The following is a 288358-nucleotide window of genomic DNA, read 5'->3' as shown; positions in this document are numbered from 1 at the left end:
CTGTTGCTTTTATTGTAATTATCTGAACACATTCATCTTTTCTGTGTTAGGTCTGCTGCCTCGCTAAAAGACCAGGCCTTTATATGTTTGGAGATTCTTAATCATTTCCTGTGCACGCTCGGTGAAACACACTCACACATATTTGGAATGTACCATTTAAAGGCCCAAACTGAGAAGACTTTAACAAATGCTCTTTGCAAATAATTAAACATTCAGATGGTTCAGGCAAGGACGCTTCTAAGCTGCATTTTATCCATTTCCAAGGAAATGTGTCCCCACCCACACACTCCTCTGAATCCTGCTGAAAAAAGATCTAATTTTTCTTTTACTATGACTGGTCATTTAAATCAAAGCTTGAAGGCAGAATTATATGACAGAGGGATCGTATAATATGTCCTAAAGTTTGAACAAATCTAGTTACAACTTTTCTGATTCTAAAACTTAGCTCAAGGCTACTGATGAGTTTCTTCTTTACTCACTTACAAAGTGTGAGTTTCAGCAAACTGGCAGGACCAGACTGTAGTCGCATGGAAGCATTAGAGTTATGAAGAGGGTATTTGAAGTAGTTCTTTGTGGCAGCAGCCTAGAGAGCATGTGGCTGTAAGACATAGTTCACTTTTGCCAGACACAAAGGGACAGTTTTCTCATTGAGATTGTGCTTTTTTAATATTAAACTTCCGATTAATTACATATAAGCCTGCAGTGAATATGTGCATGACATATAATTATAGTGCTTCAGTTCTGCCAGGTATTTGCCAGCATGATGGAGTGGTTCATACAATCCAGTACCATCTGTTATGTGCCCAAGAAAGTGTTTAATGGATTGTAGTGTGCTGCTCCCCAGAGGTTACACATCTACACTGCAACTTGTATCTCCCATTACCTTTGATATATTGATAACGGTAGCTTCAATTGATCGAGGTTCAATTAAAAATGCTGAGCATAGATGGTGTATTTCCAGATATACAGATGGGTGACGTATTAAAGTATAATTGTATGGTAAGACTCATTAATTATACTGGCATATCTACAACCAGCAGATTTATCAGATAACTTAAGACTTTCCCTAATAAGTCATCTGTACAAATTCACAATATAATTTCTTATCCTTCTGTCAGTGTGTGTGTGTGTGTGTGTTGACTTGGACAACATAATTTTCATTGTATATGTTTTTGTTATCATGCCTTCCATCCACTTCCCACACACAGAGAGACTTCCTATTAAGTCCTGTGATATTAAAACTAAGTCAGTCAAATTTAACAGAATACTCAAAATAATCCAGAAAAAAAAGTTGTTTTTTGTCTTTTGTTACATAGAGGAAGCAGGTCCAGGCCCGTGACTTGGCTCTCTCCTTCACTTTCTTCGCGTTGCTTCAACGGCACACGACTCCTACCTTGACACTTCAGCAGCGGACGCCACCTGTGGACTCCACACCACATGCAGACTCCATGCTGCCTGCGCCTGTACCAGAGGGTTCTCTGTCGCCAGTTCCTGCGTCTAACTTGGTGGTTTACCTCCTCCTTTATCACCAGCACCCTGCTAGACCACCCATTGTCTTCACCCACCTGAATCCCATCATTGTACATCACTGCCGGCCTCCTGCCCATTCATCAGCAGAACTACACCTCACCCGAAACAACCATTCATCCTGCCACATCACCATGGTCCTCCTTTTCATCGTTCTGAGGGGCCCTGTCATTATTACTACAGCTAGTGCCCTGTTCAGCCTCCAGCCAACCAGGGCTGGTTTTGGCCCGAGCCCTGGCAGACCCCCTGAACTGTTGGCCTCCCCCTCATCAACTGCCTGACCTCAGAACTACTTCACACCATGCTGGAGGCTGCTCTGTAGCCAGGTCAACCTGCTGACTGTATGTCTTTATGTGTGTGTGTGTGTGTGTGTGTGTGTGTGTGTGTGTGTGTGTGTGTGTGTGTGTGTGTGTGTCCTAACTGTAAGAAAACACTGGTTTCTAAAATCAGTGCTGTCAAATGTTAGAAACAGAATTTAGTGAAGTATCTTCTTATTCTGTCTTTCTATCATCTTTTTATCATCCCCGTCGCTCTATCCACTCATTCTTTCTGCCATCCCTCTGTCTCTCAGTTATTCATCTCAATGATCCATCCCCTCATTCTGTCTCTCTGTCACACCTATGTATCTATTATTTCTCTTTCTCTTTATTTTTCTGTGTGCCAGATTTCTGGCTGCGGAGGTGGAAGAGCTGTTTATTTGTTCGTTTTTGTTTTTTTTTTCGAAAATACATTTTTATGTCAAACAACTTATCTTTGATATCACTATTATCAAAAGTTCACCTCTTGTGATATGCTGCCCACATGGATCTGCTGCATTTTTTCTATCTGACTTTCAACACTTTTTACCTCCTACTATTAAATTAGGTCAGATTATCATAGTCAGGAACTTCCTCAGAATCCATCAAAAACTCCTGCTCATCAATATTATTATTATTATCATTTTGTTAACCTTCCTGCCTTCTTGGGACCTTTTTGTGCCACTGCTGTGTGTTAAATGGCTGCCATTTCCACTGTGTTCAGTGGAATATAACCAAACTTGCCACAGGATAGTTTTTACCTGTCAATGTTAATATTCCAGTGTGAATTCCTTAAATCAGCCTAAAATGGCTGAGCAGCAGAAATCCCCACACCCATCACCCTGGGGACCATTTTCTGCCCATTGACTTCCATTATAAACGCTATTTTTCAACCCCAAATTATCATCATATGATTTTATTTTTTTCTTCTTTTCTTGGATGTCAATGAAGACTCAGGGCCTTGAAGTTTTAATTTTTAAATTGCAAAAAAAATGCAAAAAAAAATAATGGCAGGTCAAAATGTATGTTGGTGCCAATCTTTGGTCCATCTAAAGGCCTACTTATAATGACAATCACATATTACTTCAACTGGTTTTTTGTGGAAATATTTAGTTTCGTTTTTTGGTTTTTGGGGCTTATAACACAGGGCGCTCATGTAATAACACTGGGATTTGAAGGGTTAAAACAACGAAAATATAATTAAAACTTTACATGAATATTTCAGGGAGAAGTAGTTTTACAAGGTTGGCTAATTTAAAGTGGAATAAAATATGGATATATGGTCTTTTTATGGCGTGGCTGAGAATGGTCCCTAGGGTGATGGGTGTGAGTTTTTTAAAGGATGGCAGGAGGGTTAAACATGTATCTGACCCTACTCACACTGCAGAACATACTTCTTCATTTAAGATGTTAACTTTGACCATTTTATATAAAGTCCCCTACAGTAAGCATGAATCTTTCTCCTTTAATGTTTGTTTTAACTCAGTCTTCCTCTCACACTTGTATAAGGCAGAGGCTCTGTTATCTCAGCGTTTTCTTCCTTCTTTGATTTTTTTTTACCTCTTCTAATATAACAATGATCTCCTTTTTAATTCCCGTTCACCCATTCACACCTACACATAAAAGCACTTTTTTCTGCACCTAGGAGCTTCCTCTCTAACAGAGTTCAAGCCACCCTGAAGACTGATGCATATTATGATGTATTTTTAATGTCTGGATTATTTTGATGTGGGTATTTTTACAGATGACTGAAATAAATAGTTCAATGAAAAATGGTAAATAGTGGGATGGGGCATCTGAGACACTATAACATGATTGAACCTTAAAGGCTGGAGAGCCAGATACCACCGGACAAACTGGGTGTTGGCATCCATTATGCAATAGTTCCACCACAGCAGGCCATGATGTGAACTGAGGATGAAAGGGCAGCCCAGGGGGTAATACAAAAAGAGAGTTGACCACCCATCGGATAACCAGGCAGTCTTTTTCTTTTGTGCTGTACCTGACCCCCTGCTTCAGTAGTTTTGTGCTGATATAAACGATCGGGCATTCAACCCTCCTTACATGCTGGACAGCCCTCTGTTCAAGGCGTCAGTCTCTAAAAGGGAGGAAAACGTTTGGCGTGTAGAGCAGAGGCTCCCCAATGAGAGCTTTCTTCATCTACACGAACACCACCTGGCACTGCTCCATCCACTGGACTAGATCTGGGGCACCCTTTCAGGTGAGATCAGTCAAGGGGCTGGTCAGCTCAAAGTTGCTACTTGCTGCTGCAGGCAAACTTAGAACAGCTGCCTGGGCTCTGCCAGTACATGCCTCTGCCATAATATGAAATACCTACAGGAAGCTCTGAGGGTTATTGCCCTCACCCATGCAGTAGAGGGACCCCACTGGGGCAGGTGAGAGCGGCAACAGTGCGTGGGAGTCTGGGACTTGAAGAAACTTTGTTTTTCATGCTGCAATTGTCTCTCAATGCTGTGGAGCCAGAGGATGAGCTGTTCCCTAGATGTTGTATCCCATGATTTTAATACTGAATCACCATTTTACATGTGAGTTTTGGCTAGCTTTTGTGACCTCTACCTCATCTGCATGATTTTTTTTTTCCCCAAACATGGTACCAATTAAAACTCATATATGCAAATGCATTTAACATATACACATGCATACATGCATGCATGCATGCATACATACATATATGTATGCATGCATGTATACATATATGTATGCATGCATATATGTATGCATGCATATATGTATGCATGCATGTATACATATATGTATGTATGTATACATATATGTATACATATATGTATGTATGTATGTATACATATATACATATATACATACATGATTTCCTGGTACAAGCTTAAGAATTATTCAAGTGTATTTTTAGTTTCAGAATTCATTTGACTGCATAAGTTTTTAGGTAAAAGAATATATAAACTACTGGTAAAGATCTTAAATAAAGGTAAACTGAATGGTGGTGTTGACACTCCACGGAGACACGCAAGATCTGCACAGGGAGCATTTTACAAACCAAGTTAACGAAAAAGGTTGCAAATCTACAAGGTGGGCTTTACATGGTACAGTAAATGCCACCTGTAAATGCTTTTATTTCTGCTTTAAATCCCTTTGTTGATGAAAAATGTTCATTCTGTTCTCTGAGGGATATTGTTCCAATGTTTCCTGGACTACAGCAGGCTAAAGTCAGTGTTTGGGCTCCTGCTCCATCTTTTTGGGAAGTTTTTTTTTTTCCCAGCAAAACTTCATCCTGGGGTTTTAGGTACAGGCAGAAAAGCACAGTCAAAAACGTTTTGCTGAATTGCATTCTGGGAAAGGCTAAGTTGGCTGTTTTCATAAAACAAAACACATGCATTCATTTGATTGTCATGTTAAAGCTATTTTGATTAAAATGCTTCAGACTCATCTAAATATTGATTATCAATATCATCATATGATGAATGATAAAAATTGAGAATATATGGTATTACAAACATATCCTGCGTTCCATTATTTTTAAGCGCTTCTCAGCAGGTTAGTGCAGGATAAACAAGTTTGTTTCAGGGATGAGTTCCTCCCCCAAGTGGAGGCCACTGGGAGGCAAACCCAGGACATTCTGGAGAGATTATATCTCTTGGCTGGGCTGGAAATACTTCAGTGTTTCCCCAGATAAGCTGGAAGAGGAGGGAGGTCTGGGCTTTTCTGTTTAGGTTGTTATCCCCACAACCTGACCCCAGATGAGCAGAAGAAAATGTATGTATGTATGGATGCATGGAATATTATTTTAATTAAAGAATCCGCAATACGAACTTATAGCTCTCTAAGATAAAGTGTACAACATCACCTTGATTTTTTCCAAATACAATACCCTCATTACTTTGATCAAGCATTAGAAACTTTGTGTGTATGTGTGTTTATGCAGTCCCTTTTAGCTTCATTTTAAATGTGGAGGTCTGACTGACAGTTAGAAGGTAAACTATATATGGTGCTCTACTACAATTCTTTATCACTCAAGGTGCTTTTTATACAATATGTCTCATTCACACACTCAGGGTTCAGCCCAAGGATACTTTGACATGCAGACTAGAGCAGCCAGGGATCAAACCACAACCCTAGGTTAGAAGATAAACCTAACTCTTGCACCACAGCTACTGTACCTCAAAAGGCATCTTCTTCAAGCCAGATTTGAACCAGCAATTAAGGAGAGGTGTTGCATTCCTCTACAGTTTTCCACTCCAACTGAGCTATTGAAGGGGCTTCGAGGAGCCGATGTCTTTCAGCAAGGGTAGAGAACCAGCTTTTTGAGTTGTAGCACTTAGTTGAGCGTACTTTTAAATATGCGTACTTGCTCTCAAATTGAAATATCTACAGATAAAACTGGTCCAAAATGCTCTGGGTAATAATTAATGGTGTTTTGGCCTCAGAGGAAGATCAGGAAAGAGTTTTTTTTTTTTTTTTTTTGTTTTTTTTTAAATACAAGCCGTCCTCTTTCATTATTTTTTAAAAGGTAACCTGTCCAAAACAAATGACAAGTGCCTAAATGAACTACACAATCTGTCTCAGCTGACAGGGATCATTGTCAGTTGAATTCTTTATCTTGTCTCTAATCACTCTGGTGGGAATCGTAGGAAACACCAGGTGTGAACAGCATGCCCTCCAGGTTTATCACTTCTAGGACTTCTCATATGGATTGTGAGGTACATATTTGCCATGGTACCCTAGCTAATTTATTCTTCTCTTGAGCTCCACATAAGTGAACTGTTTCTCAACTTTGATCAGATGGTTCATTCATAAAACTAATTCAAAGGACAACACTATCAAAAAAAGATCACACCTAATGCGTGGATACATCCACTTTATCATTGTTTTAACACCCTTTTACATCTGTCTCAGGAATGCCAAGTAATGCCAAATTTTCAGTCAGTTTACTGATGTCATCTTTCAGGGCAAATCTCTGTATGTTCCACTGCCATTTGAGCCTCAGAAGGAAGGAATTGCCTTCTTCCTTGGCATATACCTGCTCCCTGAACTATTAGTTTCTAATAGTTTTAGTCTTTATGAGTGCTGTATAAATGTGAAGTGAATGTTTGACATGTCTTTTTGCACTGTTTGAAGTTACTGCTGTGCTATCTTTCAAATTCTTTTCCAGATGTGAACAGAAGTCAGTGGTCTGACAACACTGGACCCCTTGCATACTTGTTGGTCTACTTCAGCTATGTCAGTGAGCGCTGTCAACATCAAAATTATTTCAAGTCATTTCAAAAGCAAATAAGTTTGGACACTTATTTAAAGTTTTAGGAAATAATATAAATATTAATGACAATAAGTATACACATGAGAGTCACCAACAATAGCTTTAAGGACAAAAATAGACATTAATCTTTCTCTTTATTTTAGTGAGATGTAACCAGTAAGCGCAAATATTAGAGCAAATATCTGTTTCATTGTTGCTGTTTTTTTTAATAGCGCTGCACTCTATGATAGTCGTCTCCAGACTTTTGGCAGTAGTCGTCAAGCTTCTGACAGACCGTTGGTGTAGAGATGGGGGGAGGAGCACTGCAATCCTGATAACAATCTACTGCTAATATACACTCACATTTATTCTGACATAAAATTAAACAACAATATAGATAGCGGTGACTAATATTAACATGGAATATTAATAACTTTACAGTATGTAAAATATGACTATGGATATGCTCATTTGTCAGGGACTCCACATTTTGTATGAATAAAGCAGAGGTGGAAAAAAATATGCACGACATCATTCATATCATTGCACTGGAAGAATAAGCTTTAAAAGACAGCGATATCCTTCTAGGACCAAGTCAGCAGGCAATCATTTTGAAGCATTTCTTAAAATTAACATTGATTCAAATGTTCATGACAAACAACGATAATAAAATAAAAACTGTATTTGAATGAAGTCACTAGTAAAATCTGAGGGAAAATCCTTAAAAGATTTGCAGATTTTAAACTCCAATAAATTGTTAAAAAGCTGTTTTACTCCTTGAAGTTAGTCATTTGATAACTAATCTTATGGCACTGCTGTCAACCCTCCAGCTTTCTGCCAGACATAGCTGAGATGAAAATGATTCCTGACAATCATGCATAGAAAAGAGGCTGCTTCCTCAAAGCAATTTAGACTCAGCAGGGATAATGTGAAATGAGGAAATACAATTACATGTTAGTATCTACAGGACATTAAATACTTTAAATACCTTAGCCTTCGTGCAAATCTGTGTTTCTTTTCCAACATGAATGCACAAAAGGCACCAATTGCTCCATAAAGTTTAACCACAATTCAACACTCTGCTTGATGGAATTATATTTATGCCAAAAGTCACATGTGAGAAAAAACCTGCACACAGAACTCCAAACCCATCACATATGCAAGTGTTTGCTTTGTGAGTCCGTCAACAGATTCATGTTCTTGCAGGTAAAAGCACCAGTATACCCTGCACATTGGTCACTCTGTGCACTGCCAAAACATCAGCACACAGTCCCCTCTATTTATGCTCAAAATTAAGACACAGGGAGCCACTGCAGTATTCAGTAGCACACACACAGATTCTAGGTCTGACCAACAGTTTCAGCCATGGGCAAAAGATGGCAGTCAATAAATCCTTAAATATAATTTATTAGTGAAGTTGCTGGGATCAATAGGAAACAATCTCAGCTACATAAGACATCAAATGAAGAAGGAGGGATAAACCAGTCCAGTGTCATACTTGCAAAAAGGGTAAAACACGTTCAAGGTCGGGGCCACAAATCAGTCACACTTCACACACTGACAGCTTTGGCAGGAAACAGCAGTCGTCCTCCCAGACCCACCAACCTGCACATAGTAGGCTGGCAATCACCCCGCCTGGATGCAGTATTTAGTTGTTACGTAAGGCCCAAAATGGCCTCCGTACAAGAAAGTAGTAGCTCTAATATTGACCAGTAACGAACCACCACACTCACACTGTAATGGGTTACACAAGATTTATTTGTTCTTTCTCTGGGTAAAACTAGACAACTCTAGCCAGGAATCCAAGGCCCAAAGCCACCGCGGTCAGGGTTGTTAGCCTGGTTACAAACAGGGGAAAGGTGGTCACTTGGAAGAACAAGCAGCCAAAACGTATCAATCCTGCATCTTCCTCAAAAAGGCTTGCCACCCACCTTTTCAGGCCTGACTTCGTTCGAGGCTGGGTCTCCACATCACATCCTGGGAGCTGGAACTTCCCCAAAACTGGTCCAGTTTCCTTGTCAGGGGCACAGAGAGTCTCCAGTCCAGTGTTTGTTTTCCTGCCTTCCAGCACATCCACTCACATCCCAATAAGAATGAGTCCTCCCTCCAACATCCTCAGTTTATTTTAAAAGCAAAACCAGGCCAGTTTAAAAATCTTTTCCATTAAAATGTGCACACTTCATCCTGGATCTTCGAGGCTTCCCTGCTACACCAGTGTCCTACTAAAAAAAACAACGACAACCCCTACTTCCTGTTTCCTCTCCCCTTTATAGAGAAGGGCTCCAATCCTCCCCAATCAGCTGCTCCCTGTATTCAACTCCAAATAGCTGGCAGCTGGACTAGAGTAGAATCTCCACTCCCACATGGGTGTGGCCCACACCTCACATCAAACACAAAGAAACACCAAAGCATGCAATTAATACAAAACAAAATCTAAAGTAATGCCAACCCAAAAGCTTAGTGGGGGATTCTCTCCATCCTTTTCCACCATGCTATACTCTGTAACATAGTAGGCCCTGGCCTGTAGAGAGAAACAGAAAATATCACATATTCAACTGCATCTTAATTATACAATCTTAATTATAATATGCCAAGACTTAATTATCTTAAGTCTTGGCATATTACACACTGTACTGAGACAAAAAAAAACCCCATCACAGCAGTGTACCAGTACCAGTCTTTAATGTTAAAATTCTCATTCAGACAATACCACCATGTCAGTCCTGAAAGAGGAAGACAAAAAGGCAAAGCTGAAAGCAAAGACATTGCTAAGTTTTTTCCCCCATAAAGTTTCATCTTTTCAAACTGTTGCAACATCTAACTCTGTATAATCTGTGAATCTCTGAGTTTCTGTACTGATATATCATTAAAATGGCAATGAAAAGTGGTACACTCATCTTTAACCCACTGTGGCAGCTGTGGCACGGCCAATAACAAAACAGGGCTCACTGCAGTAGATGTGACATCAATTTCATTACACATCTTTGTGTGACAGAAAATAAGGGGTGAGTATAAAAGCTGCTCTCAAAGCTGGAAGCAGAGCTGTTTGCTTGAATCAACTGCCTTCTGACAGTCTGGTGAGCTGCTGATGGCTTTGCAGATAAGGCGGATGCTGAAAATGTCCATGAGGGAGAGCAGGATGAACACCAATGAACATCTTGTGTTGTGGTAACCTCTTTACCACACAATGATGCCCCCATCTGCACATGATGGGATGGGGGAATCGTACTCTCCTCAATATACAGATGCAGATTTTGCAATGCGGTATTATCAGACTATCAGAGGGAGAGGTCCTCAGAGATGTGTACCTCCAGGAACTTGGTGCTACTCATTCTCTCCACAGCAGCACGGTTGACGGTCAGCTACCAAAATCTCTTTAATTTTCTTCATATTCAGGAAGAAATTGTTTTTTTCACCTCTGACCAGATGGCTCACCTTGTTCTTGGAGTTGGCTTCATGATTGTTAGCATTGGCCTATCACAGTCATCTCATTTGCATACTTAACAATGTGGTTGGTGCTATAGGTTGGTACACAGCTGTGGGTCAGCCGATCAAAGAGATGTGAGCTGACCTGCTCTTCACACTATTGTGGGGCCCCAGTGCTCAGTATGATGACCTTGCAGGTTACTTCCAACCAGCACATTTGTGGACCTCCCGTGAGAAAGTCCAGTGCCCGGGTAAGGAGAGGTTTTGAGAACAAAGTGTCCAAGTTTTTGTATTAGCTGCTGGCTGGAGCTTGTCTGGGAGTGAGGGAGTAGTCTTCTGTGCTGGTGTGTTGTATTGTGTTTCAAAGTGGTCAAAAGAAGTCAAGAAGTTAAGTAATGTGATGTCACTCTCACAGGTCTGTGGTAGAGTCGCTGGTGTTACTGAAGTGTCTAGATATTTTCTTACTCTACTGTTGTTTTGCTTTCCTGATACCACAGGACAGGTTGGCTCTGGTTATTACTAGTCCTGCAGTGTCTTTGGGGTGTGAACCTCCCCTGTCGACCATGACTTCTAGACAGTGATAGTTTTGCAGTGAGTGACATCATCAGTGCATTTTGTGACATACGCTCAGTGTATTCCTCTGTGTCTGTGTAGGTGGCTGCTTGTTTGAGATGCTGAAGCAGTTCTTCAGGGAACAGGAGACACACATGCCTGCTTTTGCGTGTGCCTGATGGCTCTCACTCTAGGTCTGTATGAAGGTCTCAACATGATGGTGGTGTGATCAGAGAGTCCAAAAGTGGTGGAGGTAGGAGGCCTTGTCTGCACCCTTACAGGTTGTGTACACGAAATCATGTCAACTCATGTTATTACAAAGTCCACATGTCAGTGCAGTTTAAGTTATAAAACTTTAAATTTGTGTGACTAAAGTGATGAGGAATCCATTTGGCTGTGATGTCCTGCCACATTTCATTGAGTGCCTCACTCCTATCTTTGACGCTGGACGGTTGGGAGGATGTAAACAGCGATGAGCATAATGGACATAAATTCCCTCAGAAGATAGGAGGGTTGGCACTTACTGGTAATAAACTCAGCATATTGTCTGTGCATAACAGTAGACTTTCATAGGATGTGGTTGGACAGTATAGTCACAACATGCATGTGCAGCTTACAAATCTGCAGCTACAGTGTGATGTTATCATGTCAATAAGGATCAAAATCACTAAGGAAAGTTTCCATGTTTCTTTTTGAATCTATGTCACATTTTTTGTTAATATTTGTTACAATAATATGTTTTAGTTTTTATAAAGTGGTCCTAATGAGAACTGTTCAAATTCTCAAATGCTTATGAAAGGAGCTTCAGTGCTTCCTCTATGGCCTCCTTTAGCAAAGGATACATTGGACCATCTTTTATGAATGGAGAACAGTAAATGCTATTGCATAATTCACAGTGACACCCCACCTGACTATTCACAGCAATAATCATCATAATTGACAAAGAGGTGTAGATCATGTAAATGTTAAGTATAAGTAAATTTTGCATTTCATGCCATATAATATTCATATATTTTGAGGTTTTTAACAGCCTTTTAAACACACAGATGAACTATGAACATCGCACTGCTATAATAAAATCAGATTCTTGTCAATTATTGCCTTGCATGAGGAACATATATTTATATAACTAAATCAAGATCATGGGCTATAAATTAATTTTTACTTCAGTTCAGCTGAAATAAATGATGTATAGAGGGAATTTTACCTGAGTCAGAGCATTCAACAGTTCTGATAAATGAAGGACAATCAAAATATATTTAATATAAGGGATAAATCTTCCGATAGAAATAGCTGGGGAATTCACTTACAAAGTATCAGCAGTCAGGATAAGCAGCCACACAAAGCTGGTTATCAGTTCATTAAGTTAACCTCTTTTTTTCTCCTGTGCATTCATATGAAAGTGGTGTCACAGGTAGACTCTGACCAACCACAAACTAGTTGTGTGCGATATTGTGAAATCTGGTATCGATCTAATACCAAGTAAAAGCAGGGGCAGTATTGCTAATACCAGGAAGTGATGTTTTTAATTTTTAAATGCAGCTTATGTGCGGGAGATCATTGTGTCATGATTTATGAATAATAGTATAATTCAGTAGCAGATATAATTTTTTCTAAGTCTATTGTTATGTACATTACAATCAATTGATAACAGATCAAAGCTGATGCACAAAACCATCACGTAAGCAAACAACAGGAGTATTTTATGTCTTTATGATTCAAACAGTGTGTCTGGCAGCCCTGCTCTAAAACCTGCTATCATGGGTGATAGCAGGTTTTAGATACTCCCACAGCCACCATCACTGTCCTGATTTGGAAATTCAAGAAACAATCTAAAGGATGTTTAGCAACTTTTATTGTACTGCAGATTGTTTGAGGAGGCCATGTCCTTGGAATTTTAAGTACTTAAAGTACAAACGTCTGCAGTGAAAGTCCTAGATTGTGTTCATCATTCCAGGTTTCTTGCTACTAGGTTGATTTTGTAAAAATCTAAGAGTGACTTTAACAGTGGATTAATAAAGAACTAACAAAATGAGGGAGTTAAGAAGCCAGACAAGTAAGACAGATAGTAAGATAGTAAGTTAAAGTTATTAAACCTGTGTGACTTCCATTAATAACGTTTCCTTTATTTCTATCTATGTGGCTTCTGTCTTTTCTTCATTTCTTCTTGCTCTTTGTTCCTCTTTCTTTGCATTTTGTATAAATAACATTTTTAAATGTTAAGTGTGCTCAAAAACAGTCCAAACCTGTGGGACAGGTCCTCCATACTCAGGCATCAAACTATGAAGAGTATCTGGAGAACACGCTGCAGTTACCCTCGACGAGCTGATTGTGAAAACTGTCTTCTTCTCAGGTTCTTGTTTTAAAACTATCAAGCTGCTTGATCATTGCAGAACTTAGAGTTAGCTTAGTTAGTATTATTACTACATGTAGCACAATTTGGACAGTACTGCTTATGTTATTAAGTAGAATTGCATAATATCTATAAGTAATAGAGTATATTCTCTTAGGAGAAGGACTTTACAAACAAATTTTGATTCCAGGTCTGCGGTCAGCATGAATTCCGTGAGACTGAATTTCTCAGTTTTCTGCAGTTCTTGTAGAAGAGGGTGTTATGCTAGCATGAAGCAGTACAATTTAAAGTCTGTCTGGGTCTTTGGTTAATTAATAAGCTGGTGTGTGCTACTGTTGAGCCAACCATTCCTTTAACGTTAACTAGTAATGATTTCATGAACTTCTTCACAAATAAAATTTTTAACCATTAGAGAAAAAAAATATTCATAATCATCTCACAGAGGAAACATTATCTAAAGCTACTTTCAGTAGCACTGATATCTATTTAGAGTTTTTTTCTCCAATTCATCTTTCTGAGTTAACTTAAATAATTACTTCCTCCAAACTTCAACATGTCTTTTAGACCCCAATCCTACAAAAGTGCTCAAAGAAGTCCTGCCATTGATTAATGCTTCAATCTTTAATATGATCAACCTATCTCTAATAATCAGTACCACTTGTACCATAGGCCTTCAAGCTGGCAGTAGTTAAACCTTTACTTAAATAGCCATCTCTTAACCCAGCGGTCTTAGCTAATTATAAACCAATCTCTAACCTTCATTTCATATCAAAAATTCTTGAAAGAGTAGTTGTCAAACAGCTAACAGATCACCTGCAGAGCAATGGCTTATTTTAAGAGTTTCAGTCAGGTTTCAGAGCTCATCACAGCACAGAAACAGCTTTAGTGAAGGTTACAAATGATCTTCTTATGGCTTCTGACAGTGGACTCATCTCTGTGCTTGTTCTGCTAGACCTCAGTGCAGCGTTTGATACTGTCGACCATACCCACATAGCAGACAGGTCTGGCCCGGATCTGGTGTCAAGCACTGCTGGCTGACTTCTGGCATGGTAAGTGTTATGTCATCCACATAGGGGCCAGGCCTGGCATAGATGGCACTGTTTATGTGATGGCATGCCACATTTGGCCCGATTGTGGTTTGGTTTATGTGGCCCAGGCTCATAGAAAACAGGTCTGGCCCAGATCCGGCATCAAGCTGGCACTTCTGACTGACTGGTGTCATGGCAGGGTGTATGTCAACCAGATGGGGACCAGGTCTGGCAATGATGACACTGTTTAGAATCAGAATCAGAATCAGAATCAGAATGGGGTTTATTGCCAAATGTTGAGCAGGTTTACAACATTAGGAAATTGCTGCGGTGCTTCAGTGCAAACATAGTGTCATAAATAGCACTTAAATAGACATGGAAAAAAATAAAAGTAGGGATAAGAATTAAAAGTGCTACGTGGGAAGATATGTGCATGAGATATACATGAGATATATACATGAGAATAAGAATTAAGAGTGCTACGTTGAAAGATATATACATGAGTGCAGGTGGTGATCAGTGCCAAACATGGAATGATGCAGTGAACACAGCGTAGGGTCATGTGTTAGTGGTGGGAACAGTCATATGGTTATTGTTCATGTGTCCAACAGCAGAGGGGAAGAAACTGTTCTTATGGCGAGAGGTTCTGGTGCGAATGGACCGGAGCCTCCTGCCTGAGGGGAGCAGGTCAAACAGACTGTGTCCAGGGTGAGAAGGGTCAGCTGAGATCCGAGCTGCACGCCGCAATGTCCTGGAGGTGTACAGGTCCTGCAAAGATGGGAGTCTGCAGCCAATCACCTTCTCAGCAGAGCGCACAACACGCTGCAGTCTCTGTTTGTCCCTGATAGTGGCTCCAGCGTACCACACGGTGATGGAGGAGGTGAGGATGGACTTGATGATTGCAGTGTAGAACTGCATCATCGTCCGTGTTGGCAGGTTGAATTTCTTCAGCTGCCTCAGGAAGTACATCCTCTGCTGGGCTTTCTTGATGACGGAGGTGATGGTGGGCTCCCACTTCAGGTCCTGGGTGATGGTGGTACCCAGGAAGCGGAATGAGTCCACAGAGGTGATGGGGGTGTCAGTCAGGATGATGGGGGGGAGTGGGGCTGTGTGCTTCCTGAAGTCCACAATAATCTCCACTGTCTTCTGGGCATTCAGCACCAGGTTGTTGTGGCTGCACCAGGACACCAGACGTTCAACCTCCCTCCTGTAGGCAGACTCGTCCCCGTCCGAGATGAGTCCAATAACGGTGGTGTCATCTGCAAACTTGATTAGCTTGACAGACTGGTGGGTGGAGGTGCAGCAGTTGGTGTACAGGGAGAAGAGCAGAGGAGAAAGAACACAGCCCTGAGGGGAGCCGGTGCTGATGGTCCGGGAGTCCGAGACATTCTTTCCCAGCCTTTAGTATTTAGTATTTATTTATTTATTGTCATTGTCAAGAACAATGACACATGCTGCTTCCTGTCCGTCAGGAAGTCAGTGATCCACCGGCAGATGGGATCAGGCACATTCATCTGGGAAAGCTTGTCTCGGAGATGGTCTGGAAGGATAGTGTTGAAGGCAGAGCTGAAGTCCACAAACAGGATCCTGGCGTAGGTTCCTGGGGAGTCCAGATGCTGCAGGATGAAGTGTAGGGCCATGTTGATGGCGTCGTCTACAGACCTGTTGGCTCTATATGCAAACTGCAGGGGGTCCAGGAGGGGGGCCGTGAGGGTCCTGAGATGGGAGAGAACTAGGCGCTCAAAAGACTTCATGACCACAGATGTCAGAGCCACGGGTCTGTAGTCATTTAGTCCAGTGATCCTAGGTTTCTTGGGGACAGGGATTATGGTGGAGGACTTGAAGCAGGCAGGCACATGACATGCCTGCAGTGAGGAGTTGAAAATGCCAGAAAACACTGGGGCCAGCTCGTTTGCACAGTGTCTGAGGGTGGCAGGAGACACACCGTCTGGGCCGGGAGCTTTTCGAGCATTCAGACTCTTAAACTGCCTCCTCACATCTGCTTCATGAATATGAAGAGTTGTGGTGGGAGGAGGTGGTGTGAAATCCTCTTTTGTGTGGGGTGAGGAGGGGGGTGTTGTAGGTGAACGGTTTGAAGGTGGTGATGGCTCTATGGAGGGGGGAGAGGTGGGGGAATTAGTGTCCAAAGTGTCTCTATTGTTGGGGCCGTTGGAGGTGTGAAGGCTGCCTGATGGCTCGTCAAAACGGCAGTAGAAGTCGTTTAGGGTGTTGGCTAAGAGCAAGTCATCAGTGGAGTGGGGGGTTTTAGGCTTGTAGTTTGTGATATTCCTAAAACCTTTCCACACAGAGGCCGAGTCATTCTCTGAGATCTGCTGCTGCATCTTCTCAGAGTGCTGATGTTTAGCAATGTCCACTTTTTTAGTGAACCTGTACTTGGCCTCTATGTTTATGTTCCTATTTTCCTGTTTTAGTTAGAAGACCCAATTGCCATGTTGCAATACTATACTGCTATGGTAGCCAATGTTTCAAATGCAGGTTTGACAGGTTTGTGAGTGTACACTTTATTATGTTTGCCACTTGGTTGCTGTAGCTCAGGAGGTAGAGCAGGTCACCTATTGATCGGAAGGTTAGTGGTTCAATCCCTGGCTCCTCCAGTCTCTGTGTCAAGAGTGTGAATGTGTATGAATGTAGTTAGGAAGCACTTGGTTTAGAGAAACTGACTGGGTGAATGTGGCATGTTTAGAGTAATCTGCGAGAGTAGAAAAGCGCTATATACAAATCTGTCCATTCACTGTCCGAACAGAGTTTTGTCATGTTACTTTTGCACTGTTATGTTCCGGCACATGTTGTCATTACATGGCTTGATTATGGTACACATTAGGCTGACATCTGGGGCCAGAGTTGAAAGTGTTCTGGGCCAGCACAGGACCAGCAGTGTGTCTGCAACTGGCCTTGTGCTGGCAGACCAGCTACGAGCCACCAAAGGGCCGTCATTCTTTGCGGTATGTGGGCCATGTGTAAGCACATTTTGTGGGCCAGATCCAGGCCATACCAAGTTTGCTATGTCGGATAATATCCTAATAGAGCGATTAGAGCACGCTGTAGGTAATACAGGTACTGCACTGCAGTGGTTTGTATCATATCTGACTAATAAACTCCAATGTGTTCATGGAAATGGAGAGTCCTCTTTACACACTAAGGTTAATTATGGAGTTCCACAGGATTCAGTGCTAGGACCAATTCTGTTTACATGAAACATGCTTCCCTTAGGCATTATCATCAGAAGGCATTGCATACATTTTCACGGTTATGCAGATGACACCCAACTCTATCTATCCATGAAGCCATATAACACACACCAATAAGTTAACTAAAGGAATATCTTAAAGACATAATGTTAATGGAAAATTGTACTTAGTAGTCAGTATAAGCTTTTAGTGATATAGGTTTGCATATGGTAGAATACTGCATGTTGATCTTTTGATGACTTAGGCTGTTGTTCACTACAAGACTTTGTGTGCATTCCAGAGTGCTCTGGCATTCACACCCACATCCTTGGAGCATGGGAGAGGTTGTACCTTCTCTTATTGTTTTGTGGTAGGATAAATGTATCTATGTCTGTTTTAAGCCAAGTGCCTTTTTGTTTAGATGAACTGCTGGACTTCCAGACCAGCAGGTTTAGGGAAGTCTTTATGGGGTCACACTCTGACCCCACACACGCGCACACACATATGAACATCCACATTCCAATATGAGGAACAAACAACGACTGATGTCTATAAATAAAGACCAGGGCAGTGGCAGAGCGCAAGTCTCTGAGCTCTCACTCTCATGCGGGTGCTCTGTGACTGCCCTTACAGCAAGTAAAAATGTGTGTTTCTCCTCTCTGATTCTCAGCTGAAGAAGTGTCTTAGAATACATCTCTTGACACATAAAGACCTTGATGACCTCTAACTTTCTGCTTCTTAATTCAGATAAAACTGAGGTTATTGTACTCGGCCCTGAAAATCTTAGAAATATGGTATCTAACCAGATTCTTACTCTGCATGGCATTACCTTGGCCCCCAGTAACACTGTGAGGAACCTTGGAGTCATTTTTGACCAGGATATGTCCTTCAATGCACATATTAAACAAATATGTAGAACTGCTTTCTTCAATTTGCACAATATCTCTAAAATTAGAAATATCCTGTCTCAGAGTGATGCTGAAAAACTAGTTCATGCATTTATTACTTCTAGGCTGGACGACTGCAATGTGTTATTATCAGGATGTCCTAAAAACTCCCTGAACAGTCTTTAGTTAATCCAAAATGCTGCAGCAAGAGTACTGACAGGGACTGGAAAGAAAGAGCATATTTCTCCTGTTTTGGCTTCCCTTCATTGGCTCCCTGTTAAATCCAGAATTGAATTCAAAATCCTGCCCCTCACATAAAAGGTCTTAAATAATCAGGCCCCATCTTATCTTAATGACCTTATAGTACCATATCACCCCATTAGAACACTTCACTCTTGCACTGCAGGCTTATTTGTTGTTTCTAGAATATTTAAAAGTAGAATTGGAGGCAGAGTCTTTAGTTTTCATGCTCCTCTTCTATGGAACCAGCTTCCAGTTTGGATTTGGGAGACAGACACTATCTCTACTTTTAAAATTAGGCTTCAAACTTTCCTTTGTGCTAAAGCATATAGTTAGGGCTGGATCAGGTGACCCTGAATCCTCCCTTAGTTATGCTGCAGTAGGTGTAGCCTGCTGGGTGATTCCCATGATGCATTGAGTGTTTCTTCACTCACTATGTGTTAATAGACCTCTCTGCATTGAATCATTACTTATTATTCATCTCTGGCTCTCTTCCACAGCATGTCTTTTGTCCCGTGTTCCTTCTCTCACCCAAAGCCGGTCGCAGTAGATGGCCAGTGCTCATAGGGGGTCATATGATTGTTGGGTTTTTCTTTGTATGTATTATTGTAGGATCTAAAGCGCCTTGAGGCAAATGTTGTTGTGATTTGACGCTGTATAAATAAAATTGAATTGAATTGAATTACAATACCTTGAATGTACTCTAAAATGTGCTTTAAAATTGTATTTCTGTCTGAATCAATGGCTTATTTAACATGACGGTGGGCCCCTGAAAATAAAGTTTTCATTATTTTCTCTCACCATTTGTTTTCGGGATTCCATAAATCACTTGTGATTTAGTGCTGTGGCACTAAAGGTGATGTTCACAGTATAAATTTTGGCTTGGCACAGTAGGATACTTATGAATAAATAAAAGATTGTGACATCGCTCTGGCTTCTAGTTAGATACCATATACTCCAGTAACTCTCACACAGTGAGTTTTTTGGCTACCTGCTTCAGGTAACTCCTTTCTACCAGTGGATGGAAGCTGTAAGGTGAGCAATAAGCTGAGCAATCACAGCTGTTTCCAGTCACGGATAACATTTTATTTTTTACACAGCTCCAATATGAGCCACTTATGACAGCTACTGAAAAAAACATGAACATGTACTTGCAGCAAACATATGGTAAATCCATTGTGGTATGTCCATCTGAGCCTGCCTTGGGGACAACCACCACTACCAGCTGACAAATGTCATGCTTAAAGACTGAGTAATATGCTCCCAGATTGTGAGCTAGAGAGGCGATGTGAGCCTGTGAGCCTGAGCTCAGCATTAATGAACCCCTGACTTACAGAGAGCTGCTTCACAGATCTGCCATAGTAGAAGTGCAGGAAAAGTAACATTTAAAAAGACAGCCAATTGAAAAGCTGGTGACTTGTAACTGATCACTTTGTTGAGCTCGAAGAGTTTTCTTCTTCTTCGGCCATGTTCTCTTAATAATGCACACACTTGGTGGTTGATTACTTTTCCCGTTTCTTTTATTGTTAACAACACAGGAGGGGAAAACCATACATTACTTCAGCAGTTCGCGCTTCGGAACAACAGGAACAGGAAGTGAAGTAATCTATAATCACCAAAATAAAATCCTTTTCAAAATAAAATGACAATCAGAAAACTTCTTTCACAACATAAAATAAATTAATATATTTACTCATGAGGACACAAATCTAACACCCCCCCCTTGTTCTCATGCTGCTAGCCCATAGCATCTTATGCATTTCCAAAGAACCATTTTTGAAACTTTCTGAGTCTCACTCTTGTAACTGGTTTTGTTAGTATGTCTGCAGCCATTTCTTCTGATGGACAGTGTTCAATGCAGATTTTCCTTTCATTTACCGCTTCACGAATGAAGTGATATTTCACATCAATATGCTTTGACCTCTGTCTGTTCACTGGGTTTTTACTCAACGCAATGGCCCCTTGGTTGTCCCCAAACAGTTTAGTACATGTGTACCTTTTTCTGTCCATGCCGTTTAACAGTTGGGTTAAGTACATGCTTTCCTGAGTAGTGGTTGCAAGACCAATGTATTCAGCTTCACATGTTGAGAGTGCCACTGTAGGCTGTTTCTTTGTTTTCCAAGATATTACTGGTCCCTCTTTAGTAAGTGCAAAACAGTAGCCTGTTGTACTGCGTCTGTCTTTTACAGAGGATGCCCAGTCAGAGTCACTGTAAGCAATTAGATCTAGATTCTCACTGCTTTTCTTAAAGATCAGTTCAAAGTCATTTGTGCCTTTTAGGTATCTGAGGACTTGTTTTGCCATTACTAAGTTCTCTCTCGTGGGTTGAGCTAGTGTTTGAGATAGTCTGCTAACAACCCAGCTTATATCTGGTCTCGTACACGTCATGGCATATATCAAACTGCCCACTATTTCTCTGTACTCTCTTGAGTTAACAGTCTCATTTGCATCACTTCCTCCACATGTAGTAGTGTCCGTTTTTAGTTCACACGGTGTGGATCTGGGTTTGCATTCAGACATCCCAAAGCGTTCCAACATTCTTTGAATGTACCTCTTCTGATTCATCCTGATTTCATTCTCTTTTTGTATAAACTGTATCCCAAGAAAACTGGATATTTTCCCCAGGTCTTTCATGTTAAACTTTGACCTCATTGTTTCTTTGAATGTGTTTAACAAGTTAGTATTGCTAGCCGCAATGATCAAGTCATCTACCCAGATGATAACGAGTAGAGTTTCATGTCCAATGTCCTTTCTGTATACACAGTGATCAGAAAGGTTTCTTTCAAAGTCATTTTGTTCAAGGTAGTCATTCAAGAGTTTGTACCAGTTTCTACCTGATTGTTTTAACCCGTAAAGGGATTTCTTTAATTTGTACACCAAGTTTTCTCCTGACTCTGTTTGCTCAAAACCTTCTGGTTGTTCCATGTATATTTCTTCCTCAATGGGAGCATGCAAATATGCAGTTTTAACATCCATTTGGTGGATAATAAGATCATTCTGGACTGCTATTTGCATTAGGGTTCGCACAGATGTCATGTTTGCTGTTGGTGCAAATGTCTCTTGGTAATCTATTCCTTGTGTCTGGTTGTAACCTTTTGCTACAAACCTGGCTTTGAATATTTGTCCTTGTTCATTTTCTTTGAGGGCGTAGACCCATTTTCCTCCAATGGTATTTCTACCAGTAGGTAAAGTAGTCAGTTCGAATGTGTCATTCTCCTTCAGAGAGTTGATTTCTTCTGTCATTGCCTGTTTCCACCTTGGTGCCTCTGGTGACATCAGCGCCTCTTTATAGGTTTGGGGGATTCCACAGGTTGCTCTGTAACAATAATCAACACTTACAGGGGTTTCATTTGCTAAATCTTTGCAGTTAGATGTGTAATCCTCTAAATATTTAGGAGGTTTCCTTTCTCTGTTAGGATAGCGCTCAGTTTGGTTTTGCTCATCACCCTCATTTCTTTCTATGTCAGGGTTTGGTTCATTTGTGTTGGTTTCCTCTTCTCTAGGAGGTATGTTCTCTGCTGCATTTTCATTTTGTTGTTCTGTACTTTCTTTTAAAGGCACTACATGTTCATAAGTCTGAATTTCTGTGTCATATTCATCAGTCTGTGTTTGTTGTTCAACAGTGTTCTTCTTGATAAATCTCACGAGTCTGTGTTTTGACACTTTTCCTGTGTGAGGGTTATAGACCAGGTATGCTGGGCTATTTTTACTATAACCCACAAATATCCCTTTTTCACATCTGGGATCAAGTTTCTTGTGATCATGTATGTATGCATAACAGTCTGACCCAAATATCCACAGTTTTGAGAGATCTGGTCTTTTCCCTGTTAACATCTGATACGGTGTACTTTTAGTCCTGTTACTGTAGCATCTGTTGCGGGTGTGTGCTGCATTTTGGATGGCGTAAGGCCATAATTCTTTTGGCAGCTCTTTTTCTAGTAAAAGACACCTCCCCATTTCAAAGAGAGTTCTCCATTGCCTCTCAGCTGTGCCATTCTGATGGGGAGAATATGGCGCAGATGTCTCATGCTTTATACCCTTTTCCCTTAAAAGAGACTGGAAGGAACTGCTTGTGAACTCGGTGCCATTATCCGATCTAATGCACTTAACACTGCCGTATGGTGCACAGTCAGCTAGAAACTTTGCTGTGGCCTCTGTGGTGTCACTTTTCTGTTTTAGAAAGTAAACTGACACTGCCCCTGAAAAATCATCTGTAAATAATATAGCGTATTTATGACCACTTTGGCCACTAGGTTCAATGGGGCCCGCTAGATCAGTGTGCACCAACTGTAATGGGTCACTCGCTTTTGGGTCGCTTTGTCTGTTTCTGTTGTTAGTGAATTTCCCTTCTGTACACGCGTTACAATCTAACATGCCACTGCCTGTGATTTTCATGCCATCTACAACATCGGGTAGCTTTAACACATCACTAACATTACAATGTCCTAAAATTTCGTGCCATGTTTTCACATCACAAGCCAGATTAACAGTGTCACAGGACATCATGTCATTGTATGATGTTTCATTGTTTACCGTTTTCAAATAGTAGAGTCTGTTGTATTCTTCGATGGAGAAGACTGTCCCATCTTTGTTCACCAGTTCATTCTGTCCCTTCTTGAAGATCACCTGTGCTCCATAGTTTGTAGCTGCCTTCACTGAAAATATGCTCTGAGGGTAGGATGGGATGAACAGGGCGTCTCTCAGTGTGATGGTGGTACAGTGTCCTTGTATGTCCCGTAGAGAGACGTTGGCATCTCCCCTCTTGAGTGCGACGTTGTTTGTCCTGGATCCATCAGCGAGCTCCATGTAGTGTTTCTCAGGATCAAAAGTCTCATCAAACTTTATGAACTTGTTCTTCTCTGTAATGATGTGTGAAGTAGCACCACAGTCCACCATTAGTCCTTCTCTTATTATGTCAGTAGGCAGAAGTCTTTGACTAACTTTAAATACAAAAGTCTGCTCTTCTTTCTTGTCCTCTTGTTTTACTACAGTTAGTTTCGCATCATCTCTGTATTTGGTTTTTCTTCTACATGTCTCATCACTGTGTGTCGAGCTTCTATGGTAGCTACACCACTTAGGTGTTCCCTTTTGGCGACAATCTTTTACAAAATGTCCTCGGTTTCCGCATCCATGGCAGGTGATTGATGTTAAATCAACCTTCATCACATTATCCGCTTTTACTTTGTTGTCGAATTTCTCGGTTTCCTCATAACTTCGTAGGTTGCTTTTGAACTGTGTGAATGTTAAATCTTCACTGCTTTGAGTTGTGTGAATAGCAAATGGCTTGTAAGCTTCAGGAAGCCCCTTTAGAATCATAGCGATAATAAGTCCATCACTGATGACTTCTTTTGCATTTCTTAGGGAGGTCACTGCTTTTTCAGCCCGGATAATATAATCTGTCACTGTCTCATCTGGTTTCTTCTGTAAAGACGTCAGCTCTGTGTACAGTGCGATGATTCTGGGCTTGCCTTTACTATCGTAGTGGTCACGTAGTATTTTTAAAGCTTTTCTTCCGTCGTCAGTCGCATCTCTCATTACCAGTGAAAGGCTTTTATCATCAAGAAACTGTATCAGTTCAGCGTAGCATTCAGCGTTCTTCTCTGCATCTGGGTTAGTGGCTGATAATATAGTGTCCTTTAGACCAATGATCCGCATGTGGCCGAGAAACTTTGCCTCCCAAAGTTCGTAACTGTTTTCGTCTCCGTTGAACACTAACCTCTGCCATCTTCCTCCTGTTGTGTCACGCCTGGGCCCATAACCTGTTGAGCTCGAAGAGTTTTCTTCTTCTTCGGCCATGTTCTCTTAATAATGCACACACTTGGTGGTTGATTACTTTTCCCGTTTCTTTTATTGTTAACAACACAGGAGGGGAAAACCATACATTACTTCAGCAGTTCGCGCTTCGGAACAACAGGAACAGGAAGTGAAGTAATCTATAATCACCAAAATAAAATCCTTTTCAAAATAAAATGACAATCAGAAAACTTCTTTCACAACATAAAATAAATTAATATATTTACTCATGAGGACACAAATCTAACACACTTGTCTGTATTTCAATTCAATTCAGTTCAATTTTATTTATACAGTGCCAAATCAAAACTTGCATTTTATATATAACCCCTTTGTAATACCTGTTCACCAAAGTCTATTTAGCAACATACGTAATGATATTACACATTAAAAAAAATGCACACAAACATTGGAAATCACTTTTTGGCACAACACCGGCCTCAAGCTCAGTTAGCCGCCCGGCCTCAAGCTCAGTCTCCAACTCCACCATCATTTCATTTCAACCTTTTGTAACCCAGTAGAGAAAACTACCTTTTGTTATTTTTTTCTTGTTTTCGTTTTGATTGTATAAATGTATTTTCATTATTTTATTTTGAAAAGAAACATTTATTTTGAAAAAAGGAAGTGTGATCCTCTAGCAAACTTTATTTTCTGTTGCTGGATCACAAGGGATAAATGCCTTTTTCATTGGTTGAAGGTGGTTTTAGCCCCGTCTTCCGAAACACCAGACCATCATTTCACATGAGCTAGATCTTTTCGCACGTGGAAATAGATGAGACAGGTCACGGATAGCTCGTGCGGAATTTTCTAACATTTTGGTGAGTTTAGCCCATGGGTTTGAAAAGTTAATAATGTGTTAGTCTGTTGCTAAAAGTTGTTTCTTCTGTTCATACCGATTCGCGAGTGGTAATTTGCTGTTTAAAAACGGTTGAAATGCTGTTGTGGTAGGATTTGTTTAGCATACTCGAAGGATGATTGGAAAAATGTATTATCTTGCTGGTTATACCTATTAATCATAATTTCATGGTTAAAAAGAGAACAAGAAATTCATTTGTTGTTTACATGGTTAAAATAATTTCATGTATAACGAGAGATATATTCAAAGCATGCATGTAATGTATTACTGTGGTAATGTGAAAGAAATGTGAAAAGAGATAAAGAACTAAAGCTATAGCTGTGATACAAGAGAAGAAACGGAGCTGGCTGTGTACAATAATGTTAATATTGTTGTGCAGGCTAGGTTTTTTTCCCTTGTCCGTGTGGAAGGAACTAAGATTTTGGATTCCAATGGATTCTCTCCGGATGGAGATGGCGAGCCTGAGCCCAGACTGAACTTTGCAGAGGAACTTACTCTTCTTCCTCGACGGAGACTCCCAAGTGGTAACACACAAACCACAAACGAAAGAGAACAAGAACTAGACTAAGAATTTTTGACTTGACAAATGACCAAAGACAAAAAGACAATTGAATATTGAGCTCAAACGACTATTTTTGGGGTTATTTTTGTTTTGCCGGCTTCTTCTTGTTATTGTTATGGTTATTATCACTACTACTGTCAATGTGGAATTTGTGTCTTGTTTATTTCATTTTTGTGCAAAATAATAACTGTTGCTGCTCAAATTCCTGTCTCCAGCCATTTCATTCTGCATTCGCCTCGCTTTCTATTGTAGCCCTGCCGAACCTAGCAACTGGTCCGTAGTTTGGCTGTCCTAAACTATTTAAAATGAGTCAGTGGTTACAGTAAGTCTTGGCGAGCCAGCCAGGAGGCTTTTTCTCATGTGATTACAAGTATATAACGCACCCCAAATGGACCGTCTTGTTGAACGTGAATCTGTTAAACTCCCAAATTCGGTGATCGTGAGCGAAATAGCTGGAGATGAGCAAATTGATGAGGTGACTGAATTCCTAAAACAGTATGGGTCAATCTCAAGAGTCTTAAAGGTAGATGATGGTAAATCTGAGTTTATCTCGAGTGTTGTTGTTGAGTACAATTCAGGTACTGCTGTTGATGCTCTTGAGCCGTTACCTTACAACCACATATCCGATAGCGGGGTTAAGTATAGAATACAGTCTCTTGCAAGCGTATACACGCGATGTGTGGGGAATGATACAACCAAGTCATATCTCACTGAGTTAAAAAACCTAGCCAAAATGAGCGGCCGAGGGTTTGCAGATGTTCTGAAAGACATGATGTCACAGATAGCTGAATCAATCAAAGAGCCTGAACATGATCAATCAGAGCAAATTGACTTACCTGAATCTCCCTTGGCTGAGTTTCAGCCTTCAGCTGTTGAACCCAGTGTTGATGGTGCACAGCAATCGAACCAGTCAAATCACACTGCAAGAAACCCAGCTCATAGTGTACCCACCATACCTGCACCTGATTTAAACCCTCCTGAGGTGCAGCGTGTAGTAGTTGAGCACATTGTGAGAAGAGATGATCATTCAGTGCAACATTTTTCACAAAAACTCAGAGCTTTTTCTGGCAAGGACCCCCGGCCAACCTATGAGCCAGATTATGATACTTGGCGTTCCAGTGCTGAACTAATCTTGAGTGACACTTCCATGTCGCAACTGCAACAATCGCGAAAGATTCTTGAGTCTCTCTTACCCCCGGCAGCTGACGTAGTTAAGCACTTGAACCCAGACAGCTCACCTGCAGACTACCTTCAAATGTTGGATTCTGCCTATGGGACAGTTCAAGATGGTGGAGAGCTTTACGCCAAATTTCTTGACACCTTCCAAAATCCAGGTGAGAAACCGTCGTCATACGTACAACGCCTTCAGGTAGCTTTAACTCACACTGTAAAACGGGGTGGTGCTTTAAGCAATGATGTTGACAGACTCCTTGTCACGCAGTTCTGTCGTGGTTGCTGGGATGATTCCCTTTTAAACGCACTTCAACTAAAATAAAAACGGATAAACCCCCCATCTTTTCCTGAGTTGCTTCTCTTATTACACACAGAAGAAGACCAAAATGCTACCAAAACAATGCGAATGAAGCAACATTTGAACATCACGAAACAAAAAGCGACATACCACCTCCAAACAGTCAAAGGCTGCTTAGACGAAAATGAAGACACAACCACCTTAAGCTCAATTAAAGAACTCTCAAAGCAAGTTGCAGAGCTCCAGGCCCAACTGGTGCAGCTGACCGCGAAATCAAAAGCGCAGAATTCCAGATATGCCTCCCATACCAAGTCTAAAGAAAACCGAAAGCCAGACAAAGTGAGCAAGGAGCCCTCAGAACGAACAGTTAAAACTCAAAGTATCCCACCCAAACCGTGGTACTGTTTCCAATGTGGAGAAGATGGCCACATCAAGCCAAACTGCGAAAATGAACCAAACCCAGCCCTAGTTGCTGAAAAGCGCAAACTGTTTAAAGAGAAACAGAGGAAATGGGAGGTTGAGAACCCTCCAGCCACTAAGGAACAGTTAAACTGAAAACAGTCTCTATTGCAGGGCAAATGGAGACTGCAGCCAGGCGATCATGTCCCACTAAGTACATGCAACATGCTAACTGTAAGCAATCTGTCACTAAGCCACAGAAGTATAGTCTGCCAAAAGGGTTGGTTGGCTCTAAATGCACAGCAGTAGTTAGCATTTCTGGCGTTAATGTAAATTGTCTCCTGGACTCAGGGTCACAAGTGACCACAGTCGCTGAGTCGTTCTACAAACAGAACTTTCCAGATCAAAATCTTAACCCACTCTATGATCTTTTGGAAGTGGAGGGTGCTGCAGGTCAGCCCGTCCCCTATTTGGGTTATATAGAGACATGCATTACTTTTCCAAAAGACTTCTTAGATGCAGAGATGGACATACCAACCTTAGCTCTTGTTGTTCCAGATACTCATCCAAACAGTCAGACCCCAGTGTTGGTGGGAACAAACACGCTTGATGTCCTTTATGAAAAATTTTTGGACCTTAAGACTTCTGACTACTTACCTAGTCCTTGCGGGTTTAGAGCCCTGTTGAAAACTCTAGAACTAAGACATACACAGAACAAAGATGGGAGCATTGGGTTAGTTACCCTGTCAGGCAAGGCTACAGTTGTAGTTCCAGCAGGCCAAACAGTAGTTTTAGAGGGATCTGCTAACGTTCATTGTACTGCAGCAGACACGTGTGCCATAGTTGAACACCCCTCTCAGTCTTCCTTGCCTGGTGGCCTTTGTGTTAAAACTTGCTTGATAACACTTCCTTCCCGAGCTCCACACAAAGTGCCTGTTATGATTACAAATGAAACAGAACAAGATGTTACTATCCCGTCTACTTGTGTCATTGCAGAGCTGGGAGCTTTCCATTGTATCATGTCCCAGCATAATGTCACCAGTGTTAATGAGTCAGCCACAAGTAAGACACCGCTGAATTTCAATTTTGGTGACTCTCCGATTCCACATGAATGGAAAGAGAGGATAACCAAGCAACTCAGTGACATTCCGGAAGTATTCGCTTTTCATGATCTTGACTTTGGGTGTACGAACAAGGTGAAACATTCCATCAAGCTTAATGATCCGACTCCCTTCAAGCACCGTGCACGCCCTATACACCCTCAAGATCTTGAGGCTGTCCAGAAACACCTGCAGGAGCTGCTTGCTGCAGGTGTGATAAGAGAGTCTCAATCACCTTTCTCGTCTCCCATTGTTGTGGTGAGAAAGCGGAACAATGATGTGCGTCTATGTATAGACCTTCGCAAGCTGAACTTGCAAACAATAAAAGACTCTTACGCACTTCCAAATCTGGAAGAGACATTCTCTGCCCTTTCAGGATCCAGGTGGTTCACGGTCCTCGATCTGAAATCTGGGTATTACCAGATAGAAGTTGAGGAGGCAGACAAAGAAAAGACCGCGTTTGTGACACCGCTTGGGTTCTGGGAGTTTAACCGCATGCCGCAGGGCATAACCAACGCCCCAAGCACCTTCCAGCGGCTGATGGAGCGCTGTGTTGGTGATATGAACTTACATGAAGTGCTCGTCTTTTTAGATGATCTCATCATCTTCTCAGATAGTTTGGAAGAACACGAACGCCGACTTATGCGGGTACTCCATCGCCTTAAAGAGTATGGCCTGAAGTTATCGCTGGAAAAATGTAAATTTTTCCAAACCACAGTTCGGTATCTTGGGCATGTAATCTCTGAAAGCGGAGTTGAGACGGATCCCGAAAAGATTCAGGCCCTAAAGACCTGGCCACAGCCCAAGAATCTCAAAGAACTAAGATCTTTCCTGGGGTTCTCGGGGTACTACAGACGTTTTGTAAAAGGGTACTCGTCCATAGTACGCCCACTCAATGACCTCACTCGTGGTTACCCACCACTACGTAAGAAATCAAAGTCCAAAGAACCCAACCAGACCTACTTTGATCCCAAACTGCCATTTGAGGACCGATGGACCGCAGAGTGTCAAAAAGCTTTTGACTCCATCATTGAAAAGCTAACGTCAGCCCCCGTCTTAGGCTTTGCAGACTCGAAGCTGCCTTATGTGCTCCATACCGATGCCAGTACTACTGGCTTAGGTGCAGCACTCTACCAGGAGCAGGAGGGTCAGCTCAGAGCCATAGCTTTTGCCAGTCGTGGGTTATCAAGAAGTGAAGCACGATATCCAGCCCACAAGTTGGAATTTTTAGCACTCAAATGGGCAGTGACTGAAAAGTTTCACGATTATTTGTATGGTGGTCAGTTCACTGTGGTTACAGATAGTAACCCACTCACATACATATTGACCTCTGCTAAGTTAGATGCCACTGGCTATAGGTGGCTTGCCGCTTTATCTAACTACAACTTTAAGTTACAGTATAGAGCGGGCAAGCACAACCTAGACGCAGATGGGTTGTCTAGACGTCCTCATGGAGAACTCGTAAATGATGTCCAGTCCAGGAAAGAGCAGGAGCGTGTAAGCCAATTTGTAGAGCGTCACCTAGCTGACACTGACACCACTGACACCATAAAGCTTGTAGATAGTGATGTTGTCCAAGCAATCTGTCAAAATCACCTTGTAAAAGTCAGTGATGATTGTCAGGATAGTGGTGTTACACTTGTAGAATCGCTTACCCTCTCAGCTGACGCGATTCCAGACATCTATGTTTCAGAAGAACATCATGGCTTACCAACCATCCCTGCCTTGTCCCAATCAGAAATTAAGGATAAGCAGAGAGCAGACTCGACAATCAGCCAAGTTATCAAACAAATCGAACATGGTCAGACACCTCCACCGACTGTTAGAAAAGAACTCCCAGATCTCCCTCTTTTGCTTAGGGAACTCAATCGGTTGGAAATGCACAATGAGGTGTTATACAGAAAAAGACAAGATGGAGACCAGGTGACCCACCAGCTTGTTCTTCCTGAGGAGCTCAGAGCTTCAGTGCTCCAAAGTTTGCATGATGACATGGGCCACTTAGGTATCGACAGAACCCTTGATCTGGTCAGAACCCGATTCTATTGGCCACGCATGGCGACACAGGTTGAGCAGAAAGTGAAAACATGTGATCGTTGTATACGGAGAAAGAGTCCCCCTGAAAAAGCAGCTAGACTGGTCAACATAACAACAACCAGACCTTTAGAACTCGTCTGTATGGATTTTCTCAGTCTAGAACCAGACAGTAGCAACACACGGGATATCCTTGTGATAACCGATCATTTCACTAAGTTTGCCCTCGCGTTGCCCACCTCTAATCAAAAGTCACGAACGGTCGCCAGGTGCCTGTGGGACCAGTTCATTGTCCACTACGGCATACCTGAGCGCCTGCACAGCGATCAGGGTCCTGATTTCGAGGCAAAACTGATAAAAGATCTGTGTGAGATCTCTGGGATAAAGAAAATAAGAACTACCCCGTACCACCCACGTGGTAACCCTACTGAACGATTTAATAGAACACTACTTAGTATGTTAGGAACACTGGAATCCAAACAAAAGTCTCACTGGAAAGACTGTTATGCCATTAGTACATGCGTACAATTGCACCCGTAGTGATGCAACAGGGTTTACACCCTACGAGTTGATGTTTGGCAGAAAACCCAGATTAGCTGTTGATCTTGCATATGGACTTCCTCTCAGCAAAGATCAAAAAGTGACACATTCGCAATATGCTGAAAGTCTCAAGAAACGGCTAGAGGAAAGCTATAGGTTAGCTTCTCAAACCGCACAAAAAGTGGCAGACAAGAATAAGGCCAGATTTGATCGCAAAATAACTGTTTCAGAACTTGAACCTGGGGACCGGGTTTTAGTTAGAAACGTGCGGCTGCGTGGCAAGCATAAACTTGCTGATAAATGGGAGGCAGACATCCATGTGGTAGTCAAACGTGCAGGCGACCTACCCGTTTATACTGTTAAACCCGAGTCCAAGCAAGGTCCCTCCCGAACTTTACACAGAGACCTGTTGCTTCCCTGCAGTTTCCTCCCGGTTGCCACCGCAGACACATCTGAGCCACAGCAGGTTCACCGTCCTAAAACGCGTCAAACTGTTGTCACAGAAAGCAATGAGGATGAAGAATCAATGGAACTTGACAATGAACTTTTCATTCAATGGGTTGATGATTCCCCATGTGAAGAAATAACCAGATTTACTACTGTACATGAATATCCAAAACCTTCTCATGAACCAGACATTACAAACTTACCTGATTGTGACCTTTCTGAAATTGCTAGCAACAAGGAGCTGAATATGGATAAAGATGCAAGCAAAGACGAACTTACCAATCATGTGCTTGTTGAAAACTTACCAGATGGAGATGAGATTGGAATTGACGATCCTGTGGACAATGGAACGGGAACCGTATTGGATGAATCACCTGAGGATTTGGTTAAAGAACCAGGAAACCAGCCTGTTAACTCACCTGATGAGATGGACAGTTGTGATCCCATTACAACTCAACCAGTAAGACAGTCAACAAGAATCAGACATCCACCTAAAAGACTTGATTATCCTGATTTAGGAAACCCTCTAGTTACTGTTGTGAAATCACTTTTCCAGGGTTTGAGCATAGCCTTTTCTGAGTCCCTAAACAGTACAGAGGGACAGTACTGGCTACACATGCAACGAGACGTGCATGACATTTAGCTGGGGAGAGTGTAACCCAGTAGAGAAAACTACCTTTTGTTATTTTTTTCTTGTTTTCGTTTTGATTGTATAAATGTATTTTCATTATTTTATTTTGAAAAGAAACATTTATTTTGAAAAAAGGAAGTGTGATCCTCTAGCAAACTTTATTTTCTGTTGCTGGATCACAAGGGATAAATGCCTTTTTCATTGGTTGAAGGTGGTTTTAGCCCCATCTTCCGAAACACCAGACCATCATTTCACATGAGCTAGATCTTTTCGCACGTGGAAATAGATGAGACAGGTCACGGATAGCTCGTGCGGAATTTTCTAACATTTTGGTGAGTTTAGCCCATGGGTTTGAAAAGTTAATAATGTGTTAGTCTGTTGCTAAAAGTTGTTTCTTCTGTTCATACCGATTCGCGAGTGGTAATTTGCTGTTTAAAAACGGTTGAAATGCTGTTGTGGTAGGATTTGTTTAGCATACTCGAAGGATGATTGGAAAAATGTATTATCTTGCTGGTTATACCTATTAATCATAATTTCATGGTTAAAAAGAGAACAAGAAATTCATTTGTTGTTTACATGGTTAAAATAATTTCATGTATAACGAGAGATATATTCAAAGCATGCATGTAATGTATTACTGTGGTAATGTGAAAGAAATGTGAAAAGAGATAAAGAACTAAAGCTATAGCTGTGATACAAGAGAAGAAACGGAGCTGGCTGTGTACAATAATGTTAATATTGTTGTGCAGGCTAGGTTTTTTTCCCTTGTCCGTGTGGAAGGAACTAAGATTTTGGATTCCAATGGATTCTCTCCGGATGGAGATGGCGAGCCTGAGCCCAGACTGAACTTTGCAGAGGAACTTACTCTTCTTCCTCGACGGAGACTCCCAAGTGGTAACACACAAACCACAAACGAAAGAGAACAAGAACTAGACTAAGAATTTTTGACTTGACAAATGACCAAAGACAAAAAGACAATTGAATATTGAGCTCAAACGACTATTTTTGGGGTTATTTTTGTTTTGCCGGCTTCTTCTTGTTATTGTTATGGTTATTATCACTACTACTGTCAATGTGGAATTTGTGTCTTGTTTATTTCATTTTTGTGCAAAATAATAACTGTTGCTGCTCAAATTCCTGTCTCCAGCCATTTCATTCTGCATTCGCCTCGCTTTCTATTGTAGCCCTGCCGAACCTAGCAACTGGTCCGTAGTTTGGCTGTCCTAAACTATTTAAAATGAGTCAGTGGTTACACTTTACTTCAGTTGCCCTCAGTTCAGCCCCCTGTTCAGCAGCCACTCACCCTGTGCCCCAAGGCTGGACTGGGACAAAAAATCGGCCCGGGCATTTTGACTAGAGACCGGCCCACCAGGATAAAGATTGAAAATGTGACGTCATTCAGGGATAAAACCGCAAAGGATTCTGGGAACTTGTGGCAAGAGGTACTAGCGCACGCAGGCTTTCAATTGAACTCAGTTACACAGCGATAAAAAGAAACACAAAAAATGGCAAGAAGCTGTTGTATTATTAACTGCAATAGCCGGTCGCATGACAGCCACGGGAAGCCGATCGTTTTTTTTTTTAATCGGATTACGTCCTTGAAGAGAAATGTTTTAAGCCATGTTTCCGAAGTAAGAGCCGACGGATGGTCTGGATATACCAAATATAACGTCCCAGAACACTCCAGCTCACATGTTAGTCTGCTCCAAGCATTCCCACAAAGGTCAGAGTTTTTTAGTCGTTAATACGTCATTTTTCTTAACATAATTGGTGATATAGGTTACAAGCAAGTCTGGCGCTGAACAGAAATTGTCGCGCTATGCTCCTTTATTTATTGTGCATAAATAGTGAATTGTCCTGACACAATATTGCGTTTCGCTTCTGTTATTACCATGGTACATTGACAAAAACATATACTTTTATTCACAGGATAAAACAGTTGTTTTGTATCACTAATTGTCCAGTGCAATTACAGCATACAATATTATTGTCACTGCTACATTTCTGTAATTCTACCAGAAATTATTTCCACTACTAATTAATTACCGTTGAGCTCAAAGGTTATATTAATAAACGGTTAACGAATGTGTATTTATGACGACGATTTGTGAGACTGGTAAACTTACCTTTGTTCGTACGATGGTCTTTCGTTCTACACGGTGCGTTTCAAGGTCCTGTACACATCCGTCGGTAAACTGTAAAGAAAAAACAAGAAGGTATTGGAACCGGAGAATGAACGTTTTGCGGTGCTGCAAATGCTTGCATTTGATGCGGTACTTGGATTGTTTTGCCACGAGTTCCCGGCATGCAATGCGCGAAAATCACGTGATTGCTAAACAAGGGGGCGGGTGCATTCGGCCTCCTCGGCTGTAATTGGTCCAGCCCAGAGTCGATCATGACCAATTGGCCAATCCAACACCTTTCATTATATATACCCTTCCTAAAAAAAAAAAATCCATCGGCCCATAAAAACAAAAAATCGCCAGCGGCCCACCGGGCAAATGCCCGCTATGCCCGATGGCCAGTCCAGCTATGCTGTGCCCTATTTCACCTGCTCCTCCAGTACAACAAGCTAAATCAATTCTATCCAAAGGGAATTGTTTTTCATCCATCCATTGTAAGCACAGAGACAATCCAATAAATAATGTAATCGTTCCTCAAAAGCTGGCCCGTTTAGAGACCGTAACTCTCTCCAGGGCCTCCCCAGAGTCGCCTGGAGGCTAAGAAGTCAGCCGGGAACTGCACCCTACACCCATGATCTCATTACCCGACCCGAACCTATGTGCTCCTCAACTCCAGTCAGCATCAACCCTGCCAGAGGTCTGCGCACCTGCTGGTTCTGTTTTGTCCCTGCCAGAGGTGTTCGCGCTTGCTGGTTCCGTTCTGTGTCTACCAGAGGCCACCGTGCCTGCTGGTTCTGCCCTGTGTGTTCCAGGGGCCCCTGTGCCCACTGGTTCTGTGACTGCCCCTGCTGGAGGGTCCGAGGAGCCCGTCCAGCCATTACCATCGCCTGCAGCGCCATCGCCTGCAGCGCCACCGCCTGCGCTTCTACGCCATCGCCTGCAGTGCCACCACCTGCGGCTTCCACGCTGTTGCCTACAGTGTCTTCATCTTCATCTGGTACAGCCTCCGTGTCTTCATCCGCGCCTGCAGCAGCAGCAGCCTCTTCCGCCTCGCCTGGCCCAGCCAGCAGCCTCTGCCTCTTCCGCCTCGCCTGGCCCAGCCAGCAGCCTCTGCCTCGCCTGGCCCAGCCCGCGGCCTCACCATCGTCGGTCATCTGCCAGGCCGCTTGTTGGGCATCGTCACCAGTGTGGACGACCTGCTGAACGCCGCCGCTGCCTTCTGCGTGGCTGGCCTCCGGATCTGCTCTGTCGCCGCCACTGCCTTCCGTGCGATCGGCCTCCGGAGATAAACTGTTCTGGACTGCTGTGCCGCCGTCCTCCGGGTCGGCCTCCCGAATTGTTTTGGATCTGCTCTCTGTGCTTCGGGTTTTTTTTTTTTTTTTGGTTGTTTTTGGACTCGGTCCCTCCTTCCTGGACCAGCACTGCCAGACCTGGTCGGGTTGTTTTCTGTTTTTTGAACGTTTTTTGTGTTTCTGTTGGGCTGTCATGGGGGTACCGTCATGGTCCTGAGTCTGCCGACTCAGTTTTTTGTGTTTCTTTATGCTTTTGTTTATTCTGAGTATGTATTCTGTTATGATTTGCCATTTGTTAGGTTTCTGTTCTGTGCCTGCCCTGGTCCCACTTCTGTGTCCTGTCTGTCCATGGTGTCATACTGTCTGTTTGTGAATCTGTCTGTTTAGTTCAGTGTCTTGTCTGGGTCTCTGTGTCTGAGTTTCCTGTTTTATTCTGAAGGTCCCCGTCTCATGTGAGTGTGTTCAGTTTACGTTTCCCCTGTCCCGTCAGCTCTGATTTCTCCCAGGTGTGGGATTTCTCCCACACCTGTGCCCTCCTGTTTCTCATCCCCTGATTACTGCTGTGTGTATTTAAGCCCTGTGTGTTCTGTTGCCGGTTTGTCTGTGTTCCACGGTGTCCTGTTCCTTGTCTGCGTCTCTCTGTCTCTCACCCCATTTGGTATCATCTCAGGTTTGTTATTTAGTTTTCCCAGTTTAGGTTTCTTTAGTTATATGTCATCTCTCATTGCCCGTTTTGCCACTACGCCACTTTGTAAATAAACATCACTAGCATTATCATCCACCGCCTGCATTTTGGGTCCTTTCTCCCTCCAACACCACACTGCTCGCCTCGGCAGACGTGACAACTTCAACCTTTACTGGATTTTTGTTTTTACACTAGTATCTCTACATCTCTACTTCTACTTAAGTACAGAATGTGTGTACTTTTGCCACCTCTGCCTGTGGTACACAGCCCATTAATAGAGATTAATCATATTCATGATTGAAGTATCTATTAATGGTAGGACTTCTTTGGGCAGTCTTGGAATGAGGTATTGAATAAGATGGATGGATCAATAGGATAGAAAGTCTCTAAATATCAATCATACTGAAAGTAACTGTACATAATTATATATCTGTGAGATTGTTATGAGTAATTATTTTTTTAATTGTAATGTTATTTTATTTATAAAGAAATTCATGGAGTCATTACTAGTTAACGTTGAAGGAATATTCGACTCAGCAGAGCTTTGATTCTTTGTCAGCCTAGCTGTAGTGCTGAAGAGAAACCCTGGGTTGTTATTTTCCCCAATAATTGAGAAATAATAACATTTCCTAGCTTTTTAATCAATTATTACATAATTTACTAACAGGACATAAGACTTTTTTGTGGGTTTTTTTATGTTTAAATCACATTTTGCTGACATAGTCTGTATGGGAATAACAAGCAGGGCTTTGGGTAAACTTTAAGACGTTCCATAAATTAATATGAATGCACACTTACATTTATTTATACATTTAGAAATCTTACACACACATTCAGAATACACATTTGCACATTCTTGTACTCTTTTACAAATCTATGTAGAGATTACCAAACCAGATTAAACAAACACGGATCTGAAGATGCACACATAAATTTCAATATGCACACAGGAAACTCCAACAGATTAAAAAAACCAAAGTGCAGCTTGGGATACACACACTAATGGTTTTGCTACAATAATAGCCTCATATATTTGCCCTTGCCTCTCTGGAAGGACTGGGCCTGGGTCTGTCTGAAGGATTTCCCTCCTACTCGCTCAGTTTTTTTTAGCTTCTTGTTCCATGAGAAAAGTTCTCGTTTCCTGTTTTTTCGAGTGTTTATATAATTTGTTGCCAAAGTAGAGAATTTTCTTCCAAGACACCTTGCTGTTTGTGAGGTTTTTAATTTACAGCCATATAATACCTCCACATGATGTCCCTCTTTACAGCAACCTACGTGCATCTGCTCAGTGCAGCTGAGTTCATAACTGCACAACAACAAAGCCCAGCAGAACAGAAGTGAGGGGGCAGAGAAAAGTGTGGTTGGATGAGATGAGCAGCATTTGCACAGATATATCTACTTTCTGATGAAATTCCAAAGTGTGTGTAAGTTAACAGATTTATCAGTATTACAGCTCTATCACTAAGACACAAGAATCTGATGGACACTATAATCTACTCCACTCTATCAGATTTTGTCTTTTAAATTAATGTTTAAAAGACAGTTTTAGTCTTTATTCTTTCAGCTGTGGCCTCGGTGGGGTTTAAGGGTCTGAGAACAACTAAAGAATAAATCTAAATACAAAATTCAAAAGTAGGGTTAGTCCACGTGCAAATTTGACATACAGAGCAAATAGGTGCCCTACTTTCATGTGCTATATTAATGCTTACTGAAAAATAAAATAGCTGTAAAACTGTTAAAAACAGCCACCAGGAAAATAATTAAAGACTAAATTTGTGTCTAAGAATCCTTATTTGTTGCAAATGCATATCATAGAAATACAAATACTCTATATCAAAAAAGGCATTGCTTTCCAGAGAACTGATTGTTCAGTATGTGTTGATTTCACACCTGTTCATCACTAATCTGGAATCTGACCTGAGCAGGTTATATTGACTGTGCAAGTTACCACGGCAACATACTCCAGTGAGAAGTAAACCATGTTTGTAGTACAGAAAACCCACGGTTGACCCTGAAGTTATCCAGATAAGAAATAAATCCTCCCTCATAGTACAGGCCTCTGATGAGGCAGGATGTGTGTGTTTTCATGTGTTTATTATTAATCACATGATCTCATTTCTGTGGTGCACAGATTGTATAACGTATGCAGCAGCTGCTGTGATCCATCTGATGAAAGTTGTAGAAACCAAAGTCTTGAAAATATACATATCCCAAGTGCTCCTGTGTGTGTGTGTGATTTTTCACTTTGGCTTCTAATGGTCACAGAAAAAGGAAAACACACACACCAACAACACTTCCTGAACTTAACACCTAATACCTATTAGAGAGGTTTCTAAACATCTGGATACTTCTATAATTCAAATTAATCTCTTTTCAAGAAAAAAAACCACAAATTGATTTACAATAAAAATCAAATAAACACAAGTAAGACAACAGGAAACACAAAATGCTGCCCAAACATGTATCAAAGCTCATGAATTTTAAGCTGTTTTTTTAAAGTGTTAATAGAGAGTGGTTATCTGTTCCAGCATTTTGGACTGAAGGTTTGGAATGCAGAATTCCCCTTTGTTACGCCCCAGTCTAGGGGTACAGGAACGCAACATAAGTTTGAAAAGACTGCCCCGCCCTGGTCCCCAAAACCATACACAGAGGGAAAACCAATTTCTTAATGAATTGTGATTTATTCTCTACACTGCAAAAATGAAGCTCCAGGGTGAACAAAGGCCAAAATAACAAACAAAACAAGCTAAGTCAGGAGGAGGTGCTATCTAGAACCCTATGTGAAATCAAACATCAAACAAAAGACAAGCGCTACACCTAACTCCCTAACTGAAATAAACAGGAGAAAACAGTGCAAGGAAAAACAATACGGCAGCTCACCCCTTCTGTTGCAGTGCTATTTACAATGAAAACTAATGTACACACTATATACAAAACTCAGAAAGGCCGCAAAAATCACAGGCACAAAAGTCTCAGGTTTTGGAGGCCAGGGTCAGGTCTGCTGCTGCTGTCAGTGGCTGCCCCAGGACAACTGCTGGTGAGGGATTTGAAGAAGATCACATGGCCAGGGGACCAATCAGCAGCCGTCAGCTCATCCACTCCGGGACCTGCAAAGACTTAAAGGCACAGACAACAACAGCCACCAAAACAGATTATGGACAGGGCCATAACACCCTTTGCTTTCAGATCAGTTCATGGCATCACAAGAAAACTTCCATCTGCGGACCTAAGAATCAAGTTTTGAGAATAGGGGTGGAATATGTAATATAAGTCACCTTATCACCTAAGGCCATAAAAGTAAAAACCAAGCTTTTAAACCGAAATCTAAGGCCATAGAATTAATGTGAGCATCAAGTCCAAAGAATGACCAAAATTTAGCCTAAGATTCCACACCTTAGTTTTTACAGTGGATAAGAAAGAAACTCGGGAAATATGTTCTAGTTGTAGAAGGCAGAAAGATTATTTCCAACCTAATGGTGGTTATAATAAGTTACAGAAGTTTGCTAAGAAACTTCAGGCTCATCCCAGTGGTCTAGAAAATAGATTAATCTCACCAGTCTTCATGATATGTATCTGAAAGGAGTTAAAAGTAGTATTCACTAGCTGAAAGTACCAGCTGGAAGTACAGCCAGCTCATCTCCACATCTAAAGGTCACGGTGAGATCAGAAAGGCACTGTCTACGTACGGGACAAAGTTTAATAAAGGGAAAGCATTCCATAATTAGCTGCCATGTTTCAGTTAAAAACAAAATCCAGATTTTTCCTGAAGAACACGACATAAAAAACAAATGAGTAGAATAGAGTTGTATTAATCAGCAAGTATTCCAGTTAATAAAGGAGGAGTGTAAGGGAGCAGTCCCCGAGACTCCTCAGGCAATGGGGTGATAATATCATTCGTATTCGTTTCTAAGGAAAGCCTTTCTTATTTGACTGCATGGAAAAATGACCTCCAAATTGAGCTTCCTGTAGAAGATTGGAGATAGACCTGTCTTGTGGCTCAAACCCAAACCATTGACACAAGGTTCAGGATTTTAAAGTACAAATGGCTGTTTTAATCCCAGTATTCGCAATGACTGTATTAAGTGTAGTAAATAGAAGGAAACCTTATTTCATTGTATGTGGGACTATAAAGTATTGCAACCCTTATGGAAAGGAATTCTTGACTTAATTTCCAGGTTAATAGAACATGTTATCCCAGTTGACGCAAAATTGTGCATTTTCCACATTCTCTCTGGACAGTTCCAACTACATGGAAAGAAATGAAAGCCAAATTTCTTTAAGATGGAAGGACATACATGGACCCACCCCTAATTAATGGATCAAAGAAATGACAGGCTTGCAATGAGAAAGTTGACGTTCTTAGCTAAAGAAAAGACTTCTACCGGATCTGGACACACTTTTTACAATTTATAACGGGATTGTTTGTACAGAGAACTATGGTGTAACTGATATACATATGTGCTGAGAATACGATGCTGTTGGGTGGGTTGGGGTTTTCGGGGTGGGAGGGGTGACTCTATACATGTTGATGTATTACAACTTAAAAATCTAATACAACCTTCTGTAGGAGGTAGTTCTGGACTATGCGAGAGGTCCCGATAGGGCCAGTGCACACAACCCGTGATTTCTGGGAGATTCTCCAGGATCTGTAAAAATGTCACAAATATCTTTAAACATTTATACGTACAGGAAGCTCTATGTGGGCGTAAGCTCTTTGAAAGTGAAAAATATCATTCTGTTGACTTTAAATATAAAAATGTCTGTTAAACGATCACGGGGTTTTTTTTGTTGCTGTTGTTGTTGTTATTTTGAAGTATAGCTTTTATAAAATGCTTTTATAAGTCTTTGTATGTTCTAATCTATTTGTATTTGTGTGTGAATTGGAAAAAATTTGTCTGTATAATTAGACACAAATTATTGTACACATTTCTAAATCTTAGTTTGAATCATATCGACGGTTTTCTCTCAACATAAAGCAGACGCTCTGCTTGTTCTTGCTCTACGTGACTTGTGGGCGAAAAGTCGGAGGAGAAGCTTTGTCCCTTCTGGCTCGCTGTAGCGGGTTATTGTATGTTGACGTGTGTCTGAGCTGTTCCGTTAGCTAACAAACAGCTAGCAGACACTGAACACTGAAAGTAGCTGTTTTACAGGCTGGTTTTGCGAACTCAAAAACTCACAGTAATGGCGGATGACTGGGAAGAGATTCGCCGGCTTGCCGCAGACTTCCAGAGAGCGCAGTTTGCTGACACAGTGCAAAGGTAAACGCAACTAAACGGGTGATAGCATCAAAGCTAATCACAGCTGTCATTAAAGTTGATTTAAAAGTAACGCTATTAGATGAAGATTGTGGCTTCTCTTGTAACAACTGTTGTGACTAAAACAAACACAATAATAAATGTATACTACACTGTCCTTTACGGCACTTGTGTAAACTTTTCCGCAGGCTGTCGGAAAGAAATTGCATTGAAATAATTGCAAAACTAGTCCAAGACAAGAAGCTGGATGTGGTGCACACACTGGATGGTAAAGAGTATGTCACCCCAGCTCAGATCAGCAGGGAGATCCGAGATGAACTCTACGTGCACGGAGGTGTGATACAGAAGTTTAAGAAATGAGATGCAGCATTGTCACATTGTCCCTGTGACATTTTCAGAATTGTAGATTGTGACAGAAACTAAGTGCTTTCATTCTGTATTACAGGGAGAATCAACATTGTGGACCTCCAGCAGGTGTGTGTTAACACTGTGTTTCGTCCTGCGTCCTCTAGATGAGATATACAGTTTGTTCATTCAAATTTGGGTCAGATGTTTTATGAATGTTTTCATGATGTTGTTCCTTTCAGATTATCAATGTGGACTGGGTCCATGTTGAAAACAGAGCAAATGAAATTGCAAAGTCTGATAAAGGGGTTCAGCTTGTACTGGGACAGCTGATTGATGAGTGAGTATTAGGTCTATACTGTATAAAAATGGCTACCATAAAGTCACACTATGGACAGCACTATAATGGGTTTTGTGAGCCAAGTTGCATATTTGCATGAAAGAGCAAAATACTAAGTTATCAGCCAACACTTTAGACTCTATGGGCTCATTTCACACATGCCCAGTGTTTCTCGATATATGCTACAAGATATTTAGGTCTATAGGATCCAGAGAAAAAGCTATAACACTTAAGTTAGCTAATTATAATAGTTAAGCTCCATCTCATTAGCCTATTGCACTTGTTAACTCTTTTTACAAAACTGAAGCTTTTGAGGTAAAATTAATGATAATTCTAAAGGCCAACAGTGCAGCTACAGACATAAACGATGCAAACTTTATTTTGATAAACTTTAGACTTTTGTCATTTCAGTGTAGGATGTAGGGCTGAACGATTATGGAAAATAATCTAATTGCGATTTTTTTTGCCCCAATATTGCGATTGCGATGCGATATGCGATTATTTTTTAAGGTCTTTGTCTTCTGTATTATTAAACAAAGACAAGCAATACATCATATAGTATGGCCAATACTATATTACATTAATTTTAAACTGTTCTTTCCTGGAAGACAGACCTCTGTTATGATGACATGAGGTGATGCATGAATTGATGACTGACATTTTTATTTAACTTCTTCAATCACAACAGTATATTTGAACATACACAATAGTTTATTTTTAGCTTACAAACATCTGAGCATAAAGTGCTGACAAGGAACCCTGGTGTAAACATTAAAATGAAAGTCAGTACAATGTGCAGATTGCAGAAATATACATAAAAAAAATCAGTGGCTTTACCACACTCAGTTTTTCGACATCTGTGAACTACTAGACAGTCATTCAATTAAAAAATAATATTAAATAAATAAAACTAATAAATAAAAAATACACACATCTTACTGATCTCTGCAGTCAGTAACATTACACATAAAGTGCAAACATAATAGCAATTGTATAAACACACACACAAACACGCCTTTAAAGTTTAAAGGCGTGAAATTGGACGGTCTAGCCTTCTGAATCAGAAGGCTAGTTCTGATTAGCGTCACCGCTGTCTCGGTGGAGTTTAATAAACTCGGCCGTCTGCTTCTTGCTATCTAAAATATAACCAGACACTGGTGTAAATTCTCGACTGTCTCATACTTCTGTTTAATAAGTTTTCTGTTTGACGTTTAGTCAGCTGTGTGAAAACCAAGGAGGAACCCACCCGGGGGATTAATAAAGTTTTATTTTATCTAATCTAATAACTTTAATCTCAGCCAAACCGATTTACTCACGAACAAACAAAACACTGAAAAAAGCCCAACAATAACATTTTTAGGTTGTCTAAGTGACTTATATATTACGTTTAACCCGAGCAGCGAAACTCCGCGGTGATCTGAAAATGATGTGCCGGGAGTTATGCCGTTCTCGGCCGCATCAGTAATCCTCGAGCTCCCGGCTAGCTGTCGAGCTGGTGGGTAGCAGACGCCTCTGAAAACGTCGAAGCACTTTTGCAAATATGGGATATCTTGATAAACCGAGCAGATATTTGATGTTTACACAACTACTTTCTCGCCTGAAAATATGTTAAAAGTTTATTTTGTGACCCAGAAAGATTAGTATGAGTAATTTTAAAACTTAGTAGCGGCCGCCATTGCTGGAAACTGGAGTTTGGCTGGGCCGCGCTATGAATTCTGGGATATGGTAGTAATTTGGACAGCCTTATAATCGCAGTATAATCGCAGCCTTTGCGGTTAGAAAATTGCACTTGATCATGTCGCGATATTATCGCAAATGCGATATATCGTTCAGCCCTAGTAGGATGATCTTGATTTAGAGAGCTTTAGTGAGCTTTAGAGAGCCAGTTTTTCTATAACAAATTAATGTTCATAATTTGACTGTGGGTTTAACTTAGGCTGTTGCTGAAGGTTCAAAACACATCAGCAGGGTATGGCACGGAAAACAAACGTATAATTAATATTGACACAATCTGTGTCACTCGTCTATTATGTTGATCGTTTTCGTGATTGCCCAGATGGTGCTTCGCTGTGAATTGTGGGATGGCATTATGTCCTTTCCTTTCATAAAGAATGCTCCAGTTTGTCTTCTGCTGAAGGAGGCAATAAAGGAAGCTTTAACTGTTATTGGGCTGTCTGCAAATAAGTTGATGCTGACCTGTGTTTACTTGTGCACATCAGTTTTGTGCTAGCTAAAGGTTCACAATTAATTTGATTAAGAACCAAAAGACTTTAAAACAGTTCAGTTATTTTTATAATTCGGATTCGGATAATTCGGATTAGCACACTTCAAATCCTGTCTCCCCCCCACCCTGGACCCCCACCAATTCGCATACCGCCAGAACAGGAGCACAGAGGATGCAGTCTCCATCGCACTGCACTCTGTCCTCTCACACCTGGACAACAACAACACCTATGCCAGAATGCTGTTTATAGACTTCAGTTCAGCATTCAATACAATCCACCCCTCACAACTCATCAGGAAACTGACAGACCTGGGCATCAGTTCCCTCATCTGCAAATGGTTACTGGACTTCCTGACCAACCGCCCCCAACATGTCCGGCTGGATAACCGCTGCTCATCTACCATCACAATGAACACCGGTGTACCACAAGGCTGTGTGATGAGCCCTTTCCTCTACTCCCTCTTCACCCACGACTGCAGATCTGCTGATGGTTCCAACACCATCATTAAGTTTGCAGATGACACCACGGTGATTGGCCTCATCAGTGACAACGATGAGGCCGCCTACAGGGAGGAGGTGGATCGTCTGGCTGAGTGGTGCGACACAAACAACCTGCTGCTTAACACCGAGAAGACCAAGGAGCTCATCGTGGACTACAGGAGGAATGCTGACCCACATCCACCCATCCACATTAAGGGGACGGCTGTGGAGCGTGTGAGCAGCTTCAAGTTCCTGGGAGTCCACATCTCCGAGGATCTCACCTGGACGACCAACTGCTCCAAGCTGGTCAAGAAGGCTCACCAGCGCCTCTTCTTCTTGAGGACTCTGAGGAAGAACCACCTGTCCTCAGACATCCTGGTGAACTTCTATCGCTGCACCATCGAGAGCATCCTGACCAACTGTATAACAGTCTGGTATGGGAACTGCTCTGCCTCGGACCGGAAGGCGTTGCAGAGGGTCGTGAAAACTGCCCAGCGCATCGCCGGAGAACCACTTCCTGCCATAAAAGACATCTACAGGAAGCGGTGTCTGAAAAGGGCTGGGAAAATCATCAGAGACCCCAGTCACCCATCACATGGACTCTTCACCCTCCTGCCCTCTGGGAGGCGCTACAGGAGCCTCCGGACTAAGACCACCAGGTACCGGAACAGCTTCTTCCCCACAGCTGTCAGACTCCTGAACTCTGCCTCCTGACATCTGACCCACGTTAACTCATGGACTGAACATACACACACACACACACACACACACACACACACACACACACACACAATGGACAACTGTACCCTCAAACACACAATAATAACATGGACTGAACCACCACTCACAACCACTAGCACTTTATATAGCCTCTGTAGAAATTATCCACACCCTCACTTACCTTAACTGCACTACTGTATAGCCCTGTGTAAACAATCATTCTGTACATACGATAATTTTTAACCCTACAACTGTTTACAACTTGCATAGTTCCCATTTCTGTATAGCTGTATATCTCAGATTCCTGTAAAGTTATTTATTTCATATTCTGTATAGTTTTTCATATTTATATCCTGTCCATATCCTGTACATAGCTTGTACTCACTACAGCCTGTACATACTTATAGTTATAGAATATTCACAACATACTTCATACCGTGTACATTATAACATAATAGACCCATTTCTGTAATATACTTACATATCTATATTATTGCTAATATATATTGTAATATATCTATATCACTAATAGAGCTGGGCGATATGAGATTTTTTCATATCACGATATGTTTTTTTCATTTCAGGCGATAACGATATCTATCACGATATAAGCCAAATAACTATATTTGTAAGATTTAAATGTGCCGTTGCTCACAAGTAAAATGTGAAATAATCAGCAGCTTGTTTTTATTTAAATATTTATTTCCCATAATAAGTTCAACAGGGTAGATGTACTTAAGGAACATGAGACTTTTTCAGATAAATAAAGGCAAATATTGCAAACTACACAAAAGGCAGCCGCTAAAGCGTTTAAGTTTCAAAATAGAACAAACGAAACAGACTAAATTGTCAATTCCACTTAGAAACAAAATATTAATTCTAAAAATAAATCTTAGTTTGTTTTACAGAAGAACAGACAAAACTGACTAACTTTTGTCAATATCAAATAAACTGAGAACTAAAAGGAAATTCTCAATCTCTCCTTGTTGTATAGCTTAGCTTTTCAAACAGTTTTAACAGTTACTTTAGTCTGACAAAAGCCGAATGACGAATTAGCGCTTCCAGTCAGAGACTGAGGCTACGTCCACACGTACACGGGTATTTTTGAAAACGGAGATTTTCCGTTTTCGTTTTAAAAAATAATCCCGTCCACACATAAAGGCAGAAATGAAGGAAAACGCTGCTATGAACATGCCAAAGCAGCAGGTGGCGCTAGATTCCTAACCGTGCAGAAATGTTGGCCAATCAGAAGTCTAGAAGCCTCGGTGGGATAAAGTAAACAAAGCTGGGGCATAGAAGCAGAACCGAGTCGTATGTGTGGACGGACAGTAACTGTGTGTATATGTAAGCATTTAAACACTGCAGAGAGTAGAATTAACAGTATTGTAGAAATTCATTTCACCGAAACAATAACGTGGCGCAGTGTGACGCATGCACCAGTTTATTGTATTTCCAGACTTGCTTTCGGCACAATTTACAGTGCACGCTACTCTGTTTTTTGTCAGACTTGAAATAGCCGAAATACCGTCACACTACGGAACTTCTTTGGCTCTTCCGTTCGACAATCTCTCCGGCATTGGAACCATCATCTGTTTTCTCTTCGGTCACGCTCGGTTGATTTTTCTAGTCGGCACACTCATTTCCTCCATTACGCGCTGGCTCCATTACCCGCTGGCTGCTTCGCAAACAAACACACGTGCGGCTTGGCACTTGTGCTGTACGTAACAAGTCACGCGACGTGACGCTGCGGCTGTGATTGGTTCGGCTCTGCGCTACTTAGTTTGGATTGGCTGACCTTTTTTTTTTTTTTATTTTATTTTAAGAGGACAAGAGCGGCGAGGTCTATCGCAATAGCTTAATTTCTCTATCGAGTAAAAGTTATATCGCGATACATATCGTTATCGTTCTATCGCCCAGCTCTAATCACTAAGCACTTCTGGATGGATGCAAACTGCATTTCGTTGCCCTGTACCTGTGCATGTGCAATGACAATAAAGTTGAATTCTATTCTATTCTATTCTAATTCATTTGTATCCCTGTAGGAACATAGGGCCCATAAATAATGAAATATTGCCTGTCACCAAATTTCATTCTTAGTTCATTTCTACATAAAAGCAAATCAATCAGATTTGAAGGGAAACTCCTTATATGACTTCAAAGAGGGTAAAATTTTTATCTTATTAAATTTTATATTCTATTCAAAGTCTTATTCAATAAATTAAATATATTTTTTTCACATTAAAGGTTTAGTTAAGTCTCATTTCTGCACAGAAGTATTTACAAAAGTATAGTATATAAGGGTCAAGTCTGAACAGGTTAAATGAGAGTGAGGTGTTGTGATTATACTGCTCATGTTTTGTCATCTGCAGCACATACCTGGACCATTTGGCCGAGGAGGTGAATGACAAACTGCAGGAGGCTGGTATGATCAGTATTGCAGAGCTGTGTAAAAGCTATGACCTCCCAGGAGATTTCTTAACTGAGGTGAGCCAGTTTTTACGTGCCTTTTAATCCAATAAGAAATCTGGTCATTAAATTAAGCAATGTGTTGTGCCGTCTGTGTTTTTAAATGGTTTAGTCTTCTTTGTGGTCTCAGCTTGTTTTGACACGTTGTTTCTTTGTTAGTAAAAAAAAAACCCGTGGGTTTCTGATCCATATTTTAGGAGTTGTCGAAGCGTCTTGGGAAGATTATCCAAGGAGAAATGGACCAGTACAACAGAGGTGTCATATTTACCCCGGCTTTTGTTGCTCGCCACAAAGCTAGAATACAAGGGCTCTTCAGTGCAGTCACAAGGTAAATATTGCAAAAAGGCTAAATATTTATTATGGCTTGTTTTTTGTTTTTCTTCTGCAGATGTACAGATTTTGATATGTCCATACCTGTCTCAGCATTTCTTGTGTGTATCGAAAAGCAAGTCAGTTAAAAAATGTAACTAAATGAAACAAGGTTATTAAAGAAACTATAGAAACAGTTCTTTGATGCTAAGCAAGGTTAAGCTGTTTGTGTGGGATAGCTCAAGATGCTATGAAGGATTTCTGTCTGCAGGACATTATTTTGAGCTGTGTTTGTGTTGCAGCATCCCAGCAGGTTGACAGATGGTAGCTAAAATGTTTTGCATGTTCTGTCATATTGAGTTTTTTTACATTATGGTTCCCCTGTGTATACTTAGTGAAGCTTTGACACCAAAAAATGCAGTGAGTGGGTAGCTGCTTTAAAGATCATTCCAGTGTTGGTGATAGTGAGTGAATTCATAGTAATGTTCAGTTTGTTGTTAAAGTAAGACTTTACATGAATAGTATTAAGAAAATGGTATCTGTTTCTCTTTCACTGCTTGGTTCTTAAACGAAGCCCTTCGGTTAAATTTAAAGATTAATGGGCAATCCAGAGAACAGGGTACCGAGGCAAAATATCCCATGAACATTTGAGAAGTTCATAAAATCAAATATACATACATTTAACCTTGTTAAATGTATGTATATTGCACTGTGCAATAGTGCAAATATTTTATGCACACTATGATTATTTTTCTCATTTAAATTACTGTGTAACCTATTGGTCACAAGCAGCATCTACAACAGTTGTGTTTCTAATGATGATATATAATCAGGCAGATATGAAACCCATAAGGCTGCACCGGTGCAATATAGCTGAGAAATTAAAACGCGTGAAGTTTTCCTAATTTTACTACATTCGCTAATCTAAAGCTAATAAAGACTAAAGGCATGGTGCTGAATGTTGTCAGTGCATCCCCACAGGTTGGGCATCAGATAGAAAAGGGAGAGGAATTCTTGATTGGGTTGGATGAAGTGATAGAGAATGTCCCCATAGACATGTAGGTGAAGGAAACAGAGGTGATGAGGTGTAGGCTACTTGTGTTGCTATGGAGAGAAACGAGGACAGATAACAGCAGATTGTGTGAGAAGGATGAACATGTACTTTAAAAGAGCAAGGAACACAAAGTGAACACCCTGACTCTGTAATACCACATTGGCTTTAACAATCTCCATGACTTTCATGGAACTGTGAAAGCCATCTGTGATTTAGTAAAAACACTTTCACTGTTCAGTGTTTTGTTCTCTGCTACAGGTTTTTAGCATTTTTGGAAGCTAGTGTTTGCCACAGAGAGAGCCATAAAGCTAGCCTATATGGCTGTTTAAGGATATAAGTGCTACCATATAACTATATTCAGTGTAAATTACAAGTACTGTCACCTCAGTACTGGTGCTTTATATTGTAAAGTAAAGACCCTATGTTAATAGAGAGAAAACGCCATCAATTAGACCACCTGCTAAGCACCTGACGACAGTGGGAATGAAAAACTCCCATTTAACAGGAAGAAACCTCCACCAGAATCAGGCTCAGGGAGGGGCAGCTATCTGCTGTGACCGGTTGGAGGTAAGGTGTAGGGAGACGTGATAAAAGACATACATAAGAGAAAGTCAAAGATTAATAATAACTGATCTTCACGTCTAACAGATGTGAAAAAATAAATGTTCTCACATGAGACCCCGCTGTCTTCAACAGCTGCATTCGTTGGCACTTTCTTATAATTCCTGCTGTTTTGCTTTTTCTATAGGCCAACACCTGTCAGCAGTATGATTGGAGCATTTGGATTTCAGGAACACCTTCTGTACTGTAAGGACCAGCTGCTACATCATTTAAGTTAACCTGTTAAGCTCTTTGGTTTCATGTGTGTACTAGTCTTCTTTTTTTTTTTCTTCTTTTTTTTTTAAACTTGTATGATATTTATGTTTGTTTTTAATCGTTTTCAACTTTGTCTAATGTTAAACATTAGACAAACAGTCCTCTATTGTCATTGTTTAATACTTTAGAGGGCGTATTATGATATTGTATTTTTTGTGGTTCAGCTGTCTTGGAGGAGTTGGTGAATATCGGGCGCCTGAAAGGAAGCGTGGTTGGGGGGCGGCAGGACAAGGCTGTGTATATCCCTGATATCTACACCAAAACACAAAATGCCTGGGTGGATTCTTTTCTCCAGCAAAATGGATATTTAGGTAGGTGTTGTTAAACTTGATGTCGGTGATCAAAAATACCCTAAGGCTTTTTCTAGTTAGCTAGCTGTCTCATTCAGAATGTTTGAGCTTTTTTATCTTCTGATCCACAAGAAAGAAAAGAAGAAAAAAAAAAAGTGGCTGTTTTGCCGTCTAATTTCAAAGTCCTGTCAGCCATACTTGGAGTAGAGGTATACCCACAAGACTACTTTGATCACTCATGAGAAGATGACTAGAAAAATTTTTTTTTTTTTTAAATTCCTAAAACCTCAGATCAACTCCAGTTTCGGTTTCAGTGTTACTGGCATCCATTCACAATAACAATTACCTCGAAGCACATTCTGCGGTAAGGTTTAGACTCTACAATGTTAGAGAGAGAACTCAAAGAATCAGGCAGTCCCTGCGAGCAAACACTTGGTGATGGATTGGCAGGAGTGCCCTTTAACAGGTAGATCATTCAGCAGACCCAGGCTCAGAGAGTAGTAGCCGTCTATGCAGATGGTTGGGGATTGAGGGGAAAGACAGTATTTCCTATGTTTGTTAAAAATGACAAGAGATTCAGTGTAAGACTGAGTTTTTGAGGCTCTTTGACAGCAGGGCTGAAATATTTGAAACTCTTTCAGTTTAAAAATTTTAGGGAGTTGTTGGTTATTTGGTCGTTGCACAGTTATTACCCTAAAAACAGTGAGATGTGTTTTGTGTTTGTTTTTAAATTTTCTTTATTACTGTTGTTAGTTTCTCCTACTTCCTACTTTGGGGACTTGAGATAAGCAGTTATACTGAGCTGTGACTGTCTCAAAAATATTTTCTTTTATCTTGGGCACAGAAGTTATTATCTTGTGTGTACTAGATGAAAAATGACAATGATTAAAAACTCAATTTTTCCTCTGAGGCAAGAGCCATTGTAGAGGCAGGTGATCAATGTGTTTGTCGGTTCTGTCATTTTGTAAGCAAGGTTACATTTCTAAAAACAAGGAGGAAAAAAAACAATGAATTTCAAAGAACTCAGTGCCTCAGTGGACCATGGGTAAAGGAAGACGCAGTCGTGTTTTGGTGCAGATCCGCATCATGCAAAACTGTGAAATAGGACACTGAGGTTCCCATTTGTGCCCTCAGTAATCATGAAAAGGTAGTAACATTTGCTTTTCAGCGACACCTGGCACTTTGCAGCAGTGGCATGCAAGAACTGTTACAGAAAGGCAAGCAGAGCTGCTACCCACACATGGCAAAGGGGGTTAACTAAGAATAAACAGTGGTGGACATGTAGAGGGTTGGTGTGGTAACTGCTAAAGGGAACAGTAAAAAATTACTTTCCCAAGTCAGAGTGTTACAGATATGGGACTGTGGTATCGATTAACATTCCTGCTGCATTCATGTTTATGTTGCATTTTACTATATTTTTGGGGTTCAGCTGATTTCAGTTACTTTACATCAGTCACATGCTGTGAGTTTTGTAGAAACCTAAGCAGAAGAGATGACATCAACCATAGAAAAATCATCTTTATGAACATTTCATAATTTCAAAATAAATTTCCTGTTGTTGTAAACTATTTTTTGCAACTTTTTTGTATTTAAAGTTTTGAGGGATAAACCTCTTAAATTTCTCCAAGTAGAAGTATATGTAAAAAAACGATTTTCAATTGTTTTGTAGTTTATTGCACTTTTTTGCAATTAATGTAGTTACTATGGACTTAATGCACACATATTATTAAAATATGGGCTATAACAGTTGTATAGCAACTTGAAATGCTCCCACAAATGGCACTACAACATATAAAAAAAATAATATAAGCTCTGGCGGACTTGGTTCTATAGTAGGTCGTAAGGGTTAAATAAATATCGTCAAATAATCGAGATCTCAATTTCAGTGAAAATAATCGTGATTCTCATTTTTGCCATAATCGAGCAGCCCTACGCTCAGGGTTATTAAATAAACTGCTATACTATATGAACTGATGACATCGTTATCCCACAGAGTTTGATGCATTGGTTAGACTGGGGATTCCCGACCCATCCAGCTACATAAAGAAGCGCTTCAAGTCTAATAAGCTGCTGTTCCTCAGAGCGGCCTGTGTGGGCCAAGCTCTGGTCGACCAGGTGGAGGCCTCTGTGGAGGAAGCTGTCAATTCCGCCACTTGGACTGACCTCCAGGTCAGCTCTTTAACCTTTAAATTGATGATATTAGAGGAGTTGCATCGTTTTTGTTTGTTTTTTTTGTTTTTAGATTTCTGTTTCTTATCCTCTTCTGTCTGGGCTGCTTTAGCCAGTTCTGCCCAGCTGCCTGTCGACTGAGGACATTGGGATACTGATTAACCAAGCTATGAGAAACACTAACATCCAATCGTCTGCCAGAATCTTGGGGGGCACCGTGGTTGTCAGTGAGAAGTTCATCAGCAACTGCCTCTCTTTATTTGATGAGGCCATGCAGCAGAAAGCTCAGAAGGTAGAGATTCCTTTGACACCCGGTTTTACATGTATATGTATATGCTCTGTCCAAAGGGTGGAACTAGATTTTGTGTGCTTTTCAGGAAGTTAAGAGCAATCCAGTGTTTTTGATAACTGAAGAGGATCTGAAGCAAGCATCTATCCTGACTGAGAGCACCGCACCTTCTAAGAAGGAGAAGAGAGAAGCGGAGCGCAGGAAGAAGGCAGCAGGTTTGTGAAACCTATCTCACAAACTCCCACTGTTTTTGTTTTATTATTTTTATTCATATAGTTTTTAGTCCCTTTGGCATTTTGTGAGGGAGACTGACAATGGTGAGAAATCCCAGGATTTTATTTTGGTTCTTAGTGTCCAACATGTGTCCTCAAAGCTCTCTAAGGTAATGATGTATGAGTGAGTCTAATGAGTGATGTCTTACATGAAATCATTTTTTCTGTTTTAATTTGCAGAAAAATGTTTCAGTTTCTGTTTGCAAAAAGCTGAAAGTGGGTAAAAGAAATTGAATGAGAGGAATATCTGTTCATTTCTTTTGATCAAGTAAAGACTTTTTTCACTTTGCCTTTGCAACAATTAGAATGGCCCAAAGCTCAGAGATGTGGGTTTTAGGCCATTTTTATGGTTGCCGTGTCACCTATTGTTTAGGACAATACTGTCAGTGGCTTCTTGTGTAATGACGGCGCAGCAAAGAGTAAAGCGACTCCTTTATTTATGTAAAGCAGTCAGAGCTGCTTCCAGAAACCAGAACGATGAGACGAGAGGGATTCAATAAGGTGCCCGTAGTAATAAATCTACAAGAAAACTCACCAATATTTCTTTTTCTTTTTTCTTTTTTTTACAAACTTGGACTTAAACAATCATCAAATATCATCAGATTATTTTTTGGAGTGGACCCAGAACTGATTGAGATGCTTTGCCATGACCTTAAACGGCTGCTCATGCTCAAAACCCCTTCAGTGGAACTGAATTGAAATAATTCTGCAAAGAAGAGTGGGCCAAATTTCCTCCACAGCGATGCGAGAGACTCATTGCCAGTTATTACAAACACTCGATTGCAGATCTTGCTGCCAAGGATGGTACAACCAGTTATTAGTCTAAGGCAGCAGTTTTTCACACAGGGACAAGCAGGTGTGGATAGCTTCTTAATGAATGACGTCATCAGTAAAAACCTGTAGTTTCCGTTTACGCAGGTTTTGTCTAATGTTAATCTTTGTTTGTTCATCTGAAATTCTGAAATCTAAAATGTGACGTATATGTTTTTTGTTTTGTTTTTTTTACTTGAAAGATTTGCGTCACAGTTAACCGTCATTCTTATAGAGATTCTCCTGATGTTTGCTTTTGTATTGCAGTTGTTTCTCTTAGAACATCCTCACCAATAAAACATGTCCCAGTGAAATGGGGGTGTGGCAGATTGCAGATTGTAGGTAGCGAGCAGGATCATTTCTGCATGCATATTAATGAATGAGGCCCAATGTGTGTGTTTTGTTGTCCAACACAGCTTTATGCAAATGTTGCTTGTGCTATTTTTATACCAGCTCTGTAACGTTTGGAGTAGACGGCATCGCCACCTGCCAACATCTACCCTACAATGACCCGTAGGACAAAGACAGGAAAAATAATAGACTGGTTATCTTAAAGTGATACTAGAGCAGTGAAAATAAAGACATCTGCAATGTGGCAAGTCAGTGTTTGCTGACTTTAAGAAGTTGAGTTTTCTCAGACTGACTGGGATCTGTTAACTGTTTGTCTTCCAGAGGGCAGTGGCAGTGTGAAAGCAGGTGGAGGAGGCAATGCCAGAGAGATCCGGATTCGTAAAACCAAGAAGAAAGGGCGGAAAGATGAAGACAGCGATGAGGAAACTGGACCTTCTCAACAAAGTATGTCAGCCGTCACAAAGACATTTTATGTTCTCAGGGAAATATGGTCTCCATCTGCACATTAAGCCTGCTCACTGAGGCTTTTTACTGTAATAAGAGCTTAATGGCTGCTTTACGAGGAATCTCCTGGGTCATTAAGCTTCTTTTTTTTTTTTTTTCTACATGGAAGACAAAGGTAACTGTAGGATTCCAGGGAGACTAATTAGCTTGTGTTTTACCTTTGCCAAGATCGCAGCAGACAGACTGAAACCCCCTTTATGGCCCAGGAGGCGATCGTAGCCGTTTTAGAGGAACGAGTGAGTGACTGCCCTGAAGAAATCCTGTCTGAGTTGGCAGAGCAGTTAGTCAGGTAACAGACACATCTCTTTCTGAAGTTCCCTTTTCTCAGAGCTGCCAACAATCCCTTCATTCACCTTCTGTTAATGTCCCTGCAGGCCTCTGACTAAAGCCTACCAGGAGGTGCTGCGGACAGTGTTCATGTCCTCCACCAGCTCTCCATCAGGGGCCAACAAGAAGAAGAGCATGAAGGATCTGCAGGAAGAGATCACCAACCTGTACAACAATATCCGACTATTTGAAAAAGGCACCAAGTTCTTCTCAGGTAAGTCATGTTCCATGTATTGGAAATCAGAAGCAGGACCATCTTCATCTCTCGCATCCTGACAGGAGACGAGAGAGGAGGCGGGGTTCACAAGGTCCAGATTTTACCCTTACTGTTTGGCAGATCACTGTATTTGTAATAGATCTGTTACACTGGATTAACTGATCATGTCAGGGTTCATGTTCTGATATTTGTTCTTCTGTATGAATCAAATGTTTACCCGTGAAAGACAAGTCATACTCGGGAAAGCTAGCATCCTTTGCTTTATTTTCGTATATATGTCGAGGGAAACGAGCATTAGGCTTCAGAGCGTACCCAATGCTCAGAGACAGTTTTTGTACTCCTGGCTCTGTGATGCCAAAGAAAGTGATGATGTGAAAGTCTCAGGAGCACAGCTCTGACTGTGAGCACAGAAGCTCCACCCACCTGGAGGGCAGTCATTCAGAAGAAGGAGCTCGTTGCTGCATCAACAGCTAAGCTGTCAAAAAGCTTTTAAGAGAAAAACTGTAATGGCTAAGTTACAACACAAACAATATCTTCTAGTTTCTCAAAGTCAGTTTATATAGTGTGTGGCTAAAAGCACCAGCCCTAAACCCACAACAGACCACAGATGGGCTAGTGGATGTTAAAGTTTAGAAGAGAGTGAAGTCAAAAGCGGCACCGAGGCCCAATGTAAGATACATAAGGATTATTTTGAAAAAAATATCTGGCATTGTAGTATTAAACCCTGTAACTAATACCAGATATTACCTCCTCTTTGAACATCACACATATTGGGTTGAATTTCCACTTTTGGATTAAACAGTGACAAATGAGCAAATGTTGTTTTTTAGTAAAGCTCTGATAAAAACCTCATAGTGAGACACAATATTGTGATATTAACAGATGATAAACAAGAACAAACATCCAAAACTAAGTGGCAGCCACAACATCGGGGTAATTTAATTCGAATGTGAAAACGTGATGACACACTCATCTGTTACTTCAAAATAGAGCCAATACATTTAAGTATGTAAGGGAACTTCAATCCAAAACTGTCCAAATCGCCAGGATTTCTAGAGGAACATAAAAGAAATATAACAGGTTTTGTGTATTGACCTTGCTTTACACCCAGCAAGAGTAGTGAGTTATTTATTGAGAATTGTGCACTTAAATGCAAAGAAAATAGAAGCAGCTGAACAACTGCTAAAGTTGGAGCTCTCCGACATAATTCACTGGAGAGATTAGGCTATAAAACGTGTGTATCATGGTGAAAATGACTGTAAAAATGGTGAGGGCTGAGTAGAATCATCCAAAATTTCAAAGGCTTTACATGCAATATTTGTATGTTTGTTTTTTATGCATGCAGATGATACCCAGGCCCACATCGCTAAGCACATCCTGAAGACCGTGTGCACTGATGTCAGTAACATCCTGGTTAACTTCCTGGCTGCTGACCTGATGATGTCCGTGGAGAATCCCAGCACCATCACCAACGAGGTCTGTGTCTGTCGCTCCTCTCGGCAACCTGAAACTCAAACTGTGTTACGATTATCTGTGGAGCTGAATTCAACGGTTCACACTGAATATGCGATTTGGTACTGCAGGTCAGACTAAAGATTTTAGGCAAACTGTCAGAGGAGACCAAAGGGCCTCTTTTGAAGCTGCACAACTCCCTGAACGGCAAAGTAAGTAGTATGCCTGTCTAAAATAGTGTTGCACTGTGGGTGACTGCAAAATGACAGCTAATACCTTGAAATTTAAAAATCGCTAATCTGGGGAAAGGTTGAGGGATAACATTTTAAGTAAGGTGGATTTGCTTTCTGTGTTTACAGTCCATTGAAGACTTTGTGACTAACTTGGATACCTGTGCTGAGGTTTGTGGATTCATGCTAAAGAAAGGAGACAAGAAAAAAGAGAGGTAGTGGAAGCACATTCGAGCCACAAAACTCTTCACCCTGATCCACTTATGGAGTCTAGAAGTGTGTGAATGCGTGTCTTGCAGACAAGCCCTGTTCCTGCACCGCCAGGCCCTGACTGAGCAGCTGAAGGACACCGAGGATCCCGCTCTGGTCCTCCACCTGACCAGCGTGCTGCTGTTTCAGGCCAGCACGCACTGTATGCTGCACGCCCCGGGCCGCTGTGTGCCTCAGATCATCAGCACACTCATGGGGAGAATATCTGCAGTATGTACAGCTGATTGAACGTGATTTGAATGGGAAGGAAAAGTGTTGCATCACAATCCATCAATTTTAAAAAATGATAAACTGGATCATCAGATATACCAGTCTGCTCACTCCTTCATCACGTCTGTGTAGGGTAGAGGTCGGCAACCTGCGGCTCTTTAGTCCTTATAGTGCGGCTCCGTGCGGTTTGAGAAAATAAATTAGAAGTATTTAGCTGAAGTGTATTTTATTTATGTTAGTTCTTTTTTAACTTGTAGTTCTAAATTGGAAGATTACTGTAATATTGAAATATAAAAATAAAATTATAGTCTATTTTTTTCATTGATCAAAATAAGCGTCACACTCACAGAAGTCGGTGTACCCGCCGAAACGCTGTGCATTTATCGAGACTTTCAACCCCAGGTAGGCCAGTTATGGATCTTCGGATCCACATTATGTCAGCAGCTATTCTCCACCGTGAACTATGTTAAAAACAAACACCGCTCGCGCCTCACAGATGACAGCTTACAGTCCTGCGTAAAGATGAAAGTGACTTCGTACAGCTCCGATTTGCAGACGCTGTGCGCAGAGGTTCAGGAGCAGAAGTCCCATTGTAAACATATCACAGCAGACCCAACGATGTTTCCATGAACATGCTTTTCAGCATCTCTTTATTGACCACTTTTCACACACGGTTGCTGTACGTATACAGCCGGCTGTAGCTTTTCAGCTCACAGCCCGACACATACCAACAACAGCATAGATAGCACAGACGTTAAGGCGGCAAGGCGTGATTGCGGGTGCCACTCAGGTGCGTCCGCCTCCCCTGCAGCAGCGCTGCAGACCACGCCCCGCCACACACATTAACCTGGTAAAATACATATTTAGGCAGAATTTTGTAAATATCTATTTTTCAGCAGCATAGTGCTTTTTCCAATTATTTTTTTTAAAAGTCAGGTCAAGGCTCCAAAAGCCCAAAGGCGATATAAGAGTGGCGGCTCACAACAGTTTCTGTTTGCTACATGGATCACTTTAGTTCAGGTTGGTGTCTGTCCTTTTGTTATATTTCTTTAAGAGTTCAAAATGTGTTAATTACATAAATAAAATGTAATTTTCTCTGTAGCACTTTATGGATTTCATAACCGACACACCTTAGTTGTTCACACAAAGCATAAAGGTAAAAAACAATACATACAGTGTTATCTTCATTTTAGATGTCAAAAAGTATTTGCGGCTCCCAGTGTTTTCTTTTGCGTGGAAACCGGGTCCAAATGGCTCTTTGGGTGTTAAAGGTTGCTGACCCCTGGTGTAGGGGAAACACAGTCCAGTTATATTATGTTACACAGCCATCCCTCCCGGAGTTGATATGATTCTCATTGGATATAGAAACAGGTGCATAATCCATTAACACTGTAAATGTTTAGCTTTACGATGCCCGTCGTGTGATTGTGCTGTCTGAAAGCTTCATCTCAGGATCGCTTGAAGTAGTGTTGAGGCAAAGCAGCTGTCGGTGGTCTCCATCTGCTGCAAGGAGAGTGAAGCAGCTGAAATGTGTGCATTTTGTTGCAGGAGCAGCAGCAGCTGCTGTCTACCTACCAGAGCCTGGTGGTGAAGCAGCTGGTGAGCCAGAGCAAGAAGCAGGAGGATGACGAGGAGCAGGACGAGGAGGCGAGGAGCGCACGTGCTCAGGTCCAGACCCTTACACCTCAGGTGAAGGACCTGGTGCTGTCTCAGAGGAAGACGTCTGTTAATGAGGACTGACTGAACAGTTGAATAAAGAGGAAGGAATGTCACAGGGTTAAAGACCTGTGCTGCTTCTAGATCAGCTGGTGGTCCTGTATTTTTCTATGATTTCTCTATGTGGGCATCATTTTAAATTATTGAAGGAAATCACTGTGTATGATGAATTTAACACAATTGTCCTCAGTGAGGTTCTGATTAACTTGCGTATTAAATGCTCTCCTCCTCCTCAAGTGAGTTGCTTCTTCTGTGATCAGCACAAATGCAGAACATTCGGCTTCACACTTTATTACTGACCTTTTTTAACATCAGATAATACAGTGGTGTAAATGAACTAAATGCTTGTACTCGTGTACTGCAAATTCCTGGTTCTCATTCTTCATGCTTCATAAATGTAACATAACTGAGCTTTGAACTGCTTAAATTACATGTGGGCATAACTGGCCAATGAAGACAGTACCACGTCTGCATGATGAGTCTGAGAGTGATGCATTAGGTGTGTTTGTCTCCGTCTTGTGACCATTATGTGAACTTACACTAAAGTGCATGATACTGCGTTTCAACACTTGGGGGCACCAACAGCAAACAGTCGTTTGAGTGATATTGATGCAGTTATAAAAGAAAGGAAGAGCACTGCAGGAACCAAACTGAGTACACTACACACACAGATGTCACAGTCTTCATCCCAGTGGTTTCAAGCTTAACCCCAGGATTTTAAATCTGCTTGCTGGCATTTGCTTCTTATATTCTACTTCATCTCAGAGGTGTTAAGGTCAGAGCTCTCTGCAGGCCAAACACATAAAGCAGTTTCCTGGAGCTCCCTTTGTACTTGAGGTTGAACAAATCTGCTCTTCTTTTTTTTCAGTGTAAAAAAATCAGCATATACATGTTTTTTTTTCCCCCTTCATCCCACCTTGAGGTGACAGGTGGTTTGATTTGGCACCATTGAAATAAAACTGAAGTGAAATTTATTAGAACCATTACTAATCCAGGCCATAAAAAAGCTGAACATATGTGTTCACACCACTCCACATCCTTCACCCAATTATCAAAAGAGCTTTCCTTAAATGTTAAGGCTATGTTGACTATAAGACTATAAGGAGTTAGTCTCTTTTTGGTCACTATACAACAGAGCATGCTTCATAAATCTGCTTCTAAATCAGAGTCTGTACTGGATAGCATTGTATTACGCCAGGGCTGACTTCTGTCACTAATTTGTGAATTTTTATATCATTATTAGTGTAGCCAGGCAAGAGGTTTCTGATTCAGTGATCTTGTGATCATGCATGCATCTAGGGGTGACTTTTGAGTCACACTGCAGCAGTTTGCACCCAGTTGCAAAGCAGAAGGGATAAAAAAAAATAGTGCCTCCAAGTCTAAGATTAAGGTGAGCTCTCCGCTCTCTTCTCTTTCCCCTCACCACCAACTAGTTGTGGTGAACAGCTACACCTCCCTAAGCCTGATTCTGCCTGATTTTCAATCCAGCCAGAGATCCAAATCCCCTTCTGGATTACATCAAGAAAGGCATCTAGTGTCTGCCTGTTGTATATGATGAGCATTTCTTTTTCTTTCAATCTAGTTTATGTAAAAAACGTTCCTCTCTATTTAAAGACAATATGGAGGTTGGGATGATGCTTATCCTCATAAAGGTGGAGCTGTTGACTTTCTCATGTTTGCAACACCACAGAAAAAGTGGAAGCCTGGCATGTGGCTGCACCATCTGTAGTTTGTGGAGGCAGACACACCGTTTTGCCAGAAGAAGAGTTTGCTGAGCAGGACATGGATGTGTGAGCTCATCATACACACAAGCACATGCTCCACATTGCCATGGAAACACATCTTCTGAGAAAGGAGGCCTCTGGGCTTGGCAAGGGAGAGATGTCAAGTGAGGAATTTTATTCTAAAATAAGAGAATCCCACGCTATCCAACCCCTTTCTAAGGTGGCTTAATAGGTGGATGGATTGTGTATTCATGCTTAATTAGCCAATTAAATAGAAAAATAATCAGGTGTTTATGTTTCATTGGAGGGAAAGACATCTTTTCCATTTCATGCTTTCCTTACTATACTTTTAATGTAAACAAATGTTACTAAATGACCAAATAGACAATGAATGGATCCCATTAACAATTAGTGGCTGCATATAACTGTTAAAATTCAGTCACCACAGATACTAAGAAAAGGTGAGCTTTAATGAAGACTGATATGAGCCAAACAATTCAATTCAATATATAGCACAAAATCAAAGCAACATTTTATATTATTATTGTACATTATTGTACTTTATTGAGCCCCGTGGGGAAATTGCTCTCTGCATTTAACCCATTCACTCAGTGAAGACAAAATAATAATAGAGAGAAACCCCCAACCATCAGGCGAACACCTATGAGCAAAGAGTCAGTGACAATGGGAGGGAAAAACTCCCTTTAACAGTTAGAAACAAGTTAGTTAGTTAGAAACAAGACAAAATACAAACTGTGGAAGAGAGCCAGAGATTAATAGTAAGAGTTGTGTATAAACTCATTGGAAGTGAAAAGAGGTTAATTCAATTCAATTTTTTTTTTAGTTTTATCTATATAGCACCAAATCACATTAACAACTGCCTCAAGGCGCTTCATAGCGAAGCCAAGTCAAGCCACTCCTGCAACCCTAGTTGGATAATTGGTTGAGAATGTGAATGAATGAGTTGCTCACACTTCATACTTGGCATTATATTTAGCATATCTCCTGCCACATTCCTTACATATGAGCTGTATGACACTTTGGTGCTATATAAATAAAATTACATTGAACTGAAAAAGAACTGAATTTAAAAATGTGCTCCTCTCTGGAGCCTTGCCCCAGTAACCCCAATCTTGGCAAGATGGCATCAGTAGTTCTATGATACGGGTCTTCCCAGTTGCAGTTAATCTGGCCCATCAACTAGGACAACCTTGCTTTGGGAGATCCTGTCATGGGCAAAAACCTAAACAACAAAACTTCTCCACAATAAGACAGTGATTCATGGAGGTGATTCGTGTAAATGCAAAATTCAATATTTTTTAAAATAACATAATGCATCAATTTTAATCACATTTGGCCCCAGTGGGACTGCCTCAAATGACAGCAGTTAGTCCCACACAGTTTCATAGGGTAAATTGCTCGTAGTGTCCATGTAATCCATGTTTATCTTGTCAATAAAATCAATGTTGTTGTTTACATAAAGCCCTAAAAGCCTCTCTCAAATACACCTTTGTACATCGTGTGCTGATGATTATAACACTAGGCAGCTCTGACAGTGCATAGCAACAACTGTTTGCTAAAGCAATGCACAAGCAAATATCTAACCGACCAATCTCAGTGAACATATTGATTCATGAGCTGACAGATCACTGCTTAAGCAGTTCAGGCTTTTATTTTTATAAACTTTCAGCTCTGCCTTTGCAGGATGATTTGGATGCTGCATGACTGTCACCAAGGGCAACAAGAGAAGGACTTGAGCCTTCCAACGCTGAATTTTTAATTTAAGGTGTCAGTGTTTCAAAGAGGATATAGCATGCAAAGGATTCCCAGAAGATAATCTCAGGGCGTTTTCCCAATAGGATTCATAGGACACTAGTGGGTGTGAGCAACAGCCATTAGCAGCTTTACCTTATGTTAAAGTATTTACATTGGCTGTGAGAAAGGAGCTTGGGTCACTTTCCAATTCAATCAATAGCCTTTATGTAAACACACAAAATGAAGAAATGCAACATTTCAACTATTAATAAACTTGTGATTGTTAAAAAAAAAAAATCATAGACTGTATATAAAAAATTGAACATCAGTCATTCCAGCTGTTTTTGGACCACATTTTAATGCCTCATTATATGCACTTTGACCCCTGAAAAGATAATATCATAAGAGCTAACGCCTGCAAATTTGATTAGCAGGTTGCTGACACAGTTTTAGAAAAAAAGAAAAAGAAACAAAAGAAAGAATGAAATGTGTAAAAATAATAATAATAACTATTAATATACAACAACCTAGTAGCTGTGCCACCAGATAAATGCTGTAAAATAATAGAATACATCACATAAAAATACAGAATTTCTCCATAATTAAAATATAGTTTTGTAACTTTAATTCACCTGAGATTTCATACATTTTTACAGATTCTTTATGCTAAATGAAAAGTTAGGTAGCATAAGTACATGTGTAAAAACAACTTGATGTGATTTTTCTAATATTTAATATGATTAAATACCAGCCATTTAAGAAAGTCAAAATCTTGTTGTACAACTAGTAACAGACTTTATAATTACAACAAAATCCTAATTTTTGATTATAGTAATTGTAATATGGGTTTTACCATGTAATTTAAAAAAAAATCTTGTATTGTACTGTTGAAGTGCACCATGGCATATAAACATTATCAAGAAAACATAACATAACAGTTTCAGAATGTTCTTGCATCCGCATTGCTTATCTTATAAATTGTCCATTTTCCTTCCCTAAATTTTTCTTATGGAGCTAGCTGCTTGATAAAAGTCTTTGGTGTTGAAAGTTCCACACTGCTCCCTTAATAGTATCTAGACTCCACAATGGCCTCTCCATCTACAGTCTGTTTTCTTCCTACATCCTTGCAGATTTGAAAGCTAGCCTAGCTGTGGTTGATGTTGCACTGCAAACACAGCAGATGTTTACTGATATCTACGGAATTACTGATAAGTTTCATTTTTTTTAATTGCAACAGTTTTTAAATATGCATTTGCTATGTAAAACTCGAATTTAATAGCATTGCATATTTGTCAAATTATATTCAAGTTGTGTCAATTTGAGCCATTTTCTCTAGAAAAAAACATTACAATTTTATCATTATTCGCAGCTTGTTTTCCTGATATATATGCATATCATGTATAGATACCATAGAGATGCTTTTTAATGCTGTTTCAATGAACCTGCGAGTCCCTGAGGACTTAATATGCCTCATGTGTATTTTAGAGGAACTGCAGCTTTATTCTTTACAGTCACAGTTCTTGAGGTTGCCAGATGGAAATAAGCAGAAGACTGCACTCTGGCATTCCCCTTTGTTTGGAAATAGGATTTTATTTAATGATTAACAAACAATTTATTCAATTTTATTTATAAAGTGCCAAATCACAATGACAGTTGCCTCAATGCAAAAAAACACACAACTTAACTGGAGTCTGTTTAGTTCGTCAACAGAGTGACACTCAGCTGAAATAATGCCAGAGCAGTACACACAGAAGGATATTCACAAGTGGCCCCTTGACTTCTCATCTGCTTAGGTGAACATCCCCGTCTACATCCATCCGCTGTCACCATGCCTCCTCATGAGACATCTGCAGGTTCCTGTTGCTTAGTAATAGTCTTCAGTGCTATGATTAAAGTGAGCTTCAAAGCTCTGGACACACTCATTACTCACAGCAGCCTGCATAATGAATCCCTGGGAGGAAGATGATTAAGAACAGCATCCTTTGTAATCAAGAGTGTGGTGGGGATCAAATTTGTCTTAGTGTTCGGTCTATCTGTGCCTCATCCATCCGTAGCAGGTCAATGAGGTCACTAGAGAAATGGCCAGTCAGCAATCTAAGAAAAACAACCTGCTGACCTTTTTGTGGATGGTTGGTGTTCTCTGCATGATGCTACAAGCAGCCAGGATCTCATTTGCCTGGCTTTCATGTCTCACAGTCTGCACAGATACATTTGTCTTTGATATGTACTTTGGGCTGACATTAAAGGCGGACTGTTCTGAAAAAAAATTCAGATTACTAACATCCATATGTAGTTCATACTCACTGTGATATGGGACGTTATCAGACAGCAGGTGTCATTTATTTTTATTTTACAGTCACAGGATACACACACACACACACACACACAAACCAAAGGATGACTTTCCACAACATCATAACAACCTTTGAAAATCCTTCACTTTTAGCCCTCTTCACTGTATTGTATATGAACTCCCTTAGTTACAGTCATTCACCCTGCAGAGAACCCAAACAGCATGATGCTACCACCACTATGCTTCAGTCTCAGGATGAAAGCATCAGGCGTAGAGCAGTCAACCAACACATTCTCATCCTGGGGCTGTCTGTCAAGTCTTCTCTGTAGCCAGTCCCAGGCCTACAACTTCCACATCTGGAGTTTAGAGCGGTGGTGGCAATAGCTACAGGTTTAACAGCCAGGAGGCTGGCATGTGTCTCGTGCCGACTTACTCAGTGATTCTTTTGATGTTTCTTTCATATTTATTATTTCACTCACTGGTCCAGTTTTGGGGTTAGGGTTTTGCCCAAATTCAAGGTAGGGTTAAACTTCATGTTGATGATTCTCACAGAAAAAGATTGATATTACACATGTAGCGGTAGCAGGAAAAATAAAGTTAAAACACTTGACAGAAGTGATCACATTTGCCGTTTTAACCTTGTGATACTTGCTAATGAAGATGCTCTTCACAGTTATTAAAAGTAGATTGTGATGTCATTTTTGCAAAGGGCATATGGGGGTGGTAGTTACTCAGTTAGCTTTCTGAGTAATTATACAAGGTAAACAAGAATATATCGAAGAGTCAAACTCAATGAACTGAACAGTCACTAAAGCAGAGTTCCTGGTTCAGACGTGAACCTGGTGAAAAGGAGTAGACTATATCTCATCAATGCATGAATTATGCACAGAGCTGACACACACAGCAACAAGGACACCATTTCAGGAAAGAGATGTTGGTGTTGGTGAATTTGACCATGATGTAGGACTTGGTATATCAGAAAACGTTACTGAGAAAATGATGCATACTTTTATCTAAATGGGCCACATATGAGGAGTATATAGAGCTGGGCGATATGAGATTTTTTCATATCACGATATGTTTTTTTCATTTCAGGCGATAACGATATCTATCACGATATAAGCCAAATAACTATATTTGTAAGATTTAAATGTGCCGTTGCTCACAAGTAAAATGTGAAATAATCAGCAGCTTGTTTTTATTTAAATATTTATTTCCCATAATAAGTTCAACAGGGTAGATGTACTTAAGGAACATGAGACTTTTTCAGATAAATAAAGGCAAATATTGCAAACTACACAAAAGGCAGCCGCTAAAGCGTTTAAGTTTCAAAATAGAACAAACGAAACAGACTAAATTGTCAATTCCACTTAGAAACAAAATATTAATTCTAAAAATAAATCTTAGTTTGTTTTACAGAAGAACAGACAAAACTGACTAACTTTTGTCAATATCAAATAAACTGAGAACTAAAAGGAAATTCTCAATCTCTCCTTGTTGTATAGCTTAGCTTTTCAAACAGTTTTAACAGTTACTTTAGTCTGACAAAAGCCGAATGACGAATTAGCGCTTCCAGTCAGAGACTGAGGCTACGTCCACACGTACACGGGTATTTTTGAAAACGGAGATTTTCCGTTTTCGTTTTAAAAAATAATCCCGTCCACACATAAAGGCAGAAATGAAGGAAAACGCTGCTATGAACATGCCAAAGCAGCAGGTGGCGCTAGATTCCTAACCGTGCAGAAATGTTGGCCAATCAGAAGTCTAGAAGCCTCGGTGGGAAAAAGTAAACAAAGCTGGGGCATAGAAGCAGAACCGAGTCGTATGTGTGGAGGGACAGTAACTGTGTGTATATGTAAGCATTTAAACACTGCAGAGAGTAGAATTAACAGTATTGTAGAAATTCATTTCACCGAAACAATAACGTGGCGCAGTGTGACGCATGCACCAGTTTATTGTATTTCCAGACTTGCTTTCGGCACAATTTACAGTGCACGCTACTCTGTTTTTTGTCAGACTTGAAATAGCCGAAATACCGTCACACTACGGAACTTCTTTGGCTCTTCCGTTCGACAATCTCTCCGGCATTGGAACCATCATCTGTTTTCTCTTCGGTCACGCTCGGTTGATTTTTCTAGTCAGCACACTCATTTCCTCCATTACGCGCTGGCTCCATTACCCGCTGGCTGCTTCGCAAACAAACACACGTGCGGCTTGGCACTTGTGCTGTACGTAACAAGTCACGCGACGTGACGCTGCGGCTGTGATTGGTTCGGCTCTGCGCTACTTAGTTTGGATTGGCTGACCTTTTTTTTTTTTTTTTTTTTTTTTTTTTTTTTAAGAGGACAAGAGCGGCGAGGTCTATCGCGATAGCTTAATTTCTCTATCGAGTAAAAGTTATATCGCGATACATATCGTTATCGTTCTATCGCCCAGCTCTAGGAGTATATGAGGAGTACTGGATGAATAAGCACTCAGTGGAGATGATGACAGGAAGTGGAGTCCCTGGGTGGAAAGAGAAGACACAGATGACGCATCGGAAGGAGGGTAATGAAGGCAGAGTTTGCAAACAGGCATCGTCACATAAACACATGGTTCCCATATGTGATGCCTTAAACATAAAGCGTTCGAAAGAGAAAGATGAATAAATGAATTAATAATACAGCTGCATTTTCAGTATCAAACGGTATCAGCAGCCACACACTCATGTGTGTGTGTAAGCTTCACAGAGATGACGTGTAATTACATTTCTAGGGAGGTGCGCGTCAGGTCACAGAGTAGGCTATGTGATACATTACTCCACATAAAGTTATCCTGAAAGGTGAATTGGTTATAGAGACCAAAACCATATTCAGTTATTTTATGAGGCTGTAAACAAGGTGCTTTATATTGTAAGGTAGACCCTACAATAACACATACAGAGAAAAACCCAACAATCATGTGACCCCCTATGAGCACTTTGGCGACAGTGGGAAGGAAAAACTCCCTTTAAGCAGAAAGAAACCTGCAGCAGAACCAGGCTAATGGAGGGGCAGCCATCTGCGGCGACCGGTGGGGGTGAGAGGTGGAAGACATTTTAACATGCAAGCTAGCCTCAAGTGGCAATTAGAGGGACTGCAGTCTTATATGTTGGGTCCCTGGTTTCTCACCTCTGTGGCAAAGAAGCTTGTTGGCTACATCCTGCCACTCTACCATCATGGGTCCAAAACTACGCTTTAAATTAAAACTCCACTTAAGACAGTTTACCAAGGTAAGAAATGTCTATTTCTTTATTACATTCAACAGTACAGTACACTGAAATTGCACATTTTCACCAGATATAGCAGCATTCTGACTGGCAAATGGACTAATTATTAGGCACAATCAAGACATTTAAATACAAATACACACGTTCAAATGTGTCATGGCCATTTTCTGACCACACACAGATTCCACTTAGCTGTTAATGTACATGCCTGGTAAAACAAATTCTATACAGCTAAACACACTGTCTTCTACCTGCAACTCCAGTGGCAACAAAACATGTAAGGTCAGGCCAAGCCCAGATTATCTTCTCAAAATAACACAAAAGAAACAACAACAAAAAATCTTTTCTCTTGCACAACATGTGCCAATCAGTGCATTTCAGGAGTTATAAAGCCTTTTCGTGTATTTTTATGGTTTCCTTCAGACAACTTCTTCACTTAAGATAATGTCTTTAAAAGAAAAATTAATTAATTTAAAAAAACCTGAATGACACTGTCTCACCTTTGGAGGAATGGGTGATTGTGGGCTCAGTAAATGCAGCAGTGATGGCTTTTGAGCAGGTTTATCTAATGCTGCGGTTTTGGATGAGCTGGTCTCTGAAGTACGGCGAGGTTTATATGATATTACTTCTTGATTTCAGGTGATATTTTTGCCAAATGTAGGCTGATTTTAAGCACAAAAAAAGACAAAAAAAAAAAAAACAGAGAACTTTGGCACTAAAAAGTGAGGTGAAATCCCAGCTGTAAACTGCCTGAGCTGACCTAGAACTAGCTTAGACTCTGAAGCTGCTGCAGGTGGAGATCAGTGTCTTCACCTGTAATGTGCAGCCACTTGTCAAAAACAAATGTACCTTTTTTTGGTCTCTTATCTTATTATTTTTGACAAAACAAAACTTTTTGCATTTCACTTGTTATTTCCTGAATGGTCGAGACTCACAGCACAGGTGTCGGAACTCCAGGCCTTGAGGGCTGCTGTCCTGTTTGTTTTCCAACTAACCTGCCCTTGTGCCTTCTTGGATGATCTGATATCGTGTCGGTGTTGTTCCCACATCATCATAATAAATGTTGTTCCAGGTTCAACATTGCAAGTGAGCAATCACATTGTTGTGACGTCATACTTTTGCAAGCCAAGCCATTCATTCATTTATGAAATTCGAATGTTGCAAGGACAATATGTATAGTGCTTACCGTTTATTAAAGAACAGTATCCTGAAATGCAACAAATTCAAATTGCTGGATTGGCGGACAGAGGCGGTTTCTCGCAAGTTAAGTAGATTTTTTTAAGGCGTTTTTTTCCAAAGTTGCAAAAGTATGACATCACACCAATGTGATTGGTCACTTGCAATGTTGAACCTGGAACAACATTTATTATGATGATGTGGGAACAACACCAACACGAGGATATCAGATCGTGCGTAGCTTCTTATTGGCAAAGCACACCTGATCCAGGTAATCAGCAGCAGGTAGGGCAGGGATACCTCAAAAACAAGCAAGATACTGGCCCTCGAGGACTGAAGTTTGACACCCCTGCTCTACAGGCTCAAATGCCAAATGGACTTCCAGTGTGTTTCAAAAGATGTGCTCAAGATTCAAATTTGGCAGATACAGCAGATATAGATTTGAATATAAAGATATATATATTGTATATAAAGATGAACACAGAACCTAAAGATTCCCATTACCTGTTGTATAGGTCAAATTGTAGGGTTTGGTATGGTAGTCCAGTTGCCATCGACCTGTTGGAAGCCTCACAACTTTCTGAGAACCTTCATACACTCCCTGACCATTTAAAGTCAGACTGACATTAACACTGCATTGAACCACTGTGGGGGTTTGAGGCTGATACTGCAAACACATCCAGTTGATCCAACCCAACATTTGCCAACAATAGAACATCATATCCCAACACACTGGACAGACTGAGCAGGTAGACTGCACGCACACCGGTAGGTCATTCTTGACTATCAGCAACAGAATCGTGCTTATTTAAAATGTTTGTTCTGGGTTGTTGGGTACAGGGTCTCAGTCGAGCCTGTTATATTCCACCAACTACTACTACTGATACTTGAACTATCAAGTATCAGAAGCTGATATTGAATCTACTGAGTCTTGTAAAATTTTTAATCTTTGGACCACAAATTTGTCATCAAATATTTTGAGCGTATCCTAAAGTGCAAACAAATAAAACAATTTTACAGTGGCTACAGTTGTAGCCACAGCTGCCCTGGGGCAGACTGACAGAAGCGAGGCTGCCATATTGCGCCATCGGCCCCTCTGGCCAATACCAGTAGGTGGCAGGTGAAGTGTCTTGCCCAAGGACACAACGACCAGGACAGAGAGCCCGGGGATCGAACCGGTGACCTTCCGGTTACAGATGCACTTCCCAACCTCCTGTTCTACGGTCGCCATCATATAGACAGCACGTCAAATGACAGGTCCTGAGCTTAGATCACCCAATAATCCCTGAACTCTACCCAGTTTAGTTAAAAGCCCCCCAGGTATTTATTATTTGCTTTTAGATGAAATTTCTTTCTTTTCTAATGTAAAAGCAAACAGATGGAATGAATTGTGGGCTCACTGTTGGTCAATCTTTGATTTGATCCTTACATCAAGTCTCTTTTTCTTGTTTTTTGTTTTTAAGTGGTTTGAGTCTTAGGAATGACAAAGAAGCCCATTAAGTAGCATTGTGTTTAATACTAGACTACATTAACCAGAAAAACTACCACAACAATCCTTAAGTGTATGCATATGCACAAAGCAAGCTGCTGTGAAGCCAGCAATGATTCTAAAGGTATGTCTACTAACTGTTGCCACAAGAGGTCATCCTGAATGGCTATTTATGTTTACTTAAGCCACGGGCATCCAACTCCAGGCCTTGAGGGCAGGTGTCCTGCAGGTTTTAGATATCAGCCTGGGCCAACACACCCGAATCAAATGATTAGTTTATTACCAGCCAGGCCTCTGGATATCTTCAAGACATGCTGAGGAGGTAATTTAGCCATTTAAATCTACTGTGTTGGATCAAGGACACATCTAAAACCTGCCGGACACCAGCCGAGTTGGACACCCCTGACTTAAGCCATGGTGCACAAATGACCTTTTTGCCTTTCAAAAGGATCACCTCACTCTGAATTTCCTGCCCAACATGCGTAACTTCTAACCACTAAATGCAAATGCCATTCTGTCTGTTCATGACTGACTGTTGCTACTTCTTGTGGAAACTAAAGCTCAACCAAATCTTTGTTGATGAAGAATCCTCACATTCACATATGATGTTTTAAAAATAAAACTTATAAAGTACAGTTTCAGTACTAACAGTCAGGTCTTATATTGGAAATTTTGCGATTTCTCACCTGACAACCTTTAAATCTCTGGCATGTTGGACTCACCGTGTACCTCCCGGATTGGATCTTCAGTCTGGCTACTGTAGCAATAACCCATTCCACCTCAGCCCCCTTATATTTTTAATGCAGTGCTAACCTCAGTCTTATAGCCTGCTAAGAGAAGTAAACCATGAGAAAACCCTAGTGAGATAAGATGCATTTTAACAGTGTTTCAGAGAGGAGTTATGCCTTATACCACAGAGCGATGCTCTCCACATATATACACAGCGCTCGGCTGTATGCGCCTCTTTGTGTTGCCTGGCAGCTGAGGAAGAAACTTGAAATATTTGGGCATCAGATCGAGGCAGGCGTCGCGGAACTTCTTGATCCGCCAGTAGTAAATAAGAGGGTTGAGGGCTGACTTGAGGTAGCACAACCACAAGACCCATGTGCTGATTTGAAAAAAGCTGTCTTTGCGGTAGAACCTGTCACTGAAGGTAGTTACCAAGCTGAAGGCAGTGAAGGGTGCCCAGCACGCTGTAAACACGGAGAAGAGGATGAGGATGGTGGTGAAGGCACGGGTCTTGAAGCTCATGTCTATGTTCATCTTGAAGGGCTTCTGAAGGCTGAGGAGGCCCAGTTTGCTGGCCTGGCTCAGACAGACGCTGTCTGTGTGGCTACGGATGCGAATGGCATTGTGGCGGATGGTGTTGAGGATGCCCATGAATGTGTATAGCATGACTGTGAAAGGCAAGAAGAAAAAAACTAGTGTTAATATCAACACATAGGCGTGGTAACCAGGATCACTGCTGTAGCCAAATATACACTGAGGAGCTCTGGGTGGGATCTGTAAGGGAGGTGAGCCAACAGCTAGAGGGAAAGTGAAAATGAACGAGAGTCCCCATGTGACCACTATGAGCAGCTTGGCTCTCTGTGGGCTCAGCTTATCTTGCTTCTGGACAATAATAAGAAAACGATCAATGCTTATTATAAGCAGTACAGCTGCTCCTTCCATAACAAAAAACCAAAAGAGCATGGCGGAAACGCGACAGAAAACATCTCCAAAAATCCAGTTGGTGGTCACCACAGTAACCAGAGCAAAGGGCATGTTCAAGATGGCCAGCATCATGTCCGCAAATGCCAGACTAGCCAGCAGAATGTTGATGGCTGAACGCATGGCAGATCTCTGGTACACCATCAGGCACACCACTATGTTTCCTGACAGCGCCACTAAAAGGATGGCTGCCATGACAAAGCAGAAGAAGATCTGCAGAGGTAGGCCAATGCCTTGCTGGATTTCCAGAGCATTTGCTGTTGGGGTGACCGGCTCCGAGGGAGACCCGGAGCCCAGGGAAATGTTTGCCACAGAGAGGTCTTCCATTGGTAGCCTCTCAGAAAGGTTCAGCAACCTCGTAACGACGCAGCAGAAACGGCTGTTAATGTCCCCTGTATCCAGGAGGGGAACAGTAGTGGAGAGAACCATGCTTCTCCAGGGTGAGCAGGCATCATTGCAGGAGAGTTCACATAAAATCTGATGGCAGACATGCGGATATCATCTCCCCAAGGCCACACAGCACCATCTTCATGGTAGCAAGACCCTAAGACAAAAATAAAAATATGTTAGAATTCCATTATGTATTATTGTAGGGTCTACCTTACAATCAGTTTGTGTAGAGCAGATTTCCGTGTTTAAGGATAACAATTTGAGTTGTCACTACCAGACTAAACACAACTTGACCGATGCAGAGGGTCAATGGTTTAGAGAACACCAATTTTCCTATTTGCATATTACACCATACAGCTACAGGATATAACTATTCTGTCTTAGCACGAGACGCCTATTCATTTTCTATTTAAAAACACACTTAACAACACTTCCGTCAATGTATGATGTGTCAGAAAGGACGCTGAAACAGAAACAAGGTTGCCATGTTTGGTACGATAATGATCCTTCACGACTGGAAAACTACAATCAACTGAGGCGTGGGGTGGACAAATGCATTGATTTCCAGCAACAAATAATTAAAAAGTTGAGCAGGACTCGTGGGTATAAGTGTGTATGAGTTACACACTTTTACAAGTTTAAGGAAGTGGACAAAATTTGGCTGTAAAAAATTAATGGCAAGTGCTCCCACATAGTTTGAACAAGCTGAAAAATCCAAAAGTATTTTGAAATAATATGAAAAATTTGAACAAAGCTCCAAGAACACAGAGTCCCGAAAGATTTCATGATACTGTAAATTGGGGTAATAAAATAGGATGTTTCTGCCAAAAGATTGGTGCCTGAATAAAATATGACTCATTTCAGTTTTTTTAAGCAATCAAAAACACAGAGCCTTACTGTTTTAGAACAACAGACCAACACCATGACGGAAATCTTTACAAAACAGAGGATGAATTTCTCACAAAGACCTTTTTACAAAACTGAAACTAAAATGTCAAAGTTTACTAGACAAAAATAAAATTCAATGAGCAACTGTTTTCTTTTTCATCATTTTATTAAGTGTGTCTGATTGTATCTTGCCCCCAACCATATACCTATTAAACTAATTACATCTTTGAAATAAATAGCATAAAGTTTATTTTTCAGTATACAGAATTAAGCCACATTTAAAAGTGGAATACAGAAAGACAAATCTGTCTCCAAACAGAAACACATTGTCTGGTGTGTTTGGCTAAGCTGTGATAAGAAATCCTATTCGAATTTTTTTTTTTACCCCTGAGAGTGACAGAAAGCTAGTGCTCAACCGGACACAAGGCAAATACTGCAATAAAAACCCTTATCACTAGTATAAACACTGGAGGCATTGCAGGCAGGCCAGCTGGTATTATTACAATAGGCAGAAAATTTCAGATATAATAAATGGGCAGCACCAGAGAGTCCATTTGTTAATAGGATAACTTTCCACACAAATTAAGCTTTTTAGTATTTTAGTCCTGTGTGGGTGTAAAAAAATAAATAAATATCAAACCAGTGTAATTATGAGCAATTACTGTGACAACACTGCATTTAAGCCTGTTAGAGGGATCTGTACTTTAGCTGTGCTGCTGTGATACTAGGATATGCAGCCATTTGACAGATAGCGCCATCTCTTCAGCACACCGGAGGGGACAAAAACCTACAATGCAAAAATAAACGGCAGTGAAATCGGGCAGAGTTTGCTTTGTTCATATGCTGATGACAAGCTTATTGTCTACCACAATTTCCACAAGGAGAGCAAGGAGCAGCCGGTTTAGTCTTCTTGGCCCAGTTCCCACTTCATTAACTCTGCATTCAGTGAGGTAGCCTGCAGCATGTCGGCCTCAACAGGTAGGGTAGTGTTCGCTGCTTTTGGGTGCAATGACCTACAATGTTAAAAGAGCCACTCCAGTCTCCCAGCAGTCAAGTGATCCTGCATAGGAAATGAATGATCAGGTACTTGGTGTTCTGAACGACAGGGAAATGTTTAAATAACTGCAGAGGCCCTGCAATTATGTAATGAGAATATGCTTACAGCTTTTCACACATCTTGTAACCTTGAATCGCTCAGAGGGAAAAAGATTTGTTGGGAAGCTGCCCAGTGAGCTCACGATGGTGCTCGTGATGTTACTGGGAGGTGCCAGTTTTAACGCAATAATAGCTAGTTCAAATACCGTGTTTATTTCAAATATACTGTTAAACACTGGTGTGTCTGTGAGAGAAATACCAGTGTTTCCCCTCACATAGCATTATTTGGACAGGCTGCTGAGTTATACGATCACCCACCCGTGTATGTTTGAAGAGTTACTTAAAAATTCAAATCTAGAGATAATGCAACGTGTGCTGGATTAAGTAGAGGACAATCCCTTGCTATTATTTCAAAGTTCAGTTGCTGCTTGCCAGTTAGCTCCTGCCCTTCCCTGTGTCATGCTTCCCTCCTGCCTGTACTCTAACAGTTGGTAATCTCTGCAGTCTTATAAATGTTGCTCCGATGTCCTTGAAATGAAGCAGCTACAGAGAGGAGGGTAGACAGAAACCTGCGACCCAGGGCTCTCGTGTATAACCTTGTTTTTAGGTACCTTTGAACATTTCACACTGATTTTTTCCCAGTGATATCATGCCTTGATACAAATGACTCATGGCTTTAATTTCCCATACCATCTACCTTTGCTTATTTGTAACTAAGCATAGACTTTGCAGCAGATTGTACACAATGGTGTGAAACGGTTACAGGGAGCACTTTAAAGTAGTCGTATGAGATATTACTTTTAAAATAAAAACTACAGACTGTGGAGAGCAGGGACTCTAACTTAAAGAGCTCTTGCACAGTAGTGAAAGCACAAGTGGAAGGAATGTTACCACAGATCCATTTAGTACATTAGTTTTCCGAGGATCTAGCAGAGATGTTGTGATTCACAAGATATCAATGTTGTCAATAGTCAATGGTGCAATAGACCTCAATACTTGAAATGTGCAATTCACTTGTATTTTTATTCCTATTTATTCTATTTATCCCCTTCGTATATTTTATTTATATATGTCTCTGTATTTATTTATGTGTGTGTGTGTGTGTGTATATATAATATTCTGTAACTCTAACTTCTGTCGGTGCTGTGCTTTTGGAAACCGAATTTCCCAGAGGAACCCACCTGAGGGATTAATAAAGTTTTATCTTATCTTATCTTATCCGAGTGTCCTTATTGTCTGCATTCAAATGTTCTGGAAGAATAAAGATTTGGTTGGTTTTGCTCGTGTTTATTTAGCATTAGTTAGCAATGCTAATACCGATTTCTGGCGATCTAAAAAATGGGATGTTCTGATATATCGGTGAAAAAACCCATTTCCCTATGATTTACTATGTGTAGTTATTTTAATTACACATTTATGCACTGCCTGACTATACCTAGAGCAGCCGTTTATTGTTTCTGGTTTTCTTAAAAAAATGCATTTGGAACACCAGCAACAAGGCTGAATGGTGTTGAAGGTTGTTCCAATCTCTTCTTTACTTTTTAAAATGTTCATTTATCTGATATAAAAAAAGATGAGTTTCGTTCATCCATCCAGATTCAAGTCTAAGCAAAGATGCCCAGATTTACATCTACCCAGCTGCTTCTTCCATTCAGTTTATTCTGGGAGACTTTAACGCATTCCCAAGCCAGCCAAGAGATATAATCTCTCTAGTGTGTCTTGGATCTTCACCAGGTAGTCCTACTGGTGGGACATGAAACACCCTATATAGGTGGTGTCTGGGAGGTATCCTTGTCAAATGTTCAAACCACATCAACAGGCTCCTTTTGATGTAGATGAAGAGTAACAGCTCTACTTCAAGCTCTTTCCAAATAATCGCGCTCCTCACCTTATCTTTAAGGGTGAAGAAAGATTATCCACAACCTCAATCTTGTTGTCACTACACAGAGTTTGTGGGTCTATGATCTCAGATTTGGAGGTGCCAATTCGCTTTACACTCAGCAGCCCTACTGCAAGCTGGGGGTCAAGAAGTCAAATGAATCCTATGCCAATACAGTTTCAGTTAGACGTTAGCATCCACTTATTTTATTGAGCCGTTCTTTTCCCAGGGTGGAATCATTGTGCATACATCTTTAATGACTTATTAAAGAAAACAAAAAGAAAATTCACATTTGTTTTGGATTTTCTTTCATCCACACAGCGCTAAAAGTATAAATATACGATATAAGATTTGGTTGAATGTCCCTTTGGATGTTACAAATTGACTGGACACTTCTGGTAGCCATAAAGAAAAGTCTGACATAATTCTGGATGGATATTTGACCACTTTTCTTGGCAGAATATTAAGCGTTAAATTTAATTGATTGGCATGGGGTTTTTAAAACTATTCCACAGATTTTTAACAGGTCTGGGGTTGGATTGTTAGGAAAGCTATTCCAAAGGTTTTATCAATTCCAACACCAGTTTTGATGTGTACATGGGATGATGTTCCTATTAAGAATTATTAACTTGTATAAATTCACAATTCTCCTTAGAACTTCACTAAGTTTACTTGATTTTCCCATTATTCTGAGTGTGGGTCACTGCAATGAATGCTGTCACAGAGAAATTACGAAAGAGTAGTCAATCATGATCGCTAATCAACAACAGACCGTGTCAAGTTAAAACATACTGCACCATCTATTAAAAGATTATGTTTGACACTGTATGTATACTTTTTAACCTGTGAGGATTACATGAAATCCCCCCAAAAATACATGATGAGTGAATGTAAACTTCTGACCACAACTGAAGTCAGTAATATTCAATTCAATTCAATTTTATTTTATTTATACAGCGCCAAATCACAACAACAATAGCCTCAAGATGCAAGCACTTTGGCGACAGTGGGAAGGAAAAACTCCCTTTTAACAGGAAGAAACTTCCAGCAGAACCGGGGTGGCCATCTGCCATAACTGGAGACCATAATACTGGCCTAACAATAATAGGTTTTACCTGCCTCTTGTCAACTGATTGAGTTAATCCTTTCTCTTCCAGACATTTTGAAAAATAGCAGCCGCAGAAAACGTAGCAAAATATAGACATGGAAGAAATGAACACCACTGAACAGCCTATCACAACCGCTGCAGACCGCATCATCCATCATGTAGTTACATTTTGGGGGCAGTGCATGTTAGGCTACAGCATCAGTTACAGCAAAGGGGTTCAGAAGGGTTTGTGGCTACGCTGTACCTATAACCTAGTTTTAACAAAGTATAATTTCACTGTCAGACTGAGTGGAAGAAGTGCAACTGTAAATGACACCAGTATACTGTTGCGTTATATTTGCCTCACAAGTCAGATGTTGCAGCAAGTTTAACAGTTTTACTGCTTTTTCGTGCATTACAGCCAGATTATCAAGTCAGGGTTGGTGAGGGTTGCTCCAACTTTACTAACTGGTTCAACCACTTTATGCTTAACCATACAACCCTCACACCAAGCTGAAATTACACTGAATATTAGAGGTGGGAATCACGATACATCCCACGATACGATATTATCACAATACTTAACGCACGATACGATATTATTGCGATTTTTTAAAAATATTTTGCGATATTCAGATTCTGTACATAAAGGTAAACTTTATCAATATTCATTTTATCTAATATCAAAGTCTCGCACTCAGTCTTTCTCTCATTTCAGTCAGTTTTATTGTTGACAAACTGAACGGTTTGTATTACAGTCTAGTCCAACTTAACTGAATGCAACCATCTGGTACAATTATAGCTATTCTGAACTATGCAATTTATGAAAACTATGCAGCCCATTCAGCAACTGAAGAATTTGAAAGTTAATTAAAACAAAATATAATTTTACATTAAATAAAAAAGTTTTAAACTTAATTAAAATAAAACATGTCTTAAATTAAAATAAGTAAACTGTCATGTTTATTGCTACCAAAAAAAAAAGTTAAACACATTTGGACAGTGAAGGAATGTCAGGATTCTTGCTCAGAAAAAGGAGCTGCTCAACATGCTCTGAAGTCAGAGTTCCAGTCCACAAAAACGTTTTTTGTAACAAAATATCGATTTCTGCTGTCCCTGTATCGATACATTATTAGCAAACAAAATATCACGATACTACACAGTATCGATTTTTTCCACCACCCCTACTGAATACCTACTTTAATTTGTTTCACTGTTAGCCTTTTGTAAAATAAAATGTATTAATTTAAAAAAATATACTGTAAAATTAGATTGCTGTATGCATTTACTTGCTACATTTATTTTATAAACTCAGAAAAAGAATGTTTCAGTGAAGGCTGATGTTCCCTGGATGGCTTCCAGTCTCTTCCACGCACTGACTGGAGCTTATTGAACACTGGTACTGGATTGGTACTTGGCACCGGTAGATACCCCTCAAAGACAGATGAACAACGACCTTAATGGAATATTAGTGCCTAGTACAGACCAGGCCTTCCCTTCATCCACCCCAACTCACAGCTATTTACGCCAGGCCGAAGCAGCTCGCCGAACGCTGTTTCACAGAGCATGAAACCGCTTGTTTCGACAGGATTCGGTGATTTGGAGCCATCCACTCAAGCTCAGAGACCGAGAAAATAAACAGACACTTCACATTACTGTAAGCGACGAGAACAGTGGGTGTTCTGAACAAACGGCCTAATTCATGTTTTAACACAAAACATGAATGTCATTATTACACCGCCGCTGGTCGGATTTAAAGTATACTCGCTAATATTATTACCTGCTTCATTCTCCCATGCTAGAGCTCAGGAGCAGCTCAAGTACAGAAGCTCAGTCCGGAAAATGGAGCATCTCACCTCCAAAAATCTTCATGGTCGTCGGTGTAGAGAAAGACACATAACTGCTGATGTGCCCGAGAAAAACCCTGTTTTAGCTTTTTTTTTTTTTTTTTAAATATATATATATATATTGGCAACAGCGCGACGGCCGGTGATGCCACCACCTCCACAAATGAAGCCTCAGAAGAAAAAAAAAGTGAAATCTGTGTTTGGTCAGAACGGCTTTGTTTCCAGCAACAGCTGCTTATCCGCGGCGGGAAAACGGAAGGTTTCCTGCTCGAATCTTTGTTTTCCTTCGTCCATATGTGAGGTGTGAACGGCCCATCCTCCACTGACAAATGTACCAGTGTCACTGTATGTGAGCGTCTACTGTACGGAGCCCAGATTTTCCTCATACGGTTCTAAACTACTCTCACTGGCTGCTGCCTGCGGGAAGGCGCAGACACCCACTACTTCCTATATTGCCTTTCAAAATAAAGAACTAGTTGTGTTTTTTTAAATAGTGTTTTTGAGTGGATGTAAAGTTGATTTGGTTGTTTTCATGTGGTTTATGTTATAAACAGTACAAAAAGCTCTTAAATGCTGTTGCAGTTGTCCCACCTCAACCTTCCGCATGGTATAAACAGTTTGCTGCCTCGCGCTGAAAATCATCTGATGAGGATTTTTCAAAAACAAGTTTTTCTTGTAAAAGTCCCACTTTATTTGTAATTGCAAATTTTGTCACATATCTTTAAAAAAAATTAAATGTGTATGAATAGGGTTTTTTTTTAAAGATTGTGTTGAAAAATAAATAGCTAAGCTTTAACTCAAAAATAAATTTCATGGCGTATGGCTAAATTGTTGTTTCTGCATTTTTGATTTATAAATCAATTATCTGCATTATTTTGAAGATAAGGCTACACAGTTTCCGGTAAGGTTTGCGTTTCTTGATAACTGACATACACAGAATGTCATGGGCAAAAGTGGATATTCCTAAAAGATAGACTGTGCAAGTGGGGCGTGGCTTGTTTTAGCGGAAGTGCTTTTTGGGGCATGTGCGGATGCATGCAGTGGGTGGTAAAGATAACAAAGACAGTACATTAGCTCTAAAGTAATCACTGTGTTTTCAGGATATTGTGCAGTGTGGCTGGACAGTACAAGAAATTCAATTATTTGAAGATTTTTTTTTCCTTTTATTTGAAAAATTGTGCGTATATGCAGCAGATGGTATAAATGGCACAGGATTGTTTTCACTCATAAATATACTCCATGATGTGGCTCCATGAATTCTACATTAAAATGCATTAAAAACAGCCCCATCCATGGAACTTTGGACCCACGTGTTAGACAACACTCATCTCCTTTGTCAGCAAAACAACATTTCCGAGCATCACTGTCTTACCTGGAATGCTGAGTAATCCAGATCTGTGACAGTGGTGGATGGGGTGGATGGAGTCAAAAAAAAAGTCAACAGAACAAATGTCAGTGAGTTCATATGTAGTAATAAACAGCTACGTTTTAGACACGACACTGTCTGACATCTTTAAAAGAACATTTCAGCAAGTTAGAAACAGACTGCTGCTGTTTGTTGTCTTTTGTGTGTGGTTTGTACAGTGGAATTACTCTCATCATACAAGCCTGTATACAAGCACAGTATCAGCAAACAGGTCTTTAACTACTACAAGTGACAGTATTAGAGGAACTGCACTTTCATTCCAAGGTTATAGCTTTCATTATTGGATAATAACTCTGAAACAGGACAAACTAGAGCTACATTTGACTCCTTATGTGAACTCAAGTCAAAAGTTAAACAGTAGAATCTTAAAGTGGTCTAAAATAGAAATATGTATTTATTACCACAGATAGTGAATTGTATGCAGAGGTATAGAGGTGGAGTTAGCCATTAGCTTAAAACAATAATAACACTAAATTTGCACCGTTTTATCATGTGATCTGCATTGTTGAAAAATAAAACCTGACCTATGATCTTTTGTATTTTCATCTACTACTGACCTGCGTTTAGATATGCGATTTAGTTCAATGCCTCCACAGACTATATATAAAAGATGGAAGCTGAAGTCAAAAATAAATTCTGTATCTGATTAGCAAAATATGAGAAAAAAGACTTTTTAGCTCCCTTGACCTATTTCCTCATAAATTATGGTTTCTTTTTTACTAAGAACATCAGACTTTAGTTCATGTTTGACTCACATACAAATCCACCCCTCACTCAATATGTATTTGACAACATCAAGATGGTGTTTGCTAAAATATTCAAGGGTTCAAAACATGACTTTACTATCAACTGGCAACATCACAGTTGGCTACACCCGGTTTTGTTAACGAGGTCTGTTAAGGTTAACGTCTGTTTTCAATGACGCTCAGTATTGATGTTAAAAATGTCACAGAATTACTAATTTTCTATAAAAGTGACATGTGTTTTCTACCCAGGAGAGGAGTTCTATATACCTTAACAAGTTCAGCTGTGCACCAGAAGCAGGTAACTGTAAAACTGTAATCACATGAACTTCAATACTGACTGATGATGACACAAGGACAAAAAAAACAAAACATAAAACTGGATTAACAAAGAAAGCTGATAACCACACACAAAACAGCATTTATCCCTGAAGTTCTTGGTTTTGCCAAGGCTTTTGTCAGGCAAGCTTGGTTACGTCAAGCTGGGCTTTTGGTGCACCCCCCAGGTCACAGGAAGAGATGCTAATTAGAGAAGTTCCTCCTGCTAATTGTATCTTTGGATCAGGTTTCCTGACTGAGATGCCCAGGGGACTTATAGTTATGCAAGTTATGGGAATCCCAGCGCTAACTGTGCTAGCCTTTTCCATTTGCTTACTGTCTTTATGCTAAACTAGGCTAATCACATCCTGACTCTCATATAACTCAAATATGAGCCTGTCCATCTGAATGTCACTCTATGAAGAAAATCTAGTAAATATACTTTCCAAACTGAATGAGCTGAATGACTCCTTTTGATGTATCCACCTGCATAATGACATCACCCAGTTTTAGATTGTTTTATTTTCATCAGATAACTAACCAATAGGATTGCAAAGAAGATTAAATATCTACAATTATTCTCATGTTTATTGTAGGGGTGTTTTGTATCTCGCAGTATGTCCCATGAAATTTCCTATGATCTCATCTCCATGTCAGCAATATGTAATGTCCAAGCTTTCAATCAGCTCATTCTTGCAGTGACAAACACTGAAAAGCATAAATAAATTAAATACGCTGTCATTTTCCACAGAGATGTCAGAGACTCTAGTCCTACGAAGCCTTTATCTGCTTGGTCTTTTTAGTCTTGGGTGGTATGATCTCAACCTTGAAGGGGACAAAGAAATCTAAAAGAGCTTTTGTTTCTTTCAAGTCCAGAGAATACTCTTGTGCGATCTTTTCGGGACTCCACGTCTGAGGCTGATGCTGGTGGCTGCCCACAGCCTTCAGAGCTTCGGCAATGGTCAGTTTACCAATGGGAACATCTGTGAGCTCCACCAGGCCCAACGGAGATGCTGGGACACTGAACTTAAGAAGTCGTCGCTGTTCTCTCCCCGCCGTCACGTCCTTCGATACCTGAGGGAAGAACAAGCAGTGAAGAATAACTATTATGAATAACAAAAATCAACATTTAAAAACTTTTGGCCAGTGCACATGCAAATCCCACACAGGAAAGTCAGGTTTGAAGTTAGGAAATTAGCCAATCTGTCATTCACAAGTTCAAAAAGTCCCCTATCGCAACACAGCAAGGACGTCCACCTTACCTTTATGATAATTTGTGGCATAAAGGTAACCTAATTACATTTGCAATCATAAATGTAACAAATAATGCTAACAGATTTTTTAAATTATTAATCTAACAGATACTGAGTCCATCATTTATACTCTTAGATGCATGCATTAGTTAGATTTTATTTTACAGAGTCAGGAAAGAATATGTACTCTCTGATGCTATCTTAAATATGAAAAAAATGACTTCCAGTCTCAGCGTCAGCAATATTAAGCTTATTATTTTAACACTCTTATTGGAACTTTAACATAACTGGACAAAACTGGATTAGTGCATGCCTAACATGAATCTACATATTCAGTTGTTCCCTTTGAAATGTCTTGTCCTCTGGACCACATATGGATGAGATATGAACAGCTATGAACAGATAAAAGGTCAAATTCAAGTAATGTGGATGCACATGAATATTTGACTATTCTGATTAAGAAATAGAAGCACAGTCACAGCTGTCCTCCTGCCATCATCCAGCTATGGACAGCCATGGTGGTATAAATTGGTCTGGCAGAGCTACAGAGGATTCAACTCTTCTTTTTCAAATTAAAAATTAAAAACTGAGAATAAAACTGATTCATTACAACACAGCCAAGCCTAGAATCATGGGAGCTGCAGGTGATTTATCACTGGTGGCTCACTACCATCAACATGGTTTGTTTGATGAGTGTTGATTAGGTTTTTAAATTTCTGTCACCTGATTACAAAGACTTTGATGGATAATTCTAAAACAATTTTAAAAAAATTTTTTTTTTTTTACTTGTGAGCACAAAAGCTCGACCTATTGTTTACGAGGACCAGCCAATTAGAAGAAAACAGTCTTAAAGGGAGCAGCAGGAGATTAGGCAGCTTGTTTCCAGACAGCAGCTGAACAGAGCAAAGACTATTTTTGAACTGTGTTCATGCAAAGCAGAGTCCAAGCATGAAACATATGTAGCTGGCGATGATAATGATAGTTCCCTTTTAACAGCCAGTGTTAATCAATAATGTCTTTCTTTATTCTTCATAACATAGAATACATGAATGTCTCAACTTTGCAAAGATTCGACCTGTAAACGTCTGAATGACCCAAACTGAGAGCAAAAACACTGACAAACAATGAATGATTGAGCAGAGCTGATGTAACAGCATTCAAACACTCAGGCAGTGTCAGTCTGACCTCTGCTGCAGCCGGTGCTGGATCTCTGGACTCCACGTACACGGACCTGAGGTGGTCCAGCAGCGGCGCGTTATTCTGGTTCAACGAATCCACTTCTGAAAAACACAAACCGACGTGAGAATCGTCCCCGAGCTTTCTGAGGACACACGGATGAACGGTGAGCCTACCATGACCCCGGGTTAACTGTTACACAAGCCAGCTAGCACTCACTCACTTACCCTGCGGGCTGGAGGCTGTCGGTGGAAGCTTAACCGAGTGCCGGGGCGCCGCTCGCGGCTTGTCCTTGGAAAGTTCTCGGTGCACTCGGTTTTCCAAGTTGTAATTCCTGAACACACGCGTAACCCGTGCACCCATGTTTAACAAATTGTCAAAGCCCGCTATGAATAAAGTTGATTCAAACTGCCGACGGCGAGCGAGAAGGTTCTTTTTACAGGCGGAAATGTGAAAAGCGCAGAGGAAGCAGCAACGACACCGTGTGGTTGGATGAGTTTATTGTTCCCCGTGTCTTTTTTTCAATTGCCAAACGTAAGGATGCTGGATACAGGTCTTAGTTAACTCAATAAATTAAGAAATAAATAATTAGTCTCATAATTTAATTGAGTGTTTTTAATAAAACATATCTTTTTGTTTTGTTGTAAAAACCTGACTGCCAGTTTTAACAAGAAGAATCGTGATCTGAATGCACTGTTGTGTCAAACACACTTGCTTTGCCACGTGATAAACTCTTTATAGGCTCCTTTTAAGAGTTATTGTATTATTTAAAAAAAGAATTGTTCACATTACCATTTGTGCTGTTTAACAGTCAGTGTAAAACAGAAGAAAGGAGAGTGACAGAGAGAAGAAAGAAGAGAGAAAGAAAAATAAATAGGAGAAAATCTAAATACAAAGGACACAGCGTAAGTGTATGTGTATGTTTGTTTGTTACAAAACATACTTAACAATTAGGGTGAGAAGCCAACTATGTCTCCAAGGAGCCCTACTGAAGATGCAAGGCCATATTCAATTCAATTCAATTCAATTTTATTTATATAGCGCCAAATCACAACATAAGTCGCCTCAAGGCGCTTCATAGATACAGAGAAAAACCCAGCAATCATATGACCCCCTATGAGCAAGCACTTTGGCAACAGTGGGAAGGAAAAACTCCCTTTTAACAGGAAGAAACCTCCGGCAGAACCAGGCTCAGGGAGGAGCGGCCATCTGCTGCGACCAGTTGGGGTGTCCTAAACTTTGTTTTATCCAATAAGATAAACTTATCTCACTTTGTACTCATTAAAATTCAAAACAATAAACTCACTAGGACAGTGTTTATTGAGGTCGAGATCCAAGGGTGGTTTTCCATATGGCCATGAAAGAATCTTCTGTTTCCAGACACTTTTCTTTTCCACTATTTAATTCCCAAAACTATCCATCTTTATATACACAGCAGAGTAAACCCAAGAAAGGATCTAGGAGATTTAGTAAGAAAAAAGCTTCAGACAGCCTGAGCTTATGGTGTCATTGATCACTTTGTATAGATCAGTTATAACCCTAAAATGTCCAGCAGAGGGCAGCATTTAATACTCTATCACATTCTAAGTGGGGTTATATGGCTGGCCTCTTTTTGAGGTTCAAGCTCATCAGACATGTTTTTCAAACATGAACTGAACTGACCCGTCAGGCCTGGCACAGGGAGGCTTTATTTGTTATTGAAGTAAAGGAAATAAATAAGCATTTAAACAGGTCAACAGAAGCCGGTCTTCATGTAAGGCAAGATGCTGGGAACACATCTGGAGGTAATTATCTACTCAATCATAAAGAAACAGCTCACAGTATTTTTGTGAGGAGTGGAGGAATCAGCTCCCAAACTGGGAGCTGATGGAAGTCAATAAAAGGCCAGCCAGTGATATTTCAGTTACATCAGCTACTGTCTTGAGGTAGGTTTTATTCCAAAACAACAACAAAACAGTGCAGCTGGAATATGAGAGCTGCTGAAGACTGCTTATCATTGTTGTCTGTGTGGACTCAGCAGATAATGTGACAACTCCAAATATTTCCTCCTCCACCACTTTCTGCTACAGTGTTTAGAGACAAGTTGCACTCATGATGTGTGCAATGGAATGGCATTGTGGAGACTACGAATGAGGCAGAACAGGCATATTTCAGGGGGTGCCGGGGTCATTCCACATGTGTTCATCTGGAGCTGAACAATAACGCAAACAAGGTGCCAAAAAACAGCAGTTCCTCTAATGTCCAAAAAAGAAAGTCAACCACCCATTTTTAAACACACAAACATTTCACAGCCTGATAGAAAACATCAGTTTTGGCCTTTGTGGTTAATTTCTCCTTTCATAGCAACTGTATATTTTCAGGAAAGGCTCAAGGTTAGGGGTGTGGCTGCTTTATTGACATGTTAGTCCACACCTCTACTAACTAGCATCCCTGAATTAGACCACACAGACTGTTTGTACTTTTAGTATCTTTTGGAAAATAAACTTTTAATAGGACTATCTGACAAATAATATTGTGCATTGTGTGCTAGAGATGGTCCAAGAAGTCTGTTACCTAACAATAATTATCAGATGAATGTGTCTGTGCATTACATCTGTATAGTTTATAAATACAGCTTTGCTAGCTAAGCTATGATGTGTTAGTTGAGAACTTAGCACTGTGTATGGTCACTTCACTGGGCCAAACTCTGTTACACCAAATTACAACCCTGTCAGCCAACAGTACATGAAAAAATAAGTGATGTAACACACTGAAGTGTTGATCAGCATTTGATTCCACAGCTGTAATGGCGCAGTGGCCATAGTACTGCTCATACTGTAACACGCTTACAGGACACAACACACAGCGAATTGAAACTTCTGCATGTTCTAACTTTATTTACAAATGGTAAAAAAAAAAGAGAGACCAAAAAATATATTTTCGCTTTAACATAAAATATATACATTTACAAGTGTTGCTATCAATTCTGTAGAGCAAGACAAATCTCAAGTACAAATGTGGAGATGGCATTGTAGTTGAGAACACCTTCACACAGATCTCTAAAGCTCCACAGAAGCTTATTACATTAGAGGTGGTCTCCTCTTATCTTGGCAATTCAAACATTCCTACTTGGAATCACTGCTTTTCCTAAACAGACACTCATTACATCCCACAGAATTAAAGCCACTGTTAGAAACAGCCAGAGACTTCAAGAATACCCACATGGAAAAGACAAAACTCTTACAGTAAATGTTTATGTATACTGCATGTCTCATACTATGATTTTTCTGTGAGATGACAAAAAAAGACTACTGTTTTTTCCCATAAGTGTACACTCATTACCAGAATGCAGTCCTGATCTATAGATCAGTAATCAATAAGTAGCCCTGAGGTAAGTGTGTGATTTTGGGCAGTACAGAACTTTAAAATTTATATCACAATATTAAAGTCAACATTCCAAGATTGTTTTGTACACAAAAAAGTTCAAATAAAAATCTTCAAATGCTAAAAAGTTGTTTTTATTCAAATAAAACAAATTATTAGAAGTATATGTGGGTGGGGGCGGGGTTTAAAGTTTCTGCCAGTGTTTCACAAAGCTGACTCTCTGCCAATCCTGAGTCAGGGAATGTTTCTCAGACAAAAGCAACAAACATTAAATTAGCTCATGCAAATTAATTATCTAACATTACCATTTACTGTTTTTTATACATATAACAATTAGAAAATAAGAGTAAAATCTGGTATAAATTCTGTGCCTAATCAAAACATGGATCCATCCACTGCGGAAATAAGGGAGGAGCTGAAAGTACACCGTGGATACCTTTAGTGCCCTCCCACTGGCACATATATGCTGCTTCCTCTTTGTGCTTGAAATGAAAAATAAACACACCACAAACAAACTCTCTATTATTCTGATTCTGTATTTCAAGTTCATTATTTACCTGAGCAGTCTGACATCATTACAGCTTTCATCAGCCTAGCACTCTTTAACTTGGCGTTTACAGCTCCATGTGGGTATCGCAGTACGAGAAGATGTTATGGTCAATGTTTGTACCATGATTTCATTCTTGGCTTTGGAATTATTACACACCCGTGAGAATAAAAGCAAAAGTTGTGATATTACAACAATACAGGTGATAATAAGATGCGCTACAAATCATGAGATTAGGAGCAAAACTTGCCTGACTGATACCATCTGTAATGTTACAAGATGCTCATACTATGTGATGGAAGCTGGATTTGTGATTTAACTTTGTCTCACACCATCAACACTTTTCTTGTAAAATTAATCTTTGAACCTTCCACCTTTTTCCCATTTTTTTCTTGAAATCTCAGTTCTGTTTTATGGAACAGTGGCCTTACTATCCTGTCATAAGACCTGGCTCAGAGTGAGGTGTGAGGTCATTCAAACTGCACACGGATCAGCTGGCGTGCTCAGTACACTCATGATGTCAGCACTGCGTGTGAGAGCAGGAGGAGTACAGGTACAGCAGGATGAAGCAGTCGATCAGAAGGATGCTGTAGAAACATCTCTGTGTGTACAGACTCCGACCCCTCTTAAAGCGAGTCAGCAGTACAGCCAGCAGTGAAAAGAAGGTGGCCATGTTCAGGAGGAGGAACAGGCGTATGTAGGAAGCCGTGCTGGGTAAACTGTCGCTTCCTGCTGTGGCGACCATGTGAACTTCCTTGAATTTGCGACCCTTGAAAAAGCCCCCCTTTCTGTTCTTGCGGCTGTCTGCGTAATCCACAAAGGCCCGCGTATCTGCATCGCCCTCTTCTGGACTGTCATCATATGTGCGCTTTGAAGTTCTCTGTCTCTCTTTCTTTTCGTTCACCTCAATCTGTGCAAAAATGTCAGGTAGAGTCTCTGAGAGCTTATCTCCGAGGTTCACTCTCTTCCCCCCCTTACCTTTGCTCTGTTTTCTGGACATAGCGAACATCTTCTCAATGGCTTCCTCCGTCTTCTTCTTGTCAGTGAACTGGAGGAGGCGCTCTGCTGTCTTTCGGAAGCTGACGGTGTTGAGGACCCGTCCAAGGATGTGCCTCTCCATCTGCTGGAAGACGGGCTTGACGTGTTGGAGGTTGTCCTCCATTAGGCTGACATATTCCTCCACTTCCTCCGGAAAGCTGCTAACCTCAGCTGCTTCCTTCTCAAATACGATCTTCTTGTTGTCCAATAGCACCATGGCAAAAAGTGCCTTGCTGGTGACCTCTGCAGTCAACAGGTAAATTGTGTAGATGTGTTTCTTGGTGGCCAGGTAGATATCGACCCTCTCATTATCCCCACGCAGGCTAAAGCTCTGCACATCCACACCTGGTCCAAAGAAAATGTAGGCCATCCTAGTGTGAGGGTACCTCAATGGCATTGTGACATTCACATAGTTGGAGCCATTATAAGGGTATCCTCGAGGGTAATTCCAGTAGCCTACCACCCCTTTGTTACTGTAGTTTGTGTCATCCATCCAGAACATCTTATATTTATCCTCCCCGTGTGATATAAACGCTCCATGAACACCATCTACCTTTGTACCTTGGAATGGCAGCTCTGTGTTGTGAAAGAAGGCACTCATGGCACGGACAGGGCTGTCAGGATCCAGGTGGATGTGGTCGACAACAAGCAGGAGCTGTGGATGAAGAAGGAGCAGGTTCCTCTGGAAATTCCTGATCTTCAGTTCTGGATTGTAAGCAGAACGTCCTTCTCCTCGGATAAAGATCATGCCCTTCCTCTCTATAGCAGCTTCCACTCTCCCCTGAGCATCAGCAGCTGGCCCCACCTTGTACTTTAACCACTTGGAATCACAGGCTTCTGTAACCTGTCCAGCCCATGGCTTAAAGCAACTCCCTGAGAAGGCTGAGCTAAACAAAACCGCATTGTTCAACAAGGTATACTTTGGTCCATAGAGTGCCTCAGTGACGAACGGGACACCGTTGGGCGCAAACGTGAAAGAGTTCTGATCAGGGTGTTCGTGGCCGGCATTAAAGTTCCTCCACCCTTTAATCCACTCTTTGTACTTGTTCTTATGAACAATGTCGAAGATGGCACGTCCCCCCAGCTTCCCTGACTTGAAGGACAGAAAAGAGCTGTTGGCTTTGACGGGTAAAGCGCTTCCATATGTTACCACGCCCCAGTCCTCAAAGTAGTGGAGCTTGGGTGTTCCAAAATCTGATGGGGGTTTGGGGACCAGGCCTGGGTCATACCTGCAGAACCAGAGGACAGATATTATTGACCCCAAATCCAAAACGTTGGGATGCTATCTAAAATGTAAATAAATGTACCAATTCAGGAAAAATATTTCCTGAAATCAGGAAAAATATTTGCAAATTTTCAAACCTTTCAAGGAAAAAGAAATTGTCTGAAAATTTGAGCAAGACAATGCGAAACCACATCCATTATGTATATGAGTGGATTTTCTAAAATCAATGACTATGTCTATATTTCATCTTAAATATGTTTAACTGAGTATCAGACTCATTACACCATTTAAAAGAACCATCATGGACTGGGCTGTTGCTGGTGTTATTATCCTAGAGCAGTCATTTTTATTTTAAAAAAATATTAAAATATTAATTAATAGTATTAAAATGTTAATCAAGGTTAATTGAGCACATGTAAATGCAGAGACTGGCACTGTTCTACTTAATGCTGACCGCCAGAGAAGACATTAAGTACCTGGATGACTCACGCCAACAAAGTCACAAGAGATTCAGACTACAACTCAGTCGCAGACCAAAGGGCCCTGCACAACTGCTGTCACCACAGGATGAGGGTTGACCACATTAACCCTGCAGAAGCAGGCAAAGGTACAGGAAGAAGCTCAAGAACTGTGGCACAGATGTCACTGAGGGAAACATCTCTCCACAGCTCCACTCCTGGTGGAAGGACATTTCACAGGTGGAACTTGGAGGCCCTGAAGTCTCTACACTTCTGAAATGGTATCAACAACCCAGTGTAAAAGCCTCTGTTTGTGCCTCTCATGATAGACCAAGACTGCATCTATCTTACAGAAGCCAGGAGTCATGTCAATGTCTTAGAGCCTGAACAGGGCAAAGTATGTCAAGTATGTGAGTGCGTTGATGTTTCCAAAGCAAACAGATCACTTGCCGCTAGGGATGGGTATCGAAAACTGGTTCTTGTTGAGAACCGGTTCCCACTGTTTCAATTCCTTGGAATTGTTTGCCATTTTTGTAAACGATTCCCTTATCGATTCCAGTCGCCCTGAAGGATGTCACCACATTGCGGAGCGTCATTTACACAGCGCGTAAGCGGCTCAAACGCTCAAAAGTTTGGTTATACTTTACGAGAACGGATGACAACAGGGCAACTTGCAATACTTGCAAAGTGGATATTTCATTTAAGGGAGGAAACACTACGAATATGCAAAAGCATTTGCTCACAAAACACGCGATAACCTTAAATGAATGTCGTGTTTTTAATTCCGCTCCAGACTCGTGAATCTCAACCCAGCAGCAGCGGTAACGTTTGCACGTCCTCTCCCGTTAATGCCGCAGGTAAATAATCAACTAACAGTGCATATTATGTTAGCGCGATCTGCCTTATTACAAAACCTGCCATTACTGTGCATTTAGGTGACCATGATGAGAGAGACAGACAGAGTCTGGCTCAGATGCTGGCAGTTCTCACTGCAATCTACCGGTAGCGTCTCCTTTCAGGCCAGGATAGACGAATGTCACCGAGCAGTGACTGAGTTTGTGGTAAAAGGCTTGCACCCATTTGCCACAGCAGATGCCCCCAATTTTTGGTAAGTGAATGTGTTTAATTGTAGGCAGGGACATTACTGGATATTCTTGTGTAATTGCTACAGAATAATTTATGTTATACTTTGTTATTGCTACAGAAGAATATTTATTTTATTATTTTACATTTACAATTTTTTTTCCTGGGGACCCTGTGACACCCCATTGAAGAGCCGTAGGCTGGATCTCTTAAGATCTCACTGTTGGGTTTGTAAGGCCATGTTACTCCTAAATTTCTATCTTGTTCAAAGAGAAGATATAAAACAAAGTTCTAAGCTATTCGACCTTAGTGTTCTCCTTTTTTTAAAAAGAATCGATAAGAGAATCGATAAAGAATCGAATCGCTAAACAGAATCGAAAATGGAATCGGAATCGTGAAAATCTTATCAATACCCATCCCTTCTTGGGGCCATGCCTTTGCTAGATCTACCACTGGCTTCAGCCTCCTCTCATACACCAGGGGACTTTTAGTCAGAAATGATGTCTGACTCATTCTCACAAGGTGAGGAGAAGCTCATGTTAAGAGCTGCTGAGCCTCCAGGAACTGACCTGATCTGGTGCCCCATTGGTTATCATGATACATGTTATCTTGTGGTCTCACACAGCACTACAGCCTTAGAGGGAGGAATCTATAACCACCACTTCCCCGTGGAAGGGAAATGATCCAAAGGAATACCACGGGTCAAAAAAAGTCCAGTTCCTCCAGGTGTCCAGAGACTGAAGGCAATACTTCAACACTACCACTGGCCTGTTTTGGTCCTTCTGGGGGTCAAGGCCCAAGCTGTTGATACAAACCTGCAGGGGGCCCCAAGAAAGAAGCCCCAGTGGCTTCCACGACTTCTGTCAGTTTCCCCAGCAACTGAACAAACACAAGAAGAGTTTTTATGTCTAAGACAGTCTGCATCTGAGTAGGGCCGCATGTCAACTAATTATCCAAGTATAGAAAAATCTGCAAGCCTCTGCTTTCAAGGGAGAAAGCCTCAATACACTTGTTAGGTGTTGGTTAGCACCCAAAGGTCGGTGACCAAGGCCTTCCAGTAGCTGAAACGTTGCAGTGAGAAACAGCTGACAGCAAAACTTTGACAATCAGGATGTCAGGATCGAGTGCTGCCTTGCATTTCTCTCAGCTAATGCCATGCAGCCGCAGTTGGTGCAAGAATAATTAGTGGGTGCCTGTCTCATGCTCATTGCCAAGAGACTCTCATGGCCATCTGTCCTGTTAAATGGATGATCTTCCAGCCCAACATTGGCAAGTGTAAAAAAAGGCAACAATTTATCATATTATCCATTTAAATTTACATGAAAAATTGACCAAATGACCAAAAAGTGACCCCTGACAAGATGTGCAGAAGTGTATGTTAAAGTACTGTCACTAACAAAAAAACGATGAAATTAACCTGAGCAGCTTACCAAATGAACTCTGTATGGAGAGTACACCATCGCTGGCCTTTTCCAGCTTGCCCCGGCCCTTCCATTACCCTGTTTTGATGAATTAGATCTGCCAGCCAGTTTCCACTGCCATTACGCAACACATAGCGGTCCAAAAATACCAGCTGGCTCTCTGGCCCGTAGAACCAGTTATAGTTGGAATCTGCAATTGCTACAGTTCGCTGAAATCCTGGTGAGATGGTGAAAACACAAAGAAGATAAAAACACCATATTTCATTTGTAAAGGGTACACATGACAAATAAAATGTTGTACTGAGTGAGTTTGAGGTTTGTAGAGCCAAAAAATGTGCAAAAATAGCACTTTAAACACTATGAATTCTTTGCAAATTACAAAACTCAACCATGCAAAACTCATTATGAAAGGATCTGGCTTGTGATCACAAATGTGTAACAAAAGAGCATTCCCCATCTTAAACCTCTGTGGCCCAGCTCAGCTCCACACTAAGTGCAAATTGTTCACACAGTTTTGTTGTCTATAATTACATAAGGAAACTCTTGCTCTCTGTTGTTGAGAGGATTCTTAGAAACCCGTTATAGTAACTACAACATGTTATCACAGTAAATCATTTGTCAAACCCAAACACTCGGGAACTTATAGCACAAACACTGTCAAGGTAAGTCTCTTCAGACTTATAAAGCCCCTGCTTTCAGTGTAATCTACACTCAAACCAAAGTTAATGTCTTCATTTTATCCTTTGCACAGCAGTACTTAGATTAGTTTTACATTGGACCATGGGTAGAATTATATTTCTTGTATCTGTATAGAAATTAACCTTTCTTCATTTAACTTTAAGTAAACACTGCAAATGAACTGACAATAACATCTATGAGAACGTTGGTCATTTATATTTCAACTGACTGACTCTCTAATCCTGTCAACAGTTTTAGAACATACAAGCAACCATACAAAATACAAAGATACACAACAATCCTCCATAGTCTTTCAGCAACACCCACTACAACTGACCTTCCACCTTTTTTCATTATTCACCCTCCAGCTTGTACTTCAGCCTAGCCTTCATTTTGCTTGGGTGGCATCTGTTTTTAGGTGCACTCACACTTTCCTGACACAGACAACTCATAATGTCATGTTTGTCAGGATGATAAGAAGGTCTATCCCAACTCAGGAGATAGCATGGGTCAATCCCTGGCAATGCCAAATGCATGCATTGGAGTAGGTGTGATGGACAGGGCTTAAAGGGATGAAAGCGTGTGTACACTACAGTAAGCGTTTCGAGTGCTCAGGTAAACACAGAGGTTTTACACAAGTATCAATCCAGGTAACTGGAATATATGGCATGATGTCACAAAAATCATCTCCTTGGATAATGCCTGTCATAGATATATGGAAACTCAACAGCCCAAAAAGTTACTATTTAGAGCTTTTTTTAATAGCTCTCTGAGCTCAGCTGCTCTCATCCACCAGTAGACTCTGTGCTCTGGTGGCATTTTCATGCAACACATGATAAAAAAAAACCTGATTAAATAACATAAACACTGCATCTCCATACAACATGGTAATATACTACGCAAAACTACCCACACCAACCATCTCCAACCTGGATTTAAGTGTGATCACATAAATCTTATACGTCATATGAGTTAATGAGAGGAAAGACAAAAAAGCACTACTCTGAAATTTTGGATTTAGTCATTTAAAAATCGCATGTCATTAAATTACATGTCAAAATGCTACTGACTTATTAGAAGGTTGTTATCTATTTCAAAATCTGTCTGGAAAAGTAGCAATGGTAAGTAAATCTGCCATTTATATAAAATAGCATATGGACATGCAATTTACATTACAGCACTTGGCATCTCTTCATTTACATTCAAGACTCAGACTAATACTGGAACTTAAACTGACAGTTACTTCCTTTTTTCCAGCTGTCTTCTGACACTTTAGCTTCTTTAAACTGTGAAGCTTCAGCTTGAGCTATTGTTCCAATACACACCAACAACAGAACACAACATTAAAAACAGTGAACAATTAAGTAACATTAAACCTCTTATTATTTCATTAAGATCTCACAAGATCCCAAAAGAAAAACACAGACAGTTAGTGGACAGCGATCATTCAGGGTGCTCCGAGGCCAGTTTGGGATAATCTGGCCTTGTCTTCCTGTCTGGTAGGAGGAGAAAGCTGCTATTGTGGCTCTGAAGCTCAGGCTCTCCTGGTCAGTGCAATTAGAGGTGCTTTCTGGGTGCAGAATTGCTGCTCAGCTACAATATAGAAACTGTCAGCAATTGGCTGCAAAATGCCTGAGTTTGACCTGGGGGCCCCTCCTCCCACTGCTACCCTCGCCCTGACCTCCAGACAAACCCCCAGGACACCACAGATCCCCGCATGCTTCAGCACAGCTTTGTCAGACATCCAGAAAGGTAATAACTACACGCATGCATGCCCCATATCAGTTCAGAGGAGAGGGTGCTCTCCAGTGGGGCAGCCTGAGGTAATTTTCATGCCTAAGCTAACATAATGAGGCCTTTGGCTGGAAGCGTTCTAGTAGGCATAAGCCAGATGTCTAGGCCACTCATAGCTGAATAAACACTTCCTCACAGGTTACTGACTTTTTATGTGCTTGCCTAAATATAACCATTACAGTAAAAAATACAAAAAAATCACATAATTAATTTTGCTGGCAGTATGTGGTGTCACTTTTACCGGGCAGGATGGTCCTGTACAGAAAGGCAAAGTGTTTAAGTAGCCAAGAGTGGTCGAAGTGGCCGATGGCAAAGTGGCGTTGCACCAGGAACATGTACTGGAAGAGAGAGCGGGTGGTGTAAGTCCCATATGCTACTCCTTCATACAGGGAACCGTCGGTCACATCCTGCAGGAGAACCATGGACTTCTCCATGATGGACAGGACTTGCTTGGTCCACAGGTAGGCCTCCTGAAGGTAACCTGGAACACAGGAAGTTCAGATGGTGTCAAAAAAATCCAAAACTAAATCTAAATTTCAGTTCATGAAACAATTTCAGAGTTGACTCTGCCTGTTGATGGATCTGAGGGTGCCATCTAAAGAAAGCTTCCATATTTAGCTGTGGCTACATCACACAGCTATGCTACACTGTACTATATATACTCCTTTAGACATAAACACAGACCAGATCACACACACAGAATCTACTATGAGAACATGCAGCCACATAAACACTGTAGCCACAGTTCACTGAGGAATCACGGGCTGTCAGCAAACTCTGGTTGACACGCTCCCCACAACACCCCCCTTCTCTGAGACATGGTCCACCCACTGGAGCCATCCCTGAATGGGTTTGGTTTGGTTGGCTTTTGTGCACAGAGCAGGTATTTACAAGTCATCAAACAGAGACACAAAGACTACATTTACACAAACAGGGCTTAAACAGTGCTTACAAAAGTCCAGGAGCCAACTTCAGAGCTGTCTGTCACTTTAATATAATTAATGTCCACATCCCGTCATTTCACACATTTAAAAGGAAACTGCGATATAGAAAAGAACATAGATACATTTTTGATTTGATTTTGCTGTGAAATGAAGAAAGAAAGAAAAAATATATAGCGTTAGTTCAGGCAAGCCATTAAGTCAGGCTCTACCACAATCCTGGCAGATCAGCTGATGTCTGTCCCATCCCACATCAGCTGATATCCTTCTACACATCCAGTTGGCAAATTTCATACAGGAAACAGAGTTTAAGCCGCTTAAGTTTTCCAACAGTCACTGTACATCTGTATTCTGTTTTGCAACCTACTTCCACCCCAACTTCTCAGGGAAGAATCAGGCTTCTTTTTACTACAGTGAGGTACAGAGGTATTAATAATCACCATTCATGTATGATGTGACAGTTAAATGTTGTCCACAGAACATCCAGAAATCGAAAAGATGGCACACCACACAAGTCACTGTACTCGTACACCAACATTTACAAAAAGGGAAAAAAGGCTCTATGAGCATGTGAGCTCATACGCATGTACATAGAGTAGCTGTTATCACAGAGTCTAACGCTGTGGACAGCTGACCGACAGAGGGCATGACGCTCTAAGTGCTAGGAACCACAGCTGCCAGCTCAGCCTTCAGAGCACTTTCACTCTGCACTCCAGAGGAATGTGAAACAGCAACTTTCCACTAATGCTCCTGGACTCGCCGAGCAATCCTTCAGTCTGTCTGGACAGCCGGTTAGTTTCAGGCAATACGGACCAAAATTAACATCTTGACACAAAAATGATCTTATCCCTGACAACAATATGTGAGATGTCACAAGGACATGTTCTTTTTGAACGGATGGATCAATAAATACTCGTCTAAAAGCAAGCGACAGAATGGTAGTCGCCTCGTAGCAACGCTTTTCTTTTTTTCAGCCTGGTGGCTTTTTTGAATCTGAAGAGGGAAGTGGAAGAAACACGAGAAAAATCCCCTTAAAGATCAAAAAGGCAGACATTAGCACTTACAGTAACACTATCAAATATTTGTGTGTAGGTGATTATCGCTCACAATCTTGAGTGCATCACTTCATGCATCAACGTTCAGAAGACAAAAAAATAAACATAACTCAGCCTTTAAGCTGCGACACTTGAATGAAAATAAAATTGATTTGGTTGCAGTTTTTTAAGAGAGCTGTGTAGCTACTGAACAAATGAAGTAGTTCCAGTCCTTAAACAAAGTTTAAGCAAAGAAGAGATTATTGTTCCATGTTTTTCACATAAAAGCTCAAATGTCTATAAATAAACTCAGTATAACTCAAGCCACTCTTCTGTTGTTACATGTTTATTTTGAAAAAATGTCTATGTAAGCAGATCTGCCTCTTGTTATACTGATTAAAATTCTTTGACCCTGTGTGTCAAATAAATAATAAAATGACTTTTGGCCAGTTTTGACATCTGACCTGTAGGAATGGGCGTACACTGCTACGATGAAAACATCTTTAACTCATTCTCAAACTGGCAGCAGTGTGCAAAAAGCTTTTGTCAGATAACCTATGAAGAAAAAATATAGTACGTAGTTTTTGGCAGCGATAAATGGAAAGCTTTCAGTTATTCAGAGCCAGGACTGAATTTAATGCCATGCCTAAATTAAGCTTGAATTAAGCGCAGCGTTAGACATGACGCCTGAATGAAGCTGCTAAAAAAGAATCTTAAATAAAGCAGATTTTTGTTTTTTGGATCACTTAAAATCGATCATGTGTTGCCAAACTATTAGGAAGCAAAGTTCTTCACCCTAGTTAGTTTTTAAACTCACATCTTTGCATGAGGTTGCTTGTAAATCACACTTGAGTGTGTGAATGTGTGTGTGAATGGGTGGATGATTGTGTATAGTGTAAAGCGCTTTGGGGTTCTTAGGACCAAGTAAAGCGCTATACAAATACAGACCATTTACCATTTAAGCAAAAATAAATATGTCATAAACAAAGCAACCAAGCTGAGGAAAACACAGTGTATTTCCTCAGTAATGCAGAGCAGGAGCAAAGTCATTTTTGGGGAGTAAAATGAAACCAAGCAAGACAAGGTCAGGTTGCAACTTTCCTGAGATGTCACAGAACTGTGTGCTTGTTGGTAACCTTTATGAAAAATGAGCAGAAATAAAACCACTGTGACCACAGTGGTTCTCGGCAATTGAGCTTAAATTTAGTTTACATCAGTACTAAATCTTAAACGCCAGAAAACAATTTGAGAACATCTTGATTTCCTTCCTCTTCTGCTTCACATACATATTTAGTCGATGGTGTTGAGATAGTGAACTGGAGTAATCATGGCAGATTCTGCAAAGGACATGCTCAAGATAGCGGGCCCCATTTACTAACATGTGCAACACAAAAGAACTGCGCAAAGAGTTTACGCAAAATCACCATCAGATGTATGACACAAACACACAGGACAAGTGTGTTCTTACTGTATGATTTGCGTATGATAGGGAACAGGACTCATTCCAAATCAACCACAGCCCATTTCTCTAAAAAGGATAGCTATAAAAGGAAATACACTGAACAAAAATATAAACGCAACACTTTTGTTTTTGCTCCCATTCCCCATGGGATGGACGTAGAGACCTAAAATTCATTCCAGATACACAATATAACCATCCCTCCCAAACAGTGGTCACAAATCAGTCCAAATGTGTGGTAGTGGGCACATCTGCTATATTGAGATAATCCATCCCACCTCACAGGTGTGCCACATCAGGATGCTGATCTGACATCATGAGTAGTGCACAGGTGTACCTCAGACTGCCCACAACAAAAGGCCACCCTGGAATGTGCAGTTTTGTCTCACAGCAAAATGCCACAGATGCCACAAGCAATGAGGGAGCGTGCAATTGGCATGCTGACAGCAGGAATGTCAACCAGATCTGTCGCCCGTGCATTGAATGTTCATTTCTCAACCATAAGCCGTCTCCACAGGCGTTTCAGAGAATATGGCAGCACATCCAACCAGCCTCACAACCGCAGACCTCTTGTAACCACACCAGCCCAGGACCTCCACATCCAGCAGGTTCACCTCCAAGATCGTCTGAGACCAGCCACCCAGACAGCTGCTGGAACAATTGGTTTTCACAACCAAACAATTTCTGCACAAACTGTCAGAAACCGTCTCAGGGACGCTCAACTGCATGCCCGTCGTCCTCATCGGGGTCTTGACCTGACTCCAGCTCGTCGCCGTAACAGACTTGTGTGGGCAAATGCTCACATTCGATGGCGTCTGGCACGTTGGAGAGGTGTGCGCTTCACGGATGAATCATGGTTCACATTGTTCAGGGCAGATGGCAGCTGAGAATGTCCCAGTTCTTGCATGGCCAGCATACTCACCGGACATGTCACCCATTGAGCATGTTTGGGATGTGCTTGACCGGCGTATACGACAGCGTGTACCAGTTCCCACGAATATCCAACAACCTCGCACAGCCATTGAAGTGGAGTGGACCAACATTCCACAGGCCACAATTGACAATCTGATAGACTCCATGCGACGATGTGTTGCACTGCATGAGGCAAATGGTGGTCACACCAGATACTGACCGGTTCTGGGTCCCCAGACCCCCAATAGCGCAAAAAAATGCACATTCCAGGGTGGCCTTTTGTTGTGGGCAGTCTGAGGTACACCTGTGCACTACTCATGATGTCATCAGCATCCTGATGTGGCACACCTGTGAGGTGGGATGGATTATCTCAATATAGCAGATGTGCCCACTACCACACATTTGGACTGATTTGTGACCACTGTTTGGGAGGGATGGTTATATTGTGTATCTGGAATGAATTTTAGGTCTCTACGTCCATCCCATGGGGAATGGGAGCAAAAACAAAAGTGTTGCGTTTATATTTTTGTTCAGTGTACATTTGCACTGAAGAAAATAAAAAGAACCCTAGGTTTCTCTGCAGCACTGTAGCCAGGCCGATAAAAAAATAGTTGGGCCAAGTATCCCTTTAACCTGAACTAATGAACTAATGAACCGTGAATCTCTTCAAAGCTAAAATTTAAACCACTAGATAAGAAGTTACTCATAACCATCTCACATACGTAACATTATCTACAGCTACTTTCAGTAGCATTGATCGGTTGGAGACTCTTTCTCTTCAATTGATCTTTCTGAGTTGACTTCAGTAGTTCTTCCTCCAAACCATCAACATGTCTTTTAGACCCTATTCCTACAAGACTGCTCTGAGAAGTTCTACCATTAATTAATGCTTCAATGTATCGGCTATGTACCACAGGCCTTCAAGCTGGCAGTTAAATTAGTAGTTAAATTCTTACATGAAAAGCCATCACTTGACCCAGCTTTCTTAGTTAATTATAAGCTATAATATTTTATTAGAGCGATTACAGCATGCCGTAGGTGTTAAAGGTACTGCAGTGCGGTGGTTTGAATCATACCTATCTAACAGAATCCAGTTTGTTGTTGTAAATGTAAACTTAGGTTAAATATGGAATTCCACAGGATTCTGTGCGAGGAACAATTCCTTTTACATTACAACACATAGTGAGGTTTCACTCACTATGTGTTTATGCACCTCTCTGCATATAATCATTAGTAATTATTAATCTCTTAATCACTGGGTCTCTTCCACAGTGTGTCTTTATCCTATCTTCCGCTTATTGAGCCTGGTTCTGCCAGAAGTTTCTTCTTGTTGAAAGTGAGCTTTGCCTTCCCACTCTCACCAAGCACTTGCTCATGCGGGGTTTAAGTGGAGAAAGTGGCGACAATGTCGTAAGAGAGAATCCTGTACTGCTAGGACAGAAAGAAAGGAAAAAGCAAAACTGGAGAAACTTAAAAACACGGTGTCCAAAGTCTGAGGAGGAAACCAGAAAAGGGGCAGCTGTCTAACATATAAAGTGTAAAACCAAAACTAAAACTACAGATTCTGACACTGTTTTAGCAAAAACAATAATTTTACTTGAGGGCAATCCCCCTCACTCATATTTTGAACAGTCAGCAGGAGCTAACTAGCTAGTATGCTGCTTTCAGTCTTGTGTTCTCCCTACCACCCAGTCAGGTTAGGGTTGTGCATGTCATTCAGTTGCTTACCCAAAGGTGATTTTGTCCAGCTGCTGGATAGATTCCACATTGACTCTGACTATATGGCAGTCCTTCTACTCTAACAGGAACCTGCAGCAGGTCTAGTACTGCTTTATGTGCTACTACAAAGTTGTGCAGAACAAGAATTCAATGCATACATTTTCCATCTGCCTTCCAAGACGGTGGAAGTGAAGTTTACCTACATGATCAGAGGCTCAGACTGAGAGAAAAACATCATGGAAGCAGATTAAGTTGAAGACATGACAGCATGAAATGTCTCAATATCTCACAGTCGTGTAAAAAAACAAAACAATTGATCATGTGTTAGTGTAACCCATCCCCCTAAAGAATTCCCGGAATCAGACTTTGGACCATGTTTAACTAAATCCCTTCAACGAAATCCAGACAAATGATAATCGTCTAGTCAGGCTGCATTTTGCTTTGTTTCCAGGATTTCTCTCCAACTTCCAAACTATTTGTGGAAAAATATTTCTTCATAAAAACATTTGAGGCACACAAACAGAAAACAAAACAGAATTTTTTGTGGCTTTTTCCACAATTCAAAATGATCACCAGTGTGAGCAATAAAGTACAAATGGACAGCATCATTGGTGTTCAGTAAATAGATTCTACCTAAATCTGTTAATTAGTGCGAACTTTCTGTGGTGAATGTGTGCAGAAAACACCAGCGATTAGAGAAAAGGCTGCAAAAGCACACAAAGCACCAACGGAAATACAAAAATCATACAAAACACAACAGAAATATTTTGGGGAGAAACTAATGTGATGGAACAACTGTGGAAGTAACAGAAACCAAAACACACCAAGGATTGCACTGAAACACGCTTCAGAGGCATCGTCTGTGTTACGAAGGAGAAAAGGAATCAAGATAATGTGTGTTTTAATCACACAATTCGGCAGAAGACTGTAGATAAATGTTTGCTATAGACCATTTATTGTTAGTGTGTTTCTTCAGGAGCTGTTTCTCCCTGTTTGTCTCCACCTTTTACACCATGGACAGAAAAACTTGCATGTGAACATGGCAAAAAAACCCATTCATGGGGTCTGTGTGGACACAGTGGAGGATTATAAATACCTTGGTCTGAACACTGACAATAAACTGGACAAAACACAGAAGGCCTAAAAAACCCCAAACGATTTATTTTTCCTGAGAAGTTCTTTAATATCTCAATGTTTTATGATTCTGTGGTGTGCTGGCACAGCAGACTGAGAATAACATACAGCAACAAACTCAAGAAACGGATCTGCGAAGCCAGAAACGTAACCATCACACACTTACCCTGCATCATGTAAACCAGACTTCCTGTGAGCAGAGCCACACAGTTGGTAGGCTGATGGTTGTGTAGGTACTGAAACCCCCACCCTCGGACGTAGGACTTCTCATACATCAGGCGTGATGCGTTGCCGATCACCTGCAGGAAACGTTCCTGCTGGCCCTTGTTCAAGTACTCATACAGGAAGTCGTAGGCAGTGGCAAATCCAACTAAAGAGTGTGCAAGAGGAACTTCATCCCAGGGAGCGTCTTTAACAAGCCTGCAATACATAGATCAGACAAACAGAAGGGAAAGCATCAGCAAGTGGAAAGAAATTGCAAGTATGAAATTTTCACTCTTTTCAACGAAATCCTGGCAAATGGCTTCTAATGAACGAGAAAGCCTTCCTTTGCAAAGGCTTTTAATTAACATAGCAGCTGTAAAAGGGCTGGTCTCTTTGAAAGCAAAATAAAGACGCTAAATAGGATTTATCAGCAAAATTACAAGTGTACCAACAAAACAAGACATTAGAAATGCAGCGTGGGTAGATTCTCTCCAGGTTGGATCTAAGACTGCTGACGTGTGAACTGCAAAGTGTTACTTTTGAGAAAAAAAGTGAAAGCAACCATTCTGTTCAGGTTAATTAAAGGGAACTGAACTACAGATGTGTGGACTGCATTTTAACAGCCAATAATTGACATCATGGATTGTGCTGAGATCTACACAAAGGCTGTCTTAAGATCTAAACCGGACTAGAGTCCTGTTATCACCTCCAGTCTAGCTGCAAGGATAAATCACTAAACACTAAAGCAACAACAACAACAAATAATAGAAATCTGTTCATCTCAACTGAAAAAACCTCCTGTGTAAATTTGAATTGTGGTAACTAAGAATCAGTTTGCACCTCTGTTGTAGAGAGTGGGTCAAAAGAGGACAGTAGGCAGCATTCCACTTCAGTGCGACACAAAGTAAGCACAGGGTGTAGCATCCTAAATACTGTCATTTTGGGTAATTTGACTAACCATCAAGCCTAGTTTGTTGACTTTCACTGTAGTTGTACTACCTTTCACAGAAATTTATAATGCTGCTATAATTTCATTTTTCAAGCTTTGGCATCTGCAGTCTACAAAAACATCCAGTACTAGTTGGAGCAACGTCAGCAACCAGGCTACAAAGAGTCCAATCTGCTGCAAGTGCACGCCATGAAAGCATACTTTTCTTTGCATTGACTGAAAATGGCACATGAGTAGTGGGGTATCCCCTGTCCTGCAGCCCGTTGTGCATTAGACAATTTCACTACTATCGTAACACACTATATTGCTATACTGAATTGAGGTTTTCCAATCACTTCCATGGACAAAAGTGTATAAAATCACTGGGAATTCCAGTGTGGTACAGTGATAAAATGCCACCTGTGCAACAAGTCCAGTTGTGAAATCTCCTCACTATTAAATATTCCACAGTCAACTGTTGGTGGCGTCATAACAAAGTGAAAGCGACTGATTTTATGTGGTAGGCCACATAAAATCAGTCAGCAGCTGCTGAGGTGCATAGTGCTCTTAATGCTTCAGCATAAGAGTACCAACTTTGGGGAAACAGTTTGGGGATGGCCACTTCCTGTTCCAACATCACTGTGCACCAAAGTAAAGTCCATACATACATGAATGAGTGAGTTTGGTGTGGAAAACTTGACTGGCCTGCACAGAGTCCTCACCTCAACCCTGACAGAACACCACTGGGATCAACTAGAGCAGAGACTTCGATCCAGGCCTTCACATTACCGGTAGTCTCTAACCTCAGAAATGCACTTGTGCAAAAATGATCAAAAATTCCCATTAAAACTTCTAAACTTTGTGGTTATGTATGTATAGGTAGCTCTGCTTTGTGGTCTATGGACACACACTATTGAGCCTTCGCAGAAACCCCCAGCTGCCCCAATTACACACTTGATAAAATGCATTAATGGTATTCTTCCTTCAGCTGGATCCTTAAATTTATATTCATTCATTTGAAAATCAGAGCTTTTTTTATTTTTGAAATCTGGCCAAAGGACAAAAAAGAAAAGAGAATAAAAGTTACTGCAAACTTAGAGTTGGACTTGATATTAAATTATGCCAAAACACACTAGTTTTGATTTTATATATTTCTCTTGTTTGCTTTTTATTCCACTATTTTTATTTTATTCCGGCACACATGTACAATGACAATAAAAAAAAAAAACACACACACACACGCACCAGAGAGGCAGGCACCATTCTGCCACAAAGTAGAAGCTCTTCATTGGAACATGGTTGTTGCAGGCGTAATTGAAGGTCCTGGAGCCACTCTGCAGAGGCCCCGAGAGGTTCAGTGACCACAATAAAAGTGCGGCCAAGTAGAAAACTCACAGTGTGCTCTTAAGACGTGAAAACACATGCTCAGTGGCTTTTCTTTTCTGCACTGTGGCACACATCCTAATGTTGTGAAAAATGCCCTGTAAATTGCACTAATGCCAATCTGGAAAATCCCCCTGGCCCTGTTCAGTGGTTGGAGGGAACATGGCAACCGTGCAGTGGAATGAGAAGGATTAAACTGTCCCTTTAAAGAAGAATTCACCTGAGATTCTCTTTCTGTTCTTGTAAAACTGAGCACCTATGAAACAACAGGAATGCTTTATAACACACAAACTGACAAGTTTAGATAAGGGAGAAACATAATTCTTCTGTGAGTGACACAACAGATAATGATGTTCCACCACTGGGAACATGTACTGCCAAGAATCTTGAGCAGCGTTTGTATAGTAGCGCGATGAAGACAGTTAATTATCACATTTATCAATTTTGACATCTTTAATATTGAATGCTGATTTCAATAAATGAAAAAGAAAGACAAATTAGGCTTAGAAATATGGACTTATTCTCCACATCTGAAGTCCTTTGGGGAGGAAATGATGCAGGGAAGAAAATCATGGGTGGTGCACAAAACCTGCTTTGAAATTTCTAAGAAACTGGAGCAGTCAAAAAACACTCTTCGGTCACTAGGACTTGCAATATTGCTATAGATTGTTTTGTATTTGTATAATATTAATTTGGAAAACTTTTTATTGCAAATGTATTGTTTGTGAAGTGAACCAGGTGTAAAACATCTATGGTGTCTGTTTCCATCCTAATGATGATCCAGAGAGGGCATTTTAACTGGCACGGTGACACAGTACGATAACATAAAAATCTAAAGACCACCAGTAGAGGAGACTTTGATTTAACTGTGCTCTTTTGCTAACTTTTGCATGTCTAAGTCCTGCTAAACCTTTTTGGCTAATTAGAATACATTAGAATAAATTAAAAACCCTAGAAAAAAAAGTACATGGTTCTATTCCATTCACCCTATATTTACTGAGGACTATCTCACAAGTATCGACAAAGTGATCTGCAGCAACATTACAAACAATTTAATTGGCTCTGAAAAACGAGTCTAAGTCTTCTTTTTCCCCAGCTTCTTTGGTTTACCGAAATACATAACTTGACACGCCCCAACCACTGGTAAAAAAAAAGGAAACTCAAACTATACACAAGAATTTCCCAACATTCCTGCAGGACCTGCTGATTTAAATCTTGCTTATTAACACTGTTTACACCATTAATAGTCAAAAACTGCAGAGGTTGAGCAAACTGTTTGAAAATGTAAGAGAAGCAAGCACTGAGATGGTGATGATTAACAAATATTATACAGGTAGAGAGCCTGACTCCTGCAAGATTGTGAAGCCACTATTTCCATATATGAAAGTATTTAAGCACCACTTCTGATTGGTTTTAGTCTTTCAAACACAATGTGTGTAGAATTGGAAGCGGTGAATGACTTTAATCCACTTTTCAGCCTTTTTGCATTTGCCAGCCAGAACTGATGGCCATTGAACTCAATCGAATTGTTAGGGAAATAAGGAAGCACGGCTACTGGCATGAAGTTCAGTCATGGCTGACTGTGAAAAGCCTGAGGATTGTCCAGGCATTGGCTGAATGGATGAATTCAGCTGACTTGCTAATGTTTTTCTCACAGTAGGAAATGTGGCGAGGTGGAAAATAAAAACATAGACATGCATGTGTTTATATCATTTCGATTTTAGACTGACACATTTCCGAGTGGCTAGTCTAAATTTACCCCTGAGAATTTTGGTTGCCAATAAGTCTTGACTGTTATAATTAAACTTGAAAGAGGTTTTGGAGCTAAAGAAATATAGCTTTGTACAACGACTTTGGGACTAAGCAGAACATTAGTTTAGATCACTTTGTTTTCACATTTTAAATTAAGTTCAATTTAGTTAAAATTTGTTTATATAGCGCTAAATCACAACAGCAACCACCTCGAGCTTGAGCCGGATAATACTGTAAATTAGAAAGCAGACACAGAAGAAACTCCAACAATCATGCGACCCTCTCTGAGCAAGTACTTGGTGACAGTGAGAAGGAAGGAAGCCTCTGACAGATCAAGGCTCAGGTAGAGGCAGCCATCTGCCACAACAGGTTTAGGGTGAGTGACAGGACATTTAAAAAAAAAAACCACACACTTTCTGTTGAATCATAATACGAATGAATAAAAAATAAATGCTATGACCCAGTCACATAGTTTATCAGTAGCAGGAAGGCAGTGGAGTGTCCAAAGAAGATGCTGACTGCAGTAAACAGTTAAGTTTGCTAAGAAAACCATTTAAAGCCTAAATTCAGATGACTGGATTTTAGAGGTTTTGAGTACTTTTTCCATTTAGCTGTGTTATCATTCTTAAAAACTGTTTGTGACCAAATAGTTTCTGTTTGTTTTCTTCCTGAATTAAATTAACACAGATACACTGCTGTGGAAAAGTATTTCCCCTCTCCTAGTTTCTCATTTTTTGTAATTTGCCACACTCGTTTAGTTGTCTTTGTTGATGATCTTAGAGTAAATATGAAATGTCGTTTTTTATTTATTAAGGGAAAAATGCTATTCAACTCTACCTGGATACCTCTACCTGAAAAACTGACAGTAATATGTATATTTAATTATTAGTTTGGGGAAGTATGGATGAATTTGGCTTTGTTCACCCTCAAACAAAATGCTCCTGCAACAAACAGAATGTAACTCTGTGAAAAGCACTGAATTGATACTTAGAGAAACTTCAAAGCCTGAAGAACGTAGCAACCTATCGTCACCTAAGATAATATATGCTGTGTTCAGAGTTGATATAAACAGCTCATTGCTGTGGTTTCCTTTGCACATCCAAAATAGTCATCATCATACATTCTTACCTAATTTGACATCAAAGTGCTGATATGCAGCAAAGCTAAAATCCCTCTGCCATGTTCAAACCAACGATAATAATGAGCCCTATGGCACTGATTGTGTATACTCTGCAGCTCTGTTCAGCCACTCAAACACTGAGGTTGCATATGTCATAACCACACAATCATAAGTTCCATACAAAGGTGGCAAATGTCGTGTCAAAACTCCCTGAGAATTACTTAGCCTTGTGTAAACTGAAGCAAACATATGATGGAAACATATTCTCTAGGATGAAGTGTACATCATACTAAAGCAAGAGCTCCCACAGCTGGATTACCAAGTTGAAAACATGGGAAATACAAGAAAGATTGGTTAGGGAAATGACTGTAGCTTAGCCTGATGATATGCAATACAGAGGAGAACTAACCACAACTAGAGGCAGTCCCTGTCAGGTCACCTGGACCCTGAGCTTCAGTCACAACCCAGGCCTGAACTATTCAGCCCACATCTGAATATTTCATTTCCTCTCACTTGGGGTGAGGGTGGGGGTTGTTTGGGCAAACAGCTGCTAAACATATTTCCTGGACTACAGACTTATCGGCCCACAATGCATCTTTACCACGAGTCTTCCCACAGAGAAGGACCGGAACACTCCAGAGAGGGGACTGACTAAAAAGCCACTGACAGCAGTGGTTTAGCATTAAAGCTGCATTGATGAAGATGTAGGGGTGGGGCAGAGATATCGAGTAACATCTGTAAACTGTAAACAAAAAGTTTCAGTCACAGTCACAGTCACAAGTAAAAAACAACAGAAAATATACCAACTAGGCTGGGCTGCCATCCTCTCCATGTAGTCCTTGACCAGATCGAGGGCCCCGGCCCTGTGTGGGTACAGCAGGCAGAACATGGACAGGACGCCCAGGTTGTTTCCATAAACCTCATTCCAGCGGGCGCTGAACTCGGCCGGGCTCCAGGGGGGCAGGTACTCCTCGGGGTGCTCTAGCATGGTCTCCCCGGCCTCACGGATTCGTCTCGCCATCTCTTGGTGAGTCCCTGCAGCTGCGTACTGCAGCTGTTCCACATCCCCACGGCTGAAGTACAGCATGGGATGACCATTGTAGTTGCCCCCCATGAAGGGGATTCCTCCGCTGGGGTCCACCTCGGCTACAGCTGCCAGAGAGAGCAGGGGCCACAGAAGACTTATGAAGAAGACAGTGGGCGCCCCGCGGGTGTAGGTTCTCATCCTCTCATCGGAGACTGGGCTGTGGCATTGCCGAAGGAGCTCAGCTGAGAAGGGGAAGGGGGAGAAAGATTTGAGAAAGCCGGCCCATATTCTGCAGAGTTTTTTTTCTCGCAAAAGCCCTGCATTCCTTGAATAATTAGATACAGCTGTAGGCCTGATGATCCGGCCTTTCCATACTGATGGAGAGGCAGCAGTGTTTAGAAACGATCAGCACTGTCTGATAGAGTAGGACTTTATCGTTTCCAAGAATTTAAGAATAGCCTAAAATTTCCATGAAACACCGCCTTACCTTCTCTTAAACCCACAGGATTTAAGTCGGCGTTGCTATTGTCAGACAAGTCTTGCCATGCACACCCAGGCCAGGCCAGAGGAGCAGGCCCTAGAGGTCATAAATGGCCCATTACTGCAGTAACATTAGTCTGGTTCACTGAAACACGCTTTAAACCAAAATGGTGTGCTTTACAGTGAGACTGTGCTCCAAACATGAGCGTAAATTCCATGACCTTAGAGGAGCTTTTGGCAAAGCCCCAGTGGAAAAGCATTTGGTAGTGATTTAAAAGACGTCTAGACTGGAGTCCGTTCTAACAGGCTGAAAGTGGACGTGCATCTTATAAAGAAAGAAAATTCAAGCCGGAATGTAAAACTGAGTCTCCTCCTGGAATTAATTCTGACATTTGACCTCAGGAGGCGTCACATTCCTCTGTGGTGAACACGAAGGTGGAAGATTTATACCAAGGACCAAGCAGAACAGAAAACTTTTTTTTTTCTTAAGCTCTCTATCTTATGGTTTTCATTAAATTCAGGCTCAGTCAGGACAGCTGTAGTCAACAGAAGATTGTTATAAAATTAGAGCTACCAGAATAAAAAATGATAATAATATTATTTATATTGTTATTTGGCAGATTCTTTTATATGTTTGTTTACAATTGGCATATTATACAAAAAAAAATATTACATAGTTATGATAATGCTTTTATGTTGATATTTAAGGTTTAAACACTGCTATTTCTGTCTATTTCTTTTTGGCAGCAGCAAAGCACAGAGCACAGCTGGCATCAGTGACAACAGTTCTCATATAAATTAGGTCAAAAAAAGGATGAAAAGAGGAGGGCAGAGGTGGGTTGCAAAGCGGCTTGCTCAGCTGATGTGTACAGTCTAGAGCAGGTTAACTAGCGTGCCCCGTATGATATTTGCCAATTGAATGTGTAGAAAAGTATGAGCCGAGCCATCGACTAGTACGGGATGACCTTAGAATGAAACGAGCTGATTGGCTGGGACTGCAGCTGAGCTCTGACTTCTATGTTTTATCACTGCTTTACAACATGACTTTTTTTTTATTTTGTAAAAGGATAAAAAGCATGTGATAGTTAAGATATCCTACTGTAACTGAATGTAAAAACATAATCTGCAAAATGTGTATTGAACACAGTGATTAAGATATTTTATTTCCTCTGTTTTAACGGATAATCATTCCTTGGTGAGGGGTGTGTATGTCATGGTTGCAGCTTTTCAGAGATGATTGCCTTCCCTCTCCATTTAACATCACTGTAGATTAGTGATGGGATTTCCAGCTCTTTTTAGAGAACCGGCTCTTTCGGCTCCGAACCGGCTCTTCAGGTTGTTTTGTTGCTTTAATTAATTTATTATTAACAACAATATAAAATTATGCACAAAAGGAATTACTAATGTAAAAAATGTGTTTTTATTTATATATGTTTATATATAAATATGTTAGGTATTTTAGTACCATGGTAGCATTTACTGGATATTGTTTTATAGTGACATTATACAGGAAAACTCTGTCATTCAATAAGGCCCCTTTGTTTTAGTTATTTTTCTCTTTGACCCAAGAATTGATGTGTGAGAATCACAGGCTGGTACAAGGTTGAAATACCACAGAGATCACTCCCTCAGCTACATTAGTTTCTTAATCTTTTAGGAGACGCCTGTTGAGGCCAAATGGTTTGTTTCAGATTTCACTAATGTAAGAACTCTTTGTTTTGTGCCTTGAAAATATGTCGCTGAGATAATCACAATTGTAGCTGAACTGATACACTACACAAAGGATGCTTCTTCACCCAAGGGCAGGAAGACGCTCCCTTATCTTGGTCTGTACTGGTTTAAACTGATAATCTGCTGTCTCATGAATTTTACCCTCTATATAAACTGTTGTACTTGTGAATAAAGTTGAGTCAATTTGGGAAGACAATCTAAAGCAGTCTCTGTTTTCTTGTTCTCCCAAGCTGCTCCCGAGCTCGTACTAACACGCTGAATGGCATGCTTGAATATTACTTGAGAATATATTTGACTGTGTTACAGACTAAGGGACATTCTCTGCTGATAGGTGAAGGTACATTCTCTGCTGATAGACGTCCACGCCTCGGAGGAAGCCGATCCACGGAGTAGGCCCTGGAAACCGTTTCCTTCAATATGCAGTGGCCCCTAGAGACAAAGCACTACAAACTCCAAAACACATTTCTAGCGTTAACTGAACTTCCAAAACAGAGCTACCTAGATCACTTAAATTACACAATTGAAAGCATATGTGTATTGTTTGTGTATTTATACACAAGCACTCATATATATTCAAATAATTTTTTAAAAATTGTTCATTTACCTGTTACTATCACACACCAAATCCGGTCGTTGGTACTTGCTTGGAGTTTGTACATGTTTGTACATGCTTTGTTTCTAGGTCCACCGTAAATATACTTTTATTTATTCACTCCACATAAAATGTAATAAATAAATCATATAATACAAAAACAAACTATTCACATTTCAACTTTTAACTATTTAATTTTTCAGATTTTTCCTTTTAAACAAATTTAAAGTGAAACAACACAAAACACTGCAAACCACAACACAATTAAATATAAATTAAAATATGAAAACAAAAAGAACATGCATATTCTCTGTCATATAGGCCTGCATGAATAAACTTTCTGTATCCTTTAATCATCCACAACTACTTTCTGTTGCGGATGACTACTATACCTTTCTAATGTGACGTTGTTGTCCCTGGCTCTCTTTCTCTGTCTCTCCCTCCTGCTCTGTTCCTGTACTACTGAGTGTAACTACCGGCCCTCCCCACTCTTCCCAGCGCAAGCACACGGCCCCAGTGCGGAGTGAAGTGAAAAAAAGATAAGGAGCCGGTGTTGTGCCAAAAAGTGATTTCCGGTATTTGCCAAAAACTGATTGCTCGTATTTAAACTGCTATAAGTAACTTGTTGGGCTATACTATGTGAAACATATGTCAAATGCATCCCTTATGGATGACAAAGTCATCTTAAGCCACAAACAACATTCGTGTAACAAGGTAGAAGCCGCAATCAGTTTTTGGCAGTGACTTTTATATAACCTTTATTTATGCAGTTAAAAAAAATCTCATTAACATTAAAATGTCTTTTGTAAGAGTAAGTTGGCCAAGAGGACAGCAGAAATGGCAGCAAATATTACAATAGTTCTGTAAAAATATTTTAAGTGGGGATAAAGGACCGGATTGGTTATAATGTAAGTACAATAACACAGAGTTGTAAAGATACTTGAAAAACGGATAATTTTTTAATTCTCTATATAACCCCTTTGTAAACCCTGTTCACCGAAGTCTATTTACGAACATACCTAAAGATATTACACATAAAAAATACACAGAAACACTGGGACTCAGTTTTTGGCAGACAATCACTTTTTGGCACAACACAGGCTCGAAAGAGCCATTTCGTTCGCGACCGACACATCACTACTGTAGATTTACTTAATTAAGAAAAACATTTCTCCATTAAGAAAACAATGGATAAATCAGGTGATAATACCTGAATATATGAAACGAATCTGAGCTCTGAACTGAAGGCTTCACTGCTTTAAAGCCATCTGAATTGGCTAGGTTCATCTAACAGAAGAGCACCAGGGCTGAGTAAAGCCAAAAGGAAGTGCCACCTGTGGTGTCTCCAACCGAAAATATAAATATAATTTTAGATTTTTTATTGACTTATTTAAAGGTTAAGTTATATAACTAAGTTATATAGCTGAATTTGCACTGATCATATTAAAAACCTAGCCTGGTAACAGTGATCTATTTTAAGAAAAGTAAGAAGGTTTTTTAAATTATACCAGACCTTTCATCTTAACAGATATTTTCCAGTGTTATTAACAATTTCCCCAATTTACAGGAAAACTAGGCATGGCCTGAGTGTTGGGCTTGTACTTCTCATGTAATTGCTCACATTTGTATTTTGGCAGCATTTTACTCCGCTCAGTAATTTTCCACCGGCTGATACCTTTGGCATTTTCTCATATTTATTACGTTGGTTTTTTTCGGGTTTGTTTTTATGTTAACTTAGCACATCTTTACAGCCGTAATAAGACAAAGTCCTGGACGTTAGCTCGTTATCAACACTAGCTAATTCCAGTGTGAAGTACGCCAAGAATGACGTGCTGTTTAATAAATTATTAGAAAACAGTCATAACTTTTATTCCGTATTTTTCCACGGTCACGCTCAGGTATGAAGCTGAGCTGCCTCCTCTGGTTCATGTTTGTAAGGTAATAAGGTACGGTAAAAGTAACGTTAAAATTTTTAAGCTAACTTCTCGCTCAAAGAGTTTCTGCGTTTCATTAAACCCCAAAACCAGCCGACACAAGCAGCTGTGCTTTCAGGAAACACCCTCCATCAACACAATAGCACCGACACTCGCGGAAATATTCGTTTTCGGTGGTACTGATAATCCAGAGCCACGCACAAAGTCGCCTTGTTCGTGCGTAGCCCACCAAAAAGATTTAAGGACCTCTCAAATGTGTGTGGGGGGGAGAGTCGTTACCTGTCAGAAGCGGCGCTCACAATCCGTATGTCACTTCTTCCAGCTGTCATCTCACAGCAGCAGGTTTCAAAAAGATGATTGATACGGCTGAAAGGCAGAATTTAATAATCCCTTTTTTTCAAGAGGAAACACAGAGAGAGGAGGGAGGTATGTGTGAGTGCGGAGCCAGCGTCATGCTGGCGAATGAGGAGGGGCCGCAGGAAGAGAAGCTTTAAGAGGACCTAATGAACTGTGGCTGAACGAAAAGCCCCAAACCAGAGCTGCTGTAAACTGCAAGAAAAACGTGGATATATATTCAAATAGTAAGTTTAATCAGAACATTCTTTTTTTTTTTCCCCAAATTGATTGGCTGTTGAATCTCCTGACAAAAAAATGACTAAATATGTGAGTTTAAATTTGTAAAATATTTGCAATATCTGGGGGAAAAAAATCACACTGATGATGTAGGAGACTCAAAAGTCATGTATCAAATATGAGACACGAGGCGTTTAGTGATTAAGACTAACCAGCCACGTTTAATAGCTACAGACAGAGTTATACATTTGAAAGGAATGATCAAAAAAAACACATTCTGTAAATTTAAAGTCAAGGTTTTAGTTAACGCCCAACTTTACAGCATTAAAAATTAAGATTACAGCCTAGACTCTATGAATATGACTTTAGGCAGTAGTAGCCAACTGCTGTCTGATGTTCCACACAGATGGGAGTTGGAGTCACTCAGCTGCTCTTATCATGTTTGTGCTAATGTGTTTTTTTGAATTTTAATGGAATCTGTGCAGCAAAAGTCGTCAGTTTGCAAAGAAATCTCAAACAACTTGTAAGAAAATCAAAGAACATTTTATTTCTTTGACAATACTTCCAACACTTGAACACTTAAGTGAACTTTCCCTGTGGTTTTAAGAACTTAAGAGCACAAATGAATCCAACATAAGGCAAATGCGCATGTCAAATCTTCCAGGTCTATGAGAAACAAAGAGTACAATCACTACAGCTGTATGCATAAAACACTTGCACACACAGCACAAGTAATAATTCACTTTGGATGACCAATCTCACTTACATGCTGCCAGCTGGATGCTGTTCATTATCAAAATATACCGTCTTCACTTGTGAGATGATGGCCACTGTAAAGGAACACTTTGCCATTTGGGAAATCCTATTGTTTGACTTTATCAAAGCCAGATAAGAAGATTTAGACCAGTATCATCTTTGTGAGGTTAGCATAGAGACAGGTCGGGGTCCAGGTTAGCACAAACTAGCATCTACTTTTTGGCACAAAACCTAAGGAATTGAAATTCACATAGTAGGCCTACCTCATGAATTCCATGCCATTCTGCTGCCTTCCCTATAGCAATGATAGCTACCCTAATTGTGCAAATGATTAATCCAAACAGAGTGAACTGTACTGAAGAGATGATGCTAAATCATCTGATAGAAGACATGGAAGAATTCTCGATTTGGCACGATAGATAGAAAAGTCATGTGCAAAGGTACCACGTGCAATCTAAGTGTTCACAAACTGTAGCTGATTCACATTTGGCTTTTATCCCCTTCAATGGAGACCCTTTAACATGCACCAGAACAGAAACAAATAACTGGCATGAATCGAAGGCTAACAAAAGAAAAAAGAAAGTACACAGATCATATCCAAAGAAAAGCATGGGTTGTCTATGTTTTATCTTGTTTTTCGCATTGTTACATTTGGAAGAGTGCTTTGGGCTATGGGTCAGCATTACAGAAGAGGTGAGAAGTACTTCTGCTGGAGTATTGTGAGACACTCAAGATCATTCTGGTCTGGCTATTTTCATGTATCAGTGATCTGAACCCAGCATAAATTCTATTAAACAGAGTTTAGCCCTGGCAAAATTAGGTCTTGCTTACTGCGATCCCTGCAAACAACTAAAGGTCTTCACTGTGCACCAGGGATACTTGGTACTAAGTTATGCTAAACACTTCCTGGATGCACAAAGATAAACCTGATGCCAATCTTCTGTGACTTTGCGGAGTCTTCCCAAACCGAGTGTTCCTTAAATATTATGGCACAACCTGTCTATGCACACCGACAAAATAACCATTCAGAAGTCGGTTAAAGCATACCTCAATCTGAATACAAATGAAGCACAAGTAGAAGTCCACGTTTTTACACTCAAAGAGCACATTTCACTGTTGCAACAAAAGTAATACAAAGAACATCTAGCATAGTCATCATCAGTCATATTATTATTGTTTCCCCAAGTTGTGATTTTTTCTTTTTTGTTTTTTTGTTGTTGAAACAACCATCACAAAGGACAGTATTGTGCTAGTTCTTTAGCAACAATGACCTGAAGAGTAACATCTTCCACTAAACTGACACAGTAGGAACAACAGACCTTAAATCTCGTGTTAAGGTTACTAAAATGCATACAGTGAAACCATATCCAGAAGAGAGGACTACACAATAATACTGTTTTACAGAAATACTCACACAATATTTCCAACAGATCTTTAGGGATAGGTACTCCTGTTTTGCTTACAGTCAATCACATTTTTGAGGTAATAACTTCAGGAAAAAGAGGGCAAAACATTTGATTTTTCTTCAGATTTTGAAACAATTTACCAAGGAAAATAAGAGAAGGCCTCACACACATAAAACAATAAGAACACCGTATCATTACTGAATGTAGATACACACACGCTCACACACTTAGTTTGTCGTATTTCCACGTACACTAAACCACAAAACAATGTTCAAATGTATGCATTATTACAGAGAGATACTGTGGCTTACATTCACATGGTTTCTCTGAAAGGATGAAAAGTGGACGTTTTCTGTGCTCCATAGATGATGGTGGGGTCAGGTGGGGAACTACGGGCATAAATGGAGGAACATTCCTCTCCTGAGAAGGGGTAAGGGAGGATTTTATTTTTCCGTTTCTTTTCTTTTATGACATACTCTCACACCTTTTCAGCAAAGAATCCGGGGGTCTAGGGTAATAGCCGGTGGTGCAGGGCTTATCAGGGGAAAACCTGGGAAACTTGTAATCCAGAGGCAGATCTAGAAAAAGGAAAAATCAAATAGGAAAGTCAGCTGCAAGTGATCACAATTGGTTGGTTTCACAATGGGTTCACCCGAAACCTTGGCTGATTGTGACCCACACCCGTTTTCACTCCTTGGCTCTTGTGATTAGGTAGAGGATCAGTAGGGGGTCCATGACCCTCTTAGGCCATGTCCACACTAATACGTTTTCATTTGAAAACGCATTTTTTTCTCTCCGTTTTGGCATTCCGTCCACACTGAGACAGCGTTTTCGTTCAAGGAAAACGCAGCGTTTTGAAAACGCTCTCCAAAGCGGATACATTAGAAAACGCCGTTTTCGCGTCGCAGCGTGGACAGTGAACCCGGAGCCTTTTCGAAAACAATGACACATTTTAGTCATGTGATGCAGTCATGTGACCACGTTTCATGCATGCGCAGTACTGGAACGTAAGCGTTTTCGGCCGTTTCAATGCAGACGCACAACTCTGTGAAAACGACTGAAAACAATAGTGTGGACGCGGAGCGTTTTCAGACGAAAAAGCCGTTTTCAAATTTATCCAGGCTAGTGTGGACATAGCCTTAGGTACACTCCCATAGGGATTATAGCGCCTAAAATCTGGGACACAGCACCAGTTGTTCTTAGAACTGAAGAAGCTTCTCGGATGAAATATCTTCAAGAAATGTAAAGAAGTCCAGATACTTTTCTTTCCAAGCTCCTTAGACTACAATGACCTAGATGATTGAGAATTTTCACAAACATACCTGTACATACATGAACTGGCAGTATCTTAACACTGGGCTCAGGTTTTGTCTAACCCTAACTCTGTTACTTTTAGAGACAGACAAAAAATAGCTTTTAAGGCTTGGAATAATTTTTTGCTCTCCAAGATCAAGGAGCATATTGCTGAGGCTTAGGGTTAGGATACTAACTCGTGAAGACACCATAATGTCTCCTATAGACCAGCCCTGAACCATACCTGCTTTATAATCCTCTTTGACTACAGTGGGTTTCATAATTTGCAAAATACATTTCAAACATATTCAGTAAGAATTTAAAATAGCCACTGAACCCAAAGACACATTAGGAAAGGGTTTATTGAGGTCATAGAGCAAGGGAGCTGAAGGGTAATCTTCCCATAAAATCCTAGATTTATTTTATCCAACCAGAAGAGTCGCCACCTGCTGGCCATTATAAATAATGCAGATGTTAGGCACGTCCACATTTGCTTCCCCTTTCATCATGTAGGCCCATCCCTTCTTCTATATATAGTCCATGGTAAAGATTTAAACATCCCCATCACCCGTTAGCTTTAACAATGGGATGATTTGACATTCACAGTGGCCAATGGTGCAGGAAGGTGGGAGAGGAGCCCAAAGTTAGAACTGCACTTCTAATTCTAGAAGTGTTGGTGTTGGCCAGAGGGGCCGATGGCGCGATATGGCAGCCTCACTTCTGTCAGTCTGCCCCAGGGCAGCTGTGGCTACAACCGTAGCTTGCCTCCACCAGTGTGTGAATGCGAGAGTGAATGAATAGTGGTATTGTAAAGCGCTTTGGGTGCCTTGAAAAGCGCTATATAAATCCAATCCATTATTATTATTATTATTATTATTATTATTAGCCTTCCTTTTCTTCCCTTTGTTACTCATGCACATGTGACATTTTGTCGTGTCTGCCTGTAGAACAAGTCTGAAAATGCGTGCCATCATAACCACGTCCCCAACTGCATAAGAGCCTACTTTTCACCATTGACAATGAGAATAAACACTGGATTTCCCATGTGGTGGACAAACATTTCTTAAGAACTAGTTCACAGAGACCATAACCCAGGCCTGACATGATATTTAGTCAAACAGTGTTGTGGTTTTTGTGCAGTCACAATACAAACTGTTCCAAGTAGATTACACAGGAAGGTCACACACACACACACACACACACACACACACACACACACACACACACACACACACACACACACACACACACACACACACACACACACACACACACACGCCAGGATAACATCAATGCAACACATCAAAAAAGACATTTCTTGGCAACCTTTGTGGACACCTGCACTTTGATGAGGGAACCGCAGATCACATTTTCCCAGGATCTGCTCTGCAGCACACTGCTGCTTGGTAAGAGTTATTTTAACTTTGGCTGCACATCTGTGTCTGCTTCTGTCCTTGTTTGGGTTCATGTGAATGTTTCTCTGATGAAGTAGAATAATGGAGATGTCTGATACGAGGACTTTTTTGTATACCTAAAGGATGTAGGTTTTTTTTTACAATTTTAACACAATAAGTTTGATTCTCAGTTTGTTTACCATATGTGTATATAAACTAGAACAGAGTTACCTGTACCTGTTTGTTTTTTTTTATAAATAATTAAAACCCAGTGTTTACCAAGACCTTTTTTGATAAGGCTTCAGTGACTGGTAGCTTAATCAACTTCAAGGCTAGGATTCAACTAAAGAAGTGGCATTTTTATGTTTGAGTGATTCATGGGTCAATGTTAAGTGGCTTAACAAACAAACAAAAACATCCCTCTAAAATTGATCAGGTAAAACTATTTGGAAATGAAAGAAATAGAACATGGCAATCAATCACCCTCGGTGTAAAAATCTGTGCAAGGAGTAACATGAGAAAGATGGAGGGGCTCTTTAATGATATAAATGAAGTTGGGACCGCAGTCCCCAAGAACACCACTCTACATTATAATGAACTGAAATCATGCAGCACCTGCAAGGTCCCTCTGCTAAAGATGGCGTGTGTACAGGCACATCTTAAGTTTGCCAGTGAACAGCTAAATGATTCCGAAAAGGCTTGGGAGACAGTGCTGAGGTCAGAAGAAACTAAAATCAAGCTCTCTGGTACTAACTCGATCCATTGCGTTTAGAATAAAAGAACAGTTGAGTATGACCCAAAGAACACCATCCCCACTTTCAAGCATGGAATTGGAAGCATTATACTTTGGCCAATCGACGGGACCAAGTACCTTAAAATCTTGGACAAGAAGCTCCTCCCCTCAGCCAGAACACGATAACAATGATCCAATACAACAAACCTCGTGTTAGGTCAAACCTGGTGACCACTTACAAAACATGTCTTACTGCTTTGCATGCCAACAAGGGTTTCTCTTTAGACATGTTTTGCTCGGGGAATCAAACACTTATTTCACTCTGTGAGATGAAAATGAATTTATAATATTTATGTATATTTATTTAGTATTTTTGGTTGATATTCTATTTCTCTACTATACAAATCAGAAACTGTCTTTGTAAGTAACCAAACTTACAAATTCAGCAGTGGGTCAAATGATCATTTCCCCCACTGTGTAAAGAAAAGAAAGGTAGCTCACTTTTGCACAGGAGTGTAAAAGGAACCCATTGTCATAGAAAAATACAGTGGGGCAAAAAATAATTTAGTCAGCCACCGATTGTGCAAGTTCCCCCACCTAAAATGATGACAGAGGTCAGTAATTTGCACCAGAGGTACACTTCAACTGTGAGAGACAGAATGTGAAAAAAAATCCATGAATCCACATGGTAGGATTTGTAAAGAATTCGTAAATCAGGGTGGAAAATAAGTATTTGGTCACCTCAAACAAGGAAAATCTCTGGCTCTCACAGACCTGTAACGTCTTCTGTAAGAAGCTTTTCTGTCCCCCACTCGTTACCTGTATGAATGGCACCTGTTTGAACTCATCATCTGTATAAAAGACACCTGTCCACAGCCTCAAACAGTCAGACTCCAAACTCCGCCATGGCCAAGACCAACGAGCTTTCGAAGGACACCAGGAAAAGTATTGTAGACCTACACCAGACTCGGAAGAGTGAATCTACAATAGGCAAGCAGCTTGGTGTGAAAAAATCAACTGTGGGAGCAATCATCAGAAAATGGAAGACATACAAGACCACTGATAATCTCCCTCGATCTGGGGCTCCACGCAAGATCTCATCCCGTGGGGTCAAAATGATCATGAGAACGGTGAGCAAAGATCCCAGAACCACACGGGGGGACCTGGTGAATGACCTGCAGAGAGCTGGGACCAAAGTAACAAAGGTCACCATCAGTAACACACTACAACGGCAGGGAATCAAATCCCGCAGTGCCAGACGTGTTCCGCTGCTGAAGCCAGTGCATGTCCAGGCCCGTCTGAAGTTTGCCAGAGAGCACATGGATGATCCAGCAGAGGATTGGGAGAATGTCATGTGGTCAGATGAAACCAAAGTAGAACTTTTTGGTATAAACTCAACTCGTCGTGTTTGGAGGAAGAAGAATACTGAGTTGCATCCCAAGAACACCATACCTACTGTGAAGCATGGGGGTGGAAACATCATGCTATGGGGCTGTTTTTCTGCCAAGGGGACAGGACGACTGATCCGTGTTAAGGACAGAATGAATGGGGCCATGTATCGTGAGATTTTGAGCCAAAACCTCCTTCCATCAGTGAGAACTTTGAAGATGAAACGAGGCTGGGTCTTCCAACATGACAATGATCCAAAACACACCGCCCGGGCAACAAAGGAGTGGCTCCGTAAGAAGCATTTGAAAGTCCTGGAGTGGCCTAGCCAGTCTCCAGACCTCAACCCCATAGAAAATCTGTGGCGGGAGTTGAAAGTCCGTGTTGCTCGGCGACAGCCCCAAAACATCACTGCTCTCGAGAAGATCTGCATGGAGGAATGGGCCAAAATACCAGCTACTGTGTGTGCAAACCTGGTAAAGACCTATAGTAAACGTTTGACCTCTGTTATTGCCAACAAAGGTTATGTTACAAAGTATTGAGTTGTATTTTTGTTATTGACCAAATACTTATTTTCCACCCTGATTTACGAATAAATTCTTTACAAATCCTACCATGTGGATTCATGGATTTTTTTTTTCACATTCTGTCTCTCACAGTTGAAGTGTACCTCTGGTGCAAATTACTGACCTCTGTCATCATTTTAGGTGGGGGAACTTGCACAATCGGTGGCTGACTAAATACTTTTTTGCCCCACTGTACTTGTTCCTGTCAGCCTTTCGGGTTATTGTAGAGGGTAACAAATACATGAGCTCTAAATAAAGGGCTGTTCCCTGTTCCCTAACCCTGTGTTTATATTAATTTGCTCTGTATTTCACATCACTTTCAAATGTATTTCCATCGTTTGTCTCCTTTCACATACCTGCTATGTGCTCAACACTAGGGATGGCCATGGTGCTGTATTTGTGAATGCAGTGGCAGCACCAGGTCAGCTTCTGGCTCTCCTCATCCCCTCCTCCACTTTTATGCACATCAACAAAGTAAGAACCCCACTGGTTGGACACAGCAGAGGGTGACTTCATGCCCTGCTCCTGTTGAGACAGTTGATAGAAAAGCCAAACTATGCAACACTGTGTTCATTTTCAGACAGGTACAGACTTGTTTACATGTAGGAATTACCACCCTGAGCACACAGAGGATGATGAATCTCTAAACTGGTTTCAATCCAGCCAGCTATGATGAGGTTTCTTTTCTTTAGTACTGAAATGAATCACTATTACTGAGAAATGTATTGCTGTGTTAGTCATAATCACTTGTACATTTTGCAAGCAGATTCTGCTAATGAGCAGCAACATTAGGATGTGGTGTTTAAAATAAGTTTGATAACACACTGATCTTATGAGCCTTAAAGATATCAGGAAATGTTGCATAACAGAGATTTACCAGGTGATAAAATAGAAAAAAGGAAAAAGCCCAAGCTGCTTATGATGTTAAGACGTGTTCCAATTACTTTAAAAAGAATATTTTATTTATAATATTAATGTATATATTGGTATATTGGAGCCTCCCTCCATTTCTCTATGGAAGTCGCTCATCATTGAAGTTATGACTCTGATCAGGCTGGGACACTATATTGATGGGAGCTCCCGGATTTTTGTGGACAAATGGAAGAAACCACTGGAAGCACTGGGAGTAACCGGTAAACTGGATCCTAATGGACAACAATTATCGACATAATGTTGTAATATTCTAGTGCTGTGTAGTGTTATTATTTTGGATGTGAACCAGCCTTGTATTTGTTGGGGGGAAAAAGTTAAATAAAAGTACAAAAAAAATAAATAATAATAATAATATTTTAAAACAAAAAAAGGCAAACTGCGCAAAAGATTTATGAAGATGGGGAAAACATGAAATGCACTAAAGACTAATGATGGTTGACCGTGAAACAAGATGAAAAATACCAAGCAGGCTTCACACTACTTAGTTTTGATCTTTGATAATGCTCAAAATAAAGACTGCAAACCACAGGAAAAGGAAGTTTCTTATCACAAATGATGTTCTATCTGTGTCAGTAACACTTGTTTTATCAGCACTACCAATATCTCTGACACTTAAGTTCTTGTTTAATTCATTTATTCAATGGAAACGATTACATGAGCTCTGTTACAGTCTCCTTCATGTTAAAGTTGCCAATGTAACATGATAAATTAACTAACAGCCTAGTACAAAATGGTCTCTACATTTAACTATTGCTAACTGCTCTAGTTACTCAGCACTAGCATTTGTTCTAGCTTAGCTGAAAACCTCCTAATGGCTAGAATACCAAACTCAGGGCTATAAAATGGTCAACCAAAAACTATAATGGATATAATGATACAAGAAAGATAAAGATAAAAGATAAGTAGGGCAAAGAATGGTTTCATCCCAAGAAAGTTCCAAAAAAGCTGGATTCCTTGACATGACTAGCTAGCTAGCTTAGAGGTACCTACTGTAGTAACTGAGCATAACAATTAGAATATTATGAATATATTACATTATGTAATATATAACTGAGTGAAAGTCAGTCTTAATAGTATATCAGAATGTATGCTAATGTTACCAGCTCTATCCTAACCCTTACAGAATTTGGATTGTAGTTAAAGGGAGGTAACAAGGCACTCTGTAGTTAGTTAGGGCCCAACAGTGAATTTGTGCCCTGATGCCTCATATATGATTAACACTGCAGTGTTCCTACTAACTAGTTTGGTTTCTTATTAGTAATAACAGGACAAAATATATTTTAAAACTGAATTATTCAGAGGTCAAAGACTCCATAGTAAGTCTCCCTATACAGTCTATTTTACTAATTTCTTTAAAGTGTGCACTGTACATCTGTGGGCTTTTTCTGTATGTTGGAAAAAATAAGTTCTTGGTTTTAATACATGAGCAGTAAGTTAGATCAGGGTGTTTCGGGTAAATGTGACCACTTTACTCCATCGCATCTAATTTTGCTCTTCCTTCCTTTACTGCAGTAAAGTACAGTGCAGAGTGCCCTTTGAAACGAAAATGAGGAAATGTTCTTATCCTGGTGTTTCTTGCCAGAAGATGTGCTGACGCCTTATTTTTTTGTCTGAGGGGATGTTAACATCCTGCTGCTTAATATCCTCATTGAACTGTGACCAAGAGGGCTGATATGTATTTATTCATTTCTTTACAATTTCCTTTCTACACGACAGAAGTTAAACACCTGATATGATCCATAATTTGCCTTTAAAAACCTTTTATTTCATGACTGTGTCTCAGCAAGCCTGCCTCACAAGTTCATGAATGGATGTTTTAAGGTCAAACACAGTTGGGCAGTATTCTCAACTTTTTGGACTATTAAAGCAAAATTAAAATAAAGTCACTTACATTTTTCTATCCTACAGCAGTTTTAGAGCAGCTGATCTCAGTGCCAGACTGCTTCTGCAGATCCATCAGCTGAAGTCATATTCTTTAGTTCCATTTGGAAAGTCGTATGTAGCACAAACTATTTACTTGTTGCACATCTGCAAGCTGCTTTGGAACCTATTTCAAACTATAACGCCTCCTTTTGAGTATTGTGCTTTGTTAGATTCAAAGTCATCCAAGATTTTTAGTACATAGACCTATGGTATCAATTTGAAACAACTATGTTGCTTTATTCCTGAGTTACTGCATTTAAATCTTGAGTTTCCACGTTGCCTGCCCACCTGCCTGGTAGGCTGATGACAATACCCCGTCAGCCTTTTACAGCTGAGGGGTAAGAACTATACTTAAAGAAACCAGAAAGAGTCAGACACAAGTTCAATTGACAGAAGATTTGAGCCTGCATATACAAACACAAAGTCCACAAGGTGTCAGAAGGCTAGAGCTGGGGGTAGGGAATGACTGCTATATAACTTACCTCAAACTTTCCCTTCTTCTCTAGAGGCTCCACTTGCGCCTCATTGGACAATGCCGCTTCACTCTTTGGGACGCCCTCCCCCTCCATTTCTTCCACTATCATCACCGTCTCCCACTTCCCAAAGCTGCTGGCAGGGAACATGTCTGATCTCATGCTGTCACCGAAATAAACTACCTGCAGGGTGAAAAATAACAGCCTGGTTACTCTCAGTGAAACAGAATTCTTGCGTAGGCTTAGTGAAAGTCAGTTAAACTGGTTTTTATCTTCTTTTAACATTCACAATGATGACGGTAGCATGTATGAATTCTGACCTATTTCCCACACACACAAAAAAGGGTCTCACTGGTGATTGATGTTAAGAGGTTAAAGCCCTCCAAACTGGAGTGGGGAACTCAGAATGCAGGAGTTTAAAATGAAATGACACAGACCTACTGACACACAGAAGATGGGAAAAGGGCATTAGAGTAAGTAGTATAAAATGGAGAAGACTAGAGGTCAGTTCACAGGAATACTACACAGATACATACAGTTTACAGTTGCTGGAATTTTCTATATCTCTTTTATCCTTTTCACACAAGCCCTCAAAATAGTATATGTAAAAACAACTGAATAATCAAATAAAACAATAATAGACTTGGAGGGACTTTATACCATTTCACATTCAAAAAACTCTAAGGTTCTAAAATGTTGATGGGTTCCCTCTAATTCCACAGCATTTCTGTTGGATTAAGGCCAAAGTTTTGACTTGGCTTTATCATTTTACACTCTTTGGTAATATTTTAATATTTAATAATATTTTGCATTGTGTCATGTCTTATTGCACAATTCACTATCCTTTTTGATTTATTTGATGATTAGAGGCCCTGACTTTTTCCTTTAGAAAACATTCACTCCATCAGTGATGACAAGCTGTCAGACCCAGATGTAGCCAAACAGGTCCAAACCATGACATTACCACCACCGCGTTTCACAGATAGGCTAAGATTTTTAACCACTTTCTTTTAGTTAACATAATTTTTGTAATGAAAACTGAAAGTACATCTCATTTGTCTTTAAAACACAGTTTCAACAGATCTGCAGATGGCAGAACCGCTCTGTCTGGAAAGCAGTGTTTTATCCCTGTCATGCAAACCAGTCTAGCTCAGTTTATACCTAATGGTGGTGTATTTAATGGTCATATATAGCTAAGCTGATTAGTGTAGCAATTCTGAGTCTAGTACGTATTACCGTTTCTACCCAAACCCAATATACAATGATGTAAACCCATACTAGCCGAAACAAATAGTGATCACACACACATATCTCTGCAAATATATGCGTGTTAGATACAACTAAATCAAACCAGAAGGCCATAAAGAGTATGTAAGGCATTCCAGTAGCTGGGGGTTGTCTCTCTCCTCACAGCTCTGTGCTGTGACTCAAGAGCTCCCTTTCACATGTAAACAAACAGACCGGCTAATCTGGGGGGCTGCAGCCCAGAGCCTGTGGTGCAAGGACTGCAGGAGTTATATTTCCACTAACTTTCCCAGAACTGGCCACAGCTGATCCTCGAACCCCAGAAACATCCTGCACCTCTCATTGCTAAGCAGTACTGCTGCCAGAGTTGTGGGATCACTATGATAAATATTTAGAGAGGCCATGGATTCCAGCACAGAGAAAATATATTACAGATAGACTCATTGTTGATGAATACAGTTACACCGACCTCAACTACACTAAGCTCTGCATTAGGGGAAGACCTATAAAGAGAATCAGACTCCAGGCTATGGTTAAATCAGCCAGGCAGACACCTCTTGGTTTGTAAGCATAACGATCACACTGTTCATTGGTTATAGATGCACCCTTTAGTTTTTGTATTTTATTCTTAATTCTCAGCTGTCAAACTTGCTGTGCCGCAGCACAGCTGGTGTTCTAGGAACGGTTTCTTGACTTGATTTCTCTCCAATATTACGATTGGCTAACACAAATACATTGCACTTTTTGCATATAGAACATTTGTGAAAAATATATGGTGGTGTTGGTAGGAATTTCAAACAACATGAGCAGCATCGTGGAAATCCTAAAGGCCTGTGGTACGTAGCTCACTAATAGAGATTCAGATTAAAAACCTTTCATCTAATTAGAAATCCCAGTCTTCAATTAATTCAATACAAAATATTACATAGAGTGCACTATACAGGTCATCGGATGTTCAAGATGGGCTTTACGTCTACCAACAACTGCTCAAACTGCCAAACCAATTCACCGGACAATTATATCCACGCTCTTTGGTTCTGTCCACCAGTTCAGAAGTTTTGGCGCGAGATATGTGAAGACTTATCGAAGTGTCTGAAATGTAACATTCCAACTTCCCCCTTAGTGTGTTTGTTGGGCAGCTTAGATAATGTCACTTCAGAAAAGAATATCGCCCATATGGTTTTCACTGCCCTATGCATAGCCAAGAAAACAGTCCTCATGAACTGGAAAAATAAAAATAATCTTAATTCTAACCAATATAGAAATTATCTATTAGATTACATTAGTCTTGATACAGCCTCTGCCACCACATCAGATCAATTGCTCTGGGCTCCTTTGATCAGCTCCATCACCTAGTGGGGGTGGGGGGTCATAGTTTGGTCCCGCCTTCACTGTTGTGATTGGTGTGGGGGTAGGGACAGGCTTAGGGCGTCGGGGGGTTCCCCGGAGGCATCTTCCTTGGGGGGCTCAACCCGGGGTAGCGGTCATGTCCGGTTAGGGGCTCTGTTGGCTCTCCGGTGACTGTTTCCTCGCGGCTGCGTGCAGCGGGGCTAGGGGAGGGTCTGTGCTGACGGACGTGGGTTACTGACCTGGTAGCCTGGCTGCCCCTGGGTGGGTCCGGGATGGGCGTGAGGTTCTGGGGGCGCTCCGTCTCTGGGCTGGGACCCGGACCGGGCCTCGGGGGCTTGGGTCCTGGTTGGTGTGTTGCCGGGGTTGTGGGCGGGTGGGTGCATGGGGGCCCAGCCCTGGAGCAGGGTGCCGCCGGTGCGTCGAGCCACCTGGGGGGCTCTTCAACTGGTGGGGGAGATTGTCACATCTTGCAGGAGCTTTCCTCTCCTCAGGAGCTCCCTCTGCAGGAGGGGGAGATACAGGAGAGGTGGAGGAAGATCTCAGCCTGGGTGTTTATTGTCTTATGTAGTCTGGAAGATGAGTGGATGGTGGGGTGGGTGCAGTTTTCTCTGTGGTGGGGTTGGGTGGACTGTCCCGGGCTCTGTGGGGCCGGGCGGCGCTGCTGCACTGGGCCCGGTCTGGATGGGCCTGGGCCCCCTTTCCCTGGCGGGTCGCGGAGTATGGGGGTGCCTACTGGGGTCAGCGGGGGAGCTGGCCCCAGGGAGGGGTCACTTGCCCCTCCCTTCCTTCCCTCCCCATCTCCAGCTGCCTCCCTCTTCCCGCTCCACCACAACCACCCACACATGCAGGGCCTTGGAGTAGGGGTATGTCACCAGGGTGCAGAGGAGGCTACCCCCCCCTCTGTCCCCTTCTGGCTGCCTCTGCCTCAATTTTATCCCACAACTTAGACATTCACATTACTCACACTCTCATTACACATACATATAGGATCTTGGGGGTGGGCACGATACACGGAGTCCAAAGTACCATCAGGGTGTACACCCCACCCCTGGCATCGTTGCCCACCTCTCAATTTTAAATACACGTAGACATTGAGGGCTAGCAGGAGGGACCATGCGCTTACCTGCTGCTCTCTGGCAGGTAGCCCCAAGCCCTCCTGGGTTTTAAATGCACCTTAGAACACACATGCATCAACATTACAATGAGCGGGTGGAGGGAGGTTCGGAGTCTTCTCTCACCCCCGTTCTCTGCGACCTGCTGGGGCAGGGGGGCTAGGACTAGGAGGAGGAGTTGGCCGTCCGACTGCGGTCTGGAGTGTGGAGCCTTCCTGCTGCTGCGGAGTCGGGGCGGTCTGCCTCCCCCCACCGTAGGGAAAAGGGAAACACCACCTGGGTCTGGGTGCAGTTCCCCCTCCAGGGGCGGGGGCACCTAGACCCGGTTTGTAGAGTACGCTTGGGGAGTGTGATCGTGTGTACAACGTCTCTTTATGTCTGTCTCCACGTTGGTTGAGTGTGGAGTAAGTGCATATGAGAGCATGAGGGTGGGAATGGATGTTTGTATCTGTGTGTGCCTGTATGTCTGTGTCTATATGTCAGGTTGGGTGTCAGGCGCCACCTCTCTGGGGACATCTCAGGCCCTCCAAGGTTTGGAGGCCTATCTCCCCCTACCACCACTTCCCCTGCCAGTGGCGGACCCCCTCAGACATCGGTGCGTTGGTGGTTCTTTGTGTCCGGGGATGGGCGTCCAGGTACACACCGGCTCACTCCTTGGCGGCCGCTTATCGGGGCCTGGAGCCTGGGGCTCGCTCGGGCCACTTCGGAGGTGGGGTGCCCCCGGCCTCTCGGCCTGGGGCTCGGTCACTCAGGCGCAGCTGGCTGCCGGCGGAGCTCACGGGCGCGTCACTGCAACTCCCCCTGGCTTCTGCTCCGCGGCTGCTGAGTGAGCCCTCATCTGGGACTCTCCTCAGCTCTTTCCGGGACAGTGGCGCAGCTGCCCCTCTGTTGGTCTTCCTTGGTCTCTTGTGTTCTGGGGGCCTCTGGATGTCTGGAGTTTTGATCTCCTCCACACCTGCTTCACGCCCTGGAGGACGGGGCTGTGGCCCCCCCACACCCTCTAGCAGATTATTACATGAAGGAACCTTTTAAAAAAACAAAAAACAAGCGCGTCCATACTCACAGGTGTACACACGGGTACACAAACTACACCCTTTTTGGCTCCTACCTCAAAGCACACTGTGTTCTGTTGATCTTATGTGCTGCACAATAATGTTTAACATTTAGTATTTACTGTCATATTCCCATATATCATTGTGATGTTGTTTATTCTATTACTCTTGTTCTCTTCTGCTTGCTTTCTTTTTTCTTTCTCAGCAGGTGATCCAGGTAATTGATATATGCATTTTTTTTTCTCTGCCCGTTCTGTTGGTTTTTGTCTTTTGCCCTTCTCCCCCGTCCCTCTTCTCAGCTGTTTCTCTTTCCCTCTTTCTTTCTCCCCTTCTTTCCCCCAGTCAAGTCTGTCCCGTATTCATTAAGTGAAAATAAAATAAACAATAAAAGGTGAATCAAATGGACCATTACGGCAAGGCTGGGATGGTCAGTTTGGTAAAGTAAATCCGTTGGGCATCTTTCTTTGCCTTTAGACAACAATTCTGATGGCAAAAGAGCCAAACGGGACAGGCCAAAAAAAAAAAAAAAAAAAAAAAAAAAAGAGAGTTAAAAACTGTCTAAATTAAGTTTAACATCCTGGCATCCATGAAAACTTAAAATTATGATGTACAGCTCTGCTACCACTTCCAACATAAATGAAGACAGAAAACTAAACAGCAGTGACGTTTCTTGGGTTACTGAAGTTGGACTAGCTGGTATATATAATTATGTGCTATGTGATCGCTAGCGACACAGCTATGTTAGCATAACATAAGTGAAGCTGGAGGATGCATGCTAACTTTTTTCGATTCAAGAAAAGTTAACGTAAGGGTTCCCGATGGTTAAGGACAAATGCAATAGCATGGCAGGATGCTGTAAACAGACCAAACTTCAGCCAGGAGAACAACTGAGATAATCCATCCACAATACGAGGTTAGTCATTCATATACTGCAACAACATGGGAATAGAGCAGCTGCGAGAGAATTCAACACTAATCAATCAATGGTACAGAAGTGGAGGAAGCAAGAAGAATGAGTTGAGTAAAATTTGACTTATCTGACTGTTTTGTTTCACATAATGCGCCTTATAATCTGGTCCACCTTATGTATGAAAACAGACCCGTTCATCGACAGTGCGCCTTATATGTGTGCGAAAAATACGGTACATAGACTAAGTTATAGGATCTAGATCGGGAAAAAAAAGAGAAAAAAAAGAAAAAAAGAAAAAAAAAGAGATTCAGTGACCAGTAAGACGCCCTAGCTTTAGGGAAGTCACCAGTGTGTGAATGTGAGAGTGAATGAATAGTGGCATTGTAAAGCGCTTTGGGTGCCTTGAAAAGCGCTATATAAATCCAATCCATTATTATTATTATTATTATTATAAGACTTATTAGAGCAACAAACTCTTTTTCCAGACTAAATGAAGACCTCCTAAATTAGTGAGATGCAGTTCCTCTCCAGTGTACAGGTTATCTGGTGCAAATTAATTAAAATGCTATACAAGTAGAATTGAATTCAAAGTTACTTGACGTGCCATCTTATAATACTAAAGTTTTTCAGGATGAATTCTGCAGAACATGTAAGCATGGAACTTTATCTGGTCATGCCTCATTATGTAAGTTGAAAGCCAACCAGAAAATCTAGTATTAATATAAAGTTTGCAGGTGAAAGACTAGGAATCCAATGGGATTCCTTCATGGCAAAAAGCTGCACATGAAAGTTTCCCCTTGGTCAAGTTATGAGAATCAGCCATGTGGGTCTGTAGTTCTTTTATCAGGCAATCAGGCAATGCAAACATATAGAATGACCTTAATGAGGCCATTGTGCTACAGGCAGCATGGAGCCTGGAGCATAAGGGGGGTGGGGGCAACAGACATTTTGTCAGTTACACTCTCAGAAACCAGACATTTCTCTTAACTTGTGAAATACTGTCAGCAGAATCAGTACACATGTTGTTTTTTTTCCTTTTTAACCTGTGCCGCTTTTCCCAAAACAACACAGGGAACACAGAATGAACTACCCATACCCAAAGAACCTGTCTGATCATGTCCGATCAGTCCAGTCACAACCCCAGTAGTTTCAGCAGTGTCCTGTAAGTCAATTGTAATCTTCCTTGAATGCCTCTATTCAAGCCACCTGCCTTAAGTCCTGTCAGGTGAAAGTGGAGAGAACTGAAAATACAGAGTGCCTCAGGTCAACCCAGAGGAGTCTTTAAAGCAGCTATAAGTGCAGGTTGACACTAAATTCCACAAGAGCTTTCTCCACGTGGCTGAGGAACAGGGGGAGCATTGAGCACAGGAGTGGGAGGAGGGGGAAGAGGAACTTTCGATGTGGATGGTGATGAGTATTACTACCTGGACTTGGGTTTGCCCAGTGCAGTGCTGGCTGTGCCTGATCTATTACAGATCATTTCTCCTGCCCTAAATTATTTTGTCAGTTTAGATAGAAAAAGTTTATCTGATTATTTTTAAAAGAAAAGTTACATGCTCTTATGGTTCTTAAGGCATTGTTGGCAGCTAAACTACAGATTTCCTTATTCCTCTTATTTCCAAAAGCAAGAAAGCTTCATAGGAAATCATAAAGTGCTAAAAATTTATACATCACCATACCACAACAACCGTAGTAGAAGATTTATATTTCACACACATTGATTTATATTTCAATGTGTACAATTATGTGAGCGAAAATCACATTTCACATTTCTGAATAAATGTCCAAAAACAGTTATACTCGTGTTAAATTTTTTAAGTGTTTACTTGGATCAATTGTGAGCTTTCTGAAAAATCAGTATAAATTGTGGTTGCCTGTCAGTGGTGTTAAACCCCATTTGCCCAGCCACTAACAAAGCCACTGTCAAAGTTCTTGTCTTAACATCACAATGTCACAGTGTGTGTCCCAGGGTTCTGATGTTCTGGCGGCTGGCTTTTGCCCTCTGATAGGGTCTCCTATGGCAAATTGGTCCTGCGTGAGAGACCAGACAAAGAGCAATTTAGAAGACCCTTATAAGCGTAAGATCAAGGGAACAGGTTGGGGAACAGATCCTAACTGTCATCTGCGCTTATCTGCCAAACGACAGTTCAGAGTACCTGCCTTTTTGGAGTTCCTGGGTGGGTTGCTTGAGTGTGCTCCACCTGGGGATTCTGTTTTCTTACTGGGAGACTTTAATGCTCATGTGGGCAACAACACCGAGACCTGGAGGGGCTTGATTGGAAAGAATGGTCTGCCTGATCAAACCACAGTTTGTCCTTAATGAACACCATGTTCGAACACAAAAGTGTCCATAAGTGCACATGGCACCAGGGTCCCTGAGGTAGATGAGGTTCACCCTGAGTTCCTTTGTCACCGATTCTGTTCATAATTTTATTGACAGAATAGCCAGACGTAGCCAAGTGATGGAAGGCTTCCACTTGGGTGCTCTCGGAATCGCATCTCTGCTTTTTGCAGATGATGTTATTCTTTCGGATTCATCAGGGCATGTCCCACTGGTAGAAAGCCCCAGGACATGCTGGAGAGATTACATCTCTTGGCTGGCCTGGGAATACCTTGGTGTTCCCTCGGACAAACTAGAGTAGGTGGCTACGGAGACGGAGGTGTGGGCTCCGTCTCGGAAAAGGAGATGGAGCCCATCTATTTTCTTCTCCTTGTCCGGGACAAGGAGAAGAAAATAGATGGATAACATACATTATTAATTGCTTGTAGAACATTCAAGTGTAATCATTGAGCATACATATTTATATTTCATTGTATTATGTGAAAATCTATCAAATTTAAAGGGACATGATTGTTCCAAATTAGGTCCTTTTAGACACAATTATACATCCCTGTGAGCATACACAGACACACTGGATTATTTAACAGCTTTTTCCTTTAGATGCATTCCAGTATGGGACAGCTCTTCTCTCTACAAAAAGCCACAAGCCAAAAAGCTTTCATTGTAACGTCTAATGGGAGTTTTGTGGCTGGCTTGTAGTTAGACTGTTGAGAGCAGAGATGAGTCAGCATTTTTTCTGGTCTATTTTGTCTGGCATTTTTCCTTTTATGTAGTTGTGTCCTGTGCCCTGTTTTTGACTAAACTGTTGCTTTGATGCCACTTTATTGCTTGTTTTTCTGATACAATTTCATAATTTCACACAGATGGAAGCTTATTTGTCTGGAAGACAGCTGCATTACTTACCAGACACCAAATATAAGCTATTGTCTTATAAATACCTACTTTATTTGATAGTTTTCATCCATCCATCCATTCGCTTCTGCTTATCCTTTTCAGGGTTGCGGGGGGCGCTGGAGCCTATCCCAGCTGTCATAGGGCGAAAGGCGGGGTACACCCTGGACAGGTCGCCAGTCTGTCGCAGGGCTAACACATAGAGACAGACAACCATTCACACTCACATTCACTCGGACATTCACACCTAGTGGCAATTTGGATTATCCAATCAACCTATCCCCACAAGCTGCATGTCTTTGGACGGTGGGAGGAAGCCGGAGTACCCGGAGAGTAACATGCAAACTCCACACAGAAAGACCCCGGCCTGATGGTGGAATTGAACTCAGGACCTTCTTGCTGTGCGGCAACAGTGCTAACCATCGTGCCACCGTGCTGCCAAAATATTCACGTTTACATCCAACCATTGTCATTTCTGATCTTGTTCCCTCCCAACTAAAATCTTGTCTGTAGATCCTTATTATCTGGCCCTAGCAGATCATAAGCTAGGGGACTCCGAGTGACAATTCCAAACTTGGTTAATTGGGTCAGGTGACGGTATCTGGTGTAAAATCTTTTGACATACGTAGTATTTAATGAAGTATATGAAGTATTTAATTGAAATTTTAAAAAGTTATTTTCATAGAGAAAGAAATCTAGAAAGTTGTATATTTGGCTAATCCCTAAAGCTTCTTAGATTGTTTATTAGGTTTTATTTAATATATCCTTTAAGTGATCACATAAAGGTTTAATTAAGGTTGAAAATCTCATTTTCAAGACTGTCAACTACCAAAGAGAGCAGCAAATACTATTTTATCCATAAAAACAAACAATACAAATAAATGTTTGTCTTATTCTACAAATGAGTCAACACAAAGCTTTTTGAGTAGTCAGCAAGATTTTAATCCGAAATACAATTAATGTGGGGGAAATAAACAGTTGTAAAGTAGCACTACTTGTCAGTCAATTATCCAATTATTTTTGATCCTTTCTGTCTATCCTTTCTATTCGGTTTTGTTTTAGTTCTACAGCATTTGGTATGACCACCTTTATTCTTTAACACAGCCTCATCTTACTTGGGCAAGCTTTCTTGTAAATATCTTGTAGGAGTCTTCAGGAATAGTTCTTCAAGTTTCTTCAAGGATGCCCCAAAACTTCTGGATACTCCTTTTTTATTCTATCTTTCTTTTCTCAATCGAGGTGATCCCACATTCAGTAGACTTTCTAAAAAATCAACAGTGTGCCTTATGTGTGAATTCTGGTTGTGCTTATTGATGTTGAACCGATTTTATGTGGTACACGGCGCTCAAAAGTCTGTCAAAAAATGTTTTAGTACAACTTTGGTAAGCTACGAAGCTGCACCGCTTGATGGATTGTTGGAGCATTACGGCTACCGTAGTCAGGAGCCTTGCGGAGTAATCCGGGTCCAAACTCCACTTAAGGTCCCGAAGTCAAACGAACACGGTGGCATCACTGAGAGTGGAAAAACTGTCTAAATTATTTCGTTTTTAATAAAATGATCAGCATTGCCACTTTACCAGGTATAACAATTAAATTTAACATCCACGCATCCATGACAACAAAATTTATTACATTTAACGGAGTTAGAAGTTAGCAAGAAGTTAGCTTGCTAGTTTCCACCTAAACATCATATAGCATGTTCTGACTGAGAGATTTGTGAAAAATTAAAACGTACAGCTCTGCTATCACTTCCAACATAACTGAAGACAGAAAACTAAACAGCAGTGACTTTTGTAGGGTTACTGAAGTTAGACTAGCTGGAATATAATGATGTGCTACATGATCGCTACACAGCTATGTTAGCATAACATAAACACAGTGAAGCTGGAGCATGAACGCTAACTTTTATCCACTCGATAAAAGTTAACGTGAGGGTTCCCAATGGTGTGGGACAAATGCAATCACAAGGCAGGATGCTGTAAACAGACCAAACTTCAGTCAGGAGAACAACTGAGATAATCCATCCACAATATGAGGTTAGTCATTAATATACTGCAACAACATGGGAATAGAGCAGCTGCGAGAGAATTCAACATTAATGAATCAATGGTACGGAAGTGGAGGAACAAGAAGAATGAGTTGAGTGAAGTTTGACATATCTGACTGTTTTGTTTTGCTTAGTGCATCTTATAATCCGGTGCACCTTATGTATGAAAACAGACCCGTTCATTGACAGTGTGCCTTATAATCCGATGAGCCTTATGGTCCGAAAAATACGGTAGTGCAAAAATATTGTTTTACACCTGTCAAACAGTTCTATTGTTGGCACTTTACATACAATCGACTAAATAAATGGGAACAAATTATATGTTTCGCAACAGTACTTTTTATATGCTCGAATGATTCATAAGTGAGTATAAAATGGCTTTTAAAACAATAAAAAAAAAGAGAATTCCTCTTAAAATGATGAAGCACAAGAACTGGAATGAAAATGCGTGAAAAACCAGCCAAAGTCCAAAGACTTTAAAAGACCTTCAAAAAGCCTGGAGAACTAATACTCTAGACCAGGGGTGTTCAACTCCAGGGCTCAAGGGCCAGTGTCCTGCAGGTTTTCGGCTACGTTCACACTGCAGGTCTTAATGCTCAATTCCGATTTTTTGATCAAATCCGATTTTTTTGTCTGCTCATTCACACTACAAATAAAATGCGACAGCAAACGCTCTCAAGTGTGAACGCTCAAAGCGGCCGCATGCGCAAAAGAAGATGTCACACACAACGCGCTCTGTTTAGACCCAGAGCAAACAATATTGTTTGACTGATGGCCCTTAATATAAAGACTTCGGACTTCACGTTTCCCAATTTTTGCTTTAAGTTATTTTGTTATTTACATAATAATGTAGATAACCTAATAATGATCCTTATTGCTGTTTTAGAGAGGAGCGGTGCTTCAAAGGATAGTTGCAGATTTCTGTCAGAATCTGCAGATTATGCAGTATAAATAAAATGTTAACATTTCTCCAACGTTGTCTTCCCAACAGTTTCACCGGATGGCCAGGAAGCGTTCGCGATGTCTTATCGGGCGCTTGATAATTGGCGTCTGTCTTGTGTCAGTGATGTAAAAGACAGATTTAATGCGACTTGACCGTTCACACAGCAGTCGCTTTCTGAAACATCGGGTATGTATCAGATTCAGTACAACATACGAAAGTGACCCAGATCGGATTTGAAAATATTGGATTTGTGCCGTTCACACTGTCATACCATGATCGGATATGGGTCGCATAGGGTCAAAAAAATCGGATTTGATGCGCTTTCGCCTGCAGTGTGAACGTAGCCTTAGATATCACCCTGGGTCACCACACCTGAATCAAATGATTAGTTCATTACCTCTGGAGAACTACAAGACAAGTTGAGGAGGTAATTTAGCCATTTAAATCAGCTGTGTTGGATCAAGGACACATCTAAAACCTGCAGGACAACGGCTCTTGAGGCCTGGAGTTGGACACCGCTGCTCTAGACCACTTTAAAAATGTAAAAAAAAACGTGGCTCCTTGGAAGAAAAAGTCTGAAGCCAAGCATTTAGAAAAGTCTGAAGCCAGAGGTACTTGGCTGGAGTTGACCACAGTATTTAGTTAGTTTAGCTAATTTTTTCCATGTTTAATTTGAGAAGTCATAAATATATCTGTATGTACATGACAAAAAATAAGGTTTCCCTTAGTCTTGTCAATTAAACAAACCACTGTCGTGTGGGACTGAATGTTGGTTAACTGTTGTTTTCTTGAGGGAAAGAAGTGTCTCTAAGAATGGCTTATACTGGCTCTATCAGTGAATTCTCAGCATGCTGTCACACCCCTGCCTTGTCAACAGTCATGCCAGGGGCCATGTTCCTCCTCTTCATCACTCTAGTGTGAATCTCCCTGAGCGTATTTATCATGAAGCCTTCATCTCTTTCAGTGCCTGCCAAAAGCTGAAGTTGGAGCTAACCTCAAAGTGAGCCAGAGCTCTGGCTGCCTGCTGTAGTGTATGAGGTGGTTTGTGTACCTTGGGCTCTGGTTTCCCCGTCATTTTCTTGAGCAACTCGTGGAGGTGTGGCCAGTTGCCCTGGGAGTACCAGCCGGGTTTGTCCAGCGATGGCAGACCTTCGCTCTCCTCCACATCGTTCACTGCACAAGCAAAAATGGGTAATATAAAACAGTCGCAGCAGTTTGACCAACAAGCCAGCTGCTGCAGGAGCAGACACACCAGCAAAACCTCCAGTAATCCAGGACAAAACCACACAACTCAGTGGCAGAGGTACAGCGTCATTTGTGCAGGGAAACAAAGAGTAAATCTCAGTGTTTGTGAAAAAACAGAACAGGGAAGTACAAATAGCATCTTATCCTCAGCTCTAATTTGTCTTTTAAATTACTTTATGATTCTTTACTAGGTCTTCAGAATCATTCAACCTTTTAACCCTCTGAGTTGATCATAGGTTGTAAATCTAACCCCAACACGACCCTCACCCTCTATTTCAAAGTCCAAAATGGACTTTTTTGAAAAAAGTTGGAATAATTATTTTCTTATTTCCTCAATTGCCAAAATTTGGAAGAGCATTTTAATGAAAATCATGCAACCACGAAAAATGACATATTCTGATAGCCCAGGCTAAGAATTTGAATTTGGGTTGCGACTGATGAGGATGTCGACCTCAGAGGATTAAATTACAGTGCTATTAATCGGGCTAGATTTGCATCTCTTCAAATGTATAAGGCAGGATATGGAAAGATGGAATACATATCCGTTAGGATTTAGTGACAGGATAAATGTGATAAAGATGAATATCTTACCATGATTGCTATATTTATTCCTCTCTCTTCCGATAAGCATACCTGAAACCCAATTCTCAGAATGGGATAAGTATATATCTAGATTTGTCTGGGAAGGCAAGCGGCCAAGGGTACGATACACTACTTTACAGCTTACTAAGGAGAAAGGAGGAATGTCGCTTCCTAATTTAAAAGAATATTTTCGTGCTGCACAGATACGCCAGATAACATATTGGTGTAGTGATGATTATGGGGCTCGCTGGAAGGATGTGGAGCTCTCCACACTCAATGTCCCAATTCAAACAAACATGGGTATAAAAAAGATCCCTGAATACGTAACTAAAGACCAAGATAGGAACCCAATAATATCCTTTACATTAAATGTATTGTATGATACAGTAAAGGAGTTCAGAATTGGTAAAGAGCTTGGTTTGCTAAAATGGATAGCCTTCGATGAAGAATTTGGACCAGGAAAATTGGATCTTGGTTTTAAAAATTGGAATGAAAAGGGAATCACAGCAATTTGTTTATTAATCAAAAAAGGAGAAATTAAAAGTTTTGAAGAATTAAAACGGGAATACAACTTAAAAAACAAGGATTTTTTCAGATACTTACAGGTGAGAGATTACGTTAATAAAAACATAAAAATAAAGGAAGACAAAATCCATCCTATTATAAAAATAATTATACTGGCATATAAAAGTGTTATTCCAAAATCAGTGTCTACCCTATACAAATGTTTGATGGACTCAAGACAGGAATCAACTGTATATGTTAAAGTAAAATGGGAAAGAGAGCTGAGTGAAGAAATCACTGAGAGGGTGTGGTATGAAACATGGAAAGAACATAAGAATACAACTCACTCATTGAGGTGGAGAGAATTCATCTGGAAAAATCTAATTCGCTATTTTATTACACCTAAGATTAAAAATAAACAAACCAATACACAAAAACAATGTTGGAGGCTGTGTGGATGGGATGAACCAGACCATAAGCACATTTTCTGGAAATGCAGAAAAATTCACACTTTCTGGGTTAAAATTCACTCGGCTCTCTGTGATATATTAGGTTATATTATTCCTAGAACCTGCCTTGTTTTGTATCTAGGGTACTTGGAAGGTACTGTAGATGTAAAGGATCGTTACCTGGCTAAGATTAAGATAAGATAAGATAAGATAGAACTTTATTAATCCCTCGGGTGGGTTCCTCTGGGAAATTCGACTTCCAAAAAGCACAGCAACGACCGAAGTTACAGTTACAGAATTGTTATATATATATATATATATATATATATATATATATATATATATATAGCTGGATAGCGTAGTGGTTAAACTACACGCCTTTGGAACAGAGGATCGCAAGTTCGATTCCTGCCTGGGGCGTCTGTATCCAGTAAGGGTCCTAAGGCTAGACCCCCTATGCTAAGCAAGCCTACCGCAGACATGAGCGAGACAGATAAATATGAAGGCATGCCGGCTCGGACGTCGCCCGGATCAACAAGGTCCGCGTCAGGTGTTGAGGAACCAGGGCACCCTGACGAAAAGTGGGCTACTGGAACAAGAAGGCATCGGTGGGCAAGGGACGAAAACAGGGCGTTGTTGGAATGCTACTACGCAAGTAACCCCGGCGGAAGGGGCTACATGAATAGGATGAGGGACCTATGGATTCTTCGATACCCAACATCCACAATGACGGCGAAACAACTAGTAGCTCAGTGTTCCAACATTCGAAAGAAGGGACTGCTCTCACAGCTAGAGATTGACGAGGTACAACACAAATGCTACGGCAAGGAGGAGTCAGGACGCCAGGTCAGGGGGGAGATATCATCACCCCCACCCGAGATTGGGTACATAGCCCCAAGTGCGATAGGAGAAGGATCGTTGAGTGCGAGAGGAACTGACCTGAAAAATAGGATCATGGCCAAGCTTGAAACCTGGATCCCCCGTAGCCGGTTACCAAGATTACGTGAAGTACCCTCAGAAGGTCTGCTAGATGATGTTAATGCAGCACTACGGGCAATACCTACAACCACGATTACCGACACTAACAAGCTGATCTACAATACGGCAGCAGTGATCAGTGAGATGCTTGGCTACAAGTTGAACAGCCACAAGGGGCAGTACCCTCCATGGAGAAGGAGGCTAGAGGGCAAGATCAAAGTAGCACGGAGGGAGGTTAGCCAACTAACGGAGTTGCAGAAAGGTGCGACAAATAAGGTGCCTAAGAAATACAGCAAGCTGTCCATACCTGAGGCCTTGGAAACTGCCAAGCAAAGACTCACAGCCTTGGCCAGCCGCTTGAGGAGGTACACCAGAGAGATAGAAGGCAGGAGAATAAACCAGCTGTTCTCCACAGAACCAGCAAAGGTGTACTCTCAGTGGCAAGGGAACAATAAGAGAACAGCACCACCAAGGCTGGAGACGGAGCAATACTGGAAGAGCATATGGGAGAAGGATGCAACCCATAACGGCAATGCTCAGTGGCTAGAGGATCTGAGGGCAGACCACAGCGACCTCCCTGAACAGGGTCCAGTAACCATCACAGTGGCAGATATCCAAGAAAGGGTCTCCAGTATGAAGAGTTGGACAGCACCAGGGCCCGACATGGTTCACGCCTACTGGCTGAAGAAGCTGACTGCACTCCACGAGCGTCTGGCAGCACAAATGAACCAGCTGCTAGTTAACGAAAGACACCCGGAATGGCTAACTGAAGGCCGGACGGTCCTGATCCCCAAGGACCCCAAGAAGGGACCGGTCCCCTCCAACTACCGACCAATAACCTGCCTCAGTACTACATGGAAGCTCCTGTCAGGCATCATATCGGCTAAGATGAACAGGCACATGGGTCAATACATGAGCGGGACACAGAAAGGAATTGGCAAGAATACCAGAGGTGCAAAACACCAGCTACTGGTAGACAGAACAATCAGCCGAGACTGCAAGACCAGACTGACCAACCTGTGCACTGCCTGGATTGATTACAAGAAGGCCTATGACTCAATGCCCCACAGCTGGATACTGGAATGCCTAGAATTGTACAAGATCAATGGGACCCTAAGAGCCTTCATCAGGAACTCAATGGGGATGTGGCGTACAACACTAGAGGCCAACTCCAAGCCCATAGCACAAGTTACCATCAAGTGCGGGATCTACCAAGGAGATGCTCTGTCCCCACTGCTGTTCTGCATAGGCCTGAACCCCCTCAGTGAGATCATTAACAAGACTGGCTACGGATACCGACTACGGAACGGAGCAGTTGTCAGCCACCTCCTGTACATGGATGACATCAAGCTGTATGCCAAGAGTGAACGAGACATCGATTCACTGATCCACACTACCAGGCTATACAGCAATGACATTGGAATGTCGTTCGGACTGGAGAAGTGTAGTCGGATGGTAACAAAGAGAGGGAAGGTAGTCAGAACTGAGGGGATTGAACTACCAGAAGGCAACATTGCAGACATAGAGGACAGTTACAAGTACCTGGGGATCCCGCAGGCAAATGGGAACCATGAAGAGGCCGCTAGAAAGGCTGCAACCACCAAGTACCTGCAGAGGGTCAGGCAAGTCCTGAGGAGTCAGCTGAATGGTAAGAACAAGATCCGGGCCATCAACACATACGCCCTGCCTGTGATCAGGTACCCTGCTGGGGTAATAAGCTGGCCAAAGGAGGAGATAGAAGCCACTGACATAAAGACAAGAAAGCTCCTGACCATGCATGGAGGGTTTCACCCCAAGTCCAGCACCCTGAGGCTGTACGCTAAGCGGAAGGAAGGGGGCCGGGGACTGGTGAGTGTCAGCACCACAGTCCAGGATGAGACAACGAACATCCAAGAATACATTGGGAAGATGGCCCCAACTGACCGAGTGCTCAGTGAATACCTCAGGCAGCAGAAACCCAAGAAAGAGGAGGGAGACGAGGAACCATCATGGAAGGACAGGCCCCTGCACGGTATGTACCACCGGCAGATAGAGGAGGTGGCTGATATCCAGAAATCCTACCAGTGGCTGGACAAAGCTGAACTGAAAGACAGCACAGAGGCACTAATCATGGCAGCACAAGAACAAGCTCTGAGTACAAGATCCATAGAGGCTGGGGTCTATCACACCAGGCAAGACCCCAGGTGCAGGCTGTGTAAAGATGCCCCAGAGACTATCCAGCACATAACAGCAGGGTGCAAGATGCTAGCAGGCAAGGCATACATGGAACGCCATAACCAAGTGGCCGGCATAGTGTACAGGAACATCTGTGCCGAGTATAACCTAGAAGTCCCGAGGTCAAAATGGGAGATGCCCCCAAGGGTGGTGGAGAATGACCGAGCTAAGATCCTGTGGGACTTCCAGATACAGACGGACAAAATGGTGGTGGCTAACCAACCGGACATAGTGGTGGTAGACAAACAGAAGAAGACGGCCGTAGTGATCGATGTAGCGGTTCCCAATGACAGCAATATCAGGAAGAAGGAACACGAGAAGCTGGAGAAATACCAAGGGCTCAGAGAAGAGCTCGAGAGGATGTGGAGGGTGAAGGTAACGGTGGTCCCCGTGGTAATCGGAGCACTAGGTGCGGTGACTCCCAAGCTAGGCGAGTGGCTCCAGCAGATCCCGGGAAAAACATCGGAGATCTCTGTCCAGAAGAGCGCAGTCCTGGGAACAGCTAAGATACTGCGCAGGACCCTCAAGCTCCCAGGCCTCTGGTAGAGGACCCGAGCTTGAAGGATAAACCGCCCGCAGGGGCGTGCTGGGTGTTTTATATATATATACACACACACACACACACACACACACATATATAAATACAGAGACAAATATAAATAAAATATACAAAGGGGATAAATAGAATAAATAGGAATAAAAAATAAAAATACAAGTGAATTGCACATTTCAAGTATTGAGTCTATTGCACTGTTGACTATTTACAAAAAGTATTGCACAAGGTATTGTACAGTGAGGTGAAGAGGCACTACAGCTTAGTTGTTCCCCCCTCCTTTGTCCTCCTGTTTCCCCTCCCTCTCCCCTCCAGAGAGGAGAGTTTGATGGCGTGTGGGACAAAGGAGTTTTTAAGTCTGTTAGTTCTTGTCTTGGGGAGAAGCAACCTGTCACTGAACAGACTCTTCTGATTGTTTATGGCCGTGTGCAGAGGATGCCCAGCATTGTTCATAATGTCCATCAGTTTCTTTAATGTCCTTTTCTCTGCCACTGTCACCAGAGTGTCCAGCTTCATGCCGACCACAGAGCTAGCCTTCCTGATCAGTTTCTCCAGCCTGGATGAGTCCCTCTTTGCTGTGCTGCTCCCCCAGCACACCACAGCATAGAAAAGTACTCCAGCAACCACCGACTGGTAAAACATCCTCAGGAGCTTCCTGCAGATGTTAAAAGACCTCAGCCTCCTGAGGAAGTACAGTCGGCTTTGGGCTTTTTTATACAGGTACTCTGTGTTGCATGACCAGTCCAGTTTATTGTCCACCCACAGCCCGAGGTACTTGTACTTGTTGACCACCTCCACCTCCTCCCCCTCTATCTGAACCGGCAGTGGACCTGCTCTAGACCTCCCGAAGTCCACAACCAGTTCCTTAGTCTTTGAGGTGTTGAGTTGCAGGTGGTTTGTGTGACTCCATGCGACAAAGATTCTCCTTTTGGCAGCAAAGAAGGCCATCACCAAAAACTGGCTTAAGACAGAAACACCAGGAAAGCAGCAGTGGGTAGCAATTGTGGAGGACATTATGAAGATGGAGAACTTTACACATAAACTAAAATTAAAGGAAGAACGCTTTTTGAAGAACTGGGGAAAATGGTTGACGTACAGCAGAAGAAAAAAAAACAAAGACTGAACTGAATGAAGATGGGCATACAAAAAAAAAGAAAAAAAGAAAAGAATGTGAAATGAACGATGGAAATGTTTGACACCACAGGCATGTTTCCTATTTTTCTTTTTTCTTTTGTTTTACTTTATCTTATTTTTCTAATTATTATTATATATGTATTTATATTTTTATACATATATTTGTTTGTTCCTTTTTCTTTCTAATTTCACTGTCTTGAGTTTGTGACCCTCTTTGTATTCTGTTATTCTGAAGAAACTGTATGCGTAATGGACAAGTGAGTTGTTCAAATAAATAAAATAAAAAGTAAAAAAAAAAAAAAAGACAATCGAAATGGTAGAAAACCTCTGAAGTTTCTGTTTGGTTTAGTTTGGTAACTTGATTCCAAGTATTCCATGACTCTACAAAGACGTGAGCTGCTGTTGATAGAAACTGCATTTCGGCAGCCCTTATCTCAGCTCAGCACTGAAGGGGAAAATCAGACTACGAATGAAAGCAGCACAGTGAAGATTGCCATATTCAGATCCAGCCATGCCCCTCTTGTTTCAATCCAACCTTAACAAACACCACTTGTCAGCCAAGGTATTAACAAATCTCATCTTTTCTCTCCGAAAAGTCAGAGCCATGGTTCTGTGGAGGTAAAACACCCGTGTCATTTTCAGAATACAGAGCTTGTGAATAACAACGCGAATAAGAGTTTTCCACTGGTTGGCTACAGGTTTGATGTTAGCAAAGAAGTTCCTTCTAGAGAAGCTGTTTGTTAGTGCAGATAATAAGCAAAAGTGGAACTGGGATACAGACATGTAATCCCCAATGTTTCAGTAATGATTAACTGCACGATGATCACAACATCACATTTAACAATGCTGGGCAGCTTCCTATAGATCATTTTCAATAACTGACTGTTTGAGTTTAAATTGTAAGAAATAAATGTGTAAAATTACAGAAAATATCCTGTAATTTTACACATTTATACTGTAAATATTTCATATAGTTATAAAAACTAATTCACAGCTTTAAGTATGTATTTTCTTACAGTTTTTTTTGCTAAAATAAACTTTGTGAAAATGCAAATGTGCAAAAAGAAAACTTTCTGAAGCTGCTATATACTGTATGACTGTTTGACTTTCTGCAGTAAGCCTCCTTAGTCAACCTAAACAATGGCAAACGCTTGCTCCCTGTCTGAATTTACACTCTCCTCTCTGTGAAGCAGGATAGAGGGCTCACTGCATCTAAAACCCAGCAGCAGCATAATGATAAAAGGAGTCCTTCACCCTCTGCGATAAAAAAGACAGTGTTCCACAGAGCGAGTTCAAACTCAGGTTAAATATGCTAGAAACATTTTGACAGGAGAGAAAAAACAGTAAGACGAGGGATGAGCACCTGAACATCTGCGAATACTCATGCACACGTGTATACTCAGCTGCAAGGACACTGGGGTATGAGAGTGATGGGGTCATGTGGTTTGGATTCAGAGCAGTGCAAATGGTGCAGCTGAGATAAGCAGCAGCTCTTAAGAAGTCCTGTTTCTGTAACACCAGTTTTTTCTTCTACTGGTGACGACTTTCAGGCTTCAGAAACTGACGAATTTGAACAGATAAAACTATCCTGTCCCAGAATGACAGGCACTTTACACTAAATTCAGTCATTCACCCATTCACACACAGGTGATGGCAAGCTACATTGTAGCCACAGCTGCCCTGGGGTGCACCGACAGAGGCGAGGCTGCTGGACACTGGCGCCACCGGGCCCTCTGACCACCACCAGTAGGGCCATCTACAAGTACACCATCCAGGTACTTGTAGAGTACTTTTATGTAGTGTTACCTAATCTGCAGATGATGAGGAAGTAAATGCAATTTGTGAATCTGAATGTCTTCAGAATATAGAAGGAAAGTGGACGTTGTTCTTAAACCAATCATTTACGAGCTGATGATCAGCTCTGCGCGCTCACCTTCATGACAATGAATTGAGCATGCTTGGCGGGTCTTCAAACATCAGCTCTAGTGTAATAAATTTGAAGTGTTCTAAATAAACTTTATTGGCCAATAAAAATGAGAATATGTCAAGAGTGCAGAACAAGAAGCAACGATTTCAGTTTTAAAAAAAAGAAAGAATAGAGGCCAGATGCCGATGCTACTTCTGCCAGCGTGGCAAAGCTAAGGGCGAGGGAGAGAATATTTCAGTGAGTGGATCATCCCGTCTTCACACATAATGCATCCCCAGTCTTCTTGCTGGCAGCCCGATAATCCAGACATGGGGAGCATACCAGGAAACAACCCCTGTCCCAGGACACGCCTTCACCACCAGCATCTAGGAGCAGATGTCTGGGGTTGGGGCAGGTAGGAGAAGCTACATGGAAGCTGCAGATAGTGCTGTCAATAACAGAACGCACAGCTGTTTATAATATTCAGGTTAAATGTAAAATCTGTGGTGGTTATAGCTGGAGTAAGCTCTCATTCCCATCAATAGACTAATAAAGTAATAAAAGCCTGTTGTAAATGGAGCAGCACAGGTGTGGGGTTAGAACAGTTGACGTCAGAAAGAACTCCACCATCTGGTTATCTCCGGGTACTATGGCTTCCTCCCACAGTCCAAACATAAGCAATTATTGGGGTTAGCTTAATTAATATTTCTACATTGTCCATAGGTGTGACTGTGAGTGCGAATGCTTGTCTGTCTCTGTGTGATAGACTGCCGACCTGTCCAGGGTATACGCCGCCTCTCGCCTTAGGAATGTGTTTACTGAGGTCACAAGTGAGCCAAGGAGGTCAAGGCTCCCTTGCCCTTTAGTTTTGGTGACTAGCCAAGCTTGATATTCTTGGCTGATAAACTTGCATTCCACCCTCTTTTTTTCAAATAAGGTCACTTTCATAATGTAGAATCCAAAACCAGTGGGTTTGTCCATCCTTTAAACACTCTCAATTGCAAACTAAACATGAGCCAGTGTAGTTTGACCTGTTTTAGTCAAATCATCCACAGGGAATGGTCTGGAGGAGCTTTTTACATCTGTAATTAAGCTTTGGCTTAAACTGAAAATGTCCAGAAACCACACTCAATAAGTCGGTGTTAATAACCACTAACGTACACTCTTATATGTCCTGAAACATTCATATTACAGAGGTCAGCTACAGTAAACTTACACAACACCATTCCTTAAAAAGTATTACCAGATCATTGGACTCAAAATGATGCCACTTTGCTGTTTAATGTGGCAAAGCCAATATATTCAATTGCAGACATGCAGCAGTAATTACACAATATGACAAACACGTACAAGATAATTGAAAAAAGATGTTTTGTTTTTGTTTAATTAAAAGTACGTTTTATGTGATGGTACTCTTTAAAGTGACAGATTATTATTTTTATATATTTGAAATCATAATAATATTTTAATGTAACATTTAACAACATTTTGAAACCTCCAGTCGGTGCAAAAGTTATATATTTGAGCCTTTTCTACAGATGTTTTCAAGGCTTAAATAACTGAGAAATGGGTGCGGTGATCTTTTACTTACCAAGGGTTCTAAAGGGCCTCTGCTGGGGCACCAAGGAGAAGAATCCTGGCTTAAGGGCATTTGTGATAATGATGTCAAATAGTTCCTCAAAGTCCTTCCTGTAACAGCCAGAGAAAACTCTTTAGACTCGACAACTCGTGGAAAGCATCCAAGTACACAAGTGCACACAGTGAGGCTGAATGAGCCTAAACAATCAGATGATACAGATGATAGAAAACACAGAGCAATAAACAGTGAAGAAATGCAGACTAAAGTAAACACCGACCTACAGTCATGAGGACTTTAGTATACATGTTTATGAGGAAGAATCTTCCTTATAAGGAGAGAAGCCAACAAGCTGAGACAAGACATAAATATTAGTATGTGCCAAGCTTTAATTGCTTCATGACAAAAGTGCTCATTATAGTACAGTACAGTATATAACCGTGGCAAAAATGGGTTTCTGCACATTTTAACAATCATAATTCAGAACTCAAAAGTCTATTTGTACTGAAAAATATATTAATATAATTGTGATCCACACTTTGCAACTATAACTGCTTTAGCTCTTCTGGGAAGGCTTTCCATGAGGTTTAGGAGTGTGTTTATGGGAAAGTCAGACAGTGATGTGTGACTTTGGAAAAGGAAGGGCCATCCCCAAACTGCCTACACTGGGTCAGGGACAAGGAGTTTAACCCTTTCATGCATAGTGGTCACTACAGTGGACAGCTATTCAAAGGCGGTTTTCTTGTATTTGTGTCTGTGTTGATAGTATACTTGCATATAAACCACTACATTGGACACTGCTGTGTCACTCCATACCCTGCCACTCACTGGGTGACAGGGTTATATTTGTTATATTTATATATATATATTATATTTATATTTATATATACCTATGTGGTATGTGACTTTTGTTGCTATGATGCCAGGTCTCTCTTGGAAATGAGATTTTTAATCTCAATGAGATTTTTTACCTGGATAAATAAAGGATTAATAAATATTTGTTACATATATTGTTATAAAATATATTTAAAATATATATAAAAAATATTTTTGTTATGTTATAGTTCTTTCACATTTTATTTTAGTAGTTTGTCAAATTCATAAGTCAAAACGTATGTTGTCCACCTAAGTGGACATGTAAAAACCTCTTTGAAAAGTGCATGTTTAAAAAAATTAAGTTCAATTTTTTTTAAATTCAGTTTTGGCTGCCCATATGACCCACTCCCACATTAGCCGAAGAAAATGGATAAACATCTCAACTTTCAGTACTTTATATAAACCAGAAAACATGCTTAGTCAGTGGAATAAACACTCACAGAATCATGAAATGATGCTATTCTTCTTATAAAAAAAGTCTTCATCCAATTGTACCAAATAGTAATGCCCACTTCACTGGACAGGTTGGTCAGTATTAGCTTGTACTCTCCTGTTGGACAGAGCTGGCTTTCCTGTGCTATTTCTGACAGCCTCGTGTCATTGGTGTTCAGCCACTATTTGCCACACAGCAACTACTGTGGGCCAGTGACGATTTTCTCTTGAAAAGGACGGTGGCATGATGACAAAGGAGAAGCCCCGTTTCTCAATAAAGTGCTTTCTTAACATATCACACATCATGTGCTGACATGACCCACCAACACATTTCCCTGGAAGAATACACAAACTTTGGCTGTAAGACAACCAAGTAGGATGTTGAAGCCAACTACCTCAATCAGCACAAACACTCCTCCCTAAACCACTTCAGCCTAATTTCTAAGTCTTACAACAGAAATCTGCTGACCTTGTAAAGGTCTGAGTGTGTGTCAAACACACACACTCAGACAGGCCTCTGCTTTCTGTGGAAGACGACAGGAAATGGTGTGAGAGGAGGACATCCAGAGCAAAACGGCTTTAACCTGAAAACTTCACATGGAGCAACAGCTTCAAGCAATGGAGACTGAAAAAAAACCAAACTATCGACAAGGCCAGAGAAGAGGATAAGAGCCGACAAAGAACAAGAAGGGCTTATCTAAGTCCAAACACAGCAGCAACGTGGACACTGTGTTGTTTCAAGGCCCTGTACTGCTGCTTGATCGAGTGTGAAATGGGGCTTAGGCTACAAAAACAAGGCTCTAACCACACTTTGTATAGTGAAGACAGAGGGAAGCTGGTAATGCACAAAGCCAGTGATTTGAACAGTAGCCCCACCGCTACAATTTAAAAACACAGACCTCATCAGCATCCTGCTGGGCAGGTTTAGAAAGGTCAAGGATGAGTGAGTTGAATGAAAAAAGAATAGGTTAAAAGCCCTATTTGGACTGTTATGGTAAACAAAGCAGATGAGGTTCCAGCTTTGTTAATGGAGGTGCCACTGTGAAGTATTGGTGTGGGCAGTCTTACCCCAGGATGTGTTCACAGATGAGCCTGCAGTAGTCGCTATGGGAACTGGTGATGAGGAGCAGAACCTGGCCAGCATTTTTCATGCTGCGCAGCCAGGTCTTGACAGAGTCGGAACAACGCTGCAGGTACTGGCCCGGATCCCTCTTCACACTTGGGAAGTATGTCCCTGCATCATCTGTGGGGAAACACAACAGTAGTAAGACACGTGCACGCTATGTAAACAAAAGTGACGCTGCTACTATTTCACATTCAGATTTCCACAATCTGACACACCTCGACAGAGACTCCCGTAACAAAGCTACAACAGTTATTTACTATGGTAATAGTTGATTACTGTAGCTGTGAAGCACTACTACCATGCCGCTTGGGGCTTCGTATTACACACTGAGTGTTTCTTTTTCACTCTCCCTATGTTTATACACCTCTCTGTATTTAATCATTAGTTAGTGTTACTGTGGCTTTTGTCTTGTGTCACTCTCTTCATCTTTTCATCTCCAACTAGTCATGGCTTTGCCTCCCTGAACCTGCTCAGTTGAAGATTTCTTTCTTTTAAAAGGGCGTTTTTCCTTCCCGCTGTCACCAACTGCTTGCTCAAAGTGGGCCATTTAATTTTGGGGGTTTTCTCTATATTATTGTAGAGTCTTTACCTTACAAGACAAGACAAAGCCCATTGAGGCCATTATTGTTGTAATTTTGCACTATACAAATCAAAGTCAACTGAATTAAATTGAACTGAACTCATTTGTTATTTACAGTCCAATGCTAGAACACCCTCAGCTGCTGAACATAACAGCATTTCCTTACTACCCACTGACCATCTCATTAAAATTGATCCCCACTGTAACATACGTGTAAGTTACAGTTGTGTCATAGAGCTAAACTGACAGCATGTTTCTGAGTGGCTAACACAGGTCTGTTTTTGCTCTGCTGTACCATCATACAGTGCAAATGTAACACTATATGGAAAGTACCAGCTGTTCACAACCGCTAACGTAGTGTCCATTTTTAAACAGGTAAAATTTTTATTGTCTAATCTGATTTTTTTAAGTAATCTGTGGTCATCTTTATCTTTTTACCTGATATAACACTTTAATAACAAAGGACAGCATGCTGACCTCCAGTTATGGTCACTTATTCTAGGATAAAATTCTTTCAGCTGCGTTAAAACTTTGATACAAGTAACTACCTGTAATGCAACGATGCAGAGAAACAACAAAACAAAGAAAAAGAAAACTGAAATCTGCTACCATAAATATGCCAGAGGAGTCTTTGGGTTACTGAAAGAAACCAGCACAGATGGTAATCAATTAGCTTCTTCGCATATTGTTGCAAAACCCCAAAAAAGCTACAATTCTTTCAAAGACAAACATCAAAGGACACATGCTTCCATTTTTCCTCGTGAGAGACTAAATGTTTACAGATTGAGCAGAGAAGGCTGAAGTGCTTGAACTTTTCCACAATTTATTTTCTGCTGAGCAAGCTTCAAAAAACAAACAAAACTAAACACACAAAAACATGAACTATATTTAAAGATGCCATACAGAAAAAAACATAAAGTTCTCTTTGGAATCTGTGTTCACAAAAGTGGGACCTAAGGGTCATGGCCCTGCTTCTCCATCACTTCACTTCCTGTTAGTATTACCAATTCTGGCTCATTAAAACATGTAACTCAGTTATGTGTCTCATCACTATAAAAACCTATGAATAAAGCATGATATATCAAGAATACAGATACTGCCTGACAACACATAATACACATGAATACATATAATATTGCCATTCTGCATTGTAAAATGTGGAAACATTATCAAATGGTACCTGGAAGTCTTGTAACTGCAAAAATTGTGACTATTTGTAGACCCAATGAATCCTACAGACAAAAGACCTCACAGTTCTGCGATGGAATTGACATAAAGGCAACCATATACAAACAGAAATATGAAGCAGATGGTATTTGCTGACAAACTTTAATAGAAGCTGTGTTTTTTCTTTTGCAAGCAGAAGAAAAAAGAGCTACATTCTACTTATAGTACACTACTTATCTCTATAAGTTAATACCATTTTTAATATCCTGACATCAGCACCCTCAGCAGACTACCTGACACAGTATTTATAGCAGCAGTTTCAAATTCTTTTCTGTTTAGGTCTATTTTTTTTAATCTGACTAAATAAATAGGTATGTAACAACTACTGCCTGTCATGGGAATGATATGGTTGAGCGGTTTCTCAGTCCTGCACCAAGTCTAAAATGTTTGGGCATGCTGGCCTCCAGTGGCCAAATACAGGACTAACATGGAAGAGGAAAAATGCTCTGGTTTTTTCCAAAAAAGGCAGTACAGAGGTCTAAACAGAAGATGGTGACAAACACAAACAAGCAAAAATGGCTCATTTATCTGGTTTATCCGGTCAGTGAGAACCTCTTAATCCGCATTTTGAAAGTGTTCCAGATGCAAACATTTAAAAAAAATCTCGTCTGAAGTTTTAATTGCATCCACAGATCATTACACCTTCAGCTAAACAGCAAAAAGGGGTCTCAACAACCACGGCCGCTCCTCAGGAAGCACAAAGCCTGTCTTGCCTCATTACCCACAATCAGGGAGGTCATCTGTGGGGGATTAGGGGAACTCTCCTAGCAGCAAGATTCCATGAAGTAGTTTCATGTGTTTAACAAACATCGACCCCACATGCCAGCACCAGATTTCAATAACACGCCGCAAAGATTCAGAGATGAAGATGGCTAAAAAGATGATATTGGATTCCTTATCCAATACCAGCCACAATAAAACATCATAAAAGCACGTGGTAGTTCTGCTGTAGGTGGTAAATAGTGTCCTGTTGCTAGATCAAGGGAAATTCTAAATCCATAGTGTCCAATTTAGTCAATATTAACAGATAGTGCAAAAATTTGTTTGCAGATATACATGCTGACCACAGACGCTGGTCATATATCGCCTGTTTTGCTGATATGTCAGTGTCAGTCAATACTGGCTGACAGCAGCAGACAGTTGATATATCAGCACATCCCTATAGAGATCAACACTTCCACCCATTCTGCAATTCATATGAACAAAGATGCTAAAAAAAACAAACGCTCGAGTGTGATCCCAGAACAGGATGATAGCCTCAACTGAGTGCTGTTTTGTTTTGTTTTATTTCTTTCTGTCTCAGTGACACCTCCCAAAAACAACTCGGTTTTTTCATTTCACAGACGCTCTATATTTTGTTCTATATCTCTTCAGCCCTCTGTCTGCTTCCAGGCAAATGATTTAAAGCAGAGAAGCAAGCGAAGAAGCAAACCAGAAGTCCCGCAGAGAAGCGCATATTTAAAATGCTGCTCTGGCACCACTGTGAGGCTACTACAGTGTGTGTGTCTAGCTGTGAATATAGGACTGAAGTGCCCTGAGGCCCAGCAGGCCTGTGCCTGGGCACTGCACTGTGCAGGCAGGCGCCAGGCCTGCATAACTGAATAGCTGCTCAGTGAAAGAAAACCACGACCTGCAGCAGGTCAATCTCTTTGATACATCAAAGCATCCTGACAGGATACACAAATCAACAGTAGCAGTGGAAATTAGGGCAGAGAACATGAGCATTTTGCAACCAGCCACACCAAAAGTGATGAGGGGCACAATCTACACGTTCATTTATTTTCTTTATCCCCCCAGCAGGAAAGATAAAGGCTAAGAAAACAAATGTGAGAAAAGATCCATTTACTCTTTTTGTCATTATACATAATAAACATCAATCTCTGTATATACACTGTATAAAGCACATGTACTAAATCTCTAAAGGGAAGCTATAATCTACAGTGTTTTGTCTTAAAAAGGCATCCAGACAAACAGCATTTTCCAGCACCTGTTGGAACCACGTGGAAAAACTGGTCGGGCCATTCTGTCTGTGGACTTTCCATTTTTAGCAGAACAACCACAAATTGCTGCATCATGTCCTTTGCACACTTTTTTTCCCCTTTCAGTCGGTGACAGTGGAGCTTCACTATCGAAATAACACTCGTGATAACAAAAAGGCAATATACTCTAAAAACAAAGCTGTCAAAAGGAGGTTCCAACTTAGTCCACAACAAGTTTCACGTCAGGTCAAAAAGCCTTTGACATTTCTTGCTTTTTTTTGACATTGTAAGTCAATTAAACTGTTCATCCTCTCTACATAAAGGTAAATCACTCAAACAAATGACACAAAAGTTGTCACTTTGAAGTAACTTTCATGACTGAAATAAATAAGAACAACAGCTCAGTTACATAAAGTGCAACTACACCTTCAAATCTGAGTTTGCAAATTAGGTGCCAAAGATTGGACCCTCACTGAGAAGAGAACTGTGGAACCCGTTTCCTGTCTAAGGTTTGCTTTTCATTATCGTACCCAGATCTAAAGAAATCTGAGAGACCTTTAGAAAAAGTTTGGACGGGGATTCAATGACAACAAAAGTAGTAATAAATAGATTGGTACTTGTACAGCACTCTCTTAGGCTACGTCCACACGTACACGGGTATTTTTGAAAACGGAGATTTTCCGTTTTCGTTTTAAAAAAATAATCCCATCCACACGTAAACACAGAAATGAAGAAAAACGCTGCTAGGAACATGCCAAAGCAACAGGTGGCGATATATTCCTAACCGTGTAGAAATGTTGGCCAATCAGAAGTCTAGAAGCCTCGGTGGGAAAAAGTAAACAAAGCTGGGGCATAGAAGCAGAACCCAGTCCTATGTGTGGAGGGACAGTAACTGTGTGTGTATATGTAAGCATTTAAACAAACTCAGTCAGAGTACAATTAACAGTAACAGTATTGGTGAAATTCATTTCACCGAAACAATAACATGGCGCACAGTGTGACGTCACAAAAGGCGCACACCTTTGACGCTGCGTTTTCTCCGTTTTCTCCGTTTTTCTCGTCCACACGTAAATGCAAAAACTGAGTTTTCGAAAATATCCACCCTGGCAGGCGTTTTTAGAAATCTCCGTTTTCAGTGACCGAAAACGCCGTTTACGTGTGGACGAAAGGTGCAAACGCATAGAAAAATCTGCGTTTTCAAAAATACCCGGGTACGTGTGGACGTAGCCTTAGTAACAGCCTTATTCACCCATTCACACAAACACTATCATACAAATGTTTTCACTTTAAACATAATGTATTCACACTCCGTTGGATACATCAGGGCAACTTGGGGTGAGTTCCACCAATGCATCTACTGGAACAATAAAGTTTTGTTGATGGTGGTGGAAAACCTAACATTATGGTACAAAGGTGTTACATTACGCTGGGATATATTGACTAGTGTAAGACTGCAGAGTTCAATGTAATGTGAAACATACCTCAACAAATATCACACACTCACAAGTTGTTTTCATTGTAAAACTCAACCTAGTTTAGTCAAGTTGTGGTTACGAAGTGCCTCATTAATATTAATATAAGATAACTTTGTCCTTAAGACAGATTAGGAAGATGTTTCCTAGGAAAAATAAATCAAATAAATTTCATAAACTGGAAGAAATTTTAAAGATTGAATTAGTAAAGTATTTTATTTTGTAGTCCTATTAAATCATACAATGAATGTAGGGAATGCATGAGTTGTGGAAATTCCTCCATCCATCGTTCCATCTCCCAAAAGTATTTTCCCCAAATGGTCCTTTTTATCTCTAAAAAATATAGGGCTAGATTTCAGGTAACTTTTTGTGAAAGATGATGAATTACACCTCCAAGGATTTATCTGCCTGCTGTCCCAGTTTGATCTAAGTAGATTAATTAGACTATCATACATTAGAATAGCTTTCCCAAAGCGGTCTTTCGTTGAGGTGTTGTGCTTTAAAGGGTGTTTTATCTTAATGATCAAGGAACATAAAAAAGAGAACAGGGAAACCTTTGAGTTGTTCACTAGGCAGGCAGATAGACTCCTGTCCCTTAGTTTTTCTACTTTCTGAAGAAGTGCTACTGAAGTGGAGATAAAAAGCGACACAAAGAACAATGGCAGCTGTGAAAAAAAAGGGACGGTGGTTTTTGGACACCCTTATACACATCGCTGTGGGGGACAGTGACGCCAGTTGCGCAGTCACTTTCGCCTCAGAGCAAACGTGAGGGACACTGCAATCTGTCATTACACCAAACCAGAGCTATATTTAGCCAGTGCTATCTTAAGAAAACTGCAGGCATTCATACTTTAAGGTCTGATCTCAGGAAGATCACATCTTAAATTCCCTATACAGGGTGACACCGTGCACAGTCTCAGTAGGTGCAGCGCAACCGAAATACACAGGGAAGAAAACGCTGATTCAAAAATCCCATTGCCTATTGTAAACAAGAGTTAAATGCACAAGTGAAATTGCCCTTCAAATTAAACATATTTATGTATATTTATCTTAACTACATTTTGCTGACTCTCAGAAGAACACCGACAAAAGAAAAGCACAAAAAGCAAAATGTGTAAAACCCTGAACAAGTCCAGTCTGGTTTGTTATAATCACAGGGAGTTTATGGCACTCACAGTGATGAATTATCCTCCAAGGTGCAATCTCCATAAACAATAGCTACCTGTTTGGCTACCATCTTTATACATGAGTCTTAGAAAACACATGGGAAGCGTGCACGATCGCTACTCCTCATCAGTTCACACAGGATGAAAAAAATGGCAAAAATACTGACTTATGTTGCAACAACATCTTTTATATTGCTGACGTAAACAGAAGAAATACTATTTCTATATCCAAGCTGTGGACTGGAACTCTGATAGGGCCCAGGATGCCTGAGAGAAAAGCAAAATGATCACCTTGCAGTAAAGCTGAGTAAGAATGATCACCAAGTTTAATGGAACTATCAGTAGATTATGATATTATGACTTAATTATAGCACTGAAAAATAGAACCCAGACTTTAGAGACAAAGGTATTAAAATGATGAAGCAGTGATCACTAGGAGAATAAAATATGTGAACACAAATGCCAATGGGCTTTCGTCATATGCAATTGTATGCTCCAAGGGGAGGCTGTAAAATGTTGTGAAAGGAGTCTAATACAATCCAGTGAGTAAGTGAAGCACACGTTTGTTTGATGACAGGGATATTGAGGTGGGTTGATGAGGATATCCTTAACTTTTCTGTCAGGAAACGCTGCTGTTTTTGTTGCTGTTAGCTGCACTTGGCGAGTAAACTTTCTATGAGAATGGGAAAGTGTCATTTTTAGTACTGCGCATGCGTGAAACACAAGCCGATTCGACCTGCCTCATTTCTGTCTGCCGTTTATTTACTTAACGGCTCTTTGAAACGCCGCGGCAAAATGTTGAGGAAAAGCACAACGTTTTTTAAATGGACTAACAATAAGGTGGAGTTGTTGCTGCGAGTAACATAAAAGTACAAAGTTGCAAAAGCAAGTGAGAAATGAAGAATTTGAAGAAAAGCTGTCTGGAGCATTTACAAACTGATATTAATCTTTAATAGGGCTGTCAAAATTGAGAGCAAACAAAACAACTGCTGTGTAATGCCTTCCGCTATCTTAGTTTAATTGGTCACATGACTGCATCACATGACTAAAATGTGTCATCGTTTTCGAAAAGGCTCCGGGTTCGCTGTCCACACTGCGACAAGAAAACGCTTTGGAGAGCGTTTTCAAAACGCTCCATATTCCTTGACCGAAAACACCGTCTCAGTGTGGACGGAAGGCCAAAACAGAGAGAAAAAGATGCGTTTTCAAAGGAAAATGTATTAGTGTGGACATGGCCTCCCTCTCTCTCCACACTGTTGCCTCCAGTGAAAGTCCTGACACCCGTCCCCCAACTATCACTTTCACTCACAACCAGGTTCAGAGGCAAATAAGGCCCACTTTGCACCAGAAAGAGGAAACCAGCGGCTGAACAACAGCAGCACGTTTAAGCTTGATCAGCTGTTGTTAGAATGTATTTAATATTACTTTCTACTCGAGGATCTTTTTCTACGTAGCTGACGGCTGGTAACTGAGCAGGGGCGGATCTAGCAAAGTTTAGCCAGGGGGGCCGATAGGGCATTAACAGGGAAAAGGGGGCACAAAGACATACTTTTCTTTCTTATTCTCATTTAAAATGTCTAATAAATAAAAGCTTTTAATAAATAATTATCTGACACCCAAAGTTTTAATTTGATGTAAAATGAATAGAAGTCAATTACTGTATATAGTGACTATTAAGTCTAATATATATACCCTAGTAAGCTATAGCACTTTTTCCTTTGGGAAGGTACCATCTGTGCAGTCTGCAATTTTGTTGAAGAAAGATGTTGAATCTATTTAATATTTCTTGAAAAAAAATTGATTTCTGTGCATTTTTTTTTCACACTGCATCAAATTAAGGTTGATTACGTCGATTAAGCATCATGAGGTGGAGCGTGAGGGGTGGTTCCCTATTTTTTATTTATTTATTTTTGTTGCTGGGAGTTGGAACCCTATTAGTTAGGTTGCTTAATATTTATGCTAAGTACTCTTTAAAATACCAGAATAGGGAGGATGGTGTAGGTTTAAGTTTATTAGATTGATCAGTATTGCTGAACTATGAAACTTTTTTTTTTGCATACAGGTATAACAGAATAGCTTTAGTGTAGTTGTTGTTTTAAACTTGAGTATGAACTTATACAAAATGCAGCAAGATATTTAAAAAAAAACAGTTTTGTTGATTAAAAAACACTATATCGGATTCATATCGGTATCGGCAGATATCCAAATTTATGATATCGGTATCGGTATCGGACATAAAAAAGTGGTATCGTGCCATCTCTACATTCAACACCATCAGGCCAACCCTCCTGGGTGATAAACTAAGAGAGATGCAGGTGGATGCTTCTCTGGTGTCCTGGATTGTTGATTACCTGACAGGAAGACAACAATATGTACGTCTTCCACAGTGTGTGTCTGACAAGATAATCAGCAACATAGGGGCACCACAAGGGACCGTCCTCCCCCCCTTCCCTCTTCCCCCTCTACACCACAGACTTCAACCACTGCACAGAGACCTGCCATTTTCAGAAGTTTGCTATTGACTCTGGGGTGGTTGGACGCATGAGCAAGGGTGATGAGTCAGAGTACCGAGCTGTGGTTGACTCCTTTGTCACGTGGTGCAAGCAGAATCATCTGCAGCTCAACGTGGCAAAGACCATGGAATTGATTGTGGATTTTAGGAAGACCAGGAAAACCTTGACCCCTGTTTCAATCCAGAGGATCAATGTGGACATTGTGGAGAACTATAAATACCTCGGAGTACACAAAAAAACCACCAAAAACACCACTGCACTTTACAGGAAAGGCCAGAGCCGTCTCTATTTTCTGAAGCAGCTGAGGTCCATCAACATCTGTTGGACAATGTTCAGGATTTTCTATGAGTCTGTTGTGGCCAGTGCATGCTGGGGCAGCAGGTTGAGGGTCGCAGATGCCAACAGACTAAATAAACTGATCCGCAAGGCCAGTAATGTTGTGGGGATGGAGCTGGACTCCCTTAGGGTGGTGTCGGAGAGGAGGATGTTGTCCAAGATAAAGACAATGTTGGATAATACCTCCCACCCACTCCATGACTTGCTGGCAAGCCACAGGAGTACATTCAGTGAGAGACTGAGATTACCAAAAAGCAACACTGAAGGACACACAGGATAAATAAGCATGTTTACAAATGTTTTTGTGTGTTCGAGATCTCACTTCAGTCCAGGAGAAGAGGCTTGAGGTGAGGAGTGGACACAAGAGCAGGGAGAGAGCAGTTTTGGAGGAGGAGAACGACATGATGAAAATGTACAAATGTTAAATGGTCATATATGAAAGAGCTATTTGTGATTTTTTAATTTAAAGATGTTTACTATGTACAGTGGCTTGCAAAAGTATTTGGCCCCCTTGAACTTTTCCACATTTTGTCACATTACAGCCACAAACATAAATCAATTTTATTGGAATTCCACGTGAAAGACCAACACAAAGTGGTGTACACGTGAGAAGTGGAATGAAAATCATACATGATTCCAAATATTTTTTGCAAATAAATAACTAAAAAGTGGGGTGTGCGTAATTATTCAGCCCCTGAGTCAATACTTTGTAGAACCACCTTTTGCTGCAATTACAGCTGCCAGTCTTTTAGGGTCTGTTTCTACCAGCTTTGCACATCTAGCGACTGAAATTCTTGCAAAACAGCTCCAGCTCAGTCAGATTAGATGGACAGCGTTTGTGAACAGCAGTTGTCAGATCTCAAATCTAATTTTTCATGATTTGTTGAATTAACCCTCTGAGGTCTGAAATACAACTGCCCATTTTTGACTCCTTTTTACATTTGTATTTTACCCTCAAATTGTTTCATTTTATTTTTTTCCCCTTGCCTTGTTTAGTATCATTCTTTTCAGCTCAACTGAATTTAGTTGTTTTTTGCTCATGACAGTGCAGATTTCTGACATTTTGTGTAATTTAAGCATGTAACAATGTGATTGTTTTCTAACAAAAAACAGTGTGAAACTTCAGTTAGACTTGTGTTTGTAAAGCAACCACCCCATGTTGTGTAGCTTTCTGGATTTTATACTTATTGGGCTACATATTTATTATACAGGCTATACAGTACATAAAATCAAAACGCATTGGCTACAGACAATAATTAAGTTATAGACTATAAGATAAGATAAGATAAGATAAGATAGAACTTTATTAATCCCTCGGGTGGGTTCCTCTGGGAAATTCGATTTCCAAAAAAGCACAGCACCGACAGAAGTTACAGAGTTACAGAATATTATATATATATATATACACACACACACACACATATATATAAATACAGAGACAATATAAATAAAATATACGAAATACAAAAAATAAAAATACAAGTGAATTGCACATTTCAAGTATTGAGGTCTATTGCACTGTTGACTATTTACAAAAAGTATTGCACAAAAGGTATTGCACAGTGAGGTGAAGAGGCACTACAGCTTAGTTGTTCCCCCCTCCTTTGTCCTCCTGTTTCCCCTCCCTCTCCCCTCCAGAGAGGAGTTAAACAGTTTGATGGCGTGTGGGACAAAGGCGTTTTTAAGTCTGTTAGTTCTTGTCTTTGGGAGAAGCAACCTGTCACTGAACAGACTCTTCTGGTTGTTAATGGCCGTGTGCAGAGGATGCCTGGCATTGTCCATAATGTCCATCAGTTTCTTTAATGTCCTTTTCTCTGCCACTGTCACCAGAGTGTCCAGCTTCATGCCGACCACAGAGCTAGCCTTCCTGATCAGTTTCTCCAGCCTGGATGAGTCCTTCTTTGCTGTGCTGCTCCCCCAGCACACCACAGCATAGAAAAGTACTCCAGCAACCACCGACTGGTAAAACATCCTCAGGAGCTTCCTGCAGATGTTAAAAGACCTCAGCCTCCTGAGGAAGTACAGTCGGCTTTGTGCTTTTTTATACAGGTGCTCTGTGTTGCATGACCAGTCCAGTTTATTGTCCACCCACAGCCCGAGGTACTTGTACTTGTTGACCACCTCCACCTCCTCCCCCTCTATCTGAACCGGCAGTGGACCTGCTCTAGACCTCCCGAAGTCCACAACCAGTTCCTTAGTCTTTGAGGTGTTGAGTTGCAGGTGGTTTGTGTGACTCCATGCGACAAAGTTCCTCACCAGACTTCTGTACTCCTCTTCCTGATCATCCCAGATACACCCCATGATGGCTGTGTCGTCTGCAAACTTCTGAATGTGGCATAATTCAGAGTTGTAGCAGAAGTCAGAGGTGTACAGGGTGAAGAGAAGAGGGGACAGCACAGTTCCCTGTGGTGCTCCTGTGCTGCTGACCACTGTGTCAGACGTGATGTCCTTCAGCCTGACGTACTGTGGTCTGTCGGTGAGGTAGTCGGAGATCCAAGCGACCAGGCAGGGGTCCACCTCCATCCTGTTCAGTTTTTCCTGAAGCATACAGGGCCGGATGGTATTAAAGGCACTGGAAAAGTCAAGAAACAGGATCCTGACCGTGCCTTTTCCCCCATCCAGGTGTGAGTGGGCTCTGTGTAGGAGGTACAGGATGGCATCCTCCACTCCGACACCCGCCTTGTATGCAAACTGTAGTGGGTCCTGGGCATGTTGTACCTGTGGTCGGAGGAGGTTGAGGAAGAGCCGCTCTAGAGTCTTCATAAGATGTGACGTCAGTGCCACCGGTCGGAAGTCATTCAGCTCATTGGGCCGGTTCTTTTTGGGGACCGGGACGATGCAGGATGTCTTCCATAGGGCGGGCACTCTCCCCAGTCGCAGACTGAGGTTGAAGACTCGTTGTAGCGGCTCCCCAAGTTCAGCAGCACACGCCTTTAGCATCCTAGGACACACCTTGTCTGGGCCTGCTGCCTTTCTGGGGCGAAGCTTCCTCAGTTGTCTCCTGACCTGATCCACTGTGACACTGGGAGATGTTTGGGAGGAGGGGAGGGGGGGAGATGTCTTGCTGCTGAGAGAGGGATTGGAGGAGGGGGGTGTCATGGTGTCAGGAAGGGGGGGAAGCGAGGGAGGTAGGAGAGTGGGGATTGGACTCTGTAGTGAAGGTGAGGGTGAGGGTGGGGGGGTTGTGGGCTGGTCAAACCTGTTGAAGAAGTTGTTGAGTTCGTTTGCCTTCTCCACAGTCCCCCCCACTGTGCTTTTCTTGGTGTTGTGGCCTGTGATGGTTTTCACACCATTCCAGACCTCCCTCATATTGTTCCTCTCCAACTTCTGTTCCACCTTCCTCCTGTAGGTGTCCTTTGCTTCCCTCAGGCAGCGTTTCACCTCCCGCTGTGCTGCTTTCATCTCCTCCTTCACTTTGCTCCTGAAAGCCTTCTTCTTCATGTTGAGGACAGCTTTGACTTCCTGTGTTACCCACGGTTTGTTATTAGGATAACACCGTACCGTCTTAGCAGGGGCGACCGTGTCCACACAAAAGTTGAGGTAGTCTGTAAGACAGTGTGTCGCCCCCTCTATGTCCTCACCATATATATTTATATGAAAAACGTGTACTTACTGCAATTGACTCATTTTAACCATATTTAACCACCTGCATATGTGTTTGAAAAAAAAGGCTTTGATTTTGCCCCCCCATTTGATTTCTTTGCCACCCTCATGCCACCCTAAGAAAATTTCTCTAGATCCGCCCCTGAGTGGGTGGGAGGTATTATCCAACATTGTCTTTATCTTGGACAACATCCTCCTCTTTTGCAAGCCACTGTATGTGGTGGTAATGTCCTTCTTGGCCACTGTGTTCAAGATGGTGAGGCAACATGACGAATTCTGGTGCACGCTCCTTATTTTCAAAATAATAATTCAAACTTTTGGAGAATGGATCAATTTGGTGGAAGATGTGATTAAACACTAACGAATATATTCATGAGGACAGTTTTCCTTTTTTCCTATTAAACAACTTCAAAAAAATTACTTGCCGCACTTTTAAATGAATCACACAAGTGTAATTTACTAAGATTAAAAGCAGGCAATTTACTCCTTTTCTCAGTATTGTTTAAAAGTTCATGATAATCACTGTAGATAATACTCACAAATGTCAGTCCTGTAGGCCTATAGGTAGCTATTGGTTCTTCACCCTGAATGCTTAGAGCTGAGCCTCACATTTTAGTTATTCAGTACATATTTAAACTATTTTTATATACATATACAATGCAATCCAAACTCATATTTATTGCATTTTTCACAGCCTTAACAGCAGCAAGGCGGGCTATTAAAGACATATTGAGCTGAGTGCAACTATTGTCTTCTCACAATATGAGAACAGTTAATGAAGTCTTTGGTGGAACCCACTTTAATCACACTCCAAGCTGCTGCTCAGTTAAGTTTTTACGACTCTCAGAGCAGAAGAAACAAGAGGCTCCTTTTGCTGATGTCAGATGGAACTGATGTTAAAAGTAAGTCAGAGCTCATTCTCTGTATTCCAAAAAAAGGTGCGATTATCGTTCCTTTCAGACCAGCGAATATACGCTTATTTTAAATTCTTAAGACTGAAATCTACTGATCACACTCTAACATCCAACCACATGAGCAATTACCATTATTTTATCCTTGTTTAAGATATGGCAGCATCATTCATCCTCCAAAGAAAACCTGATGGAAACTAAACTAGCAGTTCATTAGGAGTCTGCTGTTTATTTGACGCAGCGCAGAACATGCCTCGTCTGTTATGTTGTACGCAAAACACATATTTAGCTTATCTGTGAGCAAACATGGGGCTGATCAAAGAAAGGCGCCACCACAACATCATTTGGCAAGTCAGACATAACACTGTGCATCCCCACCCTGATGTGGGGAACGTCACGCAGTGGAACATATGTATACATTTGTTTAAAAGACAATGACAAAGGGACTCCAGTGCCAAACAGATCATTTTAAAACATGAAAATAGCCTAACACTAACAGACGAAACCCAGGACTTAGAAGTCAGCTGTGGATTTTGTGGTGTTTCTCTAGCTCTGTCACTGGAGACACAGATGGGAGGGGTTAATGTAAATATTGCGTGTCCTGAATACACATATGGGAGCAGCAAACTGTAAACACACATACATGTAACGCCATCATTTTTAACTGTTCAACAAACAATAAACAACAGATCATGTGCAGTGCTGGATCTGATGATGTCTAAAAAGTAACTGGACAAGTTAAATAACCGAAAATAAAATGTTAATTTATAGTACATGGTTGAAAACCCTTTGCTGCCAATGACAGCCTTGAACTCAAAGAAGTCTTGAACTCAAGGACATCACCAGATCCTGCGTTTCCTCCTTTTTAATGCACTGCCAGGCCTTTACTGCAGAAGCTTTCAGTTGCTGTTTGTTTGTGGGCCTTTGAGTTCGAAGTTTAGTGAACAACTGAAATCCACTCTCAGTTGGGTTACAATCAGCTGACTGACTTGGTCATTCAAGAATATTCCACTTTTTTGCTTTAATAAACTCCTAGCATGCTTTGGCTGTATGCTTTTGGTCATTGTCCAGCTGCATTATGAAATGCCGCCCAATCAGTTTGACTGCATTTGGCTGTATTTGACCAGACAGTGTGTTTCTGAACACCTCAGAATTCGTTCTGTAAAGCCATCACAGTGCCTTTACAGATTATGTGGTATGCTTTGGATCATGAGCTGTTCCACGCCTTCTCCATACTTTTTTGTTGCCATCATCCTGGTGTTGATCCCTGTTTCATTTGTCCAAAAAATGTTTTTCCTCAACTCTGCTGGCTTTCTTAGATCCTTAGATGTTTCCTTCTTCTTCTTTTTTTTTAGCAAGTTCAATCTAGCCTTTCTATTCTCAAGTTTTATGAGTGGCTTGCACATTGCAGTGAACCCTGTGTCAATCCTTACTTTAATGCAGTTCTCTTTATGGTACACTTGGATATCAATATGCCTACCTCCTGGAAAGTGTTGTTCACTTGGTTGGCTGCTGTTAAGGGGTTTCGCTTCACCATGGAAATGATTCTGCGATCATCCACAAGTGTTGTCTTCCATGAACATAAGTTCAGTAGTGCTTTCTTTCTTTCTCAGAGAATGTAACAAACTGTAGCAATTTCTGAGATGTATTTTTTCTTGTTTTCACAGCTTAAGTATGCCTTTTTTCACCTGCATGGAGAGCTCCTTTGACTGCATGTGGTCTGTTTACAGCAAAATCTTCAAACACCACACCTCACATAAAACTCCAGGCCTTGCTTAATTGATAATGGCTATACAAAGCAATTGCCCATACCGGCCCATGAAATGCCATTAAATTGTGTCCAATTACTTTTGGTCATGTTAAGGAGCTGAAACACCTAAATCCTTCATCCAATGTCAGTGATGTAAGCTGAAAGTCTACACATTATGTCCATCTACATTATATAAATGCATTGTGCAATAAATGCACAGTGTCAATGTCCAAATATATATGGGCCTAGCTGTATGTACTGCTTGTGTTTTTCTATCACTGGAGAGAGACAGCAAAGTAAAACCTGATCTTGCTGAACTCCATTACAGAAAATGGCAGAAAATAAATCAGGCACAGAGTGCCTAAAGTGACTAAGGGAACAAAAACACAGTGATCATGGTAAGGTATATAATTAAAGTACAACACATCACACACTCTTTCTGTCTCGTACTGCTGTGGTACTCTTAGTAGTCAAAATCTGAAACTGAATCAAAAAACTTCAATGTGCACTCTGCAGCATTTAAGAAATACTTTAATAAAATAATTTAATCCCCAATGTATTAATGTCTTGGAGTATAAAACATACAAAATATTTCTCATCTTTGAAGAACCATTTGAATTTCCTCTCTAATCCAAAATGGTTGACGAGTTACAGTAATGGGAAGCACACATGGTAAAATCTACACCGCATTCCAAATGATTATGCAAATTGTGTTTAAGTGTCATAAAGATAAAATAAGTTGTTTTTCAATTAAACCCATGGATGGAATTGTGTCTCAGGGCTCTTTGGATGACTGAAATCAATGCCGGACACCTATGATCATTAGTTTGCCAGGTGAGCCCATCCATCCATCCATCCATTCGCTTCCGCTTATCCTTTTCAGGGTCGCGGGGGGTGCTGGAGCCTATCCCAGCTGTCATAGGGCGAAAGGCGGGGTACACCCTGGACAGGTCGCCAGTCTGTCGCAGGGCTAACACATAGGGACAGACAACCATTCACACTCACATTCACTCGCACATTCACACCTAGTGGCAATTTGGATTATCCAATTAACCTATCCCCACAGGTGAGCCCAATTACAGGAAAAACTACTAAAGAAGGATATTCCACATTATTAAGCAGACCATCATTTTCAAGCAATATAGGAAGGAAATAGGATCTCTCTGCTGCTGAAAAGCATGAAATAGTTGAATGCCTTGGACATGTAATGAAAAACTTAGCTATTTCATGAAAACTTAAGCGTGATCACCATAATGTTAAGAGATTTGTGGCTGAGTCAGAGCACACACAGGTTTGTGCAGATAAAGGCACAATGATGAAGGTTTCTGCCAGAGAAATACATCAGACAGCAGCTGCTAAAAGGCCATTACAAAGCAGCAAACAGATATTTGAAGCTGCTGGTACCTCTGGAGCCCTGCGAACATCAAGGTGTAGGATCCTCCAGAGACTTGCAGTTGTGCATAAACCTTCTATTTGGCCATCCCTAACCAAGGCTACGTCCACACGTACCCGGGTATTTTTGAAAACGCAGATTTTTCTATGCGTTTGCACCTTTCGTCCACACATAAACAGCGTTTTTGGTCACTGAAAACGGAGATTTTTTAAAACTCCGGCCAGGGTGGATATTTTTGAAAACTCCATTTTTGCATTTACGTGTGGACAAGAAAAACTGAGAAAACGCAGCGTCAAAGGTGTGCGCATTTTTTGACGTCACAGTGTGCGCCACGTTATTGTTTCGGTGAAATGAATTTCTACAATACTGTTACTGTTAATTGTACTCTCTGCAGTGTTTAAATGCTTACATATACACACACAGTTACTGTCCCTCCACACATAGGACTGGGTTCTGCTTCTATGCCCCAGCTTTGTTTACTTTTTCCCACCGAGGCTTCTAGCTGGTCGGCCCTTTTAGGGTCCCCGAAGGTGTGAAAATGACCTCTGCAAAGTATGTGTAGTTTCTGACTGACCACTTTCTTCCATGGTAGAAAGAGAAGAACTGTGCCTTCTGCAACACAACCATCTTCATGCAAGACAATGCACCATGTCATGCTACAAGGAATACCTGTGCATCATTGGCTGCTATCGGCATAAAAGAAGAGAAAATCATGGTGTGGTGCCCATTTTTCCCTGACTTCAATCCTATTGAGAACCTTTGTAGCATCCTCAAGCAAAAAAATATGAGAGTGGGAGGCAGTTCACATCCAAACAGCAACTCTGGGAGGCTATTCTGACATCCTGCAAAGACATTCAAGCAGAAACTTTCAAGTTCCATGGATATGAGAATTGTAAAACTGCTATCAAATAAGGGGTCCTATGTTAATATGTAACTTGACCTGTTAAGATGTTTTTGATTGAAATAGCTTTTGATTTCAGTAAAATTGATCTACTAATGCTGCAAATTCTACAAATAACCATTTTGAGTTCTTTACAACCTAAAAAACTTTTGAAACTCTGTTTGTGTAATATTTTGGAGCAGTGCATTTTAAGTTTTTTATTTTTGAAAGAGATACTGTTTTCATTGGTAGTTTTGTTCAGTAACATTTGAATTATAATCTATTGGTTGATGAATCAAAAATTATACCGACTGTCATTTGAATCGACTGCTTAGGAAAATCAGAGGAAAATATCATTTGCATAATAATTTGCAACACAGTGTAGGTAGAGCTGATTTTTCTGTCTGTGCTCAGACAGCAGTACCTTGTGAATGCTTTACTGTGATACACTGAATATCCCTATAAAGCATATTTCTCTGCTTTCTAAATCTGTTTGAAATCTGTTTCTTGCACAAACTGTAATGAAGTTATGATGGGGTTTTTTTGTATGTCCCATCCGGCACTGTAGCAATCAGAGTTATTGTCTGAAGGCCAAGAAAAATGCCCAACAGATTTATACGGCGTTTGCTATACTGGTCCACTTGATTGTCATATTTTATTTGACATTAATTATTATTATTATCATTATTGTTATTATTGTCTGTGAAGGTTCTCAGTCATCCAGGTCATCGTAGTCAAAGGAGCTTGCAAAGAAAAGCGTCTGGACTTCTTTAAGTTGCTTGAAGACGTTTCACCTCTCATCCGAGAAGCTTCTTCAGTTCTAAGGTCAAATGGTGGACTCTCCATGTTTGCAACAGTAAGCAGATGAGAATGGGTAAGTGTGCATGTTTTCAGGTTCCTTCCTTCCTTCTTCTCGTTCCAACTTTTTCAAGGTTTGGTGTTGGCACAATAAAGACACAAACAAAGATGTCATATTCAATCCACTTGCTACTTTGCAAACTAATTTAGCCTTGTGGTATGGATGACTTCATCATCCAACTTAAATCTTTATAAAGCTGTAAAAACATGGATACAGTTGCTGTGTCAACATACAAGTGGCACATGTACACACTCACTTCATGACAGCCCTGAGCGATGGATGCATAGAAAAACACTGTGACAAGCTAGATAGTAATATAGTTACTGATTACAATAAAAGTCTATCAGGATTATATAAGAGTGCAGACAGCTGAATGGTGTTTTGTCTCTAGAAAAAGCTGTAGTCTAAAAGACCAGGGTTTAGGAAAATGTTGCAAAAGTGTAATAGGATTCTGCTTTGAAGGGTTACAATCACACCATAAACCATGGGATTTTGGTTAGGAGCCTTCCGATGCAGAAAGCAGCCACGCTATCAGACATAGGATGCTCCAAACAATTCTTCTGAGCTAAACAAATTCAGTAGTGAATTTAGCAGTGGATGCTGAGGTGAATGAGTGGTCAGAGACGTGGTGAATTTGATGAGAGCATTTTGGTATTTTTGCAGCTTAATACTATGTTTGAAATGAAACTGCAGACTTTAAAGCAATCTTATTTTGGATTTGCTGGATTACCATAAAAACCAGAGCACATGCCACTTCACCATTTTACTGAGAAAATTAGGCATTTCTTTATTTCACTTGCTCCACCTCTCCTGGGTGATACTTGCTGACTTCAGACTAGCAGCTGAATTACACATGTGTATATTGCTAATAAAATTCGAGCAAAACCAAAGCAGTGGTTTCAAAATATTGTCAATGAAAACTAGTCCTATTTACTACTTCTCCCTATCGCTAACAGCTGCAGTTAGCCTCTTCCTTCTGCTGTGAATTACATTAAATGTGTTTTGTCCACATACTCGAAACCAATGGCCTGAGAGTTGTAAGAAGGTCCAAGTAATTATAGGGTTGGACAAGGAGGGTTGGACAAGTTCACCTAACCAGTGGTCATTACAGTCCAAAGCCCCCTGTTTGATGCATGGGAGCGCAGCAAACCCTTCATGACTGACCAGCTATTATAAACCTACAATAGAAAGAAGCCAAATAATCCATCAAATCATCTGAACCAAGTTTCAAAGACTCACATGCTGGGAAAAGGTGTGACAGTACATAAAGTTTTTGGTTTAGCAAAGGAAGCTAAAAGCAAAACTGAAACCCTCTTTTGTTTTGCTATTTTTTAGAAAATGAAAATATGCTAAAGTAGCTACAGCAACAGGTTATAACTCTTCTTGTATCAGTTGGTGTATTCAGTTCAGTATCAGGCACTTAAATGCCTAATGCTGTGAATAAGAAAAGTGCCTGAGCTGGTTAACAGACACAGACTCATGTGCTGGGTCAGACACCATAATATACTTGCAAGTTTTGGCCATGTCCACACTAATACAATTTTGTTTGAAAACACATCTTTTCCCCTCTGTTTTGGCCTTCCGTCCACACTGAGATGGCGCTTTCGGTCAAGGAAAACACAGCGTTTTGAAAACGCTCTCCAAAGCGGATACAGTCGCAGTGTGGACCGTGAACACGGAGCCTTTTCGAAAACAATAGTGTATTTTAGTCATGTGTTGCAGTCATGTGACCAGTTAAACTAAGATTATGGAGGGCATTATACAGCAATTGTTTTGTTTGCTCTCAATTTTGACAGCCCTATTAAAGATTAATATCAGTTTGTACATGCTGTAGACAGCTTTTCCTCAAAATCTTTAATTCTCACTCGCTTTTGCAACTTTGTACTTTTATGTTACTTGCAGCAACAACTCCACCTCATTGTTAGTCCATTTAATGTCCGCAATGTTTCAAAGAGCCGTTAAGTAAATAAACGGCAGACAGTTTCACCCACGCACAATACAGGAATGCAGCGTTTTCGATTGTTTCAGTGTGGATGAACAACTTTTTGGAAACGCTTGGAAAGGATAGTGTGGACGCGGAGCGTTTTTAAGCGAAAACGCCTATTTCAAATTTATCTGGATTAGTGTAGATGGAGCCTTTGTCTTAGCACGGCTGGCAAAAAAATGCCTTCCTTTAGTCCTGATCCCCCCAATCTTGCCCGTTTAAGATTTGTTCTGTTCCTTTTTTTTAAAAAATTATTATAATTATGTATTTATTTTATTTTCATGTTTTAAAACGAATTGTTCTGTTCCTACATATATCCACAAAAGTTTTTGACCTTGAACTATTCACAGCACTCTGTAAATCACACCATTCAGTGTTAGTGTCAACACACCCACGGCTACAAAGCTGTAAATGCAGTCGCTTTTGGGAACACAAAGCCCCCGTTTTGGTAAGAGCAGCAATCTTCAGACTGTGTTTACACGTCTCAGCACAGTTTAAAGAGTGCAGTCCAAGAGCTTTGTTTCATTCCTCCACAGCCTCGCTGTGTTCTTTCTTAAGCACCCCTGTAAACAACACATACTTCATTTTGTGAATGGTTTAGCTGACTGCAGCCAAAAGCTACAGAGGAAACATGGACCTATTATTTATTATTACATTTCACAGTGCTGATAAAAAAAGATGCAAATCTGACACTGTACAATTAAATGTAGATGTTGCCTTTTCTGTGATGATGGACCATAAATAAAAGAAAAACCCTACTCAGCTAATTTTACATTCTGTATATTTTCTCTGAGGCTACAAGTTAAAACTTATTTAAGCTACTTTAATGGATATAATGGCTTTTACGTTTTCAAATTTATACCCACTTCCACTATCTGTGGTGAAAATCAAACCAAAGATATTTACTGTTCGTGAGATAAATGCTATTCGTGACTCGCTGCTTATTCATTTCTGCTGAGGGACGCTCGGTTTCTTTGGATTGGAGGAGGAAAAAAGCTTCTAAACTTCCTTACACATTCTTCCCACTGGCTAAGAATGGTTCTCCCAGCCCAACACCTAAAATAAAACCTAAACCGACAAAAACAACAACAGACCTGAGCGGAGAGCAGCCCAGCGAGGGAAATCCACACAGATCCCAGTATATTTAGGACACAGGCCACCAGCACTGATAAGCATGGGTAATGGTTTAAAATACCATAAAGACATCTTAAAGCACATACTTTATGCCAAGAACCGAGCTTACTGGTTATATTTAAAAAAGCATAGAGAAGGTGAAGGGTTTGTATTTTTATATTTACAGAGCATTCTATTTTGCTTGGCTTTTATTCAAACATAATTCATGGTTTCTGTTTGATTTACACGCAACATGCCTGCCAGTACTTTTCTATTAAATGCTGAGGACTGTGCATTTCTTTTTCAATCAGACTGACTTAATAACTGTTTAAAACACAGGCCCTATTATGGCTAATAGCTAAGGACTTGTTTGCATGGATACAGGCGCTGCGGCACAGAAAAACTCTTTCAAAGTTTGACGTAATTTCCCCCGAAGCAGCTGCCAGGTAACTGCTCCCAAACCTAAAACCCTGCTGAACTAAGCCTATGTGGTCTAGATTTGCACATCAAGGCGTGGATGTCAACCTAATCGCGACCATGTCACTGGTGACTGGTGTATGTATGACTGTCTGTCTTCTGATCATAAAGCTCTCTCAGTGGCATAAACATTTTTGAGCTCTGAGCGCCATTTAATTCCAGAAAAAGGCTGTAAAGAATGTCACCTCAGATGTAATCAACAAGAAGAGCATGTTATGAAGGAGTTTGCCAGTAAACAACAAAACTTTCAAATGACTCCACCTTTCAACAAGACACTGAATCCAATATTTTTTCTCTTCCACAGCGACTCATAATCAGTGAAATACAGCATTTGACTCGGATGTTTGCAGGAGCAGACAGTTGCTATTGCTCTGTCCATTTTTGTGCTTGTGCTTTGTAATTGTGTGTTTGCTAAACACTAGCACTTCTTCCAAAAAAAGAAAAAAAAACATGCATAATAGTGAAGGAGCTGTTTAAGACACTGGGTTTGGCCTCTAACACCTTTTCTCACCGCTGTCACCATCTCCACAGTGAGTTAGCAGCAGGACCAAGTCTGCAGTGCTTCCCAGAGACACTGGACAACCAGTACAATGACTGTAAACAGGAAAGAGCTGTGCTGTCTACCTCTTATGCACCAGGCAAAAATAGTGAGAGAGTCCAAGTAGCATAGCTTTCTGTTTAGAAGAAACCACTATGTATTAATAGACCTCTCTGCATTGAATCATATCTGTTATTAACCTCTGTCTCTCTTCCACAGCATGTCTTTTATCCTGTCTTCCTTCTCTCACCTCAACCAGTCATGGCAGATGGCCGCCCCTCCCTGAGCCTGGTTCTGCCGGAGGTTTCTTCCTGTTAAAAGGGAGTTTTTCCTTTCCACTGTCGCCAATGTGCTTGCCAAAGGGGGTCATATGATTATTGGGTTTTTCTCTTTGTGTATTATTGTAGGGTCTACCTTAAAGCGCCTTGAGGCAACTGTTGTTGTGATTTGGCGCTGTATAAATAAAACTGAATTGAATTGAATTGAGAAGAAGAAGGTAAACGCTGTATGGAAGGACTGAGGACTTGAAACGGGCAAACAGCCTCTTGTTTTGCAGCACCTTTCACTGTAAAACCCCAAAACCATGATAGAAGTGATTTGGCCACCAACACAAATACAAAGACAAATGTGCCATGGAGCTTTGAAATGATCTGCTGTAGAACCTAACTTATTTAACTCCAAAATAATAACTATTAATTCTTATTGAAGCAGTAAGGGTTAGTTAGTTTCTTACACATTGCCTTTGCTCTTGGCTTCAGTTAAATAAAGACTGACACTGTGTATTGTCATGTTGCATAGTGAGGTTGTATTTGCCTAATAGATAGTTTTTTATGTTCTGATGCAAGGAATCTTAGAATTTAGACAATTTCAGAGTGTACTTTCACCCTGGCTGTACACATTAAAGCTACTTTTGGCTGCTACTTTGCCAAAACGAGTCACCACAGCGGGAAGCTCCTCATGTTTGATCTCATATATTATTCTTTCACCTCCAAACTGAGCAATGACAATGAGCTTTATGATTTAGATGATTTAGTTTGGTCCTGTTACACAGGGTGTCACAGCCTGCAAAATACAATACACAGTTCAAAGATGGGTGTGGTCTGATCCACGCCAGTGTGTATATGTGAATATGGGTTTCACTAGGTTTACATTCATAGTTTAGTTTATTCATAAAATTCATGTAATCACATTCAGTACACAGGATTTTTTTGGGGGGTGAACTACTGCTTTTGTTGATTTTAGTTTCCAACCTACACAAGACAAAACATGATATAATGTATCAAAGACCAAGACGTGCGAGTGAGTAAAGTATTAAGGTTCTTCTTCAGTCGCAGGGATAGGCAGATTGCAACAGCAGCATGAAAACCTGCTTATTATGAGCTGGAGTTAGAGGTAAGGCTTTGGTACAAATAAAAAGGGCTGGTCATTAAAGCACTCACTCAGCCTTGATTAAGATAATTAGATTTAAAGTAACCCATTACCTGCTCCTGAAATAAATCCTAAAATGAGAGCAAAATCTGATTTGGTAACCATGGACTTCTGTGTTTCTGACTTTAATTTTTCTTTCTCATGAGACCAACCTCTCCATAATTTCATAATGACTCGGGCAAGATTTTGTCAGGATGAAAAAAAAAGGCAAAGAAAATCCAGAAGGATGCAGTGAGGGCTTTAGTTGCTATTCTGAATTACAGTTAGCCTCAGGTTGGTCAAGCCTGCAACCATGATTTTTGTCTTTGGATCCCTGTAATTGCAGCCAAGACTCAGCCAGGAGGTCCAGCTTTAGTCTTTCCAATCATAAAGCTCTAAGTGCCTCTTAGTGGCCTATTTGGTTTATTAAAACGTTAAATCTTAGCCACCGTCACTTCCCATCTCAAACACTCTATCTTTAGCTCTTGCTTTCCACTCTTCCTTGTTTCCTTAGGCACATCAACCTGCAATTATTTTCCTCTTTCTGTCAGGCTGCAGGGCTCAGGACAATATGGAGACAAAAAAACCCCCAAAAACAAAACCAAACAAACAATGTGTAAAGGAAAAGATAGGAAGATGAGAAAATCTGCATTATATATCACAAATGACAAGAGAATGACTTGGGTCTTAGATGAGGAGGCTACTAAAACGCTGATATAAATATCAGTGACATTTCTTTTTAGATGTTCTCATGTGGCTGGGGTGCACCTAGTCGGTAGCTGTGTATTATTTTGTGGTATTTGCTGAGAGTGGTCTGAAAGGGAATAAATTAGGAAGAGACTGCTGGGGTGAGTCTAATTTTAAAATGATCTAAAGATAACTTCTTGACACCAGAGGACACTTTCAGAGGTCTTACAGAGTCCATGCCTCTGTGAGTATTTGGCTACAAATGGAGCCCAAACATTGGTTTGGGGTCAACAGATTAACAAAGAGCTAGCCTGACTAACTTACTAACATCACATGGGTGTGGATGGCAGCTAAGAAAAAAGTCCACTGCATAAATTTAATTAATTTAAAAAATTTATTTAATTTGGGGTCATCTCTAAAAATCCCTGCGTATGTGCACACAGGATCAGGGAGTTTTCTGGATCCTGGTTGTAGTCCTCTTGCAGTCTGAGTTTTACTAAGAGCAAAAGATTAAAGACATTTGCAATCGAATGCAATCTTGAAACTGTCATTTCATATGATTTAAGTGATGGTTTTTGATGGTCTTTTCATTTCATTCATAAAGTTTTCTGGCACAGAAAATCTTCAGAATCATATTACTTTAATAATCCCTAAGGAAATTATGTAAGTCTTGTAGGTCTTGTCTTGTTGCCCCCAGAAGACGGATGAAATGCTTGTAGGAAGCTCTGGAAAAACCTCAGTAACGCTTTGTTTTCTTTTTTGACTTCTTCTGACTGCAGCAGGTCAAGGCTGGCTGTGTGATGATGTCACAGTTTGCATGCACCAATAACAACAGCATCCAGTCAGCAGGTGATAGGTTCCCAGATTGGAACACATTATCACACAGAGGTTGATAGTGCCTCATGTTTAATTTCTAGGTAATCAAACATAACTAAGGGCAACCAGATTTTTCCCAAACACAAAGAGGTTGCGACCCTACTTTCACTCTAGTGCAGCGGTCCCCAACCCCCGGGCCTCGGACCGGTACTGGTCCGTGAGTCGTTTGGTACTGGGCCGCGAGAGTTGAGGCTCAGGTATGAAATGTATGGTTTTCAGAGTTTTTATCGGTTTTCAGCGTTATTTTGTTATCGTTTTTATCGTTAACTCGGTTTTCCTGGGTCTTTTCACGTGTATTATGAATAAATCTTCTTTTTTTTGGTACTGGTACTAGTTTTATTTTGTTGTATTTATCCGCGACACCTTAAAGGCCGGTCCGTGAAAATATTGTTGGGCATAAACTGGTCCGTGGCGCAAAAAAGGTTGGGGACCGTGTGACTGAGCCATTATGGCATTATGGGTATTTTAAATTACCTGGACGCAGTTACTAAAAAATTCAAATATTTTTACCCCTGCCTATTGGCCAGAGACAATGACACTGAGCTATCAGATTTTGTTGGCACCAAAATTCATACATTTTGGTTGTTTTTGTTCTTAACGTTGTATCCCATGTACATTTACTTGTTTTGTGTAGTTTTGCCGAGTGCATTTATGTGTGCGTTACTAGTTTATGCAAATACCACTGACTGTCCTTTTTTTTTTTTTTTTTTTTTACATCCAACAGTTACAGACACACCGAGACACACCACACTGGACTTTCTGTCCAAAGATACAAATTACAATTCAGTAGTCATTTAACAACACATCCAATTTTTGAATTGGATTTGGATTTTAATTTGCCGGTTTGATACTGTCCAATATACTGTTTATTCCTGGGCTAAATCTGGGGGAAAATGCATTCAACTATAGAAAAACACACAATGGGATTTTAAAAAAGACAACACAAACTGGAAAAAGGACAACAAAAGGTGTGAGCGTTCCTCTGCCAGCTGAGGTGCAGAGTACATTTTTTCAGAATCACAGAAAACACAAATGTGACTTAATCATAAACATGTTTCAAGTTAATGTGGAAAACAGAGGCTGAGTATAGTGGGGGGACAAACTCTGTTAGAGTTAATTAAAGCCATTGAAGAAGAATTAAGTCATGTCTGGAATGAAGCGGCAGTGTGTTAATGTTTGGAGGGGCAAAACAACGTTTACAGCAGACCCTTCCCACAAGTGCAACCCAGCCTGCCATCACAAGGTGTCTGAAAACACTGAAGACTAATTCTTATCGAGCTCATCTCCCCTCCTAATTACATGTTTTTGCTTTATGACTGCTTTTTGCCATACACAGCACAAACTCGCCCAAATACAGGCTGTGAATCTAAGTAGCCGTTTACAATAAACCTCACAGCGGCCAGATTTAGATAGGGAGGCATTAATTCTGACACACCAAAATGGAAAAAAGTAATCCAATTGAAATAAAAAAGGAGCCATGCCTCACTGCGGTCACTGCCACTTTCATGGTGAGATGCAATGGCGTATCTGCAGCTTAGAAACTTGTTAAATGTCGACTCCACCTCCCACGCTACTCTGTCATTTCATTCGAAGAGTTTACCGAAGATGCCCATGGCTCGCTGAATGCTCATCTGTGGCTGGCAGGGTAAATGATACGGTGAAAGCGGAGGAAAGGCTTTTCTAAAACCACAGATATATTACACAGTCCCAGGCCAGTCACGATTCTTATGTACAGCAGATGTAAGCTGATGAAGATCAGGAAGTTAACACAGTTTAAGCTGCAGAAAGCATTACTTGGATAAGTCATGAGTCAGAGTTGTACTGGTTGTCAACCTCAACCATGTCAGGCTATCATCAGGATTACTTCACAACCACTTTTAGATACAATTCATGATGTTTATTGATAATACAATTATTTATTCTTATTTCATTAATTTGATTTTGTTAATTTCATTGATTTCTTTTTCTTTTTTTTGCTTACTGAATTTTGCATTTATTCTACTTGACATGTGTAAAAAAATGTCATGTGAGGCAGAAAGAGAAACAGAAAAACCAATTTAAAAAAGACTACTCACTGAATGTATAAATATCACATGGGCTGCGAGTGGAGCCTAATGAGACTCAATCTTACCAGGAAGGGTGGAGCCAGAGTTAACCATGGCCACGGTCTTGACCTTTGGTTAAGCTACAAAACCAGTGGTGACACCCATTAGAGCATCTCCCACAGTTAAAGATGGAATTAGTCCGAATAGTTCTCTGTGAACATCAAATAGTATTTTTGCTTTAAATGCCCATCCCCAATCTCAGTATGGCAACTCCTAGATAAATTACAACTGCTTGCTTGGCTTCAAGCTATTAACTTGTAGCCAAACCAAAGCTTGTTCTAGCCAACTGATGTCATATGAGAACCTACTGGCCACAGCTACAAGTGTGATAAAAGATAGATGGTCCACTCAGTCATCTAAATGGTAAATGGACTGATTCTTATATAGCGCTTTTCTACTCTCCCAGAGTACTCAAAGAGCTCTATACAACACGCCACATTCACCCAGTCACACCCATTCTCACAAGCACTACCTCTATACTGAGTACTTTCTAACTACACTCACACACATTCATACTCCGATGGATGCATCGGAGAGCAACTTGGGGTTAGTATCTTGCCCAAGGATACTTGGCATGCAGACTGGAGGAGCCTGGGATTGAACCTCCAACCTTCCGATCAGTAGGTGACCTGCTCTACCTCCTGAGCTACAGCCACCCATCTAACAAGTATTGTTTGAAAGTTCTGTACTTTTTCAAACAAATTCCAGGAGCACAGTCGCAGATGATTCTTCACATTTAAGTAACAAAAGAGCATGAAACAGAGGGATAAATGTGACTGAAAGTAAATGATCTGCATGTCAGTGAGGATCATAGGACAATTACAAAAAAGAATGTTAAACCTTCCTCCTTCCTTAAGAATTTAATACCAAATGCTCCATTTCACTACACCTTTACTTGCCTGGTCACACCAAAGTACAGATGAGAGAAAAAAAGAAGTTAGTCAGAAAAAAAAAACAGTGTTTGCTAAGCTCTTGGTCATCTTTTAGTTAAATTGCCATTCTACAACAACCATGTTACTGGAGCAGGAATTTTTGAGTTTCTTGACCCAATCATTGGCAATTTAACAGACAGCGGACTGACTCTGACTTCTGGCCATTTTATCACCATTTAGATGCACGAAACTTGCTGACTTGATGACTGCAAGTGAACACCAATCTGGTCCCCATTGTTGAAGGAACCAAAAGCATTGAAATCACAAGTTCACTGCACATGGTTGCAATAATTTTGTTTGCACCACAACCTCTGGTCACTGTTTTGCCTACTATGACTGTAGCATAAGCATTGTGGAAGTGAAGAGTCCAATTGCTACAACTGCTACAGTCTTGAATGGCACATGTTTTCTTATTCAAGCTTCCATTTCATAACACTTTCAGAGGGTAGCAGGTCTAGACTGCTGGCAGGGGAGTTTGGCATTGTCCTGCTATTTTAACTTGGTGCTGATAATAAGCGGGTTTGATTATTAGCACACACCACTTCTTGTCAATCCATCTTAAATAAACTTGGCTCTAATTCATTGTTCAGTGGTTTCTGGAGTGGTCCTGTGCCCGTGTTGTGATTTCCAGAATGATGTAGTGCTGTCTAAAGACCCAAAGATCACAACTCCCTACAACCTACTCTAACCCTGAAGCAATGTATAAACATCCCCCACTTTAAAAAGCGCAAAAAATATGTTTTTTCAAGGTACAGTACAGGAAGGAAAAAGGGCCTTGACCACGTTTTCTTCAAACATGTTGACAATAAAGACTTATATAATCATCACCATCATGCAGTATTGGTTTTCAGCCCTATCTGTTGCATAAAGGGATTGTTTTCTATTATGTATTGTAAATGCTAAAATCCCAGAATTCTCTTAAAATCTACTACTCTATGAAACTATTTGCCCAAAAAGTGTTTCATTCTCATCTTTACTTCTGAGGGATTCAGTTTCTCTGGGATGCTCTTTTTTTTCTCCTAATTACTGTTTATTTTTTTGCTTGATATTAGATAACTGTCCTAGTCTATTATTGTGTGGTTTCTTCCCATATTACTAACATGCCAATTTGTTTGTTGTGATTTATTATCAGCCAGACTCATATTTGCTTTAAATGACAAATTTATTTAAGACGGAGTGATTTATCTAAGTCTGGGATGGTACGTGTTAACGGCCGCTCATAGATCCTACCTGCCGGATCTTCTTTTCATTGATATCGCTGTTATGACTGATGAAGCCGAGCTGGTGAGTTTCTGTGTTAACCAAGTAACGTGTTAAAGCTATAAATATGACTATTACTAAACTGTACTGTCATTAATAGTGTTGCTTTGTTAATGTTGTATGGTTGTTTTATTTTGTGTCTTTCAGTTGATTACCTGGCATCTGTAAAGGCACGGTTACTGTACTGGTGTTAGTTTATGGTTGTGGAATAAACTTATAAAAGGCAGCAATCAGATGTCCGAGCCTGAGTACGACACAGTTTCATCAGTTAAAACACACCCTTACGGTGGGAGTTTGCTAAATTAAAGGTAGTTAACTTAGTAAAAACCGTACAGTAATCAACACTTAGCCAACCCCCCGCGACGGAGAAGTGGAGGAGGGTCTGTGTCGACTACGGAGAATCCAGCAATTAGACACCGTCAAAACACCGTCAAGCCCTCGTACGTGAGAGACTGTGTGTGGATTTCTTTGCTGGGACTATTAGGGCGCTGGCATAGGATAAGCCGGCCGCCGAAAACGAACTTTTAATTCAGTTACTAGCCGCTAAGCGACCGGAAGTGGGTCGCCGCCATCTTTGTTGAAGGCAAAGGAATAACGCCGGTAATAAACAAGAAGGAAAAGTCAGTATGGCATCCCGAGAAGAATTAAAGAAAAGGCGGTCCTCTGCGCAAGCAGTTTTTACTAGGAAAGCCAATTCCATTGCCTTTAACATTGACCTTCTGACTGAACATGACCTCATGTGTGAAAGTAGGACACTCAAAGACAGTTATAGTGAGGTTTGTGATAGCAGTTTTGATTACATCGCTGCTATGGAAGAAGAAGATGCAAGTGGGCTTGCAGCAGAAATAGCTGAGGTGGAGAAGAAGCTGCAGGACTGCCGCTCAAAATACCAGACCACAGAAATGAAGCTAAAGGAAGCGTCATGGTCTCGTTGTGCATCAGGTCAGTTTGACAGTCTAAGAGTTGACCTAAAAGATATGATTAGCCAGGTGGAAGCGCTCAAAACGGGTCAAATAAAACAGGATCAGTTTGATTCAATGCTCCCTGCTGTGGAAGGCCGAGAGGAAGCTCTGAGTGAGTTTGTGCATAAGTGGGATCGTTATGTTCCAGAGAAAGAAGTGAACGTTATGCGAGCTTGTCTCAAAGAGTTCAAGGAAAGGAGGAGAGTGGCTATGGTGGTGCTGGCTACCACCCTAGATGGAAGAAGGAGATCTGGGTGTGGCGACCTTAGAAGCAGGACTAGCAGTGAAGGTGAAAGCAGTGATGAAGGTGGCGCTGACGGTGGAGTGACGACCAGCACTAGCAAGCCCAGTGGGCCCGCTGCGACCGGTGGAGATGATGGCCCAGCGCGTGCCAGTGGTGCGCTAGATGCTGACGTGCACCCTGCTGCATGCCAAAGTGCCGCAGTGGGCAGTAGTAACCAGGTTATTGATGAAGGTGGCCCCGATGGAGCACGAGCTGCAAGTCCTTCCATTGCAGCCCTTCAAGCACCACCACAGGGACCACTATACCAGGGTCTGGGGAGTCCTGTGTTCAACCCTGGCCTCTCAGGCACGCCACAGCAGCTTCGAGGAGTGCATGGTGTGAGACCCAATGGCGCTGGGGCAGGACAGAGCACATCTACCGTCTCTCAAGGATCACTCGGAACAAGGATCGCACTCGCACCCCTGAGCCTACCAAAGTTCTTTGGGGACAGGAGAAGCTACTGGCGCTGGAAGAGTAACTGGGGGATCCTCCAAGCGTTAGCGGAACCCACAGGTTCCCCGGAGTGCAGGCTCTTCCACCTGATGGACAGTATTGCTGATCCAGTAAAATGTGAACTTAGGCTGTCTCACTGCCGTACAGCGAGTGAGGTTTTCCGAGTTTTAGAGGACTGTTATGGTGACGTATCACAGATAGCAGATGACATTGTACTTGAGCTACAGGAGTTACCGGGCGTGCGCAACAACAAACCCAGAGAGGTTTTACAGTTGATCCAAGCTGTAGAGAGGGCGCTGTTGGACTTAATAGACCTAGGTTGTGAAGATGCCATAAAAAATCAGTTAGTGATCCGGTCACTTGAGAGTAAGCTGCCGGACAGTATGAAAGAAAGGTGGCTTTTGTACCGATGTGATCCTGTCAATGATGTCAGTCCACAGAACCGGTTTGATAAGCTATGGCAGTTCCTGAAAGATCAGAAGACAGTTCTGGTGCAACTGGAGCAGTTGCAATCCATCAGACAGTCTAATACTGCCACGGCAGCCGATCCGAGCCCCTGCGAGAAACCAAAAGAGAGGCCTGATCGGAGGATAGAGAGACGTTCGTTCACCAAGGCTACTGCGAGCGAGACGAGAGGTGAGCTGTCACAGAATCCTTGCTGTTTGTGTGGCGAAGAGGGTCACACAGGGCGTTTATACCGCTGTAAGACGTTTAAAAAGGCCAACCCGTCAGAGCGGAGAGTTTACGTGAAAAAGACAAAAGTATGTCCCAGGTGTCTGGACTCTCATGGGAGTGATGACCCGTGTAGTAAAAACTTTCTGTGTCGTAATGAAGGATGCAGAAGGGGTGATGCCTCATCGGATCACCATTTCTTCCTGTGTCTTAAGATCCCAACTAGGAAAGATGCAGCTAGGCAAGGGATAAAAGGGGATAAAAGGAGAGAACCCCGAGGCCCGACGGAAGAGCAAGAGGCTGTGTTTGCTGGCCTAGGTCTGTCCCCGGAGCAGCTGGAGGCTGTTCGAAGGGCTTGCACAAACAAAGTAACTTCAAAGTTGTGGGCTGGCAGAGGCTCAGAAGATGAGAGTTGTCTGAAGGAGCTCCCGGTCCTCATGATGTTGTTGGACGTCACCACCAAGAGGGGAGACTGGATTGGAGCACTCATCGATTTAGCCTCTGACACGAATTATATCACCCACGAGGCAGCGGAGAGGCTTGGTCTGCCTGGTGAACCAATCACCTTAGTTGTTCATGGTGTTGGTGGCATGGAGGCAAAAGTAGAGACAAAGAGATACCTGGTGAGCATAAAAGTAGCCACAAAGAAGGGAACATGGCGACTCCATGAGATGGTTTGCTATGGATTAGAAGAGATTGCCAATGTGGGTCACGTCGTGGACTCGGGGCGCCTGGAGAAGTTTTTCCCAGGCTCCGTCGAACCCGGGGAACTGATTCGCCCGGAAAAGATTGAGCTACTCATCAGCACCCGGGAGGGTCGTCTAGCCCCCCAGAGAATGATGAGGTGCGGTGACTTGGTTCTGTGGGATGGTCCGTTGGGGAAAACCATCAGTGGTGCACACCCAGATCTGTTTGAAGATGTGGAGGTGACTGCACGACTCTCATCGACCCATTTTGCATGCTCCATGAGGGCGGAGTCTCAGAGAGTTGTGGCCCTCCATAACTGCTGCCCAAAACCAAAGAACGGCGTAGAAGTCGGTACCACGGCTACATCCAACACTGAGATCATCAAATGGCTGCAGTGGGACAGTATTGGTGCCGCCTGTGATCCCATGTGTGGCGGGTGCCGCTGCGGGAAGTGCGCCCCTGGAGGGAAAGAAATGTCACTTGCTGATGAAAGAGAGTTGGAGATCATCAGAGGAGGTCTAACCTTCAAGCTGAGTGACAATCATAGTGACAAACCCCATTGGGATGCTAAATATCCCTGGAAAGAGGACCCTGCGACCCTGCCTAACAACCGCAAAGCTGTGGAGGCGACTTTCCTGAAGTCAGAAAAGCGCCTCGAGAAAGATCCGCTATGGAAGGCAGCTTATGCTAAGCAGGTGTGCGACATGCTGGCTAGGGGGGCCGCTATCCAGCTTTCCCAGACGGTGTTGGACGAGTGGAAAGGAGCGGTGTGGTGGATAAACCATCTGATGGCGCCCAACCCACACTCCAACACCACGCCGGTGAGGCTCGTTTGGGACAGCAGCCAGGTGTACAGAGGTGTTAGTTTGAACAGCATCTTGATGAAAGGCCCAGATGTCCTGAATTCCATTAGGGCAGTGCTGCTCCATTTCCGGGAGGGAGAGCATGCGGCAATAGGGGATGTCTCCAAAATGTATAACTCTGTATGGCTGGAGGATCAAGAGGTGCATGTTCACCGCTTCTTGTGGAGGCATTCCCTGGAGGAGGACATCAAGGATTATGCTGTGGTGCGTGTGAACATGGGTGACAAGCCTGCAGGTTGTATCGCTCAGGTTGCCATGCGAGAGACTGCCCTTCTGCCACAGTTTGTCAACAGAGTGGAAGAAAGACGTGTCATTGAAGAGGATACTTACGTGGATGACATCCTTGTGTCCCACAACGACCTTGAGAGACTGAGCGAGATCCTTGAGGGGGTTGAAACCATTCTCAAGCATGGTGGGTTTTACCTCAAGCCTTGGGTGCGGTCTGGCTTTAGTGGGAGGCAAGGTGCTGTTCCTGCCGAACCAGAAACCATCATGTTGCCCAACCAGCTGCGGACCGAGGACAACAAGGCCTTGGGTGTGGGTTATCTCGTGGAAGAAGACAAGCTCTTCCTCATGGTGGCTATTAACTTCTCCGCAAGAAAGAAAAAGATGCGTACTCAAGTAGACCTCACTGAGGAGAACATAGGGGAGAAGACGCCAAATCCCCTCACCCGCCGTATGCTTCTAAGTCAGGTAGCAGGGCTCTATGACCCCCTTGGTCTGGCGACGCCCCTGAAGCAGAAAGGTGTTATTCTTGTCAGAAGAGCCTTTCAGGAGGCCGGGATACTGACTAAGGATACGTGGGATAAGCCGCTGTCTAGTGAACTACGTGGGAGAGCGATCAAGCTCTTTGAGGAGTACGCGCGGCTGAGTACCATCATCTTTCCCAGGAGTATTACACCATCCGGCTGGGTGGGTAAACCCTGGGGGATCACGTTCTCTGATGGAAGTTGTGACTCATACGGAGCGGTCCTCTACCTGCGCTGGGAAACATCTGGAGGGGTTAAGACCCGGCTCGTGGAGTCCAAGGCCAAATTGACTCCAATTGAACAAAAGGGAGATGCTGTCAAGGCAGAGATTTGTGGAGCTGTTTTTGCCACTCGCCTGAAAGGTTACTTTCTGAAGTACAGTCGGTTGGAAATAGATCGTTGGTACCATTTTCTGGACAGTCAGACTGTGTTAGGTGCCATCCAACGGGAGAGTTACGGGTTCCAGACCTTCTTTGCCAATCGAGTGGGAGAGATACAGAAGGCTGGGCCTGTGACCGACTGGTGGTGGCTTCCTGGCCAGTTCAACGTGGCTGACCTGGTCACAAGAGGATGTTCCCCTGAGCAGCTTGGTGAGGGCTCTTCATGGCAGACCGGTCCCATGTTCCTAACCAAGCCAGTAGAGGAATGGCCCATAAAGTCAGCTGCAGAGGTGGCCTCTGGGACTAGAGAAGTCGTCAGTCGACTCCAAAGAAAGGCTTTTTCTGCCATCTTAACAAGGTCGCAGGAAAGGGCGCAGACTACTCCAGATGGTTTTGATAGCGTCAAAGCCGTGGTCGGCGGCCGAGTAAGTCCAGAGCTTTTACCATTCAGCAACAAGGTTACGTCTTTTGAGACTAAGGGGTCTCCTTCTGTTGCTTCTAATGTCTGCAGGATCAAGGAGTGCTGGGGTTCAGCCTTGATAAATCAAGTAGATCTTTCACGGTTCAATTCTCTAGCCAAGCTCTGTGGGGTCATAGCTTATGTCCACAGAGCCTTGCGCCTTTGGTTATCTGGCAGGGGTCGAACTGCTGTAGGATTAAAGTGGGAGGCAGTGCCCACGGCTCAGGAGCGAGTAGAGGCGTTTCAGGACTTATGCCTCGCCGCCCAAGCAGGTGTGACTTTCCCTACGACGACGCTCAACCGCCTGGTTGTGCGCAAGGATAAAACAACGGGGCTCTTGATGTGCTATGGTCGGATTCAATCCGTTGAGGAGGAGAGGTCCGGGGTCCCTTTGATCCCCTACAAGTGTCGGTTAAGCTCTCTCCTCGCTGAGGACGCCCATCGTGTCAACCACGAAGGTGTTTCTGCCACCCTTCTTCGGATGAGGAAGAGGGGCTGGGTAGTTCAAGGTCCCAGGATCGTACGGAAGGTGATTGATTCGTGCGTAAGTTGCAAAAAGTGCAGGGCCAAGCTATGCACTCAGGTGATGAGTGATCTTCCTCCCGTACGTACTACGCCAGCAGCCCCTTTTGAGTACACTAATTTGGACTTGTTTGGTCCATATTTTGTCAGAGACTCAGTAAGACGACGAGTGAAGAAGAAAGTTTGGGGCGTGGTTTTTAGCTGTATGGCCTCAAGAGCAGTTCATGCAGACATAGTTGAAGATCTGTCAACTGAGGGCTTCCTGAAGGCATACCAGCGGTTTACTGCCCTGAGGGGTCACCCCAAGAAACTCTGGTCTGACCAGGGGACCAATTTCGTGGGAGCTAAACCTGCGCTGAAGGAGCTCTATGATTTCCTTGCGGGTATCGACAAAGACGAGATCCAAAGAAAGGCAGCCGTAGTTGGGTCTGACTGGATGTGGGAGTTTAGTCCAGCGGACTCCCCACACCGGAATGGAGCAGCAGAGGCAGCTGTTCGCGTGTTGAAAAGGGCGTTGAGTAACGTTGGTGAGGAGGGAAACTTGACTGCTCTGGAATTCCAAACCCTCCTCTATTTGGCGGCCAACCTCACCAATGAGAGGCCTATCGGGGCCAGAGCTCAAATTCAGGAAGAAATTGTAGATGTGTTGACACCAAACTCTTTGTTGTTGGGTCGGGCAGGGCCCAGGGGCGACAACATGGGTTTTGAGTTCCCTGCCTACCCATTCAGTCGTCTACGTGCAGTCCAGGTGGAAGTGGACAAGTTTTGGAGACGCTGGAGTCAGTTGGCCGGGCCGCACCTGTTTGTTCGGCAAAAATGGCATGCCCCAGCGAGAAATGTTTCTGTTGGGGACCTTGTCTGGGTGGCAGATCAGAACGCACTTAGGGGTCGTTTCAAGCTGGGCCGCGTGGAGGAGGCAGATCCGGATCACTTAGGTGTTGTTCGAGATGTCAAAGTAAGGATTTGTTGTAGTCGTCCCATCAACTGGTCTCAGGCAAGGAAGGACAGGGAACCATGTCATTCCACCATTCTCCACAGGGACGTAAGGAGGTTGGTGGTGTTACTGCCAGTAGAGGAGCAAGAGGAACGTGGTTCATCCCCCTGAGTACCCAGGAGATACTTGCAGATTGGGGACTCTTGGGTGTGGGGACCAGGCCCAACCTGTTTAAAACACTGTTATAAGACTTTTTGTTTTCTATATTAGTGTTTATTGCTACTGGTTATTGTGGCCTACTTAGTCTGGCACGTAGCCCAAGTGGGAGGTGTGTGGTTTTTTCCCATATTACTAACATGCCAATTTGTTTGTTGTGATTTATTATCAGCCAGACTCATATTTGCTTTAAATGACAAATTTATTTAAGACGGAGTGATTTATCTAAGTCTGGGATGGTACGTGTTAACGGCCGCTCATAGATCCTACCTGCCGGATCTTCTTTTCATTGATATCGCTGTTATGACTGATGAAGCCGAGCTGGTGAGTTTCTGTGTTAACCAAGTAACGTGTTAAAGCTATCACTGCGGTCACTGCCACTTTCATGGTGAGATGCAATGGCGTATCTGCAGCTTAGAAACTTGTTAAATGTCGACTCCACCTCCCACGCTACTCTGTCATTTCATTCGAAGAGTTTACCGAAGATGCCCATGGCTCGCTGAATGCTCATCTGTGGCTGGCAGGGTAAATGATACGGTGAAAGCGGAGGAAAGGCTTTTCTAAAACCACAGATATATTACACAGTCCCAGGCCAGTCACGATTCTTATGTACAGCAGATGTAAGCTGATGAAGATCAGGAAGTTAACACAGTTTAAGCTGCAGAAAGCATTACTTGGATAAGTCACGAGTCAGAGTTGTACTGGTTGTCAACCTCAACCATGTCAGGCTATCATCAGGATTACTTCACAACCACTTTTAGATACAATTCATGATGTTTATTGATAATACAATTATTTATTCTTATTTCATTAATTAGATTTTGTTAATTTCATTGATTTCTTTTTTTTTTTTGCTTACTGAATTTTGCATTTATTCTACTTGACATGTGTAAAAAAATGTCATGTGAGGCAGAAAGAGAAACAGAAAAACCAATTTAAAAAAAACTACTCACTGAATGTATAAATATCACATGGGCTGCGAGTGGAGCCTAATGAGACTCAATCTTACCAGGAAGGGTGGAGCCAGAGTTAACCATGGCCACGGTCTTGACCTTTGGTTAAGCTACAAAACCAGTGGTGACACCCATTAGAGCATCTCCCACAGTTAAAGATGGAATTAGTCCGAATAGTTCTCTGTGAACATCAAATAGTATTTTTGCTTTAAATGCCCATCCCCAATCTCAGTATGGCAACTCCTAGATAAATTACAACTGCTTGCTTGGCTTCAAGCTATTAACTTGTAGCCAAACCAAAGCTTGTTCTAGCCAACTGATGTCATATGAGAACCTACTGGCCACAGCTACAAGTGTGATAAAAGATAGATGGTCCACTCAGTCATCTAAATGGTAAATGGACTGATTCTTATATAGCGCTTTTCTACTCTCCCAGAGTACTCAAAGAGCTCTATACAACACGCCACATTCACCCAGTCACACCCATTCTCACAAGCACTACCTCTATACTGAGTACTTTCTAACTACACTCACACACATTCATACTCCGATGGATGCATTGGAGAGCAACTTGGGGTTAGTATCTTGCCCAAGGATACTTGGCATGCAGACTGGAGGAGCCTGGGATTGAACCTCCAACCTTCCGATCAGTAGGTGACCTGCTCTACCTCCTGAGCTACAGCCACCCATCTAACAAGTATTGTTTGAAAGTTCTGTACTTTTTCAAACAAATTCCAGGAGCACAGTCGCAGATGATTCTTCACATTTAAGTAACAAAAGAGCATGAAACAGAGGGATAAATGTGACTGAAAGTAAATGATCTGCATGTCAGTGAGGATCATAGGACAATTACAAAAAACAAGCAGTCCACATGCATGGGTCACGAATGGAAACGCCTGTAACACTGTAACATTAAAGTATTACAGTGATGGCCTTTAGTACATTTAATGGGACAGGAGTCAGAAAATGATAACTCCTTCCACCTGGGAAGTTCGTCCAGTGGCTGCAGCATCAATTCCGTCTGGTTGGACTTTTTGTAAAGAATGTTAAACCTTCCTCCTTCCTTAAGAATTTAATACCAAATGCTCCATTTCACTACACCTTTACTTGCCTGGTCACACCAAAGTACAGATGAGAGAAAAAAAGAAGTTAGTCAGAAAAAAAAACAGTGTTTGCTAAGCTCTTGGTCATCTTTTAGTTAAATTGCCATTCTACAACAACCATGTTACTGGAGCAGGAATTTTTGAGTTTCTTGACCCAATCATTGGCAATTTAACAGACAGCGGACTGACTCTGACTTCTGGCCATTTTATCACCATTTAGATGCACGAAACTTGCTGACTTGATGACTGCAAGTGAACACCAATCTGGTCCCCATTGTTGAAGGAACCAAAAGCATTGAAATCACAAGTTCACTGCACATGGTTGCAATAATTTTGTTTGCACCACAACCTCTGGTCACTGTTTTGCCTACTATGACTGTAGCATAAGCATTGTGGAAGTGAAGAGTCCAATTGCTACAACTGCTACAGTCTTGAATGGCACATGTTTTCTTATTCAAGCTTCCATTTCATAACACTTTCAGAGGGTAGCAGGTCTAGACTGCTGGCAGGGGAGTTTGGCATTGTCCTGCTATTTTAACTTGGTGCTGATAATAAGCGGGTTTGATTATTAGCACACACCACTTCTTGTCAATCCATCTTAAATAAACTTGGCTCTAATTCATTGTTCAGTGGTTTCTGGAGTGGTCCTGTGCCCGTGTTGTGATTTCCAGAATGATGTAGTGCTGTCTAAAGACCCAAAGATCACAACTCCCTACAACCTACTCTAACCCTGAAGCAATGTATAAACATCCCCCACTTTAAAAAGCGCAAAAAATATGTTTTTTCAAGGTACAGTACAGGAAGGAAAAAGGGCCTTGACCACGTTTTCTTCAAACATGTTGACAATAAAGACTTATATAATCATCACCATCATGCAGTATTGGTTTTCAGCCCTATCTGTTGCATAAAGGGATTGTTTTCTATTATGTATTGTAAATGCTAAAATCCCAGAATTCTCTTAAAATCTACTACTCTATGAAACTATTTGCCCAAAAAGTGTTTCATTCTCATCTTTACTTCTGAGGGATTCAGTTTCTCTGGGATGCTCTTTTTTTTTCTCCTAATTACTGTTTATTTTTTTGCTTGATATTAGATAACTGTCCTAGTCTATTATTGTGTGGTTTCTTCCCATATTACTAACATGCCAATTTGTTTGTTGTGATTTATTATCAGCCAGACTCATATTTGCTTTAAATGACAAATTTATTTAAGACGGAGTGATTTATCTAAGTCTGGGATGGTACGTGTTAACGGCCGCTCATAGATCCTACCTGCCGGATCTTCTTTTCATTGATATCGCTGTTATGACTGATGAAGCCGAGCTGGTGAGTTTCTGTGTTAACCAAGTAACGTGTTAAAGCTATAAATATGACTATTACTAAACTGTACTGTCATTAATAGTGTTGCTTTGTTAATGTTGTATGGTTGTTTTATTTTGTGTCTTTCAGTTGATTACCTGGCATCTGTAAAGGCACGGTTACTGTACTGGTGTTAGTTTATGGTTGTGGAATAAACTTATAAAAGGCAGCAATCAGATGTCCGAGCCTGAGTACGACACAGTTTCATCAGTTAAAACACACCCTTACGGTGGGAGTTTGCTAAATTAAAGGTAGTTAACTTAGTAAAAACCGTACAATTATTGCTGCCTCTTTCACAACTTTTTAAAAATGTGTTGCAGACAGCAAAGTGATCATTTATTTTGAAAGAAGGTTTTAATATGTTTTTATTATTTTTGTCTAAACATTGATCTTAAATGATTAGTAAATGACTGTTGTTAAACATTAAAACTAAAGCAGAATGCCTTTTTCAGATATGTAGCTTTAGATCATTGTCCAATTACACAATTTAGTTTTTTTTTCTCTGTAACACAGACTGCCATTAAAAAAAAAAAAAAAAAAAAAAATCCCACACTAACAATAACTTCACTCCAGCTATCCTCCAGCTGCACTGGTAGAGCAGCACCCAGCTCCCTGAGCCTGAAGCGCAAACAGGAGGCTTCTCACAGGACGAAGCAGGTGAGCGTCTTAGAAAAAAACCTCACTTCTGCCTCCTGGTGTTTCAAAGCTGCACTGTGGATCTCAGCCTCAAAAACCACAGACTGGTTTGCAAAAATTACACAGACAATATACAGACATAAACATGCCAGCATCATGACATGTTTTTACTCTGAGAAATATAAACCTGAACACAAATGAAAGGTCAGACTGCTGAGTTTGGAAATGCGTTTAGAAGAATACACACAGTCTGCTGAAAATTACACATGAGAAAGGGAAAGTTTCCAGCACCCATTAAAAGATGGGTGCAAATTCACATTTAACCCAATGTGACTGAAAATAGCTGTCTGCTCCGTATAGCACACCACAGCCTGACCAGTACAGAGCCTTCCGACTGGAGGAAAATATTGTCAGACTTGCAGTCTTTACTTTTCCAGAAAAAACATCCCGTCACAACCCACTTAGTCAATAACTTGATGTTTTTAGACTTTAAGAAAACACCTATGTTTGTGCAATTAAAAATGCTAAACAGGGACACTAACGCAGACATCTGTCACAAGAGTGCCAGTCAAAAGAGCTGTTAAAGGTGTTATGTTCACAGATCACCCTCACTGGGACATGTCACCCATAGAAAGTCTGCTAGGAATCCCCTGACTGCTGCTGCTCCGCACAGACAGAGAGAACCAGAAGGAGTGAGGAGAGAGAGAGAGAGAAAATCACCCTAGAGTGACAAGTGACATGGCACCATCATTAAAGATGACATCAGAATAAGGGAGGAACTTCCAGCAGGCAGATCCTCCACGCTGCTAAAGACCAGTATAAATACCTTGAGCCCAGTGCCCTGGGAAGCAGCAGCAGCCGCTCAGTCAAGAGAGACTCCACAACTAAGGATATACGAGCACCACGCCGGGACAGCAGCCTCCCAAGTTCCCCACTGTTTCTCCAGAGGCCTAAACCTTCCCGGTAAGGTGGCTTTTGCCTGATTTCAGGGGAATGTATCAGGGGATTCCCAGCTGGAGCCTGGCTCTGACTGAGAGGTGGGTCAGAGTGCTGACTGTAATGAGCCATGTGCTGCAGCTGGGTTTACACCAGGAGAGAGATTGCACCTGAGAGTGCCGATCCAACAAAATATTCCTCTAGCAGTGAATCAATAGATGTATGATTTTTTTTTTTTTTTTAAAGGACAAGCCAGTTTAATTTTTGGCCATCTCCTCCACTTGCACTGATTGTATGTGAAGATGCTTTTTCTCATAAAAGTGATTTTCTTTTTTGTCTTTGCAGGTTTAGCGTCACAAGATGGACCTGAGGGTAACAAGCCTCCTCCTCGTCCTCCTAGCATTAGCTGAGGCAACGCCTGAGAGGTATTATCATGTCCCAAAAGTGAGCAAGACTCCCTACCCTGTCAAGAGTCATGGTGAGTTTTATTGTGTGTGTTTTATTTTCATAAAAATCCCAATAACAAATCGAGGAGGAGCCAGAATAGAAAACATGCCTTAAAAAAAACATGCAAAAAGTGCATCTATTTCTTTTAGTATGTTAACTCCAGACAAGCCCAGTGTTCAAATGACTGCAGGCTGGAACGCACACCTCTTTTAGACTCCATCAGTTTCATAATCCATCACATTTTTGTTGAGCAGTTAAAACCAAATGAAAGTGCTAAAAAGGAATAGATGACACTTGTCATATTTTGTAACCTGCTCTATTGCTGGAAAAATGAGGGAAACAGTACAAATGATGAATAAGATGAATTAAGCCATATCATTCCAATACTACCATCTTTAATGCCCACCAGGTTACTGAAGACCAGGGTCATGGTCATGGTCGGGTTTCATTTTAGCCACATACTGTCAGAAACTACAAGATCCTGCATTGGGCATACATTTATTTTAAGCGTACAGTTCACCAAACTCTACAAAGGTCAGCACTGACCTGGTGGACATTAAGTTACAAAAGGTATAAAGGTTTAAAAACTTGACCAAAATAAAATAGTAGTAATTTTTAATAAAACTTATAATATTCACTGGGTTGCTTGCAAACCATGCAGGGTTCTAGCCACATACTAAATAAGCATAGCTTTAAAAACTTGAAGATTTTGCCTTTTACAGACATTTTTGCCTCATACTGTTACAAGATTCCAGTTTGGGTATGCTAGCCTGAATATTCCATATAAAGGGAGGAGATGTGAACCTAAGCCTAACTCCGTCCCTTACGATAAACTGGTTGCCAGCAACCTGGTGGACATTAAGAGGTTTAAAAAGGAAACTCAAAGCAAGGTTTTCAAGTCACCACCTCACGACAAAAATTGCCGTTTGAGCTGTCACCGCTGATCTGATAACCTGCATGAACCCTGCAAACACAGCAGCCTTTTACATAGGTTGAAGACAATCTTTCAACAAGCTACACGTCATTATCCTCATCATAATTATCATCGCTACGAATGTCACATATCCTGGCAAACTCCTGACTCATATACATATGGAAAGTGCCACCCTCCTTAATTAAGTGCTATCAAGCAGGCCAAGTAAACTGCTGTGTACCGCTGTATATAACTGAAAGGTGGGGTAGGGCTGTAAGCAAGCACTTGTGCTCTGGATAAATTAAGTTTAAAGAGGAAAGCTGTGTATACTGCATGTGTCATAAAAAACAAAGCAGTAGTTATGACACAGCAACCAAGATGATGCCTAAAACTAAATTTTATACCCCAACAAAACAAAGAGTCAAACTTTCAGAAGGACTTATTTCTGCTGCTTTGCTCTGATGTGGTTTGACTTGTGTGCCTTTACGTAAATCTAGATTTCAAAGTCAACAATGCAAGCTCAAATTTGACAAATCTCCAAAACAGATGCTGCGACCACGTTGCAGGCACGCCCTCGCAAAGTGCCTTGTGGTATTAAAATCACACCATACAATTACAAGGGGAAAAAAACCTATACAGGCTGCGGAGAAATGCTCTCATAAGTTCAAACAGTAAATCTCCCAAACAAACCACAGCAAATTTAATGGACCTTCACTCAGCTGAAAGAATGGAAACAGTCTTTCTAATATAAAAGACAGAATCAAGAGTCAGACTGAGGGGGTATTTACTGAAGCAGCCAAACTGAGCGTGGATAATGACACTACATGGAATGTGAGCCTAACCATGCACAGTGTTTACAGGCAACACGCAGTTCAGATCAGGGGTTAGCTACCGAGGCCAGTATCATCACCTTCATTTTGTGGTTTTCTTGGCTGCCAAAAATTCCCACTTCTGGACAAACATCTCCTGTGAGGTTTCAAGCACAGCCTTTATGTGACAGGAAAATGATAGCCCTCTCAGAGAACTTTTTTTTCTCAAAACACCATCTCAAAAGAGAGGCCAGCACCATTTGATTTGTTTCTCTGACAGGGCTTCATTTGACAAGGATGCATCCAGAGTTATGATGAAAAGCTACAGCATTTATATAAATGATTTGTCTTGTTAATATTAAAGCTCAGAGTGCTCAGGTTTTCATTTTTACAGTAGAAATGAAAATGATAATTATATTATTTATAAAGATACTTAAAGGTAGACAGCTCTGGAAACTGTGTCCTTTACTTTACTTTCACTAAAAGTATTAAATTAACTTTAAGATAGTACCAAACTGAAAAATAATACATGTAAGTTTAAGTCATCAGTAAAAATTCCAATGCATGAACAACAAATGTAATCTCTTAATCTCAGCCATGTCATCTGCAAAAGACTTGAGGTTAGGGTTGATTTTCACCAAACGGGCATATTTTCAGAAACTAAAAAATGTTGCCTTTCAAATCAAATCTCTTACATGCATTTTGATCCTGCAGTTAACCCCCCATTTTTTAACGATTTCTATTTGCATATTTCAAAAAAGACAAAAACTCCTGATACATGGTATATGTGAACCTAATCCTAATCCAAACCAGTCTGCTAGCAACCTGCTTGATGTTAAGAGGTCAAGAGACAACACAACTAGACTGTCTGGAAGTTATGTGTGTTACCTTAGGTTTGAAGAACAAACTGCCAACTTTGTCCATGATGCTCCCTATCTACTGTTAAATTGGAGTAAAGCTATAAATAGTTTGTATTGTTGGAGAAAAGGAACTATGCTTAACTACACCTATATTATAGCTGTAAATTTAGTGAACACTAACTTCCACTACAAACTGGCATTATACACCAGTTTAGCACACATATTCATCCCACTTTAGCCATTACTTGTACTTGTATTGTACTTTATATGGCACGAAATGCATTAAGATGATGTTGATTTGATGCCACCAACTACACATTTACTAGCATGGGCAGTACAGGAAAAGGATGGGTGCAGTATTGGGTGGACATATATAGCTGCTGTTCATAGGAGAGGGTACAACTGGGTCTTATACCAGCAAGCATAAACTGTGTGGGAGCAACACCACAGATTACTGTGCTGTGAAGATCATGCTGTGAAAAACCCACTCCACAATTTACAGGGATCAGTGTTTCAAGTCAGATTGTGATCTTATGGAGAAGATATCAGATGTCAGGGTTATTCAAGGGTCATAAAAGGCTGTACAATAAATGGACACAAGATGCTCTATTATGAAGCCACTATCTCAACATATAAATTCAATTTCAGTTCATCAATACATTTACTAAATTCAAAGATAAAGATAGAGCTGACCAAAAGCTAAAATCAGAAAAAACGGAGGCATAATAACATTTTGACATATACATTCTATCAACTGATTAATTACTTTTTTTGTGGGTTTTTGTAATCCCTAGCTGTTGAAGGCCAGCCAGGCCCTCAAGGTCCTCCAGGTGAGCCAGGACCAATGGGACCTCCTGGACCTCCTGGAAAGAGTGGTGTGGGACACACTGGACCACAAGGCCCACCTGGACCACCCGGACCACCTGGTTTCACTCAAGCAGGTAAACCTGGTGTCTCAGGTAGCCCTGGAAAACCAGGCGCCCCTGGAAAGCCTGGAGAAAGAGGTCAGCCTGGCGCAACTGGACCAATGGGTCACAGAGGTGCACCTGGTACCCCTGGATCTCCTGGACCTGCTGGACTTTCTTCTGTTGGAAAACCTGGACCAGCTGGGATCTCTGGAGCAATGGGTCCAAGAGGAGAGCCTGGTTTAAAGGGACATCCTGGAATTCCTGGTCTTCATGGACCCAAAGGAGAGAGAGGCATTGGAGTTCCTGGCGTTCAAGGACCAGCAGGGCCTGTTGGGCCAATGGGCCCATCTGGAATGCCTGGAAAACCTGGAATTGGTAAACCTGGTGCCACCGGTTATCCTGGAGAACCTGGCAAGCCTGGTGAGCCTGGAAGAGATGGTTCACCTGGACCAATGGGTGTGCAAGGGCCAAAGGGTCATACTGGGCAACCAGGCACAGGAGCACCAGGAAAACCCGGTCAGAATGGCACCCCAGGTATGCCTGGACCAATGGGAGTAAAAGGTCCACAGGGTCCTGCTGGTCAACCAGGCTCACCTGGCATGCCAGGTGTTGGCAAAACAGGTGAACCTGGAATTCCAGGTAGCAGAGGAGCCCCCGGTAGTCCAGGAACTACTGGTCAAAAAGGAGAGCCAGGCCCAACTGGATTTACCGGTCAGCCAGGTGCTACTGGTCCCATGGGTTCAGCTGGCCCACAGGGTGCAAGAGGATTTCAGGGTGAGACAGGCCCAGTTGGGCCCAAAGGTGACATTGGCATGGTAGGTGCACCGGGCCCAAGAGGAACCAAAGGAGAACAGGGATCTCCAGGTTTCACTGGAAAACCAGGTACCCCTGGAGCAGTAGGTCCATCGGGAATCCCAGGTCATAATGGTGCTCAAGGTCCAAAGGGTTCACAAGGCCATCAAGGTGCCCCAGGACTCCCAGGTATTAATGGTGCCCAAGGGCCAAAGGGACACACTGGCGCCCCAGGAGCACCAGGTAAAAGCGGTGAGTCTGGACTGCCTGGACCAATGGGACCCGTTGGACCTCCTGGTCCTTCAGGTCCCACTGGATTCAAGGGTCATCCAGGTCTTCCAGGTCCACCTGGCCCAGCTGGCTTGACAGCTAAGGGAATTCCTGGTCCCCATGGTCCTCCTGGAATTCCTGGTTCCAGAGGTCATGATGGTCTCCCAGGTCCTGCTGGTCCTCCTGGACCACCTGGTCCACCAGGAGAAATGGTCTACCACCATGAGAAGAGCATGCCAATCAAATCTCATGAGGTTGTGATGCCTCAGATGATTAAGGCTCCTATGTCCGCTTTTAGTGCTGTGCTAACCACGGCCTACCCCCCAGCGGTAACCCCTATTCAGTTTAACCAGATTCTGTACAATGGCGAGAACCATTATGACCCTCACAGTGGCGTGTTCACCTGCCAGGTCCCAGGCCTCTACTATTTCAGCTATCACTTTCATGTCAATGGTGCCAATGCTTTGGTGGCCCTCTACAGAAATGAGGAGCCAGTTCTTTTCACCTATGATGAGTACAACAAAGGCTTCCTGGATGAGATGGCAGGCAGTGCTGTTCTCCAGCTGTATACAGGTGACAGAGTCTATATTCAGGTCCCTGATGAGGAGAGTAATGGCATATTTGCTGCCGATAATGTTCACTGCGGTTTCTCTGGGTTCTTGATTGCCTCAACGTGATTTCACAAATCCAAATAAACCTCAAAACCTTATAAAACATTTAAATACTCAGAGAAAAATATCACTTTACAAAGTTCAGAATTTGGATTGCAGATTAAAGAAAAATGTGGTTACAAGTTTTAAAGGTTTAACCGCCTCATTAAATGTCTTCAATTTGCTAAGAAGTTGTTCAGAAATTTATTGCAGATTAAAAATGATCACTTTCCCCAGTTTACTTTGTGTGTGCCTTTGGAATTTTAAAATCCATGAAACATAACAACATAAGATACATGATACTTTAAGTGGTGCTCTACAACTGCCTGTAACATTTACAGCATGTCTTTTACTTGTGTTTGTTTTATTAATGTCTGTTGTTTAAGAATTTTCCTGTAATATACATATAAAAAGACATACAAGAAGGCAAACGTGTACTATATGTCATTAGAGATCAGCACATTCTCACAAGCACTGTGATCAGGAAAGGAACGTAAGATAAAAAAAATTCAAACCATTTTTTCTAAACAACTATGTCTCCTTGGATGTGTTAAGTTATGTACCACTCACTGACCAAACATGGAATAAAAGTTCTTATTTGAAAACGAAAGATTACCTATGTGTGTTAATTTGTGTTCTTCTCATAAGAAATCTAAAATGTATGCAGGTTTGTAATAAAATTCTTACCTCTGAACGCAGATGTGTTGTAATTGTGGTCAATGGCAGCCACCATGTCTTTCCAAAAGTCAGAATTCACCTCATTTCCTCGCTGTTTGAGAAACAAACATAAATTAAGTTTCAGTATGTGTTCTCTTCATGAAAATGCCAACCAATATTACAAATCTCACAGTAAAAAAACAAAAATGACCTTGTGCAACATGTCAACGACTCGTCCACAGAGAAGGGCACCAGGCAGATCAAAGTAGTTATCATAGAAGTAGTATTTTGCTGCAAAGACCAAAAGAAAATATTAGCAAATGAATGAAATGTAAAAAAAAAACTGTGAAAAAATATAAAGAAAATATACATTAGCTTCTCAACTGCTTAAGCTCCAACAAGTCACTGGCAAACCATTTAGCCACAAATTAAAAAAGCACAGTTTCAAAAACATTACAGTGAAAGATATTACCTTTCAAATCAAGTTTTTCACATGCAATCTGCTGTAAGCTTATTATTCAGTTTAAGATTATTATTCAGTAAGGTATCCCAAATAGGTGAAATTTCCATATAAAGGAGAAGACATCACCAACCCACAGGTCTCTAGTGATATGGGAGATATTAAGAGGTCAGGAGCTAACAGCTTACAGTTACTGATTGATACAGATGGATGTAAACATCATACAAGATCTCGTGAAGGAGGTACTGAGGCTATTAAAGTGATTCCACTCTCTTTTGGGGCCATAATGTTTGATGATTTCTTCTGTGCTGAGATCACTGGTTCCATGTGTCGCTCTATTCAAACAGAAGAAAAACCGTGATAAAGTTATCATCTCACTTTGAAGTTCTGTGAACGCTGAAACTGTCATGATGCAGACTCATACCTTAAGACAGTTCCATCTTCCGCTAGCTTTACAAGGTTTCCATCCTCCAGATCCACCACTAGCCCTTTAAAACTGAACACAAAAGTCTCTGTTAGAAAAACTATCTGCAGTTACTTGATTTACAAGTACAAAATCAGTGGTCAAGCAATTGTTTGCCATCTGTTGAGCCTACCAATTGTTGGTTTCACCGTGTGTTCAGTGGAAAATGCTTATACGCCACAGCCAGATGGATAAAGAATGTGTATGCACAAAAACTTGCATAAATGGGAAATGTGCTGTAGAACTATAGCAACACCAGGCGTACGTCTGACCATACCTACAACTCTTTTTTTTAAGCAAGGCAAGACCTTTGGACTTGAGCAAAATAATAAGGTGAAGCCATATTTAACATTTAACAGCAACATTTTCACATTTCAAATTGTACCCTAATAAATGGGTGCTATAAATAGCTGATGTTTTCTTTCTGCGAACTGATGTACTTTTTTCCTTTTTACATCTGCCAGGTCCTTTTGTTCTAAATGTAGAGTTGATAGCCTCCATTACTCTTTCTCCTTTGAGTAGTTTTTCTTTTGCTGTCTGATATCAGATCTAAGATTGCTAAACACACATTTCTATTGTGAATTTACATCCATCCATGGCTAATAAAGGGAGAGGGAATGAGCCACAGGTGTAAAAGCACAAGACGACTAACATTTATTAAACAAGACTGTGTCCATGCACAACTTTGTAAATCTGATAAAAAAATAATAATGTGTGGGTAAATTACAATAAAGTTTCTTGCATTTTATTGTAACTTAAAGACTGTTATCAGGGTGTAGATGCCATAAAAGTGCAAAAACAACTCCAAATTGATTCATTATTAATTATCTTTTCAACCTGAAAACACCAACATGAATTTTGTAACACTATCACTACCTTATCCAGCTAGCATTAGCCAATTAGCTGAAGAATTAGCTTGTCTTTTGTGTCCTGACATCCCTTTTGAAGAGGAAATTTTGACCCATTCAGATGTAAAACTTTTGCATACCTTTTATACAGAATATATAAGGGACATTCTTTTTCATGCTTTTGTCCTGGTGAAAGTACTCAAGATATACTTAACCCTTGTATGGTGTTCGGGTCTGTGAGACCCGTTTTCAGTTTTTTTTCAAAAGAAAAATTAAACAATTAATTATTTTTTCAACCTGAAATTCATTGGCTTTGGCTTATTTTCTGTGAAGAACATGAATCTGAACAAATTTTCAATGACCTTATACTGTACCTCCCCCCACGCATTTACATTACATACAAGGTGTTCGGGTCCACTGGACCCAGGTCTAATAAAAGTGTTGAAAGTGTAGGTCCTGTGTTCCCACACTCTGTCTTCCTCCTTTCTGGTGCTGCTGATAGTGTTTTCTTCCCCTCCCGCTCCCGCACAAAGTTGCAACATTGTTGAAAATTCAACTATCAACACTGTCTGCTCTTACATTCCCGCACATTTTACCCTCTTTCTTTAGGGATCCAAATTTTATTTTCTCATACCCTGTCCCACCTGCAAATTAGGGGCATAATACTATAAATAAGACTTTGCCAGTGTGGTTCTTTATCACAACTGATCAAGATGGCAAAAGATTATCTGCTGCGAGGGCCATCCAATTGATTTTGGAAGAGAGAGGGGCTTCTGATGATGATGTTGACAAAGAGGTTTCAGAATATTTCACATTTCTGAGTCTGACAGTGACTTTGAAGAAGAGGATGAGGTTGAGCACCATTTAGTAACAAAACGAAGACGAGTACCCCATCTGCAGCCAGCTCCAGGACCAGAACAAGCCCACCAGACAGCAAGTGAAGAAATATGGATGTCAATAACTGGTGAAATTGAATGGTCTTCTTGCCCAAGAAATGAGCCACCCTGCAGAGCTGCTACTGTGATAAGCCAGGGCCAACACGGCTGACAGGACATCAAGTCTTCATTTGAGCTTTTCATCCCAGATTCCATCCAGAAAATTATTCTGGATTGCAGTAATCTAGAAGGAAGGTGTGTTTTTGGAGAGAGGTGGAAGGAGATGGACCAAATCCATCTAAGAACCCCAAAGGCCTACTTTGGGGTTCTTATCCTTGCTGGAGTTTTCAGGTCCAAAGGGGAATCCACAGAATCCCTGTGGGATGAAGAAACCGGCAAGAACCTTTCCATGCATCAATGTTTCTGGAAAACTTCAACAAAATTTCCAGGATTATCCGTTTTGATAACCGAGACGACAGACCAGCTCGACGGCAGAGAGACAAGCTACCTGCCATCAGGACAGTGTGGGATAAGTGTGTGCACCACCTCCCCTGTTTTACAACCCTGGGCCTAATGTCACCATTGATGAGCAGCTGATCCCATTTAGTTGTGAAACATATTGCTTCACGTGTAAATGTGTTGTGTCTTTCCACTCACTCCACTTGATTATAACAGATTTTTTTATAACATTTTATATAAAAGAAAAACGAGAAGCACATTAATTCATAAATGTGATCTAACAAAGGTAAAGGGAAAAAATTAACCATGTTTGCTGTTCATATGGCTTGTAATTGGGATGAAGTAAACATCTGTTGAGTAATTTAACATAAAATTGTTTGATAGTGTTAATTTGGAAAGCCAAAACTCTAGCGGGTCCACCAGACCCATGAACACTGGCTGAGTAACAAAAATACGAACACCACACAAGGGTTAAAAGAAAACCACCAAAGTGGAGCTCCTGCAATGACTTTGATTGATTAAAAGTGATTAAAATACAACTTTCAGTATGTCCACACTTCTTTGGTTTTGTACATATGAGAGGCAGAATATTTGTGGTTTGAAACAAATTGATATGTCTGCACTATGGTTTGATGAAATGTTCAGTAAGGTTGAATGGTACTCTGCCCTTCAGGGCTTCACACAAATGAAAACTGTGAATAGGAATGCTTGCACTTCGGTGGGTGCTGATAGTGACATCTGAATGCGAATATTGATTTTACTTGGATATGGGTTAGTACTGGCCTACTAACAGTCAACACAGCAGAGGGAAAGATACATTCATCAATGATGAAGTGCAGGTTAACATTCTGTTCTTCAAAGATGTTACTTCTTTTTTAGCCATTAATATCAGATGAATGTAGTACCTGAGGGATCGTCAGATATTCATTACACGTGTTTCTGTCCCATTTTGCTTTAGGCCGACAAAACTGATGCTGCTGCTGACTCACCAGAAATCCCAGGTAGCAGGAGTTAGATTCAGCAGGTCTTTGTCATATCCTTTATGCTCCACCAGATATCTGGCAAAGCTCTCGTAGATAAGCTGTAAACACAAAGAGCACATACCATCACACACCGAAGTGTACAGAGAGTGCTACAGAATGCCAAAAATATACAGGTTTATATTCCAAATTAAGGCTATACTAAAGACTTTCCTCATTCTTCTCTGGTGAAGGTTATTAGCATTTTTTCAACATGTTTTATACTGGGGGTTTATTTATACTGGGGGTTTATTTATTCATATCTAAACCATGCTTTTCTTTTCTTAACAAGTTAACACAGACTCATTGCCAAAAAAAGACCTATTATGACCCTGATATAATGAAGAACAACTAGTTATTGCTCATAACCGCTCAGGTTTTTTTATTTTTTTTTATTTACAGAAATACTTATTATAGAATATGACCTCCATGAGTCAGCATAAGCATAGAAACAGCTGCACAAAGTATGGGTCCACAAAGGGAACCAATGGATTATAGTGCTCACAGACTCTAAAGACCCGAAGGTAACTATAAACTGGAGAGTTCACGTACTAAGCTTGTCAGTATTTAAACCTTTCATGTTACACATATCTGTACGATGCTTTGTGAATATCAAAGGAAAAATCCACATCACGGCATTAAGTTAGTTTTCACTCACAGATAATAAACACTAGTCTATTAAAACTGGACGACATCTTTATCACTGACATATCCATTGTGTGATATGTGTAAAGAATTGAACTGTGCGTATCTGACATTGATGGAAAACAAATGAACTCCAGGCCTTGGTAAGTTGCAGGAAACAAGGATTCAGCAGTTATTTATTTGTCATACGATGTCACGGGATCCAGCAACACCCCGCGAGTCCGCAGTGTTGTTATTATTTACTCTAACGACATCAGATGAAGAAGGGTATGAAAATGTGCTGGCTATCAGCAGGCCTCTGAGGGGACTTAAACACTTAAAGACATGTATGTGTGAGCATCACCGCCGACGTTCACCCCGTGAGTCACGCAGAGTGACTGCAGCAGCGGCAGCATCACATCACATCAAACCTCCCACAGCACACACCAGCGTTTTCACCAGCGAGCCTTGATGCCAGTGAAAAATGCCACAGATGCCCGCTGAGCCCGCTGGCCAGCCACGGGTTGTTTCTATTCCAGATGTGTTGCGAGCCAGCGCCTCGCGGCCACCGTACGGTTGTGTGCGTGTGAAGCTAGCCGCGCGCGCTGCACACTCACCCTGGAGGTCTCTTTCAGATGGTAGCGGCAGAGCGTGTGGTCCAGGTCGAAGCCGATAACGTCGCAGTCCGAAAGGCTGAAGTATTCGCTCATTGTTGCTGAGGCTGGGGGACGCTCCGAAGCACCAACTTGGGCACAGCAGCACAAACACTCCGAGTGTGTCAATGTCACCGTGTGACGGCGAGGATGGCTCTGCGCTCTGCCTGCGCGAAAATAATCCCACCAGCGCGGCTTTTCCTCAACGCAAATGGCTGATCACAGAACGGTTAATGTCAATAAGTTGTCCACATGGAGGCAGAAGTTTAACTCCTGTGTGCCAGAAGAAGACAAGACAGCACGCAGTGCTTCCGGGTGTGAAACCGTAATACACAGTGTATAGGTATCGGGTAAATTAGGTAAAAGTCGTCCATCTAGGGCACGCAAAGGCTAATGCCTGCAGTAGTGATTGCAGCATCCCACCACGTACATATACCCGCACTTGTACAGATATAATTAGTCTCTCCAGTTGGAGGCTCTGGGAGATCACAACAATGCACGGTTTGTCACACAGAATAGACTAAATTAATCATGTATACACTGTACACAAACAGAAAACAGCAAATGCTTACAGACAACTGAACCTGATAGCCAGCGTTAAAGACAAATACAAAAAAAAACTGGATCAAAAAATAGACAATGTAGAAAATCAAGACATAAATACACAGAACACAAAGAAACTAAAACCGCGAATAGATGAAAAAACAAAGAATTAATACATCTGGAAAACACAACGTAATACAAACAACATTCATAAAAACATAAAGCTGTTTTTTCTAGTTGCCAGAAAAAAAGCTTTAAAGATGATGAAGAATCTGCTGAAGAATCAGCATATATGCAAAAACATACTTCTAGTTGTGCTGCTTCAGAAATAAACACACACAAACAAAAAGAAGGACAATTCAAGTCTATGAACATGAACAAATGCAGCACAGTTGGCAGATATCTTGAATAGCCAAATCATGAATCTAAATCATGTGGTCTAAAATCATGTGTTTATCCATTTATTCTTCCTCTTTGTGAACATTTCCTTGTTTGTCATAAGAACGACCTGAAACCGGAGGGTACTTCACCTTTCACCCTGTGACAGATGGGACAGATTCTAATAGCAAAACTGAACTGAAGAAGTTAAGAAGATGGACAATGGCAATGCCAAGGAGCTGTCAGACCACACATGTTAAATAAATGTATACACAATATAGACTTTAAAAATAGTTTTAAGTTAAAAGTACATTACAAATTTAAGAGAATGTGAAAAAAAAAACATACATGAGAGCAGGCTGTAGTTGACTTATTTTACTCAGTGCTGATACAACCACCGCTCCCAAACCCAACCTTAATTTTAAGGTCAATTTGTCTTACACAGCTACCACCATCCAAACATCACCTGAAGTCGCCTTTGTTGTAGTTTGCACTACTGTAGGACCACATTAGGCCATGACACATTAGGCCATGACATAACCTTACAGTAACCTGTCTCAATCTTTAGCTTTTTATTTTGTTCTCAAGAGAAATCCTTTCATTTTTCAACAGCACACTTTTATATTTTCTTCCCCATGTGTCGTGGATTTTACAGGACATATAACATGTCCAATAAGATTAATTTTAAATGTATTGGAGAAACATATTTGGTTTTGATTTATGTTTTCCTATTTTGTATATGTTTTATATTTGACCTTTTTCAAACAGAGTCCCAAAGCATTTTTATTTCAACAGCCCTTATTGCCCTTAATAACAGTTTTAACTATGTTTACCTCTTTCACCATTTCTACAGTTAAAAGAGGAAACAAAGGTCAGCAGTTAGAATCAAATTGTGGTGGCCAGTTATTTTGATATGTGTCTGAACTCCATCAGGAAGTCTGGCAGTAGCACCTCTATAGAGATGCAGTGAGTGTGGTATAGATAACAGACAGAAAGTACTACATATTATTCCCACATCATGGAGAAATGCAATAACAACATTATGGAAATAAAAATATGAAATATGCAAATTATTTAAGCATTGCAAAATTAACCAAAACTATTAATGGAATGTGAAGAAACAGCAATGACTTAATGAACAAAACATCTATGAAGTATGTTGTAGAGATCTAATCTGAAGGTGAACAGTGGCCAGGCTGGTGTAATATCAGTATGTACCCTAAGGTGGTGTGGAAAGATAATGTCCCTGCTGTCATGGGATGAAAGGCAAGGAGACAGACAAACATTCACTCTTACAACTCCAGTCTTTCCTAACATGCATCCTTTGGAATGCAGGTGGAAATCTGCACACGCAAAGGGACCAATCCAAAAGGGTAGTTTCAGAAAGAGAAAATTTTTTAATCAAAGCTTGGTTATATAATGCAAAATGAGCTCCTAAGTGAACATGATTCATAATAGTTGCTTTCTGGTAAGGAAGTCAGTGAGAAGAATGCTTGCTATGTTTGAAGCAAGGAGAACCAGTTGGTTGAGAGTGACGCATAGTAGCACTGTCCTGAAAAAGGTATCTTCCAGTCAAGTGGAGTTAGGTTTGACACATATACTGCCCATTTCAAAATATGTTCATTTGTCATCATTTAAGTGTAATTTTAAATTCTCTTTGAATGTGTTACTGCATGTCAGTGTGTTCATGTCTGGAAATAATTTTGTTCACAGAGGTTTTTATTCTTTTTGTAAACATTGCATCCTTGTCATTGTGCTAATAGTCAGTGTTAGTCATAGGTCACATTATGGTAATCTTCCAAGCTAGAATGCTTTCCTGGAAGATAAAAAAGTCATATCTAACCCGGGTTTGCTAAAAGTTGCTTTCGGATTAGATACTCATTTTCAACAGTATTAACACCAAAAGTTCCACCTTTGCCTCCTTCAGTTAAAAACTTCACACCCACTCAGCATAAAACATGGATGTAGCTTCCTGGGTTGAAAACAAAAGCCAATTTGGACATGCCTTAAACTTGCCTTCTATCTCAAGGACACCAGAAAGTGGTAATAACAGGTTGAAAAAAGTCTACAAGAATGTGGTTTTGTGCCTTGCCCTCTGTAAACACTTTCCAGATGAGTTTATGGACTCAGCCACTCACCTTTAGTCAGATAATAACTAGTCGAGTCTTTTTTGGAAGTCTTGCTCATACTATTTTTTAAAAATACTGGCAGCTGCCAGTGCCACCAGACTCCTAGTATAGACACCTATCTTATCAATCATAGTTGACATCTTTCTCGTGTTATCGTGTTGACAAGATTTTCAGAAAAAGTATCATCTGAAACCTAAGAGACCTCAAGGTGAATGAGGTCTGAAGTAAGATTTTTCAAATCAAATTCAAATTTTTCAAATCTTACTTCAACTTATTCTTGAGTTATCTTGTTCATAAAGTTGGGTGTCTGAGCCGCACACCCACTTGCCCCACAGGTAGACAATACCTCATTCAGCTGAGGGGTAAAAACAGTGCATGCTCACTGGCTAACAGCTTATTATGATTAGCTAATAAGCCTTAGAAATTGCAAGCTAACAGCACTTCAGATTACAGCCCAGATAAATGCCACACAGAGTTCCAGTAGCAGACACATCTCTACATCAACTGTTTAGAGGAGACTGCGCGAATCGGGCCTTTATTGTCAAAGAATAGGTAAAAAACACCAAGGAGAAGAGATTTGTTTGGGAAAAGAAAGACTGAATGGACATTAGATCAGTAGAAATCTGCGCTTTGGGCTGATGAGTCCAAATTTGAGATCTTTGGTTCCACCTTACAATAGGAGATAGGATAAATGGTCACTTGAAGCTGGTTATTCACTAGCCATCCTGGTCTAGGTTTGAGCATGCTCACATGAAAGGGGTGCCATTGGCAACATCTGGTCATTTACACTGATGGCTTACATTTTATGGTCAGTAAAACTGGAAAAGAGCTACTACAGTGGTGTGAGGAAGTGTTTGCCTGCCTCCTGATTTCCCATTTTTTTGTATGTTGGTCACACTTAAATGTTACAGATCAAACAAATTTAAATATAAGATAAAGATAACACAAGTAAACACAAAATACAGGTTATAAATGAAGGTGTTCATTATGGGGGGAGGGGGGGTCCAAACCTACAGGTCTGTAAAACAGGTTTGTTTTACAAACCTGATAACCTTTAGCAGCAACAATTGCAATCAAGCATATGCAATAACTGGCAATGAGTCTTTTACAGCTCTGTGGAGGAATTTTGGCCAACTCATCTTTCCAGAATTGTTGTAATTTAGCCACATTAGAGGGTTTTCAAACATGAACCACCTTTTTCAGGTCATGCCACAGCATCTCAATTGGGTTCAGGTCAGGACTTTGACTAGGCCACTTCAAAGACTTCATTTTGTTTTTCTTTTGCACTTCAGCTACAGGTCATGAACAGATGGGCAGACATTCTCCTTCAGGATGTCTTGGTAGACAGCAGAATTCAAAGTTCCATTTGCCACAGCAAGTCCTTCAGGTCATGAGGTACCAAAACAACCCCAGTAGGGGGGATTACTCTGGGCATTACTCCAGACAGGCTGATGGCCTCTGTGCACGTCTGGGTGAGCCATGCAGGAAGGTAAGGTAGGTACTATTATGAGTTTTTGGGTCTTCTGAGTTTTCGCTAGCTCGTTGTTTTATGCCTCTGTATTCTGTCTTATTATTTAGCCTATTGGTTACTGTTGCCTGCGACAGACTGGTGACCTGTCCAGGGTGTACACCGCCTCTCGCCCTATGACAGCTGGGATAGGCTCCAGTGCCCCCTGCGACCCTGAAAAGGACAAGCGGAAGCATAGTACACAGGAACATCTGTGCCCAGTATAACCTGGAAGTCCCAAGGTCAAAATGGGAGCCGCCCCCAAGGGTGGTGGAGAATGACCGAGCTAAGATCCTGTGGGACTTCCAGATACAGATGGACAAAATGGTGGTGGCTAACCAACCGGACATAGTGGTAGTAGACAAACAGAAGAAGACGGCCGTAGTGATACATGTAGCGGTTTCCAATGACAGCAACATCAGAAAGAAGGAACACGAGAAGCTCGAGAAATACCAAGGGCTCAGAGAAGAGCTTGAGAAAATGTGGAGGGTGAAGGTAACATTGGTCCCAGTGGTAATCAAAACACTAGGTGCGGTGACTCCCAAACTAGCCGTGTGGCTCCAGCAGATCCCAGGAACAACATCGGAGATTTCTGTCCAGCAGAGCGCAGTCCTAGGAACAGCTCCCAGGCCTCTGGTAGAGGACCCGAGCTTGAAGGATAAACTGCCCGCAGGGGCAAGAGGGGATTTTTTTTTTTTGTATGTATGTTGTCTGAGTTCTCCCTTGCCCTTTTAAATGATCTGTTCCCGACCAGAACCGTGTTTTGTTTTGTAAGTGCAAAGTAATAAAGCTGCTTTTGAGTTTTTATGTCCCATCTTCTGACTCATCCTCCCGCCTGCCACACAGCATCCTTGAAAAAAATAACATCAAAAATCAACATGCTTTCTCAACATCTGAGAGCCTGTTTTAGTGCCAGTGTTGAGAAAGCACTGCACATCTCTCCTAGGCACAATAGACCCTAAATACTTCCTGAGAGAATCTCAGCTCATGAAGAAGCTTTGGCACCCCAGGCTGGTCCAGTTGTCTGCAGCAGGGAGAACCCGTCTACATCATCACAGAACTCATGACAAATGGTAGCCTTCTGGAATATCTTCAAAGTAAGACAGCAACACTATTTATTTTCCACATTTGACCCTGTCATAAAGCAGAAGCAGCTCAAAATCACTTGAACATTGCTGCTGCTGTTCTTTGAAAACAGTCTCACCACCTGTGACAGGCCGAGGTACAGAGACCCTCATCAAAGCAAAGAAACTCATTTAATTCTAAACATCATCTGCAACAACACATTAGTATAAATTATACTTTTATCTGGTTTCTGTTAAGAGGGTGAGTTTAAATCAGACATTTTTGACCTCTGAGATCAAATGTGGGAAGAAAAAAACTGAGGTGAAAAAGATGTAAGATTTTGTTCTGTAAGGAGTAGTTGCTTGATATATTTTAGTCTGTTAATTTGATGACATTCTGTAGAAATCTAATGAACTTTAAAGTCAATATTTGGTATGATCCTAGAATTATTATTATTATTTTTTGTAATTTCTTTAATTAGTCTTCTGAAATATTTCTCCATCTAGAATAGTTATCCATCATATATACACCGTTTTATCCTGTTTTTATCCATTATATCATTGTGAAATGCACTATACATAGGTACACACACACACAGGTCTTTATCACTATAAAAAGGGAAGGAAACCATTATCAGTCCAAATCGCCATCAGCTGTTCTCACCGGCATCTCCAGCACCGCCCCGTTGAGCCCACTGCACCACTCCTCCCCTGCAGACGCGCCCGGGACCACACCTCCGCCACAATCATATGGATACAAACTGCAGCTACAGTCACATCTGCTCTTTCATTATTTTCACATGATACTTCATTCAGCAGCTATACTTATGTTTCTGCATTAATGCTCTCCACAGGCGCCATATAATTAGTGGGGATGTATCCTTGTTTGGAGGCCGAAACCCCAGTGAGGGCTTTAGCGAACCACCAATCACCGGCACTTTAAAATAGCTCTAAAATATCCCTAATGTTGAAGCTAAGGTTTTATTTGTATAGGTCTAAACATACACAGCAACATAATTTTTGGAATCATTTTCACACTGACAAATTAAGCTGATGGCAATTAGCTGATACTGTTTCATTGTTCAAAGTCTGACAGTACTTGTCCGTGTTCATAATTCAACAAATTCTGATAAGATGTTCAGCACCACAGGCTGAAAGTAGTTCTAAAGACAATCACTCCCACCTCTCTCCTCATTTCTATACACACTGATAGCACTTTGAATGAAAAAGATCCTCATTTGGATTCTTCATGGTGTAAGACCTGGCTAGTCATCACTTGTATCTGGTCAGGAATGGCAAATATAACATAGAAAACACTTGACATATTAACACATTTGACATAAAAGATCTCAGTAAAGAAGGAGTTGTAGATTTACACAAACTGGGGAGGTCTCTTGGAACCATTTAAAAACTACAGATTCCAAGATATCATTTTACACAGTTCCATGGAAGTACACGTATTCAGATGTATGACCACTTTGCCAAGACCCCTGCAAGAATGGTAAATGGTAAATGGCCTGTATTTATATAGCGCTTTACTAGTCCCTAAGGACCCCAAAGCGCTTTACATATCCAGTCATCCACCCATTCACACACACATTTACAGACACAAACTGTCAGCATCCGATGAGAAGAAACTTATTGGGATGTTCAGGAATAATCCAGGAACCACCAGGGCTCAAGCTTGCCATGAACTGTTAGAAAATATTAATAGAGTTTTACATTGCCATGACTGAGACGGTGACAACCAAGAAGAAAGCCTCTGATTCAGAACTAACACCTTCAGTCTTGACTGAAATTTGAAGCTGCACACATGGACAAGTCAAGTCTGCTTCTGGAGGAAAAAAAATGTGGTTAGAGGGGACAAACCACCTGTCATTGTAGCACTACCAGGCTACAATGACAGGTATGTTTTGAGGAGTAAAGATAAGTAAGATATGGTTTAAAGATAAGGTTTTCAAGCCCGATGACTGTATGAGGACTGCATGCAAAGTGGAGAACACAACTATACCTATATAAAGATAAACCTTTCCATGATGACAGTTCTAAGCATTTATATGCTAATTGTCACATTAAGGAGAAATAATGAGCATATTTATTTCTATTCACTGTAAAATCAATACATTTATCTGCTCAGTTAGTGATAAAATAACAATGTAAAAAGCCTCAGCTGGCCATGAAACTGCCAGTCAATTATCCAATTACATTTGAGCCTCTAAAAATGGAAAATTATGTATAAAAAATATTCCTAAAAGTGTCATGAATCAGCATTCTCCCACATTCATAACGCGTGACTAACCCGACTATAAGCGCAGGCGTGACGTCACCCCAGTGGAGAGTGAGCGCGAGCCGCTCCCCATTCCTGAGCAGGTGCAGGTGATTGCTACCTGAACAGTGAGACCGATCCTCTAACACGAAGATCCACACTTAAACTACCGCTCCATTCCCCTCACACCGATCTGTGATAGCTGGGCGTGTGTTCAGGTCAAAGACCGCCACCATCCCAAACTGGGAAAAATAAATGCGCTTGTATTTAATGGGATGTGGATCATAAAGACAGGAGGACGGATTCTCTAAACGATTTCCTTGTTTATTCCTGACAAAAACAATGACCGACTGTGATTGACGAAAGTACCATGGAGATCCAAAAGAGGTTTTCTGCCTGTTGGGACAGTTTTTTGGGGTGTTTTAAAAAAAATGGCCCCTCTGGAGACGAGACCGACCGTGGGGAAAAATCGACGGTTATTAAAAACTTGAGCGCTGCTGACAAAGACGAACAGAGCTTTCATTCAACAAGAGATTTACCGCCGCTGCCACCAGCTGATGTGGAGTATTATGTCGCCCTGTATGATTACTCTGCTCGCACAGAAGAGGATCTTAGCTTCAACACGGGGGATACTTTAGAGGCCCTGGACAAAAGTGCCGGTGATTGGTGGTTCGCTAAAGCCCTCACCGGGGTGTCAGCCTCCAAACAGGGATACATCCCTGCTAACTATGTGGCGCCTGTGGAGAGCATTAATGCCGAACCGTAAGTATAGCTTTTGTATGAAGGATCATGTGAAGTCTTCTTTATATAATTTATCAAACTTAACCATTAAAAAAATGTGTTTTATTTGAATCCCAAGCTGAAGGTTTTTATTTTATTTTATTTTATTTAGTTTGTTTTTTGAGGGGGGGAGCCATTTTTGTTTTGTTTGGGAATGGAAGAACAACTTGAAAAACGAGTTAACATTTTTTTTTTGTTATCAATTACAGGTCAAAGTAAATGCACATATTTTTTTTGAGAGTTTAAAATAATCTAGAGGGGGAAATAGGCAATAATACTACAAAATAGATGTTTATTTCCTTTCCAAGGAAAGTCAAGTCAAATTGTATCCGCACAGTCATATTCTTCTACTTACAGAAGGGTTACATACAGCAGGGATTTTCATCATAGAGTAATCCTCTCATATCAGTTGTGTCGAAAATGACAACAAAAAGTGAAACTTTCTCTTTAATCTAACACTTAAAATGTTTGTATATAGATATAGATATATAGATATGGATATAGATATATATATTTCTTTTTTTAAAATGTATTTATTAATGCTAAATAACTGCAACAAATGGTCATCGACAGTCATCAACAGAATAGGTTTGTATGAGGAGGAAGCTAATCTTAAATTACATGTATTAACTTAACTGGTAGTAACAACTAAAAAGAACATACTTCCTGAAGCTGAATGGTAAATACAGTGTTGTAAAGGCGATGTCGTTAGAGTTCACTCTCAATTCTAAAGTGACAGAATGTAGAAGATGCAGAAGTACCTCAAAAACCTCAAAATTCTTTTGAAGTACTTGAGCCTGTGATTTAAGTGTTTTACTGTTCTATTTCTGCCTGAGATTGACGTTTTTAAAACATTTGAATAGTCAGTCATGTCCCACGGGTAAAAGGCTGTAAAATGTAACGGCGTGTTTTCCTTATCCCTAAAGTCTTTGCCGAAACTAGTTAATCATTCACCTTGAGACCAGGAAATGCTGGGAAAGCTTTACAGGTTAATGATTCCTGTTGAAGGTGGAGATCATAAACAAGAACCAGAACCACACATTAAAGCCACATTGCTGGCATTTCATGCCATTTAACTCTAGTGTTGAGAATAAAGACAGGATTGGTTTGTCATAAATTCAGCTTCAGGTATCCTGTGTAGGGCACGGTACTATAGAGCAACCAATCCTGGAATGTGTACCTTTTTCTTTGCTGCCATGTGTAGCTTAGTTGTTGGAAAAAAGATGACGTCACACAAATTCCTAACTAATAATGGAAGGGTTTTTTTTTTTTTTTTTTTTACAAGAATAAACCCAGTTCAAGAGGTAATCAGTCTTGGCATTATTTGTGTCATAGTTTGTCCAGTTGCAAACCTAATAGATAGGCAGACCTGTTCCATAATGCAATTACACAATGAATTATCCAGTCTGCCACATTGTGTACCTGCAGGAAAGCCGTTATCTGTAAATAACTAATGGAAAACTAAAAGTCAGGCCTCGTTAGTTCAGAACAAGTCGACAAAACTTGTAGTGTGTAATTTAATTGTCAGTTTAATCAAATCTAGATTAACCACATAAAATAATCTGGCTCAAATGTAACGTGGACTGGTAGAGAGCCTCGACTATAAGCAGTGATTAAGAAGAGGTGGTTGTTCTAATAGTAGAAATCAAGTTTTACACAGCAGAATCTACTACCAGTACTTTAGTAAAAATGGAAACATACAGCACTCTGAACATTATATTCAGGATATAGTGCCAGTTTAGATCAGTCATCTGAAGGTTCTTTCTAAAGACTCCGCAATTTTAGAGAGAGAATCCTATCGATGAGATGATCAGCTCTTTTGTTTTAATAATGGAAAACGGTGTCACAGCTCAATCAGTCAGTTTTATGACTCAATATTCCCGCAGGTACATTTGTTCCATTATAGACAGTGTAGTTTATGATTATGATTTGAAATCCTTTGAATTCTACATCTGGCACTATGTGGCTCTCTTTGAATTTGTTGTTGATTAATCTCACTCTAATTCTCGACAGAGATACTGTATATGTCTGAAGTGTGTGAATACTGGAAAATAACCCTCAGTTTTAACTTGATTTTGAGCATTACAAAGGGAAAGCACCCAGATGAGCCAGTTAAGACTCAAAGAGGAAAACTTATTGTGTTTTTGCACTGATGCAAACGTACAATTAATTTAAGCTGCAACTGTGCAGTGACATCATTGTTTTTCTTGGTTTACTCTGCCCATAATGGGAATCCCCGTGTTGTTAATTTTGTACTCTGACAGGTTAAACAAAGTCATAATGTTGTGTAACTATCTAGTTGAAGTATATTTGCCAAAGGAAAAAAAGTTTTTTTGTCAAAATAACTTTTCAAAATGTCAGACCATTCAAATACAGATTTGACTTTTTTTACTCTTTCAATTAGATTTTTAAAGTCCAAGTGAGCATAAATATCATAGCCTGGTTATAGAAGGGCTACGGTCATTGAAGGACACACACGCAGACACAAAGTGAGCCCAAGGTGTAGTGGTTAATATGATTCCTGATACTGGTAGATTGCCCATAAGATTTTACTTAATTTACATGTAAAACATTGACTTCTGTCTGTGACCCTTATTTATCTGCTCGGTGTTGGAAAACTTGCAAAGAGTTGACTCTAAAATTTGTCTTGTGATGATTTCTTGGTTTCCTTGGGAAATAAATAACATTAAAACCCAAATAAAATGACAGAAGATATATCTGTGTCAGCAGTTTTTATTTTAAGCATTGACAGTCCAGAAACATGTCTTCCCTGCAACATTGCTAATATGGACATATCCTGCTTCCATTCTGATGTCCAGATGGTATTTCCCTGACACCAAGAGGCTGGATGCTGAGAAGATGCTGATGGCTGGAGGGAACAAGCATGGAGCCTTTCTCGTCAGAAACTGTGAAAGTCAGAAAGGAGACCTCTCACTGTCAGGTAACCTCTCACTTGACTTCATCTCTTTTGAAGTCAGTGTCATCAAATAAATTTTATAGCTTTTTTGCTTGTGAAAATTAAAGTAGTATAGCCATGATTTTCCCTTCTTTCAAAATGAGTGAGCAACACAATGCACCCATGCTAATAGTTCTGTGACTCCATAAATTCTGTTCAGTTATTTTTTTCACACATGGCCAGGCAGGTTTAAATAGCTTTTCTCGCCTCAATAAATAACATCATCATTTGTGTTTACTCGGGATACCTTTGTCTAATATTAGTTTGATGATGAATGTGACAAATATGCAAAAATAAGACATCGAGAAGGGGGGGGTTTAGTAGCACTTGTGTAATGTCCTACACAAACTCACTTGAAAAATGGGCTTTTAAACTGTTTTAGTCCATTCTGTGGTATGTGTCTCCAAAACCAAACCTTGTGAAATATCTGCCTATTCTTCCATTCCCCGCTCCTCTAACTGGATAAATGACCAGAAGTGTAAAGTTGTTTCCTCTGAAAGTTGGCTAATAAAATTAAATGGGTTACATCCTAAACAGCCCTGCATATTCAGTCATGCCTTGGTTTAAGTCTCTTTTTGGCCAGAGTTTGAGAGACTTTGTTCTAAATCCCTTCTAAGTTCTTGCTAGAAATTCTTAGTTTGGAACTGTCGTAACTGATTTTTAGAGTGTTTGTGAATATGGGACCCGGCAGGTCCTATAAATGAAAATGCTTCAGAATGAAATCAGCTAAAGTAATGTGATATTGTAAAAAGATATTCTTTCTTAGCGATAAAATTTGAATTACTAACCAATAAAACACACTTACTAGCTGCTCACTTTAGTCCACTCAGGGGTTTTCTTGCTACAGTCTTACTTGGTCTGGTAGGAACTGTGACTAGTGACAGCAATCAGCTGTTTGACTTTATTACTTCTTTAACCATAATGCTGTCACATGCATTTTAGGAAGTTCACTTGTGTTTGCTTTTACTGTGGCTTTTTGACTTGTAAAAGTCTTGTGAACCTGTTTAAACATTTATGGGATGCCACAGTGTTTTATTTTAAATGTAGACCGTAAAATATTAAAACAAGACAAAATAAAACCAGAGACCTTATGCGAGAGAATATTTCAAAAAGACGTTGACACTGTTACTAAAAGTTGGTCAGCTCTCACATAGTTAACATTTTGTTGTTCCCATACTATTGGATGCACACTTTCCCTGACACTGCAGCATTGTTTAGTGACTAATGGTTTAAAGGTCAGAAAGTTTAATCGAGGTCTCCACTGCCATAAAAAATAGTAGGATCACTTTATCTCTTTGAGCTCTTATCTGTATTGTTTTCCACTCTGTCCTTGCTCTTTCCACCATGGTTGAATTTTTGCTATATTTATTTATTAAAGCCAGCTGATAACCTTATGGAGTATTTGCAATCCAAATATTGATGCTGTTTTATAACAGAAATCTTTTGCTTACCACTTTTTAAAAAATGTATTGCTGCTACAAACATAATTATCATTCTTCTGATAAGTCCTATTACAATAATAATAATAATAAAAATAATAATTTTAAGTAAAGAAATATAAACTAGTTAGTATAGAAAGTCTCATGCATTTCCTGTAAGGGTCATTACATCACCAGTGCGCCAATTTATCTGTCCCATATTACAGACTATGATTCGTTTTGAGAGTAAGAAAGACTAATAAAAGTTTCAGACTTTTATCTTTGATAGTGTTTGAGATGTTCAAATGTTGCCTTATTAACTTATTTTACAGTGCTTGACAATGGAAAGGTGAAGCATTACAAGCTGAGAAAACTGGACAATGGTCACTACTATGTGTCAAGGGCCAAATCGTTTCAAACACTGAAGGAGTTAGTGGAACATTACTCCCGACAGTCTGATGGCCTCTGTGCACGTCTGGGTGAGCCATGCAAAAAGGTAAAAAACAAACTATGCTGCCACGCACGATGCATAATTTGTATTTATTTATCTAATTAATTAACTAATTTTAAATCTGTGACTCTTTCTGTCTGCAGATAGAAGTTCCACAGACTTATGGTCTGTCCTATAACACAGTGGACCAATGGGAAATCAATCGTAGCTCCATCAAACTACTGAAAAAGCTTGGAGCGGGACAGTTTGGTGAGGTCTTTGAAGGCATATGGAATGAAACTACATCAGTTGCCGTGAAGACTCTCAAACCAGGTACACAAAACGACAAATACTCAGACATTCTGACCTTGTCAGAATAGGGCTGCTCTTAAAAACTACAAAAAGAGTGATTCACATAAAGAAACTTAATCAGCCGATGAAGTTGTCGTCAAATTATTAAACCAATAATAAGCTATTTATCATTAGCACCTGACTACTGCGTGCTTCTAGATACTAGAGCTAATAATGAAAATGGTGTTTACATTGATGGGACATATTATTATGACCTCCTTCCTAAAACTGTGTTGGGACCCTTTTGCTGTCAAAACAGCCCTGAGTGTTCATTCCTTAGCCAACTTTTGTTTTATGGCATATTAACCTAAAAGAGGCCACAGCCATCAGGGATTACCATTTAAATTAAAGGGTGGACATGCTCTCAAACAATGCTTAGGTAGTTGGTACATGTTAGTAGCACCCACATGCACGGCAGGACCCAAGGTTCTCCAGGAGAACATTGCCCAAAGCATCAAACTCTCTGCTGGATTGCCATTTTCCCACAGAGCATCCTGGTAAACGACCCACACACACCTGGCTATCCACATGATGTAAAGCAAAATGGGATTTATTAGACCAGGCTGCCTTCTTCCATTCCTCCATGGTCAAGTCCTGATGTTCATGCGCCCATTGTTGGTGCTTTCAGGAGTGTACAGGAGTCAGCTTGGAAACTCATTGTTCTGCAGCAATGCAGCGCTGTACACAGTAAACTGTGATACACTGTGCATTCGGACATCTTGAACCAGCATACATTTTTTTCAGCAATGTGAGCTACAGTAGCTCATGATCACATGAGCCAACCTTCGGTCCCACCATGCATCAGTAAGCTTTTCCGGCCCATTGACCTTGGTCACTGGTTCACCACTCGTCTTTCTTTGGACCACTGTTGACTATGAACGCTCCAAAAGAGCTCCAAATTATCATTGCTCTGACCAAGCCATATAGAAATCATAATTTGGCTCTTGTCAAACTTGCTCAAATCCTTATGCTTGGCCATTTTTCTGCTTCGAACATATCAAATTTAAGGAAAGAAATTTCCTTTGCACCCACTAAAAGGTGCCATGGTGAAGAGATAATCGGTGTTATTCACTTCACTTGCCAGTGCTCATAAAGATATGCCTTTTGTGTTTTTATGTGACTGCTAATTGGTATATTTCCATCTATCTGTCCTTACTGATGGATTATGTTACCAAAGTATTCACTTATCCATCCAAATGATTAAATTCAAGTTTTACAGTGACTTCCATGGCCACAGCTGTATAAAATAAAACACCTGCCTATAAGTACTGCTTCTACAAGTTGGGTGGGCCGATATGATCTTCAACCGTATGAATTGAAAATGGGATATGACTCAAGTTCCTATGCATGAAAGCTTCTTAGAAGATTCCTTTGACATTCCAATTAGCAGTAGGTTTTTCTGGAAAGATGCCCACTTGCACCCATCTGAAAATAGCTTATAATAAATAAAGATAATATATTTAAAAGTAAAGTTAAATGTATGTCACAAACAAGTTGTATTTGTTGGCAGAGCAGTTAGCATTGCTGGGTTCAACAAAAATGACCATATTTCTAAGCTGCTTTGAGTGCCAGTATACAACCATGAAATCACTACACACCTCTGACAGGCACCATGGACGCAGAGGACTTCTTGAGAGAGGCTCAGATCATGAAGAGGCTGCGGCACCCCAAGCTGATTCAGCTGTATGCCGTTTGCACCTTGGAGGAGCCCATCTACATAATCACAGAGCTGATGACAAATGGCAGCCTGTTGGAGTACCTTCAAAGTAAGACAGCCACACTCTTTATTTTGCACCTGTGATTCTGAACAGCTTCTGCTTTATGACAGAACCACCGCTGCTGCTGCTGTTGTTCTTTAAAAAGTTATCACCAGTGAGAGGCCATGGTACCGAGATTTTAATCTTTTAGTAACAGATCAGATGCATTGTGTAAAGAATTTAGAACATACAAAAGAAATATATCACTGTCTTGGATTGTTAGACTTCACGTTTTAAAAAATCTGGTTAAAGGAAGTAGGTGATGATAACAGTCTTACTGAGGAGTGACTCATTCTGCTCTGCTGTAAATAGACAATTACAAGTTATCTACTGGCCTGTAATATATGACAGATTGACTCTGTGTTCTTTTGTTTTCATTGATTTAAAGCAGATTAGCAGGAGTCATCTAAGGTTCTAGGTTGGTTAGATCTTTGTAATTATTAGAATTTTTATGTATTTGTATTTGATAGTTTTGACTGAAGAGATCAGATGTTAACTGTAAAGAATATCTCCCATGAGATAAAGATAGCTGAGTGAGCGGTGAAATAGTTGTTGTCATGTTGGTTAATAGATTTAAATAGATTTACTGATTTGGTCTATTTGAGCTGCTGGACACGTGAGAGTAATCTGTGTCAAAAAGCACAGTCCTTAAGGCCATTACAGAATACATTTTGTGGTTAGTGGTTAATTCATCCAAAAAAATGATTGTGTGGGGAAAAAATTAATTCATCCATCCATCCATCCATCCATCTTCATCCGCTTTATCCGGGGCCGGGTCGCGGGGGCAGCAGCCTAAGCAAAGAGGCCCAGACCTCCCTCTCCCCAGCCACCTCCTCCAGCTTATCCGGGGGAACACCAAGGCGTTCCCAGGCCAGCCGAGAGATATAATCTCTCCAGCGTGTCCTGGGTCTGCCCCGGGGCCTCCTCCCGGTGGGACATGCCTGGAACACCTCACCCAGGAGGCGCCCAGGGGGCATCCTTGGCAGATGCCCGAACCACCTCAGCTGGCTCCTTTCGATGTGGAGCAGCAGCTGCTCTACTCTGAGCCCCTCCCGGATGGCCGAACTTCTCACCCTATCTCTAAGGGAGAGGCCAGCCACCCTTCGGAGGAAGCTCATTTCTGCCGCTTGTATCCGTGATCTCATTCTTTCGGTCACTACCCACAGCTCGTGGCCATAGGTGAGGGTAGGGACGTAGATCGACCGGTAAATTGAGAGCTTCGCTTTTACACTCAGCTCCCTCTTCACCACGACGGACCGGTGCAGCGTCCGCATTACTGCAGCTGCAGCCCCAATCCGTCTGTCGATCTCCGGCTCCCTTCTTCCATCACTCGCGAACAAGACCCCGAGATACCTGAACTCCTCCACTTGGGGCAGGAACTCATCCCCGACCCGAAGTGGGCACTCCACCCTTTTCTGGCTGAGAACCATGGCCTCAGATTTGGAGATGCTGATCCTCATTCCCGCTGCTTCACACTCGGCTGCGAACCGTTCCAGTGCGAGCTGGAGGCCCTCACCCGATGAAGCCAACAGAACCACATCATCTGCAAAAATCAGAGATGAGATTCTGAGGCCACCAAAGCGAAAGCCCTCCACCACTTGGCTGCGCCTAGAAATCCTGTCCATAAAAATTATGAACAGAACCGGAGACAAAGGGCAGCCCTGGCGGAGCCCATCACCCACCGGGAACGAGTCCGACTTATTGCCGGCAATGCTAACCAAGCTCTTGCACCGGTTGTATAGGGATCGAATGGCCCGTAGCAATGGGCCAGACACCCCATACTCCCGCAACACCTCCCACAGGACACCCCGAGGGACACGGTCGAATGCCTTCTCCAAGTCCACAAAACACATGTAGACTGGTTGGGCAAACTCCCATGCACCCTCAAGTATCCTGGAGAGGATAAAGAGCTGGTCCAGTGTTCCGCGACCAGGACGAAAACCGCATTGTTCCTCCTGTATCCGAGGTTCGACTAGCGGACGAACTCTCCTTTCCAGCACCCTGGCACCCAAAAATTAATTCAATTCAATTTTATTTATGTAGCGCCAAATCACAACAAAAGTCGCCTCAAGGCGCTTCATAGATACAGAGGAAAAACCCAACAATCATATGACCCCCTATGAGCAAGCACTTTGGCGACAGTGGGAAGGAAAAACTCCCTTTTAACAGGAAGAAACCTCCGGCAGAACCAGGCTCAGGGAGGGGCGGCCATCTGCTGCGACCGGTTGGGGTGAGAGAAGGAAGACAGGATAAAAGACATACTGTGGAAGAGAGACAGAGGTTAATAACAGATATGATTCAATGCAGAGAGGTCTGGAAAGGAAAAACTCAATGCATCATGGGAATCCCCTGGCAGCCTACGTCTATTGCAGCATAACTAAGGGAGGATTCAGGGTCACCTGGTCCAGCCCTAACTATATGCTTTAGCAAAAAGGAAAGTTTTAAGCCTAATCTTGAAAGTAGAGATAGTGTCTGTCTCCCGAATCCAAACTGGAAGCTGGTTCTACAGAAGAGGGGCCTGAAAACTGAAGGCTCTCCCTCCCATTCTACTTTTAAATACTCGTAGTACCATATCACCCTATTAGAGCACTTCGCTCTCGCTCTGCAGGCCTACTTGTTGTTCCTAAAAGTCATTAAGATAAAATGGGGCCTGATTATTTAAAACCTTGTATGTGAGGAGCAGGATTTTGAATTCAATTCTGGATTTAACAGGAAGCCAATGAAGGGAAGCCAAAACAGGAGAAATATGCTCTCTCTTTCTAGTCCCTGTCAGTACTCTTGCTGCAGCATTTTGGATTAGCTGAAGGCTTTTCAGTGAGTTTTTTGGACATCCTGATAATAATGAATTACAGTAGTCCAGCCTGGAAGTAATAAATGCATGAACTAGTTTTTCAGCGTCACTCTAAGACAGGATATTTCTAACTTTAGAGATGTTGCGCAAATGGAAGAACGCAGTCTTACATATTTGTTTAATATGTGCGTTGAAGGACATGTCCTGGTCAAAAATGACTCCAAGGTTCCTCACAGCGTTACTGGAGGCCAAGGTAATGCCATCCAGAGAAAGAATCTGGCTGGATACCATATTTCTAAGCTTTTCAGGGCCGAGTACAATAACCTCAGTTTTATCTGAATTAAGAAGCAAAAAGTTAGCGGCCATCCAGGTCTTTATGTCTTTAAGACATTCCTGCAGTTTAACTAATTGGTGTGTGTTATCTGGCTTAAGAAGACATCAAGCCAAGATGAGCTAGTCCTGATGTTTCTAAACAAGTAAAGAAAAAAACTGATATTCTGGGTTCATCCAGTTCCCCAGCAGCAGGGAAGATTTCATGGTTATATCCAGAAGTTAAAGCTTTATCCAAAATGCTTTTGTATGCATCTATGCAGGGCAGTTTGAGCTCTTGTTGGCAGAGTTGGGGTCACATGTGAGGAGGCAGAGAAATGAAATCATAGAAATTACCACATAGACACAGTAGTCGGAACAAAGAATTTGTTACTGTCAAAGTGACAGACTTAAATAGATACATTCTTTGAGAAGCTAGCATTCTCTACTAACTATACTTGTTTCCTTACCGGCATGCTTCATTAAAAAAAAGAAAAAGTGTGTGTGTAAGATTGTGACCAGTAACTTGGCTTTCTCTTTGGATTACAGAGGATAAAGGTAGAACACTGCGTATCTCAGATCAAATTGAGATGGCTGCACAGGTGGCATCAGGCATGGCTTTTCTGGAGTTACAGAACTACATCCACAGAGACCTGGCAGCCAGAAATGTCCTAGTGGGCGAAAACAACATCTGCAAAGTGGCTGACTTTGGCCTGGCCAGGGTTTTCATGGTGAGTGTAAAACTGAAATTGGTATTCTACGCTTTCATGATGCCGTTCATTCCAGTCATACGTCCTTCAGAAAACCTGCATTCTTTACTAAATGTAATTGCTTGCTTTCAGGCATAACTTGTAAATACTCCTCAAACTAATCCACAGAATCTATTATACTACTGTCAGGATCACATCACATGTTTGTACTGCAGGAATAAACTGATGTGCTTTGATGATCACTTTTGGCTGGATCTTTGTGCCTTTTTTTGCTTGCAGAAAGAAAGCGAAAATGTGTACGAAGCCAAAGAAGGAACTAAATTCCCTGTGAAATGGACCGCTCCAGAGGCCATTCATGACAACAGGTTCACTATCAAATCTGATGTTTGGTCCTTTGGAATTTTGCTGTATGAGATTGTGACATTTGGCCAGATGCCGTACCCAGGTGAGATTTGATTTCTATCAAATACAAAGATCTAGCAAGAATTCCAGCTTGTAAGATTAGTACTGATGTGAGTCTGTGATTCTTTCAGCAATGACAAACTTTCAGGTGGTCCAGAAACTGGCTGAGGGCTTCAGGATGCAATGCCCCGCAAACTGCCCCAAAGTCTTGTATGACATTATGAAGGACTGCTGGAAGGAAAATGAACAGGACCGGCCTACATTTGAGACCCTGCAGTGGAAGCTGGAGGAATACTTTGAACAGGATGTGACGTCCTATGACGATGCCACTCGTTATTAGCACAACTGCCAGGCTGTGATATTAGAAAACAAACAAACAAAAAAAACTCTTAAGAAATCGTGAATATACTGACTGGCTAATGTAATTTAAAAGGTCTAAATAGGAAAGCAGAATGGAGTTGGTGACAGCACTCATAGTCTTGTTTGAAATGAACGCACTCAATTGCATAACATGCGTGTCTAACTTAATTCCTACAGAGCGCTTAACTGGAAGACGCCTTTTTCAGCACAGCATTACGTTGCTCTCGACTAACTGGTTCGGCTTGCTCGAAGCATAGCAAACATTCTTTCCACTAACGACTTGTTGAGCCATTGCATGACAGGAGTAATGCGTCACGTTCACCTAGAAGCTCAATCTGCTGTCTTGGAGAGAATAGCAGGCACTGCAGTTTTATCACATTTATTGTTATTTTGGGGTTCTAGGACGACGGTCACTAATAAGTTGCGGTCACTAATAAGACAAATTAACCAAGCTATTTAACTACAAGCTTTTCTCTTTAGAAATTCTAACAGCTGCTACAAAATGGTGACAAATAAAAGGAAGATGGGCGTGGGGGTCCTGCAGATGTCCTGAGAGAAACCTGCTGCATACTCTGTTAAGTCATGTTTCCAAAATAACCACTACTAAAAGTTCTAAATGCAACTATTGTGCTGCATTTAACCATTTGCATAGTCGCACATAGTCATGATGGCTGTTATTCTGTTCACACTAAAAGCAAATAATGTAAATGGAAGCATAACATTAGCTACTTTAGTCTAGTTTGTTTTTTTTTTCTCCCCACATAATATACTGTGAATTTTGATCAGCAGCTAGTTGTTGTAGTTGTTAAAGCTATATTTGTGAACAATCAGTTATTTGCATGCACTTTTTTTCTCCTTTAAGCACCTACAGTATCATCACAGTATCACCACACCTGTCTGCTTCACACTTCTGCTCATTCATTGTGCGACGGTTTGATGCTCTGTGACTGAAAAATGTGATTTTTGATTCTGTTCACACTGCTCTCAGATCTGTGGGGTCTTTCATATTAATGGAAGCTGCGACAACAAAGTGACGGCACAAACATTCAAATTCTTGATGCATTTACTAAACCAGTTAAACTGGTGTTTTAGCTAATGTTGATTTTTTTTTTTTTCTTTTTCAGTGTCATGCACAAATTCTTGTTAATTGTACATTGTAATCTTGACAGTGTTTATATATAATCATATTGTATTTTAACTTAATTGTCCCTAAGCCTAATATAATTAAAAGAACCGTATTTAGTATGATTTGCCTGGATTTTTGAATTTTACACTGATAGGAAAATGAAAGTCTGACACCAGAGTAACTCATCTGACACATTAAACCTTTTTTCCCATGCTTTCGACGCATGGCAGTGATGGTCTTTGGAGTCTGAATGTGTAGTCCTTTGTCTTCTGTGTCATTGTGTGCTGTGTACTTTTATTGGTTGGGATTAGCTTTTTTCTTCAAACAGGTATAAGTTTCCATAACCTATAATAAATACTGTAGAACGGAGGCTTGATGCTTATACTATGAAAAGGAGTTTGGGCTAAACCAGGTAATGTAAGGGTTAACCCTCGGTTTTCAGCATTAGAAAGGTGGTTTGCCTCTCAGCAGGATCCATTGCCATATGGCATTCAATCCTAGTTTTCTGTACTATGAAGATCCTTTACTTCAGGTGTAATTTAATGAAACAGTGGATTATAAACCAGCAGGAACTCCTATGCCCTAATGTAAGGGTTATGTTGAAAAGCCTGTTAACTTATGCAGCTTTTTGTTAGTTCTACTTCCTGCATTCCAATAGGATGAACTAGGTGATGGAACTTCAAATGCACAAACACCAGTGGTTTTAACATTACTTAAATAACTTGCATAACCACACAGTGTCTTTTCTGTTATGTTCACGCTGCTGTTCTAGATAGGAAGATTTGTTTAAAATAAATCACTTTGTTGCCTGGAGTTTTGTAATTGGTGACATTCTACCAACACCACCCCTTTTATGTGAAAAGGCTGGTTGCTAGAGTATTAAACTGTGGATTAACATGATCAGCCCTTCTGACATTAGGGTGAATGATAATAAGATATCTTTTGTATGTGAAACTTTGTGGTTCAGAGCTCTGCTGTAAGGTTAGTCTCGGGCTGCACTTAATAACAGGACAGAATGGGTCAACACATTGCAGGTTCTCATTGTGTGGACATTTTATATAACAGGAAGCGCCATTGTTCACGCTGTCTGTTGTCAGTATATATTGTATTTTATTCATATGCATACTGCCTACCAACTTTTTTACCTTTCGAAAAAAGTTGCAACTTACCTGGAATTCCTTGTCCCATAGATCAATTTGTAAAAACTATTATAGAATAGAGTTGTTAAACAGGTCTCTGTTCAGGGTGCCTCTCACCCTATGACATTTAGGACATTAACTCTGTAAACCCTGTGGTATGGTGATGCAGTGATTAGCACTGTTACCCCACAGCAAGAAGGTCCTGGGCTCAAATCTAGAGTTGGGGTCTTTCTGTGACAAGTTGTTGTGTTCTACCTGTGTCCAAGACATCCATGGGGCTTCAGCACCCCCTCAACAACCCTGAATTGGCTACGTGGAAGGAGATGGATAGACTCTCTACACCATCTCATGGTACAAAATGGTATTGCACACCGGCTATAGTTCAATTTCAGTAAATAAACTAATGTATATGAACAAATCTGAATACTGTCAAAAAGTTCATATTTTAAACGATTTAATTAAAAAATGTAAACTAATATTCTGTTTTCATTATGTATGCAAGTACAAACTGTATAAATACCATGTATCTTAGTCTAATTCAGTACACATAAATGCTGTCATGGGAAAGACTGATGACTTGGCTTGGGATCAAAGTCCTAGAATCTGGAGGAAGAGTTGAGAAGGACAGAAACCAAGGTGTTTGAAGTGCAGTGTTTAGTTCCTGCAGTCTCTGATGATTTGGGTGCCATGTTGCATTCTGAAGTTGGTTGGTCCAAAGTCAATGCAACTGTCTACTTGGAGATTTTCAAGTAGACACTTCATGTTTCCATTTGGTGATCAACTTTATAAAAATCCAGGTTTCCTTTTTTAGTAGGACTCAGCACCTACCAGGGCTACTACCAAATCATCACATTACTGTTCTTGATTGGCTAACTGACTCCCCTGACCTGAATCCTGCAAAAAACATGTGAAGTATTGTCAAGGGGAAGATGAGAAACACCTGAGCCAAAAACACAGATGAGCAGAACGCTACTATTTAAGCCACCTAAGCTTCAGAAAAACCCCAGTAGTGCGATAAGTTGATTGCATCCATGTTGCAGTACAATGAGCTCTTCTGTTTACTCTGTTTTTTTTAATTGATGTTTTTTTTTAAGTTACTGCTGCCATCCTATCACGTAGAAGCAATCTCATCATTCTCATCTGAATTCTGGCACCAACAAGGATGTCACATTCCGTGTCTGTTAAATCACTGTTCTTTGCCATTCTGTTGATCAGTTTGAGCTTCAGCACGTCATCTTCATTTAGTCTACGTGCCTAAATGTACTGATTTCTGCTATAAAATTAGGGGAAAGGCAAAGAAAACATTATGATTAAGGCTTGAGCAAGCCTCCAGCAAATAAAAAAGGTGAATTCAACGTCCTGTTAATTGATACAAACATGATTGTGTGAGAGAGAAAGACTATATGGGTTCATGGGTTTTTTGGCAACTTGCACCAACTATGGCTAAATTGTTTGATGTAACTTCCCAATGTGACCACATGGCGGTGCTGCCGGTCCGTTTGCACCCCTGCCTCATAGCCTGCTGATATCTTCCAGCAGTTTTTAAATGCAGTTATCTAAAGTCTGACTCATCTTCATCATTGGAAATGTTTTTTTTTTTTTTTTTTTTTTTATCTAACAGAGAGAAGTAAGTGCACACTTAAGTCAAAGTTTATGTTGAACATCAGGGTTGGTTGATAATTTTCAGCTCTGTCATTCACTGAGGCCACAACATATCCATGGTTTTAAACCGTGTTCCTAAACCCAGGTACACACTGTACCATTCTGGCCTTCCACAGATGACAGATGACCAATGTGACAGGATCATGGTGGTGTTTTTGGTTGTGGCTTCAAATCACTGGTTTTATGTTGTACAGCTAAAAAGGTTCAAAGCTGTCTGTTACAGGTGTATTAAGAGCAAATATAGGACTGATGGGCCTGGGGCAAATGTCACTTATAGCATTTATTTAAAAAAAAGGAATCAACTGTGATGGAAGTACTAGTACGCAACACAAAATCGCAGAGGAAAGTTTAGTTGAAATGTGGCAGACTGCATAATTCTAGGCGTATTACACATAGTAGAATCAAGTAGTACAAGTTATACCACATGAAGCGCCCGCGTCGGTGCAGACTATAATAACTATGCTTAATAGCATAACGTGTTACTAAGGTATTGAAGGAAAAGGTCAGATGCGTGTTTTGGTTTGGTGTTGTTTTGGCATTTGTGTTTATGTGGACCTAGTGTAGTGTTTGTACTGTTTATGGGTTTATGTATTTAAAGCAAGACTACATTGAAAAAATGTTCATCTGAATCATCGTTGTAGTTGGGACTGAAATTTCAATGCTAAATAAGTGATCAGCTTAAAAATACTTTATGGTGGTGGTGGTAACTTTATTGTCCCTAACGGGAAATTGATTTGCAGTATGTCCATACAAACAAACAAACAGACAACCAACACATCACATATACACACAAATACTGATGAAACGTGACTGTGTAAGGAGAATGACACTGGGATAAATCGCAACTTCCCTCAATAATCAAACCCTTCAGGTTTTGATTATTGAAATTTCTAAAATGTCATTAGTGGCTTAGACCATAACGTTAGGTTAGGTAAGAAAACAACAGGGACATAAGTTAAGCACAGAATCACAGATCTGAATATTGTATGGCCTTTTTTGTTTCTTTTATATTTGTTTTATTCACTTGTTGATTTTGTAGATGGTCAGACTCAGCAAATGGGTTACTTGGAAGTCTTAGCTGCTGTTTTAACAATTCTCAGATGGTCACCTGGTTGCTTTATGCTGACATGGCTAGGGTTTTGTTTGGTCAACACTATTCTCACACTGTAATCTGGTGTTTTTATAGGGTCAGCTCCATCTGATAGCTGCTTGTTTATACAGGAGAAACAGTTTTATGTGGGCATTTGTCTTGGTCGATCTTACACAAATTTACCAGAAGGGGGAGCTAAAAGATCTATTTGTACCAATGATAGCGTTAAAGATGAGTGTTTTCTAAAATCATTGGTTTTTACTGTGGGTGCAGTCAGGACCCCTTAGAGTTTACCTTGCAAAATGACTAAAATGACCTTTGTAATAATTCATTTATTTACTCAATGTAAATAAAGCACAGACTTTGTGGACAGTTTAATTTGAATCTTGATTCATTTAAAAGCCTAGTCGCTACAATAATCACATAAATATGTTTGAAATATTTTTTCCCTTTCTACCTTTGACAAAGTAGTGCAAAAAACAACAAAAACTGCATTATATAAATAAACATTAAACTGTATATATATTGTACTGTAGTAAACACACAGTCTGTCTATACCCCTGCTATAGACTGGTTTTTAATTCCTTTTGTTGGTTTCATTAGTGCAGTTTCTTTTTCAAATGAAAGTGTGTTAACGTCAATTTTGAACCAAATGATAAAGACTTAAAAAGGAATTAAAAGGCTTTGAACAGTATGTGACATGTTGATTTTCCATTAAATGTCAATATCTACAGTGGGATTACAAATATTAAAGAAAAATTATGGATAAAAGAGCTGACTAAACAAATTTACTACATCTGGATGTACTTAAGTAAAGACTGCTGCTCCCTGAGCCTGGTTCTGCCGCAGGTTCTGCCTGTTAAAAGGGAGTTTTTCCTTCCCACTGTCGCCAAAGTGCTTGCGGGTTATGTGATTATTGGGTTTTTCTCTGTATGTATTATTGTAAGGTCTACCTTACAATGTAACAGTTGCCTTGTGGCAGGCTTGTGAGAGGGGCAGGGCTCCGGGGGAAATCCAGGTGAACACTCTCGTCTCTCTCCAAACAATCCAAACACGAATCCACTCGAACACTCATCACTCAGGGAACACCAGGGAAAACAGTTCAGGTCTGCACACAAAGAAACGCTCGTTAGATTCCAAACACACAACTACATGGAAAAACACTTGCTAGACGCTTGACTTTCTCTGACGCGATTCTTACAATGATCCAGCGAAGAACAGCCGTTGCTTCCTGGCTTACCGGTAAATGCCATCCACTGATGAGGCACAGGTGTTTCCTCCTCCGAGGGCGTGGGACAAGGGCGTGAACCCACAATGAGTTCCGCCCTGGCGAGAGAGAGAGAGAGAGAGAGAGAGAGACAGCTGATCAGCGACCAGCTGAACCTCCAGGCCGTGACAGATTTGGCGCTGTATAAAATTGAATTAAAATGGTCTGATACTTATATAGCGCTTTTCAATTCTCTGGCATTACTCAAAGTGCTGTATAAAACATGCCACATTTAGCCAAGCTTTTAGTGCTGCCAGCTGTTAATACTCCAATGAATGCATTGGATGTCTTAACTGTTAACCATGGTTACCTGGTAACCAACAGTTACAGCTAGGGTAATAATCAACTTGTTTGGGAAGCATGAATACAAAAAACAAGAATCTGGATGTATCTTAATTTAACAGAGAAGCTGGTTGTTCACAAGCCTTTTAAAAGCATTTCACAGCAGTAAACTCTTTGCATAATTAGGATAATAAAAAAGTAGCAATGCAAATATAATCCGTCTTGCTTTCAGTGTCTCAGAAACACATAAAACTCAAGATCCACCTTGTCTTTTTCCATTAAAAAGCATATATTTCCCCATTTACCATAATGCTTCACAATAACAAGAATGTATTCTAATGCAATCCTGTAAAACTGCAGCAGATTTGCATGTGGTCATAAATTACAAGCTGACAACGGGTGATTGCCTCTCAAAGGGAAAACAAGTGGATAAGACAGGTTTAGTGAGAATTATTCAAATGAATAGCTCGTGTTTGCATAGAGAAAAGGGGGATTTTGAAAAGACGAACAGCCTTGAATAGGATGGGTAATTCCTTTTGCAACCAACATATTTATGAGTTTATAAGTTAATTCCCTTATTCACAGAGACATGTCAAGACTTTGGTTATGCTCTGAATTCTCTCCCTTGTGTCTGCAGGCAGACGGAGAATAAAGAGTGTGCTCAGTTTGATTCAAACTGCATGATTTACATGTTGAGGCATTATGAAATCAGTATATCATAAAAGCTGAGAGAGAATGAAATTGTATGAAGTCAAGATTCTTTTTCACTGGGTTTTGGGGTCATAAACATGATGGGTTGCTTTTCTGTTTGGTGGTGTAAATGCACAGCCATCTGAGTTTGAATTCCCAGTAACCTATACCCCATTTAGCCCTGTTGCACATGGCTAATATTGTTCCCACAATAGCAGCTCTTCCCCAGAAATTACATTGATATACGACTGATATATTCAATGAGTTATGAAAAAAAAACCCAGTAACTTCAATGTTTCTGTACCATTTGCAGATCTTAGTTAGGCTGATTGTGGGTATAGAAATGTAAGGGTCAGTTAAGCTTTGGCTTACATTTTCTTACCTTTAGCTATATGAGGGTTTCTCTATGGCTTAGTCCCCTAAGGAATCCAATAAAGTTAGCCCAATCTCTTTCTGTCCCCCCATCAGCCATATATGATTAGGCAAATTTCTGATTCATTACACTTTTCACTTTTTTCTTTTCTTCTGTTTAACTGAGTATCTTCTTTATCTATCATTCTGAGCTACGTTGGTTTGTACAGTAAGTCTGTGATAATTTCTCCCCTAATCATGAATTTTTTGGTCATGTTTTGCTTTCATTTTTTCTTGCCACATAAAGACACTAAACCAGAAAGTCTTCAATACCAAATTCTGTTCTGCTAAATTTAAATCTCATTGATAACAGCAGAAAATGACATAGATTATATTTTACAAATCCAACATCCTGGTATCTTAACGGTTCGATTCTTAATAAAGAGGTTAAGAAGAATATTGCAGAAATGAATGACAGTAGGTGTAATCAGACAATCCAAATGCAAAAATAGACTGTGCAGGGGGGAGTAGTGTAGAGTGTTCTGGAGATAGTTGAGGTGGTTTGGGCATCTGGTTAGGATCCCTCCTTGGTGCTTCCTCTTAGAGGTTTTTCCTTGTATAACCAGCTGGGAGGAGACCCTCTGAAAGACCTTCATGCCTTTTGCAACAACACAAACCTTTTAGAATGTTAAAGCTGTGAATTGATACAAATTATTGAAAAGACGTACAAAATGTGCCTGAATTGTTGTACTTTTTATTTACAATGCCATGACAACACTGTGTATATACAGATGCAGTCCTTATAACCTTTGATAATTTTGCCCTTTCTGCTGCACACATCGTTGCTTTAATCCCATTCCAAATGTCCAACTAAAATTGCTCATTTGCTAGGCTACTCTTTGATTGATAGGACTGGCAGGCCCTGTGTTCCTGTGTTCTCGGTCTTGCCTTAACAAAATGCAGTACAGGATTTAGCCAGTCCTGCAACTTTGCAGAGTGGACGTAATTATATAAAAAGGTAGTAATGTCCGGTCAGGGCTGCTATGGCTTTGCTAATGAATTCCAGGTTTCTGCTAAAAAGGGATCCTGCAACCCTGTTCCATAGGCATCTAGTACTAACTGCAGTGAGGCATTTATCACTGCTTCCAATCGATGCATGAGGATGACTTGACAGTTCAGACTTCGAAGGACCGGGCTTAGGACCCCAGGTACAGGACATTCATCTCTGAGAAGATGTTCCCATGCTGCCCCTCTCTCTGGGCCATTACAGTTTGAGGGATCATTGCAAGCATTGAGGGAGGAGTCTATCAATCATGTCAACCACACAGCAGCATGCTCTAACCCCACTGGACCTGGCTTCCTGAATCTCGCCCAACTCTGCCCTGCAAATATAATTACACTCTAGTTCAACCTTGTAGCTAAACTGGCCCCGAGGACATCTTCATCTCTCAGCCAGCAGTTTAAAAAAATTGTAATTTTACTTTAGAATAGTGAATATTGTTAGAATTTCTCACCGTGGCTGTAACCAGCCCTGAGATCATGGAGGTCATTTTTTTTCAGAATGAAACTGTGAAAATGGTGTGAACTGATGTTGTTGTGCTAAATAAGCTGACGCAAAGTAGTGCATGAAGTTGGTAAAAACATTATGAGAGCAGTGTGAACAGAGTGATCACACAATCTGATTAATATCTTTTGACTGATGGTGCTGTTGACATACAAAGAGAAAAGGTGTTTGGAGGTTTTGGACAAAAGACTTTATAAAAAGTTGTATCGGAAAAGGCTTTAGTGAGGTTTAAGAAAACTGGTTATTGTATACTACACACTGGCAGCTTACTCCATAATGGTGTTCAGCAGTAAAGGCTAATGTGGTACTATAACATGTGACTGCAGTTTTAAAAATCAATTAGTAATTCCTAATTTTATTAATCATATTATAGCAAAGAATTTGTGAATTTTGACAACTGTAAGAAAATTATTGTTTTTTTCTGCTTTAGATTCATACTGTAAATAAAAGAGTTCTCCAGCAGGGTTTGTCATCTTTGATGGATTGTTCCCAAGACAGTTATGATAGAGCCAGTAGCAGACTCTTCAGAGCCAACGTCAACCTGATTAAATGCTGGATGTGTACATGCAGAGCAGATTATGTATTAACACGAGTTTTGAGCACAGGATTATGATGAAACACGATGATGCTGACAGATTTCTACTGTGTGCATTATACAACCGAGGCAGGTTATTACATTTTAAGACATTCAGATTTTCGTTTTAAGTTGAAATTTTCTTCTAAAATTCAATCCATGAAATAAATAAAGAAATGTTAAAGAAATATACTGGTAATAGATAAGAAAAAAGAGGCAATGACTCTCTCACCTCTCTCACCTCCTGAGCTACTTTCCGTGTTTACTGTGATGCAGTGTGTTATTCATACAGGAAGACTTTAAGGGATGAGAAAATTTATCCACATACTTTCAGTTGCCTATTTTGTTATGAAGGTTACTTCCTTGCTGTGTTGCTGATTTCCTCCTGTGCTCTTTATCCCATCCTCATTAGTATCAAGCCATCAAATCAGCTCCTGTGTACTTTCTGTGTCTTTGTTACATACTGGTTCATCTTTTTGGACTTTGGACATCGCACCTTTACATCACCTCCTGTTTACCCACATGATTGATAAAATAAAACTTCTTTAATTACTTTACTGTCATCATTCTCGTGTGTTGTCTCAAGACCATAATTATCAAACATGAAAGCTGGCAGCAGATCTTTGGACCAGTCTCTCTACAAGACAAGGTCACATTCAAGTCTATATTTCAGCAATGAACACTTCTAACACATTGGCATTTAATCAAGTTATTTGGAATGAACCTGGTTTAAAAACTTTCCCAAAATTTAGGATACTGCTTCATTGCACCACTTTGCTTTGAAAGGTGGTAAATGGACAGGAAAAGGAGACACTTCCACTGAAATTGCTCGCACTTGCCTGCATGCTGAAAAAACTAAAAAAATGCATTAAGGATTACTCAGCGTGTTCTTAGGTGATACCTACAGATCCTGGATGTGAAAAAACAAGTTGTGCCTCTGCCTTTCAGTTAACGCATGCCTCAGCCAAACACTTTGATTCTCCTTTGACTTGCCTGTTTCTGCCACTGAGTTTTGGGGTTGGTGCACTAAACAAGTAATGAGTTAGATTATTTCTCATTTCTTTTTCTATAAAATAATGCACTGTTTTATTTAAGTACTCCTGCTGAGTCTATCATTCTGTGCTTTACATTAATTTTTGTTGCTTCATGATATGATCTTAGATACATCGTATATTAAGAATTTAAACCATACACTGAAGTCCCACAAAGTGGTAAAAAATTCTGATCCTAATGGGAACACACATCAGTTATTTTTTTAGTGTGCTATCCTAAAACTGGCATGACAGCTGGAAAGGCACAGGTGGAAATGTGGTAATAGGCAGTTGGCACAGTTTGTGCTGAACTTTTATGCTATTTTACATTATTATAGTTGAACACACTTCTCCTAGAGATTTAGTCGCAAGTTAAATTGTGAATCTTTCAATCTTGATCAAATAGTTTACTCTGGGGAACGGTTGCCTCACAGCCTGTCCCCCTCCACCATGAACTCGATAAGCAGAAGAAAATAGATGGATGGACATCTATATATATGAAATTTGGTAGCTCAGTATAATGTTCCAAGACATACGAGTGTCTTGGAGAGGAAGACAAAAGAGAAGACATGAAACAAATCTAAACGGTCCAGTTGCTATCTTTTCAGGGACAGGGTTACGTGGTTTTACATGCTTCATGACCTGCTTGTCCTCTATAGCTTTAGGCAGTGGAGTATTTACTTTCCTCTGCTGGTATACAGATTTACAACTGTCTTGTCACTGTTGGTTGATTCAAAAATCGAATGCATTACGTTAATGAATTACTCCCCGGAGAAAGTAATTTGTTACTTAATTACCATTTAACAACATAAACCTTAGGCTACATCTCAACACATGGGCGTCAATCCACATCTTAATGAGGAAACACACATTATTTTTTGAGTTTTAACACAAAGGTGGGCTAGCAGCCCAAACAGCACTTCACATACATTGTGGGAACAGCTATTCTACAGTACAAGCAGGTAAGGCAGGAAATGCCTTACCTGGCTGGTCATGCAACACAGAGCACCTGTATAAAAAAGCCCAAAGCCGACTGTACTTCCTCAGGAGGCTGAGGTCTTTTAACATCTGCAGGAAGCTCCTGAGGATGTTTTACCAGTCAGTGGTTGCTGGAGTACTTTTCTATGCTGTGGTGTGCTGGGGGAGCAGCACAGCAAAGAGGGACTCATCCAGGCTGGAGAAACTGATCAGGAGGGCTAGCTCTGTGGTCGGCATGAAGCTGGACACTCTGGTGACAGTGGCAGAGAAAAGGACATTAAAGAAACTGATGGACATTATGGACAATGCTGGGCATCCTCTGCACACGGCCATAAACAACCAGAAGAGTCTGTTCAGTGACAGGTTGCTTCTCCCCAAGACAAGAACTAACAGACTTAAAAACTCCTTTGTCCCACACGCCATCAGACTGTTTAACTCCTCCCTGGAGGGGAGAGGGAGGGGAAACAGGAGGACAAAGGAGGGGGGAACAACTAAGCTGTAGTGCCTCTGCACCTCACTGTACAATACCTTGTGCAATACTTTTTGTAAATAGTCAACAGTGCAATAGACTCAATACTTGAAATGTGCAATTCACTTGTATTTTTATTTTTTATTCCTATTTATTCTATTTATCCCCTTTGTATATTTTATTTATATTTGTCTCTGTATTTATATGTGTGTGTGTGTGTGTGTGTGTGTATATATATATATAACAGTTCTGTAACTGTAACTTTGGTCGTTGCTGTGCTTTTTTTGGAAGTCGAATTTCCCAGAGGAACCCACCCGAGGGATTAATAAAGTTCTATCTTATCTTATCTCTTATCTTAAATGGAAGCTGTACTAGGCTTACTCCTCATTACTCTTATTATTATGTAATTGCTTGTACTACACTATATTACAATGTAACATGTTACCCCAAAAATGTTGTTACTTTCTGGCCCCATTAGCTGAATATAAGGCTCGGAAAGCTGCAAAGATATTGGCTCTTTGTGGCCATTGGTGTACAGTAACAGTATTTTACCACCAGAGTAACTATGCATTTGTATTATCAAATAACTATTATCATGCAACTATTACAGTGTCCTTGCTGCTTCTCTTGATCAATATTAAGCTACTGGGGTTGAAGTGCCACCTAATTGTGACCATAATACCTGCTTTGGTTGCTCTTCAGTTCAGGTCACAGTTTTCTACAATTGTGTGTACTGTAAAAAATTTAAGTGGTAATATTATTAAATATAAAGTAAAAGAAAAAATATAGATACAAAACCCAAGAAAAAAACCAAAGTAAAACTGTGGGGTCATATGTTTGACATGTTTATGGATGTCCACTACATTTTAGGACTCAGCTGGCTTCATCAGAAGGCACAATATCTGTCAGGCAGACAGACAATGAAACAGATTTGAATTCAGCCTACCTTACTCACTTCTTCTGTAAAGGGTTCATTCACACAGAGAAAATGTTGTGAAGGCGCTAGGGCTACCCAGAATCCCACTGTGCAACCGTATGCTTCACCCTTTTTGTCAGAGACTCACATCGAGGAGCAGTCTGCTGCTAACAGTCTGAGATCAAAGGGAAAAGTCCTGCAGATAAAAGTCGATTAGCGAAGAAAAAGAGACAGACTGACACAAGCTGAGCCCAGATTGAGCATAAAGTGGAGACAAAGGTGTGAAATAATTTTTTCTTCCCCCTTCAGATTCAAATTCTGTTCTTCTTCTTTTCGATTAGCATCAAAGTAATCATTACCATTACTGAAACAAATCTTGGCTGATAACTCAAATGCTTGACAGAACATCTCTGCTTCCCCTGAGCTTTGACTGCTTTGGCTTACGATAAAGTGCTAATCAGCTCCCACCTATGTGAAAAATTAACTTAACAACAGATGCTTGTGTTTCTCCAAGAAAATAAATGCCTGAACAACAGCCAGAAATGTCCCTTTTCACCTCTGGACAATAAAGTGTCTGCTTTGCCAAGTACTCTTTGACTTTGGTCCAGATGTCCAAGTCTATCAAATGGTGTTCGAGGAGTGCCGTGACCAGTGGTGAAGCTGGCCAAGAAAGCACTCGGATTTACTAATCTGACACGGGTCTGTGTGACTTCAAATAAAAAGAGCTTGCCCTTCAACTTGGATGTCTGCTTTCCACTCCTTGTCTAAATATGCGGAACATGAAAAACACTGGAGTTTTTCCATTATGCAGGGACACAAGCTGACCTGACCAAAGATAAAATATCAACAGATATTGTTTGTTACTTGTTTGGGTTCAGAGTGAGACATATTACAGTATTAACAATATAAAATTTGGTTTATAACATACAACTTTTTTCTCTGTCTGCTTATTAAAAGCTTGAACATGTCAGTGTAAGTAAACCTCACCCGAGGTATTACTTTTAAAAAGAGAAACATTTCACATTCTGAGTTTGTTGGGACAACCACCATCTACTCCTGAAAGCACAGACACGAATGATCGATTACAGTTTCCACTGGAACTTTGACTTTCTAACTCCAAGAAATAAAGATAGGCAATCATCCATCAGATCAGTGCTAGCGATAGCTTCCTAGGGCCTGAATATATGATTACATTGCTTTGACTCCATTTATCTGCATACCTCTTATTCAGCAGTGTGGACTGGAGTGTGCTACTCCACCCCAAAAACACTGTAGCCCAGAAATTTCCTCACAAGCTGTCCCAAATCCTCTTAATGCTATCAATCCTGCTTTCGCTCATTCCACTTCATTGTCTCTTTATTTTGCCACTTTCCTGCATGGGGAAGCTTGATTGATTTGGCTTTCAAGGATAGGAGACAGGAAAGTTGGGGGGCTAGGCAAAGTGTTTGGGAACATCGCATAAACTCTGACACAGACAAATGACTTGGGTCGGATGGGATGAATCATTTGACTTTCGAAATATTGCAGTGGCTTCCTTTCACACCAGCAGCCTCGTCATGCCTTTTCTCCTGCTTGATAATACAGTGACAACCACATCTGTTCTCCTCTGGCCCATAACACTCATCTGGAGCAAATGATGAGCACAGCCATGGCATTATTTTAAGTGCTATTGTAACCTCTTTGGATATTTCCTTGGCACCTTAAAATGAAATAGTAAATATACTATGTATAGGCAGGCTGTTTGATGTTTGAATTTCATCATTTAATATTGAATCACTGATAACAATGAATTCTGTGTTCAGGAAATAGCAAAGTCTGTGAGACTGGAAGAAAGCCAGAAAGAGGAGGGTGTTTGAGTTCAGTAAGCATACCTAACAAAAAGTGAATCTATTTTCCTATTAAAATACTTGGATTTTTTTTTCAAGGATTTAAGGTGCAAGTGTCTTTATTAACATAACAGCTTCAAAACAATCAGTGAACAAAGCAGACAAAGAAAAAAAATGTGAATCAGAGAAATGAAACATTATTCTGCATGCTACACCCTAAACCTTAAATTATTTTACAGCTACTTACTCACGCTGTATCTCATATTCTATTTGCTGTGAGTGCAGATAGATTTAAAATTAATTTCAGTTTTTCTGCATGTTGCTATTTTTCTTGCATTTTTGGTGTATGTGAACATTGCTTTTGTTGTTACTTTTACCTTTGGCCTGACACCACACAAAAAACTGAATGAGTTACACCTTGCGGAGTTCACTCACTTTAAATAAAAGAAAAAGCACATTAGAGAAAACAAGGCACAAGGAGAAGAAAAATAAAAAGAAATGAGACCGCAACTGGCACGAAGATTTTTAGCTATGTTTAGCAATCAGCTGGCAGGGACAAGGATCCAGATTCAGTGATGGGTTCATGTCCAATGATACAATACCCCTGCAGTGGAGTGGAGGCTATAGAGATAGGTCTGTCTGTCTGTCTGTCTGTCTGATGTGCAGAGCAGCCACCTTGTGCAACATATAGGTATAAAACAAAACCCTAAGTGAGGAAATGTGTATTGATTGCTTCTTTGTTGTAAAAGTGATTATTGGGTGTTAGTCTCCATTAAATGGTGTGATTTAAATTTGCAATTAAAATTCATTTGTGTGTTGAGTAACAGAGTTAAGTATGTATGTGGGTTGCACTCATGAAAAACTTCAGATCTTTTCTGTCAATGCCAAACAGCTATTCTATTATTGACTTCTTCTGAATTTTTGGTGCCCCAGGTGTTGACAGTCATGTCAGCTACCTGTGAGCATGGACTCTACCACGATGGTCAGTTGGTGTCTGCTCTAAGAATGGCATGTATGACGGATCTGCATAGGGCCCATGCCATTGCTGATAGGATAGTAGTTTTTGGATGGGGCAGTGTGATGGTGTGTAGGGCCTGCAGTCCTGACCTCCACCCTATTGAACACTTGCAGGATTAGCTTGGGTGTACTGTTCATGCAAGAGTGACCAACACAGCCACACTGGCTAACTTATGACAAATGCTGGACAAAAAGAAAAAATGTCTTGTTTCTCCAGATTTCTACACCAAACGAGACTAAATAGCAGTTTGGCATAGGCAGGTTTCCTTTCAAATGCGGCACCATTTAACCCTCCTGCCATCCTTTAAAAAACTCACACCCATCACCCTAGGGACCATTCTCAGCCACGCCATAAAAAGACCATATATCCATATTTTATTCCACTTTAAATTAGCCAACCTTGTAAAACTACTTCTCCCTGAAATATTCATGTAAAGTTTTAATTATATTTTCGTTGTTTTAACCCTTCAAATCCCAGTGTTATTACATGAGCGCCCTGTGTTATAAGCCCCAAAAACCAAAAAACGAAACTAAATATTTCCACAAAAAACCAGTTGAAGTAATATGTGATTGTCATTATAAGTAGGCCTTTAGATGGACCAAAGATTGGCACCAACATACATTTTGACCTGCCATTATTTTTTTTGCATTTTTTTTGCAATTTAAAAATTAAAACTTCAAGGCCCTGAGTCTTCATTGACATCCAAGAAAAGAAGAAAAAATAAAATCATATGATGATAATTTGGGGTTGAAAAATAGCATTTATAATGGAAGTCAATGGGCAGAAAATGGTCCCCAGGGTGATGGGTGTGGGGATTTCTGCTGCTCAGCCATTTTAGGCTGATTTAAGGAATTCACACTGGAATATTAACATTGACAGGTAAAAACTATCCTGTGGCAAGTTTGGTTATATTCCACTGAACACAGTGGAAATGGCAGCCATTTAACACATAGCAGTGGCACAAAAAGGTCCCAAGAAGGCAGGAAGGTTAAGGATACATAAACAGGTAACATCACATGGTGCAAAGAGTGGAATAAATGTGTTGGAAATGTGTGTTTGCAGCAGTCTGAGCGTTTGGCTAACAGGGTTTAGTTGTAATATACTGATGTCATTATTTGAAGCTTGGGCATATTTAATATGAGCACCCAGCAGTGTAACACTGTATATATGCTAGGAAAGCAGTTTTACACTTTAATATATTAAAAACTGCAAGTAGACAGACATCTTTTAAAAAAATCCAACTTTGTATTAAATTTAGCATAACTGAAATACATTGACTGACTCCATGGTTATAACAGGTATCATGACATGGTTATGCTGTTGTCACATTTTAAATGAGGTGGTACTACTGCTGCAAAAATACTTACACAAGCCTTCCGCAAGGCAGAGAATGAAGAGAGAATGCAAACAGTTTGCTTTGTAATGGAAATCTCAATAGCATTGATTTACACCATGTGCAGATTATTCCGACAGCACTGACAGGCAGCTGAGAGCCACACTGTGGGACAGAGACTTGGGGGCAATTAACAGCATTGACATAATTTTGTGTGTTGATCCTGAGCAGCAGGGTTTTCGTAGAGAAGTTCCACCAGCTCCAAGCAATTCTTTCTCACTAATCCTTTCTCTTTTTAATGAAATTCATTTAATTTTTGTTAAAACCGCTTAAACATTTCAACCAGGGTTTTTTTGTTCCCTGTTGGAAGAGGCTCACCTTTGTGTATTACGAATAATTGATGGAATAGAGGTTCCGCTACAATATGCATGAAATTATCTCTGATTCCATCCAGAAAAGGAGGAAAGGATTCAGAGGCAAACAGCAGTTTAATAAAGACATTGCTCACAAAGCGTACTCTTTAACCTGCGTTTTCAATGTCTTCTAAAATCACCTACTGGGATTTTATGTGCTACATCTTAATGTGTCCAGAATGAAATATGTAAGAACCTGAGCAAAATACACTGGACCTTCTCCCACACATTTTGCTTTCTCCCACTATAATCATATCAAATGCTGATTTGAGTCAAGTGTTGCAGGTGGTGGGTCCATAGGTCAGCTCATTAAGGCTAATTATTAGGAATATGCTGCACGCTGAGTGGGTAGAACACTAAGCGCCTGAGGTGACACTAATGGCTCTGGAAACAAAAGTTGTCTAATCTCTGTAGCCTGATTAATTTGGCATTCTGCAGTGGAGTTCTCTTACAGTGTCTGACGTTTAACATTTTACTTAAAGTTTATATATACAGCGAGTCTCCATATATTGCAGTCGTGTTTACAGGACTGTAAAGCCTATTTTTTAAGGTATTGGTTAATTGTGAGTTTTTAAAGGTCCAGTTCTGTAAAAAGATATCTGAGGTTTTATTACACAGTTTTCTTTTTAAGCAGCTTCTTCAGTTTCTGTCCTGCTAGCACCACAGAAACCCTACTAATCATGCTGGGTGAAGCAGTAGGAAAATCCCAAATCAGCTTTTTAATGAAATTATGGATATTTTAGGATAAACATGAAGAAAGTTATGTTTACAAGACAAGTAAGCTACATTTAAAATTTTAGGATGAACTAACATCTGTGAACCTCCACCGGAGCATAGAGCTTAGTGTTTTTCTGTAGGTAGGCCTACAGCACAATGCAGTATTAATGGAACCTTATGCTCGCCTCTTCTCACATTGCTCAAGGACAAAGATGGAGATGTTTTGTTACAAATGGGCAGAAAGGCAAAAAGCCTCAGTAGTGATTTGGCCAGCTAACAGGATCCTCAGAGTGGTCTTTGCTTACAGACTTTAGCAAAGTAGAAACATTAAGATATCAGGGAATGCTGGGTATTAGGTGATCCAGCAATGAGGAGAAGAAATAGTCAACGAGAACGAGAAATCTTCACAAAATAAATAAGACCATAGATGTTAACCCTAACAACCCTTTGAATTGTATCAGCGCATTAGCAACTTAAGCTTTCTATGTCAGTGGACTTGAGCAGCATGACCTGGACTGGAGTTACAAATTTAATGACTTTGTTGAGTGATTTACATTAAAGAGAATATTAGAGTTCATGTCTGAACATGATATTATGTCACTCATGGCTTGTGTCACAGCAAGTCCATTTGAATTACTCCAATACCTGCAGTAGTCCAAACCAGGAAACAATAATCCTGTAATCTATACACACAAAATAAATGTGTGACTGTGGTGGGGCGTGGTCTGCAGTGCCGTGCAGGGAGGGCAGACGCACCTGCACGGCATCCTTAATCACGCCCGCCTAGTTAAAAACACGGGGACTCAGGGGTTGGTGTGTGTTGTGGTGTGACAAATATTGAATAAAATGGCTCAAACCTATGATCCCTGGACCCGCCGTGTCTCATTCACACCAGTGACATTATTCATTTTATATCTACATTTCATTAGGTACTAGTGGTTTGTCTAGATTTAACATGGGTCTTGATACATTTTAACTTATAAGTGATTCTGTTGCCAGGTCTGGGTCAGTGCTTTGACAATACGTCTATTTCTCATGGTCCCTGGTTTTTTATCCCATATTATGGAGCTTTGGGTGCTGTTCAGATATTTTTTTCTTCTCTTGGTTTCATTGCCTCAGTGCTTCCCTATTTTGAATCCCTATGCTGTGTCTTCATGCCTTTTCCCTCCTGTATTCCTCTGTCTCTGTCTTCTTATTTAGGGTGATCAATAATGTCCCTTGTTTTTTCCTGTTTTACTTGAAAGGTTTGTTTCTGATGTGTCTCATTCTTGTTTTTTATTTTGAGTTTGTGATTATCTGCCTCGTCCTCCCTGTCTTTACCTGTTAGTTTCACTTGCTCCACTTGATCCTCTGTCTTGCTGCCTAATTACTCTCCCTGTCCCTGACAACCCCTCTGTCAGAATACCTGCTTATGTTGTTCCCTGTTGTTCCTTTGCTCCAGCTTGTTGCCCAGACTTTTTCATGGTCCTCGCATCCTTCCTGGCGCCTGTTCTAAATAATAGACTAAAACTAGAACTAGGCCTACTTTCAGTTTTAGAGTTTAATAACACTGAGATAAGGGACTCTCTAGAAAGAAAGCTAGAGTCAGTTACTGATGTACTTTAAGAATCTAACCTGCTCAGTGCTAAGTTTTCCACAGCAAACTGTGAGTTTCTATCCAACTCTTCTTCTCCTTCTGAGGATGCTGAAGTACATGTATGAAACTCATTTAATCAATAGTGCAATAGTCATCATAAGGACATGATCACCAGACACAGATGATCATAACTAAACATTTATTATCAGCTCAGAATTAAAAGATCATTTCTCATTTCTCATGCAAGCACTTAACTCAGAGTGAACATGTTCTTAGTTGATGAAAATATCTGATCATCCTTTCTGGAACTCGACAATCAGAGTTAATCAACCCAAAATTTACCTGTGTTCTAGTAGAGCTTATTTATGGATCTTGTACATCAGCCTTATAATTGGCTCACCACGTGTTATTTGTCAGACAGACAACAAACCAATAAGGAGAAAAACATAGTACTTACGCAAAAAAAGAGGGAAAAAATATACAGGGTCCAGTAACCATCAAAGTGGCAGACATCCAAGAAAGGGTCTCCAGTATGAAAACTTGAACAGCACCAGGCCTACTGACTGAAGAAGCTGACTGCACTCCATGAGTATCTGGCAGCACAAATAAACCAGCTGCAGGTAGATGAGAGAAAGCCAAAATGGGTAACTGAAATTGGGCAGTCCTGATCCCCAAGGACCTCCAGAAGGGACCAGTCCCATCCAACTATCGGCCAAAAACCTGCCTCAGTACCACATAGAGGCTCCTGTCAGGCATCATAATAGCTAAGATGAATAGGCATATAGCTCAATACATGAGCTTGCCACAGAACAGTATTGGCAAGAATACCAGAGGAGCAAAATACCAGCTACTGGTAGACAGAGCAGTTGGATTGACAGTGGAATGTGATTTGGATGGGAAAAGTGTAGTTGGATGGTAATGAAGAGAGGGATAGGTAGTCAGAACTGAGGGGATTGAACTACCAGAAGGCAGCACTGCAGACACTGAGGACAGCTAAAAGTACCTGGGAATCCAACTGGTTTCCTAAAGTTGCAACCCTCAAGTACCTGCAGAGAGTAAGGCAAGTCTGAGCACAAGATCCATAGAGGCTGGGGTCTATCACACCAGGCAATAACCAAGGTGCAGGCTGTTTAAAGATCCCCCTGAGACAATCAAGCACATAACAGCAGGGTGCAAGATGCTAGCAGGTATGGCATCCTTGGAATGCCATAACTGAGTGGCTGGAATAGTATACAGAAACATCTGTGCTGAGTATGGCCTGGGAGATGCCCCTAGGGTGGTCGAGAATGACCAAGCTAAGATCCTGTGGGACTTCCAGATGCAGACGGACAAAATGGTGATAGCTAGTCAACCGGACATAGTAGTGGTGGACAAGCAGAGGAAGACAGCCTTTGTAATAGATGTAGCGGTATCGAATGACAGGAACATCAGTAAGGAGGAACACGAGAAGCTTAAGTACCAAGGGCTCAGAGAAGAGCTCGAGAAGAAGTGGAGGATGAAGGTAACAGTGGTCCCAGTAGTAATCGGGGGACTCAGTGCAGTGACTCCCAAGCTAGGCAAGTGGCTCCAGCAGATCCCTAGAACAACATGCGCAATCAATTCAATTCAATTCAATTCAATTCATTTATTCAGCGCCAAATCACAACAACAGTCACCCCAAGGTGCTTTTTATTGTAAGGGAGAACCTACAATAATACATACAGAAAAGCACAGGAACAGCAAATACACTGTGCAGGACCCTCAAGCTCCCAGGGCTCTGGTAGAGAACCTTGCAGGGGCAAGAGAGTATTATATCCTACAGAACATGCATGTTAGAGCAAGGATGTTAATATCTTGACATACAGGATGAGGGCATAGTACTTATATGTTCTTTGCTTCTTTTAAACAGAAAGTCAGTTTGTTCTGTTACAGTCAAAATGCCACATATTTCTTTATTACAATGACCATGATGGTGAAAGTACTTTTTTAAAACCCAAATCTAACCCAAACCCTGATGGTAAACCTGTGTATATATTTTGAGGATAAAACCATAACACCCTATATGGCCATTAAGTTAGTAGTAGTAAGTAGATTCCTGATGACCAGTGACTTTAGGAAGTTAGGTAATATGAAATCATTCTATCATTTAGATACAGTTCATTTATTCCCATCTGTATATGAAACCCTGAAAATAGTTTATTCTTCCAATGTAAACAGTTACCCAACATTCTAACACCAATGTATGTCCAGTCTTAAATCTGCTGGTACTGGGACCACGTTGTATTACTGTCAGTCTCAAATGAGAGCAAAAGTAATTGAGCTTGATTAACCTGGCCCTTTGCCATATCATTAGATTGATAGAAGGAAGTGGCAGATCAGACAGGAGAAGGCGGGAAGCACTTAAGTCATAAAGCAAGGTCATTCTGACCATGTGACTCACTCTTTTGCAGTGTTTGTTTCCATTTCCTTTGGCACGGTACTCACAATGTTAACTGTGTGAACGAGGGCCAGATATTTTACTTTCCTGGGTGACCATCTTCTTGACAGCTGCATTGTAAATGGAAATTGAAAACAGGAGACTGTGCATCACTATGCATACACTATATTTGCTATATGGATGGCTGCAGTCAACTATCTGTTTCAGTGCCAAAAAAGCTGCTATGTCAATCCTTTTATCACATTTATTTTGGGCTATCTGATAAACAAACCAAATGCAAGTCAGATTCATCAGGGAAGTGGTTTTTTGTTTTGTTTTGTTTTTTTAAAAAAAAAAGACCGAACAATACAAGCAGATAAAAATAAGGCATCCACTGTAAATGGAAGGTTTTGTCTGGCATCAAAACCAATGTAGTCGTTGTCATGTTTAGTCATTCTACTGCGTATCTGTAATAATATTCTAGGTTTTTCAGTTTATTTCAGAGCCCATATTTATCAAGAAGATAAATCAGAATCAGTATCCTCCAGAGTGTAACAACTCCAATATTTTATTTATTTTATATGCATGTAAAATAAAAGAAATTGCTGGAAAAGTTGTGGCAACTTTGCTCTTGAATAAACTTTCAAAATCTTTTCTCCAGTAAGTTCTACTTCTAGTTTGCATGCAGGCAGTTAGCAAATGATTGCGAGGCTCTACTGTGCATCCAAACATGGCTAATTTCTTTCCCATTTGGTCTGATATTTGGCTGTTATATAGTCCTCCTATCTTCATCATGTATAATGTCTCTGAATATATATGCACTAAATTCAGAGCTGAAGGTTTAGCAGGAAACAGTTTGTGTGCTATTCTTATATAGGAGATTAGACAAAGAAAGCAAAGTCTAGAGATCTCAGTAAATATTTTCAAATGAAGAGCAATATAGGTAATAAGTCTGTGAACATTTCCAGTAGCTGGGTATCTGCTGAGCTGCCCTGAGTGTGTTCTGGCTTCATTTAGGGAGAGAGCTTTGTCCAGGGAGTACGCCGTTACAGATGTTTATGACATTCTGCGGGGGAGCAGGGGCTCATGCTTGCAATGTTTGTGTGGGAAGAATTTGGGGAGAAGAGATTACATTGATCTTATTAATTACTGCCATAAAAACAGCAAACATCATTAAAGTGTAATTCCATTAGAGCTCCTCATTCCACCGGTATTCATTAGCAGAAAAGAGTGGGAAATGGGAGGCTCTGAGGGAGGCGACGTGCATCTGTCCACGCCCACACACACTCATGTAAGAGCACACACACACACACACACACACACACACACACACACACACATTCTCTACAGTGACTCTGAGAGTGTTGTGCAGAATCCGAATAAGGGTACCACTGTGATATGGAGACAGCTGTAGTATCAGAATTTTCTGAAGAATCATACAATATATTTTGAAGTTGGTCAACTATCAGCCTTTTCTTGTCATCTAGTCGTGGGTTGGAAAATAATTCCAAAATGGAAGTTATGCCAACATCAAGATACGACTTTGACTCACTGTCAGCATGAGTAGCCTGGACTTTTTTGTTAAACTGTCTAGCAAGAAATAAAAGGGCACACCACAAGGGTGACTTAGGCTACGTTCACACTGCAGGCGAAAGCGCATCAAATCTGACTTTTTTGACCCTATGCGACCCATATCCGATCACGGTTTGACAGTGTGAACAGCACAAATCCGATATTTTCAAATCCAACCTGGGCCACTTTCGTGTGTGGTACTGAATTCGATACATATCTGATGTTTTAGAAAGAGCCTGCAGTTTGAACGGTCATGTCGCATTAAATCCGTCTTTTACGTCACTGACACAAGACAGACGCCAATTATCAGCGCTGGAGAAGCACCCGAGAAGACATCGGGAACGCTTCCTGGCCATCAAGCGTAGATGTTAGTGAAACTGTTGGGAAGACAACGTTGGAGAAACGTGAACATTTTATTTGTACTGTATAATCTGCAGATTCTAACAGGCTAGTGCTAATGCTAGCTAAATGTGAATAGGATTTGCAGCCTATATTTCACTTTTCCCCTATCAAGCGGGCCACCTGTGCTGTTGACTTTGGCTGTGAATCAGAGACCAGTGCTACTGAACACCAGATTATGTTATCCTCAGGATAAAACTAAGACCTTTTTATGCTTTCCACTCGTAGTCTGCAATTTTGGTGATCAACGTCAGAACCTTTGGATTGAACGCAAGGTGTTTCTTAGACGTGTTCCGCTCCACTTTGGATCCCTTGTCGGGGTTTATCTGAACGAGGCATCTGTCAATGAAAAACAAAAACTTAATTAAGAAACTGAGGACTGGACTGTATGCGTTTTTTACGTTTGCAATTAATCTAACAGTGTAGATTGAGCTTGCTTTTGAGTGCGTGTTTGGACATACAGGTCATTGTGGAACAGAGAGGTGATGCAAAGATGTTTGGTGAACCTGCGAGTCTCTATTGCAAATACTATTTCAGGGCAGTGAAACATCCGTGAACATCTACTACTCAAAGGTCTCTTTCTATAACTTGACATGAGCATGAATCATATTTCAGAGACAGCCATCTGAAACTCAAATATTAATTATTTGTTGATTTATCAATCTACAAATCATCTCAACACTCAAGCATTGCTCAGTCTTATGTGTTCTAGATGCAAATGAAAGGAGATGTTTCAATATATAAAATTGACTGGTGCTGCCTTAAATTTATAAGAATTCCAAGGTTGATGCTTGGCCTACTGGATAAGAAATGTTCATGCAGTAGTAAGAGTCAAACATCAGGATAAGTGCCTCGCTGAAGATAGTGATACGTCCATTCACAATGGTCTGGTCCACAGATAACATGCAATGCTCGGTTGCCAAAGTAGAGTTTCCTGTTATGTACATGAACAAGAGACAATGGGACAAAAAGTCAAAAAACAAATCCACACATGACTCAAACAACTGCTATGTTACAATTGATGTATATCAATTATATATACTGGCACGCAGTTTGGGCCCCTCAGTCAACTGCAAGGTGCCCAAATGCTTTAGCCAATCAGACAGAATTTAGCAGTATAATAATCACATCAAATATCAATGGTCTTATTATACCATACTATTATTATGAAATTGAGAAAAGCCACAACAACCAATCAGACCACAATCCAACTCAGAAGTGTAAACTCAAAGTTTTAACTGACCATAATATAAAGAGGTATCATGCACAAAAAGTTTAAATAGATAAAGATAAATATTCATACCACAAAGAACAATGCATGGTGCACTTGGTGTAGCTACAGTCCACTTCAGAGGGTAGGGTTGTTTTAATTCACTTTGAAGAACATCTGTTCTTCCTCTTCATTGAAGTACTTGAGAAGTAGTGGAAGAAACCCTGCAACATTGACGTCTGCAACATTCTTGCTAGATGTTTCCATTTCTCTGAAGATGGCCGCCTTTCTCTTGGTCTTGTCATTGCTTTTAAGGAATGAAACAACTCTGGCACATTTATTTGCTGTGTTTTTCTCATCCATGGACATGGATGAGAAAAACACAGCTCTTCAAAATGAATCTTGATGCCAGTTATCTCAAACAGATATGGCCATTCCTTCGTCAAGTCAGAAGTCTCAGTTCCACGAATAATGTCTTTTCTCTGAGTGAAGAAGGTGACCCTCATCATATTCTCAATAGCTTTGGTGTCACAGTATTTTTCTCTGTACTTTTTTTTTAACTCTTCTTTTTCACGCTTTTGGAATTCAGGCTGAAGCCGTGTTGGTTGCCAGTTTATGCAAACTGTCTAGCCTTCTCTTTTGAGTGGGGCTACCCTCTTCTTCACTGCTACTAATGAGCTTTCTCTTAAAGGAAAGTGAAATCATTCCTCTCTTAAGGTTATCCACTCTGCTGACCATCTGTTTGGTGACAGTGTCATACCCACTGCCTACAACTTCCCCTTCAATTACATCAGTAAATTTATTTGCTGTGTTTTGCTGTGTTCTAGCTCAGCAAGTACAATCTTACTGCAGTCAAGTAGTTCCATGGATATGGATTTCAGACCTCGTTGACTGCCTGACAACAGTTGGCATTTTAAATTTCAAATTCCTTGGCAGAAAATTCCATCTGATGGAAACAGGAAAATGGCCAACAAAAAGTGAGAGGCTACCCTGTGGCATTACAGGGTAGGTCATTGTCATCTTTCTTGCTATCTCACTGAGGTGTTTCTTCCCAGGTGTTGAGCATATGGTTAAAATTTCACTGACAATGACAACAACAACAACAATCTTTATTTATAGAGCACATTTAAAAGCCTTGGGCATACCAAAGTGCTTTACATAAAACAATAAAAAATAAAACAGTTCACACATTAACATCAAATACATAAAAGTAACGGATTATGTTCACAGATAAAAGCCACCAATAAGAGTAAACTGCAGCACATAGGTTATAGCAAGGTAAGACTGTACCACCATGATAAAAGACACCAATAATGGAAAGATAGCAGAGAATTTAATACAATACAATACAATACAATAGGTCAATAGGTCACTGCAAGCAAGCCAGCATTTAACTGGTAGAAAAGGCAAGTTTAAAAAGATATGTTTTTAGCCGTGATTTAAAAGAATGAATAGAATCAGACGCCCGGATGCCAATCGGGAGATTGTTCCACAGCTCCGGTGCAACTAGAGCAAACGATCGATCACCTCTAGATTTCAGTCGAGATCTGGGCTGAACCAACAGTAACTGTGAGGATGACCTTAAAGCCCTAGCAGGAGCATATGGGTTTAAAAGTTCCTTAAGATAGCTTGGTGCAGTGTTATTGGTAATTTTAAAAGTAAACAACAAAATTTTAAATTGAATACGATATTTGACAGGCAACCAGTGCAGATCAGCAATGAGAGAGATGATTTCAAGTCTCTCACTTTTTGTTGGCCATTTTCCTGTTTCCATCAGATGGAATTTTCTGCCAAGGAATTTGAAATTTAAAATGCCAACTGTTGTCAGGCAGTCAACGAGGTCTGAAATCCATATCCATGGAACTACTTGACTGCAGTAAGATTGTACTTGCTGAGCTAGAACCACCTGAAGAGTTGCAACATAGAAGATAAGCTGTTTTGACATAATGATACAGCACTTTAAAGCCATCAATTCATATAATATAACCTCCATTATTTTTTTCTTAAATTTTTTTTTTTTTGCCTGCCTGTCCTCTTTGGTTCTTTTGTCATCAGAATTACTGTCTAAAGGCCAAGAAAGATGCCTTGCCGTATTGGTCCATTTGATTGACCTTTGTTTTTATTGTTTATTTTATTTTATTTTATTTTCAGTTGTTACATACGGGACAGACATGACTGGGCGAAGGAAAGGGAGAAAGAAAGAGAGAGAAGGAAAAAACAGCGGGAAGAGGAACGGTGATAAGGGCACAAAACAAGGTGGGGGACAAAAAAATACATATATACAGTGGGGCAAAAAAGTATTTAGTCAGCCACCGATTGTGCAAGTTCCCCCACTTAAAATGATGACAGAGGTCAGTAATTTGCACCAGAGGTACACTTCAACTGTGAGAGACAGAATGTGAAAAAAAAATCCATGAATTCACATGGTAGGATTTGTAAAGAATTTATTCGTAAATTAGGGTGGAAAATAAGTATTTGGTCAATAACAAAAATACAACTCAATACTTTGTAACATAACCTTTGTTGGCAATAACAGAGGTCAAACGTTTACTATAGGTCTTTACCAGGTTTGCACACACAGTAGCTGGTATTTTGGCCCATTCCTCCATGCAGATCTTCTCGAGAGCAGTGATGTTTTGGGGCTGTCGCCGAGCAACACGGACTTTCAACTCCCGCCACAGATTTTCTATGGGGTTGAGGTCTGGAGACTGGCTAGGCCACTCCAGGACTTTCAAATGCTTCTTACGGAGCCACTCCTTTGTTGCCCGGGCGGTGTGTTTTGGATCATTGTCATGTTGGAAGACCCAGCCTCGTTTCATCTTCAAAGTTCTCACTGATGGAAGGAGGTTTTGGCTCAAAATCTCACGATACATGGCCCCATTCATTCTGTCCTTAACACAGATCAGTCCTCCTGTCCCCTTGGCAGAAAAACAGCCCCATAGCATGATGTTTCCACCCCCATGCTTCACAGTAGGTATGGTGTTCTTGGGATGCAACTCAGTATTCTTCTTCCTCCAAACACGACGTTACAGGTCTGTGAGAGCCAGAGATTTTCCTTGTTCGAGGTGACCAAATACTTATTTTCCACCCTAATTTATGAATAAATTCTTTATAAATCCTACCATGTGAATTCATGGATTTTTTTTTCACATTCTGTCTCTCACAGTTGAAGTGTACCTCTGGTGCAAATTACTGACCTCTGTCATCATTTTAAGTGGGGGAACTTGCACAATCGGTGGCTGACTAAATACTTTTTTGCCCCACTGTATATATATATATATCAATGACCTGGATCACCTGTTGAGAGAGAAAAAAAGAAGAGAAAACAAGCAAAAAAGAGAGCGATATAATATACAAGATCATCGCGATAATCTATGTGTATATAACAGTAAATACTAAATACTGAATATTATTGTGCAGCATGTAAGATCAACAGCGCACAGTGTGCTTTGAGGTAGCAGCCAAAATGGGTGTAGTTTGTATCTGTGAGCACCCATGTGTACACCTGTGAGCATCAGCGTGCTTGTATTCAAAAGGTTCCTTTGTGCAACGATCTGCTAGAGGGTGTGGGGAGCCACAGCCCTGTCCTCCAGGGCATGAAGCAGGTATGGAGGAGATCCAGGCTCCAGACATCCAGAGACCCTCAGAGAACAAGAGACCAAGGAAGACCAATGGAGGGGCAACCGTGCCACTCTCCCAGAAAGAGCTGAGGAGAGCCCGATATGAGGGGTCACCTAGCAGCCGTGGAGCAGAACCCAGAGGGGGTTGCAATGACGTGCCCATGAGCTCCGCCAGCAGCCAGCTGTGGCAGAGTGGACCAAGCCCCAGGCCCAGAGGCCGATGGCACCCCACCCCCCGAAGGGGCCCGACCGAGCCACAGGTGCCAGGCCCTGACAAGCAGCCACCGGGAGTGAGCCGGTGCATAACTGAGCGCGCAGCCCCGGACACCAAGAATCACCAATGTACCGATGCCTCACCTGCACCCTGGTGACACACCTGCACCCCAAGGCCCTGAATGTGTGGGTGATTGTGGTGCAGCGGGAAGAGGGAGGCAGCTGGAGATGGGGAGGGAAGGAAGGGAGGGGCAAGAGGCCCCTCACTGGGGCCAGCTCCCCCGCTGACCCCAATAGGCACCCCCACACTCTGGAACCCACCAGGGCAAGGGGGCCCAGGCCCATCCGGACCAGGGCCCACAGCAGCAGCACCGCCCGGCCCCAGAGATTCCGGGGCAGCCCACCCGACCCCACCACAGAGAAAACTGCACTCACCCCGACATTCACTCATCTCCCAGACTACACAAGACAATAGACACCCAGGTTGAGTTCTTCCTTCCCTCTCTATAATCTCACCCCCATCTGCAGAGCGAACTCCTTGAGACCAGAGAACTTCTGTAATGATGAAGAGCCCCCAGTTGGCTCGATGCACCAGAGTCCCCCTGCGACAGGGCTGAGCCCCCATGCGCCCACCCACCCGCCCACAACCTCAGCGACACACCAACCAGGCCCCAAGCCCCCAAGGCCCAGCCAGGGCCCCAGCCCAGAGACGGAGCACCCCCAGAACCCCATGCCCGCCTCAAACCCACCCAGGGGCAACCAGGCTTCCAGGTCAGTAACCCACGTCCGTCAGCACAGATCCTACCCCAGCCCCACTGCACGCAGCCACAAGGAAACCATCATCTAAGAGCCATCTGTAACAGGTCGTGACCACAATCCCGGGTTGAGTCCTCCAAGGAAGACACTCCTAGGTAATCCCCCGACACCCCAAGGCTGTCCCTACCCCCACACCAATCACAACAGCGAAGGTGGGACCAAACTACGACACCCACCGCTAGGTGATGGAGCTGATCAAAGGAGCCCAGAGGGATTGATCTGATGTGGTGGCAGAATCTGTATCAAGACTAATATAATCTATTAGATAATTTCTATATTGGTTAGAGTTATGATTATTTTTATTTTTCCAGTTCATGAGGACTGTTTTCTTGGCAACCATATGGGCTTTATTCTTTTCTGTAGTGACATTATCTAAGTTGCCCAACAAGCACACTAAAGGGGAAGTTGGAATGTTACAACCTCCATTATTTTGACTGTCAAAGTTCATTCTTATCAACAGAGTTAGTCCTGATACTGACTGCAACAAAAGAAAAAGAAAACTAGTAACACTTCTGTGGAAGGATAAAATAAGTGGTCAGATCAATGAGGTTTGTTATTAGCATTGGGCTAAAAACATTCATGAGTGATTTTACAATCTATATAACCTATCTATGCTAACACTTTAAGAGAGTCCTTCTGTGAAACAGAGGCATGTACTCACCAGAAATGAGCATCTTGTCAGATCGTGTTACTGGACTTGTACTTGTACTCAGTTCAGCGGTTGCTTGGAGGACTGTCAAACACATCTTGATGGCCTAATAAAGGACACAGTGTCATGGTTCGGGTGAGTATGGGGTTTTTCCACTCCGCTGGGCTCCACCTTCAGGCAGAGACTCCAATCAGCTTCCACACCTGGTTCCAATCAAGTCACCAGCATATAAGACCAGCATTCACAACAGACCTCTGCCAGATCTTCTGCTAACTCATGTTAGTGCTAGGCCGCCAAGCCCTTGTGAGAACCCTTAACTACTGCTTTTCTCCTCACCGTGTTTTCTTTGTCATAGGACCCACCTGGCCGTCGCGATTCCCAACCCAGACTACTCACATCTCCGCCTGGACGCTGGTTCCATCATCTGGTTGCTCCCTTTCCATCGTCGGACTACACCTGCCTGCCTCTCTGCCAAGCCCCTCACTCCAAGCATATTCTGGATCCTCTCTGGACACTCCTCACCCGGAACCCCCTGGACACCCCCTCCTCGCATGACACTTTAAACCTGCAACGCGTAAGCCCTAACCACCATAGTCTAATCCTCCAGCTGTGATTCACTAAGACTACCACTGACTACTTTTCTCCTCTCATCATAGTGACTGCACACCTCCATCCAAGCCGCTGCCCCCTTTTTCCATTCCCCGGATCCATCCGTGAAATCTAGCACTCAGAGTTTCATGTTCACAGTTTTGCCTCACAGTTCTCAGGTCATAGCTTCCACAGTTCATAGCTTCCACAGTTCATAGCATTCATAGTTCATAGCATTCATAGTTTTCTGCTCTGTAACTTCACTAGGCTCTGTAAATAAAGCACTGTGTTCACGCCCGTTTTGCCTCCCTCTGTGTCTGCATTTGAGTCCACACCCACAGCCTGGCCCTCTCGGCCGTAACAGTAAGATCTGGCCACAATATGGACTCAGCAGACGCAGAGCGGACCGCCATTCAGAAACAAGGTGCCATCCTAGGTCACCACGAGCAATCCATTCAATATCTCCTGGCTTCGCAGAAAGACCTTGGTGAGGGACAGGCTAAGATCTTTGCTGCCCTAGAGGCTCTACAAGCTAACCTCGCTCCCGTGCCGCGTCCTGCCCCCGAACCCGCGGCCCCCGCACAAGACACACAGCCATCCACTTTGTCCCCCGCCTCGGCTTCCGCGCTCCAAAGTGGGCCGATTTTTCGCGACGCATCATCCCCGGAGCCCGAACCTTTTTCTGGGGATCCGGGGAGCTGCACGGGGTTCCTACTTCAGTTCGATCTGGTATTTGGCCGCTCACCACGCACCTTCATTGACGACGCCGCTCGGATTTCCTATTTCATAGGGAAATTACGGGATCGTGCTCTAAAATGGGCAGAAGCATACCTGTCAAGCCATCCCTTGCGAACCTGCTCTTATGATGACTTCCTGGGTGAGTTTAAAAGAACATTCGCTCATCCTGTCTCTGAGGGCAGTTCGGCCCGTAAGTTGTTAAAGTTGCGCCAGGGTCGCCGTAGTGTTCCTGATCACCTCATAGACTTTCGGACGGCCGCCGTGGAGACGGGGTGGCCGGATCACGCGTTGCAGGGAATATTTCTACAGTCCCTGAATGATAACATGAAAGATCAGCTTGCTTCACGGGATGAGCCCGCTACGTTTGAGGAGTTAGTCTCCCTTTTTCTCCGTATTGACAACAGGCTGAGAGAGAGGGAGTATGAAATGGTAAATGGCCTGTATTTATATAGCACTTTTCTAGTCCCTAAGGACCCCAAAGCGCTTTACATATCCAGTCATCCACCCATTCACGCACACATTCACACACTGAATGGAAAGGAACTACAAACCCCAACGTTCCCTCCTCCGTCCACTTCCGTGTTCGTTTGCGCCAGCTCCACCCATAATGCAGTCGCCTGTGTCAGTTGCCTCTCCCTCCGTCGTAGACGTGGCGCCGGAACCGATGCAGATTGGCCGCGCTCAGCTGCCGCCGGAAGAGAGAGAGCGTCGCTTTCGTGCACGCGCGTGTTTTTATTGCGGGTCAACTGAACATTTAATCGCAGCATGTCCTAAGAGAGGAAAAGGGCCAGCCCGCCAGTAGATTCGGGGATACGGGTGGGCGGTTCTCATAGTGATGATAAACCCCGTTTGCTTCTCACAGTCAGTTTAGTTATCAACCGTGCCATGCACTCCTTTCAGGCCCTGGTCGACTCCGGTTTGGAGCAAAACCTAATCAGTTTTGACCACGCCACATCTGTTGCAGCTGGATTCTTCTTTGTGGGTAAGAAGGACGGGTCGCTACGACCATGTATTGATTTCCATGGCCTCAATGACATAACCATAAAGAATAAATACCCATTGCCACTCATCAGTTCTGTGTCAGAGTCCCTGCAAGGCGCCACTATCTTCACAAAGCTGGATCTTCGTAATGCTTATCATTTGGTACGTATTAGGCAAGGAGATGAGTGGAAGACGGCCTTTAACACGCCACTGGGCCACTTCGAGTACTTGGTCATGCCCTTTGGACTAACGAACGCCCCAGCCACATTTCAAGCGTTGGTGAATGATGTTCTCAGGGACTTTCTGAACAGATTTGTGTTCGTATATCTGGATGACATACTTGTCTTTTCCAGATCACTCCAGGAACATCACGCTCATGTCCGTGCCGTCATCCAGCGCTTGTTGGAAAACAAACTGTACATAAAAGCAGAAAAGTGAGTTTCATGCATCGTCAGTCTCTTTTCTTGGTTATATCTTGGCAGGGGGGCAGCTGAAGACTGATCCAGCAAAGGTCAAGGCAGTCACAGAGTGGCCGGTACCCACATCCCGTAAGCTTCTCCAAAGATTCCTGGGCTTTGCCAACTTCTACAGGCGATTCGTCAGGAACTACAGTCAGGTAGCTGCACCTCTAACACGCCTCACGTCTACCAAGCACCCATTCACATGGTCTGCCGAAGCCGACAAAGCTTTCAACAGGCTAAAACAACTGTTTGCAACGGCTCCCGTGCTAATCCAGCCCGACACCAGCAAGCCCTTCATTGTAGAGGTAGATGCATCAGATGTTGGAGTGGGGGCAGTGTTGTCTCAACATACTAGTCCATCAGCAAAGTTGCAACCCTGCGCTTTCTTCTCTCGTCGCTTGTCTCCGGCAGAGAGAAATTACGATGTTGGGGACCGTGAGCTGCTTGCTGTGAAACTGGCATTGGAGGAGTGGCGGCACCTGCTGGAGGGGGCTGAGCACCCATTCATAGTCTGGACAGACCATAAAAATGTAACATACCTACGGAACGCAAAGAGACTGAATACACGCCAAGCCCGTTGGTCACTGTTTTTTGCCCGTTTCGACTTTTCTATGTCATATCGCCCAGGTACCCTGAATGTTAAGCCAGATGCTCTCTCTCGCCAGTTTGAAGCTGCCTCGGAGCAGTCAGGGGTACCCTCTATACTCCCTGCCAGCTGTCGTGTAGGGGCTGTCACATGGGAAGTAGACTCCGTCATTCAGCGGGCTCTACAAGCAGAACCTGATCCGGGCACCGGTCCAGCTAACAAGCGCTATGTACCCACAGCAGCCCGCTCCAAGGTTTTGGAATGGGTTCACACGGCCAAGTTCACAGGTCACCCGGGCCGAGGTAGGACAGCTATGCTACTGAAGAGACACTTTTGGTGGGAGACGTTGGATAGGGATGTACGCGAATACGTAGCTGCTTGCACAGTTTGTGCTCGTAATAAGTCCAGAAATCACCGCCCTTACGGACTGCTTCAACCACTAACCACCCCACACCGGCCATGGTCACATATTGCGTTGGATTTTGTTACAGGACTCCCAGACTCAGTAGGAAAGACTACCATACTTACCATAGTTGACAGATTCTCCAAGGCAGCACATTTCATAGCTCTAGATAAACTGCCCACTGCTTCAGAAACAGCTAAACTGTTGGTTGAACATGTTTTCAGGCTCAATGGGATCCCTATGGAAATAGTGTCTGACAGGGGTCCCCAGTTTGCCTCTCAGGCCTGGGGAGCCTTTTGTACGGCCCTGGGGGCCAAGCCCTGTTTGAGCTCAGGCTACCATCCACAGACCAATGGCCAGACTGAGCGCCTAAACCAAGAACTCGAGACCACTCTTCGCTGTGTTACTGCCTATAATCCAGCCTCTTGGTCCACATTCTTACCGTGGGTTGAATATGCACATAACACACTCACCACCTCAGCCACGGGTCTTTTACCTTTTGAAGCATCCTTAGGTTACCAGCCACCTCTGTTCCCTGAGCAGGAAGCCGAGCTTGCTGTGCCTTCTGTCCAGCATCATCTACAGCGTTGCCGCCGGGCCTGCACGCGGACTCGTGAGGCGCTGTTGCGCGCTGTGTCTCGCCAATGTCACTACGCCAACCAGCGGCGCACGGCAGCACCTACTTACTCTCCGGGGCAAAAGGTGTGGCTGGCGGCTAAGGACATCCGCGCTATATCGGGCCTTTCAAGATTGACAGGCTAATCGGCCCTGGGGCAATCAGGCTTGCATTACCTGCATCGTTGCGGATCCATCCAGTGTTCCATGTTTCGCAGGTCAGGCCGGTGTTGTCTAGTCCTCTGTGCCCTCCTTCCGACCCCCCTCCTCCCGCCCAGCTCGTCGATGGTCATCCTGCCTACTCGGTGCAGCGTATCCTGGACGTGCGGCGGAGGGGCAGGGGCCGGCAGTTTTTGGTGGACTGGGAGGGGTACGGGCCTGAGGAGCGTTCGTGGGTGTCTCCGTCTCTGATCTTGGACCCGGCGCTTGTTTCTGATTTTTACAGGTCTCGTCGCGTGTCCGGGCCGGCTCGGTCGCCGGGGAGCGATCCTTGAGGAGGGGGTACTGTCATGGTCCGGGTGAGTACGGGGTTTTTCCACTCCGCTGGGCTCCACCTTCAGGCAGAGACTCCAATCAGCTTCCACACCTGGTTCCAATCAAGTCACCAGCATATAAGACCAGCATTCACAACAGACCTCTGCCAGATCTTCTGCTAACTCATGTTAGTGCTAGGCCGCCAAGCCCTTGTGAGAACCCTTAACTACTGCTTTTCTCCTCACCGTGTTTTCTTTGTCATAGGACCCACCTGGCCGTCGCGATTCCCAACCCAGACTACTCACATCTCCGCCTGGACGCTGGTTCCATCATCTGGTTGCTCCCTTTCCATCGTCGGACTACACCTGCCTGCCTCTCTGCCAAGCCCCTCACTCCAAGCATATTCTGGATCCTCTCTGGACACTCCTCACCCGGAACCCCCTGGACACCCCCTCCTCGCATGACACTTTAAACCTGCAACGCGTAAGCCCTAACCACCATAGTCTAATCCTCCAGCTGTGATTCACTAAGACTACCACTGACTACTTTTCTCCTCTCATCATAGTGACTGCACACCTCCATCCAAGCCGCTGCCCCCTTTTTCCATTCCCCGGATCCATCCGTGAAATCTAGCACTCAGAGTTTCATGTTCACAGTTTTGCCTCACAGTTCTCAGGTCATAGCTTCCACAGTTCATAGCTTCCACAGTTCATAGCTTCCACAGTTCATAGCTTCCACAGTTCATAGCATTCATAGTTTTCTGCTCTGTAACTTCACTAGGCTCTGTAAATAAAGCACTGTGTTCACGCCCGTTTTGCCTCCCTCTGTGTCTGCATTTGAGTCCACACCCACAGCCTGGCCCTCTCGGCCGTAACACACAGGACAGGAATTACATCTTATATTTGTACACAGACATCACAAAGCTCAATTTGTGATTATCAATAGTTAACATAATTATACACTCAGCTCAATTGATACACTTTGAAGTGTTCCTCTCTTGCTATAATGCCACGCAGTACAACACAACTACCATCCACTATTAACTGTGTCAACAAGTGTGCCCAGTAAATTTATTTGACTATGCATATTTTTCTGACATGAAAGTTTTGTTACATACAGAATTGAAATACATACTTGTCTTTTTAAGCTGTGAGAGAAGTTTTCTAACTTCAACTGGCCGCAGGACAGGAAGGAGGTCACTTTCCTGCAGATAGCTCAGGTCCTCCAGTCCCTCAACTCTCAAATCTTGTAAAAGCTCGAGCAAAGGCTCAGGGTCTTTCAGTTTAGGTAGACTTGACTTGATGAAGGACAGAAGCGGACTTTATGTATCCATGACTAGGAGGACTAGAAGGGATGAGAGACTGGTTTTTGATGCATGAGTGTAAAATGTTGTCCCACACAGCTTGTACACAGGTGAAGGATAATAATCTAACCTCAGCCCAGGTTTACAATAACTCTGCTAGCCAGCAAGATAGCGGCTGGTCTAGCTGTATACTAACTGCAACTTATACTGACAGACAACGTGCTTTACCTTTATAGCTAGGGATTCCATGCCTTTTACCATCTCAGTAAACCACAAGCCATAGTGGTCAAGCAATACCAAGTTAATTCTACTAAGCTGAGTTTGATATACTTGCCTTGCAGCACTGGGTGGATGATCTTTCACCAACCTCTCTCTTCCACCGGGCTTTCCACAGCCATACCCGTGACCTTGTGGTTGTTAGTTCAAATTTATTGGGCGATGTTTATCGTCATGTTTTTTATTCCTATTGATTATATTTTCACCTCTGAATTATTGAAACAGACCTAGATGGCATAATATTTTCAGCAAAATTATAATTTAAATACTCCTTTAATTATTAATTGTTCTCATTAATTTAGATCATTTTATATATTTTTCCATAGTATTACATTTGAATTTAACAGTTCAATCTCTCAAATAACAGAAAAATATTTGTGAAATTATGATACATTTGTGATTAATGCATATGTACAAAAAATATATTTAAAAAACAAGAAAATTAGGTTTTATTACATTTACAGCGATCTTATGTTATTTTACATTTGACGTGTAAAATCACAGTCTATTTATGTAAATTTAATGATGTTCTAGAAAAACAGTAAAAAACCCCTCTGAAATACACAGTAAAATACTTTTATATTAAAATTTTTTTTACAGTGTAGTTTTAAAGTTAAGCCTGACTTTCTTTGTGTTGTTTTAGTCTGGAGCTTTGGACTATGATCTGTTGATCGCACAGTGAGTTAAACTGGATTCACGCATCCTCACATCCTGTTTTAAATTCTTCCTGAAAAATGACAAAAAATGACAACACCTCTTCAGTTCATCATTAAGTCCATTACATAATTTCACTCCCAAAACTGACACACATCTATACTTAACATTGGTTCTCACTTTAGGTATTTCAGACTTATAAGACCCCCTCAAATCATATTTTCCATCTCTTAGTTGAAACATACTTAAAATACAAATTGAAAGATTCTTTTTCATCACTCGATATATCATTTCTAAAGTTTTAGAATATATAATGTCCATGAATTTTAACATAGATGATCCTACAAAAAACTGGTTGGTGGACTCCCTATATCCAACTTTATTTATTATTCTAATAGCTCTTTTTTGCAATTTAAATATTGAATCCAAATATGTTTTGTATGTGTTCCCCCAAATTTCGCAAAATAGGTCATATAAGGCAAACAAAGGGAAGTATACAATAAATAAAGGCAGTTCTTATTCAAAGAATCTCTTGTATTATAAAGAATAGAAATAGACTTGGATAATTTCGGTTTCACATGTTCTATGTGGGGCTTCCAACAAAGTTTATCATCAATAATTACTCCTAAAAATGTTGTCTGATATACTCTTTCAATTTCAACATTATTTAAATTCAATTTTACTTTAATATTACATTTACTACCTCCAAATAACATAAATTGTGTTTTACTTTCATTCAATGATAGTTTATTAAATACAAACCATCTATTTAACTTCATGAGTTATGTTTCCCCTGTTTATCTATGTCCTTTCCAGAGCAAAATAAGTTTGTATCATCAGCAAATATCACATATTTTAAAGTATCACTGGCTGTACAAATATCATTTATATAAAGTAAAAATAATTTAGGTCCCAAAACAGATCCTTGCGGAACTCCACAAGTTACTTTTCTAAGTTTAGATTTCATGTTATTAATACTCACATATTGGAACCTATTATTCAAGTAACTATTTAACCAAAATTGTACAACACCTCTTAAACCATACCTTTCACACTTCCGTAAAAGTAAAGAATGATCTATCGTATCAAAGGCTTTACGTAAATCAATGAACACACCTATTCCAAACTGTTTTTCATCCACAGCCGTTGCAATGTTTTCAATAAATTCCATCACAGCTAAAGATGTTGAACAATTTCTTCTGAAGCCATACTGATGATCATTCAATAAATCATATTGATCAATAAAGGAATCTAGTTAGTTTGCAAATAGTTTTTCAAGAATCTTCGAAAACTGAGGCAGTAAAGATACCGGTCTATAGTTTGACACAATCTGTTTATCACCAGTTTTATATAATGGGATCACTTTGGCAATTTTCATTTTATCTGGATATATTCCAGTTTGAAATGATTTGTTACAAATATATGTTAATGGCGGAAGGACACTATGAAGAACTTCTTTAATTAGTGACATGTCAAGGTCGTCACAATCCATGGAGTTTTTACTCTTGAATTTACTCACCACTTCCACAATGTCACTCTCACAGACTCCACCAAGAAACATTGAGTTACATTTACAAGAAGTAGAATCTACTTTATCATCATTTCCTCCTGGTACAGAAATCTCTTTTGCCAAGTTGGGACCTACATTAACAAAGTAATCATTAAATTCATTAACTATGTTCTCAATTTTCTCAATCACTACATTACCTCTTTTTACAATACGTGTTGGAGAACATATACTATTTAGATTTTTTATTATCCTATTTAATATACTCCAGGTAGCCTTAATATTATTTTTATGTTTTTGAAGCAGCTGCTCATAATATCTTTTCTTTTCATATCGCATAATAGATGTTTCAGTTTCAGTTTTCAGTTTTCAGTTTTATTTGTCATATGCAAGTTAGCACAGGGTCAACATTGCAATGAAATGTGTTTGACGAACAGCAGTCACTCAGCAGCATGATACAGTATTTTTTTCATATTTTCTCCTATAGGAGAAAATAAAATAAAATTAAATAAAATAATAAAGAAAATAGAAAAATAGTAAGGAGCAAAATATTAGAGAGACATGGTAAAAGAGAAAAGATGACTAAATATATATGTATCTATAAGTATAAATATATGTACACTAGTGATTAAATAAGAAAATCTTGAAAAGAAATATGACGGGAGGGCAGATGGGATATTGCACAGGAGTGAGCAGCAGAAAATTACAGTATTGCACTTTTAAATATAAATATCAATGACAATAAAGTGGAGTGACCAGTGCAGATTAAATAGAGTACTTGTGAAGCTGCAGGGTAGCTTCTGAGTGCTGTGTTGTGTGTGTTTAAGTGTTGTGGTTGAGGTGTCGTATGGCTTGGTGGTAAAAACTGTTTTTGAGTCTTGTAGTCCGAGCAGACAGGCTCCTGTAACGTCTGCCAGATGGTAACAAGGAGAACAGCTGATGTGCTGGGTGGTCCTTGATGATGCTGTGTGCTTTACGGAGGCATCGCTGGAGATAAATGTCCTGAATGGCAGGAAGCCTCGTGCCAGTGATGTGCTCTGCTGCCTTCATCACCCTCTGTAGTGATTTATGGCTGCTGGCAGAGCAGCTTCCGTACCAAACTGTGATGCAGCTCGTCAGCAAGCTCTCAATTGCACACCTGTAAAAATTTGAGGTGATGTTGGCATTCATGCTAAACTTCCTCAGCCTCCTCAGGAAGTAAAGCCGCTGGCGAGCTTTCCTGATAGCAGTGTCTGTGTGAAGGGTCCAGGAGAAGTCCTCAGTGATGTTGACTCCAAGGAACTTGAAGCTGCTGACCCTTTCGACCTTGACACTGTTGATGTGGATGGGCTGGCGTTCTCTGACTGGTCATTTCCGGTAGTCCACTATCATCTCTCTAGTTTTGCTGATGTTGAGAGTCAGGTTATTTTCCAGGCACCACTCGTACAGCGCCATCACCTCCTCTCTATGGGCAGGGATAGCTCAGTAGGTAGAGTGGTGGCCCCATGATCGGAAGGTTGGGGGTTCGATTCCGCTGAACAGCTACCCTGAGGTACCCCTGAGCAAGGTACTGTCCCTACACACTGCTCCCCGGGCGCCCAGTGGCTGCCCACTGCTTCACTGAGTGAATGGGTTAAATGCAGAGAGGGATTTTCCCCAAGGGGACCAATAAATTATACTTTCTTCTTCTTCTATAGGCCATCTCATTGTTGTCTGTGATGAGGCCTATGATGGTTGTGTCATCCACAAACTTGATGATGATGTTGGACTCTTGTTTAGCAACACAGTCGTGTGTGAACAGGGAATATAGGAGGGGGCTAAGCACACCACCCTGTGGCATCCCTGTGTTTAGGATGAGTGATGAGAAGGTGTGCTTACCAACTCTCACCACCTGGGGCCTGTTTGTGAGGAAGTTTAGAATCCATCTGCAGATCGGTGTTCCCAGCCCAAGGTCGTCGAGCTTCGTGGCAAGTTTTGAGGGGATGATCGTGTTAAATGCCGAGCTGTAGTCGATGAAGAGCATCCTTGCATATGTATTCCCTTTCTCCAGGTGAGTGAGGGTGGTGTGCGTTGCCAGGGCGATGGCATCCTCTGTGGCTCTGTTTGTCCGATAGGCAAACTGAAGAGGGTCCAGTGTGTCAGGGAGGGAGGAGCAGATATGACCTTTGACCAGCCGCTCCAGGCACTTCTTGATGACGGATGTCAGTGCAACAGGACGGTAGTCATTCAGACAGGAGACCACTGATTTTTTGGGAACGGGAATGATGGTGGATGCTTTGAGGGGCGACTGACTGCCTCAGGGAGAGATTGAAGATGTTGGTGAACACCTCTGCCAGCTTGTCTGCACACACTCTGAGTAGCCGGCCTGGGATGCCATCTGGTCCTGGAGCTTTGTGAGGATTTACCTTTTTAAAGGTCCATCTCACAGCTTCTGATTTCAGAGTTAGAGTTGCAGCTAGAGCAGGGCGATATGGCCAAAAATATTTATCACGATATATATTTGAAAATTTGCGATAACGATATAACTGACGATATAATTGATGCGAGACAAAATACAACTCCACAACATTACTAGCGCAAAAAGACAACCTTCCATTTATTTTCACTTAAACAAGAAGCTGGTTTTTATGTACATTAAAGCTTTATAAAAATGTAACAGTGCAAATGCAAATTCCTTGCTGAAAGTTTAACCAAAAGGCATTTCCAGTAGAAATGGGCTGACATATACTGAGCATAACCATGTATAATATCCACTGAAGTTAAAAAGAGGTGCTTTGCAACATTAAACTGCCGTGTGCAGTACGTATTTTTCGGACCATAAGGTGCACGGGATTATAAGGCACATTAAGCGAAACAAAGCAGTCAGATAAATCAAACTTTATTCAACTCATTCTTGCTTCCTCCACTTCTGTACCATTGATTCATTAATGTTGAATTCTCTGGCAGCTGCTCTATTCCCATGTTGTTGCAGTATATTAATGACTAACCTCGTATTGTGGATGGATTATCTCAGTTGTTGGTCCATTCACAGCATCCTGCCATGCGATTGCATTTGTCTCCAACTATCAGGAACTTTAACGTTAACTTTTATAAGTGGAAAAGTGTTAGTGTTCGTCCTCCAGCTTCACTGTTTATGTTATGCTAACATAGCTGTGTCGCTAGTGATCACGTAGCACATCATTATATACCAGCTAGCCCAACTTGAGTAACCCTACAAACGTCACTGCTGTTTAGTTTCCTGTCTTCATTTATGTTGGAAGTGATAGCAGAGCTGTACGTTTGATTTTTTTTCAGAAATCTCTCAGTCAGAACTTGCTATCATGCTTAGGTAACTAGCGAAACTAGCGAGCTAACTTCCGCTAGCTTTCTGCTAACTTCTAACTCCGTTAAATGTAATAAATTTTGTTTTCATGGATGCCTGGAAGTTAAACTTCATAGTTACACCTGGTAAAGCAGCAATGCTGATCGTTTTATTAAAGATTAAAGAATTTAGACAGTTTTTAACTCTCAGTGATGCTGCAGTGTTTGTTTGACCTGAAAAATACGGAGTTTAGGACCCAGATTACTCCCAGATTTAAGAGCATCTTAGTCCGACAAATACGACACTAACGATGGCCGCTTGTATGTTCTTCAAAAAAATGTGCTTTGTCGTGTATCTGACGGACAAACACCAAACCAGTTCCACATCATTGAAGTTGCACCATTTTTACAAACCAATTCTGGTTCATCTGTTTCACTCAACAATCGGCCATGTGCGTATGAAAACAAAGGCACTGCGCATGCGCGTTTTACTCATATTCTATCGCGATATTTCATTTTCCTATCGTTGCCTAACATTATACCGGTATTACCGTGAACGGTATAATATGGCCCAGCCCTAGTTGCAGCCTCACTGTCCTCCTGAGGGTAGAGGATCTGCTCTCTGTTGTCTGCGTCAAAACGAGCATAGAAGTTGTTAAGCTCGTCTGCACGAGATGCAGTGGGCTGAACACTGACTGTGTTGACCTTCTTGTAGTCAGTGATGCAGCGCAGTCCATTCCACAGTCGCCTGGTGTCAAAGCTGTGGTAGCTGGACTCCATTTTGTCCCTGTAGTCCTTTCTGGCCTTTCTTATGGACTTTCGGAGGTCGTACCTGGCTGCTTTATATGCATCAGCATCCCCGGAGTTAAAGGCAGAGGTCTGCAGTTTTAGCTTGGCGCGAACGTCTTTATTTACCCAGGGTTTCTGATTTGGATATATGCGGACAGTGGTTTTTGTGATGGTATCATCCATGCACTTTCCAATATATCCAATGACAGAGTCTGTGAGTTCATTGATGTTGCCATCAGCTACATCCACAAATATCTGCCAGTCAGTTGTGTCAAAGCAGTCCTGCAGGACCTCCTCATCCTCACTGTCCCATTTGTAAATAACCCTGGAAGCTGGTTTTTCCTGTTTCAGTCTTTGTCTGTATGCAGGCAGCAGCAGTATGGAACAATGGTCTGCCTTACCAAAAGCTGGGTGGGGGAGGGGTTTGTAGCACTCTTTGAATGGAGTGTAACAGTGGTCCAATGTTTGATCACCTCTTGTGGGGAAGGAGATGTGCTGATAGTATTTGGGGAGAACCTTCTTCATGTTGGCTCTGTTGAAGTCTCCCAGCACAATAAAGGCAGCTTCTGGATTTTTGTTCTCAAGTCCAGTAATGATGTCATACAGTTCGTCCATAGCAGTAGCTTTATCAGCATGTGGGGGAATGTAAACAGCTGAGAGGAGAACTAAGCTGAACTCCCTCGGGAGGTAAAAAGGCCTGACTTTAATGGTCAACAGCTCGAGACTCTGAGAGCAGTAAGTTTTTAAGATACGCACATCTCTAGCCCACAAGGAGTTAACCATAAAGCACACCCCTCCTCCCCTTTTCTTGCCTGAGTCCTTCGTTCGGTCTCCCCGGTAAACAGTGAATCCATCCGGCGTGATGGCGCAGTCGGGGACGCTGGGCTCCAGCCATGTCTCTGTGAAGGCCAGAACGCAGCAGTTCCTGATGTCTTGTTAATTTATTTTGATATTTCTTATATCTGTCTTCATTTTGCTTTGTTCTATGTGTCAAAAAAAAATCTTGTATAACCTATTTTTCCTTTGACAGGCTCTTTCCAGACCTTGTGTAAACCATGTTTTTTTCTTTTTATAATTTTCAGAAAACTTTTTAATTGGACAATGATTGTCATAAATTGACAAAAATATATCTAAAAATGCATTATATGCATCATTAGTGTCTTCCACATAAACTTTTTGCCAGTCATAATTGTCTAAGTCTGTTTTAAAAGCCGCAATTTGTTCTGGTGTTTTTATTCTACCACTGTAATCCATTTGCTTTTCCTCCTGAAAATGAAGTTGATTGTTCATTTCAAGCACTGAAAAGACAGGCAAGTGATCACTTACATCTGTGACTAACAGTCCACTGTGTATCTTGCCATCTATCTTATTGACAAAAATATTGTCGATCAAAGTGGCACTATCCATCATTATTCTGCTTGGCTTTAGAATCAATGGATGGAACCCAAAACTAAACATTGTATCAATAAAGTCTGAAGTCTTATTATGGTTGTTTGCCTTCAATAGATCAATGTTAAAATCACCACAAAAAAGTCACCTTCTCTTTGTGTTTTTCTAATATTACAGAAATTTCTTTGGTAAACTGATCTATACAGGATGCAGGTGTACGATAAATGCAGCTAACTAATATATTTTTAGATCTTTCAACCTGAATTTCAATGGTTAAACATTCCATCAAGTTATCAATCACAGCAGTCATATTGTTAACAACTGTACATTTAAGATACAAAATAAACGTGGCAACACCTCCTCCTCTTCCATTCTTCCTATTTTGTCAAAACATTTCATAGTCCTCTAGTCCATCCTGCAGTTCTATGTCGTCATTCAACCATGTTTCTGAAATTGCTACCACTGCAAACTTATTTTGGAATCGATCAAGATACGCTTTGATTTTAGAAGAATTTCTCTAAAGACTCCGACTGTTAAAGTGGATTAATGAAAAACCTTTTTATCTTGGGATCCAACTCTTCCCCATTATAATATTCACATGTCATATCAACATTCTGATAGAGGTGGATATCTGGATCAATACTATTGTCCAACTCAAAAAAGAAAATTTATAATCATGAGATCCAAAATATTCAGTTTTTTGACTTTTTTTTGTTCACACATTCACATGCATAGTTATTTTTCTCACACTTATCAGATATTGTTCATATCACAGTCAGCAACACAATTCTTTTCTACACTGAACTCTATTTCTTTTGTTTAAATCTCTCAAGATCTACAATGTCTCTGACAACAATTACTTTAGCTTGTTCTGGTGTCCCATTAAGTCTTATGAATACCTTACAGTTCCTGGTCCAGGTATCTTGGATGTGCCTTTCCTTCTTCAATAGTCTTGCCTGTCGTGCAATTTCAGCATTTCTCTTGGTGAGATGCTCATTCCCTTTAACTTCTTTCCCATCTTTAACAGTTCAACTTTATATTTCCTGTTCACAAATCGTAGTATGATAGTTGGCATCTTGGTATGTTTTTGTGGAATAGTATGAAATGCAGCTATGTTTTTGCTATCCAAAAGAATGTCTTTGTCTTTGAAAAACTGAATAACTTGCTGCTCAAGCAAATCCTTTTCAGCTCTTGGTGCATCTTCCCCCTCCTTGTTACCTGCTGTACTCCTTGCATAGGTGTAGTGATTTGTCTTCAGTCCAGAAGGCCTCTAATTTTCTGCTTCTAAATTTAAATAAAACTAAAAGTTATCGTACTTGGCCCTGAAAACCTTAGAAATATGGTATCTAACCAGAATCTTTGAATGGCATTATCTTGGAGGAGTTTTTTAAAAGTCCCTTGATGTTAGCCTTTAGAGGTGAGATCTTCAGAGAACAGTGTTCTGCATCGGTGGCCTCTGCTTTCTTTCACTAAGCAACCAAGACAAGAGCACAAACAGCATTATGTTTTCCACAGAACCAACAGTCTCATTGGTTGACATATGTGATGATCTAGTTTGTGATTGATAAGCTCAAAGATGCTAAATACTTTGGTAAAGCTACACTGAATTGTATCCTCATCTGTCCTCTTGAGACACTCTGAAAAGGTCGCAAGGAGACAAGTCCTCTGCCCCAGGTATATTGCTTTTATGTAGTTGACTTATATCTCATCAGACTTTTTATCACTTAATCCATCTATTTGACCTTTGGCAGAGTCTCTAAAACTATTTCTTTTTACAGATTTTGCATCGAGCCCCGTCAAATCCCTGAGCGTGAGCCATTTCTGAATGATTAATGCCGTGCTTTGTTCTGCTTGAAAAAGCTTTTCTTACAAGCTCTATTCAGCTGGAGATCAGTGGAGGGGGGAGACATAGACAGTAGTATAGGAATAAATAACATTGTCACACCCCAAAGTCATATCTCGCTGGCTGCTGACAATAAAAAAAGAGAATCTTTCAGGGTATGATTCATTACTTGAATGGAATACAGATTGCCTGAGAGGTATTTACTTCAGTACAGTCAATTGTAAAGAAAGTACCGGCAAGCTGGAATCTTTCCACATTTGTCTTTCTTCAGACATCAGTAAAACTAATGATCATACAGTCTTCACAGAACTCAGAACAGAAAAATCACGCACATGTAAATAAAAGCAAAACAGGATATAGGCACAATATGAATACCACTATAGTGTGACAATGACTTTTTTTTATTCCACAGAATGTATCCAATCTGTGTTGAAGGAAAAGAGCGGGAACTCAGGTCCATCTGGTCAAGTGTTGATTGTGTAAGGAATGAGATTGTCAATGCGGAAGCAGACCCTTCTAGCACAGGGGAGGAGGAAGAGAAAAACACAAACACCTTGGCTTGTCCAAATGTGAAGATTTCAATTTTTTGTAAGTGCTGGTGCAGTGTTTATGCCAAGACCGCACTTTAACTGAGAGAGAGAGGGAGATATAATGAAGTGCAATATATTTACACAGATAAGCAAGAGGTCAGAGCATAACCTGCCTTTCCTTTTGTATACATGTCTAACTTCAGGATTACAATAGCATGATGCTGGGGCCTTGCCCAAGAACATTTTTGAATCATCAAGACATCAGTATTTTTCAAATGAGGTACTTATTGGCTTATCAAACACTATCAGAAATCTCTTCCACTTTGCATGTACCTGCCATCCGATTCTCAGTGTGTGCTTCAAATTCCACTATGCCCATTTTCTCATCCTTTAGACAAATTCATAAAGGTGAGAAAGGGAAATGTACAGATAACTGCAACAACATTATTACCTTTAAAGTGAAGTCCCTTTAATGGGAGGCAAAATGTGTGCTTGTCCTGCTAGACCTCAGTGCAGCGTTCAATACTGTTCACCATAATATTCTATTAGAGCGATTAGAGCATGCTGTAGGTATTACAGTTATTGGGCAGCTGTGGTTTGTATCATATCTATCTGATAGACTCCAATTTATTCATGTAAATGGAGAGTCTTTTCCTTTTTGACTGGTTAACGCTGTGAGGTTCCAGCTGCGACAGGATGAGTCGGAGGGTACACCCTGGACAAATTTCACCTGTCCATCACAAAGCCAACAATAGAGCTATGTGGTAAAGTGGAGTAGTGGAGAGCCTCCATGCACATGTGTTATTTGACTTCCTACGAAGTCTACTATCATCTCCACTTCCAAAATGTTGATTCTATTCATCTGGACGTAACGTTTCGTCCCTCATCCAAGTGACTGCTTCAGTCTCAGCTGACTGCAGGTTTCCCCAACCATATAAACAGTACATTTGCACCATAACTGAAACCAGCCCACTGAATGAACAATGGGCTGTGAGTTAGTATGCTATCTTCCTTTTAAAATGAAAATAAAATGAAAATATTTAAGATAAAGTGAGTTTTTATGCAAGATCCTACACTTTCATTAATAGAAAGATATCAATATTAACCCAGGGCAAAGATCTTCCCTTTTTTCCCTACCACCAGATATTTCTTTGTATATTTCTAGAATATATTTATGAAACTCGGTGACAATATTACAATATTCATTTAAGTCACTTGCTTGAACAATTAAAATGCAATATAATTTTATTTAATTGAAAATGTCTTTAAAAAAAAAAGATGATAGAATATAGCTCATAAAAAGCAAGATGTAAAAAATATCTGAAATTAAGTGGCTGGCCAATCAAGACCTACCAAGTCACTTGATAGTTTCCAGTAGTAATTTCGGCACTGCAGGTTGCTGCTACGAAAGGAAATCAACATTTTCATGAAGGTTGCAAGAAGATAGAAACTTCAATTGCTCTAAATATCTGGTAGACATTTCCAGAGTGACTTCTGCATTGTGGAGGAGTTGGGACCTCTCTAGTGGCTCGGCTAGAAGAAAGAGAGATGGCAAAAGAGATGACAGGATTCCTCAGGAGCACTACATGGGTACTTTTGATAATGCAGCTTTTTCTATGCATTTGGAACTTTTGTACACACGTAAATGGCGTCTTGAATCACCAAAAACTGAGATTTTTAAAACTCCTGTCAGGTTGGACATTTTGCGAAAACTCAGTTTTTGTGTTTTCATGTGGACGAGGAATACGTTCGTATGTGCCTTTTTGCACTGCACGCTGTGCGCCATGTTATTGTTTACATGAGATAAATTTCTACAAATGCAGATTAAATACTGTTAATCTTACTATCTGCAGTTTTTACACACTTACATATACACACACAGTTACTGTCCCTCCGTTTATAAAGGCAGAGGCGTCATGGTGTAATTATTTTACGTGTAGTTGTTTTCTTCCTGTGTAATACTATTCAACATTTCTATCAATACATTTTTCAAAAAATGCCTCTCTGTGCAAAATGGGTTCAAAAACATAACAACTGTGGGATACTGTTTGTCCAGCCCAGCGCGTGCTTCCGACGCAGGGGAAACTAATTCTGTCGAGGATACCTACCTTGGCATTTGTGCAGGTGAAGCCAAAGGCAAGATGTGCTTCATCATATTTTCTAGTATTTGGCTTTGAAGGAAGTTGGTTTGGAAACATATCTGGTGATGCTTCATCTCCTGCTTTGCATTTGTGTGGGAGTCCCGTCAAAAACCTGTCCATTATGCTAGCAGTGTCCAAGCGTTCTTTTTTTAATGGCTCTGTGCCCCCCACTTTGGGAACCTCTGAGCTAAGGGAACAGCTGGATGTAACTGAGAAAATGAGGCAAAGGAAGTAAAACAGAACATGTGCCACAAGGAAAAACCATTACAATCTAAACCAGCAAGTAACTAACAATTACAGAGTTATACAAACATGTACACACCGTAACTTTATAGTTTGATGTTGTTTTTAATTTTTAATTTTGTATTTTTAAGTCTTGTAAACATTTGTCTCTTGTGGCTGTTGCTTTGTTATTTTGTGTTAAATATAGAAATCTAAATTTTGTAGGAATTGCCAGTATTTTTACGTTTGTCATGTCCATAGCTCTTTGGAGTCACCTAATCCTTTGTTTTTTTATTTGATTTTTAATTATGTGGTTGCTTCAAGTCTCTGCAGTAGTTTTGTGTCTCTTTGTGGGTTGTTTTGGATATTTTTGCAGAGATTGAGAATGACCATGACTCATTTAATGTTTTTTCTCTAGTTCTGCATTGTAGATGCATACTGAAGACATCAAATATATGAAGAAGCAAGATATATGGAATTTTGTAGCAAAGAAAAAAATGATGAATAACTCCAAACATATCTTATACTTCAGATTCCACAAAGTAGCCACCCTTTGCTTTGTTGACAACGCTTCAAACCCTTGGCCTTCTCTCAATGAGCTTCATGATGTTGTCATCTGAAATGGTTTTCACTTCACAGTTGTAGAATCTCTTGCCTTGTTAATGGAGTTGGGGTCATCAATGATGTTGTGCAGAAGTCAGGATGGTACACAGCTGACAGCCCTATTTGACAACTGAATTCATATTATGGCAAGAACCAATCAGCTAAGTAAAGAGAAACAACACTTAATCATTACTTTAAGAACTAAACGTTAGTCAGTCTGGAAAATTGCTAAAACTTTGGATGCGTTCCCAAGTGAAGTTGCAAAAGCCATCAACTGGTATAACAAAACTGGCTCAAATGAGTCACCTCTGCTGCTGAGGATAAAATATTCTGAGTCACCAGCCTCAGAAATTGCAAGTTAACAGCACCTCAGATTAGAGCTCAGATAAATGCCACACAGAGTTCCAGTAGCAGATGCATCTCTACATCAACTGTTCAGAGGAGACTGCACAAATTGGGACTTTATGAACAAACAGCTGCTAAGAAACCACTACTAAGGAAAAGCAGAAGAGATTTGTTTGGGCCACGGAATGCGCACAAGGAATGAACATTAGACCAGTGGAAATCTGTGCTTTGGTCTGATGAGTCCAAATTTGAGATCTTTGGGCCACCCGCCATGTCTTTGTGCGATACAGAAAAGGTAAATGGATGGTCTCTACATGCATGGTTCCCACCGTGACGCATGGGGATTTATTGAAAACTGAAGGCACAAATGCAATCCCATCCTGTTTGCTTTTAGTTGATTAGTTGTGTTGAGTATTTTGCAACAGGACAATGAGCCCAAACACACCTCCAGGCTGTGTAAGGGCTATTTGAACAAAAAGGAGAGTGATTGAGTGCTGCGCCAGATGGCCTGGCCTCCACAGTCACCTGACCTAAACACAATCTAGATGGTGTGGGATGAGATGGACCGCAGAGTGAAGGCAACAGGACCAACAAGTGCTCAGCATCTCTGGGAACTCCTTCAAGACTGTTGGAAAAACATTTCCGGTGACGACCTCATGAAGCTCATGGACAGAATGCCAAGAGTGTGCAAAGCAGTAATCAAAACAAAACAAAGAATCTAAAATATAAAACATGTTTTGAGTTATTTGACACTTTTCTGTCTACTACATTATCCAATATGTGTTCATTCATAGTTTTGATGTCTTCAGTGAGAATTTACAATGAGAAGATGGGTCCAAACCTTGGACTGGCAGTGTTTGTCATGAGGGAACATAAAAACTGCAAGCCCACTCACACATTACCACACTTTTTGATTCATGTTGAATGAATGCTTTTCAGTAACCTTGGCACCCACTTCAGACTAAAATCTTTTTTTGAAGGATTGCATTCAGTCTGTGTGGTCTGTGATTTTGCAAATAAGACTGAAGAATGAAGTATGAATGAGTAGCCACCAGAGCCACCTGTACAACTGCCCTTTTGTAATACTTGCCAAAACACTGATATTCCCTACACAGTGTTTTCTGCTTTATTTCATGAGTACTCAATGCTCACACTCAGTAGTAGTTATAGTTTCCATTACTTCTTCATATCTCAGGTCCAGTCTTTGCGTCTTAAAGAAAATTGGACTTAAAAACCAGGTCTTAAAGAAAGTGTTTTTCAATGAAAATATTAATGAATCTAGAATCATGCAAAAAATGGTGTTGGTTCCTTAGCTGGTCAAAAGGTAAAATTTGTGCTCATCATTTACAAAATACTGCACGCTTTTCAGTCTTTTGCATTTTCTTTGATGTTGATTGCAATGTGTTAAATAAATGTGATCTTTTGTAACTCAAGGCTGTAAAAGAAAGCTTCTCTTTGGTACATGTTCTGGTTGTGAATGGGCAGCAATGGTTTGCATTGCAGTAGATACATCTGGATTTGTTCATAATGAATTGTTTTTTATGTCTTTCCCTTTGTTGTGATTATGTTTGTTATGTTGACATTCAGTCTGTCTCTCTCTCTCTCTCTCTCTCTCTCTCTCTTTTTTTTTTTTTTAGCAAGGATGGGAACAGAGAGTATCTTTTTTGATCTGTATTTTTTCTTTTGGAAGAGAGTCATACTGTGATTTAATCTTGCATTCAAATCTATTTATTTATTGAGTATTTAATAAAGGAACTCTGACTTGATTACCTGATACTGCCTGGTAGTACAGTCCACCACCTCACTGAGACTTTATCTAATGTTTATTTTTTTGTGATATAAAGGACCACATCTCTTTGTCTTGTCAGTAGTTATTTCTCGTTGCAGCCATGTTTATCCTTTATAGTAATTATGTGTCTCTTTCAGAGTAACGAGTAAAGTAAGGGATTACTATTGCAAAAAAGGTAATTAGATTACCGTTACTTTCCCGTAAGCACGCTGCGTTACTGCGTTACTAAAACCGTGATTTTTTTTGTGAGTGTCTCATGACAATGACATAAGCGAATGCCACGTTCGTGGCAACAGCTGTGTGCAGATCAACAATGGATAATATATCGAGTGCGGGAGAGAGTATGAGCATGCAGCGTTTAAAGCGTGGAAGTACTGACCTTACTTTGAGTTTGATTCCATAAAAAGTGACAAAAACATTAGTGTCCGCTGTTCACTGCGTGGGAAGAAAACTTCTTTTTGCAGCAAAAAAACCCCTAAACTTCCGAGCAAGCACCGAGTGCGCTACCACGGAATAGGAAATTCACAGACAAACTCACGGATTCCTCCAATGACTGCTGTGGCATGCCTGCACCAGGGCAAACCTCCGCCTACCCCACTCCTGCTATACAGGTGAAAATAGAGCAACAGGACCGCTGAGTCTTTGATTTTATTTATTTTCTGCTGTGTTTCACTTGCATCTACAGGGAGTGCAGAATTATTAGGCAAATGAGTATTTTCTCCACATCATCCTCTTCATGCATGTTGTCCTACTCCAAGCTGTATAGGCTCCAAAGCCTACTACCAATTAAGCATATTAGGTGATGTGCAACTCTGTAATGAGAAGGGGTGTGGTCTAATGACATCAACACCCTATATCAGGTGTGCATAATTATTAGGCAACGTCCTTTCCTTTGGCAAAATGGGTCAAAAGAAGGACTTGACAGGCTCAGAAAAGTCAAAAATAGTGAGATATCTTGCAGAGGGATGCAGCAGTCTCAAAATTGCAAAGCTTCTGAAGCGTGATCATCGAACAATCAAGCGTTTCATTCAAAATAGTCAACAGGGTCGCAAGAAGCGTGTGGAAAAACCAAGGCGCAAAATAACTGCCCATGAACTGAGAAAAGTCAAGCGTGCAGCTGCCAAGATGCCACTTGCCACCAGTTTGGCCATATTTCAGAGCTGCAACATCACTGGAGTGCCCAAAAGCACAAGGTGTGCAATACTCAGAGACTTGGCCAAGGTAAGAAAGGCTGAAAGACGACCACCACTGAACAAGACACACAAGCTGAAACGTCAAGACTGGGCCAAGAAATATCTCAAGACTGGTTTTTCTAAGGTTTTATGGACTGATGAAATGAGAGTGAGTCTTGATGGGCCAGATGGATGGGCCCGTGGCTGGATTGGTAAAGGGCAGAGAGCTCCAGTCCGACTCAGACGCCAGCAAGGTGGAGGTGGAGTACTGGTTTGGGCTGGTATCATCAAAGATGAGCTTGTGGGGCCTTTTCGGGTTGAGGATGGAGTCAAGCTCAACTCCCAGTCCTACTGCCAGTTTCTGGAAGACACCTTCTTCAAGCAGTGGTACAGGAAGAAGTCTGCATCCTTCAAGAAAAACATGATTTTCATGCAGGACAATGCTCCATCACACGCGTCCAAGTACTCCACAGCGTGGCTGGCAAGAAAGGGTATAAAAGAAGAAAAACTAATGACATGGCCTCCTTGTTCACCTGATCTGAACCCCATTGAGAACCTGTGGTCCATCATCAAATGTGAGATTTACAAGGAGGGAAAACAGTACACCTCTCTGAACAGTGTCTGGGAGGCTGTGGTTGCTGCTGCACGCAATGTTGATGGTGAACAGATCAAAACACTGACAGAATCCATGGATGGCAGGCTTTTGAGTGTCCTTGCAAAGAAAGGTGGCTATATTGGTCGCTGATTTGTTTTTGTTTTGTTTTTGAATGTCAGAAATGTATATTTGTGAATGTGGACATGTTATATTGGTTTCACTGGTGAAAATAAATAATTGAAATGGGTATATATTTGTTTTTGTTAAGTTGCCTAATAATTATGCACAGTAATAGTCACCTGCACACACAGATATCCCCTTAAAATAGCTGAAACTAAAAACAAACTACAAACTACTTCCAAAAACATTCAGCTTTGATATTAATTAGTTTTTTGGGTTCATTGAGAACATGGTTGTTGTTCAATAATAAAATTATTCCTCAAAAATACAACTTGCCTAATAATTCTGCACTCCCTGTATTTGAAAGACTGAGTGTAAACACAAAAACCTATTTTATTTTATGTGCAGGAATGTGCAGAAAATAGGTTTAAATGTTAAACAAATTTCTTCCAGTCAGTGAATGTTGCATATAATTTAATAAGAGACTTTTTTAAAAGGAGACTTTTTCCATTTGATTACATTTTATATGATGGATTAGGCAGGAAGTAGAACTGGGCTGAAAGATCGATCGCTTTATCACCTATTCAGGTTTTAAATCATGTTTTTAAAAAGTAGCTAAGTAACTAAGTAATTAATTACTTTTGAAAATAAGTAATCAGTAAAGTAACGGGATTACTTTTGGAAGTAATCAGTAATTAGTTACTGATTACTTTTTTCAAGTAACTTGACCAAAACTGGTCTCTTTGTGATCAGAGACTCTGCTTTTAACTGAGCTCAACCTCAAGTCCAAGTTAGAGTGCTGTATGAGCCTGTGGGCTGCTTAGTCTGTATCTTGTAATGCATGTTAGGAATGAATCTATTCTGTACTAACACTAAACAGACCCTTATTCATCTTTCACTTGCTCATGTGAGGGTCATTGAGCTCACCATTCAACAAGGGCATTCCAGCTATTCCAGACATATTAAATATATTGAAAAAATGATGTGCTTGAATGCTTCCAAAGAAGATGGAGGAGAGTATTTGACCTTGACAGTGCTCTCACTCCCCTTCGGTGACATTGCACTCCTTACTCTGAGGAGAGTTTATGCATGGTGTGACTTGCCTGTCCATCTTTGAAATGACACATAAGTCAGGCTTGAAAAAATTTACATTCAGGTCATTTACACAGAAAGGCCGAGGTGAGTTCCACGCTCAGTCACACCAGCCAGCAGAATCATAGATCTCTGCAACATTTTAGAATAAACAACAACAATCTCTCCTCTGCGCAGAGAGGTCATGTCTGTCAACTCAGTCTTCTCGTGTCCAACCTTGAGGGAGGCCTTGACCTACTGTCCCGGTGGGCGGCTGGAGATTGACAGAGGCAGAGGAGACAGACATGGAGGCACATCCAAAGAGGAACCTGTCACTAGGCTAATGCAGCAGCAGCTATCAGGCGCCACATTGACACTACCCTCCCACCCAGCTCAGCACTCAGGGGACAGCCAGCGGATTTTTCTCACTTCCACTGCCAGCCTTCATTTTCCACACTACTGGAAACTGGACACTGTCATCTGTTATTGAGTTTCTGGGCTGCAGAGCCTATCTCTGTATGGGAAATTGAATGCAGCACTTTCTGTTATGAGCGGGATTACAGTGCTCTGTGATGGACCACTGAGTCACACCTGAAGTCAGTGTATTGCTTGCATGCCAAGCCCCTTTAAGTGTTGACGTTTTCATGTTTTATGGTCTTACGGCATTAAATCAACACTGATCACCAAAAATGAGGTGCTTGAATATAAAACTGACAAGTTTTACAAAGTGGTTACAATCATTTTAAGTGTGTGATGTAAAATTTATGTTTGTACAAGGCTGTTTATGCTCTCTGAATCAGAGAGAGGTTTTGGTGCTATATAAAACATGAAACCTTTTTATGCACATTTGCTGTTAAAATATGAACAGCATTCGAGAACTTCTCAGAAACTGTCATCTCCTTAGGGCGTCAATTAAAAACGATTGCTTCAGCTCATCCCAATTGTGATGAAGTATTACAAAAAAGGTACCGCGACAGTTAGTTCTTTGACAATTTGAGATCCAGTGGGTGAAGCAACATATTAAAAGAGCAAGACATCAATCATCTGTCCAATTACCTTTCAGGCCAAATTAGAGTCTGTCAACAAAAAGGTCAAGGTTGCTTTAGTGCCAACGTTAATCCTCGCCAAATGGAGCGAGACCTGATTTCCATGCTTTTAATTCCTTGTGTTTTTTCTTTAGTGCTGACAGTGGCAAGAAACCTGCAATGCTTTCATATCATAACCCAAATAACCCTACCTGTGACAGCTGTCACAACCTGGAAAGGACTTAATCTGCCACACTACCCAGGGCCAATTTAATAATACTCATGAGACAGCCTCTTTGCATGCAATGATTATGTTCTGCAAAATTAGTAAATGTCACACAAATGTGCACGTGTGGTAACTCAATAGTAAACGCTCTCTGGCCAGGAATAATTCACACCTACCCTTCAAGAGCCTAAAAGATTTTTGCCATGATTACTGTTACCTCTGTATCGTCACATTAGTGTGTGCGATATATAATTCTTGACTTTGAAACATCATTATGTAGCACTGCTGAAATTGCAGCATTCTTTGCACTTATGAGACTGATAGGTGTTGTGAAGTACATATCTAGTAATGTAATATGAACTTATAATACTTGGAAGTTTCCCATCTGGCTCCTTTTCTTTGTAACTTGCAAACAAACAAAAAAAAATCTGACACATAACACAACTCTGTTTTTGTAGAGGAACAAACAAATTCAGTTGTTTTAAATTAATGATACATTTACTGCAGCTCAAATAGAAGAACACAATACAGAATAAGTCATGTTGAAAAAATGGAGTCATATCACAAATGGCACAAATCTCCATATGTAAACTGTAGTAGTCTGCAATTAAGAGTACCTGGCTGATTGACATTTAAAGCAATGCAAAAGATTAAACAACTATGGTAAATGGCCTGCATTTGTGTAGCGCTTTTACTCAGTCCCTAAGGACCCCAAAGAACTTTACACTACATTCAGTCATTCACCCAATCACACACACAGGCAATGGCAAGCTACATTGTAGCCACAGCCACCCTGGGGAGCACTGACAGAGGCGTGGCTGCCGGACACTGGCGCCACCGGGCCCTCTGACCACCACCAGTAGGCAAACATGGGGTTAGTATCTTGCCCAAGGATACTTGGCATGCAGCCAGGAGGCAACCTGGGATCAAACCACCGACCTTCTGATTAGTGGCTGACCTGCTCTGCCACCTGAGCTACAGCCACCCCTACTTTAAAAGGACAGTTAAATAATACTGTCCCATTCAGCTGGGAACAACCAGCAGCAAGTATAAATAAAATAAGGGGGTATAAAAGGAAAATTTAAGGGTAGACTTCAGAAAAGAAAAGTTAAAGATATATGCTTTGAAATTTGCCTTGTAGATAATTGAATGGAGTGATATTGATTAAAAACTCATGAATCCTCGTGACTCATCAATGAACGTTGTCCAAGGAGATAATGATGAGACTTTGGTTCAATGAAACATATAAAGATGATTTCTTGAAAGAAGGAAATACCTTATCTATTTATTTATTTATGTCAAGTAAAGGAGAGGTCATTTACCTTAACGGTAAAACACAGGTTTATGTTTAGATATTTTTCCTATCACTAGAAAGCGGGTTTGGTAATGATAAAGCATATTTCATAAGGATAATGCATCTTACCACAGAGTCACGAGGTTTAGAAAACTAGTTAAAGTACTAGAGGACCACAGTAGCAGCTCAGAGTGGGAGGCATCAGTTGTGACAAAAATGGCATGGGAGGGAATATGAGGAGGGACACACTACTGAACTAGTTCTGAGAATAAAAAAGATTTATTAAAGTGGTAGTAAACACTGACTGACTTTGGATGAAACCAATGATTTAAATTCTGACACATTAGCTTTGTATTAAGACTCTGCTGAAATCAGACTCAGACAACCTAAAGATCCCTGCTTGAAACACCACAGAATCAACAAAGGTTGAAATGCCTGTAGAGCCATACATGAGTCGCAAACCATGGTTGCGAGATATATGAAGCTGTGCTGCAGTGATAATGGAGTAGCTTTATTCAAGTCAAGCAAAACTTATTTCTGCAACTACAGGTGTACATTGCAAGTTTGAGCTAAACACCTTGCTGCAGATATTCATGCTTTGCATTCTGGGATGTGACATGTAAAGGTAATGAAAATCAATTCTCCATGTTCTCAAATAGTCCAAAAAACAGGACCTTGTTTCTGTATTTACGTTTATGCTCCCGCCTCAGACATATCTGGATAATAGGTAGACAATAAGATGCATATTGGTTAACTTAAAAAACATGGGTAAAAAGCCACAAGCTTACAACCTCATCAACTTATTTGGATGTGAGTAAATCAAATATAGATGTGAAAGTGCCCTAATGTTTCCTTTACAAAGAAAATGCACAGGAAATTTCTACAGACTTTTCATATGTACTGCGCTCACATTTGGCTCGTGATACTTCAAATTTCAATTGCACTCTAAACTCTAACTTGTATTTTGTATTTGAGAAATACATTTAGAAATATTGCTGGATAAAAAAAACTGTGCACCAGTCAGAAAAAGTCAATCTGAACAAAGAAATGCTGAAGCAGATGAACAAGAACTACATACAAGTTAATTGATAAAAATTTTAACTAATTCCTGAATCCTCTTTATTTACGCCATTGTGAAGATAAAACTATTTAGTTCAAAGATTTTCAACATCATGTTTGTCAGAGGAGACTTAACTTTTGAAACAAAGGATAATCCACAGAGGGCAATTACAGAAAAATGATGTTGCCTCCTCACGGGGGATTGCAGTTTTTCCATAGTTTTCCCCTTGCAAAAATGATTAGAGTAATAATTTAAGCTGAGGTTGGTGTGCCTGTATGGTTGTTGAATATTCTTGTACAGCTAGTTTGACACATGAATACTAAAGAGCTGGAAGTTGCTGCCTCACAAAAACAAAATGGGCAGAATCACACATCCTAGTAAAAGATGAATTGCAACAACATTATTTTTTACATACAATCGAGATGTTTTTACTGTTCAACTGGGCTGCTAACATCACGTTTTCCAGCGGATAGAAAGAAAGATATTCCTGCTAAAGGGAGTTGGAAAGGGAAAAAGTGACTATGGCATTCATTGACACTTCATACCTAATACAAAAATATCCCCCTTTGTTGTTGTCTATTGTGCCATGAGTCAGATAAAGAACAAGTTTTGGAAAATAACCAAAGAACTCTGCCTCTTAAAATGTGATTATTTAAACTATAGATGCAGGCAGACTGACAGATTCTGCATAATTCAGCTCATACGTTCACACACATCTTGAGCTTCCTGCTCTTTGCTTGTCTTGTGCATCACTCAGTGGCTGGAAGATCAGAGGGCTGATAACCAAGTAGAGTCAAGTGTGCAGGGATGGCCAGGAGCAAAACAGACAGATGGCAAAAAAGTCATCCGAGGATAACATGTGAGAAGAAAAAAGGGATGTCAGTAAGGTGGCAGGCTTTCTTTTCCTGAACATCTTTTCTTGTTCTCTGAGGTTAAAGGATGGCTTCGCAGTGTGGTTTTAACAAAAGCTTTTGTGAAGTAGAACTCTATTCAACCACAGTGGAATTAAAGACTAGAAGCTGTTTCATGTTTTTTGTGAAGTTGGCAAAAGATAAAAGATACTTTAATTAGTCATAAAACAATTTAAATAAGATACTCAACAAAAGAAATTTGATCCAATGATAGAGAAATTGCCTTATGCCCAATTTAATAAAAGTACAAATTCAGTCTCATACTGTTGGAGGAATTTATGTTGCACAAGCTCATGAATGATGAAAATGAACATTTCTAAGTTGTGCCCGGAAAGCCAGCTGTCATCAATAGTGCTGACTGTCCAGTGAAAATGTCATGTTTATGAACACTGATGGCCACTCTCGGTGCGGTCTGTGGTGACAGGTGCAAGCATGGGATTTTCATACAGTTATCTAAAGTAGCAGCTGTGGTGAAATCTGTCTTCACACACCTGACAAGATTTTCTTAAACAAACTGGTTAAGTCAGGAAGTAAGTTCATTAGTGCCGTTCACAATAATAGTCACCTCAAGGCACATTATATTGTAAGCGAAAGACCTAAACTATTACACTTGGTAATACATGCTTTTTATTGATTTGTTAGTTATATTACTTGCACAGTAGTCAGGTGTAGGGCTCACTATTGCTGTAGTATATGTACATTGAAAATAAAGGGCTACTCTATTCTATTCAATTGGTGACAGTGGGAAAGAAAAATATACTTCTAAAGGAAGAAACCTCTGAAAGAACCAGGCTTTTGTCACAACTGATTGAGATTAAGGGGAAAGAGAAGGAAGCAGATAGAGACAGTAGCCAGAGTTTATTCAGAGTTTAATTAGCAGAGTTTAAATGCTAATGATTAAATACAGTAGTGCTGTATAAACACAGAGACACTGAACAGTGTCTATTTCCTGAATCCAAATTTGGAGCTGTTTCCACAGTAGAGTGACCTGATGGTTGAAGGCTCTGCTTTCTATTCTACCTTTGAAATTTTTAGAAACAAGTAAGTATGCAGTCTGAGAGCGAAATGCTCTGTTAGGATAATAAAACACTAGGAGAAGGCTTTTAAATTCAATTCTAAATTTAACAGGGAGCCAATAAAGACAAGCTAATAAGGGAGAAATATACTCTCTCTCTCTTTTTGCTGGATCATTCTGGACCATCTTTAGGCTTTTTGAGCAACTTGATAATATTGAATTACATGAACTAGCTTTTCAGCATCACTCTGGGACCGGATGTTTCCAATTTTAGTGATATCGTGCAAATGAATGAAAGCAGTCCTACGTATTTGTTTAATGTGTAAGCTGAAGGACATACTCTGATTGGGAATAATCAGAGTTTTTTCTTTGATGGATGTGTCGCCAAGTGGGGGAAAGTAATTGTAAACATGAATGAGTTTGTAGCGAGGATACAGAGATCCTGTTTCAGACTCCTCTGGAGGACCTGCTGGGGACAGCTAAATGGGGTTAAGCTACTTTGGCCTGCACCGACTACTGGGATCTGACTTGTTGTACTGCGCAGAGCCGGAATTTCAATTTACTGAACCTGTACTTGAAAGGTGCAAAGGCCAAGGAATATCTAAATATCTGACAAACTGAGAAGGAAGATCCTGGTGAGTTAGATGGGGAACTGCAGGTCGTACTGCTAGTAACACAATAAACGAATACTAAGAGTCATTTTCCTGGAGAAAGTGTGTTCTGATAAAACATGTCCACATTCAGGTATAGTAGCTGCTGTAGCTTTTTCTTTGCGTCTTTCTTTTTTCACACAGCTGCAGATGGAGGGAACACCATGGTTGTACATGACTGTGGATCACCCTCTGGAGTGAATATATACTAACCAATGTCAAAATGTTTGTATTTATGTACCATGTAGCTTTGATGCTACAGTGTAGCTTTGTTGCTATTTATGAATTACAGCTGACACATCTTAAATCATCAACAGACCATTTGTAAGTTAAATGAAAAAAACACAGGGTGGGATCTCCGATATCCAAGACTTACAAAAATATTAAAAATGTATAGGCCTGTGTATTGCAACATTAGTTGATCCCTTATGCCACCACCAGTTGAGAGCCAATGTTGCCATTTTTGGAGACAAAGGTGGGATGTTTTGTCAGTGCCTCTAAGCATTTATTTATGCGTTTGATTTGACACAAATAGCAGGACTATCT

The 288358-nt window shown here is 41.1% G+C and overlaps 8 protein-coding genes and 1 pseudogene across 9 annotated transcripts; 3 read left to right on the top strand and 6 right to left on the bottom strand.

Annotated features, from left to right (window-relative positions):
* Nucleotides 1–20451: 20451 nt before the first annotated feature.
* On the bottom strand, nt 20452–24729 carry LOC146617790 (uncharacterized). The gene is made up of 2 exons (XM_085373432.1): nt 23261–24729; nt 20452–22043 (listed from the first exon to the last, which is right to left on the bottom strand). The coding sequence occupies exons 1-2, from the start codon at nt 24521–24523 to the stop codon at nt 22014–22016; spliced, it is 1293 nt and encodes a 430-aa protein (XP_085229558.1). The 5' UTR covers nt 24524–24729; the 3' UTR covers nt 20452–22013.
* Nucleotides 24730–41721: 16992 nt separating this feature from the next.
* ufl1 (UFM1-specific ligase 1) lies at nt 41722–60059 on the top strand. Its single transcript, XM_085373426.1, has 19 exons — nt 41722–41915; nt 42101–42246; nt 42358–42386; nt 42500–42597; nt 48391–48505; nt 48685–48815; nt 50599–50657; nt 50891–51037; nt 53010–53185; nt 53298–53477; nt 53563–53689; nt 55229–55351; nt 55580–55700; nt 55786–55952; nt 57301–57431; nt 57539–57619; nt 57767–57852; nt 57937–58117; nt 59666–60059. Exons 1-19 carry the CDS (start codon nt 41839–41841, stop codon nt 59855–59857), a joined length of 2367 nt encoding a protein of 788 aa, XP_085229552.1. The 5' UTR covers nt 41722–41838; the 3' UTR covers nt 59858–60059.
* An 11419-nt stretch (nt 60060–71478) lies between these two features.
* gpr63 (G protein-coupled receptor 63) lies at nt 71479–80789 on the bottom strand. Its single transcript, XM_085373433.1, has 2 exons — nt 80347–80789; nt 71479–73771 (listed from the first exon to the last, which is right to left on the bottom strand). The coding sequence occupies exon 2, from the start codon at nt 73654–73656 to the stop codon at nt 72424–72426; it is 1233 nt and encodes a 410-aa protein (XP_085229559.1). The 5' UTR covers nt 73657–73771; nt 80347–80789; the 3' UTR covers nt 71479–72423.
* Nucleotides 80790–83643: 2854 nt separating this feature from the next.
* ndufaf4 (NADH:ubiquinone oxidoreductase complex assembly factor 4) lies at nt 83644–85695 on the bottom strand. The gene is made up of 3 exons (XM_085373434.1): nt 85557–85695; nt 85339–85433; nt 83644–83974 (listed from the first exon to the last, which is right to left on the bottom strand). Exons 1-3 carry the CDS (start codon nt 85690–85692, stop codon nt 83672–83674), a joined length of 534 nt encoding a protein of 177 aa, XP_085229560.1. The 5' UTR covers nt 85693–85695; the 3' UTR covers nt 83644–83671.
* Nucleotides 85696–88871: 3176 nt separating this feature from the next.
* Nucleotides 88872–115702, bottom strand: dse (dermatan sulfate epimerase). Its single transcript, XM_085373425.1, has 6 exons — nt 115566–115702; nt 110326–110791; nt 104302–104555; nt 97178–97417; nt 94474–94681; nt 88872–91506 (listed from the first exon to the last, which is right to left on the bottom strand). Exons 2-6 carry the CDS (start codon nt 110745–110747, stop codon nt 89760–89762), a joined length of 2871 nt encoding a protein of 956 aa, XP_085229551.1. The 5' UTR covers nt 110748–110791; nt 115566–115702; the 3' UTR covers nt 88872–89759.
* A 2536-nt stretch (nt 115703–118238) lies between these two features.
* On the bottom strand, nt 118239–206394 carry nt5dc1 (5'-nucleotidase domain containing 1). The gene is made up of 12 exons (XM_085373431.1): nt 206075–206394; nt 204804–204895; nt 201594–201665; nt 201395–201504; nt 200921–201000; nt 200740–200821; nt 152131–152305; nt 149770–149867; nt 139665–139786; nt 126732–126905; nt 123750–123918; nt 118239–118599 (listed from the first exon to the last, which is right to left on the bottom strand). The coding sequence occupies exons 1-12, from the start codon at nt 206165–206167 to the stop codon at nt 118487–118489; spliced, it is 1380 nt and encodes a 459-aa protein (XP_085229557.1). The 5' UTR covers nt 206168–206394; the 3' UTR covers nt 118239–118486.
* col10a1b (collagen, type X, alpha 1b) lies at nt 194764–200079 on the top strand. 2 transcript variants are annotated; one of them, XM_085373428.1, is made up of 3 exons: nt 194764–194881; nt 197448–197453; nt 198227–200079. In XM_085373428.1, the coding sequence occupies exons 1-3, from the start codon at nt 194764–194766 to the stop codon at nt 200077–200079; spliced, it is 1977 nt and encodes a 658-aa protein (XP_085229554.1). The 2 variants fall into 2 exon arrangements, with proteins under 2 accessions (XP_085229554.1, XP_085229553.1); XM_085373427.1 differs by lacking the exon at nt 197448–197453.
* Nucleotides 206395–214172: 7778 nt separating the features above from the next.
* Nucleotides 214173–226542, top strand: frk (fyn-related Src family tyrosine kinase). Its single transcript, XM_085373429.1, has 8 exons — nt 214173–214759; nt 217597–217718; nt 219484–219647; nt 219746–219914; nt 221540–221698; nt 225339–225520; nt 225779–225944; nt 226033–226542. Exons 1-8 carry the CDS (start codon nt 214368–214370, stop codon nt 226239–226241), a joined length of 1563 nt encoding a protein of 520 aa, XP_085229555.1. The 5' UTR covers nt 214173–214367; the 3' UTR covers nt 226242–226542.
* A 24316-nt stretch (nt 226543–250858) lies between these two features.
* Nucleotides 250859–256317, bottom strand: LOC146617782 (uncharacterized; annotated as a pseudogene).
* Between the last annotated feature and the right edge of the window lie 32041 nt (nt 256318–288358).

The sequence above is a fragment of the Diplotaxodon limnothrissa genome, linkage group LG15 (assembly GCF_057381915.1).
Source record: "Diplotaxodon limnothrissa isolate DT_005_m linkage group LG15, D_limnothrissa_male_GT1.1, whole genome shotgun sequence".
NCBI lineage: Eukaryota > Metazoa > Chordata > Actinopteri > Cichliformes > Cichlidae > Diplotaxodon > Diplotaxodon limnothrissa.
Note: the sequence above shows the minus strand (reverse complement) of the source record. Positions and strands in the feature narration are given on the sequence as shown.

Excerpts from the sequence above, each read along its gene's own strand:
- LOC146617790 (XM_085373432.1), bottom strand. The coding sequence starts at position 24,523 with ATGGCCGAAGAAGAAGAAAACTCTTCGAGCTCAACAGGTTATGGGCCC. Across the intron at positions 22,044-23,260 it reads GACTCTACTATTTGAAAACG|AGCAACCTGTGGAATCCCCC; the intron begins GTAAACAATGAA and ends TTATTGTTACAG.
- ufl1 (XM_085373426.1), top strand. The coding sequence starts at position 41,839 with ATGGCGGATGACTGGGAAGAGATTCGCCGGCTTGCCGCAGACTTCCAG. Across the intron at positions 55,701-55,785 it reads TTGGCAGAGCAGTTAGTCAG|GCCTCTGACTAAAGCCTACC; the intron begins GTAACAGACACA and ends ATGTCCCTGCAG. Across the intron at positions 57,432-57,538 it reads CCAGCACCATCACCAACGAG|GTCAGACTAAAGATTTTAGG; the intron begins GTCTGTGTCTGT and ends TTGGTACTGCAG.
- gpr63 (XM_085373433.1), bottom strand. The coding sequence starts at position 73,656 with ATGGTTCTCTCCACTACTGTTCCCCTCCTGGATACAGGGGACATTAAC.
- ndufaf4 (XM_085373434.1), bottom strand. The coding sequence starts at position 85,692 with ATGGGTGCACGGGTTACGCGTGTGTTCAGGAATTACAACTTGGAAAAC. Across the intron at positions 85,434-85,556 it reads GACAGCCTCCAGCCCGCAGG|AAGTGGATTCGTTGAACCAG; the intron begins GTAAGTGAGTGA and ends TGTGTTTTTCAG. Across the intron at positions 83,975-85,338 it reads CAGCACCGGCTGCAGCAGAG|GTATCGAAGGACGTGACGGC; the intron begins GTCAGACTGACA and ends TTCTTCCCTCAG.
- dse (XM_085373425.1), bottom strand. The coding sequence starts at position 110,747 with ATGAGAACCTACACCCGCGGGGCGCCCACTGTCTTCTTCATAAGTCTT. Across the intron at positions 104,556-110,325 it reads ATGGCAGCCCAGCCTAGTTG|GCTTGTTAAAGACGCTCCCT; the intron begins GTATATTTTCTG and ends TATGTATTGCAG. Across the intron at positions 94,682-97,177 it reads GTACAGGACCATCCTGCCCG|GATTTCAGCGAACTGTAGCA; the intron begins GTAAAAGTGACA and ends CCATCTCACCAG.
- col10a1b (XM_085373428.1), top strand. The coding sequence starts at position 194,764 with ATGGACCTGAGGGTAACAAGCCTCCTCCTCGTCCTCCTAGCATTAGCT.
- nt5dc1 (XM_085373431.1), bottom strand. The coding sequence starts at position 206,167 with ATGAGCGAATACTTCAGCCTTTCGGACTGCGACGTTATCGGCTTCGAC. Across the intron at positions 149,868-152,130 it reads ATCTGTGAACACATCCTGGG|GAAGGACTTTGAGGAACTAT; the intron begins GTAAGACTGCCC and ends TGGCTGTTACAG. Across the intron at positions 126,906-139,664 it reads CGGGGAAACCAGAGCCCAAG|GTAGTTTATTTCGGTGACAG; the intron begins GTACACAAACCA and ends TTCACCCTGCAG.
- frk (XM_085373429.1), top strand. The coding sequence starts at position 214,368 with ATGGAGATCCAAAAGAGGTTTTCTGCCTGTTGGGACAGTTTTTTGGGG. Across the intron at positions 219,648-219,745 it reads TGGGTGAGCCATGCAAAAAG|ATAGAAGTTCCACAGACTTA; the intron begins GTAAAAAACAAA and ends TTCTGTCTGCAG. Across the intron at positions 225,945-226,032 it reads TGGCCAGATGCCGTACCCAG|CAATGACAAACTTTCAGGTG; the intron begins GTGAGATTTGAT and ends TGATTCTTTCAG.